This window comes from Eubalaena glacialis, chromosome Y, assembly GCF_028564815.1.
Source record: "Eubalaena glacialis isolate mEubGla1 chromosome Y, mEubGla1.1.hap2.+ XY, whole genome shotgun sequence".
Taxonomy (NCBI): domain Eukaryota; kingdom Metazoa; phylum Chordata; class Mammalia; order Artiodactyla; family Balaenidae; genus Eubalaena; species Eubalaena glacialis.
This window is the reverse complement of record NC_083737.1, coordinates 558,912-847,269: the sequence shown is the minus strand read 5'-3', so window position 1 is coordinate 847,269 and position 288,358 is coordinate 558,912. Positions and strand designations below refer to the sequence as shown.

The following is a 288,358-nucleotide window of genomic DNA, read 5'->3' as shown; positions in this document are numbered from 1 at the left end:
GCCAGCCCCTATATGCCAGCTATTGTACTGGACTTGTACTTTTCAAGGTACTGTACTGTGAGATTAAAAATGTTTTCTTTATTTTGTGTGTTTTTTTATGTATTATTATGTGTGAAAAGTATTATAAACCTATTACAGTACAGTAGTATATAGCCTATTGTGTTAGTTGGATACCTAGGCTAACTTTGTTGGACTTATGAACAAATTGGACTTATGAACGCACTCTTGTAAGTGAACTCGTTCATATGTAGGAGACTTACTGTATTCAGAATATTCATTCCTGCATACACTCATGTCTACTGTGCACCTACCAATTACGTGATGTTTTCTATCCACAAGCAACTGAAAATATAAGCTGCATTCCAGTTTTTCACACAAGCAGTGGTCCTGTTTGGTTCTCCATCAAAGCAAACCACATCTTGTTCTGCGGCTGTCCCCTCGCTCATCACGTCTGAGACAACTGTACCAATTTGCCCCTTGCATCAAGCCACGAATGCATCCTCAGACTTTTTTTGGAGGAGTACGAGATAGAGAAATTTAGTTTAAAAAATATTAATAACCGGTTAGTTCTTTTTTTTTTTTTTAACTAGATTTCAGTTTCCTTACCTCGCTTTGTGTATGGGGTTTATGTTCTGCACATTGAAAAAACCTCAAAACTGTCCCATCTTCAAAGTTGAAGCACTATATTATACCGCTTAATGTTTCTATTAATATGTAGCTAATGCATATTAATAATAAAAATGCATGTGCACTCATCAACATGCACGCTAGTTCCAAAGAGTCACCCAGAAAATGTATATTGAACCCTTCTTCAGGGGACAGATCATTTAATTTCATTTATTAATGGATTGTATAGATTTTTCTTTAGTTCCTCTCTGTGTTTAAAAAAAATTAGCTTCTGAAGTATAAAGACATGGCCTGAAAGACAGCACTGTGGAAATTGAGGTATTGTTCAATGCTTATTTGATTGGACCTCCATGATGCAATTTGCCATGGATGATGTGAGTATAGACTTCCATTTGATTGTGGACTCGTTAATGTGGCTTTGATTTTAAAGCACAGAAGGCCTGGCTCATGCTTTAGTTTTGAAAATACAGATAGCAGCACTGTGGCTTATTTATTGACAAGTCAGGCTACCAAGGGGAATTTCTGACCCAGGTCATACCAGCAACTGGAGGTCCTTAGGGCGGTTAGGTCAAACCCTGTTTTAATTAACCCGAAATCATTTCGGCATCACTCCTGATTTTCACTAATTGCTGTCTTCCTCAACTGACTTGTGAACTCTGCTGCTTCTTCAAGATTTAACATGATCACGTCATTGTTATTCCTCAATTGTATTTCAAAAATGCAAATTTCCTACTTTAAATGTCATTCTTTTAAGAACTACAGGTTTGCATGTGTACACACACACACAAATTAATGGTTAATCTGGAAATTTTACTGTATCCAACTTGGTGAGAAATAAAGTCCTGTAAACACAGAACATAAGGCATATTATTCATGATGGTTTGGAAAGATGATTTAAGTGGCAGTGCTTTGTAAACAAACAGAGCCATGCAAATACGTGTTATTATAATAAGAGCCTTGGTTTCTGCAAAGGATATATTCTGAGATCTTTGCAAATTTCCAAATTCACGAACACCACTAGAGAAGGCATACTTTAACCCACAAATTTGGCGAAGATACTGTCAGTGTCTGTGTCAGAATCCTGACAGTAAAGACAGCTTAAATTAAGATGCTCCAGAAGAAAAACAGCTTTTACAATGATGAGTAGAGAACCAAAAGAAAAAACAAACAAACAAAGGCCATGCCAACCTGAGGAAGGAAACCTGGAGTTTTGCCGGCATCACCAGGAAGCTGCAGGCCAGATTTACCCAAATTTTGAATCGATGCCTCAGCAAGATTCATACTCATTGCTGGCTGTGGAATGTTAAGGTCACTCACTAGTCCGCTGTGAGCATTCGTGTCCGGCAGCGCTGTTTGTGCAGCCTGCAGGGGAGTCCAGCTCCCCACACAGCAGCAATCCAGTTATCAGCCCTACCCTTTCTAGGTCCAATATAAGCATGTAAACCTAGAGACTTAATAAAGAGTGGAATTCATGGACACAGCAAGTCATTAGGGAATTGAAACAGCATCTCTCGCTGTCCTGAACACGGCTGCATCTCAGGTCTCCTCGTGTGGGAGAGCGTACATAAACACAGCCTCTTCCCTTTGAAAAATGGTGATTTGCCACCAGTCCTTTTCAGTGTGGCGGAGAAATATCGCTGTTGAAAAATTCCAAGAACGTGTCCAATATGGGAGGATTAACAGGCTGATGTCTTCATGTCTTTCTTAGCTTTCAAATCATTTGATGTTGGCGTAGATAGGAAAAACGTTCGCTCTTCTGTTAAGTAGATACCTGTTGGGGAGCTGAAACATGTTGTCAAGGAGCATCTAGGAAGCACCACCCCGCCAGCCAGCGCTCAATAAGTCTGCTTCTCTGCCTCGGTTCTTTACTGAAAGCACGTGAAATGTGCATATGAATGTGGTGGGCAAAATGTTTTCAGAGGGCAAAAGGAAAAATGGGCTACTCATTGCTGAAGAGATTTAGGCTCTGTGTGTTTCTCAAATATTGGATTCTACTTTTAAAGTAAAAACCATTTGAAAGATCCTTCAGTGGTTTAGAGAATTAGTCATGTACTACTAATAATATATGTATCTCTGAAATGAATCCATTTCTGAAAATTCAGTATTTGATTTTGATCACTTCAGTGACCTCAGGAACATTTTGTGTATGTAAATTTTCATTCATTCATTAATACGTTTCTGTCCTATGATTCGTATTCAGGTTATATACAGTGTTTCTTCTGTCTTTTATCCTGTCTTTGTTTCATTGTATTTAAGATATTTAAATTAAATATTAACATCTTAACCACAAAGAAATTAATTGTATTTTAACCCTGGAAGTTACCCCTTATCTCTGCCCATTTAAAAGATGAAGACCTGTTTTTTAGTCTTCAGGTCCTTCCCTTACATACTCAAATAACTGATAAAGATTAGGGTTTTTTAAATGACCTGAATTTTTGTCTCACTTCTTCACGTTACTGTTCGTAGATAGCTGAACGTGAGAAACGCACAGTTTCAAGAGTAATTAAAATCAGAGCCCTCTGCCTTGTGCTGTTCCTGCTGATGGATGGGTTGTGCCGAGGCCTTCATACGTGTGCCGTCACACTGGGTCCTCTCAGAGTCACGAGAGTGCAGTGATGAGTGCAGGGCTCCTGCATCTGACAGGAGGCTGAGGGACAGCCCCCGAGACATGGCCTCATTGCCTGGTCTGAGCAGGACAGAATCGGTCTCCCAAAGCTAACAGTGTTGCTTAGGCAAGGGCTGCGGTCTTATCTGAGACATGTCTGTATTTCCCAGACCTATTTAGTCGACACATACGTGTTAACAAGGCGTAGTAGATGAAGCCCGGAAGAGCGTGAGGTAAGAAGTGGAACAGTCACTGCAAATAGACTCGGCATTTAACAGGTGTGTTCTTTTAAATCAGGAAGTCAGTTATTTAATCGTTAAGCATGAATGATCTTGTTGGGAGTAAAAATACACTAGGCTGATACCTCCAGAGAGCCCAGTATCTAGTTCAGGCTGTGAAGAAAACATAATTTGTTTTACTATATATAATTTGTTTTACATATAGTAGTGTGTCTCTCTCGATCCCAATCTTCTAATGTATCCCTACCCCTCCCTGTTGCCCCCTGGTAACCATAAGTCTGTTTTCTACATCTGTGACTCTATTTCTGTTTTGTAGATAAGTTCATTTGTACCCTTTTTTTTTTTTTTCAGATTCCACGTGTAAGCAATATCATATGATATTTCTTTCTCTGTCTGACTTACTTCACTCAGTATGACAGTCTCTAGGTCCATCCTTGTTGCTTCAAATGGCATTATTTCCTTCTCTTTTATGGCTGAGCAGATTGGGATTGACAGATACACACTACTATATGTAAAACAGATAACTAATGAGGACCTACTGTACAGCACAGGGAACTCCACTCAGTACTCTGTAATGGCCTATATGGGAAAAGACTCTAAAAAAGAATAGATACATATATACAGCTAACTGAGTCACTTTGCTGTACACCTGCAACTAACACAACATTGTAAATCAACTATACTCCAATACAAATTCTTAAAAAAAGAATGTGACAAACATCTCAAAAAAAAACCCCATAATTTGAACGTGATCAAAATAGTGTTGGTATATTTTCTGTGTTTGCTTATGAGAAGCAGAATTGGAAATATTTTTGGTAGCTTTAAAGATGAACAGAGCTATTGGAATAAATGCACCGATGGAAAACTGGGGAAGGGGAGTCTCCTGGCGTGCAGGTTTCTACTGAACAAGTCCCAAGGCGGCAGGAGGCTGGAGACCCCTGCTGTATGGGTTTTACTTTGAAAAAGTAGCTCACTTTGTTTAAACAAAAGGCCCATGTGAGTTTCTCAGGTCTCTTTTCATAGAAGAGGAGCAGCTGCTGGTCTTTCCTCCTAAAAATTCAAGATCAGCGTCTCATGCTGAGGGAAGCAAAGTGAAGACGTGACTGTCAGAACTCACAGAATCTATTGACATAGAGTCATCTTCTGTGGGTATCATTCGTGCCCAGGGAAAGGAAGCACATGGAGAGGGGGGTTTACTACAAGGAGAGCCATTTATAGAAACAACAGGCAAAAATAATCATTCTGCGTACATGCAATGCAAAGTAACAGCATAAGTGAATAAAGAAGAGGTGAAAGGGAGCGTGAGGAAAGATTTTTTCAGATTTCAAAGGAAGGAGAGATTGGTTTCCAACTAGGGTACCAAGGAAAGCCTTTCTGGAAGGTTCATAGCTGAGCCTGGTTCTGCAGGACGCATCTCTGAGTTCATGCCATTCTGCCCCTGGGGTTCACTAAACCCCTATTGGTGTCTACGAATTGCTCTCTTCTGCTCCGCTTACCTAGGCTTTCATTTTCCTGGAATTAATTTTTTAAAAAGCAAAATATATATTTTAAAAAATATATTGTGCATCTGCCTCATGTTTAAAACTGGGCTGCATTGGGGAGCCCTTGCATGCTTCCATGCTTTGCAATAAAAAATATTTCAACATTGTCTTAATTAAACCCGCATTAGTGTTGCTTTGGTGCAAGAAATATGATCTTGTGAGCGAGGATATAAACACACGCTGTCACTGAATGGCTCATTCTTTTCCCTTGGCAAGTATCTTTTGAATGTTTCTGATGGACACAGTTTTGCATGAGACAGGACTTGTGTTGCAGGAAAGCAAGAAATCCTGGAGCAGAGGCAGGGGATAATCAGAGAAATACAAAACTCTGAAGTGAAATGGAAGGCAGCAAAACACAGCAGAGATGTGTGTGGGATGCAGGAAAGGAAGCATCCTCAAAATGTGCTGAGTGCAGGTCTGATTTACTTTCTATGTTGTATTAGTCAGGATTCTCCAGAGCAAAAGAACCAATAGAAACCATATATATATGTGTGTGTTTTGAGACTTATTATGAGGGATTAGCTCATGTGATTATGGAGGCTGAGAAGTCCCACCATCTTCCCTCTGTGAACTGGAGACCCAGGAAAGCAAGTAGTATAATTCAGTCTGAGTCCAAGGGCCTAAGGACCAGGGCCGCTGATGGTGTAAATCCCAGGCAGGAGAAGATGAGATAAGACGTCCCAATTCATGCAGTGGGACCAAAAAAAAAAAAAAAGGGGGGTGAATTCCTCCTTTCTCTGCCTTTTGTTCTTTTCAGGCCCTCAGCCTATCAGGTGATGCCACCCACACTGGGGAGAGCCATCTGCTTTACTGAATCCACCCGTTCAAATGCTAATCTCATCCAGAAACACCCTCACAGACACACCCAGATAATGTGTAGTTGAGGCACCCCTTGGCCCGTCAAGGAAGGTGACACATAAAATGAACCGTCATGTGGGAGCTTGATAAGAGAATTCCATCACAGGGGAAATCAAAGAATGCCCCAGGTACAAAGTAGCTTTCAGGCCTTCATGGAGAATTTGAGTTGGAGAAACGGTAAGTGTGTTCTGGGTGGGATAAAAAAAATTAGAAATAAGTTTGCAAGCATAGAGTGGATAGCTCTCATCACTAAGCCTTTGAGTGTGGCTGGACTTACTGAATTGCTTCCAAAAGAGTACGTGGAAAGGGGAAGATGGTAACTGTAGTGGAAAGATGGGCAAACACTCTCTTACCGAGAGATGCCATGTGCACAGCATGCACCCCTGATTTGGTGTCATGACAAGGGCGCCGCACCTCTCTGGTCTTCTTTTCCGAAACCCATAACCGCAGTCTCATCGTAACAACAACATCCAGTAAAACCCAAATTGAATGGGTTCTGCTAAATATCTGACCCGTGCTTCTCACATCTGTCAAGGTCATCCAAAACAAGGGAAGTCTGAGGAAAGTTCCCATCCACAGTGGACTAAGGCGACATCACCAAAGGCAATGGTGTGTCCAGGACTGGATCCTGGAACAGAAAAGGAACTTTAGTGGGAAAACTCCTAAAACTCAAAGAAAATCTAGTTTAGTTAATAGCAGTGCACCGATGTGGGTTCCTTAGCGTTCCTTAGTGTGTACGCTCTCAGGATGGAAAACTTTAACTGGAGGGGAAACTGGATGACTGGTGAACGGTAACTGTTTGTACTCTCTTTGCAGCTTTTCTGTGAATCTAAAAATGCTCCCAAGTGAAAAGTTCTTGTTTTCTTTTTCAAATGGGTGGGACCAGTGGGTGACACAGAAGGGAGCAAGATGAGGGAGGGGCAGGTGGAGGCTGGGACGTGAACCAGTGACAGCAAGGAAAATTATCCACCACTGGAGACGAGGTGATTAGGAATGACAGCCTAGTTAGGAGGTTGATGAACTAAAGACAGAGACATTGTGAGCGAGAAACGTGATATTCTCCGATGAGGTGGCAAGAAAGAGATGCCTGGGGAAGGCATTTCCGAGAGGGAGGTCGTGAGTTTTGTATCTGGGCGAGGATGCCCGATGTGATAGGGAGTGACTGAGCACGGGACCAGTAGAGGAGTGAAGGTCTGAGCCTGGATGCCCGGGAAATCAGTGTCGTTTACAGAAGTGAAGTCGTGTGACAGGAGAGTGGGGGAGAGGAGGGGGCACTTGGGTTGGGACATACTGACTTACGGGAAGGACACGGTGCCCAAGCCGAAGCGAGTCTAGTGACTTAAAGAGTAATTTCAGGGGGGCGTCTCATGCGAGAACGCAAAGTACTGTTGCTTTGTCGCTGAGGTTGGGACTCTCAGCTGGGACCCTGCTAGCCCTGTGCTCGGGCACGGAGGACCGGAGCTGGACCAGCAGAGAGCGTGAAGGCAGCCGGGGGCTCAGGGAGACCGAGGAGCAGGGTCCACGGAATTGTGAGGTCTCTGCGGGGTCACAAGCCCCAGTGTGGCCGAGGCAGGTCGCGCCCGAGGGAGCCAGGTCGCGCCCGAGGGAGCCAGGGGTCAAACGCGACGTTAAGGAGAGGGAGGAAGAGAGGGAGGTGGTGCGCTCCAGCAGCGTTGTGATGGAGACACGAGAAGGTGCAGAGGCAGCACACCCAGCCCGGGCGTCCTCAGCCTTGACACTACTGACCTCTGGGGCCGGATGGTTCTTCCTCGTGGGCTGCCCTGTGCCCTGCGGGATGGCCAGTGGCACCCCTGGGCTCCACCCACCAGACGCCAGTACCGCTCCTCGCCCCTCGCCTGTGATGATCGAAACTGTCTCCAGAAACATCTATCTGCCGGACATCCCGCTGGCCGGGGCCCTGGGGAGTTGGGGGGCAGTCAGGAGGGTTGAGAACCACTGATGTGCAGTTAAAGTTTAGTTTGTGAGGCAGAGAAGACTCGAGTGGATAAAAAGAAAGGAAGGAGATATTTGTATCTATTTCTACTTTGTAAAAATCTCAAACTCCATCCACCAGCATTAATACACTTCAGAACGCCACCCCCATGGTATCTGTTGGATAAATTTTGTAGACAGGAAATGTGTGCCTTGTGTGTGTCCTTTCAACCAAGCTAAAGTTTCACAAGGACTAATTCCCTCTCAAAGTGGAAGAATTATTCTATTTTTGCAGGCCCAGATCCCAGGCTGAGTTGGGCCACACACAGAGCCACAAGTGCCCAGGAAAACGTATTTATGCACGGGAGGTGGCACTGTTTGCCGAAGGGTGCAGCTGTTCATAACAGATGCTAGTGGAACAGAATCAGGGTGGCAGCACTGGTCTTACAGCCAACGGAGCAAGGAGGCATTTTCCAAAGTAATCATCGCCCACCTGCTGGTCTGTTTGTTCATTTGTTTGCCTGGTAGCTCAGTTCTCACTGGTCTTGTTGGAAACGTGTGACATCCCGTGATCCGGATGCAGCCAAGAATGCTGTGCTCGACAAGACATTGTGAGCAAAGACATTATGAAAACGAGAGTTTCCAGAAGCTTCACAGACTCTTTGAGAACCAGGCGTTCCCTGTTAGTACATGATGGCTTCAAGGGTCTTCGCACCTCCCCAACTTTTCTGTATATCCAGGAATGCTCCCACCAATGCAGGATTGGTACAAAAGCATAGGACACAGGAGAGGAAACTGAGGAGGGTCAAGAGAGCTTCCAGCGTGCTCCCAGGGTAGAGGCAGCGGGATCAAGTGGGCAGGTGTGAAACAGGGCGTGCAAGGAGCAGCTGGCAGGGTGAAAGCACGGACTGCGGGGTGTAAGGAGCAGCTGGGGGGAGTAGAGACACGATCCCTGGAGAAGCAGCACCAGGGCTGAAGCACGAACTGGAGGAGCACAGGCTGTGTGAGCTTAGGGCTCACGACACACAAGCTGTGCTCAAGGCTTAGGACATTTGCGTCCCTAACCTCATGTTCCTCTTGGGTAAGACGAGTGTAAGCATGCCGTGTCGTACCATTTGGGAATTTAATAAAATAATTAGTCTCATGCGTGTAGCGTATAGGATACATTTAGATGTAAGTTTCTTTCCCCTCCGAGGACTCCCTGCTGCCCCAGGAATATTTGAACCCCTGAGTCACACTCTGTAGGAATTGTGATGTGCGTGGAGAGAATGTGTGGACCTGGAGGCTGCACCCCTGTCACTGCAGAAAGAAACTGATGGCGCATCATGCCCTGGGCAGTTCACTTCAACTCGGTCATTCCACTGTGGTGACTGTGGACGAACTTGGACTCCAGAGGGACATGGGTGATGCAGATGTGCATGATGTCCCCAGTATAAAGTGACTGCTATCATTTCAGCTTTGAAAAGTAGCAACCGTTTTGAAACATTTTCAGTGCCAGACCTCTTCTTTCTCCACCTCCCTGGATTTCTTGGTTCTGATGTAAGAAGGAGTCTGACAGCTACAAAGTGACATTTCCAACAGAGAAAAGAAAGCAAGGCAAGGTTTTTGTAAATTATTTAAACAGTGTGTTGAGTCCAAGAGAAAAGTTGCTCTTTATGGCAGAGACTGATCCTTTCTAAACCTATTAGTAAGCTGAGAATCTGCTCTGAGAGACTTTTCCTAGGAAATAGCCAGGATCGTGGCACTTATTATACTAAAAGGTATCCTCAGTTCACACTTCATCATGCTTGGGTGTTAGGGTCTGGAAGCAATCATGAATTGAGCAGATTGCAGCCCTGAGCTTGAAGTGTTCCGTTCTGCAGTGAAATTAGATCCTGTTATATGCATTCTTCTCTACGGATGAATAAACCATATTGTAAACACAGTAGAGTTTAAAAGTGTGTGTGTTTTCACCTTTGTTAAGCTTATTGCGTTAAGAACAAGTAGGAAAAGTGGAAAAGGGAAGAAATTTTAGGAAGGAAGAGCTATACAACTTTGGTGTTATACCTGGGTGTGTATGTTTGTAGGTTCTGCTGCTTTCTTGTAGGTTCTGCTGCTTTCTTGTTGGTTATGTCATTTTTATTAGTGTTTATTGTAAATGCTTTCCGATAATAAAATATTTTTTAACACACAGAAAAGTATAAAGAATGTTATAATGAACAGTTTTGCAGCTTGCACTTAGTTTTAGTATTTTGCCTCGTTTGCTGTAGACATTTTTAAAGTATTATACAGGCAGAATCATTGACCACATACATTGCTTCCTATCCCCTTTGTCTCCTTCCCTTCCCTTCCCACACATAACTACTAACCCTTACTTGGTTTTTATTATCCTCGTGTGAGCTATTATACTTTTATTGTACTGTGCATCTGTAAACAATACATAGTACGGTTCAATATGCTTAAGTTATGGAAATGGCATCCTAGTGTCTATATTCTTTTGTACTTGCTTTTTTCACAAAATTGTGTGTTTGAGTTTCAGTCATGCTGTTAGATGAGGGTATAAATTCATTAATTTTCAGTGCAGGATAGATTTTATTATATGTATACTATAATATACTTAGGCATTATCCTATCAGCGAACATCTAAGTTGCTCGCAGTTTTTTCCCCTATCGCACACGATGCCGTAGTTTGCTTGTACAGTATATGGAGCCCAAATCCGAGATTTTTGGATTGCAATCTGGGTGTCAAGGTTTTCAAGCGTTCCCCAGGAGAACATACTGGGTAGCCCAGGTTCCTTGACCCGACCTCTCCTGACCAACATAATCAGATTCAGTGGGTGAAGGATGACCAGGTTTTGCTCTTTGTGAAGAACTCTTTGGGAGAGTCTAACAGGCACCTGGGACTGAGATAAACTCTTCCTCCAGAGAAACGCTTGTATTTGATGGGCAAGGAATGAGCCCAAGAATGTTTGGTATAGCACATTGTAGAGCAGCGATTCTGGCTTGCAGACAGGGTTGGGAGCTTGTGCTCCAGCGTATACACATGGAGGTGGGTTTCCCAGGCGGTCCAGGTGGTAGGATCCAGCGCGTTACTGACTTGGCTCAGTGTTGCCGATTGCCCACCAAAGGAATTACATCAACACTGATGGTCCCCTGAACACACAGTAATTCCACTCGTTTGGGATGGACGTGCGTGCCTTCGTGAGATTTTGTAATTCTTTGACTCACAGTGAGGTCAAGCCCTTTTCTGGATATTGTCCATTTGGGTTTGCTCTTCAATAACTGCGTTCCATATAATTTGCCCACTTTTAAATGTCTTGAGGATTTTAAAAATTACGAATTTGTTGCTTTAAAAAAATACATGTCCAGATACAATCCATGTCAGTAAGTTGAAGTTGCATAAGCTGTGTTCTTGTCTGTGTCTTGATTTTTACCTCATTTGTGGTGTCTTTCCCTGTGCAAAATAAAAGGAAATAATGTCAAATTTTCAATGTCTTTATGAGGTTTTAAAAAATGATTTACATAATGCTAGTCTGAGGAATAGTGTAAAGCACATACACCTGTGCAAAACACATGCCTATCGAGACACACAACATTCCAGCACCCCAGAAAGTTCCCTCGTGCACCTGCCCAGTTGGTCTCTTCCCACCCCACCCAACCCTCCCCCCGAGCCTACCGTTCTCAATTCTTTCACTGTGGATTAGCTTCGCCTGTTCTAAAACCTCCTATAAATGTAATTTTACAGAGTGTTCTCTTTGGCGTTTGGCTTCTTTCACTCGAGGGTAGCGTTCTCGAGACGCGTGCATGGTGGGGTGTGTATAAATAGCTCATTCCTTGTACTGCTGAGGGCGTTCCTTGCATAAATAGACAGCTTGTTGGTCTCTCCTCCTGTGGATGGACCTTAGATGCTCTCCAGCGTTGGGCTCTGATGAATAAAGCTTGCGTGAGCAAGTCTTTGTGTGGACATACATTTTTATTTCTCTCGGGTGAGCACTCAGGAATGGAATTGCCGGATCATGGTGTATGTCTAACTGTGAGAAACTGCCAAACCGTTTTTGCGAGTAGCACACCCTACACACCCCGTCAACAGTGTGAGGGTTCTGGTCGCTCCACAGTCTCAGCCGCATTGGGGCATTTCAGTCATCCCGGGGAGTGTTGAGTGGTCTCTCTCTGGGGTTTAAACTTGCCCTTCTCTAGTGAATAAGGATGGTAAGGCCTTTCTCTTGGCCATGTCGGTGTCTTTCTCTGTGGAGTGTCTGACCAAGCCCTTCATTCCTTTCCTTTTTCTTAAGATAAATGGATATTTTTATATAGTATTGTAAGGCAAGGATTGACCACATGTATGTATTGTGATGATTTCCTATTTGGTGTCTTCATTTTTCCTTTTCTTAAAGGTATCTTTTGATGAATAGAAGTTTGTTTTTTGTTTTTTTAATTTTGAAAAGCCTAATTTATTACCTTTTCCTTTATGATTAATGCATTCTGTGTCCTGTCTGAGAAGTCTTTGGCCACCTAGTATCACACAACATACTTTTGTTTTATTCCAGAAGTTTTCTATAACATCAGATTTTAGGTTTTGGTGTCTGATGCCTTCAGATTTACTGTTTTTCCATGTAGATATCCAGTCGTTTCATAACCAGTTTGGGGAATTTATTATTTTTTTTAATTGGCATACAGTTGGTTCAGTTCAAACCCTGCCTTGTCTCCTGCTTTCTGTGGGTGGCAGTCCCAACTCAGATCAAGTTTCAGAGTCTGTGCTGGGCACTTTGAGTCTGCCTGACGCATGCGTCCCTTAGAGGGTAGTCTGTTATTCCAGAAGGGGTTGATATCCTGGTTAAGGTCCCAGAGCCTTTGCTCTGGTTGGGTCTGCTCCGTGCATGCACAGTTCAGGAGTAAGATAAGACCGAGACTTCAGTTGGCTCATACACAGAGCAGGGCATGCCTTTCCCAGCTCTCCTGTCTGTGGAATTAGCCCCATATGGGGTCACCAGGGAGAATACAGGATGCCCAGTTCAGATACACAGTGAATAACGTTTTAGTATAGAACATGCAACATACCTGTATCAAAGACGTATTGCTTGTCTCAAATTTTAACTTTACTAGGAGTCCTGTATTTTCATTTCGTTAAGTCTGCCAAGCATACGGCACGCTCTGTGGCTCCCAGACACCCCAGTGCCTGATTCCTCTGGCCAGAAACAAAGACAGGTTTTTATCAGAGTTTTAGCCTCCCTGCCCCCCAGCCCGTTAGGGGTGGTTCTGTGTGACTTGGGGCCGCCTTTGGGGTGAAGCACAGAGAGATAAAAGAGAGGAAGTGGTAACCGGGGTTCGCCAACACTCCACAGGCCACAGGAGTTTCTTTTCCTTCTTTCTCTGGAGAAAAGAGATGGGCTGGGTCTCCCTTTGGGAGGGATCTGAGCCGTCTGCCCCGGGAGCTGCCGCCACAGCAGTGCAGCTGTCTGATGTGGGTCAGGCAGGAGAGAGAGGGGAAAAACCAGAGCGCAGAGGAGCGTGTGTCCCCTCCTTCCTCACTCTCGGCACACGGGAGCCCCTTCCTCTGGGTCTTCGGCTGGGCACACGGGCTCCGTCCTGCAGGTACCTTGTGTGTGCTCACTGCTCAGTTCCGGACCCGTCGGCCTTCTGGTCTCAGCCAGGAAACCAAGAAGAAAAAATGGGAAACTCAGTCCTGTTATGGGAACTTATTCAAGCTTTTATTTTAGTCCCTCATGTGCCTGTTTTTTACGTCTTAGCTCAAGTCGTAGTTTGAGGGATTTTGTCCAGAGACTTTAGCTGTATTCAGTGGAAGAAGGAGGTTGAGATTGGCTGACTCCATCTTGGCCCCCATTATTGTATTTTGAAAAATCTCTCCCTTCCTCCATAAAATTATTGATATTTTGGCCTAGTTTCGTTTCACAATATGTACAGTGTGTGTGTGTCTCTTTCCGAACACCCACTTTTATTCCCTTGATCCATTTGTGTGTCCTTTCCCTACCGCCATGCAGACCTGGTCTCAGTCTTGACTACTCTGGCTTCAGAATAACTATTGAAAGCAAGTAACGTGGGTCCTCCACATTTGTTTCTCAAAGTTATTTTGGCTATTCTAGGTCCTTTGCAACTTTTTATAAATTTTGAGAATTGCTTGTCAACAAAGCTTGCTGGAAATATAATTAGAACTGCATTCCATCTATAGGTAATCTGAAGAGAATTGAGATCTTAGCAATGTTGAGTCTTCTAATCTGTGAGCATGATTTATCTTTTCATTTATCTAAATCCACTTTAATTCCCTCTCAGCAATGTTTTGTTATTTTCCGGTAGAGGTTTGGCTCCCCTTTTGAATTTATCCCTGTTATTCTCTGTTTTACGATGTTATCATGGATGGCATTTTGGTACTTAAAATTCCATTTGTTACTGTTGTATAAAAATAGAACTAACCTTTGTATATCAAGCTTTGATTCTGCACCCACACTAAATTCACTGATTAGGATGAATAATTGTTTTATATACTTTAGCATTTTCTACATACAAAATCGTGTTTCTGCAGTGATAGAAGCTTACCTCTACCTTCTTAATATTCTTACCTTTAATAATACAATTTATTGTATTACTACACTAACTATGATCTCTAGTATAATATCAAATAAAAATGAGAGTGAATATTCTTTCTTTCTTGATCCTTGTCTTAGTGCAAAGTTTTAGTGGAAAGTATTTGGTCTTTCACCATCAGACTCCCATAATCACATCTAGATCTCGAACTTATCAAAAGCCAGCTACTAAAATTACCTTATTTTCTCTTTTAAATTATTAATACAACAGGTTATGTTGGTTGGTTTTTTAAAATATTTATCTTATTTTTTTTTTTGGCTGCATCAGGTCTTAGTTGCGGCATGCGGGATCTTCGTTGAGGCATGTGGGATCTTTCATTGCGGCATGGGCTTCTCTCCAGTTGTGGCGTGCAGGTTTTTTCTCTCTAGCTGTGGTGCGCAGGCTCCAGGGCGCGTGGGCTCTGTAGTTTGCGGCATGCAGGCTCTCTCATTGAGGCGTGCGGGCTCAGTAGTTGCGGTGTGTGTGCTTAGTTGCCCCGAGGCATGTGGGATCTTAGTTCCCCGACCACGGATTGAACCTGTGTCCCCTGCATTGGAAGGTGGATTCTTTACCATTGGACCACCAGGGAAGTCCCAACGTTGGTTGGTTTTTGTAAGGCTAATCCAGCCTTGCATTTGTGGAAGGTCTCACTTGGCCATAATATATTATCTTCTATTCCTGATTATTGCTGGATTTGATTTTGCTAAGGGCTGTTGTGTATTTTTATTTTTTCATACACTATTCTTATCTGGTCTTGGTATTGGGCTTATTCTGGCTTTATTAAATCATATGTTTAGTGTCTTCTGTTCCTCCATTTTCTGAAGGAGTTTGTAAGTTTCATATTGTTCCTTCCTTTCATGTTTCTTAGAATTCATCAATAGATCTGTTTGGTATCAAATTTTGTTTGGAGGAAGGTTTTCTTTACAAATTCAATTTCAGGGCTGTTCTGATTTTGTTTCTGTTATGTCTCTTTCTGGCAAATTTTTTTAATGTCGATTTTATCTAGATGTTTAAATTTATTGCCCAGAATTTTTTCACAGCATCTCCTTAATGTCATGTAATAAGTTCAGTGATGTCCCTTATTAATACTGGCGGTCGCTCCCTCTGTCCACCCCATTCTCCCTCCTTCATGTCTCCCCTGCTCCCCGTGCCACCCCCCACGTTGCATCAGGTTTGTGCATTCTATTGATCTTTTTCAATGTGTCATATTTTAGTTTGGTAAGTATTTGCTCTTATTTATTTTCTGTTTCAATGGTTCCAATGTTATCTTTGATTTTTTCTTCATTTTAACTTAATTTGGGTTTAATTTGCTATCCTTTTTCTAGCTTAAGTAGAAGGTCAGTTTGTTGATTTTAAACCTTTCTTCTTGTATGAGTGTTTAGATCTATAAATTTTCCTATAAGCATACTTTAGCTGCATCCCACAAATTTTGATGTGTTGAGTTCTCTTTATCATTCAGTTTTAAATGTTTTCTAATTGCTGTTGTCATTTTTTTTTTTGTCCCATGGGTTCTTAGGAGCATGTTGCTGAATTTCCAAACATGTTGGAATTTCTTAGACACTCTTGCTATTGATTTTTTTTTTTAACATCTTTCTTGGAGTATAATTGCTTTACAATGGTGTGTTAGCTTCTGTTGTATAACAAAGTGAATCAGCTATATGTATACATATATCCCCATATCTCCTCCCTCTTGCATCTCCCTCCCTCCCACCCTCCCTATCCCACTCCTCTAGGTGGACACAAAGCACCGAGCTGATCTCCCTGTGCTATGCGGCTGCTTCCCGCTAGCTATCTATTTTATGTTTGGTAGTGTATACATGTCCATGCCACTCTCTCACTTCGTCCCACCTTCCCTTCCCCCTCCCTGTGTCCTCACGTCCATTCTCTACATCTGCGTCTTTATTCCTGCCCTGCCCCTAGGTTCTTCAGAACCTTTTTTTCTTTTTTTAGATTCATATATATGTGTTAGCATACAGTATTTGTTTTTCTCTTTCTGACTTACTTCACTCTGTATGAAAGACTCTAGGGCCATCCACCTCACTACAAATAACTCGATTTCATTTCTTTTTATGGCTGAGGAATATTCCATTGTATATATGTGCCACATCTTCTTTATCCATTCGTCTGTTGATGGACACTTAGGTTGCTTCCATGTCCTGGCTATTGTAAAGAGAGCTGCAATGAACATTGTGGTACATGACTCTTTTTGAATTATGGTTTTCACAGGGTATATGCCCAGTAGTGGGATTGCTGGGTCGTATGGTAGTTCTATTTTAGTTTTTTAAGGAACCTCCATACTGTTCTCCATAGTGGCTGTATCAATTTACATTCCCACCAACAGTGCAAGAGTGTTCCCTTTTCTCCACACCCTCTCCAGCATTTATTGTTTCTAGATTTTTTGATGATGACCATTCTGACCAGTGTGAGGTGATACCTCGTTGTGGTTTTGATTTGCATTTCTCTAATGATGAGTGATGTTGAGCATCCTTTCATGTGTTTGTTGGCAATCTGTATGTCTTCTTTGGAGCAATGTCTATTTAGGTCTTCTGCCCATTTTTGGATTGGGTTGTTTGTTTTTTTGATATTGAGCTGCATGAGCTGCCTGTATATTTTGGAGATAAATCCTTTGTCAGTGGCTTCATTTGCAAATATTTTCTCCCATTCTGAGGGTTGTCTTTTCATCTTGTTTATGGTTTCCTCTGGAGGAGTCGGGCTCCCTGACTTCAGACTATATTACAAAGCTACAGTCATCAAGACAGTATGGTGCTGGCACAAAAACAGACATAGAGATCAGTGGAACAGGGTAGAAAGCCCAGAGATAAACCCACGCACCTATGGTCACTTTATCTTTGATAAAGGAGGCAAGAATGTACAATGGAGAAAAGACAGCCTCTTCCATAAGTGGTGCTGGGAAAATGGACAGATACATGTAAAAGAATGAAGTTAGAACACTCCCTAACACCATCCACCAAAATACACTCAAAATGGATTAGAGACCTAAGTGGAAGGCCAGACACTATCAAACTCTTAGAGGAAAACATAGGCAGAACACTCTATGACATACATCACAGCAAGATCCTTTTTGACCCCCCCTCCTAGAGAAATGGAAATAAAACCAAAAATGGACACATGGGACCTAATGACACTGAAAAGCTTTTGCTATTGGTCTTTAATTTTTTTATCGATGAACATACTGTGTACATTTTCAGTCCCTTTAACTTTATGGAAACATTTTTATCATGCCCTACCCCACACGTCGCTGGTCTGCTGGTCTGGATAAATGTTCCGCTTGTCCCTTGAGAAGAATGTGTATTCTGCTGCTGTCGGGTGGAGGGTTCCATAAATGTCAGTTAGGTTACGATGCCAAGAGTGCTGTTCAACTCTTCTGTGTCCGTAATGATTTCTTGTTTTTTTTTTTTTTTTTCTGCTGACTTTTTCTAACAATTCCTGAGAGGAGATTTTTGACAGTTGTATATTTTCCCTTATATTACCTTCTGGCACATTTTTTATAAACTAGAAATTATAAATTTGTAAATGAGAAATCTGCTGGCACTGTCACTGCAACTCATTTCAGGTAAGCTGTGCTTTCTATTTGGTTCATTCTATCAGTTTATATGAATCCTTGAAATTGTGCAGTTTCACTGTGATTGCCAAGGATTTGGTTGGTTTTTATTGATCCTGCTTGATATTTGATTGCACTCGTGATTGGAATACTGTTTCCTAATTTCTGTGAAGTTACCAGCTATTACTTTTTAAAATGTTTATATTCTTCTGGAACTTTAATTCAATATATGTAGCAGCTTTTCAGTTTATTCCCCATATTGCTTAACTCCTTTTTCATATTTTTCTTCTGTCTCTGTGCTGACTCTGAGTAAATTTGTACATACCGCTTTCCTCATTTCAAATTCTCTGTTTGGATTTGTCTGGTCTAGTATTTATCCTATTCCTTTAGTGTTTTTTTTTCTTTTTAAATTTTCAAGAATGTCCTTTTCATCTTCAATATTTCCAATTATCTCTTTCTTTTCTTAAGTCCACCTTTATTCCATATCTTGCTTTTTTTTCCAATTTATTTTTTTTATAAGATTCAACTTCCATTTATCCTTTTGGGCATCCAAAATAGTTATTTTTAAATCATCACATTTCTATTTTTTTTACTGTCAAGTGGATTAAACTTATCTTACAACCTTTGGTTTCATTGGCTGTTTTCCGTAGTCTCAGAACTCTCTGAATGTTTGTGAACTTGTATTTGCAAGTTTATTTAGAGAAGGAGTCCTTAGTCCAGGGGTCCATCGTGGTTGTTAATCTCTGTGCACAGTGAGCCTGGGAACATGGCTGATCCTTGTATCGCTAAGTGAGGCAGTCACTTTATCTCCTGGTTGGAAGTGTGTCCACTTCATCTGAGTACTGAAGCCATAGCCATCAGGCAGTATAAGACAGCCACCACTTCTATCAGCTTCCTTTCCTGAGTCCTCAGTTTCATGCAGGTAAACCTAGCTCCAGTGCCCCTCCTAGGTAAGGAAAATGCAAGTCTTGCTGTTTCAGTGGAGACCAACTCATGGGAAATCGTGAGCCCCGTTGGCAGACCTCTGGCTTTATCCTACCGATATTTAAATCTTCTCTTTTAATTTTTATTCGCATTGCTGCGTGTAATGCAGAGTAGTTTCAGGGCCCTGAGCTATCTTGATTGGAAATCAACTTTCTGTTTTGTTTTTGTTTTTAATCCAGTTAAAGGGCTTTCATGTCTCACTAGAAGGTGTCACAGAGAAGCTCCAGCCCTTAGAAATTGTTTGCTTGCTCTTGAGATGAAGATGTCCTTAGCACCATCACATTACTGCCCCCTCCCTGTAGGAAAGTGTGTGATGCTTCCACCCCTTTCATCCCTGGTCCTGCTGAGTCACTCTCCCCCAAGGACAAAGTGGCCTCGTGCACGGCAAGTACAAGCTGAAGTTTCCATTCCTGCTACCTTTGGAGAAAAGGGTGTGGCTAGACTAGCTGAACTTATAAGCCCCCTCCAGCTGTAGGGGTCTATGACTCTGTTGACGATCAATCTCCCCTCCACGGCGGTCGGACCCAGAAGGTGCAGGTGCTTCTTTGCATCATTACCTTGAGCCTAACCTTTGCAGCCCTTCCGCTGAAAAGCATTCTTTGGTCTGGCCTTCTGGCCACAGAAGTGGACTGAAAGGCATTTCTCAAAAAGCCGTAACACGAGCACAGTTGCTCTTCAAATGAGAATAGGAACAGAAAGACGAGGTGTTGTGGAGAAAGCAACTTTGAGTTCTTACTGTGTGCCCGGTGGACAGATGTAAACAAAAAAAGGATTCCCTGCCCTTAATTATTATGTTATGGTTAGTTGCTTACAGCCATAGCCAGGAAGCTTGTTAGTTACATGAAATTGGACAGAGTAGTATATTTCTCTAAGGCCTCGATGTCCCTTTCTGGGCAAATAATAAGAATTAGCATCCACTGAGCTTCTCCTAAGGGCTAGCAGCTAAATGCTTTATGTGGGGCATCACATTTAATCCTCACAGGTTCCCGATAAGGCAGGCACGGGTGGTGATCCCTTTTACTAACTGCCCAGCATCACACAACAGATAATGCGCAGTCCTGAGGTTTACAAAGTGTCTGCTCATTACATGATGCTGTGCTGCCTTCTGTGCATAAATCAGGGATAGTTGTTTCTCCCTTAGCTCAGTGGGTGAGACTTGTTAAGGGTCTGGCCCAGAGCACACACTCAAAAATATTAGCCCGTCAGCACTGTGGAGACGACACCTAATAGGGTAACACCGGTTAAGAGATGTCCATCACTAGAGATTGTCGTACTGAGTGAAGTAAGTCAGACAGAGAAAGACGAATACCATATGATATCGCTTATATGAGGAATCTAAAAAAAGGCTACAAATGAACCTATTTACAAAACAGAGACTGAGTCACAGATGTAGAAAACAAACTTATGGTTACCAGGGGCGAAAGGGGAGGGATAAATTGGGAGATTGGGATTGTCATATACACACTGCTATATATAAAATAGACAACTAAAAGGACCTACTGTATGTATAGCACAGGGAACTCTACTCAATACTCTGTAATGACCTGTATGGGAATAGGATCTGAAAAAGAGTGGACATATGTATATGTAGAACTGATTCAGTTTGCTGTACACCTGAAACTAACACAATACTGTAAATCAACTATACTCCAATAAAAATTAATTTCAAATGAAAAAAAAAGAGATGTCCACTAAATTTTCCTGGGGTTTCTTTCTTCTTGTCATATCCTGCTGTCCCTACACCATCTCTGTCCTCGATACAGCTCCATGTGTCCTGTTTTCTTCCTCTGTTTGTGGACATTTTGTCACACTAGCTAGTTGCTGACTCAAGGGCTGAGCTTAAAACCTTGAACTCTTCAGAGGAAATGTTTTCTGTGCACATCGAATGTTATGGTTTGCATCAAGGGCCATGATATGGCCCAGGCAGGATTGAGACAATCTTCTGGCTCATGTCAGTGCAGGTCAGGACACCGCCTTACGAATGGGGAGGAAATGTATGACTTGTGTCTCACTGAGAACATGACGCTTGGGACACAGACTGGGGACACAGGGGAAGGGACCGTCATCGTGCTCCGTGCGCACAGTGAGTAGCAGAGGTTGCTATCATCACAGTGAGGTTGCTATCAAGCCATGCGTACTCGTGGGAGAGAAGCTATACTGCTGGCCAGAGCAAAGTCTCCAGCACCATTTCCCCAAACTCAGTCACTGAGTTCCAGTGTCAGGAAGTCTGCCACATCCTCATAGCCCAGTACTGCTGTTTAATAATGTTTTCCTTTAACATAACTCTTCCTGAAATGTAAGTAACTGTATCTGAAAGATAGACTTTATATCACGACTCTAACATTAAGCCCATTATTATTTGTCATAAACAGAAGGTTCCATTTTAACAACTTGTCTGCAGCCCACACTCACGTCAGGGACCAGACTTTGGGAAACAGAAAGGAAAGAACCTTCCATGCCTGCTGACATCACTGCTTCCTTTCCCCGACCAGAGGAAATCTGTCTCATCCCAGTGATCCACTTAGAGCCATGTAAAAGAGGAAAGATGTGGAAAGAAAATCTGTAACCTGCACTTCTATGTAAGTCTGGAGATCTTTAGAATAGTTACAGATGAGACCCAAAGATATTTTCAAAAAGGAGGGACAGCTTGAACCGCAAAGCGAGAAAAACCTGATAAACCTCAGGGTCTTTTTAACACGAAAGTATTTTTCTACTTTAATAGGAAATGTTCAGGATAGAGTCTTCCCTGTGTATTTGAGCACAGTCTTTTCTCCCAATGTCATTGGTAGAAAATAACTGAAGCCATGAAGCAGGTCCATGGAAACATCTCAAGGGGGTGTGAATGGATGAAAACAACCCAGTTTCCTTCCCTTGGACCCTAAAACCTTTCCCCTATTTTATTCTCTTCCTTTTTTCCCCTTTCCCCTCTTTTTGCTAACTTGCCCTCCTCTGAACCTTGAGAAACTGTAAGACTCACATGAACAGTTCTCAAAAGAACTGTTCTCACAGTTGCCTGGATGGGATTCCATCACAGACCCATAGCATGGGGCATGAAAAACAGGCACATCTCCACACCTTCCAGCTGCATGGGTGGGGCCCCATGCTGGGATTAGTGCCCGTACAAGAAGGGACACCGGAGACCTTGCTCTTTTTCCCCCAAGGGCATACACAAATAGGCCATGTGAGCACACAGCAAGATGGCGGCCACTACAAGCCAAGAGAAGAGGTATCGCAGTGAGACTTACCTTGCTGGCACCTTGGTCTCCAACTTCCCAACCTCTACGACTGTGAGAAAATACAATTCTGTTGTTTAAGCCACCCAGTCTCTGGTGTTTTTTTATAGTAGCCCTAGCTGACTAATACATACTTTATTACAGTTTATAATCCCCACAGCAGGAATTGATAACCACGTCTCTGAATTTACTGTCTTACTGCTGTTGTCATAACCTGCTTCCAAATATAATCAGACATGTGCATGGGTTTTTTACCCTTATAGATAAACTATTTAAGGGCAGGGACCATATCTTATGTCTAAGCATCTATCATTATGTCTTATTTAGGATAGGTTGTCTATAAAGTATTTTTCGTTTACAACTAGCAATGATTTATTTTGGGGTAAAGTTTTCCCCACTTACTAAAATATTTTCATTCCTGACTGTATTCATTTGTGATCCAAGGGAGAACCAAAGTGAGGTAAAAGGCATCTCAATGCAGATGTGAGAGAGAAGGAATGAAGAAGGGATGCATTTTTCAAAAATCTGTGACTGAAGTAATAGAGTCATTCAGATATGCTTCTCTGTTCCAAAAGGCCGGCCTTCTCCCTCTCTTCAAAATACGCCCTATGCGTACTTACCTCTACACTCTTGCCCACATTATTAACAGAGTTACGTTCTCTCTTCTGCTCATTTTCCATTGAATTTCATCATTTTAAGCCCAACCGAAGACCCAATTCCTGGGAGAAAATTTCTGAACTCATTCTTCAGGCGATGGAGATCGTATTTTTTTCTCTTTGAAACTGGAGTAGGCCATAGTAAATGAGGCTTAAATATGTCCTGAGATCCTTATAGTGTTTTTCATGCTTAATAAGTTTTGTCTCTTCCACGAGTGCGTTGTTCAACTAAGAGCAACGATTATGTCTTTCTCTGTCCTTGGACTCCCCATCAAACTAGGCAGCAAGCCTTGTATACAGTTTAGGGTCAATGTTTCACTGTTGGTATTTCATTCATTAATTTAAACTTGGGATAATTTGGCTCCTGGTTTTTAATCATATGTACCTTCCAAAGTTTTTATTAAATTATTTGGAAGTATTCATGTTGTGGATTGGACACCAGAAGTAACAGAAGATCTATTTTCCATTCTCTTAAATATTAACTCGTGGCTCATGTCACATAAAAGTCTTCGTTTGGCTCATGGATGGATTAATTGGGGCCTTGGATCTGGTTTTTTGCAATATTCCTGGTTTTTCCTACTTTCCTCTCCTCATTCTGGCCTATTTCATGCCCCTTCCAGTTAACACCACTGAAAATCAGTCCAGGAATTGCCAGCATAAGGCCAGACTTTGGTGTTGATGGATCATCTCTGAAGCAGTTGATAGCCAGGGAAGAAGATGGCTTTGGTCTCCAAGGTCTGGGGTACCTCAGGCAGTCACTGAGGGAGAGAGAGCAGGATTCGCCTGATTGGTGGTTGCTCTGGAAATCAAGACCCGCCCACCCATGGTGGGTGTGATGCCATAGTGGGTAGGGCTGGGGGACTGGGGAGACTCACATAGTGCTGACCCAGCCCTGCAGTTACTTAGGGCATGAAGCATGATGTTAAATCTGCCACATTTAAGAAGCCAGTCAGCAAACGTAAAAAGCAACAATTCATCCATTTTAAACTCTTCAATGAAGTCAGCGTACGCCTTTAATCTGCATAGAAATCTTAGGAAGACCTTGACATTGATCTGGTTTGGGCCTCTTATTATTTGTATTAAAATTATAAGTAGTATTTAAGAGAAATAAAGGTAAAAGTTTTTGTACAAAATAAAAATTCATTTTGTAGGATCTCATTTGTCTCTGCCATTGGATTATTAGATATACTTCTTTTTAATTTTTTAATAAAATTATTGTAGTGCTTACTCTAGCGTTTATAATGCATCTTTAACACCTTCAAATAATAATTTACCCCTTTCCTTACTATGTAAGAAGCTCACAACAGTATACTACCCACCCTGTCTTTTGTGCAATTTTTGTCACACATTTTCCTTCAACATATATATTCAACCCATAATTTATTATTAAATTTTACTCTGAACTGTTAATTACCTTTAAAGAAACTTTCAAACAAGGAAGTGAAAGTCTATTATATTTGCCCACAGGTTTAACATTCTGTCACTCTTTGCATAAATTCCATTTTCCATCTGGTATCATTTCTGTTGTGCCTGAGGAATTTTGTTTACTGTTTCTTAAAATGCAGGTCTGCTGCAAAAGCTGAGAAATTTTTACTGGGTGTAGAATTATAGACTGACAGGTGGTTGGCTGTTTTTATTTTTGTTTTTTTCCTTTTCAGCACTTTCCGGCTGCCATTTCATTGTCTTCTGGTTAGCACAGCTTCCATGGGGTAAGAGTGTCTGTCTTAATTCACAGGGAGAGAAAAGACGACAGAGCAGTTAACAGATTGATCCAAATTAATTTATAAACCATCAAAATTGGAATCTCGGGCCCGCTAACTCCTACCCAAGTTCACATCAGTGAGAGAGCTCGCCATTATGCTCCTGGGAGTTTGTACTCTGGATGTATTTTGGGGGGCTGATGGCCTCTATATACCTAAAGTGAACTTGACCAGCTTTGAAGAAGGAAAATAGTTAGGTACTTAACTGGCCAATTCATCACAGTAACAAAAGGGTTTCCCAAGTGTAGGTGACCCTAAAGGCGTCACTGCCTCCTTAAATTAGCTCTGTGTGCCCTTGGCGTTGGTCTGCCAGTAAGCACTGTCTTGGTCACACTGTTTCGATGGCCCTGGAAACCACAGCTATTTCGGACATTTCTCCAGAACCCACTAGTCAAGAGTTTGACTCACTCATTTATCTAGTTCTGTAGGAATACCTATCAGTTAGTGGAGGGATTGCCTAAGAATTCTTTTCCTTCATTTAACTGGACAAACAACTAATTGGACTAGAATCAGCTGATTTTTTTTTTCCCACATCCTATGTACACACTCTTAAAAATAACATTACATAGAATAGGTGTTATTTGTATTGCCAAAGTTGCAGCGAAGACTTTCACATTTTAATGGCAGTTTTAACTTCTGGGCATCAGGTTTAACAGGGGTGATCAGAGGCATCCATCAGAGGCTTTGTTTTGTGTCCATTAAGCATCAGGGAATTGGAGGAGGGGTGCTGACCTGTGTTGTTGTGCCCATGAGGAGATATGCACGTGTTCTGGTGGTTTGGTTTAGCTTTTAAAAAGTAAAATGGTGCTGCCATTTAGGTTTATGTTTAAATTTTTATGCAATTTTTAAAGATTACTTTCCATTTACAGTGATTACAAAGTATTGGCTCTACTGCCCGTGTTCTACAGTACATCCTTGTAGCCTGTCTTACGCCCAATAGTTTGTACCACCCACTCCGTCACCCCAAACTACCCCTCCCGCACTCTTCTCACTGGTCACCACTTGTTTGTTCTCTGTATCTGTGAGTCTGTTTCTTTTTTGTTATATTCACTAGTTTGTTGTATTTTTTTAGATTCCACATTTAAGTGATATTATACAGTATTTGTCTTTCTCTGTCTGACTTATTTCACTTAGCATAATGCCTTCCAAGTCCATCTGTGTTGCTACAAATGGCAAAATTTCATTCTTCTTTTGTGGCTGAGTAGTATTCCATTGTGTACATGTACCACATCTTCTTTATCCGTTCACCTGTCGATGGACATTTAGGTTGCTTCCATATCTTGGCAGTTGTAAATAATGCTGCTATTTTACAGTGAACACTGACATTTTAGGTAAAATTTGTTTGAACTCTCACAAATGAATTCCAGATTAAACAGAAAATTATTGTCTTGGTTTTACTGCTGTTGTCCTTGCCATGTTAAAAGCTTCCGAATTATCAAGGGTGAAAAACTATTAAAAAAAAAAAATTAAACCACAAAAGACATGGGATGGAAGAAAAACGTAAAAAGTAGAAGCTGGTCGATGATGAAGCAATGACAGAATCCTTAGAAAACAGAAATTATGTATTTCTTCCAGGAAGAAAAAGTGAGTTTGAAAACACCATTACTGCTTACAATACCACTTACAATGCCAAACTGCCCAGAAATGTATTACTTTGAATGCAGAATGGAACACGGTTTGTTCCAAATAGACGTTGCAGTGAACTAAAAGCGCAGGTTACAAGGAAACTGCTGGTTAGTAACTGGTTGTAAACGGCCTGGGCTGCAGCCAGTACTGCAGCCCCGGGGGTGGGCAGGGATGTCCAAATCTTCAGCTCTGGGCAGCCTCCCTGACAGTACAAAGTGGGCGACAGCACAGTACCTCTCTCCTCTCCCATCTCTCAGCCAGTAGATATCACAGGCCTTAGAATTCCTGAAAGATAGTGCAGTATTCATTACTGTACTGAACTGATTTCAAGAAACAATGCGTAAAAATAATAAAAATGAAAGCAAAGGCTGTCAAGCTGAATTTACATGGAAAACTTTGTCTTAAAGCACCTGATAGGAAGTGACCGATTGCAGGCCGTTACTAAAAATATCACAAAGACAGAAAAGCACATACAGTTTGCTGCAATCATTCATTATTAATTTAATAACATTGGTGAGCATCCTCTATGTGCCCGGCAATGATTAATGCATGGATAAATAAAGATAAAGAAGACACATTCCCTGCCTGGTGAGAGAACAAGACCATGCATGCAATGGTGCTCGTACAATATGGTCATTGATGTGGGTTCTCTAAGCATTATTTTCCAAGCATCTTAGCAGGTGATGTGTTAGAATAATCACCAGTAGGGAGATCAGGTTGATGATAACAGAGTCAGTGACTCTCATTAGATAAGTTTTAAAAAATTTATATCTTGGATGCTGGAATTATTGATTTGCGAACTATTTTAATTATCCTACGCTGGAAGTTGTGCCTGTAGTTTTGCAGGAAAGATTATAACTCATTAGTGTCCAGGCTTGGAGACAAAGGGACATCTACAGTACATAAATATGTGAAAAAGTGACGCCACAGAAAAGAGCACAGATACTTTATTTTCAGAACAGTGGCCGTAATTTTACCAATTTCTGAAAGCAGTGTCATAATTTCAAGCAAAAAAGAACACTTATGGAGTACACATTTCACTTTTACACGATATTAACACAACGTTTCACAAGAGTTTATTTACTCATTTCTCTATCTCAAAATATGTTCATCTATGCCGCTGTATATTACTATATAATTGATCTATTCATGTTATATTACATAAAAATAAGCTTCATTAAGACACTACTCAGAATTATTTCTCCTGCTTTTTTTTAAACTTTTTATTTTATATTGGAGTACAGTTGATTAACAATGTTGTGATAGTTTCAGTTGTACAGCAAAGTGATTCAGTTGTACATATACACGTATCTATTCTTTTTCAAATTCTTTTCCCACTTAGGTTGTTACATAATATCGAGCAGAGTTCCCTGTGCTGTGTAATGCAAGTGCTAGAATTTTAACCCGGAGAAGGGTCTCGGCCAGCAGTTCTCAAACTTCATTGTGTGTAAAGCTTCAGGGGTTGTGTTAAAATACAGATGCTGATTCAGCAGGACTGGGTTGGGGCCTGAGATTCTGCATTTCTCAGCATCTCCCAGGAGATGTTGATATGCCAGTCCATGGGCCACACTTGGAACAAGTGATCCAGAACACTAGGTCTGATGCATTTTGTTTAAACCATCTCTGCCGTTGGTCCTGGTGACTTGGAATATTCAATCATATTTGCAACACACTTAGATAAGATCAGTGTCATGAGATCCACAGAATTACACGGGCTCTCATCCCAAGTCCCATTTCCTTACACCAGTTTGTCTTAATGGGATTTCTTTTTTTTTTTTAATTTTTTTTTGTTAAAAGAGTACTTTATTATTTATTATTTATTTATTTATTTTTTGGCCGCGTCGGGTCTTAGTTGCGGTGCACGGGATCTTCATTGTGGTGCGCGGGCTTCTGTTTAGTTGTGGCGTGAGGGTTTTCTCTCTCTAGTTGTGGTGTGCAGGCTCCAGGGCGCGTGGGCTCTGTAGTTTGCAACACGCGGGCTCTCTCATTGAGGCGCGTGAGCTCAGTAGTTGTGGCCCACGGGCTTAGTTGCCCCACGGTATGTGGGATCTTAGTTCCCTGACCAGGGACCGAACCTGTGTCCCCTGCATTGGAAGGTGGATTCTTTACCACTGGACCACCAGGGAAGTCCCTTGAAGGGATTTCTTAATTTGAGGGATCATTGGCAACTTGGAGTGGTTTCGCACGGTCTGTTATGATGTTTACGGCTGCCCTTACAAAGTGATCTATCTAAATTAACCTTATTCCTGGAGACGGATTGGAACGTTTTGTTATTTGTTTTCTTTTAGTATAATAACGGTTGTAGGCTAATAGGGAAAGATGATGAGCACAGATTACCCTCATGTAGTCAAATTCAGACACAGTAATCATAGTGAATAACCTACCTCAGAGGCTTATTTTTTCTAACAACGATAATGATAGCAATTATAATATTAACTGCAAGTTATTGAATGCTTTCTGTGTGTTATTTGATGTGTAATTACATCAAATTCTAGCTTTGCTGTGATGATACTAAGTTTTGAGAGGTTAATTGGTTTGTTCTTTGTATCATTTATAGCAAGTTAAAGCGAAATCGGAGATTCAAGTGCCTACAAATTGTTCCTTTTTTCTCTGTATCGGGCTGCAGCTCAGCTCTCAAACCTCCGCTTTGCCAGTCTGAAGGCTATCGCTTCCTGGAAGTGATTATGCCCGTGTATTTTCTGTCTTCTCCTCTCCTTTCTCTTGGGGAAGTCTCAGTTTCCAGGAGCTTACCTGATGTTCGTTTCCACTGAATTGTGAGTTCATCTGGGCCCTGGTACCCGCAGCCCCCCCCAGTACCTCTCCTGTTCTAAATCTCCCCCTGTGTCACTGGGGTCCCCAGAGAATCACAAAACTCGTCTCCATCCCTCTTTCTTGCCACCATCTCCTACGTATAAGGTGTTTCCTTTTGCAGGAAGAGACTGCTTCCTGTCAGAGTTTCAGGTGAGGCGAGGATGCCTAAATGCATGCTGATGTCTCCTCTGCTTCCTGGGAAAGGCACACACTCCCCTACCCACAGGACAGTTACTGCAGATCTGCTTCTGCCATCCTTTCCTTTCTGTTGGATTCTCATCTCCCTTGGCTTGGGGAGGTGCTTAGCTCTGTGTGCATTTCTCTCCCTCCAGGGTTAAAGTGTTTTGAGTTCTCTGGTATTCACCTCTTGATATTCAAATGCAAAGTTTGGAATTAAAAAAATACTTTCTCAAGCACCCATTCCTTGGAAGAAGTGCTTTGCTTTCAAGACCCATTTTTCTGCGACAAAGTAAAAGAGAATTCTACCTAGCGCTTCAAAGCCGGGCATTTAACTCTGGTCTGCCTTTGTGCTCGTCCTCTCCTGTGGCAGTAAGCTTCAAGCCGAAGGCTGATTTTAATGGTGAGGATCTGCAGAAAATAAAAAAGCACCAAGAAGAAAACATGTCCCTGATATCATTTCCAAAAAATTCAAGTAGGGTACACCCCTAGGTTTGGAAATAACAGTACAAATCTGAGCAAGATGCTTTTCGGCAGTGATCATCCAGAAGATAATTAAGAAGCTGACACATTTCCTTTTCGTGTACCCTTACACGGAAGAGGTTGAATCAAGAAGCTGCACTTAATGGAAACACTTAGATTTTTATAACTTCATCTGAAGCCAAAAAGAGACGGGATTTATCTGAGACGAAGTGTCAGCAAAGTTTTACAGAAGTCCTGAATGAGTCCCCTGAAACACTTTGAAGGTGTTGGTGCGACAAATCAAAATTTTGTTGTCTGTTTGTTTTGTTTTTCTTTTCCATTCTCTTTGACTAAGGTTTTCTTAATCTGGATATAATCTCCCAAATCTAGGATGAATCTCTCTTTTTTTTTTTCCTGTCTTTTTGAATCACTGCTGAAGGAAAGTTTCAATTTTTAAAAACTAAAGTGTTTTCTAGACGTTCTTAAAATCCCCAAGCTAGGTAAACTGATGTAATTTATATTAATAGCATAAACATGGGCAATTAATGATTTTTTTTCCACAAAGACTTTTTTTAACCAAAGTTGTGAGTGATAGAAAACAGAGGGATTTTGCTAAAATGGAAAGGAAAATTATATGCCTGCTTGAATTCACGCTGACAAGTTTGCAGAATGTTTCACATGAGGCCGGAGGGGCCGGGAGGAACACTGGTGCCTCACCGAGTTATTGTGGAGGAAACGGGTGTCGTGTGACTTGTAACACCCCTTAGAATATCTTGGTGAGCTATTGCCTACAGATGTCTGATGGAGCAGAGAGACCACGGGCACGCCAGCCTCTCATGAAATCTCCACACATGCATTTTTAACTCGCTCAAGATTTATGACTCCTGAATCCAAAGACAGGAACACAAATCTTATTACTCCTGTTACTTACGTAAGACGACACCAAACACTCCGCGTTTTAGGCAGGCAGCAAAGGCTGGGGGCTTTGAGCGTTTAAAGTGCTTACCATTGCGTTTGGGGGAGGTATGGAAAATCGCTTAGCAGTTCCCATTCTCCACTCCTCTCTCCTAGGGATGCTTCCTACGGAATCATGGGCAAAACGGAACCACAAATAAAACTTGCAGGCTTAGGAATACAATATCTCCACTTGGAATTCTCCAGTTCTTTACACGTCAAGGGATGTATACTTCTCATTAGAGGACTCACATTTCTGGTGTTACACAATGATGTATGTCTCCTCGTGGTTTATTATCTTAAGAATAAAACACTCTCAACTCTTCTTCCAAAATATATATGACTCAGTGAAGACTTCAGTATGCGGTTCTCCATTTCTCCATCTTTGCATTATTCGTATTTGAGATGAGAAAGTTCACAGTAATTTGGAAGCAGCCAGGATGCAAAGAACATCGTAGATAGTGTCTCAAGTTTTCAGAGAACATAATACACATTAGGTTAGCGGTGTCACTATGGGACTTCATGGGAAACATAGTTCCTGTTAAGTCCATCTCCAGTAGGAATTCAGTATCTATGTGAAAGCTTCTTCTGATGTTCATTTCAATGGCGTAGCTTTCTGGGATAACAGATTTATTTGGAGAGCACACCGCATGAATGAGGTACAGCCTCTGCGGGCAAATCAGGTTCACAACTAAAAAAAATGATTCCAAGACCTGTTACTTTTCAACATTTGGCCCTAGTTCACAGAAAGGAGCAAGAATTTGGGGCAGGGATCTGGGAAGTAGGGCCGGTGGGGAGATGACTTGTTTAGAAAGTAGGGTAGATACATGGGCGGCTGGAGGGCTCAGAATGGATGGGGCAGGGGACGGTGGGGTTGAGTCTCGCGTTGGAGCGACCATTCACGCCATCTTCATGTGAATAGCACACACTTCAGTGAGTGACATGTTTTATTTTCCAGGAACAAGCTTTTAGTTTTAGCCTGTTGTTATTTGGGTACCAGAGACCACCAGTAACTTGCTAGTTGCAGGAAGAACCATTTCCAACAGCGTAGGAATTTTGACCATGTGGTGAATAGTTACCCCCCCCAGCGTCTCCCTGGAGGTTGCTCTTCTGTGAGAGCCACCGTCACGGAGGGCCCTTCCACGATGCTATTTTCAGTCTCAGGGAGGCTCAACAGTGCTGGGATTTCAAAAGCCTGAGATGCCTAAGGCCATAGTGCTTTAGCTGGAGCCCCTTGGCCCAATGCCTTTTGCTCATTTACCATCTAAGGCTCAGGCGTCAGTGTAGAAGAGACCCTATGCTGCTTCCAGGACACAGGGAGAAGAAACCATTCGAGACCAAGTCTCAGGGATCAGGGCCGTTGGTCAGTATCTAGTATTTTCATTGAGTGGATAGAACTACTTACGATATTCTTAAAACCCATTGAGAATAGAAATAAGACACTCAACGATCATTTATTTTATTCAAACCTATTTTCTGCCTCTAGTCTTTGTGCTGCCCCTGTGCCTTCCCCTCGCGGACAAGGGGACTAAGAGATGCATGCTTCCATATGGAGAAAGACAATTGGCACCACGGGTTTCGGGCCTAAATTCCTCACATACACGTCATGTGGATACATTTCTGAAAATCAGTCATGACATGGAACTCCATAAATGGCATGAGCAAATTGTATACATTTAATTTAACTTGGATTCTGCCTCTGGAAGCTAAGTTTGAATTAAAATATAAATAATTGTACATCTCTGGGAAACCAATAAGCTGTCTCTGAGGTCATGCTGACTAAATTTTGTGAGGAATCGACTCTGGAGAGAGATCTTGCTTTCTGGTCAATTCGCACTGTCGTATTAGGCTGATATGCAAAAGTCAGGTTCTAGGGAAGCGGAAAGGAAGCGTACGGACTCATAGGAAACATTTAAGAGGAATACAGCAGAACACCTTGTAACACGAAGTGCAGTGGGACTTACCTTAACCAGAAACATGCCTAATAATGTTTAGGTTTCCAAGCTGTGTGGGATTATCCCATTGTGCCTGCGTAACGTCTGGGATGCCTGAACGTCTCAGGAGCAAGTGCAGAATTTCTGCAAAGGCCGATGCCAAATGTAAAAGCTGGAAACTATCATGCTCTTCTCAGTTCAGACTTTAATCATACACATTTTTTAATGTGCTTATTTATATATGGTGAGTTGTAATATAATGTGGTATATGCTTCCTTCTCTGGTTACTCCAAATTTTGCAGAAAATGTTCACGGAAGTAGCATTATCAGATTTATTATTCATTTATCTCCATTTTCATCCCTATTTCTCTTTTATTTTAGTCACTTTTAATTTTGACATTTTCAAGCATACAGAAAATGTCTAATTATAGAAAAATTGATAGTAAGCATTTACCCAGATTCAGGACATGTTAATACTTTGCCACATTTACTTTGCTCTGTTCCCTCCCATAAAGTTACTGATTTTCCCTTGGCAACTCATAAGAAGTTTATGGTATTGGTAAGAAATCAGTGAGATATTTTGAGACTATGTGTGTATCTTGTTGATCAAACTCACTTTGACGTCTAGCTGGCATTAATGCCAGTGTGATGACTGCAAAATGGTGATTTGCTAACTGCATTTCTTCAGCATTTATTAGTGGCTAAAGAAGGGCTCTCCTTTGTCCTCTGTGGTTTTATTCACCATCAGTATGGACTTGTGGATAACACAAATGCAGCTGTTTTTAAGTGAGTCCTTTCAAACCGGCATCTGTGCACTTTTGAGATGTTCCCAACGTTTTGTGAGCACCTCCTTACATAACATTATCACAGTTTCTTAAATGTCAAAATGGAGGTAAAAATAAATGTAGAATGACCGTCTCCACCTACTAATGTATTAAGAGAATTCATTGGCTTCCATGATGATAAATACTTTTACGTCCAGTTAATGCTTCCAAGTGTTGGTGGCACCCAAAAGTGGTGCAGATAAATTCATAGAATATGTAGGATCTATTTCAAGTTTTTACCCAAAGAGCTTTCAACAGGAGAGGTGTCCACAGTCTACTATGAATACAGAAATCATGCCTGCAACCAAACTCAGTAATTATGCTGTGCGAAAATATTTGAATTTAATGAGAGCTAATCTGGTATAGATGGTGACAAAATAATTATTTTCATGAAAACCTAAGAGTGTTTTAATGTCATAATCTAGCCTTGGGTTGTGAATTGGAGTGACAGTCTTGTTTACTGTTACCAGATTCCTCTTCAGCACTGACCCCTCCGCTGCTTTTGAGTAGTTACGGTGATTGAGGGTACCTACTACATTTTAAGAGTGCTTGTTTGGCTAATTTTACTAAGTAGCATTTCCTTCTAGTTATGAGCTAGGATCCTCCCTGGAATTCTCTCCCTGTTCTTCATTTCCATTTGAAGAGGCGTAGCACACACAGTCCGTCTCCTTCCTCTTCAGGCGGTACCTCTTTAAATGTTTGAAAAGCACCCAGGCTCCTTTGGATCTTGTCACTCTTGGCTAAACATTCCCAGGTCCCATCTTCATTTTCAAAGGCCTGACTTCCCTCTTGATTTGCTCTACTCCGCGTAGCCTGTCCAGTCTGTATCCCAAAAGGCACTAGTGCTGATGAGTTACTGTGACTACCTGCACTGCTGTGGTTCAGGCTCTTTCAGAAAGAGCGTTGCTGTTGATTACTACTGTCTGCCAGGATCTCAGGGAGAGTGTGGTGTTCACGTCCCACCCTATATTGTGAATAGAGGCAGCGGTTTGGAAACAGTAGATGTGCTCTAACCAGGCTAGCATACTTGACACTGAAATTAAATTATTCTTCTACTGTGCTGATGTTTAAAACCATTTAGATTTTATCACATTGCTAGCTTAGAACAAATTTGTAGTCAACTAACATGTCAGGGCTTTTGTTTCCCTGTTGCATGCTTTCTGGATCATGGTCTATTATATAATCTCATTATTGCCAGAAGGCTTAGAAAGTGTCCTGATTGGACAAACTGAAAATAGATATAATGAGGTGAAATTAAAGGAATAAATATCAGCTTTTTATTTAGCTTTAAAAAATTAGCATGCCAAACTGCAGAAGAGGTGAGAATTTACTTCACTTTTGTTTATGTAAAAATTATCTTGAGTGTGTCAGAACACAAGAAAAGTATGTCAACATTTTCAAGGGAAAAGCTCTATTTACATGTTTAATCTCTACCTGATGCTTACCTAGCTGAAAACATGAAACAATTATACTATGCTAACATTTTTCATAAAGTCTCACTATCCTAGAACACATACATATTTATTTTTTGTTTCATGGGCTTCTCCATCCTATACTGTGAATGCAAATTTTTAGGGGAGAAATAATAAGCCATGACAGTAAACATTCAACCTAATAGAAAAGATCGCTCAGGGGCTTATTCTTTGATTAAATAAATGCTTGCTTCAGATGTGATAGGTGTTAGAAAGCCTTTTAAAATTTTTCAGAAGGTACAGTAAGCTATATCCATAGCCCTGTAGTCTAAAATGATAACTTTAGAAAAGTGCAAAGCTGCTGCAAACTACATAATAAAGGTAGATGTTGCTGAAGGAAGAAAGCAAAAAAGCTTTGGTTTCTACCTGTGAAAACAGTTTCTCATTTCAACACATTGAGTCACTCGTGTTCTGTAAAGCACTCACTCGAGAGAACCCCATGGGAATAGTCCCCAGAATACCGTCTTCCTAAAGATAACTGTTTGTGTTAGGAAGTGCATACTTTTGACAGTTGGTCACTTTGACTTTTAATGTAAAATGTTCATCATGATTTTAAAAACTGTAAAAATTCCGGTGTTCTTCATAGGAAAGGCTCCGGGGGATAGTGTGCCCAGGTAGTGTCCATTCTCTTTGATGAAGCAGCAGAAATGGGAATTCTACCCAAAAAGAAGGAACAGACGCCGTGTCTCAGTGTCCCCTCGTCAACATGGAGGAGAACCTGATGATGAGGAACTCTCCCTCACAACTCCATACAATTCTGACAGAGGTAAACAGACCGTGCTACACAACAAGAACAAGGACGATAATAACGATAGCTTACGTTTGCATGGAATTTTCCATTCGTGTAACAGACGGGAACACTGGCATGCAGCCGTCTTACTCATGCTGCATTCAGACTAGACTGAGGGATGAGAAAACAGACTCCGTGGCCGGGAGACCTTAGAATTCTGCGTGACACCCGAGGAGGTGGTTGCCACCTCCCTTTTCCATCTGAAGAGTCAAGAAAGAGCCTGAGGGACCTCCCTGGTGGCACAGTGGTTAAGAACCCGCCTGCCAATGCAGGGGACACAGGTTCGAACCCTGGTCCGGGAAGATCCCACATGCCGCGGAGCCACTAAGCCCGTGCGCCACAACTACTGAGCCTGCGCTCTAGAGCCCGCGAGCCACAACTACTGAAGCCCGCGCACCTAGAGCCCGTGCTCCACAACAAGAGAAGCCACCGCAATGAGAAGCCCGCGCACCGCAACGAAGAGTAGCCCCCGCTCGCCGCAACTACAGAAAGCCCGTGTGCAGCAACGAAGACCCAACGCAGCCCAAAATAAATAAATTAATTAATTAATTAATTAATTATTTTTAAAAAGCGCCTGAGGCTTAGCTATTCTCTTGCAAAAAAGCTCCTGACGTTTGATTCCCCTCAGTGCTTTGAAGCAACGTGGGATTTATTTAAGACAGTGCAGTGCAGCAGCCAGACAAAAAAAGAAAAACAAACATAAGCTTTCTCACTAAATACTTGTAATGTGTTCAGCTGACAATGTAAATATCTAGATATGTACAAATTTGGAAGGAGCTAAACGGTGAGGAACTGGAGCGGCCTGGTGAAGGTGGAGAAATGCAGCTCAGTGAATGCTAATTGAACATTAAAACAAAGCAGTTTGCAATAAGACATTTTTATGAGGTATTTGTGCCTGTTCTAAATTCCCATTTGCTGAAAGTTGCAGTGAAGAAACACTTAATGAAGCTTTTAAAATTATATAGGTCTAGCATTTACTATCAAAGACTGTACATTGTACAATGAATTAAGGGCAGCCGTTTATTTGGTAAGGGGTGTGTGTGTGTGTGTGTATTTCAAAAAAGTCTTGGCATTGCTTGTAGTTTAATTACAGATCAAACCTGCATGTTCTCTTCCTTCTAACTTGACTTCGGAAAACTCGTTAAGTATCTGAGGAGTCTGGTCTCATCTTCAAAGCTAGCTAATGAAGTCTTAGTAAGAGGGGGACCATCATAGCCCTATACATTTTTCATTTTACTCTCTTCAGAGTCAACCAACTAAAGATGTTCTCAATATTTAGAGGGAGGAATGATTGCTTCTAAGCCTGTATTCCTGTTGTACAATGAATCTACCTCTATTAAAACACATACTATATTTTCCCATAATCATTTCTGCCTTCCTTATTAAATTAAGAGCTCTTTGGTGACTGGGAACATAAAAATAATATTTGTGGTGGGTTAAGATCCCTCTAAATGTCATATCCTCCACGCATATTATTTTAGTCTTACAAACAATGCTCCATGATAAGTTTTATCATTTCAATTTGGTTAATGAGACAGCAGGCTCAAAAAGACCAGGTTATCTGATCAAGATCTTACCACAAATCCGTGGTCAGTTTTGGACTTGAAACCAGTCCTGCCAAAAATCACCACTGGAGACATTGCAAGAACCACCATGGATTATGTGTATTAATCTTAGTATTCCTAGGAACTGGCCTGTGCTTGATCTATAATTAAGGTAATTCCAACCAATATCTAGTAAATATCCAGTTAGGTTTTTCCACATACCAAGAGATAGGACACAGGGCTTTCTATGTATTTACTTATAAATGATCTAGTCTGTGGGAAAGTACCACTTTCAGAGATGGTGTTAGTGAATGCATTAGTTATCTATAGCTTGTAACAAGTTATCCCAAAATGTAATGGATAAAAAGAGCAAAATTTATTACCTCACCCTTTCTGTGGTTCAGGAATTGTGTGGCTTGCCTGGGTCCCCTGGCTTAGGGTTCCTGATGAGGTTGCAGTCACCTGGGACCTGAGACATCTCAAACCTAGACGCATCTTCTTTCAAGCTCACTCCCGTGTTTATGGGAAGGATGGCTGGATTCAGCCCCTCATGTGCTCCTGGATAGAAATTCTCAGTTCCTTGGCGTATGGGGTTCTCCAAAAGGCAGCTCACAAATCACTTCATGAAAACAAACAGGAGAGGTCCTTCCTTCAAAATAGAAGTCACAGTCGTTTGTGACTTAATCTCAGAAGTGTTATCCTAATACATGGCAGTATTCTGTTCCTTAGAAGGAAGGCACCACATTCAACGGGAGGGGGTTACCCAGGGCACGAAGGTAAGGAGGGCAGGGATCATTGGGGGTCATCTCAGAAGGCTGCCTACACCAATGAACACAAAAAGGAAGGCTTGGAACATTCTTTCTAGAGCAGAACACTTACAATTCCCCATATAGGAAAGAGTGAGGTGAATTTTTTGAGATTGTAATTCCACCTGACACCCAATTGACAACATTAAAAGTTGTCTTTTAACCAGAATCATATCGATACCTTTAAATAATATTCAAGCATAATCATTGCAAGACCTTTCTTTTTAGACATTTACTATAAATGTAAAAATATATATAATATATATATATATTTACTCTTCAGAGCCATGGACATTTTGCAAATTAAGTAAGCACTATGATGTTTTATTGCCTGTCACTACTGAGTTGTCAAACAGTGAAAGAGCTGGAGTTACCTCTTGACCTTCAGCTCTGAAAGCTTTTTAAAAACGTGAGAAAAAGTGTGTGTGTGTGTGTGTGTATAGAATATAATATGAAAAAATGAACTACCTAATTTTACTTTTTTAACAATGTAACACATTACAGACCTTATCTGCAACTATGTGAAGTCACTTTTTATTTTGTTTTAAATTTATGTTATTGAAGTGTAGTTGATTTGCAATGTTCTGTTAATTTCTGCTATACAGCAAAGTGATTCAGTTATACATATGCAATATATACATTCTTTTTCATATTCTTTTCCATTATGGTTTATCACAGGATATTGAATGTAGCTCGCGGTGCTGTACAGAAGGCCCTTGTTGTTTATCCATTTTGTATATAGTAGTTTGCATCTGCTAATCCCAAACTCCCAATCCAACCCTCCCCCTCACTCCTCCTCTTTGGCAGCCACAATTCTGTGAAGAAGTCACTTTTCATGAGTGACAAAGCATATTAGACTAGAAAGTTTTAAAATATGTTCCCCTGAGGTTTTCAATAAGATCAGCCTGGAAACTGCACACTAATGAATGACAGAATCAAGGCTTATAAAATCCATTTTAGAAGATTCTGATTTTTAGTCATGTTACAAAGACAAGAGCCTCATTATCTTTTATCGTTTATACTTTTGAACCACTAGTGTATACATTACTTTACTATACATTATTAAATTTCACTTTAAGTGGAAAATGTTAATATTTTAACTCAATAATTCAAATGCTCTTAATACTAAGGTCTTTCTAAGGGAAAGCTTTTCAAGTTCAATTAGAATCTTCTTAACTTTTGTTTCTGCAGTGTTTGGAAAGAATACTCTAGTGAGATAGATTATCCTAAAACTAAGATAATGAAAAACGAATTTATGTCTAACTTGAATACATTTTGGGATTTATTTGAATATGCATCTTTAATATGTGAGGAACTCATGACAATTGAAACACAAATGTGAAATACAGCCATGTAGACTGGACTCAAGCTGACCAGATTTTTTCAGCCTTCTGGTCTACCCTTCTCAGCAAACCTCTCTGTACTTCTCCCTTCTTTTTTTTGGATGTTTCTTTTTTTAAAACTGAAATATCATTGCTGTACAATATTATATGTTACAGGTGTACAATATAGTGATTCACAATTTTTAAAGATTATACTCCATTTATATTCATTATCGAATATTAGTTATACTCCCTGTGTTGTACAATATATCCCTGTAGCTTATTTTATACCTAATAGTTTGTACCTTGTAATCCCCTATCCACGTATTGCCCTTCCAACCTTCCCTCTCCCCACTGGTAACCACTAGTTCTCTCGGTATCTGTGAGTCTGCTTCTTTTTTGTTATATTCACTAGTTTGTTGTATTTTTTACATTCCACATAACAATGAGATCATACAGTATTTGTCTATCTCTGTCAGACTTGTTTCATCTAGAATAATGCCCTCCAAGTCATCCATGTTGCTGCAAATGGGATTATTTCATTCTTTTATATGGCTGAGTAATATTCCATTGTATACATGTACCACATCTTCTTTATCCATTCCTCCATTGATGGACATTTAGGTTGCTTCTATGTCCTGGTTATTGTAAATAGTGCTTCAGTGAATATTGGGGTACATGTATCTTTTCGAATTATGGTTTTCTCCGGATATATGCCCAGGAGTGGGATTGCTGGGTCATATGGTAGCTCTATTTTTAGTTTTTTAAGGAACCTCCGTACTGTTTTCCATAGTGGCTGCACCACTTTACATTCCCACCAACAGTGTAGGAGGGTTCCGTTTTCTCCACACCCTCTCTAGCATTTGTTATTTGTGGTCTTTTTGATGATAGCCATTCTGATAGGTGTGAGGTGATATCTCATTTTGGTTTTGATTTGCATTTCCCTGATGATTAGTGACGTTGAGCATCTTTTCATGTGCCTGTTTGCCGTTTGCATTTCCTCTTTGGAAAAATGTGTGTTCAGTTCTTATGCACATTGTTTAATCAGGTTGTTTAATCAGGTTGGTTGTTTGTTGTGGTTTTTTTTTTTTTTTGGATGTTGAGTTGTATGAGCTGTTTATATATGTTGGATATTAATCCCTTATCAATCATATCATTTGCAAATATTTTCTCCCATTCATTAGGGTATCTTTTCATTTTGTTGCTGGTTTCCTTTGCTGTGCAAAAGCTTTTAAGTTTAATTAAGTCCCTTTTGTTATTTTTGCTTTTATTTCCTTTACTTCAAGAGAAGGATCCAAAAAAATATTGCTGTGATTTATGTCAAAGAGTGTTCTGCCTGTTTTCCTCTAAGAGTTTTATAATATCTGGTATTACATTTGGGTCTTTAATCCATTTTGATGGTTTTTTGTTTGTTTTGTTTTATTTTTCATATATGGTATTGGAGAATGTTCTAATTTCATTCTTTTACATGTAGCTACCCAGTTTTCCCAGCACCACTTATTGAAGAGACTGTCTTTTCTCCATTGTATATTCTTGCCTCCTTTGTTGTAGATTTATTGACCATAAGTGCTTGGGTTTATTTCTGGGCTCTCTATCCTGTTTTATTGATCTACGTATCTGTTTTTGTGCCAATACCATACTGTTTTGATTACTTTTGATTACTGTAGCTTTGTAGTGTAGTCTAAAGTCAGGGAGCATGATTCCTCCAGCTCTGCTCTTCTTTCTCAAGATTGTTTTGGCTTTTCGGGGTCTTATGTGTTTCCATACAAACTTTAAAACAACTTGAGTACTCTTTTTTTCTTTAATTCATAAAGAGGAGTTGCCAACCAGTTATTTAAAATTCCATGAAGCTGTTGCTCTGTCCCTCCCCTACAGTTCCTTAACATGCAGTATAAACTAGCATTTAATACACATCATTGAAACTATCTTTGTATATGTCTACATGTCCAACTAGATTCCTGGGAGAAGTGATTCAGCAACTTTGTGCCCCAGCACGTAATACAACGCCTGGCACTGACCAGATGCTCAAATGTCAGAAAACCATCACTAAACATAACAGCAACAGTTTTGAACTTGCAGTATAGATATTTTCTGGTATTAGCATTAGTTTAGGGAGAGCCATCAGCAACTTAATACAGCAGCCTCGTCTTGACAAGCATGTTAATTAGGTTTTGCCAGCTTTAAAGCCAGAAAATACCGCCATTTACCTCAAACAGCGAGGATACATATGAAAATAAGGAACCTGCAGAATCTCCATGAGGGGGCCACCATGCTGAATAGGTGTTCCACTGAGATCACCCATAGCGGTCTCACTAAAGAACAGAGGCCCAAATAGAGCCAGAATTGTGGAGAAAATTAAGAGTTAAAGGCAGTTTCGACCAACCATTTCTTTGTTGCTTTCCTGGCCTCAGAAGTTAATAGTTTTCACTACTTTTGCTTTCTCTTCTATTACATATTCCGTATCTCCAACACAGTGGCTCTCTCCTTTTGCCCAAGACTTCCAAAATATAGGTCAGGAACTTAGGTGTGAGAAATGACCTAGGTGTGTGCGCTCAGTCGGGAGCTGTGGGTGGTGGAGGATTCCTCACAGTGGTATGTGTCGTGTGCAAGCACCAAGGGCTTGGGCCAGATGATTATTTTGTTTGAACTGTTAACGATTTTAGCCAAATTGCTTTCAGGCAAGTTGTGACAACATGGCCAAACCATGGTTATGTCATCTGTTGTGGAGCCATTCCCATAATCATGCTGAGAGAAAAAAATATCCAAAAACCCAGCCAAGAGCAGCAAACATTTGAAAGCTCATGGTTGTGTAGGTGAGCTGGGCTGCTCTGCTTCAAGCTGGGGCTGGTGTCCACTTAGGTGCCATGTGCCACCCCATTCCTTTCATCAGTGACTACTTGGGACATGATCTCCCAAAGGCAGATCACAGGCGCGCAGGCAACATGTAATGCTTCTTGAGGCTTCAACCCCAAGCTGGACCACTGTCATATCACTCACTTCCCATTGGCCCACGTAAGTCCTCTCTCCAAGCCCAGCATCAACGGGGCAGATGCTGGAGCTCACACTTCCGTGGAAAGGTGTATAATTTTAGGACCAGGAGAGCTGGAAGAATGGAAACAGTGATTCAGTCTTCCACTCGTGATTACTTAGCATCGTTCTCCATAAGCCTCTGGAGGTCCTGAGATGTATTTATCCATTGCTTTAGTCTCCCCAGCTGTAGTAAGAGCATATATTAAAAACAAAAACAACACTGACAGCAACTTTGAGTTAAACTACATTACACTAGAGAAAAATCAAACATTGTTCTCTGGCTTTATTGAGAGTTTTTGTTACAAATAACTTAATAGTAGTTATAATAATTGCTTGTATCCACGTAGACCCAGTGTGTGTGCACTGAGAAACTTTAGGTAACAAAGAATGTAACATCATCTGGACTGTTTAAAGACCAAGCGTTTATTTCATCAACATAACCACAAACTGAGTAGGGAACTGTTCAGTGGAATAGCAAAATACTTTAAATATTTAAACATCATATCCACATGACCCCAAAGAGGAAGGCTAATTAATAATTCTGACTAGTTTTTCATGGAATGAGGTGAATCAGATGACTAACTTGGTCACAGTGTACACTTTGACATGCAGGTGAACTCATGGCCTCTGCAATCATCGTGATTAAGAACTCCTGAAAAACCTCATATACACCGGATGACTGGATAAGCCTAAAAGAGGCTTCAATGATTTAAAGTAGAAATGCTCTTGTTATTCTTTTAAATACCCCTTGAAAAAGACCAGATAGTAGAATGGGGCTTTCATCTCAATTTGTATCCATTTCCTTTCTAAGCATTTAATCTCTGGTAGCAATTCATGCATTACAGGACTTATGATCTGCACGAGGAGATTATGCGGAGGAGATAGAGGGAAGTTGGCCCGTCCTCTGTGAAACCGCCTCTGGCGTGTTACTGCATGAGCCCCAAACCATTCATTAAAAACTTTAAAAGGCTTACATTCCAGGAATCCCTCAATTTGTCAATTTGTATCAGTTTGGATGCTACAGAGATAGGAAACATTGATGGACTTTTTCCAACTTCAGCTGCATCTAGTTTGAAATGATTACTGAAGTGTAATTCAGCAGAATGTATTATGTTTACTTGATTTTTTTTCTTTTTTGGTTGGTTGGGTTGTTGGGTTTTTTTTTTCTCAATCAAGCTATGTGCATTGACCTAAGCTAAGTTGTACTACGCATCATGGTGTGTGGCAAACTCTTAATGCTATTTTTTTTCCCTCAAAGCCTCAAGTACTGATTTGGATTGTCCCAACTTGGATTTCTTTTAGAAGAAGGTACTGAACTGAGATAACATCAGCTTCTAGCCAGGTGGAAATAATGCCCCAGTGGAAGGTGGGGATAACTAACCCGGCCAGCTATTGCTTTGCGAAGCGTTATCAGACCAAGAGGGACGCTACACGCAGCTGCGTACGTAACTGCCCTTCTGTTCATAGCGTGCCGAGCTTGATGTCATGTGACTTTATTCAAGAGAATAGGTTGTGATGTGACTTAGAATACAAACGTTAACTTCTGTAGTGTATGTATTACTCACCAAAGAGTGTGAGTAGATCATTCCAGATCTTTCTATTCTGGTCAAATTAAGTAATGGAATTACCTGTCCTTATTAGTATAGTGGCAGACAAAATGATGCTTTATTTTCCAGTGTGTGTGTGGGGTGTGTGTGTGTGTGTGTGTGTGTGTGTGTGTGAGGAACAGATGTTGAGACAGTGATTTTGAATGTCAAATTTATTTAGGGTGTGGTCTTAAGAAATATCAATGAGAGAAAAGGGAAGTAAGGATAGGAAAGAAGCTAAGAAAAGGTGGATTTTCCAGCAAGTTTCTAGTGTGGGCAACTGGAGCTTAATTCCCTTGAGGGCCTCTGGGGGGCGGTACAGAACACAAACCTCAGAGTTCTCACTCCCAAGGGAAGAGGGAGCTGAACTCTTAGGCATCAACTCCCATCAGCCATTGGCTGGGGCCAGTGTAGGAGGCCTTAAGCCCTGGGCACTTCCGGCACGCTGTGTGCTTTGCAGAGCAGGCTCCAGTGGCCCTGCCAAGGCGACACAGGTGCTGGAAGGCTGGTAGACGGACCAGAACAGTGTTCATGAAAATCATAAGAGCTAAGGAACTAGGGGCAGGATATCTGCGTCTCTATCTGAATCTACATCTATAATTGCATCTATAGCTATACATTTATATCTGTGCATACAGGTATGTCTGCATATGTTTATCCACATTCTGATTATGACTTGGTAAAAAAAAAATCCTAATAAAATATAAAATGTCCAGGTTTTACAAAACACTTTCATACACAAAGCTAGATATCAGCAGTACAAATTGCACACACACACACACACACCCCCGCAAACCTAGTCATTTGTAAATTGATTCATGTGTAAATTGGGGAAAAAAAATGGGGGGAGGTGTTGTGTGAAACAACACCCAGATCAAAGGGAAAATCCTAGCAGAACTGTCAATTATCTAGCAAGTAATGAAAAGGTTAATCCATCTGGCAAAGCCTGTGACAGCCCCATTTATATCCACCTAAGCTTTCATTATTAAAATGAAAAAGATGCAATATAAATGAACTACATCTTCAATATAAGAAACTAGAAAACATAATTGGAAAAGCAAAATAAGACGTCTGGTTTCTGGTTCCACAAGAAAGGAGGAAAATCAACAGCTCTTCTTAAATGCGTGACAGAGAGGAGGACACAACCAGACCACTGCCCCCAAGATTGATGGATTGCTGGAGGCTCACGTGGACCAGTCTGAGAGTTAAAAAGTCCGGGAGTGGGGGCTTTCTGTGAGTTTACTGCAAGGAGCTCGACTAGGTTCTTATAGTAAATATCGGAGAAAAATGGCCTCATGATTCCAGTAAGAGGAAGGGGAAGGGGACTGAGATACCAGGAATCAAGTGTGTATAATTGACATCTGTAGGCTGCTTCATGCAGCAGCAGAGTACACGTTCTTCTCAAGTTCACGTGCAACATTCGCCAACGTAGACCCTATTCTGTTCCATAAGCACAACTTTACAAATTTAAAAGAGTAGAAATCATAGAATGTCTGCTCTCAGGCCACAATAGAATTAAACTAGAAATCAGTAACAGAAAGATAACAGGAAAACAATCAAATACAAGGAGATGAAACAACACACTGCTAAGTAATACATAGGTCAAAGAAGAAGTCTCAAGAAAAGTTTTAAAATAATTTGGACTAAATGAAAATGAAAACGCAACTTAGCAAAATTTGTGGGATGCAATGAAAGCAGTGCTTAGAGGGGAAAGTACAGCACTGAATGTATAACATTAGGAAAGAAGAAAGATCTAAACTCAATAATCTAACTTTTTGGGGCTTCCCTGGTGGCACAGTGGTTGAGAATCTGCCTGCTAATGCAGGGGACACGGGTTCGAGCCTTGGTCTGGGAAGATCCCACATGCCACGGAGCAACTAGGCCCGTGAGTCACAACTACTGAACCTGTGCGTCTGGAGTCTGTGCTCCGCAACGAGAGAGGCCGCGATAGTGAGAGGCCCGCGCACCGCGATGAAGAGTGGCCCCCGCTTGCCACAACTAGAGGAAGCCCTCACACAGAAACGAAGACCCAACACAGCCATAAATAAATAAATAAATAAATAAATAAAAATTAAAAAAAAATAATAATCTAACTTTTTTACCTTAGGAAACTAGAAAAAGAGGAACACATTAAGTCCAAAGTAAGCTGAAGAAAAGAAATAATAAGAATCAGAGCAGAAATCAATGAAACTGAAAATAAAAAATCAATAGAGAAAATCAGTGAACTCAAACTGGGGTGTTTTTTTTTTTTTTTGTAATATATCAGTAAAAGCAATCTAGCCAGGCTAACACAAAGAGAGAGAGGATACAAATTAATAACACCAGAAATGAAAGAGACACATCATATAGAGCCCATGGAAATTAAAAGGATAATAAAGGAATTATGTGAATGACTCTATGCCCACACATTTGATAACCTAGATGAAATGGACCAATTCCTTGCGAGACACAATCTTCCAAAATTCACACAAGAAGAAAGAGACGATCTGAACAGGCCTATCTCTTTTATATAAATTGAATCAGTAATTAATAATCTTCCAAAACAGAAAGCACCAGGCCCACACAGGTTCACTGGTGAATTCTACCAAACATTGAAGGGAGGAATTATACTAATTCTCTACAGTCTCCTTCAGAGGATAGCAGGAGAGGGAATACTTCCTCATTCATTCTATGAGAACCAAAGACATTACAAGAAAACTGTAGACAGATATCTCTCCCACGAACATAGATGCAAAAGCATTAAGACAATGTTAGCAAATCAAATCTAAAAAAGTATACGAAGAATTTATCCTGCATTGAATCCAATGTTGGTGCAACATTCAAAAATCAATTCATGGAATCCATGATATCAACAGGCTAAAAAAGAAAAACCACATAGTTATATCAATGGATGCACAAAAACCGTTTAACAAAATCCAACACATATTCATGATAAAAACTCTCAGTAAACTAGCAATAGAGGTGAACTTCCTCAACTTGATAAAAAATATCCATAATAAAAGCAAAGTAAAAGAATAAAGATAAAACTGTAAATTACTAAAGTATTATAAATAGTAGCAATCATAAATATGTCATAAATACATTGGAATGCCATTTCTTTGAACTTAAATATATTTTTTCAGAAAGATTAGGGAAAATTAGATGAAGCAAAAAATGAATGAGATTATGAATAAAAACAGCAATGTAATCACATATTAAAGAGATGGGAAGAATTCTAAGGGCATATTTTTTACACCTCTATTGCTATATATATGAGAATTCTGAAGAGAATGGTTGATTTCCTGAAGAAATATCCAAACTTTCTTCCCAAAGAGGCAGAAAACTGAATCCACAAATAATCAAGGAAGGTGCTGAAAACGTAATTTAAAGAGATGCAAGTTTCAAAAAATAATATACATCAGGCCCAGCTGGTATCACAGCTGAAGTCTATTTGAGCTTTAAGGTACAGATCATTTCTATGTAATGTAAACTTTTCTAGGCTATAGAAGAAAACTGGGAAACTGTCCAGTTCCATGATATTAGCATAATTTTAATGCTAAAACTTGCTAGGGTGCAAAATAATTGGAAAAATTACAGAAGGTATAGGATTATCATTTATGATCAGATGCAAAAATTATAGATTATTACTCAATAGAGTCTAAGGTATTCAAGAAGATGACTGATATTTTAAGTCCAGGATGCAGTGATGGTTGAAGATCTTTTGTCCTAACAAACTAAAGGAGAAGACCATCTGTTCCTATTCATGGTGGCTCATGATGCAAGGCATGTGATAAATTCAGCAGCTACTCCTAAGAACAGTCTGAGATAGGACTAGAGGAAAGCAACCTAATCATGAAGAAGGCTGCTTACCACCAATTATCCTAAGAAAGAAAGAAGCAATGAGCTATTTCTTATTAAAATCAAGAAAAAACCCAAGGATGCATACCATCATTGCTCTTAGTCAACATTTTCGTCTACATGATTATTTCTAAGGAAAGGTATAATGCATCTGCTAATCATTTGGCATTGGACATGAGATAGTGTTTTGGTAAAACTTGATAATAAATATTTCCCTTTGGAGTTTCATGCTCTGTCCTCTCCATCCTGAACTGCAGAGTTTCTCTCAAATGTTAGCATTATGGTACGTTTCAAGGAGGTGAATTTTTTTTTTAACATCTTTATTGAAGTATAATTGCTTTACAATGGTGTGTCAGTTTCTGCTTTATAACAAAGTGAATCAGTTATACATATGTCCCCATATCTCTTCCCTCTTGCATCTCCATCCCTCCCACCCTCCCTATCCCACCCCTCTAGGTGGTCACAAAGCACCGAGCTGATCTCCCTGTGCTATGCGGCTGCTTCCCACCAGCTATCTATTTGACATTGGGTAGTGTATATATGTCCATGCCACTCTCTCACTTTGTCCCAGCTTACCCTTCCCGCTCCCCATATCCTTAAGTCCATTCTCTAGTAGGTCTGCATCTTTATTCCGGTCTTGCCCCTAGGTTCTTCTGGCCATTTTGGTTTTTTTTTTTTTTTAGATTCAATATGTATGTATTAGCATATGGTATTTGTTTTTCTCTTTCTGACTTACTTCACTCTGTATGACAGACTCTAGGTCCATCCACCTCACTACAAATAACTCAATTTCGTTTCTTTTTATGGCTGAGTAATATTCCATTGTATATATGTGCCACATCTTCTTTATGCATTCATCTGTCGATGGACACTTAGGTTGCTTCCATGTCCTGGCTATTGTAAATAGAGCTGCAGTGAACATTGTGGTACATGACTCTTTTTGAATTATGGTTTTCTCAGGGTATATGCCCAGTAGTGGGATTGCTGGGTCGTATGGTAGTTCTATTTGTAGTTTTTTAAGGAACGTCCATACTGTTCTCCATAGTGGCTGTATCAATTTACATTCCCACCAACAGTGCAAGAGGGTTCCCTTTTCTCCACACCCTCTCCAGCATTTCTTGTTTGTAGATTTTTTGATGATGGCCATTCTGACCGGTGTGAGATGATAGCTCATGTAGTTTTGATTTTCATTTCTCTAATGATTAATGATGTCAAGCATTCTTTCATGTGTTTGTTGGCAATCAAGGAGGTGAATACTATTCTCTTTTTCCGGGAAACTACTTCCGTGTGAATCCTTGATTTATTCCATTTTTTTCCGTGCACAAAAGGGTTTTCTTAAAATATCATTCTGGATTTTGTGTACTAGAAAAGCCAGATGTTTCCAGCCTATTATCGTACATATATAAAGAATACACACACAAACATTTGAAGTTGTGATCAGTTATTTTAATAACTTTAACTTGAACTAATATGCTATGAATAGATTAAAAAAATTTTTCAAACCACTGTTTTTAAAAATAGCCAAACAATCATTCCTTCTGCCTGAAGTATTCCCTAGACATGATGTAACCCTAGGAAGCCCAGCTAGGTATACTGTCCTTTCTGTGGCTGCAGAGAATGTCACAGTACTTGATGGTTTCACATGAAGAAGATTAGATTTGTAATGATGAAACGATCATGGTTCTATGCCAGACATTTAAGTACCACATGCAATGCTTGCTGAAAAAAAAAATTTTTTTTTGACTGCATCGGGTCTTCGTTGCGGCATGCGGCATCTTTCCTTGCAGTGCACGGGCTTCTCTCTAGTTGTGGTGCAGTCTCCTGGGCACGGGGGCTCTGTAATTTGCGGCACGCGGGCTCTCTAGCTGAGGCACGCAGGCTTAGTTTCTCCCCAGCATGTGGGATCTTAGTTCCCCGACCAGGGATCGAACCGGCGTCCCCTGCATCGCAAGGCGGATTCTTTACCGCTGGACCACCAGGGAAGTCCGTGGAAGTATAATTTTTAATGCAGTGTTTTAAAGGTGCATAGATGAAGCCAAAAAGACTGCAAATACGACCAAGGCTGCAGAGCAGATAGCAGTTCTCTGATAGATTTCAAGTGACACCTACTGAAATATGAATCAAAGCTTTATTAACGTTCAGCTGTCTTGGTAATAGAGATTGTTGCTTAGGAAGGGAAGCTGACGGATTCTACCTTCAATCTTCCCCATCGTTGTTTCTCAAAGAGCTACTAAAATAGGGTAGAAATTTTAGACATCTTTTGGTAACTCAGTATATTTGTTTTCTCTAAAATTTACCGCATAAGATTCCATATGCATATTGTGATTTTATTTCTATGCTTCAAAGTAGATAATTAGCACAGTTTGAAAAGAAAAAGAATACAAATGTAAATTCAAACTCCTCAATGACGCACAATGCTAAAATGCCTTTGTATGAAAAATAAGATGTGCAAATGGTTTCAGATATATAATCTATATACTTTGCACATAGAATGACATTTATAATTCAGTTTCTTAAAAAAAATTTTTTTAATGACCACCATTACAATATACGTTTAAACTTTACACACAAATGTGGCAAATCTTCATTTGATTAATTATTGTGTCATGTTGTTACTTAGGATAGAAACCACACAATCTGTGTAACAGACATGTTCTTAGAGTCCAAGAATGCTTGGGGCATACCAGCCAGTTTCTGCTGACATCTAGCATAGACTCATGTCAACTTGCTAAACAACATCAGGATACTTTATAAGGCTGTGTTGCCTCACAGCTCATATGCATTAACTAGTTTTATGTTCTAAATGTGAAAAATAAATGTGTTCAAGACATAGCAGACCTGCAAGTTATGCCTGCCAAAATTAGGATTTGAAAGACCCTCAAGGAAGATGTCTCACTCTGCCAGCGAGTGGCTAGAGTCTGCCTTTGACCTTTCCAGTTTCATTCACTTGGTGGATGTGAATTACTGGTCCACCAAGGATTTTAAGACAAGATGAAGTTTACTAAAGTGATCAAGGATGTCAGTGAGCCTCTACCCACAGAGCGCTGGGATGGTGATCTGGTGATCTGGATCTTTGGGTGTTGCATACCCCCACTGATGGAGGTTAAGTAAGATCAGTTGAATTGAGGAGGATTGCTTAAAATGGAACCACTGAAATAGCAGACTTCTTTCCAAGGCAGGGCTCTTCCAGTCCGTCTCAGATGACAGCCTCTCGGGTACGTCTCCCGGCAGGAGTTGTTTCCACGCCCCGGCCATCACTGTGCTATCTGATGCTGCCAGCTAACTGCAGAGCTCTATAGATGTTGTCCTAATGCAGAAGCGCCTGAGACTTGAGGGGTGAAATGAATGTGGGTTCTGTCTCCTGGCATCGGCAGGGATGCTGTTGTGAGATATTTAACTGAATTTTGCGGGAGCCTAGAGTCAGTGGTCAGCATTCTTCTTTCACAAAAGCCAGGGGAAGAGCAATGTCGTTGGAGGGGCCTTTTTAGGGCTATAAATTCACTTGGCACATAATTCCAGTCTTTGTGCTTCGTTGGACAGTTTGCATCCGTCTCTATCATTGCCTAAAGAATAAAACAAATATAGTTAAATGGTAAAGCACTTTCAGGGAAAAGGTAACTAGAATTTATTCCCACTTAAGACAAATTGTTCTACATATAACAACCATGTCCAAAGAAGTTATAAAACTGTCCTTGGGTTTACAATGTTTAAATGAAAAACATTGAGTCCTTCAATCAAACCAGATATCAACATTGTTTCTTGTTGTTGCTTTTCATGCTAAACAATGGATGCAAAATAACTTGCTGGGATATACAGATAACACGTGAATAAACATGCTGCTGATGGAGAAAGGGCACATTTTCCCAAGAACCAGTATTTCCCCTCCCTCCTTTTTTATCCATTGTTGATCAAAACAATCCACATCTAATTTTTTTAAAAACACACACTCTACGTCTGCTGCTCAGGGAAGTCAGTCTTGGTTGTTCAAAGTCAGCTCCCATTAGTTTTCCTTGTAGCGTGTGTCTCTTGATCTTTAGCTCAGAAACATCCTGTGTCCCCCTCCGAATTAGCATGACTTTTGTTCTTGGCCTTCATCGCTTCCTCTGGTGTTCCTGGGCCACAGTGAGAATCAGAGTTCCCCCAACTGTTGCTTGACACACGTGGTACCACTTCCACACTGAAGAGGGAGTGGGAACACCAGGAGGAGAGGGCAGTGTTGGCTCCCATTCTTAATTCTTTATTGGGTCTCCATAAATCATCACTAAGAAGTATTTATCTTTAGCAAGGACTCCATAGTAGTTCAGAATAGAAGTTTTAAAAAAAGATGGAGGAGGAAACAGAGCTTTCTGAACATAACAGTGCTTTTTACTACCATTAAGTGTATTTGACTGTCGGATCGAGGAGACACATAAATGCCCACTAGCACCAACATAAGCACAAACCAGCTTCCATTCCCTGGGGCAGGTGCTGGTGGCCTCCGTCTTGAAGGTTGGAATGCCCCGTAAGGATTATGTAAGAATTCAGGCGAAACTTTTTATCTCCTTGTGAGTCATTGATGTGTTTGACATTTATTCATTTATTCATTCATTACGCAGACATTTCTTAAATGCTAATTTCCTTGGAGAAATGTCTGGAGGATTGTGTAACCAGAACATGGGCAGCCCTAGATAACTCTCACGTCCTTATAGCAGCGTTGGTATAATCTGTGGAAATGGAAATGCCACTTTAAGGCATTTCCTTTTTTGGTACCCCAAGAAGTGTCTTTCCCCCCACAGGCCTGACCCATCTACAAAATAAACTGAAAAATACTAAAAAACTTTTTTTTTGTTAATTCCCCCAGAGGTAATTCCACAGACAGTCCCACTATGGCTGTACTTCAGTGGTTGTTGTCTAATCTGGTGGTCCCAACATAGGGTGAAGTTTATGAGACAACTAGTTTGGATGTAGAAAGAAAGTACTACAACTTCCATTTACATTTATTTCTAGTTAAATAATTAAGAGGGTGATTAAGATGTATTGATTTCTTTTTTTTTTTTTTTTTGGTTCCACATATAAACGATATCATATGATATCTGTCTCTCTCTGTCTGGCTTACTTCACTGAGTATGATCATCTCTAGGTCCATCCATGTTGCTGCGAATGGCATTATTTCATTCTTTTTTATGGCAGAGTAGTATTCCATTGTGTGTGTGTCAGTGTGTGTGTGTGACATCTTCTTTATCCATCTGTCAGCCTGACAAAGGCTGCTTGCATGTCTTGGCTATTGTAAATAGTGCTGCTATGAACATTGGGGTGCATGTATCTTTTCAAATTATAGTTTTCTCTGGAAAACTATAGTTTGCCCAGGAGTAGGATTGCAAGATCAGGATACAAGTGAACTTATTTACAAAATGTAAAGACTCACAGATATAGACAACAAACTTATAGTTACCAAAGGGAAAAATTGGGGGGGGGGAAGGGGAGAGGGATAAATTAGGAGGTTAAAGTTAACATATACACACTGCCATATATAAAATAGATAAGCAACAAGGACCTACTGTATAGCACAGGGAACTCTATTCGATATTTTGTAATAACCTATAAGGGAAAAGAATCTGAAAAAGAACATAAATATATCTGAATTACTGTGCTGTATACCTGAAACTAATGCAGTATTGTAAATCAACTATACTTCAATTTAAAATATATATATATATATATAATATATATCATATATATAAATGTATAGTGTATATATTATATATATAAAGATGTATTGATTCATAACGGTCAGCTTGATATTGAGTCCTCACTTGGTTCCATGACAGATGGGATATGTCCTGTCCTGGGAATGCGAGATGTCCTGAGGACAAATTGGGAGTTTGTGCAGCTTGGAGGAGCCCAGAGCTGGGCTTTTACTTAATCCCCAACTTATAGTGTCATGTGCCTTATGTACGGTTAAGTAGATTTGTAGATTATTTCATCCAGGTCTAACTAATCTAGCCCCTACAAAATGGACTTGTAGCTTAAAATTTTCCTATAAAAGAACTGTGGATTGAAAATACTTACCCACATCTCAAGTCCAAGAGAACAAGGTAAGAGCACGGTTGACTCTTCTCCCGTTTAATCCTAGTAGAAGCTTTTCACTAGCCCCATAATGAGGTAAACACAACGAACATTGAATGAGATCAGACAAGCAATAACTTGCCACATCTGAAGTAATCAAGAGCATCATTTAAGATGTGAATTTACAGGGGGCTTCCCTGGTGGCGCAGTGGTTAAGAATCCGCCTGCCAGTGCAGGGGAAACGGGTTCGAGCCCTGGTCCAGGAAGATCCCACATGCTGCGGAGCAACTAAGCCCGTGCACCACAACTACTGAGCCTGTGCTCTAGAGCCCGTGAGCCACAACTACTGAGCCCACGTGCCACAACTACTGAGGCTGCACTCTAGAGCTCATGAGCCACAACTATTGAGCCCTCGCACCACAACTACTGAGCCTGCGCTCTAGAGCCTGCGAGCCACAACTACTGAGCCTGCGTGCCACAACTACTGAAGCCCGCACGCCTAGAGCCCGTGCTCCGCAACAAAGAGAAGCCACCACAATGAGAAGCCTGCGCACCGCAATGAAGAGTAGCCCCCGCTCACCACAACTAGAGAAAGCCCGTGCACAGCAACGAAGACCCAACACAGCCAAAAATAAATAAATAAATAAATTTATTTTTTTTTTAAAGATGTGAATTTACATACACTGTTCATAGCCGTGAACTTCCCCGGAGTATGTATTATATCTGGAGATCATCGCTAATTATATTATTAAGCCATTATAATTAGCAAAATAATTAAAAGTCAACCATCCTGGACATTATTAAAGCTAATGTATCTTTTCAAATTATAGTTTTTTAGGATAATAAAAGCGAATATGCATTATTTATACATAAAAATACATGGAAAATATTTTTGCTTATAATTTTATGTTAATACCATCCTTTTTACAATGTAAATATTATATGAACACAATAATGCACGCATATTATTTGCAAAGTAATAAGTACGAACAAATTGAAGATGAATGCTTAAAAACATTTACTAGTAGGTGTCAGTGAACAAAAAAATGTTTGGAGCCCATGGCTGTGCTTGGGGAGAGGGAGTCTGGGAGAGTGAAGCCCCTCCTTCCCTCCCCTTCCCCCCCACCCTGTGTTTTAGGCACCTTGTACTCTGTCGGTCCCTATTTGTGATGCTACTACAGTATGGTTCAGAAGAGGCCTCCTTGTGTTCTCTGAAAAATGCACTTGGTAAAATAGAAGAAAAAAGTTCCTGTGGGTGACTCAAAACAATTCTTAACATCCTGCTCCAATATTTTCCAAAATGCCCTATTTCAAAAGATGCAGACATAGAGAATGGACTTGAGGACACAGGGAGGGGGAAGGGTAAGCTGGGATGAAGTGAGAGAGTGGCATGGACATATATACACTACCAAACGTAAAATAGATAGCTAGTGGGAAGCAGCCGCATAGCACGGAGAGATCAGCTCGGTGCTTTGTGACCACCTAGAGGGGTGGGATAGGGAGGGTGGGAGGGAGGGAGACGCAAGAGGGAGGAGATGTGGGGATATATGTATACGTATAGCTGATTCACTTTGTTATGCAGCAGAAACTAACACACCATTGTAAAGCAATTATACTCCAATAAAGATGTTAAAATATCAAGAACTAAAATAAATAAATAAAAATTTAAAAATAAAGGGAAAAAATGCCCTATTTCAGACTCTAGGCTGCTCCATATCCGACAGGGAAACTAATCTAAAGAGAGTTGCATTCACTTGTTATATAAGTAGGGCTTAGCTGTTTCAGAATTTCACTCACATTCATCATGCCCCACTTGGGCAGAGACTGGATTTTTCTGGAGGCTTGTTCACTCATGTGTCTGGTGGTTGGGGCAGGCTGGTCATCAAGACCACAGCAGATGGGCCTGTTCATGAAGCTGGGGCTTCCTCATGGCATGGCCGCTGGGTCCCAGGAGCAAGACAAGAGACACAGAGAGAGAGAGAGAGTGTTATCTTCTATGACCTAGATTTAAAAGTCATGCAGGGTCACTTTCACCCCTATTGTGTTCATAAAAAATGCGTCACTAAAGCTAGCCAGTCTTCAAGGGAAGAATTTTGATTCTTCAAACTCCATCCCTTGAAAAATGATTATGTAATTTGTGATATTCAAATCTATGACATTCTGATTAGAAAAAGATAGATTTATATGCCTTGACATGGACGGTTCAACAAGATGTATTAATGGATGAGAAAGGCAAGTTGAAGAACAATGCATATAGTTTGAATTTATGTAAAAAGATTTTGCTCTGTAAAATCATAGAGGAAGGGATGCAAGGATACACATGAAAATGTTAGCAACGTGTACCTCTGGGTCGCTGAGAAGGTAGGGCGTAAGAAACAGGAACTTTTCGTATTTAGTAGATGTGTGTGTCTCCCACCTGAATGTTTTAGTCTGAGAACATATCCAGGTCCTGTGGAAGGCAGATTAATGCTGCCCCACAAGGGTCCACACTCTAATCCCTGGAATCTGTGATATATTACCTTATGGGGCCAGGGGGAGTTAAAGTTCCACATGGAATTAAGGTTGCTAACCAGCTGAAAACAGGGAAAGCATCCTGGCTCATTTGGATGGATCCACAAGGATCCATGAAAGTGGAAGAGGAAGGCAGAAGAATACAGCGTGAGAAGGACTCCACCCACCGTGGCCGGCTTTGGGGGTGGGGCAAGGGGCTTCAGACCGAGGAGCAAGGTGGCCCCTGGAAGATGGAAGAGGCAAGAAAACAGGTTCCCCAGGGCTGGCCTCACATCCTCAGGTTTTCTGGATCCAGTCAAGGACTTTGGCTGAACTTGAATAGAGTTTATGGCATGTCAAGCACCAAATGTTCTGCTGCAGTTAAAAAACAGAGGGAAAGAGAGAAGCAAATCAAAGTTTTCTTCTGCAGTGCCGTTGTACAGAAAAATCTGGACGATCACGCAGTGGTTGAGAGCACCAATTTTTAAGCAAATTAATAAGGAGTGGCATAACAATTTCAAATGCAGCGATAAAGTGTAGACACTCATGGGGATGCATAGACTCTGGCTTTCTCGAGAAAGTGTGGCTTGGAGAGTTACGGGATTGGACTCCAAGCTGCATTTTCAGAGCTTCCCTGGTGGCCAGGAGCATCGCGGCCCGTTGTGTGCGACGGCTCCCCAGTGGGCTGGAGCTTCCGATTGATTTCCTGATCAGATGTCCCGCTTCCATTTCCCACCTCCCACCCACCATCAGCAGTTCGTCACTAAGCAGGGCGGTCAGCCGTACAGGCCTCCCTGGGTTGCCAGAGCTGCGCTGTGCACGCGGATAAGCTCTCCCCCTTTAAGCCAGCGTTGACTGGAAGGCCCCCTCCCACCCCCAAATCCCAGCCTTCGTTTCTGGGACTAAAGCTTCCTTGCCTCTTGATTCTGGACAGACATCAAGAAAACAGGCTCCAGCCAAGCCCTACATGCTCTGTGGGGGGGGTGATGAGGATGGACCAAAAACTCCACAGCAAAAAGCAACCCTCAAAAATGACTTCCGAAGGCGGTAAAAAAAAAAAAAAAAAATCATGCCCAAGGTTCGTCTTTTGAAGACTTTTGGAGACTCCACAGAGCTCGCCATCCGTCTCCATAAGAGACAGGTTTCAGGCCCTCAGCCATGCTGTCTGCTGTAAAATGCGTGTTGATTTAAGCTGATCTCATGTAATACAGCGGGGCTGCAGTTGGCCAGCTTGCGATGCCAAGCCCGTGGGCGTGATGGAGATGCTGTGCCCTGTGTGACTCCCACCCCCATCCCCCGGTGTCTTCTTTGCTTTTTACAGGTGCTGGCTTGTCAGCAACTGGGTAACTGCTGATGTTTTGGCTTCAGAGGTTCCTTGGGGAAGCTGGCACGTGGCCAAACGACAGTCCGGCACCTGTAAGCGCCCAGGGGTGAAGGTGCCCGGGGGTTTTGTTCACGCCGTGTGGAACGTTCACGCCAGCGCTTGGACCACAGCTGCAGGGGCCAGCCTGTGCCTTTCCTGCCACGTGAACAGAACTGGGCCTGGGCTTCGGTCTGGAACACCTCTGGGAGCCTCTGGGAGATCCCAAGGGACAGTCTTATAGATGGGGTTGGGGGAGGCGGGTGACAACACGTCAGCCTGGAACCAGAGTCACACCCTGATGTTTAGGAAGAAGGAAGTGTGAGTGAATCTGATGATAAGGAAAGCACGGAAATGCTTTGCATCACTATTCCTGCAAATATTGGGGCGTCTTTCAGCAACTCTTCCCTCTTGCATGACTACCTCTGGGAACGGAGGACTAGTAAATCCTTTCACTGTTAAATCTTAAACCATTGCATGCAATTATTTTGGAAGAAATTATAATTATCCTCACGTAGACAAACAGGGATACTGGGCCTTCATCTACTGCTTAGTCAATAAACGTGTTTTAAGGAAGTTAATTACCCCATGATATATGTGTTTAACCTTTGATAGAGTTCATCCAATAATCACTTATTTATATACAAATATAGTAAAAAAAAAAAAAAAAAAAGTATTTGGAAACACCTGCCCCTGTAAATGCATCTTCAACTTGCAGTCTAAGGACTGGGCAGATATCGAGTGCTCAGAAACATGGCATGAGCCAAGAGTACAGACCTCACCACCTGTTCTATATTCCAGACCACCCAGAACATTCAGTCACATCAAACCTGCAAAAAGGAGCTTCTTTTTAATTCTTTTCTTAAAACCTCTAGGCAGACTTCCAAATTTACCATCTGACTGGCAAATATTTGCCAACCCCAGGGTGAGTCATTGCAAACAAAACTGATGACTGTATAAATGCAGCACTTTTATTCAGATGGTCAACCAAGTCCTTAAAAGTATGTCTCCTGGTTTCCCAAATTTACTCAGAAACAAACATGTAAGGACGATTTTCTGTGTAAAATAATAAAACAGTTATGATTTCTCCCCTGCTATCTGGGTAAGGGAAGGAGGAGAGAAAAAAGGAAAAGATTTTGTAAAAGAGCTTCACGGTTACCCATATCTATTAGTCTGCGTTCCAGTCGCCAAACCCAAGCCATATTGCAAGAAAATTATACTGTGGGCACATCGCAAAAGACTTCAGCTCTGTCTGAGAGTTTGGACGACCCCGTAAGGCAGTGGTTCTCTGTCTGGCTGCATGTTACAATCAATCCAGAAGCCCTAGGGACATTCCACCATCCAGATTCTCAGGGAATCCGTGAGGGTAACTCCAAAAACAAAAACAAAACCGGATAAACAAACAAGCAAAAACCCTCCTACCTAGCAAGTCACATATATACATAAAAAGATATATTTAGTATCATTTACATTTCATATATATATATCTACATGTGTTACACATATATACATAGTATTTTATAAACATATATACGTAGTATTTCATAAGCATCTATTTACACACACATATATAAGATCCCGTGCTTACTTATACAGGCTACGCGGTATCTTTTGTAACTGGAGCTGATGGAGGACAGGCTAGCAGGCAGAGTTCAGTGGTTAACGGCTAGGATGCTGGCCTGACATTTGTGGCCTGGGTTCATCTTCATACTCTGGAACTCACCAGCTACCTGATCTGAGCAATTGACTTAAACCGTTTATGTCTCATACCTCTGAGCCTTCAGATGCTGTCTGCCTCCTGGATGGTAGAAATGAATGAGTTAATGCAAATAGCACCTTTAGCCAAGTGCTTTACAGTTTGTCCTCTCAGTGTTAGCTCTGGGGTTGATTCTATTAGCCGTTTCTCTAGTAAGATACAAAGGGTGTCTTACAATCAAACGATCAACCCAGTGCAATACCAGGCGTGTCCAATCCACAACGGAATGAGGGATGGTTTCCATTATTGGTAGTGAACCCAACTGCATGTGATGGGCTATTGTTTGAGATGAGGAGAGAGATACCTGGGGTGAAAAGGTCAGTCGGAGTCAGGTTTGGACCGCACACGACCTGGGGCTGTAAGTACACCGACTGCTCCATTCTAATTGGCACCCCAAGACTGCATTTAAACCACTTAAGCTGCCTCTGTGAAAGGTCTTCCACAACAGCCAGGAAAGAAATGTAATTTCTACTAACATACACACTAGAATATCCAAAACTAGATTTGACTACCCTGTGTTTTATCAATGTGTCCCACAATAAATTCTCAATTACACCCAAAAGACTGAACGGGAGACGCCTGTGTATAGGAATACCTACATCTGTCTACACCTGTATATATCTGCGTGCATCCTCAGATCTGCAGCTACATCTTTAGGTATCATTTACTCAAGCATAAACTAGGGGAGAAAAACTTCGGTTCACTCCAGTGTAATCAGAATGTGATGCTTTAGTATGACTTTTACTTCTTCAGCTCCACAAGCAGGATGTTTATAACATGTACTATTCAGCACCTCCTCAGGGTCAGGAGGACTGGTTCTCACCATGGGCACATCTTAGAATTACCAAGGGACCCTTTAAAACAGCCCTGATGTCCACGCTTCACCCCAGACCTGAAAGTGCCAGAGGACACTGGTTAAAACTCCCCTGGGATCTAATAGGCAACTAGTTTTGAAAGCATCTGAGCCGGGGTGGGACTCATGTTCACAACTGGAGGTGTTTGTTCAAAACTTATCTTTTAAGTGTTATGTTCATCTGAAACCCAAATCGATTTCCTACTTTAGGCAAGGTCTGACTTTCTAAACAGGAATGAAGTTCACTGTTCCTTTTTTTTTCCTCCCTAAAACCCACTTCTAGATCATAAATATGCACCTACATTCCTCTCAATCCATGAAATGAGTTTTCAAATCTGTGGATTTTACTTATACATAAATTGAGTTTCATTGGACAAGACAGATCTTTATAGACAGAACTGGTATGCATGCAGCTTTAGGAAAACAATTCATTGCCTGAAATTCAAGACAGTATCAAACACATATTGAGTTGATCATTTCGATGGCGTTAAAGTTAAAATCATCCATGAAGCAAATAGCATTCAGCCTGAGGGAAATTGCAAAAATATACAATGCTTCCTTAAAATGAATTTCTTTAAGTTATGGTATTTTAGATGTTCTTTTGCTTAAAAAACAATGGCATGTACACATATAATAAAATCACATAGAACTAAATACAAACACAGATGTGTGCATGTAAATCCAGTGACAGCTGAGTAAGTTCTATGGATGGTGTTGATGGCAGTTTCCCGGTTATGATACTGTACTACAGTACAGTTTTGGAAGATGTTAACCATTGGGGGAAACCAGATGAAAGTCTAGAGTAATAATTTCCCTTTACTTCTTTTTTGTTGTTGTTGAAGTATAGTTGATTTGCAATATTGTGTTAGTTTCAGGTGTACATCAAAATGCTTCAGTTATATGTTTATATATATTTTTTCAGATTAATTTTCATTGCAGTTATTACAGGAAATTAAATACAGTTTCCTATGCTATACAGTAAATCTGTGCTGCTTATCTATTTTATGTATAGTAGTGTGTAACTGTTAATCCCATACTCCTAATTTATCCCCCTGTTCCCTTTCCCCTGTGGTAACCATAAGTCTCTTTTCTATGTCTGTGAGTCTGTTTCTGTTTTGTATATAGATTCATTTGTATTACTTTTTGGATTTCACATGTAAATGATATGATATAACATATGTCTTTGTCTGACTGACTTCACTTAGTATGATAATCTCTAGGTCCATCCATGTTGCTGTAAATGGCAATATTTCATTCTTGTTTACAGCTGAGAAATATTCCTCTGTGTGCGTGTGTGCCCGCGTGCACATGTGTGTGTATGACACATTTTCTTAAATCTGTTGTCTGCTGATGGGCACTTGGGTTTTTCCATGTATTGGCTATTATAAATAGTTCCATGTATTGGCTATTGTAAATAGTGCTATTGTAAATAGTGTAAATATTGTAAATAGTGCTATGAACATTGGGGTACATGTATCTTTTTGAAGTAGAGATTTTATTTTTTCCAGATAAGTGCCCAGGAGTGGGATTGCTGGATCATATGGTAGCTCTATTTTTAGTTTTTTAAGGAACCTCCATACTTTTCTCCATAGTGGCAGCACCAATTTACATTCCCACCAACAGTGTAGAAGGGTTCCCTTTTCTCAACAACCTGTCCAGCGTTTATTAACTGTAGACCTTTTGATGATGGCCATTCTGACCTGTATGAGGTGATACCTCATTGTAGCTTTTATTTGCATTTCTCTAATAATTAACGATGCTGAGTGTCTTTTCATGTGCCTGTTGATTATCTCTATGTCTTCTTTGGAGAAATGTCTATTTAGGTCCTCTGCCCATTTTTTTTTTTAATTATAAATAATTTTATGCCATCTTTCTTTTTTAACTGAAATTTAAGAGGCAAATGTTAACAACAAGCTTGATGTTTTGGATTTCTAGGTTTTTTGTTTTTGTTTTTTTTAATTAATTAATTTATTTATTTTTGGCTGTGTTGGGACTTCGTTTCTGTGCGAGGGCTTTCTCTAGTTGCGGCAAGCGGGGGCCACTCACTATCACGGCCTCTCTTGTTGCGGAGCACAGGCTCCAGACGCGCAGGCTCAGTAGTTGTGGCTCACGGGCCTAGTTGCTCCGCGGCATGTGGGATCTTCCCAGACCAGGGCTCGAACCCGTGTCCCCTGCATTGGCAGGCAGATTCTCAACCACAGTGCCACCAGGGAAGCCCCCTCTGCCCATTTTTTGATTGGGTGTTTTTTTTTTTTTTTGGTCATTGAGTTGTATAAGCTGTTTGTATACTTTGGCTATTAATCCCTTGTCAGTCGCGTTGTTTGCAAATATTTTCTCCCATTCCTTAGGTTGTCTTTTCATTTTGTTGATAGTTTCCTTTGCTGTGTAAAAGCTTTTAAGTTTGATTAGGTCCCATTTGTTTACTTTACTTTTATTTCTTTCGCCTTGGGAGACTGATCTAAGAAAATATTGCTATGATTTATGTCTGAGAATGTTTTGCCTATGTTCTCTTCTAGGAGTTTTATTGTGTCATGTCTTACATTTAGGTTTTTAAGCCATTTTGAGTTTATTGTTGTGTATGGTGTGAGGGAGTATTCTAACTTCATTGATTTACATGCTGCTGTCCAGCTTTCCCAACACCACTTGCTCAAGAGATTGTCTTTTCTCCATTATATATTCTTGCCTCCTTTGTCGTAGGTTAATTTACTATAGGTGTGTGGGTTAATTTCTGGGCTCTCTATTCTGTTCCATTGATCTATATGTCTGGGGTTTTGTTTTTTTGTTTTTGTTTTTGTTTTTTGCTAGTACCACACTGTTTTGATTATTGTAGCTCTGTAGGATAGCCTGAAGTCTGCAAGGGTTGTGCCTCCAGCTTTGTTCTTTTTCCTCAGGATTGCTTTGGCAATTCTGGGTCTTTGGTGGGTCCATACAAATTTTAGGATTATTTGTTCTAGTTCTGTGAAAAAATATGGGTATTTTAATAGGGATCACATTAAATCTATAGATTCCTTCGAGTAGTATGGCCATTTTGACAATATTAATTCTTCCAATCCAAGAGCATGGGATATCTTTCCATTTCTTTGGATCATCTTCATTTTCCTTTATCAGTGTTTTATAGTTTTCAGCATATAGGTCTTTCACCTCTTTGATTAACTTTACTCCTAGGTATTTTTTTTTAATGAAATTTTAGACAAGATTGGCTTGTTGCTCTTTTTTTTTTGATATTTCATTGTTAGTGTAAAGATATACAACAGATTTCTGTATGTTGATTTTCTATCTTACTACCTTGCTGACTTCATTTATTAGTTCTAATAGTTTTTGTATGGAGTCTTTGGGGTTCTCTCTATAGATTATCATGTCATCTGCAAATAGTGACCATTTTACCTCTTTCTTTCCAATTTGGATACCTTTTATTTCTTTTTCTTGTCTGACTGCTGTGACTAGGATTTCCAATACTATGTTCAATAGAAGTGGCAAGAGTGGGCATCCTTGTCTTGTTCCTGAATTTAGTGGGACGCCTTTCAGCTTTTCATTGTTGAGAATTATGTTGGCTGTGGGTTTATCATAAACAGCTTTTATTATGTTAAGATATGTTCCCTCTATACCCACTTTGGTGAGAGTTTTTTTTTTTTATCATGAATGGACACTGAATTTTATCAAATGTTTTTTCTGTTGAAATGATCATGTGGTTTTTTTCTTTTCTTTTGTTAATGTGGTGTATCACGTTGATTGATATGTGTATATTGAACCACCCTTGTGAACCTGGAATGAATCCAACTTGATCATGGTGTATGGTCCTTTTGATGTATTGTTGGATTTGGTTTGCTAATATTTTGTTAAGGATTTTTGCATCTATATTTATCAAAGATATTGGCCTGTACTTTTACTTTCTTGTAGTGTCTTTGTCTGGTTTTAGTATCAGGGTGATGGGTGGCTTCATAGAAAGAATTTGGGTGTGTTCCCTCCTCTTCAATCTTTTGGAATAGTTTGAGAACAATAGGTATAAGTTTTTCTTTGTATGTTTGGTATAACTACCCAGTGAAGATGTCCAGTCCTGCACTTTTGTTTGCTGGGAGGTTTTTTTGTTTGTTTGTTTTGTTTTTGTTTTTGTTTTATAGATTCTATTTCACTTCTAGCGATCAGTCTATTACAGTTATTTATTTCTTCTTGACTCAGTTTTGGCAGGCTGTGTGTTTCCAGAAACTTGCCCATTTCTTCTAGGCTGTCCAGTTTGTTGGCATGTAACTATTGGCATGTAACTAACTATAGTTTTCTCTTATGATTTTTTGTATTTCTGCAGTACCAGTTGTTATTTCTCCTCTTTCATTTCTTATTTTGTTTATTTGGGTCCTCTCTCCTTTATTCTTCATGAGCCTGGCTAGAGTTTTGTCAGTTTTGTTTATCTTTTCGAAAAACCAGCTCTTGGTTTTATTGATCTTTTTGTTTTTGTGATCTCTGTTTTGTTTATTTCCTGTCTGATCTTTATTATTTCCTTCCTTCTTCTGACTTTGGGTTTTGTTTGTTCTTTTTCTAATTCTTTGAAGTGGTAGGTTAGGTTGTTTGAGATTTTTCTTGTTTCTTGAGGAAGACAGGTATCGCTAAGAACTTCCCTCTTAAAACTGCTTTTGCTGCATCCCATAGATTTTTGTAAAGTTGTATTTTCATTGTCATTTGTCTCAAGGTATTTTCTGATTTCCTCTTAAATTTGATCATTGACCCATTTTTTTCAGGTTGCAGGAAAATATCTTTATTTTTTAACTTATGATTTTTATTTTTAAATATTTTATTTTTTAATTAAAAATCTTATATAATTTTTAAAGATTACACTCCATTTTCTGTTATTACAAAATATTGGCTATATTCTCCGTGTTGTACAATACATCCTTGTCTTACACCCAATAATTTGTATCTCCCAGTCTCCAACCCCTATATTGTCCCTCCACACCCCCACTGGTAACCAATACTTTGTTCTCTATATCTGTGAGTCTGCTGCTTTTTTGTTATATTCACTGGTTTGTCTTATTTTTTAGATTCCACACATAAGTGTTACCATATAGTATTTGTCTTTCTCTGTCGGACTTATTTCACTTAGCATAATGCCCTCCAAGTCATCCATGTTGCTGCAAATGGCATAATTTCATTTTTTATGGCTGAATAGTATTCCTGTGTGTGTGTGTGTGTGTGTGTGTGTGTGTGTGTGTGTATACACATCTTCTTTATCCATTCCTCTGTTGATGGACACTTAGGTTGCTTCCATATATTGGCAGTTGTAAATAATGCTGCTATGAACATTGGGGTGCATGTATCTTTTTGAATTCGTGTTTTTGTTTTTTTCAGATATATACACAGGAGTGGAATTGCTGGGTCATATGGTAGTTCTATTTTTAGTTTTTTGAGAAACCTCCATACTGTTTTCCACAGTGGCTGCACCAATTTACATTCCCACCAACAGTGTACAAGGGTTCCCTTTTCTCCACATCCTCACCAACATTTGTTATTTGTGTTCTTTTTGATGATAGCCATTCTGATAGGTCTTCCATCCCCTCACTTTCAGTCTGTATATGTCTTTTGCCCTAAAGTGTGTCTCTTGTAGGAGGCATATTGTAGGTTCTTGTTTTATTATCCAGTCTTCCACTCTGTCCTTTGATTGGAGCACCTTGTCCATTGATATTTAGAGTAATTATTGATAGGTGTGTCCTTATTGCCGTTTTCAACTTTGTTTCGCAGTTTGTTTTGTAGTTCTTCTCTGTTCATTTCTTCTTTTTTGTTTTTCCTCTTGTGATGTGATGGTTTTCTTTTATAATATGCTTGAGTTTCTTTCTTTTTGGCTTTTGTGAATCTCTTGTATGTTTTTGATTTGTGGTTACTCTCGGTATGTTAACCCATAACTATACCTACTTGCTTTTGACTGATAGTAATATAAGTTCAAACACATGCTACAAGATCTACATTTTTTTACTTCCCTCTCCTACATTTTGTGATTTTAATGTCCTATTTTACACCTTAATGTTGTTTATCCTTTTGCTGTTAATTGTAGTTATAATCACTTTTACAGAATTGTTTTGATTCTTTTTTAATCTGTGTACTGGCTTACTTAGGTGATCTTCAATCCTTTTACGTATGTGCTTTTCCTATTGTGATTTTCCCTTTCCTATAGATTCTTGCTTCTTTTCTAGGTAAAGAAGGCCTTTCCATTTTTCTTTTAGGATAGGTTTAGTATTGCTGTATTCTTTCAGTTTTTGCTTCACCGAGAAATTCTTTCTCTCCTTCTATTCTAAATGATAATCTTGCTGGGTGGAGTATCCTAGGTTGCAGGTTTTTCCCTTTCAGGACTTCGAATATATCTTGCCACTGCATTCTGGCCTGCAACGTTTCTGCAGAGAAATCAGCTGGTAGCCTTGTCGGGGTTCAGTTATAATTGACTATTTTTCTCTTGCTGCTTTTAGAATCCTCTCATTAAGTTTTGCCATTTTAATTATGGTATGTCTTGGTGTGGGTCTGTTTGGTTCATCTTGTTTGGAACCCTCTGTGCTTTCTGTACCTGGATATCTGTTTCCTTCTTTAGGTTTGGGATGTTTTCAGCCATAATTTCTTGACATACATTTTCGATCCCCTTTTCTCTTCCTTCTCCTTCTGAGATCCCTATTATGTGTAGGTTGGCATGCTTTATATTATCCAATAGATCTCATTATGTTGCTTTCATTTTTTTCATTTGTCTTCTGTCCGCTCTTCTGATTGGGTGATTTCCCTTATTCTGTCTTCCAGATCACTTATTCATTCTTCTGCATTACTTAGTCTTCTATTCATTGCTTCTAGATCAGTTGTTATGTCAGCAATTGAGTTGTCTAATTTTGACTGGTTCCTCTTTATACTTTCTACTCCCTTGTTACAGTACTCTGCATTTCTATCAATAATCTTTCTTAATTCCTTTAGCATTTTTATTACCTCCTTTTTGAACTCAGGGTCTAGTAGACTGGTGAGGTCCGTTTCATTATTTGTTCTTTCAGGGGGCTTCTCTTGTTGTTTTAATTGGGTGTAGTTTGTCTGCTTTTTCATTTTACTTTCTTTGTCTCTGTGAATTTAGGAGAAACAGTTATCTCCTGTGGTCTGAAGGGGTATTTGTATGCGGGAGTGTTTCCATGTAAACTGTGAGTCCAGTATTTATGGTGTGAGGACTTTTTTCGTATGGATGCCAGCCACATCTTTCTTAGGTGTGCTGGCCGTTATCCCCTTGATAGGGGGTGCGATGGCCATTGTGACCAGAGCCTGCACTGGATGTCGGGCGGGGCCTCCCCTTTGCTCCACGGCTGTCACAGCCCTGTCGGGGGGCAGGGTCTGCTCCCTAGGCGTTGGAGTAGAAGCCTTGAAGGTCAGGTTTGATAAGGCTCCGTTGCCCTTAAGCGTGTGCTCTGTCCCCAAGGAGGTGAGGGATGGAGCACTGAGGCCCGTGTGGTCACAGCACCCTACCCACTGCCTGTGCAGGCATCTGCGGTCCTGCCCAGAGGCAGGCCAAGGTCGCGTCCCCTTGTCCGTTGTGTTCGTTGCAGACCTAGTGCTTGGCTGCAGTGTGGAGTTGGCTGGCGCTGGGGCAGGGGCACAGTGGCTGCAGGAGTTGAATTGTTGGTGCTGTCGCCTGGGGTCTGGGTCTCCTGGGACCTGTCGGCCCCCGATCTGGCTGCAAACTGCAGTGGGGGGGGGGTGTGGAACGGGACCATCACACTCCATGTGTCACAGCACAAGAGGGGGCCCAGTTCCTACTCTTTCAAAAATTCTCCCTGTCACCCACCGCCAGCTCGCCAAGCATGACATTTTCCGTAAGCGGCTGTTGTACGTAAACATGTTCTCCAATTTATAACAAAGTCATGTTCCCAAGACACACCTGCGTGAAAGCCTCTCCGCAAAGGAAACTGTACTGAAAACGTTCATTGGTTTCAAGTCTCTGCCACGGCCCTCCACCCCTGTGAGCCCCATAGTCTAGCTCAGGGGGTCAAGAATGTGTGGAAGTCGAGTTTCTCTTGTAAGTCGCAAGCCCGGGCTCTGGGCCGGGAGCCCACAGTCCCTCCCCCCTTGGCAGGGGTGGCTGGAAGCAGGGAGGGTGGACACCAGTCGGAGGGGCAAGGGGCCCGCAGCTGTGGGGCGGTGACGCCTCAGACCCCGGCTCGTTCAAGGGCCGCATCACAGGTGGGAGGACGCTGGGGGGCCGGTGGGACCTCGGTGCTGAAGCCCCGGTGGTGACGGTGGCTCAGCCAGCTGGCCCTGGGGCTCAGCGGCAGGAGGGGCACCACCTCCGTCAGGATGCCCGGGAAGAGTGGGACTCTCTCCCTGGTCAAGATCAAGACCAGGAACGTTGCGTCTGCGGCGTCACTTCTGCTTACTTTTCATTTGAAAATCAGAGGGATAAGTTATCCTGCAAATAAGTTTCACTTACTCCTGAAACTGAATACGATATATGCGTGCGTTCGTGTTTGGCAATGAGGTGGTATTGCCAGTATTTGTTTCTGTTGAAGTTAAGACTCGCATGACACCAACTGGGCCAGTGTAAGTGTGTAATTCAGTGGCCTTTAGTTCTTGTTCCGAGTGCGCAGCCCCCCCCCCCCATCCAGTTCCGAAACAGTCTCACCGACTCCAAAAGCAAACCCCGTCCCCCATGAAGTAGTCACTTCCCATCCCCTCCCCCCAGCCCCAGGCAACCACCCGTCTGTCTTCTGCCTCCATGGACTTTCCTGGTCTAGAAAGTTCACAAAAATGCAGTCACGCAACAGGGCACCGTTTGCGTCCAGATTCTTAGGTGTCGCTAATACTGTTTACAAAGAATCTATCACCATTGTTTGTTCGTTCTGGTCAGCGGCCAGTAATTTTCAGACTCTGTCCCTGTAATGGCTTCTGATTACAAAGAAACAAAACAAACAAACGATTACGTGATTTTTGTCAGGCAAATCCCATCATTTTGAAGTAGCGACTAGGAAAGACCAAAGGAAGGACAAGTGGCTCTGACGACCCTCAGCAGTAACCCCAGACGCACAGCTGAGAGGCTCGCGTCCCAGGGCTGTGCCCCCGTCTCAGTGTGGGTCCCCCACCCCCCGGGCCACGGGCTTCTTCCCATCTGTCGGGGCTTAGCTGAACGGGGAGCCCGCAGTGCGTCCTGCCTGAACCTCCATCCTCAGCACCCCCCGGCCGCTCCCTAACCCAGCGCTGCGCGGCCTTTTCACCCCCTGGCTTTTCACACGTACGATGTCCTTACTTATTGCCAGTCTCTTTCTCCTAGAGGAAGACCCCTGAAAACCTGGCACCTGCCAGGCTTGGTCAGTGTCCCAGCTGTAGAGCGGGACCAAGCAACGGCAGAGACGAAGGACGTTTCTGCTGAGTGAGTGTCTAATAAATAAATAGGTGATTTGATGGAGAGAAAAATAATCCCGGCTTCCCTACGTTAACACCTTCCTCCTCGTGTTTTATGGAACAGCACTCTTCTAAGTCCCCCGCGGAGATGCTGTGGGCACAGCGCCTGCCAGCGTGGCGGCCGCAGGAACCTCTCCAGACGCTGCACGGGGAGCGGAGACCGCAGCCGTCAGTGGCCTTTGGTGTTGAAAACACCGGGGTGTTGGTGAAAGCTTATTAGCGCTGCACATACCTAGCCTTTTATGAATACATCCTGGGGTCGGGGAGCGATTTAAACTTGTAGACTATTGATAGAAAATGCCCCCAAAACCATCAGGAGTCAGGGCTGTAAACGCGATGAAAGAACTCTGAAGCGCCGACTGTCCAAGTCCAGGATGCCTTCTTCAGGCTGACGTGCTGCCTTGTTGCACTTACCAGACCTCAGATTCCCTTCATACTGACAGGGGAGTGAGGCTTTTTGCATCTCTCTGGGGCCGTAGGAAACTGTTAATTTTTCTTTTTAAATGGAAAGAAAATGTGTGTGTGTGTGTGTGTGCGTGCGTGTGTCCGTGCGTGCGTGTGTGTGCGTGTGTGTGTTTTTTCAGGAAACGAGTCTAGTCCACTGCGCGGGTTTAAAGATCCTTTATTACGGAATCAGTATGTACAGCCTCTAACATGAAAATAATGAGTCACGGAGTATCAGCCTATTTACAGTGCTTTTTTGTTTTTTACAAATTTTTTTTTACAAGATTACTTCTCCCTAAATAACATAATAGACACACACAGAAATCAAACATTTTTTATTACATACATAAATAAATATTGACTTTCAATGACCTCTCTAAGGGACATGATTTCTACAGGCCATTTGGATGAGAAGGTAGCCGTTGTGTTATCTGCACACTATAATTAAGTCAAGAAAAAGTCATAACAGCTGCACATACAGACCTCTGTTAATCACCCTGTGAACGGTGTATAACTTGCTAAAATGTTCAGTAGAGGTAAGAAGCTCAGTCTGGCCATGCAAAACCGTAGATAAGAGTCGCCATCTTTATGCATTTATATTTTAAATGAATCTTAAAGTACATGCAACAGATATTTAGCCTCTGTGTTCTGGTCACGACGTCAAAGTTTGCGTAACAACACTGAGATATTTGCAATCGTAGGAATGAGTAAACTTGAGGAACTCCACAGCACATGGTGTAAGAAAGGGCATTAAGTAAATAAGCCGTTATCACAAATGACACTGACCGATTCGTAGGACAAAATTAATATTCGTACTCACGTGATACAGACACAAGTCCAAATTCAGCCTTTTAATCGGACTTTTCAGTGGCGATAAAAGATACAGTCAAGGGCTTTGAAGTCCAGTGTAATCACTTCCCAGCCGTTCCTACCCCTGCGAATTACTTGGTTCCTCATACAGGGCAAATTCTCATCTGTTCAGTAAACATTACGAAGCAGTGATTCTCAACTGGGGGTGACCTTACCCCCCAGAGGGCGTGGGCCATGACTGGAGAGCTTGTGGTTGTCCCCCCCCGGGGGAGGTGCTCGTGGCAGCTGCTGGGTGGAGACCTGGGATGCTGCTCAATGTCCTGCGGCGCCCAGGGCGGGCCCCTCGAACAGGGAAACATGCAGCCCCAAATCTCAACAGTGCTGCGGTGCAGAAACCCTGCTCTATAGATTGGGTATAGGTTCTTTCAGCTTTCTAGGACATAGATCTATTTTTCAACTTTGAATTTTGTTTAATAAACATTTCAGAAAATTACCTGTCATAAATAGGTCATATTAAAACACTAGATGACGTGAAGGGCACACATTTGTTAACAAAAATTGCTCCATAGAGGCCACTTAGAACAAGGGGTAGCACAGATAAATCCATCACTGAGGAGTGAATGTTCTAAGTAAAAAGAGCGCGTGTAGCCTCGACGTACATGGAATTAGCCACCTGTCTTTGATGACATCATATGTTTGACGAGCTCAGTTTTTTAAAGAGTAAATACTATCAGTTAATATACTTTTTCTCATGTGAGAGAAATGCATCTAATTTCGATAAAACGTATCAGAGAGTCAGCCACTAAAACTATGTTTTAAAATAAGAAACAGATCTTTCTAGCCCTTTATTAGGGCACTCAAATTTTAAAAATTCAAGAAGTAGTAATTATATTTTTGTTCATTTGCCTATTATTGAAGATTACTGAAATTCGTAAAAGAAACTCAGATTTCTCTCATTGCCTAATTAATAGCATTTTCTTCCAGTAATACTAATAAAATTTAAATTATTGAATATTGTAGCAGAATGAAATGCTCATAAGAGCTGCTTCAGATTTTTTTAAGGAAGGTGTAAGCTACAGAACCTTTATCTGAACTGAAAATGTATTTGCTCAATGTCTCTTACCCAGACAAAAGAAACATAATTAAATTTTATAAAATTAAGCTTATTTAATAATTTAATAATATTTTGTATCTGTGTATACACTCCTGCATTTTAAACTATACAACAGTACAAAAATTTGCTGGCACAAATACTTGGATTTCTTCATGACAAATTAAGGTAAAAGATAAACTTGTAGCCAATAATGTGAAGTTTTCATTTTTGAAGTTTTAAGAATTTGAAATTCAGATGCTGGGAATGGCACTAGAATAGATCATAGTTTCAGAGAAGATCTCTGTGTTTGCTCAAGCTCGAGGGCGTTTGAAATGAAGGCTGTTCCTGTTCTCTCCATTCAAAATTTGTAACTCTTGGAACCAGGTGATTTCAGGACACCTTGTGCTAAAGTCCATCCCAGGCCACGTTAGGAGCTGCAGAAAACCAGCCAGAAGCACCGTGAACTTCCGTTCTGAGATTTCCCACGGAGCCGCGTGTCCAAAGCTGCAGAACACTGTCTGCCTTATCGACTTTTAAACAATTTTAACGCACAGGAAGCAGTTTTCAATATCCTCTTTCAGGGATCCATGCCTACAGACTGTGTTCCCTGAGGCTGGGCATCGATTTGGTAACCCACAGGGTCTGTCTGCGTTCTGCATGGCATCTGCTCTTAGACAGAGTGGGAAGCCTCACAAGGCCAACACGTTCTCTCTCCTCTTCACCCCACCAGGAGCAGTCAGGGCGCACGCAGTGTTTCGGGAAACATAGCAAAACGACCAGTTCCAAGTCCCACCGTGAAAACCCAAGAAAAGTGTACTGAAAATTTCCTCGTTCTACTTGTGTAGGTAGGTAATGAAACGAGGAAGCCTATCCTTTAAAATGTTTAATTTTGATAAGTTGCTCTTTTCTCATAGCGTCAATACTGATGGGGAACATAGATGACCTTAATGATCTTTAGGAGAACTGTGTCTTTATCCACCATTGCTGAGCTGGGAAAACAACTTCTTCAGAGATCCGTCCTCAAGGTATATGTGTGTGTATGTATGTGTGTGTGCGCATATGTGTATACGTATACACACGGAAGCACGCAGACACACACACATACGTGCCCGTTTCAAAACATACATATGGGTATTCCCTCGAGGAAAAAACTATATTAAACTAAACATTTCTGGTTTAAGGCTGCCGCGACATACCCTGCAATACTGTATACTGACAACGTGTTTGACTTGCGTTCATGCTCTGAGGGCTTAGCGTGGAACCTGGGAAATTTTTCAAATAAGGTATAATACATTTGGAGGAGTAAAGGAAGGTTAGTCAAAGGCAAGTAGCTGTCCTTCTCCACCAACCAAAGCCCTTCCGCCTTTTCTACATTACGGACAGTATTCTACCATGTAAAGAGCTTGCTTTCGTTAAGAAAAGGCGAATCTCAGTAAAGATTTGGAAATATTCAATCGTTGGGATTCTTTCATTTCAAGCAAGAGGTTTTGTAAAATTTTAGGTACGTGAAAGCTGCGAAACAAAGCACATCAGCAGCCGTTTCCCACATTAAGGAAAAGCATAAATAGCGTATCAGGAAAATCTCTTACAGTATAGGATGAAATATTAAAAAGTATCCCCAGAAAAGACTTCTAGTTTCTCCAAGGCAGACTCTGGATAGCAGCGTAAGGCACTGACTCCTTTCTGCTGTGGATGTCTTCCCTAAATCCTCATTTACAGGCTGAATTCTTCTTTGCCTTTGTAGAAAATGAAGCTTAGGTGCTTGAAGTGGGAACATTTTAAGTCTAAATTAATGGGCATATTGCAGGTCACAAGTTTTCAGCTAAAAAATCACGTGATAAAAATCATCTTAAGAAGTATTTGAATAAATAGGGCCAAAAAACTGTATAGTCTTCAGTCGATTTTGCAAACCAAACCAATAATTTGATTTTAAAATGTTTATTGAGTAACTTGATGCTTACTATGTGTATGCTTAGTATGCTTATTACGTGTATAAATTGTGTGTTTGTTACGCCGGTTTCTCTTGAGAATTTGCTGCTCTAAATTCAGGGAAGTCTCAGATCTGCAGTAATTCACTTGAGATTATAGCTAAACCATATATGGAAACAGATTTTGCAGTGAAACAGGCCTGGCCTTCGTATTCTCCATTCTCACAGGAAACTGTGTCCACCTCCACCGTCTCACCACTTGTCCCTGGTGTCCAGGCACGTCCGAGACAGACAGAAGCGTTTAGTGCAGTAAAGTTAGATGGGGCGGGAGGTCCTATGGGAAAGGCCTGGTGCCCCCGTAAGCGGGCGCGGCCGGTTCTCGAAGGTCTGCGAGCTGACACGCTCGCTCGGGGTTCAGACGTCTCCGGGAACAGGTCAGTATCTTTCTGGAGGAGGCTTGTAATGGTGTGAATGACGGTGTTTCAGGTGGGGTCCTAGGGAGACAGAGCAGACATATCAGTCGGTCGTGATGCTTTACCCGGCTGGCTGAACGGACAGTGGGAGCGCGTTTACTGTGGTGAAAGCCTTGGCCCCGGGCACGCACTCCCTCCCATCCAGGTCCCTCCTCTCCCGACTCTGAACGTGCAGAGAGACAGACATTCACTCTCCCTCTCTTCTCTCTGCCTTCCCCCTGCTCTTTGGTTCCCTCCCTAACGCCAAAAATCACAAGAGAAAGAAGACAAGCCCCTTCCTTTACGCTTACAATTATATAAGCAAGCCAAAATCCTTTGTATTTCCTCAAGAAAGTTTAAAACTTAACACATGCTCTTATATTACACAGAATTTCAGTGGAGGAACATCGGGACTGCATTCACCCAACCCTTATAAACGTAAGGGGCCATCAAGCTCTTCCACGGTGATGGTTTTTTTCTTTAAATTCGAAGTGCAGAAAGCTATTGGGGGGCAAATTTGATCCATCATTTTTTAAAAAACAGAAGTAAAACTAGAATGACTTCTCAGTTTTCTTATCAACAACACATAAACTTAAAAAGCCATGTCAAAGGTTTAAGCTGGAAAAGCAAAGTGCGTAATTTAAAAACCAACAAGAGGCTCATTGTTTTGAAACAAGAGGTGACAATTATTTTTAACGTAGCAGTAAGTCAAGTAGATTGATTTGGGTCATATTATGAAGAAAATTCATGTAATATAGATTATAGTAACAATATATATAATAAGAAAATAAGCCCCGTAGCCAAATACTATTTGCTATTTTGTCATATTTGAACATCTTAATTAAAAAAAAAAATTCAGATTGATATGAGATGATAGATTCCCCCCCCCCCCCACGTGTATCTGTGGTTAAAAGACAAGGAGAAAGCATGCATCATGTAGGGGAAAAAAATGGAAGTATGGAAAAGGAAGTAACAGAAAGGAAGGGAGGGAAGAGGGAGCAGGGCCAGGAAGCGTGTAAGGTGGGCTGCGGGCAGCAGGCGTGGCCGCCAGGAAAAGCACATACAAAGGGCTGGAAGAAGTTCAGGTTCAGAGAATTCCCTATCCGTAGGAACCTGCAGTGATCTGTTGATTTTCGTTTTTTCACCAAGACTTTCTCTGTGTCCCCAAGGCTGGCGGGGGCCCGCGGCACTCACTGTGCGCAGCCGAGGGCGGGAGGTCGGGGGTCCGGAAGGTCCTGATGGTGGCGGGTCCCTCCCCGCCCGCAGTCAGCACCTGCACCTCCAGACGGTAGAGGGTGGCCGGCCGCAGACCTGGCACCGTGAGCACGGAGCGATCCTGAGGGGGGACAGGAGAGGACGCGCCCGTCAGGCACCTCTTGACCACAAAGCCACACGATGGACTCTCTCAGTCTCTGCCCGTTTCCTCTCGCCCGCATGCCCGCGATCACCGTGTAAACGTGGGTGCGGTTGCTTTGACACCCCAGTGTGGTCGGTCGAACGTCTGTCCTTGTTTGCTAGAGTCCTGCCCTGCCGGGCAGCCTCGGCACAGAGAGCCCAGCTCTTGGCAGCTGGGGACACTTGCAGAGTTAAGATGGGCCGGGGCCAGTCTCAGGGCTCACCCCTGGGACCGCATTTTGTATTCCTCAACCTAAGACTTTCCCATGGTTTAAAGTTTTCATCTGCACATCTTGTGATGTGAATTCTTGATAATCCACATTTCCGTGAGTGAGCCCACTGTGTTCCTTAAGATGCAGTGTCTATCTGTCAATGCCCATAGCCAACAGTGTTTATGCCAACACATTTTTCTCAAAACTCAATAAAACCTAATATATACACACATAGAAAAATTACTTTCCAATTCCATGGAATTTTTCCTTCTGGGATTTAAGGGGTTTTTGTTTGTTTTTTCTTTTTCTTTTTGGAGCAGGAGTTGGATACTCTAAGAGCATTTTTAGAGCGGGTAAAAGCCCATACATGGGTTTTTTCCCAAGCCAAGGAATTAGTGGCCTGGAAGACAGGCCAACTCATTATGGGCTCTGGCCAGATTTGAAGCGGGGAAACAAAGAGAAAGAACAAGGTTCTCTTAGCTATTTTTCCCCAAATTTAACCCTTCAAACAGGGCCTGTCCACTCGGGCCAGAGGGACATGGGCTTCACAAAGGAGAAGAAAATGGTTAAACCACGTGCATCTCATGTCGACAGGAGACGTGTGTTGAAGAGGGGGCTCCAGTAATCACAGTTCCTCTAGACGACCGTTTGTTCACAGCAACACTTGTGGTGTCTTTCAGTACTTGCGAAATAATACACTCGGGAGAAGAAAACGTACACACACGACGCAACAACTAGCCCCAGCGTGATGGGACGTGGGCGCCGACAGTGAGTGACCACCCCGCGGCGCAGGTACCGGCCCGAGGGCCCGGGAGGGAGGGGCACCCACCGCCGGGAGGATCTGGGACTGCAAGATGATGCTGTTGGGAAGGCCGTTCTGCCTGCTCTCGGTCGTGGCCTCGGCCCACGTCACGTGGAAGCCGGTCACGGGCCGCTGGACGGTGGCCTTGCTCGTCTTCCAGGAGAAGCGCCCCGTGACGTTCGTGTCCTGCACCACAAAGGAGGCCGAGAGGTTCTCGGGTTTGGCGTGCACTTTGGAATGAACGTGACCTGGAGCAGCGGGAAGAGGAAGGCCGGCTCAGGGGATGGAGAGCGCGCGAGGGGCCCTCGACGGCAGGTACATCCCGTGGGGCTCCCGCTCTCCGGGGCAGGGGCGGGAGCGCGGGGTCAGGCGGTCGCCCCGGCGACCTGTGCGGAGGCAGCCTCAGCCCTGCACCTTCGTGCCAAGTGCTTCGGCTCCCTTGCGGGCTACGTTGGGAGTCCTGCTTTGGGGGTGGGAGACGGAGGAAGAATTTTGTGATCTGGCGGGACTTGGCCACTTAGAGAACAGGAGAGACGGCAGTGAGACGGGTGAATATTCCAGGTACTACAAGAGTTGTCAGAAGTCCCTAGAAGGCGCTCCGGGGTATGCGTCTGAGAATAGCTGTCCCCGTCGTAGGGGAGGCTTGGGAACGTAAAGACGGGGCGTTCGGAAAGCGCGCCGAGGTAACGCCCACGGCAGAGGGCCGGGATAAAAGTGAAGTCATTTACATAAAGTGCGCCAAAGCCCAAGCAGTACACAGACCCTTGGCTTCATTTCTAACGGGCTGATTCGCCAGCAAAGGCTGTCTCGCCAAAGCCGCTGCAATGAGGAAGTAACGCGTGCCTTCACACGTGTGTTACCTCCCAATGGGGCCGTCACGCTGCAGTTTAGAAAGGGGATACTTTGGGTTTGTAGGGTCTTGTGAAATGCGGTCTGGAAATGTGTACAGAGTTGCCAACATCACAGCCGCAACCTTGGAAGTTCGCATGAAACGTACCTGCGTCACTGGGGCAGCTGACGTGCTTGTGGCTTTTCCCCTTCAGAGCGGAGCATGGCGGGGTCGTAAAGAAAACGGTGTCTGCTTTCAAGCGGCCCTTTGGCCGTGTGGGTTGGACGGTCACCTTATATTTGCAGGAAAATGATAGATCTTGAAGAATCATGTAATTTTCCTGGAGAGAGAGAGAATACACTAACAGTAAATCTCACGAGGGTACGAAATTGGCAGGAGAGGAAATCATACCTCCACTAAGGCTGTCTTCCTATATATGGGACATGTGCAACACGGCTTTCGTAAAAACCACAAAGGAGACAGGGGCCCTGCTTTCATTTATTACAACTGTGAGAGGCTCCCACGGGGTGGGACACAGGGTCCAGAGCCCGACAGGACGGCAGCGCTTCCACGTCAAAGCAGCCGACCTGCAGCCCTCATGACCAGCCTGGGTGACCTGGCAGCAGCGGGGGGAGGTGGGAGGCAGCACGATGGGTAACGCTGTAAACAGACACCTAAGTTTTTAATGCAAAAAAGCTAACTCGGGCTTCTCTGAGACACAGGCGTGCTTTAGCAAAAAAGCTAACTCGGGCTTCTCTGAGACACAGGCGTGCTTTAGCTGTGAGTTTTTCCTTACGGAAAGGAAGACATTCTTGAGCAGCGTATTTCCTCCCCTTCTGGGAGGGCTGTGATTGCTGCCGGCCAGAACTCTGCGATTAAACTGGATTACGAAAACCAGACTCAACTGTGGCGGAGTGAGAGGATGAGGGTATAACCTTACGCTAACAGGAGAGCTGACACTGACGGGCCTAACGAGCTTGTGCGAGGTTTCCTCGCCTTTGGCTGTTGGGTGTGCACGCCCATTCTAGGGTGTAGTTGTCAGGGCTTCGTGTACATGTACGAGAGCTGCAGCAGGAGCATCTCTGGGACCCTTAAGGGCAGAACATCACAGGACGGGCCGTATCTTTTGTTACCTGGATGAGTTGGTGGAAGTTAGGGATGCAGCAAAGGAGATGCTGAATGATAGTGTCGTATAGAAATTCCCCGGGGAAATGAGACCTTTTAGGTCATGGTGCCAAGTCAAAATCCAGAAAACAATTCAGAGCTTTCGTGCAATTAAGATGAAACACCCAGAGGCTGGCAGCGTTTCCCCTGTGTCGTGGGAGCTCCCCGCAAGCTGTGTCCCGAATGTCTGCATCTCAGGGCCCGCCCTGTGCTGACTGATGACGTGTGAGGTTGTGAAGGGCCGAGGGATGAGTGAACAGGTGACCCTGTGTCTCCCGCTCCCACCTGGTCGTGGGTCCCGTAGGGAGCCCGGTGAGGACGAGTTACCCACTGGCACACGGCCTGCACCTCTCTCTGTCCAGCTTTGTCCCCCGATCAGGTGAGTCTAGAAGCCATTCAGAATCCGGCATGTCGGCCACCTCCTCACCTGGGTCACGCCCGAGGATGCCTCTGCCCCGGCGGACTCGTTGTGGGCACAGACTTCTGGAAACCACTGCACGTGATACCGACTGCCACCGGGCTCTGTAAGGTCAACACCAGTCAATCAGCAGAAAGAACGTCTGCAAGCCACAGTGCACGCAAGTTCTTAAAGCACGACAGACCAGGAGGGAAGGACGGCGTGGCTCCCGTGTTGGACAGAGTAGCAAGTTCCAAAGTCGGGCACAGAGCAGGACTGACATTCCCTGGTCTGGAGCAGCCAGGGCTGGATTCCAGTTTGCTGCACTCCAGTTCTATGATGTGTAATTGATACCCGTGGCTCCAGGTCTCCTAAGAACCCCACACCTATCTGACAGCGTAATTGTGTTTTCCTAAGAGGATGCACCGAGCAACACATCGGACCCCTCAGCTCTCAACGCCGCCCTGCCCGAGTCCACGCCCGCTCTCTCTGGATCTGCCACCTCCGTGAAGAATTTCACCCAAGCCCAAGGCTTTCCAAGACAGCTCTGCGTTTCTACCTTCACCTGAGCTGTTCCCTGGGGGAGCTGGTGTTCCCAACTTCCTGTCCCATGTGGATGCTTTTCAAACTCAGCGCTTCTAAAACCACACCCTTGATCCCTGCCCTCAATTGCCCTTGCATTCAGCTTGCCTCTTATTTAATCACGCCTTTTTGTTTTCTGTATCTGTGATGCTCTGACATCTTGCAGCCTTGCCGACCCCGCTGGGACTGCCCTCCCAGGGTGGCCGCTGCCCAGATAGCAAACAATGCACCCGCAGGCCTATGTGTCCTGTGCAGACCAGCCGACCCAGAGTCCCCTCCCCAGCACCTCCTCTGTGGGGCCCTCACACTCTGGGCCACCACCCTCGTCACCCCAGGGCCAGGTGCCAGGCAGCTGGGGACAGCCCCTGCGCCAGAGCCCACCGAAAGTATCCAAACTAGCCAATCCTGAGACCATCTTGCCTTTCCTATTCCCCAGAGTAAAGGCTCCTGAGCACAGTTTCCTGCTTCCTGACCGACCCTGGTGCTTCCCCGTGTGGCCTGAGTGGTGTGGAGGGTCCCCGCTCCTGGAGGCTGTGAGTAACAGACTACCTTCTCAGTGGCTGTTGTCTCTGGATCTGTTGCCTTCACCAAAGCCGAATAAAACCCACTCTTTAAAACATGATTACAATGAACAGGCTGTCTTTTAAGCAGTCCTTCACGGCACTTTTTCAGACACACACACACAGCAGTCCACACTCTTCCAAGCTTAATCAAGAACTGGTATGCGTTTCTCATGCAGGTCTACACAGTTGCTTCTCGTTATTCACACAAGTTGGGTTTAGAAAATCACTGTGAATGCCGAATTAGCAAATCCTGGATGGCTGTTTCTTGAAGAAATACAGTGTTAGTTTCCCGTGAGCTTCCGGTCACCACATTTTTGCCAGCCAATCAATACATAATCTTATTTTATGTGTGTTTTTCTTTTTTAAAAACTTATTTTATATATATTTCTTATAAAGTCATAATTAATTGTAATATTTCCTTACTTAAAAAACTCTAGTTGAAAATATTTTCATGATCCTGGGTAGCAGGACAGTAAATTTCTTTTGCTTTCAGCTTCACAATAACGCCTCCACTGTACTTTTTTTTAATCCATCACCATCTCAAAAACAACAAATTTAGCCACTTTTTTACCTTTTCAGAACTTCATCACACACTACCAATGTGACTGGCACCTCACAGGCAGCCTCATGTATAAATCAGCAATTTTTCTCTTCCTTCTTCTGGATGCACCGTATTACTGATTCCTTCACAATGAACTCACACCTGGAGGGAGACAAGCCAGCCACATATCTTCATCGGAAGGCACCGTGTCGCCTTCTTACTGAGGAGGCTGAGAAACACCAGGCAGCGCTCCGCCACTATGCTTGGGGCCACTTTAACCAGAACAAATCTCCAACAAAAAGCAAGAAAATGCAACAAAACAGACCAGAAACCCATGGCACTAAACAGACCGTGCAAAGGATGTGTTGCCAGTATGAGAGCGGAAACGAGAGGGCAGCGTCCCCTCAGCTTCAGGTGGGAACGTGTACGTGGGGCGACTCAAGCCCATCGCCACTCCCTGCACGAGCATCCCCACAGAGGACCACACAAGCGCCCCCCAGTACTGGTTAGGGGTTACAAATGAATCTTAGTGACTACACGAATCTTCAAAGACACACTCTGTCAGTAGTGAGCATCCACTGTGTCTCCTTTCATTTTAAAATCAGTAGCATAAGGTAGCTTTTTAAAAAACAAATTCCACAACCCTTTCGTATGTTACCTTGAAGCCAGTCCTCGCCCTATGGTGCAGAGGTATTGACTGAAGTGGTCCCACTGCCATCATTTGATTTAAATAGTGATCACGGCAGGCCCACGTTCCCGGCACTTTACATGCAGTCTCAGCAGCGTCTGACATCCCTCCCTCTTCTTAAACCCCTTGCCCGTCTCGGCTTCTGTCTCAAATCTCCCTGCTTTCTCCAGTTCCTCGGAGCACTCACTTGCACTGTCCTCTGCTGCGTCACCCCCCTTTGTCCTGAAACTGGAGTTCCTTCCCGCCCGGCCCTGGTCCCTCTTCTCTCTAGGGGAGCCCACCCTTATTTAAGAACTTGTTCTTAAACTCTACGTTATTCTGGTCCAAGTACTACTTTACAACTGTACAATCTTTTACCTATAATAGTTGCGTACAGACACTTGTTCGCAGTGACTTTTCTTAGTTGTAAATAATACTGTTAACTTTTCTTAGTTGTAAATAATACTGTTAGCTTGTTTCCATATAAATATTCTGGTGAATTACTAGTAAATAAGCAACCAAGTAACCAAGAAGAAAGCAAGGAAAAAAAGTGCTTCTGACTAATCCTTATTTTGAATAAACAGAGACTAAAAAATAATAGAAAAGATCAAAGAAACTAAAAAGCTGGTTCTTTGAAAAGATAAACAAAGTTGATAAACCTTTAGCCAGACTCATCAAGAAGAAAAAGGGAGAAGGCTCAAATCAATAAAATTAGAAATGAAAAAGAAGTTACAACCAACACCAGAGAAATAGAAAGAATCATAAGAGACTACTACAAGCAACTATATGCCAATAAAATAGACAACCTAGAAGAAATGGACAAACTCTTAGAGAGGTACAATCTCCCAAGACTGAACCAGGAAGAGAGGTACAATCTCCCAAGACTGAACCAGGAAGAAATAGGAAATATGAACAGACCAATTACCAGTACTGAAAAACTCCCAACAACCAGAGTCCAGGACCAGGTGGCTTCACAGGCAAATTCTATCAAACATTTAGAGAAGAGTTAATACCTGTGCTTCTGAAACCATTCCAAAAAACTGCAGAGGAAGGAACACATCCGAATTCATTCTATGAGGCCATCATCACCCTGATACCAAAACCAGCCAAAGATACCACAAACAAAGAAAATTATAGGCCAGTATCTTTGATGAACATAGATGCAAAAATCCTCAACAAAATACTAGCGAACCAAATCGAACAGTATATTAAAAGGATCATACACCATGATCAAGTGGGATTTATCCCAGGGATGCAAGGATTCTTCAATATCCTTAAATCAATCAGTGTGAATATACCACATTAACAGACTGAAGAATAAAAACCATATGATCATCAGCTCAATAGATGCAGAAAAAGCTTTTGATAAAATTCAACATCAATTTATGACAAAAACTCTCCAGAAAGTGGGCATAGAGGGAACCTACCTCAACATAATGAAGGCCATATATGACAAAACCACAGCTAACCTCATACTCAACGGTGAAAAGCTGAAAGCATTTCCTCCAAGATCAGGAACAAGACAAGGATGCCCACTCTTGCCACTTTTATTCAACATAGTTTTGGAAGTCCTAGCCACGGCAGTCAGAGAAGAAAGGGAATCCAGATTGGAAAGGAAGATGTAAAACTGTCACTGCTTGCATATGACATGATACCATACATAAAAAAACCCTTAAGATACTATCAGAATACTACTGGAGCTCATCAATGAATTCAGTAAAGTTGCAGAATACAAACTTAATATACAGAAATCTGTTGCATTTCTATACACTACAACAAACTATCAGAAAGGGAAATTAAGGAAACAATCCCATTTACCATTGCATCAAAAAGAATAAAATACCATTCATACTCTGATTTCTCTTCAGATCATATAAATCTTTTGCTTTTACTAAAGATTTCCGTGGAGAGGGGAAAAAAAAAAAAGAATAAGATACCTAGGAATAAACCTACCTAAAGAGGCAAAAGACCTGTACTCCAAAAACTATAGGACGCTGATGAAAGAAACTGAAGTTGACAGAGATGGACAGTTATACCATATTGTTGGACTGGAAGAATCAATATTGTTATAATAACCATACTACCCAAGGCAATCTACAGATTCAATGCAATCCCTATCGAATTACCAATGGCATTTTTCACAGAACTAGACCAAAAAATTTTAAAATGTCTGTGAAACACAAAAGACCTCAAAATAGCCACAACAATCTTGAGAAAAGAAGAACAGAGCTGGAGGAATCACAGCTCCCTGACTTCAGACTATACGACAAAGCTACAGTAAATACTATGGTACTGGCAGAAAAACAATTATAGATCAATGGAACAGGATAGAAAGTCCAGAAATAAACCCACACACTTATGGTCAATTAATCTATGACAAAGGAGGCAAGAATATACATTGGAGAAAAGACAGTCTCTTCAGTAAGTGGTGCTGGGAGAACCGGACGGCTACATGTAAAAGGATGAAATTAGAACATTCTTTAATACCATATACAAAAGTAAATTCAAAATGGATTAAAGACTAAAATATAAGTCATGACACCATAAAACTCCTAGGATAGAGTATTGGCAAAATATTCTCTTACACAAATCGTACAAACGTTTTCATACGTCAGTCTCCCAAAGCAATAGAAATAAAAGCAAAAATAAGCAAATGGGACCTATTCAAAATTACAAGCTTTTGCACAGAAAGGAAACCATAAACAAAATAAAAAGATATCCTATGCACTGGGAGAAAATATTTGCAAATGATGCAATCAACAAGGGTTTAATTTCCAAAATATACAAACAGCTCGTAGAGTTTAATAACAAGTAAACAACCCAATCCAAAAATGGGCAGAAGACCTAAATAGACGTTTCTCCAAAGAAGACATACAGATGGTCAATAGGCACATGAAAAGATGCTCATTATTGCTAATTATTAGAGAAATGCAAATCAAAACTACAATGATGTACCACCTCACACCAGTCAGAATGGCGATCATTAAAAAGTCTACAAATAATAAATGCTGGAGAGGATGTGGAGAAAAGTGAACCCTCCTACACTGTTGGTGGGAATGTAAACTGGTGCAGCCACTACAGAGAACAGTATGGAGTTTCCTCAGAAAACTAAAAATAGCACTACCATATGATCCAGCAATCCCACTCCTGGGCATGTATCCAGACAAAACTATAAAAAGATACATGCACCCCTGTGTTCGTAGCAGCACTATTTACACTAGCCAAGACATGGAAGCAACCTAAGTGTCCATCGACAGATGAATGGATAAAGAAGATGTGGTACAAATATACAGTGGAATATTACTCAGCCATAGAAAAGAATGAAGTAATGCCATTTGCAGCAACATGAGTGGACCTAGAGATGATCATGCTAAGTGAAGTCAGACAGAGAAAGACAAATATCATGATGTCACTTATATGTGAATGTAAAAAAAATTATAAAAATAAAATTACTTACAAAAAGAAATAGACTCATAGACTTAGCAAAGAAACTTATGATTACCAGAGGGCAAAGGGGGTGGGGGCGGGATAAATTAGGAGTTTGGGATTAGCAGATACAAATTACTGTATTTAAAGTAGATAAACAACAAGGTCCTACTTTATAGCACAGGGAACTATATTCAATATATTGTAATAACCTATAACGGAAAAGAATGTGAAAAAGAATAGACATATATATATGTAATACTGAATCAGTTTGCTGTATACCTGAAACTAACACAACATTGTAAATCAACTAATACTTCAATAAAAAGTTCTTTGTTTGGGGGGAAAAAAAGAGGGAAAGAAAAATTAAAGGACATTGATGCCCTACACTAGCTCCTTACAACAATAATCAAATCTGGGTAAAAGCTAGACAAAGATGAAACAGTATAACTCCTAGGAGATAAGGAGAGTATCTTTGTGACGCTGGCATAAGCAAAGATTTCTTAAACAGGACACAAACAGCAGTAAGCCTAAAGGAAACAAAATGATGAACTGATAATCTCTAAAAGTAAGAACTATTAAGAATGTGAAAAAAATAAAAGGAGAAAATACTGAGATGAAACCAGCAGATGACTCATATACTCCACATATAAAGGACTCTTGCAGGTCAGGCTGGCTAAACAGTTGAAAAGTGCCTTGAAAAACAGGAGCTCCATTGCCAGTAAACTTATGAAAAGGTGTTCAACGCCTGGATGACCAGAAAAATGCAAATTCAAACAGCACTGAGCCATCACGTCACACATACCAGAAAGGCTCAACTGAGAAAGACGGAACATGCCTCATGGGGGAAAGCATGTGGGGCAGTGGGGACCATCTTACCCTCCTGGTGGGAATGTGCATTGGTCCAGCCACTTTGGAAATTCTCGGTATCTTCTAAAGGTCAACATCCTCTATGACCTAAGAATCCCACCTCTGTGGGGGAATAGGTACACATGTGCATCAAGAGACATGGATTCATAGGCTCTTCACAGCAGGGCCATTCTGAACAGCCCATCCCTGGAACAAACCAAATCTCCATCAACTGCTGTACCAGGGATGACTATGCAGTGATATAAATGGATGAATCACTGCTTCCTGCAACAGGATGGACGGGTTTCCCACACGCAGTGTTCACTGTGAGAAGACAAATGCAAACTGTATGATTCCATCTGTATACATTCAAATGCACGTAAAACAAATCTTCAATTTTAGAAGTCAGGAAGTGGTGGTTACTATTCTGTGCCTAAGATGTTTGCACCTCCTGTGTGTGTATATTTTCATTTCCTTACATGAGATGTGTACATTTTCAGTATTATATTAATATGTTGTTTCATTAATATTAATATGTCATATTGACATACAATTCTAATTTGAAATTGATAAATACAGTCATCCTTTGGTACCCACTGGAGAGTGGGGATTGGATCCACACCCTGGATACCAAATTCCGAGGCTGCTCGAGTCCCACAGTTAGCCCTTCATATCTGTGGGTTCTGCATGCTTGGATTCAACCAACTGCCAATCTTAAACATAGTACACAATCCACAGTTGGTTGAATTCGCAGATACAGAACCCATTGATGTGGAGGGCTTGACTGTACAATAGATCAAATAAATTTTACAATTTAATATTAACTTAAAACTATCATTAAATGTCATAATGTGGATATATTAACATAATTTTAATTTACTAATTAATATTCAATAAATAAAATTTAATTTAAATTGACATATGATAGTAATAAAACATTAACATGATTGGTAATGTTATTTTAGTTAGAGAATGAATTTCAGCAGCTTGGAAGAAAATTCTGGAACAAAAAGAGCTCCAACACCAATATCCCCAATGGCTCATGAGCCGATACCCTGAGTAAAATAGCACTTTAGAAAAATAAGAAGAATTTTTAAAACTGAATTCTTAAAACAATCTATTGTTTTTTGCTTAAAATAGAGTTTATGTCTTAAAATGCACAGAAGTGATAAATATAAAAATGTATGTCAAGTAACTCTAAAAATACCATTTCAATAATGCAAAATAAATATTCTAAGAGTACAGAAAACAAAGAAACAAAAGGAATTTATCCCAAAGATAAAGAGAGAAAAGAATCTATTCTAAGGATGGCTGTTCATTGCAGTATTGATTATAAGATGGAAATTCTGAAGGCAGCTAAATGTTTGACTATAGTGGAATCATTATGACATAATATCCATCAAGGCAGCCATTTTAAAATGTTATTAAAAATACTAACAATATAGAATGCAAATTGGTATTTTATGAAAATGTGTTGTGCTTTACAAACACACACATATACATATAAAACAACTGAGTGAGAAACAGAGGTATAGGAGACTTCTGAAAGAAAATCCAGTAAAATGCTATTTCCATGAAATGATATTGAGAAGAGAATCGGCTTTTTTATTGTATTTTCCAAATTATTTGCATTATAGGTCTTTTAATTTAGAACAAGAATTTACAGTGCAAAATAATGACTGTCTTAAGTGTTTGGGACACAAGATCAACCTTCTAGGAAAGACATGAAGACAGGTCAATATCCCTGAAATGATAAAATGTAAGCAGCAGATTTCAGTATGTGATACAGATTCCTGGGAATCAAAGGCAACCCATTCAGACTTCAGAAGAGCAAGGCATTTAATAATAATTTTTTTAAAAGCATGCATGTGTTTTGTTCAGCTACTGTTTCCTTAATATCAATAGTGTGGCTTGACGGTGACGTTTGCACAAGCACCCTTAGATCACAGTGCTCTTCAATGCAGACAACAAATATAAAACTCTGAGAGGAAAACACAGGCAGAACACCCTGTGACATAAATCCCAGCAAAATCATTTTGATCCACCTCCTAGGTTAATGAAAATGAAAACAAAAATAAACAAATGGGACCTAATTAAACTTAAAAGCTTTTGCACAGTAAAGGAAACCATAAACAAAATGAAAAGACAACCTACGGAATGGAAGAAAATATTTGCAAATGATGTGACTGACAAGGCATTAATCTCCAAAATATACAGACAGCTCACACAGCTCAATATCAAGAAAACAAACAACCCAGTGGAAAAAATGGGCAGAAAACCTAAATAGACAGTTCTCCAAAGACATACAGATGGCCAAGAGGCACATGAAAAGATGCTCAACATTGCTAATTATCAGAGAAATGCAAATCAAAACTACAATGAGATACCACCTCACACCAGTCAGAATGGCCATCATCAAAAAGTCTACAAACAATAAATGCTGGAGAGGGTGTGGAGAAAAGGGAACCCTCCTGCACTGTTGGTGGGAATGTAAATTGGTACAACCATTATGGAGAACAGTATGGAGGTTCCTTAAAAAACTAAAAATAGAGCTACCATATGATCCAGCAATCCCACCCCTGGGCATATACCCCGAGAAAACCATAATTCAAAAAGAGTCATGTACCACAATGTTCACTGCAGCTCTATTTACAATAGCCAGGACATGGAAGCAACCTAAATGTCCATCAACAGATGAATGGATATAGAAGATGTGGTACATATATACAGTGGAATATTACTCAGCGATAAAAAAGAATGAAATAATGCCATTTGCAGCAACATAGATGGACCTGGAGATGATCATACTAAGTGAAGTCAGACATAGAAAGACAAATATCATATGATGTCACTTATGTGTGGAATCTTAAAAAAATGATACAAATGAACTTATTTACAAGGCAAAAACAGACTCACAGAAAACAAACTTATGGTTACCAAAGGGGAAGGGTGGCCGGGAGGGATAAATTGGGAGATTGGGATTGACATATACACACTACTGTATATAAAATCGATAACTAATAAGGACCTATTGTGTAGCACAGGGAACTCTGCTCAGTATTCTGTAATAACCTAAATGGGAAAAGAATTTGAAAAAGAATACATGCGTGTATGTGTAAAACTGAATCACTTTGCTGTACACCTGAAACTAACAGAACACGGTTAATCAACTCGACTCCAATATAAACTAAAACTTAGCAAGAACAACAACAAATAAACAGAAGCATCTGCCCACCTTCGGTCTTTTTCCAGTACACCTTCACTTGCAGCTGGTTGTCTTGATAGAATGGAGCTCCGATTTCCAGGAGGCGAGTGGGCCGTCGTCTTTGAAACGGAGGCTGTATTTGCATCACACTTTTTCTAGTTTTCCCAAGTTGTTCTTCTACAACAAAGCACAACATTCTGATTTACTTGTTAAAAATAAATCTGTAACCTGATAGTAATCCCAGTGTATTTAATTTCACCCTGCTATTCATTCATATTTAGTGCCTGATTTTTGAAGTAAAATGTAATGTGACTACACGTTCCTTCCCGCTCAAGTTGATGACACCTCCCCCTTCATCACACGCTGGAATGCATACCTAAAAGTAGACTGTGTATATTACATGGAATCCCCCGAACTTAAATTGGGAATCAACATACATTCACCAGCCCGGAAAACTCTGATTTCAGTAATAGGTGGAAGTAGTATTTCTCACAATAGATAGATTTTTTTGCAGTTATGAAGTAAATGAAGTAATATTAAAATACCATTTCATGAAAACAGTATAGGTAGCTTTTCACAGAAGTACCAGCATGTTATGTTCCTCCATCTTTTGAGAGCCAGATGAGAATTTATACGGCTTAGTAGGAAGTATACCAAAAATTTCTGCCCTCAAATCTCTCCTTTACCAGTTCATTGATTTTAGAAGTTGCACATTTAGAAATTCCGTCCTTGGAGACAAGACTTTTCTGCTTTCAGAATTCCAAGTAGCCCTTTGAGAGATAACAGCTTAAGCTGTACTGATTATAAAGCAGTCAGAAATGTGTTATCAAAACTTTTCCAATAGAGCTGTGAGGTCTGCATTCTTGGGAAGGTGGGAGGAAGAGGGAAAGATGAGGATGAATGCAGAGAAATGCTGACCTGCGGTGAATCAGGAGAAGGAAAGGAGAACTGAGGACCCAGAAGAAAAAGTACATTGAGTGTGTACTTCTCCTTACAGGGGTGTGCCTGTCAAACCATCCATGCAATGGATCTGATTAAAAGGAATGGGATACTTACATTAGTTGGTACTTATATTTTAGTTTAAATAATTCAAATGAATGTTTGCATAACTCAGACATTTATTAGGTTTAGGATTCTGCACCCAAATCCAGTGTGTGTAGGAGGGGTTCCCCACACAACCAATTCTCAGACCCCAGCGGGGTGTCCTACAGTTCAACTCAATTCTGACAGTTTCTACCTGCAGACAGCATCAGACCCCACAGGGTGAGGACTCAGTGCTACAAGACTGCCCCCCCCTTCAGATGCCAGCCACGAGTCCAGGTTGTCACCAGTTCTTCTGACGACCTGCTATAGACGGGGGTTCCAAAGACCCCTTCCTCAGATTCAAATAATTTGCAAGAGCAATTCACAGAACTCAGAGAAAAATTTTACTTGCTAGATTACCCGTTTATAATAAAAGGATATGACTCAGCAACCTAAGTGTCCATCGACAGAGGAATGGATAAAGAAGATGCAGTACATATATACAATGGAATACTACTCAGCCATAAAAAAGAATGAAATAGTGCCATTTGCAGCAACATGGATGGACCTAGAGATGATCATACTAAGTGAAGTCAGTCAGACAGAGAAAGACAAGTATCATATGGTATCACTTACATGTGGAATCTAAAATATGACACAGATGAACCTATCTACGACACAGAAACAGACTCACAGACGTAGAAAATAACCTTATGGTTACCACAGGGGAAAGGGGGGAGCGGAGGGATAAACTAGGAGTTTGAGATTAAAATATACACACTACTCTATATAAAAGAGATAACCAACAAGGACCTGCTGTATAGCAGAGGGAACTATACTCAATATTTTGTAATAACCTATAATGGAAAATAATCTGAACAAAAATATGTGCATGTGTATAACTGAATCACTGTGCTGTATACCTGAAACTAACACAACATTGTAAATCAACTATACTTCAATTTAAAAAAAGAAACAAACACAAAACCACAGACAACAGTAACAAAAAAGACTGTTCTAGGGATGAGGATCTATAACGTAGAAAAACTTGTACAGAAATGTTCACATCAATATTGCTTGTCATGTAAGCTCATACTTAGCTCACGAAAACGAGAACATCTATCTTCAAAGTTAATAATGCCTAAGTATAAAATTTGATTTAGATATATGAAAAATGAGGGGGGAAAGAAGGATATAAGTCAGGAAGAGGCAGATGAAAGAGATGCACACGGCAGGGTGTGGGGAGAGGGGGCGGAGCTTCCACGTCTGAGGGTCTAAGGGAGTCACTCCCCCAGCCTGCGTTCACCACCCCGGAAGCTCTCTGAACCCCGTCTTTTTGGATTTTTACAGAGGCGTCATCACACAGGCGTGCTGATTAAATTACCAGCCACTGATGACTAACCTCCGTCCTCAGCTCGCAGGTGGAGGTGGGAAGGGGAGACTGAAACTTCCAGGCTTCCAGTCACTCCTTGGTTCCTCTGGTGACCACCCCCATCCTCAGCTGCTCTCCCCAATCACCTCTCTCACATCCCAGAAGACACCTTTATCGCTCCTCCTCACTTAGGAAATTCCAAGAGCTCTGGGGGCCAGGAATGTGCCGAGACCAGATAGCAGGAGGCGCTGCTTCCCAGCCTGCAGACACCAGCGCAGCGAGCCCCTGGGACGCGGAGCCCTCACAAGGCTCCGCCCCCAAACGCATCCCTTTCTTGACACCACCACGCAGTTACAGAATCCTGCTGCTTACACCTAAAGCATTTTTATTTTTAAAAGAATTGAAGGCTTAAGATTTTCACAAGCCCTTTTATGCTTCTAATTCCTTTAAGAACCTGTGATGGGAAGAAGTCGCCAGCAGTCTACCAAGACAGTTTAGATAACCGTGTTTAATCTCTCTGTGAATTCTGTCTTCCTGCTGTCTTTTATATGCCATGGAAACATTCATGTCTCATTACAGACGTAAGAACGTGTGAAAAAATATATATATATATTATATATATATATATTTATATCTATCTATCTATCTATCTATCTCAAGATTGAATCTTTGCTGCTTTATTGAATATTTCCAGCGCAGACACGCATGGACATGCCCCATCCCCCATGTAGGGACAGACGTGATAGTTCAGTCCTGGGAGGACATTCTTGGAGTGTGTCCTCCACTTTCAGCACGAAACAAAAATGGAATAAAATTCATTCCTTCACATTCTGAAGAGGTACGAGGTCTGATTTATTTATACTCTTTAATAGTCCTAAAAGTTAAAAGAATTGAGTGACTATGCTATTTCTCCAGATGTCAAAACTTTGATTACCTTTTCAGATTGAGAGACTCAGAGTATTTTCTCTCCACCCCATTTTTATTTTGGAGAGCTGGAAGTATATTCCAGTTGCATGGGGCAACTATAAAAAACATTTGTAATCTGTCAACCCTGGAAATACTCCTCCTGCCTCCAAAAAAGCAAGTTACATTTCCATTAAAGATAGTACTATGTCTTTCCTCCTTCAAGGGACCCTTTTATAAAACTGTATGAACATTCAGGCTTTGCTTGCGTCGAAATATTTATCATTAAAACATCTAGCAGCCCGCAGACCTGGAAAAATATAATGCAAAAAGTAATTTATATGCTGACATTTACTACACTCATTCCTATAAAATATAATTTCCCTTGCTTATACTATAAAGTTGTAATTATTCTTTACTTCTAGTTGCTTCATGATGAAATATATAGCATTCTTGTAAAAGTCATATACTAGTGTTTATGAGATTATATATCAACATTGGGTTATAAAGAACATCCTGACACGTATTCAGCTATATCCTGCCTCATCCTTTGTAAAACCAGTCTCTTCCGTTGGCTACGCTGACACCCAAATAATATGTATTATGAGAGGTACTTTGCACTATCACTTCTTTTTTTATTTTTCTGAATCCGCATGACAGGCATCAGTTAATCCTAGCATAAAGTGGCCTTTGGTAGGTTAACTATCATATCTCTTTATTGGTCAGGTAAAATGTTACCTCATTTTAAAAGATGATTAGAAAGTGACCTTAACGCTCAGCACCAGCGTCTTGCGGGAAGAGGAGTTGGCTGAGTGTGTAGGTAAGAGCGGGAATACCTGACTGATTTGGTTTCACAGGTGTTCCTGAAGCAGTGCAGTGCTACAGGCCACGCTTAGGCTTCTGGAACACATGGGCTCTGACGGCTGCTGTGGGCACACAGGCGGACAGTCCCTGTTCTCTGACCTAGATGAGATCTTAGTTCAGCGGATGTACTTTCCAAGGGATGGGTCTAGACCCCACAGACTGGAATCTGTCGTGTGCAAAAGGAAGGACACTTCCACCGGAGATTCCAGAGGACAGGGGAAGACACTCAGGGGTGAAGGACAGATGTGTTTGTATCTGGGGGGATCTGAGTGGCTCACTGAGAGGGAAGAATTCAGACTATGTGATGCCATATGGTTTAAAGTGAGAGAGAAGGGTTTGTAATCATACTTGAGAGGAAGGGAGAAGGAGCTAATTAAAGAGGATGTCACCAGGTGTGTGTGGGGAGATGTCCCAGGAAGAAGGAGAAAGCCCTAGATGTGCTCTGGAGACCCAGAGTCTGTAACAGCTGTGTCTGTGGGCTGGACCATGAAGAGGTTCTCAATGACATGACTTCAGCAATGGCAAGCCGAAGCTGGGTTTTTCTCTCCTTGTTCTTGGTTGTGGGCAGAAGCACATATTAAATTATGGGAGTTTCCAATCCCATACCAGTCTCTAATGGGGAAGGAATGTTGTTTACTGGAAAAGCCAGGAGACTAAAAGGCAAACTTATTTTACACAATAGAGGAAATCCCCACCACCAATAGAAAAAAAAAAAAAAGGGTCTTAGGAGAAGCAGAAGTTTAAAGGATTTTGGTTTGAGAAGACATTTGGGGAGGAAAACATGGGAAAGCAATAAAGGATGAGATCTGTGGAGACTTGCAAAGAGAAGATGTAGGTGACAATCTTGAGAGTGGAACTCAGGAGAGTAATCTGTGATATGGTTAATATTTTCTAAAGAATATTTTGGCAGCTGTCTATAAAATGGATATTTAAGAAATAGTGGAAACAAATATTAATTAGGAGATTATTTTATAAGAAAGGTGACAATGGGCTGAACAAGGGCAAGAATTGGACAGATCCCACACAGAATCTGAAATTAGAGTCAAAAGGACTTTCTAATGAACTGGATTTCTGAAGAGAAAGAAGAGCAAAGCATGACGAATGACCTCTATGGATGGCTTGAGCAAAAGGGGGAACGGTGGGAACTTTGTGGGCAGGAGAGCCTGGGAGAGGAACAGGTGTGAGAGGGAAGCGGAGAGCTTGGTTTTGGGGACGTCACATGCGAAGTGCCTGTGAGCCATCCCAGTGGAGGTGCTCAGCAGGCAGCCGAACACACACCTCTGCCTTCAGGGAGCATCAGGTGGGAGACACAGGGTGGCCTTCGCACGTGGATGGTCCTGACACCCACGGGAGTCACTGAGGTCTCCCAGGGAGGGAACTGCCCCCCCTCCGTTCCCCACCCCCAAGCTGACGCTCTGCACAAACGATGCTCTCTTCCAACTCTGCGCTTGTGTGGGGTGACACCCTGTGCCCTGTGTCCCACGGAGCACCCATTCTTCAGGACCCAGGAGGAGCGCTGCGCTCTGGGTCCCCACCGCCACGTCTGTCCGTCTGCGCCATGCTTTCCTGCAGCTCTGTGTGCAACGGACTGGTCTTTGTGTAATCATGTTGACATGTTTATCTCCCAAATTCAACAGTAGGCGCTTTGAAGGCGGAGATCGAAATGTGTCTAGGGCTGCAGTAATGTGTGTGTATGAGTGTGTTTGCACATGTATATGTACGCATGTGTGTATATACATGAACACACATACACATAAAAATACATGGTACACATATACTATATAACGTACAGTCTATACAGTATATATATCCTACAGTGTACATATCTTTATACTATAATACAGTGTACAATGGTATAAGGTAGTAATTATTCCCATCATTAGACACAGTTTGATGAATGAATGGAAGACTGCATTAAAGAAATCAATGAATGGTGTGAATGTAAGTCGCAGCCACTATGGAAAACAGTATGGAGGTTCCTCGGAAAACTAAAAATAGAGTTGCCATGTTATCCAGCAATCCCACTCCTGGGCATATATCCAGACAGAACTGTAATTCAAAAAGATACCTGCACCCCTATATTCATAGCAGCCCTATTTACAATAGCCAAGGCATGGAAGCAACCTAAATGTCCATCAACAGATGAATGGATAAAGAAGATGTGGTGCATATATACAGTGGAATACTACTCAGCCATAAAAAGGAATGAAATAATGCTACTTGCAGCAACATGGATGGACCTAGAGATTATCATACTAAGTGAAGTAAGTCAGAAAGAGAAAGGTAAATACCAAGTGATACCACCTATATGTAGAATCTAAAATATGACTCACATGAACCTATCTACGAAACAAAAACAGACTCACAGACATAGAGAACAGACTTGTGGTTGCCAAGGGGGAGCAGAGGTGGGGGAGGGGTGGATTGGGAGTTTGGGGTTAGCAGATGCAAACTATCATATACAGGATGGATAAACAACAAGGTCCTACCGTATAGCACAGGGAACTATATTCAATATCCTGTGATAAACCATAATGGAAAAGAACATGAAAAAGAATATATATGTATAACTGAGTCACTTTGCTGTACACCAGAAGTTAAACACAATATTGTAAACCAACTATACTTCAGTAGAATTCAAAAAAGAAATTGAGAGGCATCTTCCCCCAACCCTCCCACCTCCTGCCACCATTGAATTATAATCTCTGGGCACGGTGCCCTACCACTAGCATTTTTACAAACAACTCTCTAGTTGACCATAATGTGCAGCCAGGCTAAAGAAAAAATGACTTCAAGCAACTAAGCTACTGAGACCCTACACGTGTGGTATATTGTCCAGTGCATATAAAGTGTGGTATATTGTCCAGTGCATATAAAGTGTGGTATATTGTCCAGTGCATATAAAGTGTGGTATATTGTCCAGTGCATATAAAGATTTTCTGGCCGTGTTTCATGACACCTACAACACTAGTATTGACTTATGCCTCATTCTTCCTCTCAGCTGAAAGCTGTCTCTAATGTATAATATCTTGCCTTTAACATGCCACGTACTCCTTAAGTGTTATCATAGATATTACTAAATCTGACTCTAAAATAACTCTTGAAATTGATTCATAATCATATAACAGGCATATTGGTCCTGTTTACAAATTGTAAGATTGGACCTCCCTAAGAACAGTCAAGCTGAAATCAGGCACACAAATTAATGCTGTTAAAACTGAATTGTGTAATGGTGGTTTTAACCAACAAGGACCTACTGTGTAGTGCAGGGAACTCTGCTCAGTAGTCTGTAATAACCTAAATGGGAAAAGAATTTGAAAAAGAATAGAGACAGGCATATATATAACTAAATCACTTTGCTGTACACCTGAAACTAACACAATATTGTTAATCAACTATACTCCAATATAAAATAAAAACTTTAAAGATCCAAAAAAGATACATGCACCCCTGTGTTCATAGCAGCACAGTCACAGTAGCCAAGACATGGAAACAACCTAAATGCCCATCGACAGATGAATGAATCAAGAAGATGTGGTACATATATACAATGGAATGCTACTCAGCCATCAAAAAGAATGAAATAATGTCATTTGCAGCAACATGGATGCAACTAGAGATTATCATACTAAGTGAAGTCAGTCAGAAAGAGAAAAACAAATACCATATGATATCACATGTGGAATCTAAAATATGACACAGATGAACCTATCTATGAAACAGAAACAGAATCACAGACATAGAGAACACAGTTGTGGTTGCCAAGGGGGAGGGCGTTGGGGGAGGGATGGAGTGGGAGTTTGGGGTTAGCAGATGCAAACTATCATATATAGAATGGATAAACAAAAAGGTCCTACTGTAGAGCACAGGGCACTATATTCAATCTGCTGGGATAAACCATAATGGAAAAGAATATATATATATGTGTGTGTATGTGTGTGTGTATAACTGAGTCACTTTGCTGTACAGCAGAAATTAACACTGTAAATCAACTCTGCTTCAATAAAAAATATTGATAAAAAAATCAGTGAAGTTACTAAACACATAGAAATGTTTCCATGAGAATTTTTATGTAAAAGTTGTACTGTATGCAAACTTACACATAGAAATAGTAGACTTTTCAAATCCATTTAATCTCCAAAAGGACTATTTCTCAAATAGGCAGGAAGCTCTGTTTCTAGAACTATTTTGAAAGCATCATTTCAAATGGACCTGCTCGTTTGGATCCTATCGTTTCCCAGGTGGTAGAAGATAATTATGGGCAATCCCTGCGTCTAACAATGCGTGGCCAGCCTTGCCTTTCCTAAATTCAACAAGCTTGTCACACCTTCCGTGTCTGACCAGGCCCAGTGCCGGGATGAAAGGCAGATCCCACGGGACCCTGCGAGCCTGGGGAAGCAGCACCCGCGGAGACCCCTGGCGGCCTCTCTCGGGCTCGCCTTCTATCTGCCCGTCCCCAGATCCCTGGCCAGGAGCTTCCCCTCAGCTCCCCTCAGCAGTCCCCACCTCTGAGCAAAGCCAGAAACACCACGTCACGCATCTTCTAGCTCAGAGATGAGTGTCTCATAAGACTCTCCTCTTGCTTTGCTCAGTTCACAGCAAACAGACTAGTTTAGAACCACTGGCAACAAGGAAACGGGAATGGGAATGATTTAGTCACTGCCCCCAGTGGAGAATTAGGTAGCCTTTTGCAGTAATTGTGACCACTGTGTAAAACCAGTAAAAAAAAAAAAAAAGGCATGTCTCATTTTTAGGAGGGAAGCAACAGTTTCTAACAGTTTAACTGTACGGATCCTCCTTAAAAACAAGTACGCAGGCTTCCCTGGTGGTGCAGTGGATGAGAATCTGCCTGCTAATGCAGGGGACACGGGTTCGAGCCCTGGTCTGGGAAGATCCCACATGCCGTGGAGCGACTAGGCCCGTGAGCCACAACTACTGAGCCTGCGCGTCTGGAGCCTGTCTTCCGCAACAAGAGAGGCCGCGACGGTGAGAGGCCTGCACACCGCGATGAAGAGTGGCCCCCGCTTGCCGCAACTAGAGAAAGCCCTCACACGGAAACAAAGACCCAACACAGCCAAAAATAAATAAATAAATAAATAAATAAAATAAATAATAATTAAAAAAAAAAATAAGTACGCATATGCATAAGGACCCCAAATCATGTAAGTATAAACATTTGTTCGAATGAAACACCCTTTCTTCTTAAATTTCCATTACGACGCCAAAATATTGCACATAAAATGGATAAAAATCCTAAGAAAAACTCAGAGGTGAAATTTGTATACATCCTAGTTCAAAGGACATATCTCCATGCATACTGGTGTGAAGGTTCTCCAGGTAAGGCTGCAAGTGAGAAGGAAGTCGGAGCACTTACTGTTGTGGACGGCATGTGTGGACGTGAAGTGGAGGGAGGCCTTGGCGCTCTTGAGGCGCGTCTGGCCCCAGTAGGTGACAGCCTGCAGCTCCACCGTGTAGACGCAGTTGGGCTGCAGTGGCTCCAGGGTCACAGAATTCTGAGACTGCAGGTGGAGGGACACACACAGACGCTGTTACAAGCCTCGCCACCTCTCCGCTTCCCTGCACAGCAGCTGTGCCCTCCTGAAGCACACCAGCTCCCCTCTGATGTCTGCCCGGACTGTCTAAGATCACAAATCGTTCTACATCTTTAGCATCTGAAAATCCACTTTTACCGTGGATCAAAATAAATGTCATGCAGAAGCACAAACACTTTGTTTTTGAAACTGTATTCCTAATCCCATTATTGGATGCTTTCCAGTAGCAAGAAAATGAATAATAGAACTGTTTTGAAAGCATCATTTCAAATGGACCTGCTCGTTTGGATCCTATTGTTTCCCAGGTGGTAGAAGACAATTATGGGCAATCCCTGCGTCTAACAATGCGTGGCCAGCCTTGCCTTTCCTAAATTCAACAAGCTTGTCACACCTTCCTTGTCTGACCAGGCCCAGTGCCGGGATGAAAGGCAGATCCCACGGTACCCCGCGAGCCTGGGGAAGCAGCACCTGCGGAGACCCGTGGCGGCCTCTCTCGGGCTCGCCTTCTATCTGCCCGTCCCCTCACTCCTTACTAGATACCACCTTACAGAGAGAAGAGAGCCGTAAAGGCTCGTGTTAGCACACACCTGGCAAGATTATGAATTGGCATTCCCTGTATTTCTCTGATTTTATCCTAAATCTTCTATGAGTAAATTTCCACCAAAAGTTGTAAGAAAAATCAACCTGACAAAATGCTTAAAGCACTTTTTTATGGCTTGCAGATATAATAATAAAGTCCCTTACAAGTACTCGGAATTAAGAGAAATAAGGTTGTTGTCTTAGAATTCAAACATCCATCAAAATATAGTACATGTGATATCACATGGCCCTAAATGGTCTAATTGGTGGTATTAACATCTATGAAGGGAAAAATGTGTCCATCACTAATGCAACACCAGACATCAGGCAGTCAATAAGTAGCACGTGCTTTCCCGCAGAGAGTAGGCCAGTTGTATGCGCGCATCGTGCTACGTGAAGGTATCGTCATCTGAAATTGTCAAGTACTGAATCACATAAGCCGGTCCCTTTTTTAAATACCACAATGACCTGTCGGACTTCTCCACATCATTTTGGGTCACGTGAGATCTCTTTTCAGGGAGAGAACATGATTTCCATGGGCGTTTCAGAGCCGTGAGTACAACGCCCCCTGTAAATTAACAGATGGCACCCTTACATGATTCAGGCTTCTGAGGGATCAGTCATCGGAACTCAGCCACCTTCCAGCAGGTCGGCACTGGACGGCTGGAAGGACTGCACTTCCAGAAGTGGAGGCTGAGAGGCAGGCTCTGGACCGTGGTCCCTGTTCCCAGGTGAGGCTGGGCCACCTCTCAGCCACACCCACTCTGGTATTAACCGTGCATTTTCGTGCCCTTTCTTCCTTTACCTACCGTATGTCTATGAACTACCAATTCCCAATTTTTTTTTAGTTAGGGTTTCTTGTTATGTTCTATATCACTCTTCCTAAACTATTATCTTCAAACAAGTAAAATAAAATTCACTTTTGAAAGAGCATTTCCTTGAAAATCCCCACTCCTCTCAGTTATCATGGATATTAGGATGGACTCTTAGGAAATGAAAAGACATTGATCCCCAAGAAGAAAATTTCACAATTTCTCATGTTCTTCTATATGTTTCCAATTTCTGATCCTAATTCTCAATTGGTCAAATTTTAATATTGAGAACTTTAATGAGTCACATGACCTACAGCCTGCCTCTTGTGGATCCAAAAAACACGTCACTCATAAGATAGCGACCTATGATTAAGGCTACTCTGGGCCTGTTAACAATTATAATTAAATTCGCAGTTCATTTTTTATTTATCTAATTGACATATACTGGAAATAAATTGCAAACTTCCCTACTAATCCTTGATGCTGTTTGGTTATTAAGGGCATGTCAGGGGCAGGGGGCTGTCAGCATTTCATCACATCACTTTTTGCTTTCCATCCCTGAGATTTCACAGCTTTATCTCTTTCAGCACTTTCTGTGAGATAAGCACACATTACCAATGGTCACTTGTTGCAAAGTCCTACAAAATAAAAGCTGGAACTGTCAGAAAGTTTCTTGAAAATAAAGCCAAAACAGTATCACAGCTAAATATCAGTGATACGGACCTGTGGAGACATGTTTTATAATTCTCAATGGCACAGATATTGGAATCTTCAGTGCAAAAAAAAAAAAAAAAAAAAAAAAAAGTCTTGCTGTCCTTCTAAAGCACTTTCAAACATTTATTTATTTACGGAATTCAACCTTATGAATTAGGGGGAAAGGTGTTAAGTTTTATAACAACAAGATAAAGGAATGTGTACTAAAAGGACACTGAACACTCATTTTTATGCCTTGAGCATTTCATATGATGCAAAATGTTCAGTGTTATAGAGATCTCATTGCATAAAACGGTTCAGTGAAGATTTTATTTCTCGGCATGTGGAAAATAAGCCATTCCAAGTTCTTTTAATCAATAAGAAAAGTATATTGTCAAACATGCATTTTCTAAACTGTTTGCTGTCGCACTGGTTAGACTATAGATGGGAGCACCTCACAATACACAACAGAAAAGCCATGAACATTTACTCTTCAGTTTACAAGGATCGCTTCAGAAAAAAGGAGACCTAAATGTCAAGGACATTTTGAATTGTCTCGTTTTCAATGGCTAGACAGGTAAGATGGAGACATTTTTGTTCCTCTGATTTCCGGAGTGGTGCCAGCCATGTGGATGTGAGTAAGTCAACAGACTAAATTCAGCTGTTGTCACCTAAAACGTGCACAGCTAAACGGCTGGCACGGCCCTCTGTTTTCTGAGCTTCCTCGGTCACAGGGGAGGGATGGGAACCTGCCCCTCACCCGTCCCTCTCTGTGGCTCAGCTGAGGCCACTCTCAGACCAGGTGCCCGAGTCTAAACACCGCTGCGAGGAGATGGGCCTCCTCCCCCAGTTCTCACTCACCCCACCCGTGGTCTTCCTCCTCTTCTTCTTCGTTGGCACCAGTGACTTGCCGCTGACCGTCCAGCTCCAGAACACTTTGTAGTGATGCACTGGGACGTCTGGTTCCTCGGGGAGATCCCAAACGATCGTCACAGCCACGCTTCCGTCACCGTGGATGGTGGAGTTTGCAAGCCGGAGGTTGGCTGGGGCCGGTGGTGCCGATGGATCTGAAATCCCAGGAGAAAGACACAAGGGCCCAGGATGTGACCACAAAAGCATCGTCTCTGTACGTGTAATGACTACAGGATCGATGCAGGAAGACTGCCCTTGATATGGAGAATAGCTGAAGACAAGCACTAAGGAAGATCCCCTTCTTAAGCCTCAAATTGAAATACAGCCTATAGAACCGTAAGATCAATGTGTTTGGGCCATATCTGTAATCTAGGCATTTCCATACCACTACAACCCAGCCAAATTTTCATTGTACCGAAATTGATAAAGTTCTGTAAAACACGGTCAAATTCCATTTAGGTTGGTTGGCATTAAATAGGTCAGCAAAGTTGAAATGCCTTTGAAAATTCTGAAAAGAAAAGACAGAAATCTAGGACCAGCTCATTCGAGTAACTGTTTTCATCCGAGTGGTCCTGGAGCTTTAGATCCTTGAATCAAAAGTTAAGAGTGACATGAAAACATCAGCAAAAACAAACCTTTTTTTTTTTTTTTTTATCCACATTACAAAGTGGATGACAGACGGGTAACATTTTTATAATTTCACCATTTCTAGTTTGTCACATAAACCAAAACCGTCTCAGCTGTCAAGAGAGAGATTAGGTTCTGGAATGATTTCTCTACAAACCTCCATTTGAAATATATATATGAAGATGACTAAGTACATGTAAAGCTGAGGGTCTTTCCTTCATTTTTTGCCACAAATTGAGCAAGTATAGATGCCGCTCACCACAAATGATTTACAGATGGTTTTGTTTTAAGATGCCCGCCCAGGAAAATGCTGTCAATAATTCTAATTATAATACCATCTGCATCAGAGGGGCAAAGAAGCTATATCTAACTCCATATAAATGAAGAAGTCTGGGGAAAAATACCCATGTTTTTACTCTTGGGATGGTTTGTGTTTCGAGGATGATGGAAACATGAATTATTTTTTTAAAATCTGTTGCTTTTCTGTAAGATAGATAAGTTCTGGAGGTGTGGTGGGCTGTGTAATTTTTAAAAGCTTTGTAGTTGCTTTCCTAGGCTAATGGCTCATCCAAAGCACATTACATGACATGCTTGACCAAGGTGGTTCTCAAACAGTCACCCTGAGGAACCCTCTGGGAGCGCCCAAGACTTACACTGAGGTACGCTGATTCAGTGAGTGCAGGTGTGGCCCATCGATGTATTCACGTGAAATATATATTTATGTTTTATGTAAAATACACACTTTCATGTAAAGCACACACGTTACTCTGAAGTAGATGATCCACAGGTCAGAAGCTGAACGGTCCTGCACCTGGTGGCGGCCAAGCAAAGGTGTAAACAGCCCTTGGCTCCCGCGAGGAGGGAAGTGCTGGGTCCTGTTATCACGGGCTCAGGAAGCACGGCCTTCCTTGCTCTGCTGCTTCCGCAGAGCCCCTGGGAGCCCCACTCTGGTCATCCCCACGGAGGCGCCACACACCTCACTGCTTTCACCTTCCATCATGGTCTCCGCTTGCCTCCACTCCCCACTGGCTGTCCCTCTGGTCCCTGGTCCCTCCTCAGCCTCCCCCTCCTGACCTCCCCATCCCACCGTTGCTAAGCGGGGGAGCATCCAGCCTCTGAACTCGGGGGCCTCTTGGCATCTATACCCAATCTCTAGAGATCTCACCAGTCACAGCTTTAAAAAGTCTTTGTGCGGATAACTCTCAAAGGTATGGCTTCAACACAGACTTTGCCCCTGAACTTGGATTCAAGTACTAAGGGGTCTTTGCATCAACTACACTTGGAGGTCTCAGAGGCCGCTTGAAAGTAATGTGCCCAAGACCAAAGTCCCCGTCCCCCCAGCCCCTGCTCCCCACCACACACACCCCGTCTCAGGAAACACAAATGCCTCTTTCCTGCTGCTCCCGCCCCAAACCTCCAGGTCGTATACTTCTTCTGCTTTCATTCTTTGAGCTAGCAATACCTTCAGAAATCTATCTGGAATCTTACTGTTTCCACCCGAATAACACTGTGTGCCAAGCCTTTGTCTTTTCTCCCTGATTACTGCAAAGGCCTCCGAGCCTTTCTCAGTACGGCAGCTGGTGATTCTTTACGACACAAGCTGAGGCTCCTCAGCTTGGAAGCTCTCGATGGCCTCCAGTCTCACTTAGAGTCAACGTGCTAGCAGCCTCCCCAAAGTCCTGTGCATTCTTACCACACACAACCTCCCAAACCTCCTTTCCTGTCCCCACCTGATCCTGCTGCCCTGGCCACACTGGTTCCCATCTGATTACGTGGAGATGAAAACCAGGAGCTACTGAAGCTTTTCCACCGGTTTAGCCTCAACACCTCCCTCCCTACCCGCCCCCCGCCCCGAGAGTCTTTACCTACTGCAGGTCGACCAGATGTCACCCTATTCAAAACAGTGACATGTGCTTTCCTCCACACACCAGCAGAATTTCACCATGATTTTCTCCTGCTTTGCTATTCTCCAAGACCCTTAAGATCAACCTCTGCGGGACGATTCAATCCTTAACCTACAGCAGGTTGCTGCAGACCTTTCTTACAGAAAGCTGGTTGGCAAGCTCATCATCACTTCAAAGCAAGAGGAAAATTACAATGTGTAAAGATAATTACAGCCATTCATGTTTTCAGTGATGCACCTGGATGTCTATATGCTGAAAATACAGTTATGTGAATTTTCCAGAGCATCTAGGTTCACAGGAAAAGCTCAGAATCATCTCCTTTTCTAAAGAAATTCCAGGTTTAAGGAAGTCAACTAGTATTTGGTATTTCATCATTTCCTTAATCTACTTCATTCATGATATCATTTCTTACTGCCCTGGAAAAATTTCTCATATCTTAGATGTGATCATAATTCAGAATAACATCATCTAGTTTATGAAACATGATAAAATATGAAACAACATAATTTATGACAATGGCATTAGGAAGTAGTGCTTTCAAATAAATGAATTAGTAAGATTTGCTTCACATTTTCTTAAAAGTAAGGCCCATTTGAGTACTCACAATACCAAGGTGGCGTACTCCCATTACCAACATGAGACACCCCCAATCGCTTTCTCCCCCAAAATAACCACTTTTAAAAATTTTGAAGCCAAAGGGGAATAGCAGAGGTTATCTGTTTATCGCCCCAATTATCCTCTGTAAACGAGCTACTCATTTATCTGTCTAGTCACTGAAGACTTCAGATGAGTCTGTCCTGTTTGTCTAATCTGAAGGATTTCATTCAGTCCCAACAAATTCCCAGATTGCTGTCATTCACTGCCTTGTGAAATGGTTCCCTACGGTGTGAAATCAAGTATATTCACTTTGTTGAAATATACAAAATCTTTTCTTTCAGTTTACATAATGTTTTAATTCTATTAAAACATTGAAATGCAGTTGGAAGCTTGCGGGAAAAATTATATGTATATAGCAACTCCACATTATGATAAAGCCCTAAGGGATTTTATAATTTAACTATATGACCTTTTTTTTAAAAAAAAACTGGTAAGGATCTTAAGGGTTGTATAGGTAAAGTGACCTGCCCGAGGTCATTCACATAACTGGTGGCAGAGCCAGGCGTGAGAATGACAGTAAGGGGACAAAGAGGGGTTTGAGGCCACATCTCTACATCTGTTATGTGTCGTCGTCATCATCATCATCATCATCATCATAACGATGGGCCACTGTCAACATGTGAAGCCCTTTGCTGGGGAAAGCGCCCATTATAGTCTAGCACAGGGATTGAAAGCCTTTTTCTGTAAAGGGGCAGACGGTGAATATCAAGGCTTTGCAGACCAGACAGTCTCTGTTGCAACTAATCCACTCTGCTGCTGTAGCTTGAAAGGAGCTGCAGAGAATATGGAAACAAATGAGCACGGCTCTGTGCTAGTGAAACGCTATCTGCAGAAACAGGCGGCAGGCCAAATATGCACCACAGGCCATGGACTGTCAACCCCTGAGCTAGAGTCTTTCCAAAGCAATGACACCATTTAGTCTCTAGGAACTGGACATAAGCACAGCTTATTTCCAATTTTATATGCATATGGTTGTACTTTGTTTTTTTAATGTTGGCATTTTGTTCCCATTTTGCAGATGAGGAAACTGAGGATCAGAGCATTTAATTCACTAGTTCAAGAGTGTAGGGGGAGAAGGTCAGAGGCACATCACAAGACCAGAGTTCCCCTGACCCCTCCCTCTGAAGCTTAAATGAGAGCATTTCTCCCCCATCTCACTTCTCTTTCTGCTTCATCCACTCCCTCTTTGCAACCTTCCGAATTACCTGCAGAAACACAACTCACAAAGCAGAAAGCAAGTACACTTTCAAAGATAAATGTAATAGGAAGCCGGTATTAGCTCCTTTTACAGTTTGCGTGATTTCCAGGGCAAGATATAGTCAATGTTTAGCAGGAATAACCAACTTCAGCCTTGGAGAAAAATAGTTCCTTTTATTAACGATCATATGTAGTGCTTTTGGCAAAGGAAGATGGAACCTTTGGGTTTCAGCAGATAGATTTACGGTTTCATCTCTGAACCTTTTGTGACAAAGTAACAGGCACGGTGGAACAGCTTTACGCCCTACGATGGGTAAAGTGCCCAATGAAATCACTTGTCACCCCTGGAGAAAGGCAGGCCTATTATCACACTGATGTGAACTCTCATGGGAAAGGAGCCCTTCCTGCCATCCCAGAAGAAAGCCCATCACTTATTGTGAGGCAGGCGCCTCCACGTGTCCAGACGATCCTGTTGATTAAACACGGAGACCCAGCCACGCGTGTTAGCACAACAGCAGAGTGGGGTGCAAATGGCAGTAAAGAGAGAGACCTTTAGACGGTCACACTCAGTGAAGTAAGTCAGACAGGGGAAGGCAAGCATCATATGATACCACTTACACGTGGAATCGGAAATGTGGCACAAATGAGTCCATCGACAAAACAGAGACAGACTCACAGACAGAAAACAAACTCACGGGTACCAAAGGGGAAAGGCGGGGAGGGATAAATCAGGAGTTTGGGACCAGCAGATACACACCACTATACATAAAACAGATTAGCAGCAGGACCTACTGTGCAGCACAGGCAGCTAAACTCAACATCTTGTAATGACCTACGGTAGAAAGTAGTCTGAAAATACACATACTTGTAACTGAATCACTTTGCTGCACCCCTGAAACTAACACAATCTTGTAAATCAACTCCACTTCAGTAAAAAAAGAGACCTTTATAAATACACAGTCATGAACGAATATGTATACGTATACGTACATAGACACAGAGAGAGGAACAAGATATGCTTTAAGAGCATGAATGTTAATTTTATTACTTATTTGATTTCCTCAAAGGATGTCCAGGGAACAGACTTCCCATTTGAAATGCATCAGAGGACTGCCTCTTAGGTGTGGGGCAGTGATCAAGGGCAGTTAGATTTTTAAAGCAATGATATAACCAGTCACACATTCTCCAGCTAATTAGTAGGTTAGTTCTGATGTGTAAGCAGCTTTTTCTTTCCAGACACAGCAGTTGGAATAATTTTACTTCCCTCATTAACAAAAAAAAGAAAAAAAGAAATAAAAAAAGAAAAGAAAGACAAGAAAAAAAGAAGAAAGGAAAGAAAGAAAAGAAAGAAAGAAAGAAAAGAAAGAAGGGAGGGTGGGAGGGAGGGAGGAAAGAAGGAAGGAAGGAAGGAAGGAAGGAAGAAAGAAACCCCCCTGCAGTATCTAGACACACAACAACTTAGGGAAGCTGCAGAAGCTGCACGGCAGGCGAATTCCCAGCTATTAAGTCGTTTCAGGACGTACGCTCAGCACAGTGTTGGCCAGTGGAAACGGCGCACAGAGCAGCTGCGTAGAAAGTCACGGGTCCCCGTGGAGCGACAGGGAGCTCTGTGACCGCAGTGGAGTCCGCTGTCGTTTCCCTAGCGCTCTGTAATGTGTGCGTGGAATAACATCCAGTGTGATGCTTGTGCGCTGTGAAAACAGTGTTGTCTGCTTTGCTTCTCCTTTTGAATGTATCCCGTACACATGGGGAAGTAAGGGGGAAAAGATGGATGGAAAACTCTGAATTTGGAAGGAAGTGAATATAATAACTGTATTATGTACATTAGAAGACGTGTTAGGTTAATGACAGTGGAAGGTGGATTTTTAAATTTTTCTTTATAAGACCTCTTAAAAGCACATTAATTCAGTGTTGAATGGATACTGACTAATCTCAAACATCCAAACAAATGTTTGCCTGCTTTTGGCAACACGCGAAAAAAAGCGTCTGGATTTTGCTTAACATAATGCACAAAACTGTCCGTCTTCCTGCTTTCACTGCTGATGTCGACACGTGGAAGTCTCTGTAGCACTTGATTCCCCAAATTCAGTCAACTTGTAAGCAGTCACTTGTAACAGGAAGTAGTACTAGTAACGTATGTTTCCAATACCAAGCACGCAGTATATGCACATTTTTTGCCCTGTCCGTAAATATCAACATGATCGAGAAAATGTTAAAGACCGGTGTATACCAAAGTCTGTTTTCTGCTGGCAAGAGCGCCACTCTAAATTGATGCCTGCCACTTTGGGGCGCTCTGTGGGTTAGCAGTCAGGGGCTTCTTCGTCAAAGAAGCGGACGACAGTGTGAAACGGATCTGATGTTGGGAAGGGTGATGGCGGATTGCGGAGGGAAGAAAGCGAGCCTGGAAAGGCCTGTCTCCACTTACTATTACGTCTGTCCCACATTCGGGAACACGGGGGCTCCTTTCATGATCTCGCCGAATTCCGTCCATCAGCCTCTTCATATCTTTATTTTAAACCATAATTCAAAATACATTAGACACGTCTGTAACGGGAATCTTGTAGATATTGAGTAAACCAACAGGTAGACAGCAGACGCTCTGGGGGTCCCACCCGTTCCCCTGTCCTGTGCTATTTCGGGGCACGTCCGCTCAGCTTGTAAACGCCCACGCCTCTGTCTGCACCCAGAGCAGGCTCTGTGCGCGTGCAGGACACAGACGCCCGGGAGCAGCCCGCCTGCAACGCCCCAGTTCCCCGGAGGGCGAAGGGCTGCCCACAGTGGTAACTAGCGTGAGAACACGCCATTGTGTTCCACCTTCCCTTCCCGGTCACCTTCCCCTCTCACCCCCGCCCCTGCCCACCCAGTGTCCTGGATCCTTTCCTCTGTAAACCGCTTCCACGCGGAGCCTTAACTTGCATGGGCGTCTGGGGATCATGTCCCTGGCAGGTCATTTCCCGCATCAGGAGTCCCACGTGCAAACGCCCTTGTGATTCCACACGTATCTACACCTGTCTCCCGACGCTTCCTAGGGTTCACTCCACACGCCACGGGATGGAAAAGTTTCCAAGGCCCTAGGGTCTGGCAGGCTTGGTGCCCAGAAAAGTGAGCGCTTCATCCCAGGAGTAGCCTAGGAAGGCAATTCACCATGTGGAAGGGTTTCCATTTCCATTTTCTCCATTAAGAGACAAAAAGTAGAAAGGGACACTATACATTAGTCTATTAAATTATCTGTTATTTTACTTTTTAAGGTTGTAGCCAATTTTCCTTCTCAAGTACCAGGGAGAAAGACAGTATAGAGCATTTAAATAAGTAAATACAGAAATCACCTCAAACTTGGGGAGGGGGAGTTGGGAGGGGTTAGCAATAAAAATATCCAGAAACGGTATTCACCTGGAAAAGAAAAAGCCTGAAACTGACTTACCAATCTATGAGCAACTCAGAATTTTCTTATAGAAAATAGGTATTCTAAGGGGTTAGGATTAAGTTGTAGGGAGATATAAGAGTCAAAGGGAAATTAACTGAGTAACCAATCTATTCGGGCAAACCACAGACTAGTAATTTTGTATTTAAAAGTAACCCTAAAGAAGAGAAAGACAAGAATTTTGGCTTTTCTGTGAGAATCAGGATGAATACCAGGCAGCAGGCCTAAACGAAATGACGCCCATTTTACCAAGTTTTTTTCTCGTCCTATTTAATTTTGCTTTTATTTTCAGAGGTGTTCGGGGAAGATGGAAAAGATCCTTGCCCCTTCCCTTGACCCAGCCTTAAAGGATCAAGTCTGGTCCCATATCCAAATTCAAATGCACTAGAAAATTGCCTACCCTTTGCACAGACAATTATTTTGGAAGCACTATTTCTTTCTTAAAGTAATTTTAAACCACTAGAAGACGTACAACTGGTACAGTGTCAGTTGGTTCTGGAGCACGGCGGGCATAAGTGGGCTTTTAATTAAATGAAAATGCACCGTTTTTGGAAGCGCTGCAGTGACAGTTAAAATGGGGTGCTATTTCCTTTTACAAACCACACCACACATCCATCCTTCCATACGTCCCAAGACGAGGAGCATTCCAGACTTCAGTCCTTGTGGTCTGCAAACCAAAAACGTGTGTGCGGTGGTCATCATAGATCCTGTGGTGGTCTCAGGGAAGATGCATCACAGAATGGGGCTGGGGGCGAGGGGATAACAGACCTGCTTGACGGCTGAAGACATTGCCAGGATGGTCCACCTCGTCTCTCCCCATCTTACTCCACTGCATTTACAAATATACAAAAGTGCTTGCTGGGGGAAAAAATGTAACAATCTTATTGGACTATAATTTATATACCATACAGCTCACTCAAGTGTGCAAGCAGTGACTTCTAGCGTTTACTAAGTTGTGTGACCATCACCACCATCCATTTTAGAAGGATTCCGCTACCCCATTAAGATCCTCCCTGCCCTGCTGGGGAAATTTTAAGGTAGAAACAAAGTTATTTTTGTGTCTTCAGCTTCTCCTTCGATTACTCGTGTTTCCAGCATGTCCAGGGTCCTTCACCTGGGTACGTCCACCCCTCAGAAAAGCCCGTGTGCAGGAAAGGCCCTAAAACACAGCAGTCATACTAGCTGGGCAAGGATTACTCCTCTTCTGGAAATATGTGCATCCCCAAAGGAAGAAAAGAGTCTTCCCCTGAAACACCCTCTCGTCTCGGTCATCTCTGTTTTAGTCACTGGCAACACCAATCTCTCAGCAGTTCCAGACCAAAGAGCCTGGAGTCCTTTCCTACAGGCCACGGGTAAATCCCCAAAGCCTATCAGAGTCACCTTTCCACATGTGCTCCCCGGCCAGCTCACTTCTGCCTTTGACCAAGTTACTGTCACCTTTCGTTACGGCTGTTGCGTCACTGGTTTGCTGTACTTTTTGGATCCACATATAGACGACAACATACAGCGCTCGTCTTCCTCTGTCTGGCTCTCTTCTCTCAGCGCAGCGCCCTCCAGGCTACCATCATCTCTGGGCAGGAATACTGCACCGGCGCTCCGTACCATGACCCCGGAGACCCAGCACGCCCGGCCCCTCCTTCCTCTCAGTCTGCACCTTCTCTGCTCCACCCCCTGGAACCGGAAGGCTCTTCCTTCGGAGGGTGCAAGGCCAGCCCTTCACTCCTTTATACGGCATCTCTTCTGTGGCCGCCCTCCCCGAAATAGTAAAAAACAAAAACACCCCCTTCCCCACAGCTCCTGGGTCTATTCTTTATTTTTCGCACTGTCAGTTATCACTCTCTACCCTAATATATGAGAGTATTTTATGTATTGATCTTGTTTACTGTTTCCTCTCGCCCCCAATTAGAGTGAATCCGTGTGTGTGTGTGTGTGTGTGTGTGTGTGTCTTCCACAGGAGCAGACATTTTTGTCTTTTCTTTCACTTGTTACCTCAGTGCCTAGCACAGTGCCTGACACAGAGCAGGTGCTCAACAAACATGTTTAATAAAAAAGGGAATGAAACGTGAGTGATAAAACGAGACCCCCAAACACTTTATTTCTACCTTAAAATTCTCCCAGCAAGGCAGGGAGGCTCCTGGAGGATTCTAAAACTGTATAAAGGATACTTGCACGACTTTATGGTAAGTACTAAAAATCACTGGCTAACACACTCAAGAGGAGTGAATTTTATGGTATGTAAATTATATTTCAATAAGGTTGTTTAAAATTATTTTCCCAGTAAGACACATTTCTACGCTTGATGAGAGCTGACTAAGGTGAGGGAAGACGGGGTACCACCTTGTAAATGGTGACGTATCCTTAGCCAAATCCTGGAGGAAATGCTTTCAACTGTTGAGTGGGTCTGTTATATTCCCATCATTCTGTGGTGCATCTTCAGTGAAAACAGTAGAATCTACCATAAATTCTGGGCATATATTTTTGTTTTCAGAAGTGCAAGAACTGAAGTCTGGAATGCTGAATGTTGGGCATATTTGTAAACCCAAGAAACAGAACAATTTAATGGTGACTGCAAGGATTCCCAAAATGGGGCACTTTCCTTCAACAAAAGCCCGTTTAAATTTGAGGGATACCACTCTAATTCTAGACGTATGCGGTCCTCAGACATGTAGGAAGGGCTGGGACAGCACGGCCTTGCTCCTTCCCCAGAATGGATGCCTCTTTGGTGGTTGGCAGCCACCGGCCCGGCCGTGGGGACTGTCACAGGACCTCTGCCCAGACCCCGTCCGACTCTGAAAGGGATTCCACCTCTGTCTGCAGAGGCTGGGAGCTGCTCTGCCTCATGTCTGGACATGCAGCCACGATCTGAGAGCGCCAGACCCCAATCCTGCCGGCAAGGGAGCAGATGGGAACGCATGGTGACCACAGCACGCCTGGACCTCATCTGAACTGCCAGAGTCAAGGTGAAGACTTCTCGAGCCCTGTACTGATCCTTGCCTCTGAACCCACTGCTAATGATTTATCCCCACGGCCTCTCTCAGTCCTCAGACCACGTGGAGACAGTCCTCAGACAAGGACGGTCTGATGTCTGTATTTCTTCTTTCATTTTTGGACCTGCTCAGTGTGTTTGCCTCGGGCTTGGCGGGGGTGGGTGGGGTGCACCTTTCTTTTCTTAAAAGGACTTTTTAAAAGAAAGACTTAAAAATCTACAACATACACTGTAATAGAATACTAAATACTAAATTGATCTGGTTGCAAGGTTTCCACTTGAGACCTATGATTATGCAGAGAAAGGTGTGGCAATATTATCTAGTGAGAAACGGACAGACTAACGGAAACATACATTTTACCCAAAATGGAACGGAAATTGCAAGTTATAGCAGCCAGTTCAAACCTTCCCGTTTTGAAAGACATGACTGAAGTTACCAGTGTCACATTATTCATTAATATCATAATGTATGCTTAAAATAAACTTAAACGAGCTCTCTAAGAGGATAACTGCTGACTAGTAAGGGAATAACCTGACGAATCTCTATCCATGAAACTGGCCCTCACTGATCATTAGCCAAGCAGATGTATCATTAATTCAGAACACACACAGCCATCTCAACACAACTGGAGAAATAAACACGGAGCTATTATTAATATCCAGTCAAATGAGGTCCTCCCACTATCACAGACTAAACTAACCACAAATGTAAATATAGTTAGTATTCATCGGATCCCACAGAGGTTTTAAAATAGCATTGAAGTAGGAACTGAACAAAATGATAGCCATGATAAAGTGACTTGGGAGGGATTTAAATTCTGCCTCTTATGAAACAAAAGAGATTAATTCACACTCAGTATAGCAATTGTTGCAAGAAACCTGCATAGTCTGATGTGGCAGAAACTAAACCTTTCTCTCCAAAAATTAATTGAATGGTGCTTGACTCAGAATATATTGAGAGAGCCAACGGAAGTGGATCATGGCAAACCATGACTTCAGAGTTGAGAAAACCCCATCACACTATCTTCTGCAGTCCCTCAGAGGTAAAAGCCCAGGGACGGTCCTAATCATAAATTCGCCGGCACCTTCAGACCCACGTGGTCCCATTCGCTAAGCACAGCACAGCCCCCTGTTGGCCAACCACGCACAGAACCTGGAGGTGAGAGGCATGTGCCCCCGTGGCGAGTTGGGCACAGCGGGGCAGGCAAGCGACACTGACCTCTGGAGGAGCGGAAGTGTTTGCTGGGGGCGGTGAAGCCTCGGGTCCCGTGCACATTCACGGCCGCCACTCGGAACTGGTACCACCTGCTGGGCCGTACGTCGGTCAGTTGGACCCGCTCATCCGTGGTCTGAGGGGAAAGTCACAGAGCACAGAGAACCCCTTTATCCTGACGTGCCCATCAGGTCTGGTTTAGAAACACATGCACTCATCAGCCCATGCAACACAGCCTTGCCTTGCCCTCCCCTCCCCTCCTGGAGGAGGGCAGCCCATCCTGCTCAGGTACGGGAAGGGCTGTCGGGGACCAAGGAATGCCTAGGGAAGGTTCCAACTGCTTGATTCCATTCACAGGTATTTCACCTCAAAGAGTTAAAGCTCCCTGAAAGTCAAAATCTCGTGACAAATGCTTGGGCTGTTTTAAAATCTGGTGACTAAATACAGCATTGGAGAGATTTCATCAATAAATTATACATATGAATGAATAAATACATGAAGTAATCATTACAGTATAGAGAAAATGAAATCAGCTTTAGTTTATAGAAGGGAAATGCCTCCTACTTGCGTGCCAAATATAATTTTGGAAGTATGTATGTGAACCCACACACTTAAATTCTGGAAGTACATTGCAACCCAAGACTTTTTTGTTTAATTTGAGTAAATCATGTAAGATCTGCAAAGAGTCGTGTTCCTGAAGGGTGAGGTATATTTCGTCCAATAAAAGGTCCAGAGAAGAAAACTGGACAATGGGACAGGTTCACAGGTCTTGCTGTCCCTACAGCTACGTCCCAAGATATCAAACAACTTGAGCATCTTCCCACTGCCCTCCTCTTCATCAAACTCAGGGCAATATGCCTGCTTCCAGCAATGTCCTAGGGTAGACGTGAAACCTTGGCCTTGACTCCGAGGGATAAACGCCCGAGTTCTATGCCTCATCTGTGCCAAGTGCTGAGCTCAGCTTGGCGCTCAGTGGATAAAACTGGGAAACAGAACTGAATTGAAACCCTCCTACACCTGAGTTTATAATAACTTATGGAAAAGGATCGTCATGTGTACTTTAACGTTCGAAAGAAGCTAAGCATTTCCGAGATCAAAGGAAGAAGCTGACCTCAAGCGTGGCTTTCTACCTCGTTTGGCAGAATTTAAGACAACATTTTCATTGACTTGTTTGTCTAGTTTTAACCTTCAATTTAATGAACTAAAGCCAGCATGCTAGCCACAGCATTTAGCAGACAGAGAAAGGAAGCATTACGTGTGGTGTTAACTAGTGAAAATAGTAATAATAACAGAAATGATAGTGCAAGGTCTTTCCTCTCTCCGAATAAGAGGATATGAAAGAGAAGGGCTTATCATCAGTTACTTTCATAAATCTTCAAATGTATAATTTGGAAATATTTGGAAATTGCATAATTTGGAAAAGTTACAAATGATACTGTAGCACTGTTTAAGGGAGAATGCCATGTAAACCAAATATAATTTTAGGCTGTATTCTGAACATCTTTATGTTCTGTTAAAGCACAATTTTTTAACAAAATAGGTATGGAAGAGAATTGCTAAATTTATCTGACCAGTTTTTTTTTTTCCCTCTAATTTAAGATGTTTCTCTTAACATCACATTTCTCGTTGATTTGGGTGGTATTTAAATGATTTTAGTGTTTATCCTCTCTGAGATACTACTGTTGCGAAAGGGACCAAATTCTTCTTCTAAACACCTGAATACTGAAATGTATTTTATATTTACTGAAAAAAAATCATGGGAATCTTGTCCTTGGAGAAAAATATGACCTGATCAACTTCAGGAGAGAATTTTCCCCTATAGATCTACATGTGGAGAAGGCATTTTAGTTGCTGAAAAGCATGAAGCAGGTTGCATATTGAGAATTTATTCTTTTCTCCATCCATGGCGTCTGCTTGCAGCTGGTAGTCCATTCAACAGCTCTTAAAAAGAAAGAAAATATTTTGCTTTTCACGTCCACAAGACAGAGGAGGAAAAGCACTGGGCAGATAAACTCCAGGAGGGCTGCCATCCAGGTGGCCTACCAGTTGGTAAGCTGACCGAGAAGAAGAAAGCACTTAGGGGAGATTGATGAGCTGCTGGCCGCTTCCCACTAAGTAGTTTTGTGACATGAACCTTCCTCCCGCCACGAAAGTCCCATGCGGAAGAGAGGCTTAAATGTAGGAGAAATAGAGGAGAAGTCGTTGAGATGATCAAATAGCACGCTGACCAGTCCTACGGGTGTTGCACTTCCCGCACTCTAGTCGGTTTTACGTTTATCTCAAGGAAGTGTAGCTCTCGGAATAAATGTGAACGCTCATTAGAAAACCGTCTCCCTTCCACGTGCGCTGCGAACACATTAAGCCAAGTTTCTCGTGGTACCCGGTTATACCTACAGAGCCCGTCCCGTCTTCCGCCAACATGCAGGGCACGTCCACCTTGGATTACGTGATGTCGGCGCTCAGGTTGTTTTGACCGAGGCACAGCAAGCTAAGTTCCTCTCTGTAGGCGAAGGAGACGCTACCTCAAGGGGAAGACAAAGCCTATGAAGCACTAACCTGGGCTACCGTCTGCCAATGCGTGGCGTCGTCTTCACTAGGATGGATTCCGTAATTCCATCTTCTTTGTACCACGTAGATCACAGGCTCAATTGAAATATTGAATTTTGAGGACCACTTAATCTCCAGCTGCCCGGACTGCAGTTCTGTGAATCGTAACTCCTTCCTGGGCTTCAGGGGGACACCTGAAACAGAACCGCGCCCGTTAAAACAGCCTGTGTGTGACCCGGAGTGCGGTGAAAGTTGAGGAAGAAAATCTACGGAAGAGACAAATCTCATCTCATGACAACGGATCCTCTATTTCCTTTCTTAAAAGCAGCTTCTCCCTATCAGGGGTTCACATTTGAAATCTCCTGACACTAAGTTCAGTTTCGCTTTCCCAGTTTTTTAGAGGGTCTGAACTGATTCCTGATTCTGAACAAGGTAACCTCTGGAGCAACTCTTTTATGTGTGATCTTCCAAGTAAATCCTGTCACCAAGCTGTAGCACAGGAGGCTAACCCGGAACCCACACGAGGCGACAGTCGTGAGGAGTCTTGAGTCCTTTTTCCCACGTAACGCGCTCCGTCTCTGCCGATAGATCCTAGGGTCCTTAAAACACGGTTCTCAAGTTTCCTCTCCTCTCTATCTGAGCGAGTTTTCCTTTTAAGGAAAACATTATAAAGCCCAATCCTCTCATGTGGTCAAATCTTACAAGAATGGTTTCCAAAGCATGGGTCTCGTGGATTCCCCAGCTGATTGCTGGGCCTCTGCCCTATTGACTTACCGTCTAAAATTGGAAAAAGATGAATTTATAATGTTTGGTTTTGGCATGAGTGAGTGCCTGGCTTCAGAAGTCCCTCACAGGTGCCTCATTGGAAAGTAGTTCATCATTTTGATTTCTTTTTCCCCCTACAGCGCATGCAAGTTGCCTGGTAACTGAAAGATTTAAGATCCACGGTTCAAAATAGCAGCCGTTATGGAAAGGGAGTTTTAAAACAAATTTATAATACTAAGAGGATATATGAAACTAACTGAATTAGGTAGAGTCTATGGCATCATGATGTTCAATGCCATCCAAACCAAGAACACCAGTTGCATTAAAATCATTCTCTGCTGAGAAAGCATTTGCCTAAAGCACTGACAACTGACCATTTGAAATGGTTAGTTCAGAATGCTGCATTTACTTTTCTGTTTCTTAAGTTTAAACTGAGAAAACTAGAAAATGTGCAAATACAAAATATAAGCTCTGATGCATGTGAGTGATGTGGCTGAATTCAACTCATTTCATTTTGATCTTAATCCAAGCCAAATCTTGTGTTGGGAAATTTTAAAGTCATTAAACACTGAGGTGGACAGAGTTGGATAATTTTTAAATGGCATATGTATATCTGCTCAAAAGCTCACTGACTCTTAAAAACCACTTTCTAGGGCTTCCCTGGTGGCGCAGTGGTTAAGAATCCACCTGCCAATGCGGGGGACACGGGTTCGAACCCTGGTCCGGGAAGATCCCACATGCCGCGGAGCAACTAAGCCCGTGCGCCACAACTACTGAGCCTGCACTCTAGAGCCCGCGAGCCACAACTACGGAGCCCACGCGCCACTACTACTGAAGCCCGTGCGCCTAGAGCCCGTGCTCTGCAACAAGAGAAGCCACCGCAATGAGAAGCCCGCGCACCGCAACGAAGAGTAAGCCCCCGCTCGCCACAACTAGAGAAAGCCCGCGTGCAGCGACGAAGACCCAATGCAGCCAAAAATAAATAAAATAAAAATAAAATAAATTTTAAAAAATACCAAAAAACTATTTTCTAAACAACCACAGTCACCGCCCCTATTGCATTCTCCATGTTGATTTGCTGGCGGGTTGTATCTGTACGTTGCCCTTCACTTGACCATAAAGTTGTCTCATGTGATCCTTGCTGTGACCTCATCAAGTGGGTGAAGGGTGAAGTAGCTACATTTCGAGCACCAGGGAATTGAGTCTGAGGAAGATTAAATATGCCTGGAGCTATGACCCATCTCCGGTTCCTCTCTGAATTTTCTGCCACATTTTGAGTTAGGAAAAGCCACTTAGAAAGGTAGAGAAAAGAAGTGGTTTCCGTAACTCTGCAAGTCCGTTGGACATTGTGATTCTAACGTCCTTGAAGTTCCTGGTTGGCGTGGGACTTCCCTCCTAGTCTTTGCTCCTGCTGTGGCCCTGCACGAGTCTTCTGCAAGCTCATGTCAGAAACTTCTCGGTGCATAACCTTACACTTACGCTTTCATGCCTAGAATATTTCTGCAGAGTGAGTGATTCTCACATCTACCCCCAGTCCCTCTCTGGGCTGCAGGACCTCATCCACCTGCACAAGTCCCCTCTCAAATGCCTCTCCCCGGATACGCCCCTCCTCCTGAGATGTAGGTCTTCGTGACATCTCTAGGCTCTTGGACATCGAAGGGTACCCAGAACCTTTTGTCTTGTGCTTGCACCTGCCAACATCCTGTTGTTTTACTGCAGAGCATAATTTCAGGAACCCCTCAGTCATCCTCTCTCCATGGTGACCACCTGTTTTAGGCACTTTCCTCTCCTGTCTGGACCCTCACCATAGCCTCTAACCCATCACCCTGCAAGCCAATCTCTTTTCTCTAATTCCCTCTTCACCGTATTTCTGGTTATTTTCCTCAAGTGGAGGAGAGAGGCTCTCCTTCTCCTTCTCAGAATGTTCAAGTTTTCTACAGGAGGGAGGGAAACGTCTCTGCATCTCACTCGAGGCATCCATCTTCACCACCGTCTACCAGTCATCTTTCAGCTGATCTCGTGGTACATTTTACGTGTCTGTCACACACGCTGCCTTCACACCCAGCTTTCCCACAAACACCCTGCCAGGCACTCCCTGCTACCATGGCCTGTTCATGGTGTTTTCTTCACTCTGAAATCTCTTTCCTTCTATTTTCTGACCACAGACCCTGGAATACTTCCAGGCTCAGTCCAAATGCCACCCTTCGGAGCCACTCTCCCTAAAGCTCCCAATTGGAAATAAAGGCTCCATTCTTCTGCCAGCTCTTCAGCATTTAACCTGTAACTGTCGAAGTGCACTTAACTGCCTCTCTCCACAGCCAGCGCGTTTAATGATGTCTGTCTTCCCCACAGAGCTAAAGCCCCAGAGGTCAAGAACCATGTCTCCTCAATTCCCACGTCACAATGTCCTTGTAGAGAGCGCTCTGCAAGAGCAAATGGCCCGGAACTGTTCGCTGAAGAAACAGCCCAACCCGCTTTCTTATTCTTCTCTCAAGAATACACCTGGGGACGTAAGAGGACTCGGAACATTTACACACATCTTTGTGACAATGGTAAACCCCTCTCCGCTTGAGAGTCACGGAGGGGAAGGAGAAGACTTATCGCAGGCGTCCGGTGCCACCTTCTCTGGCATGTGTATCCTTTCAAGGAGCTCACATCTCCTTTTCTGTCAAGGTCCTATGGCTCAAGCATTCCTTTACTTACTATTTAAAGAGAAGATGGCTGGTTAGTTCCTGAACCTCACAGAGCACTTTCTCTGAGAGCACTTTCTTGGCTCTCCATGTGTACTCCTCTAGCGTAAACGCAGCTACAGTAAATCCTCAAGTCACTGAAGCACCCTGAACTCGTCAGCAGCAGAGTCGCAGCTGCTGAGTTGCATCCGCACCCCCATGCTCTGAGGCTTCAGTCGTGAAGATCATTCGACTACCAAGAGCCTTCATGCAACATGATGCGCGTCAGGGCACTGTCAGTTCAAATTCCTTCATTTAAGAATCTCTTTAATTATGATGTGCAATGGTCTTGCAATTTGCATTTTAAGAAATGGTCCATCTGGTTTGCATTAGGGTCAGCTGGCTCCCCTGACTGGGAGTAACTGCAGCCCTTGGCTGTAATTGTGTGCAGATGGGGCTCAGCCCTGGACCCTCAGCCCTCACGTCAGTCCTTTCATAGTCCTTGCGAGCTCACCCAGCATCCCGGCTGCATAACCAGATGCAGAGGATGGATCTGTCCTCAGTGTGGTTTTTATTACGTAAATGACTAGGATCTTTCTTTTTTTAGTATTTTTGAACGTATTAGTCATCTGAAATCTAAACTATTCTGTTAAAAACTTCAAAAATGCTATCATATAACAAACATCCCACAATATATGACAATATCAGTGCATTTTTTTTTTCTTTAAAACATAACAAGTATTTTGGTGACATCAAAGGAACAGAAACCCAGTGCTTCAAAAAATGTTGAAACTATACTGATAGAAAACTCAATAAAGACAGACCATCAGCAGTTGCAAATCACCACAAGATCTGACTATTCATATAAATATACTTGTCACAAGTCTAGGTATGAAAATGCAGCAAGATATTGTGTTCCGGGCTTTCCTGGTGGCACGGTGATTAAGAATCCGACTGCCAATGCAGGGGACATGGGTTCGAGCCCTGGTCCGGGAAGATCCCACATGCCGTGGAGCAACTAAGCCCGTGCGCCACAACTACTGGAGCCCAAGCACCACAACCACTGAAGCCTGCATGCCTAGAGCCTGTGCTCCGCAACGAGAAGCCACCGCAATGAGAAGCCCATGCACTGCAACGAAGAGTAGCCCCCGCTCGCCGCAACTAGAGAAAGCCCACGCACAGCAACAAAGACCCAACGCAGCCAAAAATAAATAAAATAAAATAAAATAAAATAAAAATAAAAATAAAAATAAAAAAAGATATTGTGGGGCTGCTTCCCTGGGGGCGCAGTGGTTAAGAATCCACCTGCCAACACAGGGGACACGGGTTCGAGCCCTGGTCTGGGAAGATCCCACATGCCGTGGAGCAACTAAGCCCGTGCGCCACAACTACTGAGTCTGTGCTCTAGAGCCCATGAGCCACAACTGCTGAGCCCACGTGCCACAACTACTGAAGCCCACACGCCCTGGAGCCCGTGCTCCGCAACAAGAGAAGCCACCACAATGAGAAGCCAGTGCACCGCAAGGAAGAGTAGCCCCCGCTCACCGCAACTAGAGAAAGCCTGCGCGCAGCAATGAAGACCCAGCGCAGCCAAAAATAAATAAATAAAATAAATTAAAAAAAAAAAAAGATATTGTGTTCCAGGGATAATATCTCTCATAAAGACAACTGTACTCAAGGAATTTGTGTTTACATCACATTAAGGTACTCAGTCACTATATTCAAAATGTGAAAAGTTAATTTGTGAAAAGTGGCCCATCTCTAAAATCCTGAGGTTTATATATTTCAAATACTAAGAGATTCATGGAAATAGTAAATCAACTCCATCATCACATCAGATCTTTAAGGGAAGAAACAAACTGATATAGGATTAATTCCTGGTTAGCACCTGGTAAAGAAAAATGAGTACTGTGTCACGGCCACCTACCTAACTGAAGGCCACAAACTACTCTGAATCTTTACATTTGGAAAACAAGTTCAGCTTTTCTCTTTCCCTCCCCAAACCAAGTGTCCCAAGTGGGAGTGAGGAGAGGCAGTAAGATACTAAAGCATCACCTCTAGACAGAGGGCAGTCCAACTAAGCCGTAAACCAGACCTAAAATAGGGGAGGATCAAAGGAAAACCAGTGCCCCAACGAACCGGAGCTTGTGTTTCACCCATAGAAGACCAGCTTGTGAATTTCCCACAATCTCACAAAGGTGTGCGTGTCAGAGACTAGCACCTTCGGGCCTGGTTTACCCATGGTAACATGGTCAAAGTCTTCCAGAGGGCTGCTTCTAATAGTCTTTACTTGAAGGGTGAAGGAAAAGCTCTCTTTTGTTTTCCTTTGTTTCAAACCCTAACACCAGTCTGTAAAGTTAACTCAGGCGTCAGCCAAGGACAGTTCTCACAGCATAACCCAAATTAGATGCGCAAATGTAACGCGGGACATTCTGTTGATCATTTCTTCAAAACACACAGTGTTCTGAAAAACTCAAGTTTCCAGCATATAAAGCCTTCGAAGGTATGAAATCAGCCCACACCCCATCCTCCTTTCTACAAAAGTGGACCAGACAGAAAGGATATATGTGTTTCCATGTATTTTAAATTTTTTTCATTAACTCAATAAGCGATAAAAGGAAAAACAGGACAGCGGATGGCACATAGCAATTTATGACAAAAATTAAGAAAGTGATTGGTCCACTTCAGCGAGTGTGTGCGTATGACCACCTGGACGAGGAACTGCTGGGCCGGGTGGAGGCTGGTGTCCTTTGATTTTGCACCCCGGTGCTCACCCAGTACAGGTCATAAGCAATGGCAGGCGCTCCTCATAACTCCTAACACACAGTCAGCAATCACTAACTAAGCTGAAATGTGTCAGTACTCGTAGATCCAGGTGACATCAGTCCCTTTTAAACTCAAAATGGGGGAGACATTGAGAAAATGCCCTTTGGGATTTCCTATGAGATGACACTTCAGTCAGTAGATAATGAATGAATGAAATGGACATGAGGAACTTACAGGTTTGCCCAATAGAATTTGGTTCTTCACGAGGTATATACTCTGTATCTAATTTAAATATTACAACTCCACAAATTAGTTGGAAATTAAGTTCAAAGGAAAAAAGCTCCATGTTATTTATGAGCCTAAAAAATACTGATAAATCAGGGATTGTATTCGATTTAATGTATTCGATCTTGATCTATCTTTTACTTGAGCTATAATATAATAATACAGGGGTGCCCAAAGAGGGCTTGAAGTTTAGGGTCCTATTACAGTAGCTGGAGAGAGTCAAAATAAAAATGACAGGAGAGCTGGCCCAGGTGGGAACAGGCATTAGATGCATTGCTGCTGCCAACCACTGGATCCCCTCAGAGGCGGCCTGCGACCTCAGCCTCAGCACCTGTGAACTGACAGCGGGGCTGGTCCAGCTCAACCAGCGGTGGAGCTCCCTCTTCCTAAGGAAAGCGCCTGCAGAGACCTAGCGTGAGCAGAGACAGGCAGGCAAGCTCATTTCCCAGCGGTCGTTTTGGGGCAATAAGAGGGCACTTATGAAGGTGAGAAGGACAGTGACAGCTGGGCCCCCAAAGACTGTCAGGTTGATTTGCACGCATGTCGTCTGGCTGGATACATGTTTTTCTCCTCACAAAGCCAAGCGCTGGGTCAGGAAGGACCCTTTCCCACAGAGGCTGGGGCCATCAGCACCAGAACCCTCTTTTGATTACTGTCAGATGCTCCCAGGACATGGAAGCCAGCCTTCATTCAGAGAGCAAGGAAAGAATCTCTAGGTAGTGTGTGTGTATATATATATATTTTTTTTTCAAAATAATACTATTTTATTCTTGTGCTCATTATGCAAAAGTCATTGTCAGGTCAAGAGAGTCTTTTTATTCTATTTGTGGTTAGCCCTCCATGAATTGCCTCTGTCCGCAAACACCCAGGTCAAGCCTTACTTGTAGTAGAAAGGTGACTTCAGCCCTTGAAAAAAGCCCATCGTATTAAGTTTAAATTGCAGGTATCTTTCAATCATTAATCATTTATGCTGGCCCTTTATAGAATATTTCCCTTATTCTCGGTGAACCAGGCATACTTGAAATGCATACTGACTCTTCACTGCTTTCACATGAAAAGCATATTTTAATTTATATTGAGTCCTTTAACTGCCTTACTTTTAAAACAAAAAAGGTTTTACAAATGGGTTTTCAACAATCATTCTAAAAGCATCCTATTTTTATGGTAAATGCTGATACTTAAATAGCAAATGATCTATAATAACAGAACAGGTTTCATAATAGTAGACTTTTAAAAAATTAAATGGTGTTAGATTGGGCAGAAGTGATTTTACATAGTTTATAATAAAAGGCATGGAAACAATAAAACTTTAAATCCATTAAGGAAACGTCAGTCTGTTAAGAAAGGGAAAGCAGCAATTATTTTGAATTTGAGACAGTATTTGTGCCAGGTTTCCAAGGATCTTAGGGGAAAAAAATGGAAAACTGGATGGATTCCATAGATTTCAGATAAGAGTATTTCCAAGTGGCAGCTGGAGAAGGATGGCGCAGGTATGTGACTTCTGGGAGACCTGAATTGTTATAAGCCTAAGAATGGACTTCTGAAAATAGTCAACGAGCCCATAATTCAGAACCGGCATTGCAACAACATACACTTGATGCGTGAGAGGGAAAGTGAGAGAGAGCAAGAGAGATTTCTCTTTCTACTTATAATGAATAATGCCTAGTGACTGATTCTATTTTTCTCTTCAAATTAGACCCAAAAAAGTAACGAAATGTTATGTCTCCCATAGTATACTTTTTGGCATGCCAAACGGTACATAATACAACAGCATCGGTTTAACACACAAGAACTTTGTCACACTTACAGAAAGAGGCACGTAACAGCATAAAGGAGTTAAGCGCTCTAGAAACTGCCTATGGATGTAAACTGTTACATCGGCTAAATTGTTTGATAACTTGCATCCCTATCTTTTGGAAGAGGGCAATTCCTCCATCTGGGAACTTCAGATACTAATCAAAATATTTAAAGTTCCCTGCAAGCACACTTCTGTTCTTGGATTATGCCAACAGAAAACCCACAATACTCATGCATCTATTATGCCTTTTTCAGCTGGGCCCCATCGCCAGCCTATTTTCCAAGGATTTGAATACAGTTACTCCAAGGTAGCCAGTGGAGCTTCATTCATTTACTCATGTTGGAGAAAAACACAAAAAAAGTTCCTGAATTGATGGTGGCCTTCCTACATGTTAACTTCTAAAAGAATTCATATGATATAGCCATTATTTTATAATAACTTTAAATGGAGCATAATCTATAAAAATACTGAGCCACGATATTGTACACCTGAAACTAATACTGCAAATAAACCATACTTCAATAAAAAAATAAGAAGAATTCCCATGAAGGATTTACTCCACCCCAATATGAGTTCACTGGGGCTGATTTCTATGGTCCAGTAAGTATTTTCAGATGTTTGTATGTGGCACAAGGTAAATTTTCTTACAGTTCTATCTTTCCTTCCAAGTCACATCTTTGACACCCTCCCTCACACGCACACAAACCCCCCTGTGGCCCTGGAGGTCCCCTCACCTACTCCGCTCTGCTCCTTACCTTTGTACAGAGTCTTGGGCACCTGGCAGGTATGTCCACATCCATTGGAACAACACTTCTTAACCCCAGAGCACTCATTGTCCGCTTCACAGCTTTCGACACAGGCGGCGGCAAAGCCGCTGGCTTTCTCGGGAGCTGGGCAATCCCCCTGCTTTACCGACAGGATGTACTTGAGGAACTCACAGCTGGTCAGGCATTCATAGTTCTTCTTGGGGAACAGAGGCTGGGAGAGAATAGAAAAAAAATTCTCCCGTTAAAGACACATGGAGTCTGATTTCCAAGACATCGGAAAGGCAGGTCAAAATTCTTACTCCATCAAATTCTCCCTTGAATTGTTTACAAAGTAAATGTACTTGCTTTCTTTCCCCCTAAAGAAGTGATCTTTTATGCTAATTTTTTAAAGGACTATGACCCATGACTTAGAGCTTTATTTTACATGCAACAGATACACATCAATTACACATACACGCATTCACAGATTATTGTTACATTCTGAGTTCTGATATTGTAAATTTAATTACATCGAGACATCAATACTCTGACAATTAAATACCAGGGAAAAATTTCACACTCTTAATTTAATTACCAAAGGTGGAAAACTAGAAACAGTAGCTAGAAAAAGCATAATTTCAAGGTTTGAATTAGAATTGTAGGTGAGAATAAAATTGATTGTTAATAATCATATATAGGGCTTCCCTGGTGGTGCAGTGGTTAGGAATCTGCCTGCCAATGCAGGGGACACGGGTTCGAGCCCTGCTCCGGGAAGATCCCACATGCCACGGAGCACCTAAGCCCGTGCGCCACTACTGAGCCTGCGCTCTAGAGCCCACAAGCCACAACTACTGAAGCCCACGTGCCACAACTACTGAAGCCCATGCGCCTAGAGCCCGTGCTCCTGCACCAAGAGAAGCCACGGCAACGAGAAGCCTGCGCACCGCAACGAAGACCCAACACAGCCAAAAAAAATTAATTAATTCATTTTTTTTTAAAAAAAAAAAGTTTAAAAAAAAATTTTTTTAATTAATGATATATAAAATTTGAAAATAACATGAATTGACTGGATTAAAACAGTGTCTCAATTCAAGAACTTTCCAGGTAAAACAGAAGAAAGGTCATGCTTTCAATACTGAAGTACCACAAATCTGTAGCTAGTTAATTTAAAAAAAAAAAAAAAACAACTTTATAAACATTTAAAGCATCATCAGTTCTTAAGGCTTTTCTCTCTTATTCAATTTCACAGCTCATTTTTCTGTTAGCCGCTAGATGTGTTTTACTTCATTGGTTTTTGAAGTTCTAAATTCAGGTTCAAATCTAAGTTAGGAATCAAAGAAGCATGTGAAAGGATCTGGAACAATTATAGAGTTTTGGCCAGCTTTCCTCTTTCAACAAAATGTATACATTACACGCACTGAAAGAAAATACTTAAGTTAGTAAAATCATTGGCCCCTGCCACACCGGCTGAGATTTGCAAGTAGACATAATTTTATTAAATCTGGCAAGTGTTTACTGCTTGCTAAGTTAGCAATCACAGGGACTTAGTTTGCACTATGTTTAATCAAATCAACTCATGGCAAACTTCTTCACACATGAAAACGGAGTATAACTTGGGAATCAGATAACAAAGTAAGGGCTGTCTGTTCATATGACTCTAATCATCTTCATGCCAACCGCCACGCCCTTGAGCTGGGAGGGACAGGAAAGCAGGAGCTGCTATCTCCTCCCCTCACTGATTTACTCACTGAGCTAACGGGCCAGAATTAACAAAAACACTGGCGGAGACAGATCTGCAACATTTGCTCCCACTAAGTGTAAAAGAAGAATGATCATAATTAGCACAATAATTTGGATCTTCCAGTTGATGTAGGGTTGTTCTGTACAATTCTTTTCCTTTTGGCTATGGATTCAAAAATGTGATTTTTTTTGGGGGGGGGGTGGGTATTTTGAGGTCCATGGAAACAAATCGGGAATCAAAGAAAGTTCCTCTCTGCACTGGAGCTTTCTAGACTGGTCCCTGAGCTTGCAGTGTTCCAGATGACATTATGAATATTATATTAGATTGTGTACACGGAGAACTAGGCAGTGCTGTACCAAGTTAGCTCCCAACAGCTACTCAGCAGGACTGGACTCATGGATGTATCTTTTCTTTTCCCACTGCTACAAGTTTCCTGTTTAACATTTCCAAATTCTTCTGTTATTCTGATCATAACGTTACAAGAGCTAAAGACAGAGAGCTGGCTCTGCTTCTCCTATGGCGTGACCATCCACACGTCTCCAACATGCCCCCACCAGGCCCAGCACTGAAATCTGCAAGGAGGGAACTGGGCCCCCTTGGAATTTATAAGAAAGAAATAGTCTTCAGTCCTTGAACTTAAATGAAGATCATCTTACAAATACGTGGATTTGGTACAGTAATCTTATAGAGGCGTTCTACTTAACTGTTCTATTGTTCAGCTCTACTGAAGGCAAATTTTGATGTTCTCTATCAATTATCTTGGATAATCCTCTTGGATTAGGTTGAAAAATATTAATGGTCTGAATATAAATTAGAGAACATATGGTATCTGTACACAAGGTCTCTCCCCATGTCTTTAATCATTGCTTAATGAGAATTTACCACTGAATGGAATAAGGACAAAAATGCTCATAGGTGATAGAAAACGATGTGTGAACATTAGTACTCTAGATATAAAGAAAATGTGTAAATTGGTCCCCTGATCACCAGTTGGAAATCCTGTGAGCAAAAGATCATTTGGGTGCAGGAAAAGAAGCTTCTGACCTTTAAGCGTGTCATATTTCTTGTGCCATTACAAGTTAATCACTCATAGACTTGTCAGGAGGGATGTGAACATTTTAGCAAAGGTGCGGGTTACCCAAATCACAAGGAGTGTCATGCCCCTCAACTTCACAGAAATGAAAACACGCATGACAACAACAGATGCATCTACTAAAAGCTGCATTTCTTGTTTATACAACTGCATCCAGTCTGTTAAGGCAAATTATGAATTGTAAAACTATGTAACTACAATTCCTTTATAAAACTATTCATATGAATAATTTCACACAAATAACCATTTCGCCAGGTCACTGGCTCGAGTTTAAAATTTGGAGAAAACGTAGTTACTATGCAATTAATTTTTTTTTGTTTTTTTGTTTTTTTCTGCCCTGTCCATATACAAAAATAAGAGCGGAATAGTCTTCAAAGATCATGTATTTTTCTAGAGTAGTTAGTGCCTAAAGGATGTCATTATGCATCCAAAGACGGGCTCAAAAAAGCAAAGAGGTGAAGGAAAATGCCCTTGGGTGCACTGCATTAAGGGGAAACTCCTCCATATTTTAATTAACATTCTACACAATATTAATAAATTCTTATAAATCTCTCCTACATCCCATCTCTTAGCCCAAAACTAAGATGTGTTTTCAGTTCCTCACCTGGGCAACACACTAAGCTCATCTTTCTTGTGGCAAATGGTAAAAACAAAATGAAATACTAACAATAGTAACTAACTGTTCTTGGATGCTTTTAAAAAAGATACTATTATCTTCATTTTGTTTGGTGTAAAATGCAAGGTATTGCACAATAAAATAATTTGTGGAGCAATCATGGAATGATGAACACAAACACATCAAACTCAGTAACATATACTAATACATTAGAAATCATATAAATATGAGGCCTCAGATATGGAGAAAACTCTGCATTTGGTGTCTGGTTCAATTCACCAGAACTGCACATGTGCCCAATCTCAATACACAGCCTTGGCAAAGAGCCAGGGCCTGGGGGCTCTCTCCTGGCTCCAGCCAACACACAGGCGTGCAACCTTCAGTGTGGACCCCTCAAATGAGTTCTCCACCATCATCACCACCATCCCCGCCACCCTCACCAGTGGTAGGTCATCGCTAACAGCTGCCGAGGGTCTCCCACCCTGTCACCTCTACCAGCTGCTTCCCTAGCTCACCCCACGTACTCCTTCCCAGGCCCTACAGCCAGGATTATTTCCATTTCACAAATGAGCAGACAGAAGCTCGGGGAGGTTGTAATTTATCCAAAATCACAAACAAGTAAGAGTGTGGGCCAATGTTTATCTAAGGGCTGTCCCGTATCTCAGGGTAAAATTAGAAGATGGCTAAGCCAGTGGCTTTCAACTTGCTTCCCTACTAGGATCACCTGGGGGATTCTAGCACTCCAGAAATATCCAGGACTAGAGCAGAGGGGAAAAATGCACACCGGTGCACAAACACACACACTTATATACCTGTATATATGTAAATCATATATATATATATATATATAAATCAAAAGGTCAGCTATAGTCCAGGAATACTGATAAGAATGAACAACACTGAGATACAGCTTGCACTACTGAACTTCGAGGATAAAAATGTAATTTTTCAGGCATCCAGGTAGAAAAGGTAAGTTGATTATGATGGAGAAAATAAGGTTTCTCCCAGATTAATTTGTCTCTATAAAATTTAATGTGTGACGGCAATACAGCAATGGCTATATAATACTAAAGAATATATATATATATAAAATCAGCTAAGTTGTTATTCAAATAAACATGTGACGGCAATATTCTCAAAGACATAAAGACTCAGAGAATATAACACTCATGAGCCTTTCTTGCAAAACTATGCAATGGTAAAATTCAGCTGTTCCACAAGTTCACAGAAATAAAGAGTAGATGGGCTAGCACAGCACCCCCTGAAAAAAAATATAAAGCGTATACTTATATATTATGTGAGAAAAAAAGTTTGTGCAAACCCATTTGGACATCAGGTATAACAGTAGGCAGAGCCTGTCATGAATAATCTCAAAGAAAATGGTATCTTTTAAAAGACACTGAGACATGATCAAATTTAGAAAGCCAAAAATAAATTAGCATAAAAGAATTACTAATCATTTTGTCATCCACATAAATATAAAACTAAAATTGAAAAAAGTAGGAATTACAGTTTAAAAAGATAATTTGATATAATAAAATTAAAAGAATATGTCTTAAAAAACAGGTAGGTTAGAAGGAATGGAGCAAGAAATCTTGAACTTAATTTTAGGACATCCGTATTCAGGGCTATGATGTACTGCAGCAAAAGGATGCAGAGCAAAATTAGCTAAAGAGAAAAGGCCTATGGGGAGAAGTCCAGAGGAAACCAGGTGCAAACTTTCCCAGTGGAGTCACACAGGATGCATTAAATTCCTCCAGCCACGAGTTGTAACAACACGTGTGAAATGCTGTCAACCAGAGAAGTCCAGGGGAGACTTGAAGCCCAGAGCTTTTCTGGGGGTCTGGTCACATAGGCACCTCCTGCGTAGCATGTACCAAAACCCAGACTCCCAGAAGGAAACAGGTGTCAATACTTTAGGAACAGTGATATTGGTCTGTAGTTTTCTTTTTGTGTGACATCTTTGTCTGGTTTTGGTATCAGGGTGATGGTGGCCTCGTAGAATGAGTTGGGGAGTGTTCCTCCCTCTGCTATATTTTGGAAGAGTTTGAGAAGGATAGGTGTTAGCTCTTCTCTAAATGTTTGACAGAATTCGCCTGTGAAGCCATCTGGTCCTGGACTTTTGTTTCTTGGAAGATTTTTAATCACAGTTTCAATTTCAGTGCTTGTGATTCGCCTGTTTATATTTTCTATTTCTTCCTGGTTCAGTCTCAGGAGGTTGTGCTTTTCTAAGAATTTGTCCATTTCTTCCAGGTTGTCCATTTTATTGGCATATAGTTGCTTGTAGTAATCTCTCATGATCCTTTGTATTTCTGCAGTGTCAGTTGTTCCTTCTTCTTTTTCATTTCTAATTCTACTGATCTGAGTCTTCTCCCTTTTTTCCTTGATACAGACCAATATCACTGATGAACACAGATGCAAAAATCCTCAACAAAATACTAGTAAACAGAATCCAACAACACATTAAAAGGATCATACACATAATCAAGTGGGCTTTATCCCAGGAATGCAAGGATTCTTCAATATACGCAAATCAACCAACGTGATACACCATATTAACAAATTGAAGGAGAAAAACCATACGATCATCTCAATAGGTGCAGAAAAAGCTTTCAACAAAATTCAACACCCATTTATGACAAAAACTCTCCAGAAAGCAGGCATAGAGGGAAGCTACCTCAACATAATAAAGACCATATATGACAAACCCACAGCCAACATCATTCTCAACGGTGAAAAACTGAAACCATTTCCACTAAGATCAGGAACAAGACAAGTTTGCTCACTCTCACCACTGTTATTCAACATAGTTTTGGAAGTTTTGGCCACAGCAATCAGAGAAGGAAAAGAAATAAAAGGAATCCAAATCGGAAAAGAAGAAGTAAAACTGTCACCGTTTGCAGATGACATGATACTACACACAGAGAATCCTAAAGATGCTACCAGAAAACTACTAGAGCAATCAATGAATTTGGTAAAGTAGCAGGATATAAAATTAATGCACAGAAATTTCTTGCATTCATATATACTAATGATGAAAAATCTGAAAGAGAAATTAAGGAAACACTCCCATTTACCATTACCAAAAAAAGAATAAAATACCTAGGAATAAACCTACCTGAGGAGACAAAAGACCTGTATGCAGACAACTATAAGACACTGATGAAAGAAATTAAACATGATACAAACAGATGGAGAGATATATCATGTTCTTGGATTAGGAGAATCAACATTGTGAAAATGACTATACTACCCAAAGCAATCTACAGATTCAATGCAATCCCTATCAAACTACCAATGGCATTTTTCACAGAACTAGAACAAAAAATTTCACAGTTTGTATGGAAACACAAAAGACCCCGAATAGCCAAAGCAATCTTGAGAAAGAAAAACAGAGCTGGAGGAATCAGGCTCCCTGACTTCAGACTATACTACAAAGCTACAGTAATCAAGACAGTATAGTACTGGCACAAAAACAGAAGTATAGATCAATGCAACAGGATAGAAAGCCAAGAGATAAACCTACACACTTATGGTCACCTTATCTTTGATAAAGGAGGCAAGAATATACAATGGAGAAAAGACAGCCTCTTCAATAAGTGGTGCTGGGACAACTGGACAGCTACATGTAAAAGAACGAAATTAGAACACTCCCTGACACCATACACAAAAATAAACTCAAAATGGATTAAAGACCTAAATGTAAGGCAAGACACTATACAACTTTTAGAGGAAAAGATAGGCAGAACACTCTCTGACATAAATCACAGCAAGATCCTTTTTGACCCACCTCCTAGAGTAATGGAAATAAAAACAAAAATAAACAGATGGGACCTAATGAAACTTAAAAGCTTTTGCACAACAAAGGAAACCATAAACAAGATGAAAAGACAACCCTCAGAATGGGAGAAAATATTTGCAAATGAAGCAACTGACAAAGATTAATCTCCAAAATATACAGGCAGCTCATGCAGCTCAATATCAAAAAAAAACAAAACAACCCAATCCAAAAATGGGCAGAAGATCTAAATAGACATTTCTCCAAAGCAGATATACAGATTGCCAACAAACACATGAAAGGATGCTCAACATCATTAAACATTAGAGAAATGCAAATCAAAACTACAATGAGATATCATCTCACACCGGTCAGAATGGCCATCATCAAAAAATCTACAAACAAGAAATGCTGGAGAGGGTGTGGAGAAAAGGGAACCCTCTTGCACTGTTTGTGGGAATGTAAATTGATAACAGCCACTATGGAGAACAGTATGGAGGTTCCTTAAAAAACTAAAAATAGAACTACCATATGACCCATCAATCCCACTACTGGGCATATACCCTGAGAAAACCATAATTCAAAAAGAATCATGTACCACAATGTTCATTGCAGCTCTATCTACAATAGCCAGGACATGGAAGCAACCTAAGTGTCCATCGACAGATGAATGGATAAAGAAGATGTGGCACATATATACAATGGAATATTACTCAGCCATAAAAAGAAACGAAATTGAGTTATTTGTAGTGAGGTGGATGGACCTAGAGTCTGTCATACAGAGTGAAGTAAGTCAAAAAGGGAAAAACAAACACCATATGCTAACACATATATATGGAATCTAAAATTAAAAAAAAAAATGGTTCTGAAGAACCTAGGGGCAGGACAGGAATAAAGATGCAGACGTAGAGAACGGACTTGAGGACACGGGGAGGGGGAAGGGTAAGCTGGGACAAAGTGAGAGAGTGGCATGGACTTATATACACTACCAAATGTAAAATAGCTAGCTAGTGGGAAGCAGCCGCATAGCACAGGGAGATCAGCTCGGTGCTTTGTGTCCACCTAGAGGGGTGGGATAGGGAGGGTGGGAGGGAGATGCAAGAGGGAGGAGATATGGGGATATATGTATACATGTAGCTGATTCACTTTGTTATACAGCAGAAACTAACACCATTGTAAAGCAATTATATTCCAATAAATATGTTAAAAAATAAATAAATAAAATACAAGGAAGAAAAAAAAATAGTTTAGATCAGTGAGCCCCTCTTCTCAGTTAGGGATTGGTGGGAAAACCTCCCCCCGCCCAAGTCTAAGTTTCCAGAAGCCAGCCAAGGGCCAACCTTTTAAGCAGGAATTTCTAAGGATAGGTTTGCTATGATAACTCCTCTGCACAGGTAACCATGGCTATTTCCAGATGGTAGACTTTGGAGTAAAGGTTAAGTTTTAGTCTCCTGTGCAGTTTGTTATATAAATGTTTCAATGGGCATATATAATTTCTATAAAAAATAAAGACATTATACTGTTTAAAAAACAACCCAAACTGCCAGTTGTATCTTTCAAAGAAGGCATCTAAATGCTAAGTATGCATGAAATAGGAAAAAGCATTCTCAATTCAAATGTTTCTAATTTATGCTTGGAAATGAAATTATAATTTGCTTGGAAACTCAGTTACACATCCTAATTTATTAAATGTGATTACAGTTAATTTGGTTCCCAGGCAAACTGTAGACCTTGGCCGTGAATACTGTAAAATTAGGAGAAAATCAGAAACATGTATCTGAAGATAGTCACTTTCCTACGAGTACACGCCCCTGTTGCTAAATTAGAGTCATCTTTACGTATGTTTATCTCAGCTTCCTCTTCCTTGGCTTTTCTATTTATTTTGAAGGCAAATGTGACACACCGTACGAGGGTATCAACCGTCAGATTCTCCACTGGGAACATCTCTCCAGAATCGTGCTGGAAGATCTTTGGAAGATCGCCAGGCACAAAAATAATTCCAAAAATGCAAAATTTTCTAGAGAATCAGGGACAGTTAGGACACTTGATAAACCACCATTTCCTTCTCTCCCCTTCGTCCTGCATTTTGTTACTAGGAGCTACCAAGCATGTCTATGAATAATTAGCCCACTGAAGCCTTTATATACTGACTCAGAAGCCAAACTGGCATTCTAGGTACTAGGGATCCACTGATGAACAGAAGAAAAGCATGACAGTTATGCCCCACTATGCTTACAGTTTATGCCTCTACTAACAAACATGTGACATCATTACGCAGTTTCATTTGTATTAAAATAGAGGTGGACGCAGGAGGTAACGCAGGTACACACACGTGAGGTCAAAGGAGGATTAGACAAGGAGAAAGCTTTTAAGATAAGCTGTCAACACTTAGCATGAGTTAAATGGGTAAGCGTGATGTGGAAGGGCAGAGGACTATCCTAGAAGGAAAGAATGACAAACACGAGGGCAGAAGCAAATACAGGGTACTCCATTCACGGCACGGCAAATACATCAGTAAGGCAGGAGCTGCATGCTGTGGTGACAACATTAGTGCTGCAAGTCTTGGTTTCTTCAAATGTAAAAGGGGAATAACGATAATACTTATTGTGTACTATTACCCTAAGCATTGAAGTATATTAAACACTTGGCACAGGTTCTGCCACATAATCATGTTGAAATTACTGCTAGCCCCGAAAAGAAGTATTAGAGTTTTAAAACATCATTCTAGAAATTCTACAAAAAAAAAACAAAAAAACAATGAGAAACACAAGAGGTTAATTATAGATTGCCAAAAATCCTCATATGAAAAATTTCTTTTGAGGAAGAATAAACTGTCAAGTTGTTCAATGTACATATTTACTCTGATTTGTAGTTTTAAGTTTCTAACATGTTTCCATCTCAGAGAATTTTGCAAATACTGTCCCATCCAAGTTACAAGCAAAATCATACTTCAGAAAAGAGATACACTTTCACAGTCTTAGAAATTATAAAAGGTCTATACCCCCAATTCCAATGTCATCGCGGGGAGGGGGGCATTCCCCGCACAAACACCAAGCAATTCTCAGACCCCCGCTGGGTGTTTACACAACTCAACTCAATTCTGACACTATCTCCCTGGAGACGGCATCAGACCCCACAGGTCACGGACTCAGTCCTACAGGACGACATCCCCTACTGCCTCTGCACAGGCCAGTTCCAAGTTCAGGTTGTCGCCTGTGCTTCTCACCAAAGGATTACAGATTGGAGGTTCCAACAAGCCCCACTCAGGTTCAATTAGTTTGCTAGAGTGCCTCAGAGAAGTCAGAGAAACATTTTACCTACTGTATTACCAGTTTCTTACAAAAGGATGTAACGCGGGAACAGCCAAATGGAAGCCGTGTATAGGGCACTGTATGGGGAAAGGACACAAGATACTTTTCCCAAATCTCCACGTGTTCACCAGCCAGGAAGTTCTCTGAAGCCAGTCCCCTGGGGGTTTGATGGAGGCCTCATTACTTGGGCATGACTGATTAGCTCATGAGCCGCTGAGGACTGAAGTCAATCTCCAGCTCTTCCCTCCTTCCCTTAAGCCAGAGGGTGGGAGGAAAGTTCCAACCCCTAATTACAGGGTTGTTTCACTGGCAACCAGTCCCCCGTGAGCAGGTGCTTTGCAAAGGTCACCTCATTAAAGTAACAAAAGACACCATGTGAGAGCTCTCACCACTTAGGACATTCCCAAGGACCTCTGTGCCAAGAAGGGGGTCGAAGACCAAATGCATATATTTCTTCTTATAAATCGCAGGATCCCAGAAATCTTCCTTGAAATTTCTCTTCCTTTGTTTATACACTACTACATGGATAGCATACTTTCAGACTGATTGTACCATCGCAAAGTGAACTAGAAATTAATGTGAATAGAATGTTATTTCCTCATTATAATGTGCAAGGGAAATTACAAATACCATAGGTTAGCAAAAGGGTTCTCAACAGAAGTGACTTTTGCCCCACAGAGAGTATTATAAGGCAAGGCCTGGAGACATTTTTTGGTCCTTACAACCGGGAGGCGAGTGCTCCTGGCATCTAGTGAGTGGGTAGAGCCCAGGGATGCTGCTAAAGATGCACAGGACAACCTCACGGCAGAGAAGTATTTATCCAAAAATGTCAATAGTGTCGGAGTTCAAAGACTCTGGATTAGAGCAGTATATTGATTAATTAGCCAGAAAAGCACAAATGTGAAAGGGAGATAAGTTTCCATCACTCTCTGGAGAAGTCCAGAATCCTCTGTAGGAGACAGACATTGAAACAACAAAACCACGATGTCATAAGCACTGTGACAGACATGTACAAATCCAGTGAGAACGGCTGGTAGCACATAGTCAAAAACCATCTCGACAGTGTCCAGCAGTGCGTCATACGACAGGGACAAAGAGAATGAAGTCACAGCTTCTGCTCCCACTCGGCCTGCCTTTCAGGAGCAAGAAAATGTAAATAACCATATCAGTTAATAAACACAGGAGAGATACTAGCTCACACGAAGGTCAAAGAAGGCGCTCAGAAGATGTGACAGCTGTCTTAAATTAAGAAAGGCAGGAGTGAAGAGGACCGTTTGAATGTCAGTGTTTCTTCAGCCATAAAGAATCAATTGTGCAAAACCAGAGTAGTCAGAGCACAGTCTGGAGAGCTTCAATTCGTTTGGTTTATTTGGCAAAAACCCTCTACATATGCCTGTTGAGGAATGTGGGAACTGACCTTCTGGAAACAACCATAAAACTGGACAGAATATAGGTAACAGCAGACAATGGCCAACAGCTAGCACAGGGCTGTACGCCCTGAGAGAGCACACAAATGAGGTGAGCCCGGAGATGGCCAATAATGCATGGCTGGGGTAGGTTCAAGTCCACAGTGCAAGGAGGGGTGACCCAAAGGTAGTCCTGCAGCTTTTCTGAGTCGAGGAGAAAGAGATCAAAGTTTGAGGCACCTGAAAGGAGTAGGTCTTGTGGGCAAAAAATCAGGAAGGATGGAACTAGGCAAAGAGAAACCCAGAGAGCTGTGAGGGACTCCTCAAGTTTTGGGCTGAATACTGCTTTCTTTTAACATTCTTTTTTTTTTTTTTATCTTCTTTTCCTTTATGGTTTATCCCAGGACACTGAATATAGTTCCCTGTGCTCTACAGTAGGACCTTGTTGTTTATCCATCCTACATGGAAAAGCTTACATCTGCTAACCCCAAACTCCCACTCCACCCCTCTCCCAACCCCCTCCCCCTTGGCAACCACAAGTCTGTTCTCTATGTCCATTAAGCCTGTTTCTTGAACATGCATGAGGTGAAAGCACATGAGACCGGGGAAGGAACAAACAGAAAGCACCACAGCAGGCAATTCCTGGAGTTCTAAGGAGGCTAATACCTCACATTCCAACCGTCAGAGCAGAAAGGATACGTAATACCCAGGGCATCGGAGAGAGTCCTCAGAAAAATATCACTATAGTAATGGGGACAAATTAGCCCTAGACTAAAGGCTGCTCTGAATCTGCCCTAAGAAAGTTTAAAAGCAAGTCTCTACAAAAGCAAACTGATCGCAAGTAACTACATGCCAGAACAATCGAATGCTTTTTACAAAATACAGCAAAATTCAGAACACGAAAATCTGACATCCAATCAAAAAGCATCAGGGATGCTGGACTTCCCAGGTGGCGCAGTGGTTAAGAATCCGCCTGCCAATGCAGGGGACACGGGTTCGAGCCCTGGTCCGGGAAGATCCCACATGCCACGGAGCAGCTAAGCCCGTGCGCCACAACTACTGAAACCACGTGCCACAATTACTAAAGCCCACGTGCCTAGAGCCCGTGGTCCACAACAAGAGAAGCCACTGCAATGAGAAGCCCATGCACAGCAACGAAGAGTAGCCCCCGCTCGCCACAACTAGAGAAAGCCGGTGCACAGCAATGAAGACCCAATGCAGCCAAAAATTAATTATTTTTAAAAAAGTACTTTCTTTTAAAAAAAAAAAATCATCAGGCATGCAAAGAAGCAGGAAACTATGACACACAACCAAAAGGGAAATAAGAGAATCTAAAGAAACAGAGCCAGAAACGACACAGGTGATGTAATTAGCAGAAAAGGACATTTATCGATAAAAGGATATTATAAATATGCTCTATATGCCCAGAAATGTAGAAGAAAACATGGACACAGAGAGGAGAGGAACAGAAGATGCAGGAAAGACCTGCATGGAACTTCCAGAAGTAAAAAGGAAGAAACAAAAACACGCCAGAGAGGATTTAAAACGTGTCAGGCGCTGTAGAAGAAAAGATCACTTGATGGGAACTTGAAGACACAATGATAAAAACTATCAAAATGAAGCAGACAGTGGGGGGAAAAATGAGTAAAAAACATGATCAGAGACTGACTGACCCAGGAGACCATATAAAGTCTGTCATGTATAATTAGGGCCCCAGAAGACAGGACACAGAGGATGGGGCAGAAAAAAAATTGGCCCATATGTTTAAAATTTGATTAAAATTATAAGCCCACAGGGCTTCCCTGGTGGCGCAGTGGTTGAGAATCTGCCTGCAAATGCAGGAGACATGGGTTTGAGCCCTGGTCTGGGAAGATCCCACATGCCGCGGAGCAACTAGGCCCGTGAGCCACAACTACTGAGCCTGCGCGTCTGGAGCCTGTGCTCCGCAACAAGAGAGGCCGCGATAGCGAGAGGCCTGCGCACCACGATGAAGAGTGGCCCCCGCTCGCCACAACTAGAGAAAGCCCTCGCACAGCAACGAAGACCCAACACAGCCAAAAATAAATAAATAAATAAATAAATAAATTTAAAAAAAATTATAAGCCCACAATTAGAAGAAACTTAGTGACCCCAAACAGAAGACACATAAAGGCCACCCCATCAAGGTATACCATAATCATATTAAAACTAGACATAGAAAGAAAAACTTAAAAGCAGACAGAGAAATAAAAAGATTCTTTATAAACAGTTGAAAAAAAAAGAATGTTGGAGATTTTTCAGAAAATATACAAGACAAAAGAAAATGAAAAGATTTTTAAACAACTAATTTTTAAAAAATTGCTAACTGGAAATTCTGTACCCAGTGAAATACCTTTCGTTTGGGGACAGAGACAAACCGACAATTATAATTCTGCGTTTTGAATGATGAAAGTGTGAGGGATTGATTTATGTATGTATGTATGTATGTATGTATGTATGGCTGCGTTGGGTCTTCGTTGCTGTGCGCGGGCTTTCTCTAGTTGTGGCGAGCAGGGGCTACTCTACGTTGCGGTGCGTGGGCTTCTCATTGCGGTGGCTTCTCTTGTTGCGGAGCATGGGCTCTAGGCACGTGGACTCAGTAGTTGTGGCACGTGGACTCAGTAGTTGTGGCACGTGGGCTCAGTAGTTGTGGCACGTGGGCTCAGTAGTTGTGGCTCACGGGCTTAGTTGCTCCACGGCATGTGGGATCTTCCTAAGCACTGCACCACCAGGGAAGCCCTTCCACTTCTAAAAACCATTTTCATCTGTTTATTTTCAATCATTATCAGCCATTGCACACTTTCTCTCTATAGAATACCACAGAAGAAATCACAAGACTTCATCAGCAGGCACCTCAAAGTGAGAGCTTATAGGGAACCCCACTATCAAAGAAGGGGCATCCACACACTTGCCAGTCCTTCACCCAGCAGCATCAGCACTGCTGGGGAAACGGAGGCTCTCGTGCCGAGAGCCCATACCTGCTGAGACAGAATCTGCACTTTAGCAAGACTCCAGGTGATGTGTGTGAAGGACCAAGTCTGGAAAGCGCTGCTCTGGACCCGGGAAGCTGCAGCTGGCATCTGCAGAAGCTGAGTCTCTCCATCTCTGCACTGAAACTTGATTCAAGCCTAGTTTCTGACTCCAGAAATCTGGGCTTTTCCCCCAACAAATCTCCCACTTCACACTTCCGATGAGAGTCATTTGCCCTCGGCTTATAAGTGTATTCAAGTCTTCCCAAGGTAAAAACACAAAACCCATTTCCCCAAAATCAAAGCCCCTGACCCAGCCACTTGTCTCTCCTCTTTCCCACCCAGGTGGTCTTAGGAAGGAACTTAAACTTGTGGACAGAGTTGTGTGCATCTGTTGTACATTTCCTCCTGTACATTTACTATTCAAGTGGGACCTTTTAAGTCTTCTACTGACCCGTCATAGAATTCCAAAGTGGCGACCTGGCCCTCCGCCTTCATAATAAAAAGAGCTACTATTTATCCAATGTCTGTTATGTTCAGACACTGTTTAAGTGCTTTACATGCATCTTTGATTTTTTACTTAAATTAGATGCTTTTGTAATTTCTACGATATTCCCCTAACTCCTTGTGTAGCTACCTGGCTAGTCCCTCTTTTCAGACAGGATAGGTCTTTAAATCATTCCAAATAGCCTCCAGTCTCAGCCTCTTATAAATTTTCAAAACTCATCAGTTCTCCTCAATAGAGTCTCATGGTATACTCCCCAGCAACACATAAAAATTCAATGAAAATTGAGCCTCACTGTTTAAAAAAATGAAAAGAAAAAAAAGGCTGCATTCCATGGAGAACACGTTCCACCCAGTGAATAATTTACTGAACGACCATAAAACGTCATTTAATATTCTTGATATCCTCATTTTCCAGGACTGTGAAACTTGATCTACTAAGGACAGCTTCCTTTATAAGATGATGGTAAAGGAAATCTCATAACGATTATAAAAATCTTCAGCATTCCTTGAAACGTTTCGATTCCATTACTCCCACCCTCACTAAGTGGAAAAGAAAACTTGGACCAAATCTGCCCCTTGACCAAGGATCACAATCCAGACTAGATCACTAACACTTTTCCTTACTATAAAAATATAAAAGGTAAATGTTTATCATTTGTAAAAAAAAAAATTTATTCATTACAGTGATAAAAGCTAACGCTTTTGGGAAATGTGCTATGTGCTGGTCACCCCAGGCTCCATCACTCTCAGCTAATCACCCCACTTCACGGAGAAAAGTGAAGCGTTGAGAAGGACACTTCCACGAATCCCCTTTCACACCCGCCTATACACCAGAAGGTGGCCCGTGTGCTCTCATTCGCTACCTCGTCCTGTGACAAGGAGGCACGGTCCTTTGCTCCCACGTCAAAGCTTCCTCACGTGGTACAGTGGACGCCACTGCCGCTTCAGGTCACGTGCTTCTGCAGTTCTCCCCTCTCCTCCAGCGTCAAACACCCTCTCTCTTCAGGATAGTTCCCATCCGCTTAGACTATGGGATGATTTCTTCACCCCAAACGTAATGCAATGTGGGGTTACCCTGCTCACCCCTTAACCCACAACCTTCCACAGCAGTCCGTGCTCTCTGAAACGTTCTTATACCCCCTCCTCTCTCCGTCTCTCCCTACCACTCCTCTGGGACACATCAATCAGGCCTTCTCTGCAGCCACCCGCTAACTCTGCTCTTGTTAAGGTCGACCGTGACCGGTGCATCACGGTATCCAGTGACCAATTTTCAGACCTCCACAGTCTTGCAGATGCAACTGATCACCTCTTCCTTCTTGAAAAGCTGTTGCCATGTGTCCTTTAGAACTCCACCCTCACGTGGACCTTCTCCCATCTTAACAGCCCCCCTTAGTCCACTTGCTGGCTCTTCCTTGGTTCCCATCCTTCTTATACTGGTGTGATTCAGGGCATAACCCATGAAGCACTTGTACTTCTACCACTTCATCCAGCTTCATGACTTTAAATACCATCTATCAACCATGACATTTGTATGTCCAGCCTGATCTCTCAACTCCAGACTCATGTATCTATGTGCCCATGACAAATCTCGAATGGAGGTCTAATTTACATCTCAGACACAGCATGCTCAACACCAAGCCTCTGGCCATCCTTTCTCCCCCCCATCCCCCCAAAACCTGTGCCTCTCACATACCCCACATGTCGGTATCTGCTCAAGGTCATGCCAGCTTCCTCCCCCGGCTGTTCATGACAAAGACCCCACCGTTATCATCAACGTTTCATTCCCCCGATTCGTCCCATGCAACCTGTCATCAGATTGTGTCAGCTCTACCTTCAGAATAGAGCTGACACAATAGTACTGCCCACCTCCACCACTGCCACCCTGGACTAACCCACCAACATCTCTCTTCTGCTCAAGCACTCATACTGTACAAGTAAGAAGAACCTGTGCTTCTTACCCACCAGTCATACACCTCAAGAGCCATCCTGGTGCCCCCCCAAATATGAACAATTCCCCTAAAGGGAGGACTCAGGAGCCATACTATAATATAACTTTCTTAGGGAAAATATTCCAACATAGCAAATCTTTTTAATAAAAATTGAGTCCCTCTTGTATATTGGACCTGAATTTAATGGACTCAGAACGATTCACTAATTGACTCTTCAAAAGACTAGAGGTGACTGTATCATGACTCCCACGGTGTGGCACCCAAAGCCAGCTTTATTTTATTACGCTCTGGTATATCCCCAACCCCCAAGAAAGAAAAGACATGACTACGTTCAAAAAACAGCACCAAGGTCCATCTCCACTTGTCCCTTCACAAGGATATTCTAATCAGGTCAGCTGTTGTTCTGGTACGCTAAAGCAAAAGATTGCTAACTTGTGTTAAACTCTACGTGCTGGTCCTTCCCCCGGCATGCAAACATCTGGGGCAGATTACATCCTTTTCCTGTTTAGCTCTCATCAGCTTCTTTCAGTACCTTTAGCTCTTGTAGAGACATTCCCAGACAGGTGATGGCTCTGCCTGAGTTCCTGAAGCGATGCACTTACTTAATACCCTAGATTGGAAGACATAACACTGGGTTGTGGAGCAGCCGACGGAGGACAGGTTTTGACAGCAAGAAGAGGAGTGTGATCCATCTGAACACCTTACTTTCGAGGTGTCTTTCCAGTCACGTTGGAACATCCCACGGCCAAAGACACCCTGAAGTAGTAAGGAGCCTTGTTCTTCCTTCAATTCCTTGACGTACCTTTAATTAACTATGATTTTGCATAATCAAAACTTCCTTCTCATTTGAGAGTAAGCCTGTTCACACACAAATGGCTGGACCAACAATTTTACATAAGAGATAGGCTCATTCATGGAGCAAGGGTAGACAGAGGTGTCTGGGATGGAGGACAGTGGGAAAGAAACATTACTAGAAGGCACAACCCCTCGATTTTAGATCTTATTCCTCTGCCTCTGAACCATGTTATCTCGGGCCAATACAACCATTTTCTCCTTGTGTGCTAGTTTCACTGTCCATAAAGTTCGCCTAGTAAAATTCAGACCTCACTTCTAAGAATTGCTATGAAATCAAATGGAATAATATGGGAAAATATTTTGAAAATCAAAAAGCACAAAGAGGGCTTCCCTGGTGGCGCAGTGGTTGAGAATCTGCCTGCCAATGCAGGGGACACGGGTTCTAGCCCTGGTCTGGGAAGATCCCACATGCCGCGGAGCAACTGGGCCCGTGAGCCACAACTACTGAGCCTGCGCATCTGGAGCCTGTGCTCCGCAACAAGAGAGGCCGCGACAGTGAGAGGCCCGTGCACCGCGATGAAGAGTGGCTCCCACTCGCCACAACTAGAGAAAGCCCTCGCACAGAAACGAAGACCCAACACAGCCAAAAATAAATAAATAAATAAATAAATAAGTAAATAAAAAAGGTATGGTTAAAGATCTAATTACAATGCAATTGACAAAGAAACTTGGTTTCATCAAATCAAGTTCTTTAAAAAAAAAAAAACATACACAAAGAAATGAATCAATAATGCTATCTGTGGCAGAGTGAAAACCTCTTTTTTATTCCTAATTTCATCCTGACCAGGACTGGATCGATGAGAATCCAGGCTGATCAAATGACAAGTTCAATATCAACAATGGATGCTTCCCTCACTGACTGACCCCTGACGCAGGTGAGGTCTCAGCTTTCCATGACCCCTAGTGCACATTTCATACGGCCAAGGTTGACATCTCAGCTGACATCCTACTAGGGTGGGGATATTATGAAGTCAAAAACATCAGAATTAAAGATGGGAGGTGTTTCATCAGCAAGAAGGCCATTCATAAATGACGATGTATCACGTGTCATCAAAACTAAGACAACAGGGGCCTTCCCTGGTGGCACAGTGGTTAAGACTCCGCCTGCCAATGCAGGGGGCACAGGTTCGAGCCCTGGTCCAGGAAGATTCCACATGCCGCGGAGCAACCAAGCCCGTGCGCCACAACTACTGAGCCTGCGCTCTAGAGCCTGTGAGCCACAATTACTGAAGCCCGCGTGCCTAGAGCCTGTGTTCCACAACAAGAGAAGCCACCGCAATGAGAAGTCCGCGCACTGCAACAAAGAGTAGCCCCCGCTCGCCGCAACTAGAGAAAGCCCGTGCACAGCAACGAAGACCCAACACAGGCCAAAAATAAATAAATAAATAAATAAATTTTTTAAAAAAAGAAAGAAACTAAGACAACAACAGCTATAACACACGTGACTATTTTATATACCGTTAACAAGGAAAAAGGACATGTTCATTTATAATGCAAGATTCCATCAGTTGTAAGAAAAGTACATTTAAACATAGGAAAACATGCATTTTATGACTAGTACAAAAAATTATAATAATTTATCATGTTTCTTAAGATTTTATAAAAGTAAGAGGAAGGGGCTAATGGTTAGTTAATAAACTAAAGCAATGAAGCACAATCTATCTATGTCTCTATCGTGGAAAATAACACGTTTCATAAAAGGACACATGAGAAATCATCCCTTATGATTCAGAGGAGGAGTCTTGAAAGATTCCTGTTCTAATATACTTAACTATGTCATTAAAAAAAATAACATTGTTAACTCTGCCATCAGCCTGAAAAAGTAGCAAAAGTAGAACTGTATAGATAATCATATGAGAAGTTAAAGAGATCAATACATGAGGAGGCCATGAATGAATTCTAGGTATGTTATTATTAACATGCCCCCAAAAATCTTTTCCACATAGCACAACTTTATGACTAAAATTACCAAGAAAATACTTTATGTTTAGAAATTGGTGCTGGTAATACAGACTAAGAAATCATGACAGTCTGAATGGTTAGGTAGGTTGTGTGATATCATTATGACTGTGGTCCTCCTTCTTAGAGCAGGAGTTGGAACACGCTTTCTGTAAAGGGCCAGACTTGCTGTAAAGTTTCCACTTCATGGACCATATGATATATCACAACTACCCAACTCTGCTGTTGTAACACAAAAGCAGCCATACATGATATATATAAAAAAAAAACTGGTTTGGCCAATTTCCAATAAAACTTTACTTACAAAAACAAGAGGCAGACCAGTTTTGCTCTGTGGGGTGTGGTTTGCAAGCTCATGCCTTAGAAGATAAAGCTCAGACCATCTTGCAAATATACACATTGGGACAAATATATCTAATAGTCTAGTTGTTTCTGTTGGAGAAGAATAAAACCTGGAGTCCTTCTGGGTCCGAACTCTTACAAAGGGAAAGCTTAGGTTCCTGACAATATGGAACTTGTATGCATTCTTAATACATAATGTGATAACCAGGGGGATGGACGGGTCTGTCTCAATGAATGACTAGCCTTAAAAATACTGAAACAGGGACGAGTCCTTTCAGGATTCAGTCTGTTTAAGCATAATAGTCAGACATTTACTGCAAAATGAAACAGAAGCAAAAAAACGCAGAGAGAGAGATAAGAACAATCAAAGCAACTAAAAGGAACTAACATTGAACATTAAGTTATTGGACCAGTGGGCTGAGGTCTCTCCACAAAGTTCCTCACATTAACTGGCCTCTGTTTTCCCCACCTTTCAAGTTTCAATTAACCTTTCTGCCACAGCAGATCACAATTTGTACACACGAGTCCCATTTTAATAAACCGATGTGGTTCAGAAATCCTCACAGTTATTTCAGAGAGAACGGCAATTACAGAAGCCCACTATCACATCCGGAATTTCAGGGAGAAAGGTTTCAATTATATCTCCCTTCTCAGGGATCAGATGTAAAACTATCAACACAGAGTCAGTGATATTAAGGGATAATGTGTTTACCAAGCGAACAGCAGGGCACATCTTGTTCCTCTAGATTCTACAGCAGTATATTTTTGTTCCTATATATGTACAGTTTGTGTACAGAATAGAATACAAAATAAAGTAGGAGTGCACTTTATAGAATGTAGGAGACACAGGGATGGCCTTACTCCCCTTGTCTTTGCATAGGTTCATCAGTTTTGTTTATTGCTTGTTTGTTTCCATTTCTGATCAATCTTCTCTGTTCTATGTCTCAAGGGACCTGAATCCCTCCACAGCCTAGAATGAGCCCAACCGAGTCATGACCTGCGCTGGTGTAATCACCTCCGTGTGTGTGTGTGTGTGTGTGTGTGTGTGTGTGTCTGCTTCTAACCAATAGAATATGGCCAAGGTGAAGCACTGTCACTCCTGAGATTATGTTGTGTTATATAAAATTCCGTCTCAGCAGACTGGAAATCAGGATTCTGGCCTTAAAGAAGTACATAGCTGTTTTGTGACCTGCCAATGAAGGGGGCCACATGGGGAGGGACCACAGGCAACTTCTAGGAGCTAAGAGTGCACTCCAGCCAAGAGTCATCAAGGAAACAGGACCACAGTCCTACAACTGCAAGGAAATGAATTCTGCCGGCAATTGCAATGAGCTTAGAAGCAGATTCTCCTACAGTCGAGCCCCCAGATGAGAATGCAGCCCAGCCAACACCTTGATTACAGACTTGACAGACCCTGGGCAGAGAATGCAGTTAAGCTGTGCCCAAACTCCTGACCCAAAGAAACTGTGTGTGTGTTCAGCCACTAAGTTTGGGGGTAATTTTTTATGCAGGAAGAGGTAAGTAATATAAAGAAACATTAATGTGAATGCCAGGTAAGCATGTTTCCTGGAAAAGTTTGGATTGGATCCCTAAAGAAGCCTGAAGATATTTCGGAAAACCTGAAGTATAATATGTCAGCTCCCTTGAGGGAGGGCAGAAGCCATGATTTATGCTCCTCTGCATCATCTCCAACATCCAGAAAAAGATACAAAAAGACATAGGAGAGTTCTTCTATTTGATTTAACACTAAATCATTAGCTTAGCTGTGTGTCCGTAGCAGAGCAATTGGCTACGTAACTTCAAATATCTGCCAGTCCTATGTATTATTTGAAGCATTTTAAAGTTCACTACTACAAAATGCTTCCAAAGACTTCACTGATGGTAAAATCCTCAGCCCCCAGGTACTTCTGGCAACAGATGTCATTATGTAAGAGTTTGCAAATCACCCATATTCCAGCCAGTCACAAAATGCTGAGTAGAAACTTCTGGAGCAAAATAAAACTGAGATTAGGAAGATCACGTATTGATTACATTAGCAGTTGAGAAACACTTCCATTCTAGTTTTCCAAAACAACACTAAACACTTTTCTAAAATAATCCTATAACACAGTGAGCCCCTGTAACTGCCCAAGGGGAATCCAGCCACAGCAGCACATGGACATGGGGAGAGGGGTCAGAGATGGAGTTGGGAGCCAGTCTTGCCACCTGCAGTGGGTGAGCCCTATGACTTGATAATTTCCAGCTTCCCAGGCCTCCACGCTTCCACACACAGCTCTGTGGACTTACAGTGTGCCCTGCTTATCTCCATGCTTATCGGGAAGGTCAGACGGTATCAGGACTGAGGATGTATTTCACGCACCTTAAAACTGATGGAGCTGGGGTTTCCTTGGTGGCTCAGTGGTTAAGAATCCGCCTGCCAATGCAGGGGACACAGGTTCGAGCCCTGGTCCGGGAGGATCCCACATGCTGCGGAGCAACTAAGCCCGTGTGCCACAACTACTGAGCCCACGAGCCACAACTACTGAAGCCCACGTGCCTAGAGCTCATGCTCTGCAACAAGAGAAGCCACCGCAATGAGAAGCCCGCGCACCGCAATGAAGAGTAGCCCCCACTTGCTGCAACTAGAGAAAGCCCTCGCACAGCAGTGAAGACCCAGCACGGCCAAAAATAAATTAATTAATTAAAAACAAACAAACAAACAAAAAACTGATGGAGCTGTTATGACCCCAGGTCCACAGGCATGTTTGCAGAACGGAATCTGTGTGCCCTCCAAGGTGAAACGCAGGCAACAGGACCACCTTGGCAGCTCCCGCACGGGGGCAGGGCCAGACCACCGTGTCTGTTTGGAGAAGCTCGGAAGTGCCCTATCGGCCCCCCAGTTCCACTCAAAGAAGCCCTGCGGCGCCGTTTCCCTCTGATGCCGCACGGGCATGTCTTCTGGCGTCCCCTCGCCACCACCCTCCACGGTGTTTCTTTGGTTCCCACAGTGGAGTCTTCCAACTCTTGTGCTCACGGCCCCTGTGGGCTTTCCGCCTGCTCTTACTCTGAGCGGCCCCCGTGCCGTCAGCCGTCAACCTTCACAGCAGGTCCCTGGGTCCCTGGTTTGCCCTGGAAGAGACCGTGCAGCAAAGCAGCCCTCCCCCTCTTCAGCACAGCTGATGACTCTAGACCGTGGTTGTCTGGGACAGCAACGCCCTATCATCTACCTGAGAGCACGGGGAAAGTAAGGTGCCCTCCACACGGGAAAACGTGGGCAAGCCTCAGCCCAGAGTATGGGCAGCCCAGAGGGTGAAGAGTCAGGTGAAAATCTCTGAGAAACCCCACCACTAATAAAATGGTGGCTTCCTCCAAAAGGCATGAGAATCAGCATGCCAAGAATCACCCACAGAAGAGCCATGATGTGAGATGGGAGGATGGCAACAGCTTGTACCTTTCTTCAATGGTGATAAAAATTTTTTACTGTCTGATTAACTAATAATGGAAGCAGTGGGTGGCTAGGTTTTAAGAAGTGTCGAGAATTTTTTTAATGTGAATTTACACACACATGCACACACACACACACACATGTGAAGGAGAGTGAACTTCCCCAGCCACAGAAGAACATGATGCCCTCCCATGCCAAGGACCCACTGGCACGTGGTCAGACTGCAACTGTGTCCCGAGTGTCCGTGGCTGTGTACGGGGCCTCTTACCTCACAGAAGCTCTGGCACTGCTGCTTCCGCAGGTCCCAGGACACCTTGCAGGGCTCCAGGCACTGGGAGAGATGAACAGTGAAAACCAATCAGTAAACACGGGAAAGAAACAAAGCCCAAAAGGAAAGAGCCCACCTGTGTGCACTCCTGGCTTTTCAGGGCCTACTTTCCCTAGTGACTTTGGGAAATCCAATGAATCAGCAGCTCATCTGAACTGTGTGTATCACAGGAATCTGAGGAAGAGCGTCACGACCAAGCAGGGACAGAAAGACATACGTTTCCACACAATCGAGAAAGGAGAGCCGCACGGTCTGGAGGCGACACGGAGGAGCAGCAGTTATATCCCCTGTCAGGCACAGCAGTGTGGTTATTTACTTTTATTCAGCAAAAAATATTTTCTAAACGTTGTGGTTACACATGAATTCTTTTCTCATCAGCTTTAACAATAACTTGCTTTTAAATGGACAACATAGGGCCATTTTTTGAATATTCTTCTGTAAGTGACTGAAGTATTGCATTAAATATATGTATATGTGTGTATATATATATGTTTATATATATCACACCCATTACTGTTAACTTATGTGTTTATCTCAGTGAATCCAGCAGCATTCACATTTATCCAGTTTAATTACTCTATTAAAATGGATTGAATAAACCTGAATATGAGACTCTGCCATAAGAGCTTCAGAATAAAGTTTGAATACATATATATAATTTACACATATGATTTAATAAATCAAAGATAAGAGCCAGGATCCACTGTTCAGTAACAATTGTGATAATAAATATATTATTGAATGAACAAAGTATATATACATGTAAATGTAGGTTTTATATACATACTACTATATATAATGTATAATTATAACACTTGAAATATGGTACTATATATACTATCTATATAATATATTGTAATAAATAAGAGATAACAGCCAGGCCTCGTGATTGAAATTAAAATCTTACATTCATATGAATGGATATTTGATTCTCAAAATTATATTTTAAGGCAAATTTTAATTAGTACAAATTAATCATCTCGTATAGTTAAATGACAGTTATCTAAATATTGGCATACCCTGGCTCCCATAAGCTCATGATTATTCTATCTATCTGACTTTCATTATTGATAAATTTTCCAGTTGATATCAAAATTCTCAGTTAAATTTCAGACATGCATAATGTAGAATTCAGAACATACACCTGTACTATACTTTCACTTTACTTTCTAGTAACTTCCCTGTTTTAAAATAAAGATACAGTTTAAAGAAGAACTGGAAGACTCTATGTGAAATTTACTTTGCAAAAATCCATTGCTTTTTATTTCAATCAAAAATGCATATATGAAAACAAACTACTGACTGTATCAACTGTCAGTCTGTCACAGCACTGCTCTCAAAGTGTGATAAAGGACCAATAATATGAGCATCACCTTGGAGTTCATGGGAAATGCACGAGATGTACAGAGTCAGATCTCTGGGATTGGGAGCCAAGAATCTCTTTTAGCAAGTTCTCCTGAAAATCTTGGTGCTTACACTAAACTTTAAAAAGAACTGCCTTATTGTGGTAAACATTTCCCAATATATATGTGTATCAAATCATCACACTGTACACTTTAAACTTACACAATGTTATATATGTCACTTATATCTCAATAAAGCTGGGGGAAGAAAAGAACTGCTGTAGAATTTGATGAAAACAGAGTCTGTAATGGCTCTTTCTTGGTTCATGTAAGTATCATTTAAGAATCAGTCTACTTCTTGTGAGAATATTCTAGATTTTATATCCTTTAATGTTGCATATGAACAATTCATTTTCAGTTATTTTAATTAAAAAAACTTGAGCTTGTCAATGATGCTTTTCCAAGACCTATATAAGCGTGTCCCAAGTCTATTAGTGTTCACCTCTTCCAAGCATGTTCTAAAACAAATGTACAATTTTTCACCAATATAACAATTCTAAAAGAATACCATTTTTCTAATAGCAATGAAATAGTTTAAAACTTGTCTACCTTACATATTTCATGAGCTCCCTAAAGAGTGAGTTTTGTTTCCTAAAGGTACATCCAATGCCTTACCCACAGAGCTATCCTAATTTGTTGCAAGACATTGGCTCCTAGCCAAAAAACTTTACTGGTCATTTCATAAATATGCTTAGACCTAACTCCTTCTCAAGACTACTTGAAATGAATAACTGGCACTCTTTCAAATACCTTGCAATTTTTTTCATTTGAAGAAGTGGCCTACAATGGAGCAGGACCGCACCACAAGACCTGGGGATTTTTCATGGACAGAGGCTCAGCTACTGACAAGTTAAGTCTCTGTCATTTCACTCGGGAAACATCCAACAAGCATTTATTCCATATAAAAACTGTTCAGTGCAATGTGGCTAAAAATGTCTCAGAATAATTATGTAATTCTTGCTTTCTGTCATTGCTGAAAATGTAAATTATGAAAACAAGATATTACATGTGTACAGTTGCATTTTCACAACTAGAGACATGCATGAGTGCATTAAAAAAGTCAGTCCTTTGTGATGTCCATAATTCCAAATAACCATATTCCTGACAACTTGTGGAATAAATGCCTTATAAAAACTAGTTATCATTTACAAAAGTGGGCATATTTCTGAAATGCTAACAACAGCAATACAAAATGCACTTGTCTTCTTGTTAACCCAGAATCTCCATCTGTCAAGTCTAGCATTGGTATATGCAATTCATTTAAAGTTCTATTTTAATTGCATGCTTGCCTCATTTCCAGTCACCACTAATCAGTAGCACCTAAAGATACATCTCAAAATGCTACTAATGACAGCCAACATTTTCTTTTAGTAATCCTCTGTGAAAACTACCTGACAAGAACAGCCTAGATGTAAACATTTGAGTAAATCTTTGCAGGATAAATTTTCCAAAGCTCTATTTCTTTATGGTGCTACTGGCCAGGTAAAATGATTTCAACAAAAGCCGAAGAGGAAAAAAATGACAGCCTTTTCTCTCACACTTTGAACAAGAAGAAAACACTTTCTATTTCTCCAAGTAATAATAATAAAAAAGTACTGCCAAAAAAAAGGTAGTCGCAAAACTCTCTTCCATGTGTGAAGGGAGTAGAAGAGAAATAATACTACAAGCAAACAACTGCAACTCTAAGGGCCATGATCACATACTGCGTCAAACTACAAAAACAAACAAACAAACAAACAAAAACAGTAATCAAAGTTAGTATTTTAGCAAGTGGTTTAGGCTTTCAAGTTTTAGGCTGATCAACTGTTTGAAATCATTTCCTCCTAGGCTACTGCTTCAAGCCCAATGAAGAGAAACTTCACATTTCAGAGAAACTTAAAAAAAAAAAAAGGTTGAGCAAGCTAATCACATTGATCATCATTTGGAATGTAGCTATCAATTTTTTTTTTACTTAATCTAGAAAGATACATTCACAATATCACTTGCTCAGATGATAATTGTATATTAAATTTATATTTTTTAAATGTACAATAATAGAGATTGGTTCAAGATGGTGGAGTAAGAGGACGAGTGCTCCCTCCCTCTTGTGAGAGCACCAGAATCACAACTAACTGCTGAATAATCATCGACAGGAAGACACTGGAACTCACCAGAAAAGATACCCCACATCCAAAGACAAAGGAGAAGCCGCAGTGAAACAGTAGGAGGGGCACAATCACGATAAAATCCAATCCCATAACCGCTGGGTGGGTGACCCCCAAAATGGAAAATAATTATACCACAGAAGTCCACCAGCGGACTGAAGTTCTAAGCTACATGTCAGGCTTCCCAACGTGGGGGTCAGGAAATGGGAGGAGGAATTCCCAGAGAATCAGACTTTGAAGGCTACTGGGATTTGATTGCAAGACTTTGAAAGGTCTGGGGGAAACAAAGACACTCTTGGAGGGCACACACAAAGTAGTGTGCACATCGGGACCCAGGGGAAAGAGCAGTGACCCCATAGGAGACTGAACCAGATCTACCTGCTAGTGTTGGAGGGTCTGCTGCAGAGGCGGGGGGCGGCTGTGTCTCACCGTGAGGACAAGGACACTGGCAGCAGAAGTTCTGGGAAGTACTCCTTGGCATGAGCCCTCCCAGAGTCCTCCATTAGCCCCACCAAAGAGCCCAGGTAGGCTCCAGTGTTCGGTTGCCTCAGGCCAAATAACCAACAGGGAGGGAACCCAGCCCCACCCATCAGCAGACAAGCGGATTAAAGTTTTACTGAGCTCTGCCCACCAGAGCAACAGCCAGCTCTACCCACCACCAGTCCCTCCCATCAGGAAACTTGCACAAGCCTCTTAGATAGCCTCATCCAACAGAGGGCAGACAGCAGAAGCAAGAAGAACTACAATCCTGCAGGCTGTGGAACAAAAACTATGTTCACAGAAAGATAGACAAGATGAAAAGGCAGAGGGCTATGTACCAGATGAAGGAACAAGATAAAACCCCAGAAAAACAACTAAATGAAGTGGACATAGGAAACCTTCCAGAAAAAGAATTCAGAATAATGATAGTGAAGATGATCCAGGACCTCGGAAAAAGAATGGACGCAAAGATCGAGAAGATGCAAGAAATGTTTCACAAAAACCTAGAAGAATTAAAGAACAAACACCTAGAAGAATTAAAGAACAAAAAAACAGAGATGAACAATACAATAACTGAAATGAAAAACACACTAGAAGGAACGAATAGCAGAATAACTGAGGCAGAAGAACGGATAAGTGACCTGGAAGACAGAATGGTGGAATTCACTGCCACAGAACAGAATAAAGAAAAAAGAATGGAAGGAAATGAAGAGAGCCTAAGAGACCTTTGGGACAACATTAAACAAACCAACATTCACATTGTAGAGGTCCCAGAAGGAGAAGAGAGAGAGAAAGGACCCGAGAAAATACTTGAAGAGATAATAGTCAAAAACTTCCCTAACATGGGAAATGAAATAGCCACCCAAGTCCAGGAAGTGCAGAGAGTCCCAGGCAGGAGAAACCCAAGGAGAAACACGCCGAGACACATAGTAATCAAAGTGGCAAAAATTAAAGACAAAGAAAAATGATTAAAAGCAACAAGGGAAAAACAACAAATAACATACAAGGGAACTCCCATAAGGTTAACAGCTGATTTCTCAGCAGAAACTCTACAAGTCAGAAGAGAGTGACACGATATATTTAAAGTGATGAAAGGGAAGAACCTACAACCAAGATTACTCTACCTGGCAAGGATCTCATTCAGATTCCATGGAGAAATCAAGAACTCTACAGACAAGCAAAAGCTAAGAGAATTCAGCACCACCAAACAAGCTCTATAACAAATGCTAAAGAAACTCCTCTAAGTAGGAAAAACAACAGAAGAAAGGGACCTACAAAAACAAACCCAAAACAATTAACAAAATGGTAATAGGAAGATACACGTCGATAATTACCTTAAATGTGAATGGCTTAAATGCTCCAACCAAAAGACACAGGCTCACTGAATGGATACAAAAACAAGACCTATACATATGCTGTCTACAAGAGACCCACTTCAGACCTAGGGACACATACAGACTGAAAGTGAGGGGACGGAAAAAGCTATTCCATGCAAATGGAAATCAAAAGAAAGCTGGAGTAGCAATACTCATATCAGATAAAATAGACTTTAAAATAAAGAATGTTACAAGAGACAAGGAAGGACACTACATAATGATCAAGGGATCAATCCAAGAAGAAGATATAACAATTATAAATATATATGCACCCAACATAGCAGCACCTCAATACATAAGGCAAATGCTAACAGCTATAAAAGAGGAAACTGACAGTAACACAATAATAGTGGGGGACTTTAACACCTCACTTGTTAAATGGACAGATCATCCAGACAGAAAACTAATAAGGAAACACACGCTCTAAATGACACAATAGACAAGATAGATTTAATTGATACTTATAGGACATTCCATCCAAAAACAACAGAACACGTGTTCAAGTGAACACGGAACACTCTCCAGGATAGATCACATCTTGAGTCATGAATCAAGCCTTGGTAAATTTAAGAAAACTGAAATTGTATCAAGCATCTTTTCCGACCACAATGCTGTGAGATTAGAAATAAATTACACGGGAAAAAATGTAAAAAACACAAACACATGGAGGCTAAACAATACATTACTAAATAACCAAGAGATCAATGAAGAAATCAAAGAGGAAATCAAAAAATACCTAGATACAAATGACAATGAAAACACAATGATCCAAAACCTATGGGATGCAGCAAAAGCAATTCTAAGAGGGAAGTTTATAGCAATACAATCCTACCTCAAGAAACAACAAAAAATCTCAAATAAACAATCTAACTTTACCCCTAAGGGAGCTAGAGGATGAAGAACAAACAAAACCCAAAGTTAATAGAAGGAAAGGAATCATAAACATCAGAGCAGAAGTAAATGAAATAGAAACAAAGAAAACAACAGCAAAGATCAATAAAACTAAAAGCTGGTTCTTTGAGAAGATAAACAAAATTGATAAACCTTTAGCCAGACTCATCAAAAAAAGAGGGAGAGGACTCAAATAAAATTAGAAATGAAAAAGGAGAAGTTACAACGGACACTGCAGAAATACAAAGCATCACAAGAGACTAACAAAAGCAACTCTGCCAATAAAATGGACAACCTGGAAGAAATGGACAAATTCTTAGAAAGGTATAAACCTCCAAGACTGTACCAGGAAGAAATAGAAAACATGAACAGACAAATCACAAGTATTGAAATTGAAACTGTGCTTAAAAATCTTCCAACAAACAAAAGTCCAGGACCAGATGGCTTCACAGGTGAATTCTATCAAACATTTAGAGAAGAGCTAACACCCATCCTTCTCAAACTCTTCCAAAAATTTGCAGAGGAAGGAACACTCCCAAACTCATTCTATGAGGCCACCATCACCCTGATACCAAAACCAGACAAAGAAACTACAAAAAAAGAAAATAACAGACCAATATCACTGATGAATAAAGATGCAAAAATCCTCAACAAAATACTAGCAAACAGAATCCAACAACGCATTAAAAGGATCATACACCATGATCAAGCGGGATTTATCCCAGGGATGCAAGGATTCTTCAATATATGCAAATCAACCAATGTGATACAGCATATTAACAAATTGAAGAATAAAAACCATATGATCATCTCAATAGATTCAGAAAAAGCTTTTGACAAAATTCAACACCCATTTATGATAAAACCTCTCCAGAAAGTGGGCATAGAGGGAACCTACCTCAACATAATAAAGGCCATATATGACAAACCCACAGCAAACATCATTCTCAACGGTGAAAAACTGAAAGCATTTCCTCTAAGATCAAGAACAAGACAAGGATGTCCACTCTCACCACTCTTATTCAACATAGTTTTGGAAGGCCTAGCCACGGCAATCAGAGAAGAAAAAGAAATAAAAGGAATACAGATTAGAAAATAAGAAGTAAAACTGCCACTGTTTGCAGATGACATGATACTATACATAGAGAATCCTAAAAATGCCACCAGAAAACTACTAGAGCTAATCAATGAATTTGGTAAAGTTGCAGGATACAAAATTAATGCACAGTAATCTCTTGCGTTCCTGTACACTAACAACAGAAGATCAGAAAGAGAAATTAAGGAAACAATCCCATTCACCATTGCAACAAAAAGAATAAAATACCTAGGAATAAACCTACCTAAGGAGGTAAAAGACCTGTACTCAGAAAACTTTAAGACACTGATGAAAGAAATCAAAGATGACACAAACAGATGGAGAGATATACCATGTTTTTGGATTGGAAGAATCAATATTGTGAAAATGACTATACTACCCAAAGCAATCTAGAGAGTCAGGTCAATCCCTATAAAATAACCAATGGCATTTTTTACAGAACTAGAACAAAAAATCTTAAAATTTGTATGGAGACCTAAAAGACCCTGAATAGCCAAAGCAATCTTGAGGGAAAATAATGGAGCTGGAGGAATCAGACTCCCTGACTTCAGAATATACTACAAAGCTACAGTAATCAAGACAGTATGGTACTGGCACAAAAACAGAAATATAGATCAATGGAACAAGATAGAAAGCCCAGAGATAAACCCATGCACCTATGGTCAACTAATCTATGATAAAGGAGGCAAGGATATGCAATGGAGAAAAGACAGCCTCTTCAATAAGAGGTGCTGGGAAAACTGGACAGCTACATGTAAAAGAATGAAATTAGAACACTTCCTAACACCATACACAAAAATAAGCTCACAATGGATTAAAGACCTAAATGTAAGACCAGACACTATAAAACTCTTAGAGGAAAACATAGGAAGAACACTCTTTGACATAAATCACAGCAAGATCTTTTTTGACCCACCCCCTAAAGTAATGGAAATAAAAACAAAATAAACAGTGGGACCTAATGAAACTTCAAAGCTTTTGCACAGCAAAGGAAACTATAAACAAGACGAAAAGACAACCCTCAGGATGGGAGAAAATATTTGCAAACAAATCAATGGAAAAAGGATTAATCTCCAAAATATATATAAACAGCTCATGCAGCTCAATATTAAAAAAACAAAGAACCCAATCAAAAAATGGGCAGAAGACCTAAATAGACATTTCTTCAAAGAAGACATACAGATGGCCAAGAGGCACATGAAAAGCTGCTCAACATCACTAATTATTAGAGAAATGCAAATCAAAACTACAATGAGGTATCACCTCACACCGGTCAGAATGGGCATCATCAGAAAATCTACAAACAACAAATGCTGGAGGGGGTGTGGAGAAAAGGGAACCCTCTTGCACTGTTGGTGGGAATGTAAATTGATAACAGCCACTATGGAGAACAGTATGGAGGTTCCTTAAAAATCTAAAAATAGAATTACCATATGATCCAGCAATCCCACTACTGGGCATATACCCAGAGAAAACCATAATTCAAAAAGACACATGCGCCCCAATGTTCATTGCAGCACTATTTACAATAGCCAGGTCATGGAAGCAACCTAAATGCCCATCAGCAGACGAATGGATAAAGAAGACATGGTACATATACACAATGGAATATTACCCAGCCATAAAAAGGAACGAAATTGGGTCATTTGTAGAGACATGGATGGACCTAGAGACTGTCATACAGAGCGAAGTAAGTCAGAAAGAGAAAAACAAATATCGTATATTAATGTATATATGTGGAATCTAGAAAAATGGTACAGATGAACCGGTTTGCAAGGCAGAAATAGAGACACAGATGTAGAGAACAAACGTATGGACACCAAGAGGGAAAAGCGGCGGGGGGTGTGGGTGGTGGTGGTGGGATGAATTGGGAGATTGGGATTGACATGTATACACTAATACATATAAAATAGATAACTAATAAGAACCTGCTGTATACAAAAAATAAATAAAATAAATTCAAAGAAAAATAATCAGGGATAAATCTGATTTAAAAATGTAAAGACCTATATGCTGAAAACCCAAAATACTTCTAAGTGAACTTAAAAGGAAATAAATAAAGTGAGAGATATGTTGTGTTTAAAATAAATAAATAAAAAATAAAATGCACTGTAATATAAAACATGTTCATACAATAGTCCACTCATGGAATAGTGAGCAATGAGACTTTGTGACATTTACTACATTTACTACAATATTCTTATCATTTAGTTGCAGCTCAATAAATACCTGCTGAATAAATTTATTGATAAATTGAAATGTTTTTATAACCAGTACTTAGGACTGGGATACCCAAGTACTTCCAGAGACCAAGCAAATAATGAGGAAGAGTGAAGGGGGTAAATTTTGGATAACTGGGGTGACAGAAAGAATGGTAAACTGGAGAGGTCAGCCAATATCCAGGAAACAACTGCTCTTTACTGCCTTCTGGTTGTTTTCCAGAATTGCCTGACACTCAAACTTTACAGAGAAGCCAATGATGCAGAATTTATATAAACCCTTCCAACTTTTAAATGTATTGTACAACACTGTACAGGTCTTTTTATTGTAATTAATTTATATCATAATATACTAGAGGGAATCCCCTGGTGGTCCAGTGGTTAGGACTCCACGCCTCCACTGCAGGGAGCCCAGGCTTGATCCTGTAAGCCGCGTGGCGTGGCTAAAAAAAAAAAAAAGATAGTGGGTAAATTTTAAAAATTGCTCTAAGTAAGTGGTTCTGAAATGGGAGTGATTTTGTATTCCCAGGGGACATTTGGCAATGTCTGGAATCATTTTGTTATGATTAAGGGGAGAGGTACTGGCTTCTTGGGGGTGACGCTAGGGATTCTGCTTAAACATCCACCAGGGCCCAGATAGCACTCACATGATAAAAAATTATCTGACTCCAGATGTTAACAGGGCCAAGGTTGAGAATTTTTGAACACCATGCAAAGGAACCGCAGTAACAGAGCTGGTCCTGAGAAACAACTTCCCCAGGATGGAGGAGTAAATGCTACTCAGGACCATGACCTGCAATCATAGGACAATTCTATACATTTTGGCCACATTCATCCTTCTAAAACACGGTTTTGAAGATGTGAGGTCACTGACACAATTAGTCAACAATTATTGAATTTAACCTAAAGTACATGGTTTTACATTCAAAACATCTGGTCAACCAGCAAATCCTGTCCAACCAACTCCTTCAACCTCCTATGAATTGCTTCCAGTGAAGCTGGTTGCTTTTCTGTTCCCCCCAAACAAGATCCTTTCTAATTCCACTCTGTCATGATATGTCTTCCTTACAGACAAGCTATTCTGTCCTTCTCCACTCAGATCAGTAGCTGCTTCAAAGCATCTATTTTTGGCCATTGCTATCCACACAGCACACACTGATTTGCCCTCTCTGCAACCATGTAGCATTTAGAGTTCCCCCCAAGAATTCTCACATTTTTGACTGATTTGTGGAGCCTATGACTTGTATTAAAGTTACACTACCTCCAGATCCTCTTGAGGAGGGAATATGTCTGCAAACCCTTTGATAATCCTTCACAAGGCATACGGGACTGAGCATGCAAACAAGAGAACAGATTATAAAAAACAAGCCATGTGCACCATGGAATGGAAAGCCTTGGTTTGAGCCCTAACTTGGCCATGTGTCTAATCTACAACTGAGAAAATCACATTAACTATTTAGCCTCAGCTTGATAATTCAAATATGAGAACACAATCATCCATATTAACTTGCTAAACTATTACTGAATGTGAGAGAATCTTTACAGATTTATGGAGCACGTTTAAAATGATTTGTTCAGTGGAGCCTCATAACAACAAAACTAAGGAAGTGTGTAAAATTAGGTACTATTATTCTCACATTTTAGAGAGAGGAAATTGCAGTTTAGAGAGGTTGAGGAAACAAAGCAAGTGACTGTGGGTGAGGCTATGGGAACTGGAATTTGGAGCCACACTTTGGCACACTGCAAGGAATGTTATTTCCATTATAAAGCACTGCCCCATTTATGCCACATGCTACAAGAGCTTAAAGAGATGAGATATGTGACAGGGATTTGGAAACTGAAGAGCAGTCTGCAAATCTATGAGATTACTAAATTATTATGATCCCAAGGAGGATTCAGTTCCAGAATGCCCTAGGTGCTACAAATTCCAAGGTATTTATGTATACCACAGACAAAGAGATCCCACTCTTCTGAGCCAAAGTACTGACAAAGAGGAAAATTATTGATATTGCTTTGGTGAACTACCATCTGGACAGTTTAGCACAAAGTTCCATGCCTTACATTTAACCCAAAACTTTCACGCAAAAGTACAGAAAAGGAAATTATATTACCTAAATGGCAATCACAAAAAATTCCGAGGCAAAAAAGTTTCCTATAAAATTCAAATTTTCACACATGCCCAATCCTCAAGGAAACAGAACCCATAATTACATTATGCTAAATAGCCAGAACCCACGTTAAAACAAAGCAGCCAGCATTCCATACTTTTCAACCTGTTCAAATTAACTTCTGCTAAATCAATGAATGTGGATTCATATTTCCTATGTGCTAACTGCTCATCGACTCACCAAGGTGGGGGAAATCTGGTCGAAATTTGTTCTGCCCTGAGGTAGTCTATCATCTCCTTGGGAGAAAAGCATGCAAATAAATCAGTCTACAGCAACAAAGTATACAATAAGTGATAGAAGAATAAAGTCCCATAAGAAACCAAAGTGGTATGTTGTTCCATATGGGATAATTGGAGAGGATTTCACAGAACTGAGGGCTCATGAATTAGCTTAGAAGGATGAGGAGGACCTGATCAATTGTAAATAGATCTGGGGCCTGGACAATGCCGTAAATATGTGGAGTGTGAGAGCTAAAAAAGAAGATGCAATAAAACACAAGGCTAGGGAGATGGCCCTTGGAATTCAATGAGAGCCACTGACAGTCTTAGAAAGGAGTTGCTTGCCCCTATCTGTGCTTAAAATGACTTGAGTGTTAGAATAGGAGATGGATTACAGAGGCAAAATATGCAGCAAATGAAACCAGAGCAAAAGGTTTTACAGTTTCTTCCAAACCTTCTCTCCAGCACTTCTAGTGCCAATACGCCATTTGGATGGAAGAGGACATTGGGTGAAAGGAAAAGAAAAAATCAACAATGAAAGGCAATGTGGGAGAAGTGAGAGCGGGAAAGGCACCCAACTTTCTAACCTCAAGCGGAAAGGAGCTGACTGTGTCAATATGACGGAGGGTGCAGGCAAAACAAACATGGGGCAAGAGGTGGAATTAAGCATTTAACGTGATGAGTTTGAGCTGTCAAGTGGATATACAGGGAAGGATGCCCACCAAGCTACTGGAATTATGGATACACAGTTCTGGAGAAAGGGTAAAGCTAATGATGAGTATTTACAGGTTTCTTTTCTCTTTCTTTCTACATCATTCATTCATTTCTTTCATAAACATGTGCTGAATTCCATCACCACGGCGTCACGCTAAGTGATGGGTCTGTTAAATTTATGAATTACACACACACACACACACCTGCCTTCAAGTTCCTCACAGTCTAAAAAGGTAAACAAGGCATGTTCACTTTAAAGCAAAAGTCCAAGATACATGTCAAAAGGAAGTAGAGAAAATATGAAGTTGGCATGTCAAGAATTTGGGGAGCTGGGATATATGAGAGCTAGAATGGCAACACTGAGGCGATCTCACAGTTCAGCAAAATGTTTTTGTGTGATCTATCTTGCCCCCTCTTCTGTATTTGTGCCCGGGGAGACTGAAAAAGAAGGGACTGGAACATATTGGTAGGCAGAAAAAAAGGATCCGGTGGAGGGGGTCTGACTGAAGATGTAGGGAAATAATCAACAGATCCAGGTCCCAGAGGATGTTGCAGGGGTTACAACATGGAAACACAGAATTTTAGAAAGGCAAGCATCTTTGATGGCATCTAACCCAACCCTACATCTTCCAGATTTGGGAACTAAAACATCTTTACAGGAGCAATGGCTGGGTAGCAGGATTCAGGTCCAGGGCTCCGTTTGTGATTGGACACAGACCATTCAATTCACTGTTGAGCTTAGAGGATGTAAGAATCTGGAGGCAGAGACACACAACAATGGTCATGAGAAGCACATTCCGTCCATAGTTTTCCAGGGTGGTGAGAAAGTGCTGATGATTAGATGTGTGTGCCCTTCTAGGGGCAATTCTGGTGACTGAGCTTGAGAGGTCCTGAGGTGACAGACAACACAGGTGAGGGACACAGAGACTGACGATTCCAGCCAGGTCTGAGGTTTCTGATACATGAAAGAGTAACATTTGCACAAGAGGATTCTTTCAGAATAAAAACTTTAATGACCACATTTTTAAATGCCCGAATGTAGTAGGTACTCAGTGAATGAGATTCCCTTCCATTTCTAGAAGACCAATAAGGAGAATTAATTTTAGTTCTTTCATATTTCCCTGATATCTACCTTTGTTTCTTTTAATTAAAGAAGAAAATAAATCTTCTTTTAATTCTAGTCTCTCAAGCATGTTCCAATAATTGCTTTAAAAGTGCCAATTTTTTTGCCCAAATTCCAACGGCTGTGGATGGGTGAGGTGGCATGTTCTTGCGTATGTGGCCGGAAGGTGGAATCAGAAGGAAAAATCTGAGACTAGAGCACCGCACGTTTTATAGGACATATGGTATGCTCTCACACAAAAAAATTTTCTGTTGAATAAAAAAAAGTTAAATAGTGATTTATATTTAATTTTTGTCTGGATGGTTGCCTGGATGTAAAGAATAAATTTGGGGTTCCACAAAAAAAAAATCCACTTTTCATTTCATACAGGTATATACTCATAGCATATAATAATGCCAGCAAGAGAAGTTTCCAAAGACCTTTTCTGTTTTCTGAATTAATGGCAGCAAGTTTCTCTAGGAAACTGTAGATCTGTTTTTTAGATGGAAGCGTTTTTTTCCCCAGTATATTTCCTGAAATATGTGCACCATACTGGCTTTAGAAGTATTCACGGACTCTCTCCAGCTCTAAATTGGTATAGAAATTGTTACAATCCTGTTGTGTCAGAAAGTGTACCGTGTCTTGCCAAAATAATGAAATCTTTTGGCAGTCAGCCCACGGAAGTACAGTTGAACAATCAGCAGAGCCGAAACCCGAGAGCATCAGCATGCCAGCCCAGCACAGCAATGTCACACCTCAGACATCTCCCATCACAAGACAACTTTCTCTGAAACACTCAAAGGATAGTTACTCTCCTGCCGCGATGCTTGTCAAGAAATCTGGGCCTCATTTGATCACAACTACTGTTCACAATAAAGGGAATTCTAACATCAAGAGCTCTTTTAGTTTCAGCGAAAGTATTTAGAAACAAACAAAACACAATTAAAATGGAAAAAAGAAACGAATCGAGGTAGTTATTATCAGAAAACCATCCTGTCACTGTCATTCTTTCTCATACTGTTATGCCTATCATGAAGCCTCTTGAAATAGAGCCGCCAGGGGATTCTGCTTCATTAAAGACCACACAGACTTTCTTAGCATCCAGATTTTCCACTTGATCATCTGCTATGGCATTTTGGTAGAGTACTGAAGTTCCAAATAATAGCCCATGGTTACTTCTCAAATTAAAAAGATACTATGTATACCTGTATACATACCTGTAACTTATATGATATTGTACATCAAATATAGTTCAATTAAAAATTTTTGTAATAAAAAGTTTTCAAAAATAAAGGTAAAAAATATTAATAATGAAGAGAAAGTGACAACTTTACAGTGGAGAAACCTGGAGATAATACCTTAACTAAGTGATAAAGGATACCTCTCCAGGAATGGGGAAACCCACCTGGTGCGCCCCTGATGTGATGCACTGGTAAAAACAAAGCATCACCATCACTGAGGCAGTGTCCTGCCCAAAGGGCAGAACCTGAATTGAACCATGAGGAAGTATCAGACAAATCCAGAATGAGGGGCCTTGTACAAAGCAATAAGCCTCTAGTCTTAAAAAATACCAACATCGGGAACTTGCTGGCAAGACGACGGAATAGAAGGACGTGAGCTCACCCCTTCTTAGGAAAACACCAAAATCAGAAAAACAAAAACAAAAACAAACAAACAAAAACACTGGAACCTACCAAAAAAGACCCTACATCCAAAGACAAAGAAGAGGCCACAACGAGACGATTCCTTTATAAGAACTGGTCTCTCATCTTTGTATCTGTGTGGTCAGTATTTGCAGGACTTTGAATTTACCCACATTAAAATTCATATTATTAGTTTCAAAAAAAGAAACCAATATCATGAGAGGGAAAGAAGGGCTGAGGATTGCTTCCAGATGAAAGGAGAGTAAAGACATATGACAATTAAACGCAAAGCCATGCTGATGGGTCAGATCCTGAATCAGAGAAAACAATGCCAGACAGGACGTTATTCACACAATTAGTGAAATTTAAAATTCAGACCAAATGTGAGATCTTAAGATTACATCAATGTGGAATTCTCTGAATTCGATTATTCCACGGCAGTTATGCAAGAGATGCATGCTGAAACATTTAGGCGTAAAGAGTCATGATGTCTGCAACTTACTTTTAAATGGTTGGGGAAAAAATAACAATTTTAAGTGCACACATACACCTATATCTATCTATCTAGAGAGAGAGAATGTGATAAAGCAAATAAAACTTAACTGGTAAATCTAGATTGGGGTCAGAAACTAGAAACCAGGGACCAAATCTGACCCACCATCTGTTTCTGTAAATAAAATTTATTGGAACACAGACACACCCATTCATTTATGTATTGTCACTGGTTGCTTTTGTGCTACAATAGCCGAGTTGAATAGTTGAAACAGTTTGTATGGCCAAGAAAGGCAAAAATATTTACTTGTCTTTGTCAGAATGTTTGCTGTACCCTGATCTAGATGAAAGATACATGGAAGTTCTCTGTCCTATTCTCGTAACTCTTCTGAAGTGTTCTAAATGAAGTTAAAAATGAATAGATCAAAACAACAAGGTCCTACTGTATAGCACAGGGAACTATATTCAATATCCTGGGATAAACCATAATGGAAGAGAATATAAAAAAGAATGTATATATGTGTATAACTGAGTCACTTTGCTGTATAGCAGAAATTAACACAACATTGTAAATCAACTATACTTCAAATCTTAAAAAATGAACACATCAAGTAATCTTAAAATTACTCAAAATCACAAATTTTCTTCAGCAGGCATCACTGAAATCTATTATGGACATAGACCTATGGGCAAAAGGTGATTTTAAAATTAGTAAAGCAGTTATAAACAAGTTGTGGGAAGAAATGGAGACTTAGGGACAAAGGCTTGAGACCTGAAACCTCATAGTGACTGAGGGGCACATCTTCCCACAGAATGGTTAACAAAAACCGTCTAGGCTCTGCAAAGTTGTATCTAACAGGTTCTATAAACAGGTGGTTTAAGGACAGCCTCAGGAACCCTGATGGTGCTGAGGCTGGAGCAGCCCCATCATCCTGGAGTCCCAGGGTAATTCCATGGGGGTGTGTGTGACGACCCCAATCATCCCGACCCCTTGTCTCGGTTTCTGATTATAAACACAGGAAATGAGTTCACTCAGCCCTGTGGTCCAATTTGCCTCTGAAAATGTCCCTCCCTCCTTTGTACTAAAGGAACCATTCTTACAACATCAAAGCAAAACGTTTCTCACAATGAAAGTAGGAAATGAGTATAACCTACTTATTTTGCCGTTGCAAACCATTCAATGAGACGTCCTGCACAATTATCAGCTTCCAGTAGTATTTGCACATGCTGCCTAAATTCACACCTAAATTCTAAAATCAGCAGAATCAGCCCATCCCTATTACAAGTCCAACGAGGAAAAACTGATCCTGGTGTTTGGCCAAGGCAGGGATGTAATAGAAGGGTGTGTTCCATTTCCTCATCCTAACTTGAACATTTCCCTAAAGACACTTGAGAATGGGCCTTCAGTGGGATATGGACTGCAGAAGCAGACAGCCCAACCAAATGATGTACACGACACGACAGCCTTTCCTCTGGGAAAATTAAAAATGTATATTTCATCAGGGCGCTCAGCAAATCAACAATGGCTGGAGAATATTATCTCTATGTCATTTCAAAGCCAGATATCTCCCTCTCTCTCTCTCTCACGCACGCGCGCGCACGCACACACACACACACACACCATTTTTTATTATAGTTTGATTACAGGCATCTGTGTCCTTTGCAGGCTATCAAATCAACGACTCATCTTTCTCCAATATTGACCCCCAGGTAATCAAAATAACTTGGGAAGCCTGTCTCCACCATGAGTCAGATTTTAGAGACTGAATTAAGAACTGTCTGTGCTTTCATTTGATCAGATGCTGCACAGCTCAAGAGGAATCCCCGGTCAGAGCGTCCTGCGGGTTTAACCAGCCAGGCCCCGCTCCCTCGTGAAAGCCAGGATGTAATCTGCACAGCACGCTTCTGACAGCACTGAGGCCCAAGTTAAGGAACTGCTCCCGACATGCCACACACTGAATGGAGATTAGGACTTCCCTGCCTTCATGCTACATTGAAAAGCTTAGGCAAGTCTAGCGTTGATCCTTATCTCTGTATATATTTTCTTCTACACATTTTCTTAACAATACACAATTCCTAAGAAATCATGTAATTGGTGGTGTCAGAGAACCGTGTCAATCGTATCCCCAAGCTGGGTGGCCTGCTGTCCTTTTGCCCTGAGCTACCGGCCTTATAAAATCTTGCCTACATCACAGGAGTAATTGAGTTTTCAATTTGGCCCTATATTAAACCTGACGGAGGTACTTTTGAACTTATTTATAATACGTGCTCTGGGTTAATAAGATTATTTATATCAGCAATATATAAGAATGGCTTAGGCAGATGTACACAGTGGCTAATTATTTCCAAGAAGTCGAATCTATTTGTCTGAGAGGTGAGTGATTGTAGCAGCTACTCAGCGAGGACCCAGGAATGAAGCAAGTCCTTACAGTTAGACAAATCATCAGGAGTGTCAACGCTAATCCTTTTCAGATAGAAGCAGCTTGTTACACTGACAGCTTAATATGTATCTGTGTGGTTCGGCTGTCTCACACGTCAAGCTCCAGGAAGGCATGGCGTGCTCCTGAAAGGACGGGGAGTGGGGGGGGCTGAAGCTCGTAAGGACTTTCATGTTTCCTGTCTCCCGAGCCAGATCAAATCAGCCCGGCTTTGTTGACAGTAAAGGGCCTCTAGCACATTAGGGCATCCCTGAACAAACCCATTCAAGTGGGCCTTATGCGGTAGGTCTGCTCAAAATTAACAAGTGAGTCGTAATATTCGTAACTTTCCGGAAGCTGAAAACACTGAGGAGGAGGATATACGTTAGTTATGGGTGGGAGACCCTATTTCTATAGACCCTGTTTGCCCTTTAAACCAAACTTGGAACTTGCACAATCTCACTTGGATATTTAATTTTGTTCTCCCTTTAAAGAGTGATCTTGAGGTTCTTGTGTCCAGTGGAATTCCATTATAATAAAATAGCAATTAAACCTACTTGTGAGCCCAATCAAAACTAGCAGCAAGAGCAAACTTAGTAAGTTTGGATCAGAATGAAGATTTGTTTAATGATTCAGATTTTGCACTTCTTTACACTGTGGGCAACGCAGATGTGGGTTTCTTTGCTAATTTCCCCTTGTACCTCTTTTGACCTGAAACACACAATGAAGGACCCAACCAAAGAAGTCTCCTCTTGCTGTTTTGCATGTCCCAACTCAGCTAGTTCAACCCCGTTTGATGAACTCTATGCTGACTCTCTCGACCACCTTACCCGTTCATTCATCAGTGGCTCTGCTGGACCAAAAAGGGCAGAAAAAGAAGGCATTTGCATCATCCTGACCAGGGCTACCCAACATAAGACCACAGTGGGAATGCTCTATGTATGCATGGTCCAATATGGGAGCCATCAGCCATAGGAGGCAACTGAGGGCCTGAAATGTGGCCAGTGTAAATGAAAAAGTAAACACTTAATTTTACTTAATTTTAATTCATTTAAATTTGCAGAGCCATATGTGGCTAGTGGCAACCACCTTGGAGAGTGTTAAAAGAAAGTACAAGGGTGCACATTCAATATCCACTATACATACTCCTTCTAGTGGGAAAGCAAATAAAAACTACATTTCCCAGATGACCGTATCACTAAGATTCGGAATGCAATTTGGCCATGGTAATGAATGCTCCAGGGCAACCTTTGAAGGCGAAAGTGAAGCAGGAGGTATTTTCTTGCTCGTCCCCTCTTCACTCTTTCAGAACCACTGTGGATGCGTGCAGGTTCTCTTCTGTCTTCACTCCTCAGCTTCCTGGATGTCTGAAGAGACTTCCCTGGGGGAGATTCCTAGCTCTGAGGTCATTGTTCTAGAGACACCTCAGAACAAGCAAGGGGGTCGGCTCTGTATCGCTCTGGAGTCACCTCTGGAGGTTTAGTGCAGAGCTCGTTCCTTCAACACTTCCAATCATTTTAGAAGCATTTAATTCCCTGTGTTAAATTCCTTCTAGTTTATGTACCTAGAGTGGTTTGTTTTCTTCATTGACACTGGCTGACACAAGCAACTAGGATGACAGATGTGCATTCAGATTTAACCCCTACGCCATCAAAAATGCAAAGAATGTACCCACGGCTTCTCCCATTGTCTACTGTGTCACCCATGTTAGTTTATAAACTCTGCCTTCACTTTGTTACCTCCCTACCCCTGCATAAGTATTTGTTGAGCCACATCTGTGTGTCCGACACCCTGAGAGACACGGGAAGTTCGTGGGCACATAAGACAGACAGTCTGCCTGCTTCAATCTTAAGTGTGATGGAGGGCAAAATTAATCAAGCCAGTGCAACACGTGGGATCAATACCATGGAAGAAGGATGGAGAGAAGCACAGATGGGGACAACGTAACCCTAGCATAGAGCTGGACAAAGCTCTCTGCATGAAGGGACGTCTAGGCCGTAAAAAGAATAATGAGTAGGAGAAGAATGCGTAGCAAAAGCAAGTGGGATGTTCTCGTCAAATTTGACCTTCAGAAGCATGAAAATAAAGCTGTAAATTTCAGCAATGTAGATCCATCCCAATAGTTTCTGCTGGGTTGTGAGATGGGAAACATACATGATTGATAACACACAGGCTACTCAGAGTAAACTTTAGCTGTTGGGCAAATGGAAGCTGGGATCTTAGCAGTCCTTAGAGTAATTGCTGAACGTGTTTCCAAAAGCATAGCAGACATGATGTCAAAGTGTAGAACAGAGGAAAGAAAACGACTCTGTTATTAAAGAAATTTATGTTCCCTTTATCAGAGACAAATGATCCAGCTTCCGTTTCTCCAAATATCCAGCGCCATTTATAGAACCAATTCTTCAATTACCTAATAAATACAGCATGGAGAGAGCTGCTTTATGAAATGGTAAAATTCCTAAGTAAGATTCCATGCACTTGAAAACAGCATATATTAGGACACTCCTATATTATAACAGACACATGTGGTATTTATGACATAGCTGGTATATTAAGACGGCTTTCTTCCAGCTTAGGGGAGCTTAAAAATAGTCTCACCCACACATGAAATTATTTTGGAAATTTTAGATAAGGTGTACAAACCCCACAAATCTGAGTTGGCAGCTCAATATAACTGAGGACCACTAAATGTGGCAGGATAACTGGCCAAGGACACGCAAGAGGAAAAGTAAAGGGTATTTCTTCCACAGGTTCTATTATTTTCTGCCCAGTTCATTCAGTGTGTTGTCCACTTGTTATTTCCTGAGAGGGACCTAAAACACCTTGAATCTGCAGAATAAAGTAGACGTGAAATCAGCCAAGACACTGCTAACTGATGGTAATGTAGCCACATGACGGATGGCAAGCCACTCTGCTCTATTCCTGACGGCACCTCATGAACGCACTTTTACACTCTGAGGAATGCTTTTCTCCTGTTTCTTTAACACGCTCGCGACGTCTCTCCGTGTTGATACAAGACATTAGAAACGTGTACCCCATTATTAACTTTAAGTAGGAAATGTGACTGACTCATACACAGACTTCATTGCACAGAGCATTCCAGCGCCTGCAGGAAACAGAGTCTGCTAAACACTTCTAGAGACTCCAGGCTTGTCCGATAAGGTAAGTCCTTCCCATGAAGTGAGGAGTTTCTCCCTCTTCTAGCTTTCATTTTTTGGACACGAAGCGGCCCTTGCTGTTTGTTAATGAGGAGAAGCCAGGGGCCTTCCTGTGCAGAGAGGACTCCAGTCTTCCTCTCCAGCCCTCCCCCGCCCCCCCGAGAGTGACCCAGTGGCAACAAAACGCTCTTGGGCCGGGTGGACGGCTCCTCGGGAGTCTTACAGACCACCTAGCAATCACAGAAGGGGGGGCAGGCCGCCTTTGTGCGGGGGTATTTTGTCCATCCTCCCCCCTCCCTCCCTCCCGGACACCCTCACCACTGCCCCGCATGGCTAGGCAGCCAGAGGCAAGGGCTTTTCACTCCGAATTTCACGGCCTGATAAAATGCAGGGGCTGTTTCCCGGGGGACCTGAAAGCCCTCCTTTGTGAGCCGTGGAGGGTCAGGTTAAGTCCTGCGTTTTGGCAGCAGGCATCTGTTTGTCTTCAGCGAGGTCTCCTAATGGGAGGAGGGGGGAGGGAGGGGAGGAAGGGAAGCCGTTGCAGAAAGGGGGTTTCGTCTTCGCAGGGGCAAATCCCCGCCTGCCACTCGACAGAAATCAGGCACATGTAAATCGGCTGCCCACCGCACTGAGAGCCCTACCAAATCAATGCGATTAAGCCGTGAGACACGGAGCCTTCTCTGTCTTGCAGACTCGGCTCTCACGTGTTGCTCTAAAGAGAAAAAAAAGCAAAGCCTAGCCTTTTGCTCACACTTTTTTAATTAGCAAAAAGAACCTGCAAAAAATAGTACTGGAAATATTGAAGATCTGTTTCTTGGGCTATTTTTTCTTCTGCTTGCAATAAAATCGTACATAGCGCTTTGAAATTAATTCTTCTCAATTCAGGAACCCTGTTGGACTGTTAAGAGATATTTGCTATTCGAGGCTAATAAAGAGCTCATTCTATCTAAAGACAGTCTCTGTGAGAAAAGCTTTACAGGACATGATTCATATCGATTATTTCTATAAGTTATAGCTACAATTTCTACTCCGGAAAGAAACCAATGGGTAGAGATGGCCCCATCACTGACTATGACCCAAGTCAGTAGTTAAAAAACAGAGTTTTCTAATGTCGTTATAATCAACAGAGCAGTGCTTTCTCATTGTAACAGGACTGTACTTCCTTCTCCGATGTTCTTTAAGACTATACTTCAATAGCTCAGCTTATATGAAGAAAAATAAACATTTTTAAAGTATGAGAAAACTATTGGAAATAAGTGGGTTAGTCAGACATATGGACTGCCCAAAGAGTAAGGAATTTTACAGGGGAGGAAGCAATAAAAAATAATATATTTTATGACTCTTCAGAGTCATAAACATAACCAGGTACACACACACACACAGAGCAAAGAAATAAAAGCAACACACTGCCAACTATCTAATTCATCATTGCTAAACGAGAGAATAACCAATAATCAGATGTGTGGAAAGAGAAAAAAAGAGGCTTCAGGACAGTGGTCAATGAAATAAAATAGTGATCCTTATATTCACCTTCTCATTAAACTATTATGTCTTGTGATCCTTTTTCCCCACTGTCACTAAGGTAGATGCAATTATCCCATCAATCTTCTTAAAGGAAAGACAATATCACTGGAAAATCAATCTCGTTAACCACTGTCATCCTTCTTTGACCCATTAGAATATTATAAAGAGAAAGTACAAGACCTGAAAATCAGAAGACTGAAAAGCAAATAACACACACAGGCATACACATACAAATACACACGCTGTTTTATTGGAAATCATCGTGGATATCTTAAAGCCCACAAGATAGCACATCAAATACCAAATGTAGACCCCAGTTATGCCCGTGTGCTCAAGGGAATGTCACCCTGAGGGAATGTGGGGGTGTGCATGCAACCTCCTCATCTTTTCTCAACAGTACTAAGCAAATTTCCCCACAGGCTGATCTAAGGTTAGTGTTTAGTGTTCCAGAAAGGCATCCACTCTGGTTTGGTTTTGTTTTGTTATTGTTTTAATGTCAGGCGTGAGTTTTATTATGTCAGGAACTTACAATGGGGACAAACAATGAAAAAGAGTTTATCTTAATATTATAATAGACAACTGTAGAATAAAGTTAATGCAAAAATTTCAGGATAAAATATGTCCAATAGGTTTAATAATTCCATCCGTGCCACCCAAAATTTGTACACAAATGTTCATAACAGCACTCTTCATGATAGTCAAAAAGTGGAAACAACCCTAATGTACATTAACTGATGAATGAATAAACAAAATGAAAATGTACAATGGAATATTATTTGGCAATGAAAAGTAATGAAACACTGTTGTGATACGTGCTACAGCATAAACGAACCTTAAAAACGTTATACTTGGTGAGAGAAGCCAGATAGAGAAAAATATGTAGCATATGATTCCATTTATATGAAATGTCCAGAAGGACCCAATCTACACAGGGACAGAAAATAGATGAGTGGTTCTCTAGGACTGGGGAAATGAGGGGGAAATGAGGGGGAAATGAGGGGGAAATGAAGGGGAAATGAGGGGGAAATGAGGGGGAAATGAGAGGGAAATGGGAGTGACTGCTAATGCCTACAGTGTTTTCTGAGGGTGGTGTTGAAAATATCCTGTAATGGTGCTGATGGTTACACAACTCTGCGAGTACACGAAAAACCAATGAATTATTTAAATAGGTAAATTGTATGGCATGTGAATTATATCTCAATAATGTTACTATTTTTTTAAATTATGTTTATAAATCCACCCATATATAATTTTATTGAACAATAATTGAAAATGAAAGTCACGTAGGTTAAAAATTTAGTGATCTTTGTCCCATTTTGAATAGATCGATGCTGTCAGACGCATCCATCCCTTTCAGTGGGCTGAGCACATAGATCAGTCTTTCTCAGAGTGTGAGCTTGGTGCCCTCCCCAGCACCTCACCAAGACTGGGATTCGGTCTGAAGGAGCACCCAGGAAGATGTGTCCACAGGGACTCCAGGTGATGCGTATGCAGGCTGAACTTGAGCACCACGATCCAAACGACAACAATTACTTCAAATCACTCTGAGACCGGAAGAAGACCTGGCCACATAAAAACAGGACCCTTTCTGAAGAACTTTAAATGTTTCTACTTCCATGTTAATTCTGGAATAACTATTTTCCACACAACATACTTAACCACCCACAAGCAATAAATCTAGAAGATGCTAGAAAACAATGACATTATCTTAAGTTTTATAGGGCAGTCAAAACACTTTTTTCTATTTGTCTGTCACCTGGGGGAAAAAAAGACCTCTTGAAAATGAAATGACCTCTTGAAAAATAAATTCTAGACATACCAGTGCAAGAACTGGCAGTCCTTTATGGATTCCTGACATCGCATATGTTATCCAGGAAAGGTCCTTATAATAAAAAAAATAGGAGGGGTGTTTGCAACTTGCAAGCATTGGACTCTTTTCTAATCAATGTAGCAAAATGACGTATCATCCCGAGATACCGGTGACTACAATTTTAAGCTAAAATCCCTCCATTGCACTCATGAATCGGGCCCTCCCATTCTAAGTTATATTATTGTTCTGTTCTGCTTCTTTTGAAGATTTAGGTTGAAAGGAATGGCTTATGTGGTGTACCTTTTGGCCTCAACACTGTATTGGATGGGCTTCCCATATGTAATTTTGAAGTGAAGTGCTTTTACCATAAAAGCACCCAATTTCAAATGCATGTTCCTCAACATGCAATTCAAGTCTCCTTGGGGGAGAAGTGCAATGAGGCAGAGGTACCCTGGTGCTGTGTGCAACCTCCCATCGACGGAGGGAGGTCAACGTGTCCAGCTGTCCAGCAGGAGAAGAAACGTCCACGCCCAAAGGGCTCTCTGCAGAGGCTGGCAAAGCACGAACTGACTGAGATTTCCAACTGCTGGCCTCCCTGAAGGAAGACTTCTTGTGTGGACCCTCAGATTCTACATTCAATAACCCTGCCGACCTAACGCAGCGGCAGATGGAGATCAGTGTACTTTGTGTTTCTACTATTGCTTCCTCTTATTACATTTCTCCACTCACCTTTAATGTGTTATCATTACGCTCTTTTGTTTTTTCAATTTATTTTGGAATTCATCCTATCTTTCTCTTCTCAGCGAAGAAACATGAACTCAAACATTGCCTGAAAGTTGGGTCTACCTGATGTAGTTTCGTATGTCTTTTCTTCTTACACAAAAAGATCTGGGGAGGGAGGGTGGCTATATGCAGATATACAGATTCCCTCTGATTCTGGAAAAAGACTGTTTTAAAATTCCCCATAATTTACTTGTTCAAAAGAGGCAAGAATATCCTTAGCTGTATCTAGGCATTTAGCCTTATGGGAGTCTTTACCTGGGGAAGAAGAGCAGTAGCATGAAATATGTGTATCATAGACTCTACTTTTCAAAATAGTAACAAAGAGCAAAGGAAAAGCTGCAGAGTTCAAGAACAAGAGTAATAAATGCGGTACCATCAAGGAAGACGTGTTCAGGCATGTGAAATTTGAATTCTGTGGGCCTGATGATTTTGGAAAGCGCTGCCAGGATACTGAAGTGCTTTAAGAATGGCTACAATGAAATGACATCATATGTCTCAGCATGAACATAAATGTAAAACATAACACCCATCTTGCATCCCTACTTGCCTATCATAAAAGCTTTCTATCTTTTGTAGATTGCAATTATTAGTAAAGGCTACCCCTCCTCACCCCCCCCACAAAAAGGGGAAGTCTTGAAGATAGAATCATATTTTAAGAGAATACGTCAGGCGGCATTTGGAGGCTACTAATGAAACCGAGGTTGAGGGCTTGACCCCCAAATGGCACAATCTGTCATATGCAAAGCAAACTCTCTTCTACCTTCTGAGCAGGCCTCTGCTAAGTAATGTACTGTTCACCTTGTGGAAACAGGCAGGGCTTCTCAGCCTTAGCACTCTGGACATTTGGGACCTTATATCCTTGCTGGGGGAGGCTGAGCCGTGTGCACTGCAGGATGTTAGCAACATCGTTGACCTCTACCCACTAAAGGCCGGCAGCACCTCCAGCCCCACGTACGAAAACCCAAAATACCTCAAAATATTGCCGAGTCCCCAGTAGAGAACCAATGGGATGCGGTAAGAGCATATGAATAAATAAGTTTAAAACCATCAGCACCAAGGGGAAAAGCATTCAGAGCACGCCCTACTGACTCTGAATAGGAATGCTCATCTCCACAACGCGGCTTTCTCAACAATATAATCCAGATTGTTAAAACCAGTAGGTTAGAAGAGAAGTAATTCACTGTAACAATTCAAAGGGTGAAAGAAAAGAACAAGGAAAATAAATAACAATTATAACTAACACTTGAAAATAACTTTAGAGCTTAAAAGTATTTCTGCAGATCAACATTGTTTTGAATAATATTTCTGTGGTACTTTGGAATATTTATGTAAAGAAGTCAAATCTGTTAGCTTTTCAGTGAACAGAATGTTTCTAGCTAGAGGCTCTTTTAGAGATACTTTCCCTCTTAGCTGTAAGCAGTAAGCAAATAGAGTTACTATGTTCAACCTTGAGAAAAGACCTAAGATTTCCAGGAAGATGAGGGACAGAGAGAAAAAATGAATCGTTACATTATTGAAATTCCCTCATTATACTCTCTTTAGCCAAAGGAACACCTTAAACGCACACATTTTGATTGTACCTCATTTAGTCGCTCTGCTCTGTTCCACTCAGCCGTCTACTTGAGGGCAACAAACATCATCAAAACTTCCCACTTCCACTAAGCATTCAAAACCTGGTGAAGTTCATTAAATTGTAGTGATGTTATAAATTGTTAGATGAGCCAATTAAAATAATGCTTCTCGGGTTAATCTTCATAGTGTAAAATAATTTATATGTTTCTTATAAAGTGGACCAATACGATATATTAAAACCGAATCATTATATAAAGATAATTTTATTGCAAAGGAAACAAATTTAATCAGGTCAAGTAAATGCTAAAAGAAAGCATCCAATCAGCATTCAAACTAAGTTACTATTGGCCATAATTCTGGAGTCTAAAAGAAGCAAAGTAATTCAAAGGTAGGCCAATTTTTTCTCATTTTGTTACACCTAATCCAAGTTGAAGAACAACAATTCTTTAACACATGTTAACTTTATATCCTTTATATTTTCAGTATATATTGTCACTTCATAAAATTAAAGAACCATAGAAATTTGTTACTCATATTAAGCACCAATACTGTATTTAAAATACTCTTAGGAATCTCTAAGAGAACCAGTTACTAAACTGTCAGTTTTAACATATATGCTTATTTACTTATTAATTTTATTTCCAGATATGTTACTAAATAGCCAATGTTAACACATATGCTCATTTAATTAAATTTTAAAAAGTTAATAGCCCGTTTTAATATATACTTATAGACATATGGACATATGGTATTCTAAAGAACTCTACACAGAACCAGGTGCACTCTAGAGGTTTAATAAATAAAAATTGAACCCATGACTGAACATTGCCTTAGAGCTCCTTTCTTTAATATAAAGAACCAAGCAAGGAATGGCAGTGTCCCAAGCCAGCAACTCCTTTCTCACCAGACCGTCCATTAAAGTGGTTCCAATAGAGAAAGGTTTAGAGATGTGAAAATCCACTAGAAAAACGCTACACTGCTCTAGCCTACGTCTCTCCCAGGAATGACACCTGAATTCCCTTAGTACCCCAGGTATTTACAAAGCGGCTCGTCCTTAACTCCAAGACACCTCATAAAATGCAAAATCAAAACGATCCCAACATCTCTGATGGTAAGAGGTATGTAGGGATGGAATTGTTGAGACCAGACATGAGATCGAGAAAACAAAATATAAGACTTCATAAATCCTAAGAAGGATCCAGAAGAGTCTAAAGGATGCCATTTTTCTGCTGAGAATGTTATGGCCCAGGGAGTTGACATATGTGACTAACATCGTCTCATGACAAAACCAGGACTTGAAGACCCATCTCCTCACCTCCCCGCCAGCCCCCCATCATGCCCCTGGCACTCACTCACCCAGTAGTCACAGCATCTTCCTGAGCCACGGAGAATTGGCTACCACCACATCCTTGACTATATTTTCTGCCATAGCCCCATCACCGTCTTTTCTTATGCTCACGAGGACAAGATTTTTGTCTGTCCTCAGGGATACTTTGCATGAGCAGGAGGTACTCCATGAATGAAGACAGCAATCAAATTCCAGCGCCCCCCATCTTCACAGGACCAAGTCCTATAATTTAAAATTTCTCACAAACAGGAACTGTCATCTCACGTTTCACCAGCACCAAGTGGAGCTCCCACAGGTACCAGCTACTCCTGAGGTACACCTTCCGGGGGCAGCAGGTGGCTGAGCCCTCCCTGCCCAGGTGCCGAAGTGAGTTTCACAGGATGCTCCCCAAGTTGAGAGCTCATGGTTCCTCACTCCATAGGAGCCCCCTCCAAGGCCCTGGAAGAAGTCTTTGCTATGTGTCCACATATAAAATCTGAAAAATTAACATATCTTCATTCGTTTTTCTTAACTATGTAAGCTTCCATTCCATACACCTCCATTGTGTGATGGTGACAGGCTTCATTTTTGGCAAAGGGTTGGCTGGTATTAGTTTGATCTGCTGCCCATGACAGCTGCCTGGGGGACCTGCCACCATCCCCTTGTGGGGACTGCAATGTTTTCTAGAGTTCTCCAGGGTCTCTCCTGGGTGTGAAACTGTTGCCTCAGAATATGCCTATGACCCTGTCTGATGATGCACTTTCCATCTGCCCTTTACGAGAACAACCCCAAGGGTTCCTGGACCATCAGGAAAAGGCACGTGAGAATCAGAGTGTCAAATCAGCTCTATTTGTAAAAAGAGAACAGCACTGTTACAATTCAGAGAGAACCAGAAGATGGGGTAAATAGAACAACTGTAGGAATTACCAAAAAAGAGACAGCCAACAGGAGAGGATGGAAGATACCCTCCTATAAAATACAGTCTGAAAAAGAGGTGCAGGCTGATGATGAAGGCTGTCACCCTCAGGAGGCTGTCCTTTTCACCACACTGCCGAATCCAAGTAACAGGAGAGGTGTAGACAGGGGGGAAATCCAATTTGTAATCACAGAGGGAGGACTGAGTGAAAACTATGTGAAAAGGAGTCAAGGCTTAACAGAACTAGTTTATCAATGAAAGACATTTCAAAGCCTTAAAAGGAAAATTACTAATGACCATTGCTAATTAATCATTCCACAGATTCTCATGCAAATGTCCTTTGGGTGGCTTTGATCCACACTGACACCTGAAAGAAAGCACACAGTGTCTCCAGACTGGACAGATGATTGGGAAGAAATGGCCTGGCCGGGACACAGAGCCCTGTGCCGCGTACCCTGGGAACGCCGGGGCTGCTGGCATGGGACGGCCAAGCACGCAGGTCCCTCCCAGCCTACCCGAGGGACTCAGAGATGCTCCAAGGTGGCCCGCCACCTCTCAAACCGCAAAACACGTAGCCTGCTCAAAAGCAGGCGGCCTTCTCATGCCCTCTGTCTTCAAGCCAATGCAAATCGCCTCCCAGACCCCTCCAATACCACCCTTTGCATGAAAAGGAGCACAGAATATGTTAAGGCCTTGAAGAACTGGGGAGAAAATGTTAAATAAAATTAGCCAGAGATTAGCAAAGTCACGGAACTGGAGGGGGAAAAGAAGATTACTTGGGAGGGATTAAGGAGAAAACCTTTTTCGGAACGATACTCTCATCTAATAGGCGACCAAGTGTCATCATTTTTATCTGATTTAGAACAGGAGTGTGTCTGAGGGACGGGCCTCTGATTTGCGGGATACTAAAAGCGGGTGCACTAAAAACCATTTAAAATGATATTAAATAAAGAAAATTTCCCCAATTGAGATTTCTGCACTGGCTTCCACAAGGTCACACAGTAAAACACTTCAGAGTGGAAAATGGCACATACAAAACTCGGCAGACGGCTGCCGTTTTTACCTATGTGAAATAAACTCCTGTCAAACCAGTAGTTTAGCTGAAACTGCATTTACTGTCCTAAAGCTCCCATCATAATTAGTGAGCAAAGAGACCAGAGGTCCTGGGTCAGGTTGAAACTTCCCCAGGGGACAGGCACTTCAGACAACAGCCACAGAGAACGCGGAGGTCACCAGCAACGGCCGGGGGTACATTGAGGCCTTGGGTTTTGTTCTTAGGAATAATTTTAAGTGATACACATATTCACAAAAATAGAAAAATGACCTAAATTGGAAGTTAATGAGAAGAAATGAGAGGAAATGAGGTCATGACGTGGAATCAATAATCTGATACCAAATAACAGCCTCCAAAGGCCTTAACACTCACTGAGCAGAGGTCACAAATACTGGTCTCAGCTTTCGATGACCCAGCAGGGAAAGGAGACCGTGACCATCCACATGGTTCACACATGTAGAAGTCAAAAGTAAGGAAGCAGGTTGCGGGAACAATGACTGCCGTTACAAATACTAAAAAGAAGGTCCTGCTGAAGTTCAGCAACAGCGCATTCTGGTAACAGAACATATGCCAGAGTATCCTCCTAGGAGCGACGCTGGGTGTGTCCCAGAGCCCCTTCTCACAGCCTGTGTCACCGCAGGGTAGCATCTCCCCAGAGCAAAGTCAGGACCCTCCGTTCCACAGGGTCCGGCCGACTGTGTGAGGAGAGCCAGCCCTCTGTCCGAGTGAATGAAGCCCGTCTTCGTTCCATTTAATTCACATCCCTCACCCTCAGATTTGTTGCTTTCCTTCGCACTTTTGTCATGTGCTCACCTCGTCACTGGACGTGTTTTGGGTTTGGTGATTTTGAGGCACAGAGGAGAAACAAAGCTCATCGTAGAGCTGTGCGTGAACAAGTCTATGTGAACCCACCATCCCTTTGCTGGGTTGCTCTCCCGGGTGGAAAGGAAGCGCCCAGATGGTGAATGCGTGGTGTCTGCCCCAGCAGGTGAAGTCGCCCCTCCATCCCTGGAGTCGTCCTGGACATCTTGCTCTCTCATCTCCCAGCTGCAATCCATCCACCATCTCAGGTCTTGGTGGCTCCACCTTCAAATTCCTTCCCAAACACCTACGTCCTCTCTCACTTCCTCCAGATGTGCAGATATGAAAGGTCTTTAGCAGGAACCTTTTGCAAAATAAACATACCTTCCCCAAACTCCACCTTCCCCTAATCTGCCTTCAGTTTTCTCCCTTGCTCTCCTTGCCAACCACAGTATTTAGATTTGCCTCTTGTGTTTCTTGTTTCTCTTCTGCCCCAGAAGGTGCCCCATGAGGACGTGGAACGTGTCCACCCTTTCATTCTAGAATCACTAGAGTCCCTCACAGTCTTTGGCACTCAATAAACGTTCAATGTACGAGTGAAGAATAAACCAGATTAACACGCGGCTCCAGATACGAAGCAACGTCTTTGGTTTCCAGCTGAACTGTAGTGAGTATCAAGCATGGTGCCAGGTGCTGAGGATTCAGTGGTGACGAAAATAGACACGGCTGTAGCTTCCAGGGAACTTCTCAGCTAAATCCCTTGGCACTGGCCCTGAGTGGGATGAAATTAATGGCTCTGCATTTCAGCTTCAGCCTCAGACACGGTCCCTGCTCTAACTTTCAAGGCCAAGCCGTCCAGCCCCAGAGCTGACACCTCTTTTGCCAGCCATGCCCCCTTGAAACTGGACCTGGTGTTTTCTCCCCATCGGTCTGCATCAGGAGGGCAGAGTCTACCGGTACAGGACGTCAGTATTAGCATTTGGATATTTACAAAGAGCATTCAATAAAATTGAATACAAAACCCCTCCCCCCCCAAAAGAAACCTGTGCACTGCTAGTAGGAAATATAACACCATAAAGGAAACAATAAACTGTGGTCTTGGGGAAGGTCTGTCTCTACTTCAATTGCCCAAGAGTAACAAAATATATTTCTGATCTTTTGCTAAAAATTCACCGTGCTGTGGCCTAAAAAAAAAAAGTCTGGGGCTTCTCTGGTGGCACAGTGGTTAAGAGTCCGCCTGCCAATGCAGGGGACACGGGTTCGAGCCCTGGTCCGGGAAGATCCCACATGCCGCGGAGCAACTAGGCCCGTGCGCCACAACTACTGAGCCTGTGCTCTAGAGCCAGCGAGCCACAACTACTGAGCTCACGTGCCACAACCACTGAGCCTGCGCTCTAGAGCCCACGAGCCACAACTACTGAGCTCGCATGCCATGAATACTGAACCCGGCACGCCTAGAGCCCGTGCTCCGCAACAGGAGAAGCCACCGCAATGAGAAGCCCGCGCACCACAACAAAAAGTGGCCCCCGTTCACCGCAGCCAGAGAAAGCCCATGTTCAGCAGTGAAGACCCAACGCAGTGAAAAATTAATTCATTAATTTTTTTTAAAAAGTCCATGTTCGGCAAACAAGATTTTACATTCCTTGATTCTTGATTTTTATATCCATTTAATTCACACAATATAGGAACTGTAGCAGATTTTTAAGAACTGAACATAAAAAGCCTTTAACTTATGTCCAACAGCAAAACTTAGCCCAGGGCCTGCTCTGTGATCTCTGTCCCATGACTACAGTGCTCACTACATGGTACTGACATGATTTACCTCTCTGTTTACCTCCCTAGAATCGTCCATCAGCTCCTTAAATCAGGGGCTGTGTGTGTCATCCAGGGTTTGGCCAGCTAAGGCCAAACCAGCCTGACTCCTGTTTCTGTACAGCCCACAATCTAACCATGATTTTTAAATTTTTAAATGGTTGACAAAAAACAAAAGAAGAATAAGAGTTTCATAGTATGTGACAATTACATGAAAATCAAACATCAATGTCCAAAACCCAGGTTTGATTGGCACACACTCCCATTCACTGATATACTGTCCACAGCTGCTTCCAGGCAGGCAGGGTTGAGTAGCTGGAAGAGGGCACTCGGCCCCACAAAGCCCCAAATCCTTGTTATCTGGCCCTTTAAAGAAAACTTGCCAAGCCCTGTTCTATCAATAGTTTATCACTCCTCCCCACAATACCGCAGGGCCCTGGAACACAGAGGGTCCTCCTCACACCTATATCAAATTCAAATCAGCAGAATTCTGCCTTTGGAAAGAATCTGAGACCTCAAAATTGTTTTCTTTTAGCTCGTAAAGTACCTTAAATAGCATCAGCAAAGCGGGGCTCTGGCGGGTACAAAGCAAGTTTATCGCTTGTAGGAAGCCCCCCAGCCAGGATGAAGGAGAGAAGGCGGTTTTATCCGAGGCGGTGTCCCTCAGCTCAGTCCAGCAACAGCAGCGGAGGCAGCAGAAGTGGGAAGCAGGCCCCTCGCTCCCCGGAACCTGAGACCTAAGGCTCCTGCCTCAGGTCCCCCCAGATTCATGCTGAGGGAGCTGCGTGCTACGGAAGGTGGCCTCCCTCAGAGAGGTCCGGCCTTGGTGCTCTCGCTCCTGGGAGGTGACCTCCCTCTAAACCCCTGGCATTTCCTGAGTGGTGGGGGTCCCCTCCTTATTCAGGGAGAGTGTAACTGATGAGATGACTGACTGATGGCGGGCCGCATGGTACACGCCCAACCTCCGGGGAGGTCGGCGGGGGCACCTGGAGATGGAGGTGCGTGGGCAGTGACTCAATCAACCATGCCCACGTGATGAAGCCCCGAGAAAACACTCTGGGCACCAAAGCACAGGTGAGCTTCAGGCTTGGCGATGTTCAGTGGGTGGTGTCACACGGGGATGCCGGGAGGGAAAAGCTCTGTTTGGAACCCTCCCAGACTCTGCCCTGTGCGTCTCTTCCTTTGACTGGTTCACATTTGCATCCTCTCCCTGTAATAAACATGAACCATCGAACTCTGCATCTTTTCAGTGAACTTTCCAGCCTAAGGGAAACTTTCCAACACCATAAGTGAACCTTCCAACACCATTCTGCAGTGGCCGAGAAGTAAAAACGGAACCTTTGAACTTATAGCCGGTGTCAGACGAGGAGAACACACGTGACAGTCAGGAGGACTGCGCCTGTCACCTCCCGGCCTGGAGAGGTCCTGGTCAGCGCGCTCCTAGGACAGCGCAGGGGGGCAGGGGAGTGAGGCAGGCGAGGGCAGGAGCCAGAATGCAGTCACGCAGAGCTTCTCCTCTGAGCACCTCGGGCTCCGCGGCCCTGGGGACCACTGCGGACCGCTCTCCCACCCCAGTGACAGGGAAGCCCAGGTACTGATCGTCCACCACCTCCCGGCGTCAGGGCTTGGGGGCTGCTCTCAGGGCGGCAACTCCCAGCCCTCCCGGCCGTCCCTCAGGTGGCTGAGGGCAGGGTCCCCCCCGTGTCCAGGCTCCCAGGCAGAGTGACATACACGTGCAGAAGCAGCCGTGGGTGTGAGGGCATCAGCCAGCGCCACAGGGGGGACACAGGAGGCCCCACCTGCATCTGGCCTGGTCAGCTCTACTTCCTCCAGTGAGCCTGGTCCATCTGGCTTTCTTGTAGTGGCCGTTCGCCTCCCGGGAACACAGACACGCCCTCGACCCCCCACCCTCCCAGTTGGCCGACTCATCCTCCGGAGTCAGCTCAGCTCCAGTGTCGTCCTGGGGTCTGGGGGCCTTGTCTTATTTGCCCTAGCCGTCCACTCACAGCACTTCTCAAGTTCTGTTACCATTTCCTCTTTATCGTCTGTTTTCCCCCCATAAGATCTGACTTGTCCGATTTATCCCCAGAGACTAAGATATTTAGTAATTGTTCAATGAATATCTGTTGATATTATGAATGAAGGAATTTATTCTGGGAATAATGGTATGAACTGATTTAAAACTTGGTCTCAGGAGCACTGTCATTTTAGAAGGGATCCCAAGAAACTCTAGGGGAAGAACTGCAGACAGGACACAATCTCCTTGAAGGAGGGCAGTTTGGAAAATATCTTCACAGGCCCTCAGCTTACACGCCCTGGATGTCCACCTCTTCTGCTCTTGATTTGCAGGCAAAAGGCACACACCAGAACACCATGGAAAACAAGGAGATATGTCTACCTTAACCCACAGCATGTCACAATCTTGTTGCATATACACACTGTGCTTCACACTTTGGATGCGTGTACACCCTAGAGGAGATGGGGAGTGCCTTGTAAACAGTAGGGCCTCACTGTACATTTATCAAAACAGAAAGAACTTCAATGGCCCAGACAGTGATGCATGCCAGGGCAGACCAGGAAGCTGAACAGCAGGCAGAGGAGACAACAGAAATACAGCAGTACCTACTAAAGGCAGTTCTAAATAATATGCTAAAGGTTACAGCAATAGACCGATCAACCAGGTAAGAAAGTGTAAGGATCTAGGCAGATGTATAGTTTGCTAGGGCTATCAGGATACAGTACCACAGACCGCGGGCTTAACCACAGAAATTCACTGTCTCACAGTTCTAGAGGCTGGAAGTTTGACATCAAGGTGTCACCAGGGTGGGATTCTCCCGAGGCCCCTCTCCTCGGCATGTAGACAGCTGTCTTCTCCCTGTGTCCTCACATGGTCATCCCCCTCCGTGTCTGTGCCCTAATCACCTCTTCCTATAAGGACACCACTCCTACTGCACTAGGACTCACCCTAATGACCTCACTTTACCTCAGTTCCCTCTTTAAAGACTCCATCTCCAAATACATTCTGAGGTTCTGGGGCTTAGGGCTTCAACATATAAAGCGGGAGAGGGGAGACACGATTCAGCCCAGAATGGTAGACTTTTTGGAATTCTATTGCTTGTTTGATTTTTATAAAGGATTGGCTCTGACCACTATTCAAAAAGCTGATGCTAACCAAGAGTGCCTGCTGCCATGGTAGAAATAATAAAGACCACACCGTTCCTGGGCTCCCGGTGCGGCAAGCGGTCCTGATGGTGTGGGACTGTCCCATCGCACACACAACTGGCATTCATCACCGTTAGCAGCGCTCCTCCCAGGGCATGAGAAGGAACACGTCCACGCTTCAGCCGGCCCTCCTGCAGGGCTCAGGCTCTGGCTTTCTTTCACAAGGTAAATAAAAATTCATGAGTCCACACTGATAACACAAACACAAATATGAAAGTAAACTCTTCCCTTAAGACAGGATGCAAATTAATAAATGCAGAAGGAAAGAGGAACCCGGTGGTTCCCAGAGCTGTCCCAGAGCTGTGCTTGAGACGTGAGCTAGTCCCAGCCCCATGCGCCAGAGCCACCAGCGAAAAGGTTCCACCGGTACCAAAGGGCTTCCTAGTCCTAGAAAAAAATACAGGAAGCAAATGCCAGCAAATGCTCCTATTTGAGTAGTGGAACTATGGGCGACATTTTTTCCTCCCCATTCGCATTCTCCACGTGTTTTTGAAGGGGTATATATTGCCTTCAACATGGAAGCAGCATTTTTATACTATGCACTCATTAAGACAATTGTTGAAGTCTAAAATATCAAATTTTTTCCTTCTTAAAACTACTCGATAAGGATGTAGATGTTTCAGGTGCTGAAATGTTGGGGATCCAGATGATGTAAACATTTTAAAAAATTCTCCTCTTGGATAAGTGACTATTGGGAAATAAAGCGGTCACTTAATTTGACCTTCAAAATATTATAGCAGGTAACTGTGGCAGTATTTACCATGCTCACTCTGGCAAAGTGAACAACTTTTGATGATATTCTTTGAAATTAATAATACTGACATTTCTTCAGTCTAACTCATAAACACTTCACAAAGGAAAGAAAAGAAAAGAAAAGAAAAGAGAAAAGAAAAAGAAGAGGGAAGGGAAGGGAAGGGAAGGGAAGGGGTCTCACATTTCCAGCTTATTGTGTAATCTCTGTCACATATGTACCAGTATGAAGAATCTCCTTGTTCACACTTCACAAATTCTAAAGATTAACATGTTGATACAGGGAATCGAAGGAAACGGGAAATAGTGTTCAGTGTTCACTATTAACAATTCAGGATTCCCAAACCAGTATTAGGTTATCTTTTCCTATATCATAGGTGTTGTAACAAGAAATTAAACAATGCTGCTACTATGAGCTGAAGGAAAATTTACACAAACACACACACACAAAATGGAGTCAGAAAATTTGCAAAATTGTGATGTTTTCAAGTTTTAACTGTTAACGTGTTGACGCATCATTATAGTTGGTTACAGAGGAATTTAAGAATTTAGGAATTCAGGAGTGCATGGGCTGGTGTCTATGACATGGTGAGAACCTTGAGAGGAAATGCTCTACATTCTGGCAGTGGCCGAGAAGCAAAAACAGACAAACTGGTTTTGTACTAAATGAAACAGTGGCATCTCTCCAAAACGTGGAGATTGACATCGCTTGCGATAAGTGCCCTTTAATTCCATATTTCCTCCCAGCCTCCAGACTTCTTGATAACTGGAAAATTCGACTCTCCTTATGAGCCCTGGGATGAGGGCCAGGGGTGCCCAAGAGCTGACAGCGTCACCCACGCCAGCAATCCACCCTCCTGCTACCCACCCCAAACAAGCACAAGTGCCCACAGGGGGAACCACCTGGGAGAAAATACATCCGGCTCCAGGCCAATCAGACTCGTGAAAAGAACAGAAGCCCCAGCCATCACCCACAGCCTTGGGCTGAATAGTGTAGAACTGTATGGGAATTAAAAACTCTGTCCATATTCTTTCACCCAGCCCTACCCCGTCAGACGCTCAGAGTTGCTGGCATTTTTCCTCAAAATTCTAGGACATATCAAAGAAAATTCAAGTCTAAAATGAAGAGAAAAAAGGGTTTACATTTGCTTTATAAGAGATTCAGGCCTTCCTGATATTGCACAAATGAAATTCTTCCCTAATTTCATGCAAGTTTTAGAACTTAATCTTAGAGGTCAAACCCAGGAGAGCATCTCATGAAAACCCTTCAGTTCTCAAGTAGAAGATCAGAGTTCCAGAGAATGAACATGACCGTGGGACCTGGCTTACACAGCAGGCAGGGGACCCAGGGGATCACGGGTCACTGTCCTTGCCCACTTAACTCCACTGTGAAGTTTATTTGATATCACACATCATCAGGGATGTGGAGGGTTTCTTTTGGGGGAGGGGGGAGCAATTTAAGGAATTTAGTTGCCAAAGACCAGAAAGGACCACTCTCTTTCAAGTAGGCTCTCCCCCAAATCCCGCTTGGGTCAGGAGGGCAAGACTGCAGCTCTGCAGGAGCAGGAGGGGGTGGAGGCTCAGAGCATGGACTGTGGAGCCAGGTGTCCCGGGTTCAAATCCTGTCTCCTCCAGATGCTCCACGTGTAGAATCAGGGAAGGAAGAGAAGCTACTTCACAGGCTTGCAATGGGTTCCGCGGGAGTTAATACCTGCAAGGTGCTTCCAGCTGCCTGGAGCACATAAGGTCCATTCAATTACAACAGCAGCTACGAAAACCTCTATGTCCACAGCAAGCAGGATCAGTATCACAGTACAAAGCAAAGTGCGTGGAGCCAGTTTCCAAAACAGCGCTGACCCAGGAAAGCTACGTCAACTTTGTGGGAGCCATAACCTTCCCCTGTCCTACCCGTAACCCAACGGCTGGAATCAACAACTATGGTCCGAAAGCTTTGGGTTGAGGTAGGAGGGCCTCAGCATCAAAGGTGTAACAGCAAATCCTTTCCTTGTGGCCACAATGAAAACTAACAAAAAAGCGAAGTGAGAGTGAAACTCCAAAGCCTCTTAAGAAGACAGTTAAAGATCGGTGGTCCCAGGAGAGGAGGGAGGGAGGGAGGGATGAACAGGTGAGGCACAGGGGACTTTTAGGGCAGTGAAACTATTCTGTATGATACTGTACGTGTGCATACATGGCATTATATGTTTGTCAAAACCCACAGAACGCACACCATTAATGAAACAGAGCAGGACCCTATGGTCCCTTCCCCACCATGTCCTCAGCCTGCCTTTTGTCTGTGAAAAAGCTTTAGCCAAAGAATAAGTTTAATGAGAGAAGTAAGAAAATGCAGAAGCAAAGGAAAACAGTCAAACGAGACCAAATAACAATAGTTCAGTCATTAAGCAAAGTCAAGGACCTTGAGTTCCTCCTCAAGGGCTATAGATCATATTCTGAGCCATATCTTGTGAGCTGTCTTGTAAATACTGAAACCCCCAGCAGGTGGAAGAAGTGAACTCCATGATGACCAGACTGTAGCCATGACATATAAGCTGCCACAATTCCGAGAACTGGCCTAAGGAAATGGGAACAAACCGACCCTGGAACTGAAGGCTAACTGTACCTAAAACAGTCAAGAGGACGCTGGTCAGACCACCGATGACCAATTTCAAGATGACGGTCAGAGCTGACCGTGCTGTTTCTACATGCAGTTCCCTCCCTCCACCTATAAAAACTCTTGCCCACTGATTGTCGGGGGTGGGGGGGGAGTCAGCCTTTGGACAGGCGTCCACCCTCCCACCCCGGTTGCCAGCCTCCAAAATAAAGCAAGCTTTCCTTTCCACCAACCTGGCCTCTTTATTGGCTTTTGAGGGGTGAGCAGCCAGACCCCACTCTTGGTTACATTAAGTGTGAACCCTGGAACTTCCATGGTGGTTCAGTGGGTGAGACTCTGGGCTCCCGATGCAGGGGGCCTGGGTTCGGTCCCTGCGTAGGGAATTAGATCCCACACGCCACAACTAAGAGTCCACATGCTGCAACTAAGAGCCTGTGAGCCACAACTAAAGATCCCACGCGCCACAACTAAGACCTGGCGCAGCCAAAATAAATAAAGAAAGAAAGAAATATTTTTTTAAAAAGTGAACCCTAATATAACCTATGGACTTTAGTTAATAATAATATATCAATATTGGCTCATCGACTGTAACAAAGGTACCAGACTAAAGCAAGATGCTAATGGTAGGGAAAACCATGCAGAGGGAAAGGAATATATGGGAACTCAATGTATTTTCCACTCAATTTTTGGGTGGAAGTGCTAAAAAAAAAAACCCAACAGAAGTTTATTCATTAAAAAATCCACGATCTCTTAATGTTCTCAGACATATGGCAAACATGCAAACATTCCATCAAAGACGATATCTCTAGTAAGAAATCTATCACACAAGTACCAAAACTATGTTGAAATTAATGCCACTCCAAGTAGGTGGATGGACTGAGTTGACATGGTAGATGACAAAGAAAACACAATTTAGAACTCTACACAGAAATTTAAGAAAAAACACAAGAGACTATTGTTTGAATTATTTTACCAGCATCTATAAATGGTAAAAACGCTAGCTTGCATATATTATTAAGTATCTTTCATCAACATGCATGTGACCTGAAGGTAGCATGTCAAATAGGAAATCAATGAAAGAAAAGAAGAGAGTAAATACCTGCCTTTTTTTGTGGATTCAGAAATGCCCTCTAAAATAGGTATTGCAACTATGTCATTACTTCCATTAAAAGTAGGATATTCATCCTGTCTGTACATTGTGGAATGACACTGCCTGTGAAATGAAACCGCTTCAGCAGTGGTCCACCGGCCACCCGCATTCGGGCTTATCACTTCCTTCTCCCCGTGCGTTTATAAAGCATCTATCAGCACAGCACCCGTGATGTGCCAGAAAACTTACATAAACCCAGATTTCCCTGTGTGGTTGAAACTACATGAACCTGCAAGGTAAAACTTAACTTTCATTATTCTCATTTTGGGGAAGAAAAAGGCAAGGAGATGAAGGTAACGGGTGTGGCCACACAGGTGTGAAGAGCGGGAAGTGGACTTCACGCTGACCCGGCCTCTGGTCCCGCCCATCCGATGAACCACCCTAACTGTCCTCCAAGGTTGAGTCCCCGCCCATCCTCACCAACATACTGTGCTTATTAAATTACCACGGAGGGAGGCAGTGACAGACCCTCTCCACGGGCACAGAGAGTGGCATTACCCAAGGGGTTCTCCTAGGGAGCTGTAAACGTCACACAACCACTGACAACTCAACTTTACGTCTCTCCTCCCGACTGCTCCTGAGCCAGAGACCTCAGAGACCTCTGTCTAAGAGCTGCCTTTCCTTATCTCACAGGCTTCAATGTATCATGTTCGAAAGGAAGTTTCAACACGGCCCTCTCCTCCCCAAGAGGAAGAGCCCAGCCCCTCCTCCAGTCTCTTCCATCTCAGTAACTGGCCCATGCTTCTCCCCAGTTTCCCAAGAAACCCAGGCATCCCTCTCCCTCAGACCTCATACCCAAGCCTGGCCAATTCTGAGTGGATGTTCCCCACACCCATCCTCTTCACCCTGCCTTCACCACAGTCTCTCTTTTCTGCCTGAATCAGTTCATGTGCTTCAGAACAGGTCCCCAGTTCCCAGTCTCTGCCTTATGAAACTCCCCCAAATATAACTTGTATCACATCACACACACCCCCAAGTTATGACTCCTCATTGGCTTCTATCTTTGAACTTTCAGACAGGATATAAAATACTTGATCCTCCAAAGCCCTGTAGAGCGCAGGCCCCGGCCTTCTTCTCCAGGACTCTTGTGGCCATGTAACAGTTTCTTAAACTCCCGCATAGATAGTGAGTTCTTTCCTGCCCCAGTGCCTTAGTACATGCCATTGACTCTGCCTGCTCTTCAAAATTTCCAAGAAATTTCATCGTCAGAGAACTTTTTCAATATGTCACATCTCCTACCTTTCTCATCTTAGTACCCTATTTTTTCCAAAACACTTGATAAAATGTCTATCCATTTTTGAAATGGCTGCCTTCCTCACTTCCTTCTTTGCTAATAATACCGATTTCACTCCATAAAGGCAGAGTCTGTACCTATATGCAGAACATCCTGCAGAGAAAAGGCTTAGCACACTATTATGTGCTAAAATGAGTGTTTTTAAAATGAGTAAATGAATGAATTAGCACAGTATGATGTGCCAAAATGAGTGTTTTTTAAGTGAATGGATGAATGAATACAGGAATGAATTATTTTAAAGTAAACATGAGAAATATGTTAGATATCAGAATTCATTCATCATTTAGTAAATATTTACCATCCTCCCCCTCATTTTGTCGTAGGAAGGGGAAAAGCCCTTTTCATAATACTTAATATTTGTCATTCATTACAGGATATCAAGGTACCTGTTGTGTAGGAGAGAACCTCACTTCCAGAAGAGAGAGGTTAAATACTAGCTTCTTACTAATATTTCCATTTTTCATCTGAGGCATTTATAAAAGGTCAAATAATTTACTTTAGGGAAAGATGTTTTCATGTCTATGAAGGAAAATGCCTTAATTTAAATATTTAACATTCAAATATTTTTTTTTCCAGAAAAGTGGGTCAAGGCATGTACAAATCAGATAAGAGGATATTTGTAGAAAGGTGCAAATTACATTTCCTTTCTGGTTGTTACCGGAGGATACAGTGCTAAATTACTCTTCTGAATAGTAATTTCCTGCTGGTTTCAAAAGAGAAAAAAAGAACATGGTTGTGAAGCCTCTGTGCTGAGCCAGGATGTAACCTGACCAAATGCCCAGACCCATCAGTAGTCACAGGTGTTCCTCTGACTTAGGAAGTGCCTCGGCATGCTTATAAAAACCAACCTTCTCTCAAATAAAGCAACATCTATACATGCTTTATATTATGATGGCACATATTATATGTATATATACTATGTGTATATAGAAGACCATTCAAAAACTCCAATGATAGAAATCAATTTTCTTGACTGGATCAAAAAAATCACTTTCCCAGAGAAATCACAGACCACACACACACACACACACCCAGAGTCCTGTTTGTACCACATGGCTCCCCTGACATTAAAGAGAATTAAAACTTGGACCCACCCCGCCATGCCGAGGAGAGTTTAGAAAGCTACTTTTACAGCAGGAAAGCGTCCGGTTCTCGGTGGTGGCTGCACGCGCACTGCCTGAGGGGATCAGTGTACATGGAACCCACCTGCTGCTCTGGCCCTAACCTGTGCATATAAACTCCAAATCTATCAGCCCAGTTCCCATGAACGGTCTGTTTAGGCTTGGCCTGAAGCAGTGGGAACGACCGACGCCAGAGCGTTCCCCGTCAAGTGATGGGGGGTCAGTTTATAATCTCCGCCAGGGCCAGGGGTGCCCTTGCTCCCAGCATGTGAGTCATTCATGGCTAACAAGCTTTGCTGCAGCTAAGCAGCCAGGAGCGCTGGGCACGGGGGCGGATCTCTTGTCCCCTCGATGAGAATTCAGAGCCAGACACCCTCGCCCTTAACCGGCCCATGACAGGGCCAACCAATCTGTTAGTTCATCATCTTGGGGTCTTCAACTTGAGCACCAGTCATATCCTGATTGTAACAGGAAAACTCATCGCCCAGAGGGTGGCTGATCTCACAGAGCAGGAGAGCACGACGGACCTCAGGATGAGCCTTCTTCCAGGAAGCAAAAAACAAGAGTGAAAGGACATTTTCTTAATTGTTCCCGGGGACATAAAAATAAATAAAATCTACTAAAATCATAGAACCAACAAAGAAGTTAGAACTTTATCTCGGCAGCACATAACTAAATAAATATTACTTAAAATGGAGTATCGATGCAGTATTCAACTTTATTATGCACATTACGGAATAAGACAGCTATTTTTTTTACACTGAAATCATTTGTTACTTTAGATGTCCTTTAACATAAAAATATGAAGATGACGTAACATGATTTTAAGGTAAAACCCATATTTAAAAATTGTTACTGTGCCACCAACATCTGTTCACCTTTTGGCATTAATTTGGTAAATGCTACTTAATGCTTCATGCACGACTACCTACCACTGATCTAATGTATTTTTTAAACTGGCGTGTAACACTGAATTTGGCTCTTTTCTCTGTTCATTGATGCCCCCAGGAATGACTTTTTTTTGTTCTTTTTCGGAAACTGACAAGAGATTTCATAGGACATGACGGTGCTTCAAAAATGTGCGGAACCATGGAACTTGGCAGTCGTACGCGTTTCTGTTCACCATTACTACAATCTTCATGGAAAAGGAAACTCTATGTCTGACAGAGCTGGGGAGTTTTTCCAAATGCTGTCAAAAACAGAACCCTGGTTTGTACAGAGAGTCAGAGCAGCCTGCAGACACATCAGCCCTCTGGACCCAGGAAGGCATGGGCAGTGATGTCACCTTAAAGGCGGGTCTGAGGGCCTCCCCTACGGCACACACACCAACTCCTACTTCCAGACGGTCCTCCTCCATGTCTGTATTCTGCGAGTGTCAAGAAATGGACAAGGAACTCTGTTCTGCCTTGAAATGTCAGGTAAACTTAACTCATGTTTTTGAAATGATTGTGTTGGGTCCTCTCCCCAAATCACCACAGAGACGATGCTTAATTCATTGTCCAGGTTGAGTGCAGTCAACATTTAAGTGAGATTGAGGGGCCAAAGGTGCAGATGCTTGGAGAACGCAACCAGCGGGGGCAAAGGGAAAGTAGAGTAGACCGTGATGACCTTGACGCTGCAGGCAGGCCGGCCGGCCTCAGCAAGGGGCCACCTCCACCACCCAAAGCTCCGCACTGCAAGGGTGCCTATTGTCTCTCTCCGCCCAAGGTGTCAACCAGCCTGTCACCGCGTCCCAAATGCCAACAGTAAAGGACACTTCACAAGCTCCCGAGAAGGGCATAAACCAAATGTAAGGACCTTTTGGCTTATTTCTTGACTTTCCACCAAGACACTCATGGTCTGGATTTATTTATTTTTTTTAACACGGGAAGACTCTACAAAGCCCCTTCACTTTTATGTGATAGAAAAGGGAGGCGCAGAATCCACATGCGTATCTGTTGCAAAAGCACAGAAAGCATTTCCTCAAGGTCTCGGCTAATTTAGGTTTCAAAAATACTACTCTTGTTTATTCTTTTCAGAAATGAAAAAAATGCCTACTTTGTCTGTTTTGTTGTTTGTGTTAACATTTCTGTGATCCTGTTAAGTCAGACTTATAAAATCAACAAGTCTCACAAATAAAGTAACACATGTTACTAATTGAGTGATGGGATTGCTTTATCTACTTTCTAAGGTCTTAAAGACACAGATGACTCAAATGACAAGCATAAAACTCTAGGCCTGAGGAGTTCCTAATAAAATGCATGTGCCTCATCCATGTGAAATTCATAATTCACACACAGAAATCCCTGAACTGCCTCTAAAATGTGGGCGATCCCAGGAGCAATAGAGGAATCCCAAACAGATTTTCTCAGGCAAACTGTGTTATCTGTGCATTTGACCTCCAGACTTGGCCGTCTCTGCCCTGTCTCCATGCAATCAGCTCCAGGTATCATAATAGCAAGTTCCCACTTCCTCAGCCCCTTTTTGATTGTAGAGTTATTCTTACCAAATACAATCTGAAAGGCGTATGTGGGCCATGGAAGGAAGTCTAGAAATTGAGTCTTGTACGCATGGACTACCATACATCCTATACAAGAAAGGAACTTCTCAAGATCCAAAAGCTATGAATTCAGCACCCTCAACTAGCACAAATTTCCTTTCAAAAGTTGGCACCCCTGAACTGGCACAAAAGTTAACAGAGAGAATCTCCCAAGTATTTTGTAACATAATGTATTCCATATTTTCCTAGGCATCGTTTTTGGGCCAAAGCATGCGGTAACACATAGATACATAAACTGATCATATGCTGGCTTCAACCTTCAAAGCAGAGAAGCAGGATCTCAAAGGATCTCCTCAAAGAAAGGCATGGTAACCATGCCACCAGAAGTCCTGTCCTCTCTGGTGGTGTTCAGGGAGAGTCCACCCAGATGTCAGGTAAAGTCCCGAGAAATTAATGACCACGGCAGTCTCTATCTGAACGTGGAGCTGAAAACAGCCATGGGTCTTAACCTTTGGGAGAATGCAATCATCAGGATATCTAAATATAAGAAGCCCATGTCTTTGGTCTCTAAAATTAAGCATATCTACATCAACAATTTTGTTTAGAAATGGTTAAGAGGAGTTTCTCCTTGGGTGTCCCAGTTTATATTTCTTGCTGTTTTGACTGATTTGCTTTTCATTTAACTCAAATGGCAAACCAGCCAAAGTTGAGAATTGGGTTCCCTTATATATGGTTTAATATCATATACTTTGATTTCCTCTCCAAAATCGCTCATTTTGTTGAAATAGCATAACTATAACTGTTTTTCCTTTGGAAAGAAACTAAGAAAAATAAGGCACATGCATATGTTATCTTTATTTGCATCAGCTAATCTGGGGAAAATTATCTTTCCAAATATGAAAAATGACTGGATACTTTTTGTAAAATGTGGCATCATTCGTCCATAAGTTCCACTGAACTTAGGAGGTGGGGGGTTATGTCTTCTCTTCTTAAATTGAGATGTTCCAGTAAAAATGTATTTATGAAAACAGGGTCTATAAATTTAGGAAGATCCATAACTGTCTCATAAATGTTCAGTGAGGGGAAAAGAACGACATTTTCTTTCTACCTTTCTTTCCCTTCCAAGACTGACCATGGAAAATTGAGATGCAAAAATGATTGGGGGTTTTGAGAGCTGGCCTATTTCCAAACATTATACATTGACTAGTGCAGTCTTTAAAAATTTTCTCAAAGGACACATCGGTGACAAAGTGGAAAGGGCACCGCCTCCCAAACCAGAAGACCTGGGCTCCACCCCTGTGACATGGGCATGACCAAACCAGTTCTCTGTTTAAAATGTATTAGTTCACTCACGTATGAAGACAGTCAAATCGCTCTCTCATTTTTATAAATCTGTAAAATGGAAAGCTTATCTGTTTTAGAGTTCTGCAAAAATTAAATGAGACAGTTGATGGTAAAGTAATGGTCAGTCACGGATTTCTACACGACGAGGATGAGCATGAACATTACTAACAGTGGGACTTCAGTGAGGGTCGTGATCTCCACAACCTAAGACAGAGATTGGAAACGGAACACAGAAGCTGCACTGCCTTGTCCAGAGAAATCTATTGTATAAGTACATTACTTCCCTGCTCTCTCTTCCTCACCTCAGTTCTAGTCACACCTTCCCTCTCACCTTAGATGCTGCTGTCCAGGAGGACTGTCCGCAGCGAGGGCTGGAAATGTTCTCTACCTGGGCTGCCCCACGCTGCAGCCTGTAGCCATAAGTGGACACGGGGCCCTTGCAGTGTGGCTCATGTGGAGTTTCTCTACCTGAGCACTACTGACATTTTGGGTCAAATACTTCTTTGTGGTGGGATCTGTCCTGGGCACTGTAGGATGTTTAGAGCAGCATCCCTGGGCTCTACCCACTAGACGCCAGCAGCACCTCCTCCTGCTAGCTGTGACAACCAAAGATGTCCCCAGACATTGCCAAATGTCCCCTGGGGGCAGCAAATTTATCTCTGGTTGAGAACCATGGGGCTACTGGAACTGAATTTTTAATTGCATTCAATTTAAATTAATTTAAATAGCAAATGTATGAAGCAGCTACTATTTTGGACAGCACTGTCTTAAAACTCCTGAGATTAGTATAAAAAGCTAGACTGGGCTTCCCTGGTGGCGCAGTGGTTAAGAGTCCACCTGCCAATGCAGGGGACACGGGTTCGAGCCCTGGTCCGGGAAGATCCCACGTGTCGCTGCGGAGCAACTAAACCCGTGTGCCGCAATTACTGAGCCTGCAAGCCACAATTACTGAGCCCATGTGCCACAACTACTGAAGCCCGCACACCTAGAGCCCATGCTCCACAACAAGAGAAGCCGCTGCAATAAGAAGACCGCGCACCACAACGAAGAGTAGCCCCCGCTCGCCGCAACTAGAGAAAGCCCGCGTGCAGCAACAAAGACCCAACGCAGCCAAAAATAAATAAATTTTATTTTTTAAAAAAAGCTAGACTGACAGTCAACAAATATGATGGGACTTTCAGAATTATTTTTCCTGAAAGGGCTAAGGATTAAAACAATGTAAGCTTTCACTTTATTTGCATAATAATTATTTATTTGCTGTCTTCAACTCAGAGCAGTGACAGCAATCCTAACCCAGCAATGTGTAAGAAGGTACAAAATTAATAGGAAAAGGAGATTTTAAAAAAACCACCCCAGGTTTTTTGTTTTTTGTTTTTTTATCCATACCTGCCACCCAGGGAGGGAATAATGAGATGAACAGAGATCCATCAGTAGCAGGAGCCGGAAGCAAAGAGGGGGTTAACAGCCGTGACCACCCCAAGCTGTGCCTGCTGGCTCTCTGTGCCCTCTCTGCGAACACCTCCACCACGTGGGACCAGGGGCGACTGCTCTGGGGCAGCAGGAGTGACCTGACCCGGCAAGCTGTCCCTCAGCCCGCTGCGGTCACCTCATTTCCGTCACTGGACCCTGAGCCGACGCCGGGGCCTTTCAAGTGGGGTTACACAGGTTCATAGGATGCGTGGAAAGTTTAGTGACGAAGGAGGAGGGAAGACAATCCCCCATGGACATGAGATAACTGTGTCAGGTCAGAGAATCCACAAACAACCAAGGGCCCCAGAATGAGTCCAAGTTCAAAGGGAGTGGCGCATAAAGCACTCCGCCTCTCTGGAATGTCAAAGGCAATTGAACAGCAAGAGCCGGAGGCTGAAATGTCTCACTTCCCAGTTCTACATCCCAAGAAATATACGGGTACTTCTGGAAAGAAACAATATTCAATGTGGTGAAATACATTAACATGTTATATTTCCTCGCAAATACTTGGAGGGGGAATCTACTCAACGTTTCTGATGTCAGGAACAGTCAGTTAAAGTACAAAGAAAGAACATGGGCTGTAGAGACAAACAGTCCTGCCATTTAGCCCACAACTGGCCAATTTCGGGAACCTTGGACAACTCGTTATTCCAAGCAGAGCCCAGCTTTCTGAACTGTAAAATGAGAAAAATAATAGCCACTTCCTGGGGTTCTTGCAAAAACTGAAAAGAGCATCTTTCAGAATGTGCCAGCCCGTACATTTCGCCCATTTCACGTGCTCTAACCTTCAATTTCCCTTTACCGAGGGTATTTTGGTGCTCATGGTGCTAGAAGATACAGAAAAGAATAAAGACTGCCCTGCCCAGCAAGGAGCTCATGGAGCCCCAGAGGCTGTCAGCACTGTCCCTCCGCTCCAGGGACGCCCATCTAAGGAGACAGGCACATAAACACCGCAGTAGATGAAAGAGGTCCACAGTGGGAACACACCACTTATTGTGGGAGCAACGCGGACGCCACGGCTCATATAATCTGGAGAGGAAATGCCCCCTAAGTGAACAGCTACCAAAAGAGAGCAAAATAAACAACTCTCTTTAATTGTAAAACAAAAAGGGTCAAGCATCTGTTAGTTTCAAGAGCTCTTCCAAAGGACAAATAGTTCACAACCATTGATTCATGAGCACTTATTCAACTCAAGAGTCCTAGAGATAAAATGATGACCCACCAACCTTTGTTTTGACAATTTAGCATAAAAAATAACAATAATGGTTAAGTAAGTAACAACTTGGCTTTAAAAGAAGTGCATAATGGTAAGTGAAAGGAGCCAGACACGAAATGACAAACACTGCACGATTCCACTTACATGAGACTCTCAGAGGAGCCAAGTTCACAGACGCAGAAAGTAGAAGGGTGGGTGCCAGGAGCTGGGGAGGGAGAAATGGGGAGTCAAGTGTTTAGTGAGTACAAATTTCGGGTTTGGGATGATGGAAAAGTTCTAGAGATGGACAGCACTGATGGCTGCACGACAATGTCAATGTGCTTAATGCCACTTAAAAGTGATTACAGGGGCTTCCCTGGTGGCGCAGTGGTTGGGAGTCTGCCTGCCAATGCAGGGGACACGGGTTCGAGCCCTGGTCTGGGAAGATCCCACGTGCCGCGGAGCAACTAAGCCCGTGTGCCACAACTACTGAGCCTCCGCGTCTGGAGCCTGTGCTCCGCAACAAGAGAGGCCGCGATAGTGAGAGGCCTGCGCACCGCGATGAAGAGTGGCCCCCGCTTGCCACAACTAGAGAAAGCCCTCGCACAGAAACGAAGACCCAACACAAAAATAAATAAATAAATAAATAAATAAAAAATTTAAAAAAAAAGTGGTTACAATGGTAACTTTTTAATCTTATGTGTATCTTATCACAGTAAAAAAAAGATGAACAGCCTGGTTATGCAGCACTCCTAGCTATGAGGCAGGCACACACATACACACACACACACACACACACACACAGGCTTACACACACACCCACACCCACAGGCTTACACACACACACACACAGAGGCACACACAGGCTCACACACACACACAGGCTCACACACACACACAGGCGCACACACTCACAGGCTCACACACACACACAGGCACACACACACACAGGCTTACACACACGCACACACACCCAGGCTCACACACACACACACACAGAGGCACACACAGGCTCACACACACACACGCATACACACACACACAGGCTCACACACACAGGCTCACACACACACACACACTTTGCACCTACGGGCCCCTTGGCATTGAGATGGGAGAGAACGGCAGAGAAACCTCTTGGCTGCCCCTCACAGCACACTCCACTCACAGGAAACAAACAGTCCTGAAAGTGTGCCCTGTGGCACGCACCTCTACTGTGGCTGAACTGCGGAATCCGTGCTAAGGAGAGAATGTTAGCGAACACTCCTTGCTGCGGACACGATGCTTAAAGTGTCCCTGTCTCCTGCCGGGTGCCCACGTCCTGTGGTGTAACATGACCCCTTTGTCTTGCAGCCACATCAAAGAAGCTTTTCTGGTTGGTGACCAAGCAGACTGCTAACAAGAAGAAAAACACTTTAAAAATTCGTATTTTAGGCAAGTATCTCCTTTTTTAAATAATGACAATAAAAGTTCGTGGAACTCAGCCTTTCTGGATTAATTTTAGTTTGTGGTGAAATAAAATAAATTAATGCCTTGGGAAACAGAATCATTTCCATTAGCAGAAGAAAGGAAGGAAGGGAGGGAGGGAGAAATAGAGAGGGAGGGAGGGAGGGAAGAAGGAAGGAAGGAAAAGGGAAGGGAAGGGAAGGGAAGGGAAGGGAAGGGAAGGGAAGGGAAGGGAAGGGAAGGGAAAGGAAACCCAGTTACACATAGTAAAATGGAAAGTTCACTCAACTACATGTCATAACCTTTGCCACAAATGAGCAATGTTATTGTAGACATGGCGCCACCCCCGAAGGGCTGCAGTATTTCCAGTTCATTGGTTAGACCCTTGCTCTTCAAAATGTGGTCCATCGACCAGCATCACCAGCATCACCTGAGAGCTTGCTGGAAATGCAAAAACCCTTGTGCCCCACCCGGACCTGCTGAATCTGAATCTACATGTGAACAAGATCTCCAAGTGATGCACACTGAAGTTTGAGGAATCTGGTCTACGTAAGTAGGTCCCCAGACGGGGTCTTGACACACTGGTGCACTGCACTATGTTGTGTGACACGGCACTAGTAATTTGTGGTCGGTAATAGCAAAAACAGTTAAAAATGTCAAATAAGTACATGTGGGCAAATCCATGATTTTTCATCTAAAATGAGAATCTTAGCTGTTTGCATCTCTATAAGGTTCCTTGACTGGGAAACAAAGTGGGGAGAAGAGAAAAGATACAGCCAAAGCCAGACCCAAAGGTCTGCACCCCTGGGATAATAAAGCACTATTAAGACATCAAGATGTTACGCAGAATAACATGTAAAATAATTCAAAATTTTAGCTGATAGAAAAATTATTTGTAGCAGAGTATTATGCATATAGTGCATATTAAATAAACACTGCCTGAAATTTCACACATTAAAGAAATCATACCATTTCATCCAGGTGAGTTGCATGAACCAGTCCTGTCTCAGAGGAGTTTCATGCCCATGTCAGGGCAAGAGAACACCACTTCCAACACAGCTAAATAAACAATGGCTTAGGTGTGATATTTTAGTATGAGTGAGGTAAATTATCTCCAGTTACTGCCATTATTTGCAGACCTGCAAAAATGTTTAATGATTAAAACCAATAATTCATCATTCTAAGTCATTTTCCTAGTAAGGCAGATTGTACGCTGATCCCAAATGTTTTCTGCCCCACCTAGAAGTGGATGGTCCATGACTACATACACTTCTCTGTCCATGGGTGCTGTGTCTCGCTTGGCCAATGGGCTGTGAGAAATGCCAAGTACCACATCGGAGCAGAAGTTTTAGGAGCCATCCCAAGATTGTGCCAGTTTTCTTTACCCCCTGCCTCAAAACTAGCATACCTGTCAAGTTTAGCCAACAGACCAAGCTGGGGAACCTAAGAGGGTAGGGGAAAGTGTTTTCCCGCTACACTAGTCTAGGAAACCAGCAATTATAAAGCAGGCAATGAAAATCAGTATCCATACAAACTAGTAAAATGTGAGGAGGAATATTAACTTATGCATATTCAAGAAAATATAGCTAAATCTATTGTTTGAGAGACTGTCCTGCCTCTCAAAACCCTGATTTCCGTTTTTATTCTCTTTTCCTTATGGCCACACTACCAAAAGGAGGAGGCACTATAACATGAAATAAATCTCTCCATTTCCACATTTTCCTCAAGTCACATGCAGTCAGGCTCCTGCCATCCAGACTCTCCTACCCCCTCCTTCAAAGTCACCAAGGCCACTGGGGTACATTCCACTGTCCTCACACCCTATTAGCCAAGAGACACTGAGAGGGCTATTCACTACACCGTATCTTGCACAACAAAGAAAGTTAATATTTTCCCTTCTCTTTTCAGAAAGATGCTTTGAAAAGCAAATGGTATTAATTTATGGGAAGACTTTTGCAGACTGTAAATCTTAACCAAGCGAAAAGATATTAACATCAGGACTGAAGACCAAGCCAAAGTTGCTGTCAACACATTTCGGAAGGAATCTAGAAGTAATAAAAATGTCAAATTACCACTAATGTACATGTAGGACGTGAAAGAATTATACTGATCAGAAAGTAATTCTGAGAACAGAAAACTGAAGAATTCTGATCAGATGACGAAATTTATATCCAACCCACACCCCATCCCCTCGTCCTACTTATCCCTCCGCAAGCTGGACCAGGCACACAGACATAAGGTAATTAAAGCTGGACCAATATAAAGGGAGTGAAGAAGGATAAACTAACCATAATAAAGAGGGGTGAGGGTCACGAGGCTCCAAGCCTCGAGAATCTTGGGTTCCACATGCAAACACACAACAGCAAAAAACTCCAAGACAATGAGCACGAACACAGCATCGAGTCGGCCACAGGAGGGACTGAGTCATCGGTCCTGGGCTGAGGAAATATAAAGGTCAGCAAAGCCTGCACAAAAGAAAGGAATTAAATCTGGCCATTGGAGGAAAAGGAGAATTTCACAGCAAAAACATATGGAATGGGCACATCTGGTTTTCAGGTCCACATGTAAGGAACATGGAAGTTGCCACTCCATCTTAACAACAAATAAAAAGCTGAACAGACTGAAAAATCAGCAACTGCTCTTGGACCCATAAGGCAAGGGAGGACACAGAACAAACCAGTGCGCCCAAGACTGGAGAGCCAGACAGGCGAATACAGGCAGTCACGGCTTCCCAGAGCAGAGATCCACAGCTGGAAACCACCGTGGGAACCAGGGCTGGGGTAGGGAACCTCAAATCTAACTGACCAACTGCTGGAGGCTCCAGGTGACAAGTCTGAGGGTTAAAACTCCAGAGGGACTCCAAAAGGAACCCTTCTGAAATATGCTGGGGCACTCTGTTCTTCCCAAGAGGGCCAGCTTCAGGGAAACTAGTTCACCAGACCTTAACTGGCCAGGGTATTATCAGAGCCTGCCTGACCTGGGGACAAGGAATACCCAATGCCAGCTGGCTTTAGCCATTCTGTCCCACCTAAGGGAGGAGAAAAAATTTCAGAAATACGTGTGAAGTTCACAGTCCAGAGGTACAGGCTCACTAAAAGACTGACATCTAATGATAAGACTAAGGATGCTTCCACTCCCCACACACCTCACCACCACGCAACTAAAGGCCTATTTAACAGCCGTTCCTTTTACCTGGTAGATCACATCCAGCTTTCAAGAGATAATTACAAGCCATATCAAAAGGCAAAAAACACAATTTGAAGAGAAAAAGCAAGCATCAGAAGCAGACATGGCAGAGATGTTAGAAATATCAGACCAGAAATTTAAAACAACTATGACTAATATGCTAAGGATGCTAATGGATAAAGGAGACAGTATGACAGGACAGATGGGCAATGTAAGCAGAGAGGTGGAAATCCTAAGAAAGAACCAAAAAGAACTGCTAGCTATCAAAAACTGTAACAAAAATGTAGAATGCCTTTGATGGAATTATGAGTAGATAAGTGCACGGCTCAGGAAAAAAACCATCAGACACAAAATTTCAGATCCATAAGCTCAATAAACAAGTGGAATAAATGCCAAAAACCTACACCTCAGCATATCACTTTCAAATTACAGAAAATCAAAGATAAAAAAAGAAAGCCTGAAAAAAGCCAAAGAGGAGAAAAATATACTTTACCTATAGAGGAACAAAGGATTACATCCAACTTTTCCTCAGAAACCATGCAAGCAAGGAGAGTGGACAGAAATATTTAAAATGTTGAGATGAAAAAAAACCCACCAACTAGAATTCTTTAACCTGTAAAATTATCCTTTAAAAGTGAAAGAGATATAAAGACTCTCAGACAAACCAAAACTGAGAAAATTTTTTGCCAGTACACCTGCCTTGCATGAAATGTTAAGTTCTTTAGAGAAAAAAATAACATCAGACACTCAGATCTACATAAAGCAAGCAAGACAGCATATTAAAGAAGGAATAAGTGAAGATAAAATTTTAAATTTTATCTTATTCTTAATTCACAACTGTTTATTCAAAATAATAATAGCATCAAGTTATTCAGTTGTGTGTACTTACATATACATTATGCATTATAAATATATATTTATATGTGCATATTTTATTTTATAATATATACATTTATCTATTATATAACATATACAAAATATATATGTATATATAATGTATATATTTATACATAAATATATATTTATATATTTATATAATTGTAGATATATATATTTCTGTATACTTATATATAAGTAAAATGAATGACAGCAATGATAGAGGGGCCAAGAGAAAGGAATTAGTATTCGTTTGTTCTTGTAAAGTACTCACACAACCAGTGAAGTGGTATAGGACTATTTGAAAGTGGACTTGGATTAGTTGTAAATGTATACTGTAAACTCTAACACAACTACTAAATAAAGTAGGAAAAAAAGTATAACTAACATGCTAAAAAAGGAGAGAAACTAGAATCATAAAATGCTTTAGCCAGACTCATCAAGAAAACAAGGGAGAGGGCCCAAATCAATAAAATCAGAAATGAAAAAGAAGTTACAACTGACACCATAAAAATACAAGGGATCATAAGACTAGTATGAGCAACTATATGCCAATAAAATGGACAACCCAGAAGAAATGGACAAATTCTTAGAAAGCTACAATCTCCCAAGACTAAACCAGGAAGAAATAGAAAATATGAACAGACCAATTACCAGTACTGAAATTGAATCAGCAATTTAAAAACTCCCAACAAAAAAAAAGTCCAGGACCACATGGCTTCACAGGCGAATTCTACCAAACATTTAGAAAAGAGGTAACAACAATACTTCTCAAAGTATTCCAAAAATTGCAGAGGAAGGAACACTTCTGAAATCATTTTACGAGGCCACTATCACTCTGATACCACAACCAGAAAAAGATACCACAAAAAGAAAACTACAGGCCAATATCACTGATGAATATAGATGCAAAAATCCTTATCAAAATACTTGCAAATTGAATCCAACAATACATTAAAAGGATCTTACACCTTGATCAAGTGGGATTTATCCCAGGGATGCAAGGATTTTTCAATATCCACAAATTAAGCAATTTGATACACTACATTAACCAACTGAAGAATAAAAACCATATGATCATCTCAATAGATGCAGAAAAAGCATTTGATAAAATTCCACATTCATTTATGATAAAAACTCTCCAGAAAGTGGGCATAGAGGGAACACACCTCAACATAATAAAGGCCATATATGACAAACCCACAGCTAACATCATACTCAATAGTGAAAAACTGAAAGAATTCCTCTAAGATTAGGAACAAGACAAGGATGCCCACTCTCACCGCTTTTATTCAACATAGATTTGGAAGTCTTAGTCACAGCAATCAGACAAGAAAAAGAAATAAAAGGAATCCAAATTGGAAAGAAAGAAAGAAAGCTGTCACCGTTTGCAGATGACATGATACTTTACATGGAAAATCCTAAAGACGTCACCAGAAAACTACTAGAGCTAATCAATGAATTTGGTAAAGCTGCAGGATACAAAATTAATATACAGAAATCTGTTGCATTTCTGAACATTAACAATGAACTATCAGAAAGAGAAATTAAGGAAATAATCCCACTTACCATTGCATCAAAAAGAATAAAATACCTAGGAATAACCCTACTTAAGGAGGCAAAAGACCTATACTCCAAAAACTATAAGACACTGATGAAAGAAAGTGAAGTTGACACAAACAGATGGAAAGATACACCATGTTCTTGGATTGGAAGAACCAATATTATTTAAATGACCACACTACCCAAGGCAATCTACAGATTCAGTGCAATTCCTATCAAATTACCAATGGCATTTTTCACAGAACGAGAACAAAATATTTGAAAATTTTGTGTGGAAACACAAAAGACCCTGAAGAGCCAAAATAATCTTGAGAAAGAAGAATCAAGCTGGAGGAATCACACTCCCTGACTTCAGAATATACTACAAAGCTACAGTCATCAAAACAGTATGGTACTGGCACAAAAACAGACACATAGATCAATGGAACAGGATAGAGAGCCCAGAAATAAACCCACGCATCTATGGTCAATTAATCTATGGCAAAGGAGGCAAGAACATACAACAGAGAAAAGACAGTCTCTTCGATAAGTGGTGCTGGGAAAACTGGACAGCTACATGTAAAATAATGAAATTAGAATGTTCTCTAACACCATATACAAAAAGAAACTCAAAATGGATTAAAGGTCTAAATCTAAGATTGGATATTATAAAACTCCTAGAGGAAAACATAGGCAGAACACTCTTTGACATAAATCGCAGCAATATTTTTTTGGATCCTTCTCCTAGAGTAACGGAAACAAAAGCAAAAATAAACAAATGAGACCTAATGAAACTTAAAAGCTTTTGCCCAGCAAAGGAAACTATAAACAAAATGAAAAGACAACCCACAGAATGGAAGAAAATATTTGCAAACAATGTGACAGACAAGGGCTTAATTTCCAAAATATACAAACAGCTTATACAGCTCAATAAAAAAAAAAAAAACCCAATCAAAAAATGGGCAGAAGACCTAAATTGACATTTCTCCAAAGAAGATGTACACATGGCCAACAGGCACATGAAAAGATGCTCAACATCTCTAATTATTAGAGAAATGCAAATCAAAATTACAATTAGGTACCACCTCACACTGGTCAGAATGGCTATCATCAAAAAATCTAGAAAGAACAAATGCTGGAGAGGGTGTGGGGAAAAAGGAACCCTCCTACACTGTTGGTGGGAATGTAAATTGATACAGCCACTATGGAGAACAGTATGGAAGTTCCTCAAAAAACTAAAAACAGAATTACCATATGACCCAGAAATCCCACTCCTGGGCATATACCTGGAGAAAACCATAATTCGAAAAGATACGTGCACCTCAATGTTCATTTCAGCACTATTCACAATAGCCAGGACATGGAAGCAACCTAAGTGTCCACTGACAGATAAATGGATAAAGAATATGTGGTATATATACACAGTGGAATATTAGTCATAAAAGAATAATGAAATAATGCTTTGCAGCAACGTGGATGGACCTAGAGATTATCATACTAAGTGAAGTCAGAGTATACAAATATCAAGATACCACTTATCTGTAGAATCTAAAAAAATAACACAAATTTACAAAACAGAAATAAACTCACAGACATAGAAAACAAACTTATGGTTACCAAAGGGGAAGGGATGGGAGGAATAAATTAGGAGTTTGGGATTAACAGATACACGCTAGTATATGTAAAACAGGTAAACAACAAGGACCTACTGTATAGCACAGGGAGCTATATTCAATATCTTGTAATAACCTACAACAGAAAAGAATCTGAAAAAGAATATCTCTATCTCTATCTATCTATAAAACTGAATGACTTTGCTATACACCTGAATCACTGTAAATCATCTAGACTTCAATTTTAAAAAAACACAAAAAGTAGAAACAAAGAACAACAGCAACAAACAAAATAGTATCAAATATGATAGATATTAACCCAACTAAATCAATAATCACTTTGAATGTCAATAGTCTAAATGTACCAATTAAAAGACATTGATTGTCAGAATGAATCAAAAAACCAGACCCAACTATATGTTGTCTATAAGAAGTGTGCCTTAAATATACAGACACATATAGACTAAAAGTATGCTAATACTAATCATAAGAAAGCATGAGTAGCTATATTAATTTCAGACAGAGCAGACTTCAAAGTAAAGAAAATTATCAGGGATAAAAAAAAGAACATTACGTAATGATAAAGGGGTCAATTCTCCAAGAAGACATACGGTTCTTAACAAACTCCATGAGACAAAACCAAATAGAACCACAAGGAGAAATAGATGCAATCACTATCATAGCTGGAGACTTCAACACCCCTCTCTCAGCAATGTACAGATCCAGCAGGCAGAAACTCAGTGAAGATATGGTTGAACTCAACAGTACCAACAGTCAACTGTATATAATTGACATCTATAGACTACTTCGTCCAACAACAGCAGAATACACATTTTTCTCAAGCTCACATGGAATACTCATGAAGACAGGCCACATTCTGGGCCATAAAATACACTATAACAAATTTAAAAGAAGGGATATCATACAATGTCTGCTCCCAGATCACAATGGAATGAAAACTAGAAGTTAATAACAGAAAGATCACTGGAAAACCCCCAAACATACGGAGATTAAACAACACACTTCTAAATAACACATGGGTCAAAGAAGAAATCTCAAAAGTAATTCAAAATTATTTTGAACTAAATGAAAATAAACACACAACTTTTCAAAACCTGTAGCCTGTAGGGGAATCAGTACTTAAAGAAAAACATATAGCATTGACTGTTATATTAGAAAAGAAAGATCTAAAATCAATAATCTAAGTTTCTGATTTACAAAACTAGAAAAAAAAGAACAAATTAAATCCAAAGTGAGGAGAAGAAAAAAGAATTAGAACAGAAATAAATGAAATTAAAAACAGGAAATCAATAAAGAAAATCAACAAAAAACAAAAGCTGTTTCTTTAAAAAGATCAATAAAATCATTAAGCCTCCAGTCAGGTTAACAAAGAAAAAGAGAGAGGACACAAACTACTAATATCAGAAATGAAAGAGGGGACATCACTACAGATCACATGGAAATTTGGAGTATAATAAAGGAATACTATGAACAACTCTATGCTCCGAAATTCAATAACCTAGATGAAATCGACTAATTCCTTAAAAGATACAACCTGCCAAAACTCACACAAGAAGCAATGATCTGAATATGCTTATATCTATGTTAAGACATTGAATCAATAATTAATAACCTTCAAAAATAGAAAGCACCAGGCCCACACGGGATCACTGGTGAATTCTACCAAACATTTAAGGAAGGAATTATACTAATTCTCTACAGTCTCTTTCACAGGATAGCAGCAGAGGGAGTAATTCCTCACTCATTCTATGAGGCCAACATTACCCTAATACCCAAACCAGACAAAGACATTACAAGAAAGCTGTAGAAAATTCTCTCTCATGAACATAGATGCAGAAATCCTCAAGAAAATATTAGCAAACCAAATCCAAAAATGTATAAAAAGAATTCACAACATTTGACCAACAGGAATTTATCCCAGCATTGAATGCAATGCTGGTTCAACATTCAAAACTCAATTAATGTAATCCATAATGATAAGAGGCTAAAAAAGAAAAATCACATGATTATATTAATAGATGCAGGAAAATCATTTAACAAAATCTGACACTCATTCATGATAAAGACTTTCAGTAAATTAGGAATAGAGGGAAACTTTCTCAACTTGATAAAGACTATCTACAAAAATACCTACAGCTATCATCAGACTTAATGGTGAGAAACCTGAAGCTACCCTGGACCAGCAACACCAGAATCCACTGGGAAGTCTCTTAGAAACACGGAATCTCAAACCCCAGCCCAGACCTACTGAAGCAGAATCTTTGGAGCTGGGACCCAGGAATCTGTACTTGAGCAAGCTCACCAGGAGACGCTTATGCATGCTAATGTTTGAGAAGCATTGCTCTAAGAAGTTGGGAGCCATAAAATAGTAGAAAGAGGGAGAAAATAGAGGCCATGAGACTAGTATATTTCAAGGACGATACACGTGTGAGTTATAGCAGAAAGGATGGCAAATTAGCTTGAGGCATGAAACTGAAGAACTTTGCAGAAAGATGGGTATATAAAGGTAAAGGAGAGGATGCCACTAAGGAGCATTGTGAGTTTTTAGGTTGAGTGATTGAGTGAATATCCATGTTTTTAATTACTATAGAGAATCCAGGGTGAGGGACAGGTTTGGAGAAGGCAAATAGGCAACTTGGTCCAGGTCACAGAGCTTGTAAGTCACACCCTCAGCCCTGGAACCCAAAGACCAGACTCTCCACATGACGCTCACCACCTCTCATGCAAAGGGCAGAAGAAATGTGTCTCAGTGAGGACACAGCAACTTAAAGGGTTTTTAAAGGACCATAAATCAGAAATGATCAGTATGGAGCTGAATCCGCATCTCAGGATAGAAATAATGGCAGTGGTTTGTGCACGTATAGATGGAGGAATATCAGGAAGAATGAGGCAAGTAAAGAAGTGACATTTCATTGGCCAAAAATGAAGTTCTCATTCTGCCTTCCAAATATCAGAGAGCAAATGCCACTGTCCCATTTCCATTAGATTTTGGTGATTCAGAAAGACAGCCTTCACCTCTATACATTAAGTGTCTTAAGGCTTGATTTATGCTACTATAAATGCATTGTTGATACCATCTTAGAGGTCCAAGGAGAACGCAGGCAACCTAGCTTTGCCTTCGTCCTGAGCAAGACACAACCTCTCAGCAGAACGACAGCTACTGTGATAACATGGGGGATTCCAGCACGGTGGCTCACAGAGGCCTGGAGATGTGACTCTCCCAACCTAGGTTATTTTTTCCTCCCCAATATTGTCCCCTCACTGAGCAGAAAATGATTTAGAAGTCATATAGAAAAGCCTCCGAGTGTTTGTGATTCAACGTTCCATCAGAGTTCACTTCTCCTTATAATATTCTCCATTACCAGTTGGAAAACAAAAGTTCTAAGGAGTCTCATTGTCTTTTTGTCTCCAAATGACAAAGAAACGAAATAAACATACACAGGATGCAAACAACAAAAGCAGAGGATGGCTGCAGAAAGGAGCAACATTCCAGAGTTTTAAAACACAGCAAATCAACATGTTTGCTGCAAATTTGCCCCAGGTCTTGAAATTAGGCTTCTTGGTGATCGGAACACTTTTCGATGCAACTTCACGCAATACTTTGGGGATGGCCAAGATTTACAGTTGATTAGCCCGCATAGTTCAGTTCCTTTCTCAAAAGCTTCTAGGAAGGGATTATTTCTGTGCCCAAAGAGCCCCAGAGAATAGGGAGGGCGGCTCGCGGCCATAATGTGAATTCCCCGGACTCGGTACACTGTGCTCACTGAAGCAGATAAAGCAAAGTTAAAGAAGCATTTAGTTCTTCAGAATGCCAGCCTTAATAAGTATCTTTTTGTGGAAGGATTTAGGAGGAGGGGAGGGTTTACCCTTAGTGCAGGCATTATTTCCTCATACAAAAAGGGAAAATGTGCATACAGTTGGATGTAAAAAGCCAAAAACGCACATGCCCCCCTCGCTCCCCAAGGAAAAGATGCTGAACACACACTCGCAAACGCGAGAGCATGAATCTTCACAGCTTAATAGTCCCGAAGCCATTATGCAGCTTCTCTTGGGAAAGGCGTTTCATTCATCTGCAACCGCCCAAGTTCAACCCTGCAGCTGTGAGAACCGGGAGGCGCGCAGCCCTCCAGAGCCCCACCTTCATCAGCAGGCAGACTCCAGAAGAGCCGCATCCCGCATCCCGTCTGGAGGAAGAGCGGGCAGCTCCCCGGCCCCTCTCCACAAAGCTGCCATCAAGGCACGCGAGAAACGTCTACGAAAGGCTGAACCGGCCACATCTGCAGGCGGCCGAACACCTAGTGACCTCTGCTTGCAGAGCGCAAGGCCCGTCCTGGCCCAGGCAGCTTCCACGGTTCTCATTCCCTATGTGGAATTTGACGCAGAATCAGTCCCTTGTAATTACTTAAAACGCCCGGTGTTTAATAAGGCAATGCCAATGTGATCCCAGTTTTCTAACCACCAGCACACGTCTCCCCTTCAGCTCCGCCTTACCGTGACCTGTCTTCCAACACGAAAATACATCAACATCTATGTGAACTGAGCTACTGACGTAAGGAAAAGCACATGGAGATGCACACGCTGTAGCTTGAGTGGGATTTCTGCTGTAGCTAAAGAGGGTGAAATGCCCAGTTCATCCGCATCTATTATTCTGTGCCTAAAATTTTCAAGAGGAATTCCCATAACCTAAGGCAGATTGGGAAGGTTCTTCATAGACATCAACATTTGCTACTCTAATAGATACTATAATAGAGAGAAAGAAGAAAAGAAGGAAAGAAAAAAGGAAGGGAGGGAGGGAGGAAGGGAGGGAGAGAGGAAGGGAGAGAGAGAGAAAAAGTAAGTAAAGAGAAAGAAAAGGGAAAGGGAGGGAGGGAGGGAGGGAGGAGAGCCATCTTTACAAAGTGCACATTTTAAGTCATTGCCTCCCCCATGCGAATGGAAAATGAACTCACCCACATTGGTAGCTCTGCTCTGAAAAGACCCAGTTGAGAGAAGTTCTTTCTTTATTGTGTGGTTTTAAAGACTATTCTTTGACCTCTGCTATTTATGACTTAAGATCTGTGAAGACAGGGCCAAACCCCTTTGGCTCGAAAAGGCGCTCACAAACAAAAGCTTTTCACCTTTGTTCCACTTACCTCATTCCCCCTCAGAACACGTCCATACGCACCCCCCGGTTTCACAACTTAAACTGCATTTTCTTCTTTCTTTTGCCCAGTCACAGCCATTACCTAACTGACAAGTGGCCACCTTCGCTCCTTTCCAAGGAATGAAGCCCTAGTCGTCAGCACCAGCTGAAAGAGCTCTGCTAGGAATATAGATGTCTTGTCATCTCACCTCAGTGAACCATGAAACTGTGGATAAAATGGTTCAGGAAACTAAACAACGCACCAGGCAAGTGTCAGCCACAATGGGGCATTTCTCTAGTTATTTGTAATTTTAGGGATTTATGGATTTATCTATTGCCTTTCTCACTCCTAAAAGGATTCAAGACAATTTACAAAGATCCATAGGATACAGCTAGAAAACAAATCTTACGTGTGTGTGATAAAAACAAGATAAAGGAAAATAAAAACTGGAGTCAGGGATAAAGCTAGTTCCCATATACATGGGATAAATTTCAGTAACCTTGTTAAAGTAGGTGATTTTATTTGTCATTCAGCTTTCTAACAGTCAGTTCTAAGGGGAAAACACAGTGTCCACAGGCTAAAATATCTACCAGTTTCTAAGGGACGCATAATTAGTACTGATAAAGTGAACACAATGAATGCTTTCCCAAGTTTTCTCCTAAAGATGGCATGGAATAACAGACCGATGTCCTTGGCAAGTTCCTCAGAGTGGCCTCGGTGACTGGGTTTGTGAGATAGTTTCTGAGAATATTACACGTGCTGCATTGCAGCAACATGGGATTCAGTAAATGTCATTTGTTAAAGGACAATTTTGAGATTGTGAAAGAACATAAGTTAGTCCTGTAATGGAGGCATGGATTGTACAGCATCTGGAAACTATATATCTATCAGGCATGTATAAATATTGTTTCTCTCTGGTGCCTTTTGGTACTGCAAGGATACAAAAGGTTTGATATTCTAGCTCTTGGCAAGTACCAGGAGAGCAGCGGCTTGTTGATACGTCACTGTCATTTCACAGCCAGCAGAACTGCTGTTAGCTCTGACATCCACAGCAAAAATTACAGATCCTAACGAGGATGACTGTTTGAATAAAAACATCATCCTAACTCTGCCTAGACACGCATCAAAGAAGATGAAGGGAGTACTTGATAAAGATCCTCCTTAGGAAAAATTTTCTCTTCCAAGCCAGAAGAAAACAGAAAGTACAAACTCACTGGTAGATCCCATGCACAGCTACGGTAATTTTAGGCTGAAAAAGAGTTTAGAACAAATGCCCAGCTTAGCCATTAAACATACACACACACACACACACACACACACACACACACACTTCATATTATAACCAAGCAGCACCTTATGGGACCTTCCCAGGACAGACCATCCCCCCATGTCCTCTGCATTCCTCTTGTTTGTAGAAAAACTTTAGCCTCCTAGGCTTTCCCTGAGTTCCAAAGAACAAATTTAATCTGAGAAGTGAAAAATGCAGAAACAAAGGAAAACAGTCAAGCAAGACAAAATAATAATAGTTTAGCCATTAAACAAAATCAAGGACGTTTGTTTCCTTCTCAAGGGCTATAGATAATATTCTGAGCCATGTCCTTGGGCTGTTTTGGAGATACTGAAACCCCCACCAGGTGGAAGAAATTAACTTCATGTTGACCACAAGCATGTTGACCACAAGCACATTGACCCCAGACCAGCTGGAACCAGAAGGTTGATGACGTTGACTCCCAAAATACCACCAGGTTACCTCACCACCAACCAATCAAAATTATGTCCACAAGCTGATCATGCACCTGCAACCCTTCTCCTCACCGAGTCATTAAAAACGTTTCCCTGAAAGCCATTAGGGAGTTTGGGTCTTTTGAGCACGCGCTGCCCATACTCCTTTCTTGGCCTTGCAGTCAACACTACACTTTCCTTCACCACAGCCCAGTGTCAGTAGATTGGGTTTACTGCACGGGCGATCAGACCCAAGTTTGGTTCAGTAGCAACATCACCCAAAGAACATCATGCTTTGAGCAATGAATCTTACAGAAAGTCCTATGACCCCAAATATTAGAAAACAAATATACTAAGGTAATTGAATGTGATTATTTATAGGATGAAGGAAGTTCTTCCACATCACATAGATAAAAAGTGAGAAATCTTGAGAAAGGAAAATTAATTTTTCAAATAATTAGCCTATATTCCTTCTTTAGGCAAATTAGACACAAGAGCATCTCCTAGTAAAGAGAGTGTCAGCTAGTAAAAACAAAGTTGAAGTTAATACCTAGATTTATTTCCCTATAACAACTGCTCTTTTACAAACATAGAGCAATAATGTTTCCAAGACAGACCATGTACCAACACATATTAGGCTTCTAAGAGGAATTCCTGTGTATGATTAGGTAGAACAACTTGACCCTCATGTCAAGGATTACCTACAGGATGGGGTCACAATCATGAACATAGAAAATCAAATGCTGACCCCCCCCCTAAATTCAAGTGAGAGTTTTCACCTCAGTGGAGACTACTTCTCCTTGGAGAAGGCAGGGCAACTCAGCACAATGACGTATTCAGTGCCCACAAATTCTGCCCTCCCCAGCTTACTGAAGTCCAAGTTTGTCTTCTTTCTAAAACATAACCATTCCCATCCTTCAATCGACACTGGTGCTCTTTGCCAGTTGCCAGCTCAAACCCAACATCTTCAAGCAATCAGAGCTCATCCAGGCTCCTCTGTATGCCTTCTGATGAATACATTACAATTCAAAACATCTGTCAGACCATAATCACCATGTGACGCATCCTGACGTAGATGTGTTTCGTATGTTCAAAATGTATTCCCTTTCTAAAGCCAGCTTTCAGGAACCCTTCCTCAGTCATGAACCAAATAAGAGATTTCGTTTGCATCTTCTTTCATCAGATGGAAGGAGAAATTAATAGGAAGAGCTGAGGAAGGGGTGAGGATAAAGACTTACACAGAGGTGCTTTTTCCCCTCCACGCATCTTTGCTTTGAAGTTTACAGCAGGTGGAAGTCTTTCACATCCGTAAAAACCGATATGGAAAATCAGAAACACGTTGGGCTATTAACATGTCACATGTTGGATTTAAATCCAAATAAGAACCTGTTCTTTTCCTTAAATATTGATTGTGCTATGAGCCTGCCCAAGTTTTGCAAGTTATTGCAGCACACAGGCTAGTTTCCAGGCTAAAAAAACCCTGGAATGTTCCAGCTACTGATGGCTAATGATCACCCCAAAGCACACTAATATGTTTGATAAAAGTTCCCAGCGTGAGGGCAGAAAACAGTTACCATAAGAATGACAGTGTGAGGGAAAGCAAATCAGTGACACCAGTTCAGGCTGCCTTCCGTGCTGAAGGCTCCAATTAGAGCTGTGAGCTTGCATTCCAGGAGGCGGTGACAGATGGCAAATCTCTCATTGTTAAAATCATCAACTCACCGATCCACCTGCCTGAGCCCTAGCAGGGACCCTGCTGGGAGCCTTCACTGGTTCTCACAAACCTCAGCACTTACCACTTCAGAAATGAAGTTTTGAAACTAGGTATTCATTTAGCTCCCCCATTTGTAAGTTCTTTTTGTTTTTATCTGTTGTTCCACATTCTCTCACTTTGTTCTTTCTTTTTTCTCCATTTCTGCCTTCACCTCAGAGATGATACCGACTTGAACGTTCCCCTACAGTGACACTGGATGGAGTACTTGAGAATGTAGTTACACATGGACCCCTAACTCAAGGTTGCTGATGATGTGATTTTTCAGCTGCATGGAGACCAGGAAATCCAAGAGCTCAGGTCTCCTGGAGGAGAGACCTCATCTCTTGGTAAGCACAAAAGCACATAATGGTCTTTGGGGTACTTAAAATTATGCCATTTACTGGCATGATGTTATAGGATAGTCTAACAAATGTGCATTTGACAATTTTTATTCATCACGCTAGTACAACACTGCATGTACTGACTGGTATTTCAAAAGAACACTAGCCAAACTTTCACACACCTCACAATTTCTTTTCATATGCATTCCATACACATTTTAATTCCACTGGTTTAAGGAAATAGAATATTTCTCTTCTCTTCCTAGATTATCACATCCCATTTACTTAGAAATAATATCATGATCATTACTTATGGAAATAATAACATTGGTATCCAAAATAAAGGGAATTAATCATAACATCGGAGAAGTTTTCTACTCCTCCAGTGGCACAAACCTACAACTTCTCTTGACAATCAATGTCAATGGTGGCTTTGCCTATGAAATAATTGGTACCTCCCAAAAGGTATCAATATGTTGGACAAGAGATGCTCAATATACATCAACTTTGTCCTTGAAGTTGATTATACAAAGTCAGGGAAAACTGTATGGATATCAGTAAGTAGTACAATAGGCTTTAAATGTTTTAAAGGATATAAAACAACTGAAATTTCAAACTGTTGTATACTAGAATATTACAAAAAATAAACTGTTCAACTTTGGTTCTTTGGGTGTTTGGACATAGTGCGTTTCCATGGGTGCCTGAGTTTTCGTTTTCCTCCTTAAGATGTATTTTCCTGGGGCTCTATGGATTTACAGTCATTACCACATAAATCATAGAAAGCACCTAACACAACACAAAAACCTTCAACAGTCACATTCAGTTATGTTTCTGGGGTTTGACCTTTATCCAATACATTTCACAGATGTCAAATGAAACTGTCCAGATGTTCATACAAGCAAAACCAATCTTCCTCACCTCTAAATTTGGCTCTGAATAAACCTGGAAAATCACTAAGAATCTGGAGTTATAGCCTTTATAAGAACCGAACTCCCACCGAGATCAAAGCAACATGCCACCTCACCAAGACTGAACCCTAAATTACTGCTTTTCAACTCAAATCCTCACAACCAAATGGGAAACAAAAGGCAAGTGAGTGAGTTATAACACCCAAAAGGAGAAGGATGAGCATGCCTGCTCCCCAGACAGGGGTGGGTGTCAACAAGAATGCCATTCTTAGATGCGATGTTTAGAAAGGTAACTGAGCAGCGTAAGGTCAAAGGATGCTTATTTTATAAAGTAAATGCATGACTCTCATGCAAATATAAAATGAACAAGTGTCAAAGATTTAACTCGTGAAATGCTGCAAGAACCAGTAATATGTTACATGTGGTTCAAAGGAGAAATCCAAGAAATACAAATATAAATATATTCACACACAAAAACAAATGCTAGAATGGATTTACAACTAGATGCAAAATGGTCTATTGATGGGGGAAGCATCAATTGCAATACACTGCACACAACCATTTGCATTTCCATGGACAAGATTCATCTGCATTATTATCAGCTTTCTACATTTACAGGGTAAGAAAATAGCTCAAAGACGATGAACAATGCAGATAACCTACAAGGGTGCAAGAGAGGGGACATCCAGCCATCTTTTTGCCCATCTTGAAGTGCTCCACAATTTTTACTGGCTCTAATAATCGCATTTTAACACTGAATTTTGAAAAATTAATTGTGATTTGATGTCTTCTTACTGTTGTTTCCCATTCCTTCCTTCATTCAACAAATCCTCGCAAGCTGACCAACAACGTTCCACACAGGAGGCTAGAAACTGCCCATTTTTTAGTTTGAATACATCAAGATATGTCTTTGTATTGAGAGACAAATGCAACTTTACTGTTTTGTTTTTGACTGCTTTTGCATATGTGAATGCAATAGCAAACTCTGGCAAATGGGCAAACCCAGCCTGGCAGTTGTTTGTGTACAGCCAGCAGGCAAAGAATGGTTCTTACATTTTTTAATGGTTGGGAAAGATAATAAAATTTCATGACATGAACATTACATGAAATTCAAATTCCAGTGTCCAAACATAAAGCTTTATTGGAACACAGCCACTGTCCTTTGTTTAGGTACTATCTATCACTGATTTCATGCTACTGGGGCCACATGAGTAGTTGCCACAGAGACTTTATGGGCTACAAAGATGGAAATATTTACTCTCTGGCCTTTTACAGAAATTGTATATGATGTGGACTTCCCTGGTGGTGCAGTGGTTAAGAATCCGCCTGCCAAGGCAGGGGACATGGGTTTGAGCCCTGGTCCCGGAAGATCCCACATGCCATGGAGCAACTAAGCCCGTGCGCCACAACTACTGAGCCTGTGCTCTAGAGCCCGCGAGCCACAACTACTGAGCCCGTGAGCCTAGAGCCCGTGCTCCGCAACAAGAGAAGCCACCGCAATGAGAAGCCCGTGCACTGCAACGAAGAGTGGCCCCCGCTCGCCGCAACTAGAGAAAGCCCGTGCACAGCAACGAAGACCCAACGCAGCCAAAAATAAATAAATAAATAAATAAATTTATTAAAAAAAAGAAATTGTATATGATGAGCATTAGAATTCCTAACATATAATGAGCCCCTGAAAAGGTGCTTGGCGCATACCACATGCTCGGTAAATTATACGTTTATTTTCCTTCATATAATAAAGTAAAACTGCTGAGAATAGGAGTGGTTCTTCAATTCCTTTATAACTCGCAAAATACACAGACCAGGGTTTTTCAACCTCCCTCGGCGCTACTGAGCTTGGAGCTTCTTCACTGTGAGGGCGTCCTGTGCATTGGAGTTTGTCAGCATTCCTGACCTCCACCCACTAGATGCCAGTAGTGACAACCAAAAATGTCTCCCGCCATTGCCAAATGTCCCCTTGGGAGCAGAATCGCTCCAGCTTGAGAACCACTGGCCTCAAACCATGCAGGACAGTAAGTCACTGCTCTACATCATCTAGGAGCTAAACGATGCTAAAGACCCCTGACTTCATAGTACTGGCTTCATTATAGGAGGAAGATTTTCCTAATTAACAATAAATAATCATGCTAAGTTACATGGATACAAAATGGATTATAACCTTTTTCCTGAAGGTAATACAGTAATGATGTACTTTGGGGGAGGAAGGAAATGTTCCCTATGGACTTCATTCATGGATTCATTCACAAATATTTGGTGAGCAACTACGCTGTGCCAAACACCATTCTAGGCTTGAAAATACCACAATGAACAAAGAGAACTCAGTCGATGCCCCCCGGAGCTTACTTTCTGGTGAAGGAGACAGACTCTCAGAGATAAAGAAACAACTATATAATGTCGTGCGGGTACAATACGGCCGAGGAAGTGTGTAAATGGGTGCGAGGTGACCTGGGAGGGCAAGGCTGAGAAGGTGACATTTGTGCTGAGACATGAATGGGGTGCGGTGAGCTGGGTGACTGCGGAAGGAGCCTTATGGTGGAGGGAAAAGCAGGCTTGATGGGGGTAAAGCAGAGGAGAAAGTTGGAGAGAGAACACAGGCAGACAAGACAGGGCCGATGTTTTAGACTGAGTGAGGTAGGAAGATATTAAAAGGTGTGAGGCAGACAGCAGCAAGATTCAGCTTGTATGTTTAAAGGGTCTTTCCAGCAGCCACGTGGGTAGAGTAGAAGCTGGGAGACCCAAGAGGATGCTCCTGGATTGGTCCAGGCAAGAGATGATGGCAGATTGGACAAGGCAGGCAGTTAGATGGGAAGAAGAACTCACCTTCTGGAGGGATCCTGAAGGTGATGGGCTTTGCAAACACAACCAGAACTAATTAGAAAGTGTGTACTTTCTATAAAATATTATGTAAACTTTATCTTTTAACATATATTCAGAAAAATTATATCGTCAGCATTACTTCTTGATTTGGTGAGGTGTTTTTACTCTTCTGTCCCAATATTTGCTCAAAACGGTTTTTCAAGTTGTTGGTCTCTACACAACACAGCCTAGGAGATGGCATTCCAAACTTTAGTTCACCTCTACTGATTTGCTGAGTGATTCCAGGACATTATCCAATATGTATGTGCCTGGATTTCCCCATGTGTAAAATGGAGTTACCACCACTCACCCTTCACCTCATTAACCTAAAAAGCAAAGGAAAAGCCTACACAATGCTTCGTGAATCTCAGAAGAAGTGCAAACTGTAATTATCTGCAAATGTATCCCATGGTGATAATATCCAAAAGAGATGAACTTTGATTAACATGTAAGATTCATCCCCAAGGATTCAAACTAAAGACAACCCTTAAATTTATGTTGGCTTTGTAATATATTCCAAAGTTTCTGTTGAAGTTATCTATGACTTATTCATTTTTGCTTTCAGGCAAAAGGAATTGATTCCTTTTCTTGTCAAGTTCAGTCTCTTGTGTCAGCCTTGATCATTCAATTACAAAATATGGTTTAACAATCTGTATTCCCTAGGGCTGCAATGTTCTTTAATTAGGATATTTTAAAAGCGGTTTAAATGAACGTGTCCCATTCAAATTTCAAGTGTGTAAAAAAAAATTAATTTCTTGATGGCATAAGGAGAAAAGAGGTGCTTATGAGAAATAATACTGATACAACAAATTATCATTCAAGTAATACCCAACTAACAAAACTGGACAAAAACACTACTTATGAAATTTAGTCAGCCTCATAGCCATACATTCATATACACACACACACACACACACACACACACACACACATATATATATCCTCTCCTGCAGTGATGACATAAACAAATTACCCAAAACACCAATTGAAGAACAATTAATAGATAACCAGAAAATACCTTATCAGAGCAAATATGTATGATATTATATAAAAAGAGTAAAAGGATAATAAACCAGACATTTCATTTCTGCCCAGGATCTAGAGAGTCAGAACTAAGCAAAGTTTATTTTCACCAAATTATTTCACATTCACAGAATAATTCTGTTCTGTTTTTAATAACGTTCATGCGGATTAAATGACACAACGCATGCATGAATGTCAGAATGTATCATTATAGTGAAGTTTTAGGTTTAGGAACATTATTCTACAATCATTTACTTTGAGATAATTTGTTTGAAAGACCTTTCAAACTAATAATGTTCTTCATATATATGCTGTTTCATATTATTGTGTATTGCTCAGATGAAATTTTGGTTGTAAAATAAAGGAATGCTTCAATTTTCGGTCTAATAGTCGTAACCATGAAAGAAATCTCATCAAACACTATTACAATCCCAAAGTGCTGCAGCATTTATAGCAAGTTAGAACTTTATTCACTTACATAATCTGAATATAAAACCGACTTTGAGACTGGAGCTAAAGCATATACATACATATATACTCTATATACACATATAAATATATTAAAGATGGTGATGTTTGGGGACTGAGGTAAGAAATCTATGCTATGAAACATATGAATGAGTATAATGATAGCTTTGGAGCATGTGTGTGCAACAAGAAATACTCAAAGATAGAAAAGAGACTGCTTAGTTAAAGAATCAGATTAGCGAACGAGCAATTCCCACACACGAACACAATAAACGCATACAAAACAACTTAGGTGTAAGTAGAATGCATTAAATCTTCTCGTGTAATCACAAGATGTTTTCTCCTTAAAAATACTTTTGATTGAAATAATTAGAGAATAAAGAGAGAAATAAGGTAGTATACAGAAATGTTGATACATGTATCTTGATTGCAGTGGTGGCTACACTAACTAAATCCATACATGTGATAAAATCTCATAGAACTGTATATGTACCTTGTACCAAGGCAATTTTCTACTTGTGATTTTGTTCTACATATACGTAAAGGGTAACCACTGGTGGGAAATGAGTGAAGAGTACATGTGATTTCTCTGTACTAGCTTGGCAATGTCCTGTGACTCTACAGTTGTTACAAAATGAAACGTTTTTTAAAATACTGATATAGTTGTAGGGAACGTACCTTAGAACATTGCTTGTGATTCTGGCACCAAACCAGGGAACCATTGTTCTGCAAAAAGAAAAAGAAATATTGACTCATTAAATAATTTTCTATTTGAAATCTACATATACCTGTGTGTATTAATATAATTTTAAAATACTTGCATTAATGAAAGACCAATTTTGCCACCCTGATATATGTCTCTCTTCCTAAAATAGGAAACATTTTTTGCCCTTGACTTTATGAAACAAATACATATAAAATAATGAAGATTTCAAGGTGTTTCAAAAGGAAAAGTGTCTGAGCCATCTCTCGGGTGTGCTGAGCAACGGAATACAGACCAACAGGAAAATGACCGCTAGACGGTTCCTCCATAGTAAGTAGCTGGGGTAAATTTACAAGTTGGCATCCTGGAGGCTTTCAATTTTAACCAATTCAGTAATAAGTGTTTGAGCCTGGAAGTCAAATCCCATGGGAAAAACCTTCTCTTTCCCTTTCACTGGGATGTGTGACTCTCGACAAGGGACTTACTATGTCTCTCCCTCAGTAAATCTGTCTGTAAAGCATAAGGACAATATCTCCTGCATGAGGTCAGTGGGATAACGAAGTGAGACACAATCCACTTCATACAGCTTGACAGTTACTCAACATGTACCAAATACTAGGACTAGGATTTATTTGTTTATTAAAATTTATTTTATTGAAGTATAGTTGATCTACAATGTTGTGTTAATTTCTGCTGTCCAGCAAAGTGATTCAGTTATATAAATATATACATTCTTTTTCGTATTCTTTTCCATGACGGTTTATCACAGGGTATTGAATAGAGTTCCCTGTGCTCTACAGTAGGACCTTGGTGTTTATCCATTCTCTATATACAATAGTTTGCATCTCCTAACCCCAAACTCCCAATCCTTCCCGTCCCCAACCCCCCTCCCCCTTGGCAACGACAAATGTGTTCTCTATGCCTGTGAGTCTATTTCTGTGTTGTAGATAAGTTCATTTGTGTCACATTTTAGATTCTACATATAAGTGATATCCTGTGGTATTTGCCTTTGACTAACTTCACTTAGTATCATAATCTCTAGGTCCATCCATGTTGCTGCAAATGGCATTGTTTCCTTCTTTTTTATGGCCGAGTAGTATTCCATTGTATATATGTACCACATCTTCCTTATCCATTCATCTGTCAATGGACACTTAGGTTGCTTCCATGTCTTGGCTATTGTAAATAGTGCTGCAGTGAACATTGGGGTGCGTGTATCTTTTTGAATATAGTTTTGTAGGACTAACATTTATTATCCCTAGTATTTGAATTTCTGCTTGAAACTTGTCATTCCACATGACTAAAATTTTGTTGATGGTTGGACTGTGACATTTACATCAGATTGTTCTAGGCTGGGGTGGTTGTAACAGATAACAGAAACAGTCACCCAAAAATTAAGATGCTGTGGCCTCTTGTTCTTTGAAGTTCAAGGTTGGGTATGAGATGAAGTAGTCCATTTCCTATGTATGAATGCCTACACTTTTAATTTTAAGAACATCGGTATGAATAGAATAGTATCACCTTTGTCTACAGTTAAAAGAACATTGAACCAATAATATATCTTTTGAAAAATACTCTTATTACACGTTTATTGATATATAATTCACAAACACAAAAGTTAATCATATAACTCAGTGGTTTTCAGAAGAAAGGCTGTGCGACCATCACCACTAATTTCTGAACTTTCTCATCACCCCTGACAGAAAGCAGTACCCAACAGCAGTCCTTCCACCCAGGTCCTGGCCACCACGAACGTAATTTCTTTCTCTATAAATTTACCTACTCTGGACACTTCTTATAAATGGAATCATACAATACGTAGTCTTCTGTGTCTGGCTTCTTTCATTTCATAATGTTTTATATTATGTTAAATGATATAGTATTTTTGCTTCATCCATATTGTCATATATGTCAATACTTCATTCTTTTTCGTTGTCACCTTCCATTGTATGGATATTTGCTCTTCCATTCACAATAATATATCTTAATAACACAGGATTCCCAAAACCACTGGGTAGATCTCAACTGTTTAGGATTAGAAATTTTCCTCTCCTATCTAAACATCACTCGACTATAGATCTCAGTCCCACAGTAACGCTTTAGCTATTAAATCTCTGCACCATACGGCCCTAACTTTCTCCTTTACAGTCTTAGCTCCCCCAAATTGCTGAACATACCTGCAATTTTAGATAATATGGTATCAACCTACTCATCCCCTTATTAAGGTCCACACATCCTCAGGGGGCCCTCATCTCTCTCTACGTATCAATGTTCATCAGTCCGACAAACAAGGGCTGAAGCTGGAGCAGTACGTGAACAGCCTGGGCTGAGGTTAAGTATGATCTTTGGCAGGGTTGACATCAGAGAAATAATTAGATTGGGCAGAGGCCAAAGCTGGACAAACAGTGGACATGGTTTAATTACTGGAAATGACGTGTTAGTAAAAAGGGTGCAAGAAAGAGGGCATTATGGGCAAACTGGTGTTTCAGAAAAGGAGCCCTTGGCCTGGTGACAAACTCAAAGTTCACAGCGGGGTTAGGCACACTGAGCTGTCGGTCATAAACAGGGTGACAACTGCAACAAAAAGCAGGGGCCAAACGTTGAGGAGTATGTTATCACAGGAAAGCTGACAGCAGGGTCCAGGGCAGCTTTGGAGAACGTCCGCCCTCATTGTCTTTTCCCGGAAGGGTCTTTGGTCCATGCGGGGTTGGGTCCTGCTGGGACTTCTGAGGACCACGTCTGTCAGAGAACATCCCGGCCCCAACTTGAGTGCTCTGTGCTCACAGCCCAGAGATGGGAACCAGTGAGGTTCCTTCTAAAGAGACTCAGGGCTGAAGTGAATGGATGCCAATCTAAGAGACTAGGTCAGGGCCAGATCCTGACAACCTCCTTCACCAGGTCTGAGGACCTTCTGCCTCCTCGTGTCAGGTCAGAGGGTCCTGCTCCTTGCTCTGGGAACCTTGACCTCGGACCAGCTTCCACCTCCTTCCCCTCCAGGTCTTCCTTTTCCTGGACAGATGGGCAGGACCTCTGGAGGTCTGCCTCTGCTGTATTTGCTGCACTGCTCTTGAGAGATGTATCACACCCTCTCCTGCTGTAGGATCTGTTTTCTTTGATCTAAGCCTTAGCTCCTCAACTAGAGCGTGGTCCAGCAGACCGGCCTTCCTGTTTGCTCTGTGCTTCAAAGTTTCACACCAGCAACTGGACCAGCTCCTGGTTCTCACAGAGGTGGCCTCCATCAAAGGCCATGCAAAGGTGACTGGGCCTGCAAAAGCAGGCGTGGCAACTGCTGCCTGCCCCCAATTAGTGGCTGAGAAAAATATTACCAGTGGGGTAGTATGCCACTGACCTGATTATTATCGATAAATATTATCATGATTACATGACTGGCCACATCTATATAGCAGGCACTTGCTCTGGTGTTGGACATATTCAGCCCCACATAATCATCCCGTATACGACGCAAGTTTCATTTACCCATTTTCTACTTAAGAAACTGGGAGTCAAAGACGGCAACTAAAATATGGACATCCTGAAGACAGTGGTTAAACTCAACTGTGAGTGCCCCAGTGAGGAAAGCTGAGTGAGACACAGGGTGAGATTTACAGTGGGCTGTGAAGGAATCTCCGGGTTTATAATCTTGGAAGGAGAGTAGAATTGGTCCAGACAGTCCTGAATGCTGTAAGCTCAGGGAATAGCAGATCGGATGAATGGGCTGGAGCAGACAATAGGAGAGGAGGCTGGCTGAATAGGTAGAAAGCAGATTACAGTGGATTTTGACTTATTCGAAATAAAATATTTTATTTAGTAAATATCATTGGGTTTAAAAAAAAATAGAGGATTAGATCTGTGAGACGCTCTGTTCATGGCACACCTTGGTTAGAATTCTTTTGTTCCTTTTGTAGATAAAATGGTCCAACCTCAATAATAAAAGAATCCAGCAAAGACTGTCTTCAGCCGCCCAGCAAATGCAAACTCTGCTGCCCGCCCCCATGCTGAAACACAGCATTCCCTGTCCTATTGGCTCATATACCCCAATAGCCACAAAGCCCATCTGTTGTCTACATTTTATTGGGAATTAATATCAATGCATTTCCTCAACCAAAGCATTTTCATTTTAAGCAAAATTTCCCATTAATCATAAAATGAAAAGCTGTCATTAGAAAGAAATATTCAGGGCAACAGCAAGCAGGCATGAAAGATTATTGTGATTATAATCATTTCTTTTTTCATTACTGAAGATAGTATGTCATAGTTTGCTTGGGAAGATTAAAAAGGTAATCCATGCAAAGTATTTAGCAAAATATTTGGCACAGAGTTAGATGTAAAAAAAAAAAAAAAAAAAAAAAAGGTCATTGTGATTATTGATGTTACTTTCTTTGTTTGCCATTATTTTTGTTCTGAGGAGTGGAGGAGTAATCCTGGACTTACATTCTCCCAGCTCCTGTGTATAACACTCATCCTATGCTAACTGGTTCCATCTCTTTAGTGAGGCTTGGGGGGTAGGAGGGGAGCGGGGGAAATTATCATGGATTTTTCCCTGGGTGGTAGCAATTTTCCAATGTTTACCAATGTGATGAGACGGCAATTGCTTTAATTGCCTTTGATTGGCCATTTGTATTTCCTTTACGGTGAACTGTCTATGCATTTTACCATTTCTATTTTGGATGGTTTACCCTTTTCTTAGCAATTGTAGCAGCTATTAGTACCAATTAGACTTAATAATAATTTGTAATAGGTGTTGTAAAATGTTTCCAGTGCATCATTTGTCTTTTGAATTTATTCATGGAGTTTTCTCTCTGCAGAAATTTTCTAAACAGACACACACACACACACACACACACACACACACACACATACATTTCCACCCTATTTCCTTTCTGGGTTTTGGGTTTCGTATTTTTCTTAAAACAATCCCCCCCGCCCACGTCAAGGTTTTGCAGCTGCCCTATGCTTTTGCCTTTATCAATCAGCATCGGCCATACAATACAATTTATCTCTACAAAGAACTTCTAAGAACCCTGCCTAATGGCATCAAGGATGTGTATAAACCCCTGAGTAACTCCAGCCACTGTGTTTGGGCCAGGTGTGCACGTACATTGCACCATCCACCTACGTTGCTTACCTGGAATGCTCTTTGAGCAGGAAAGCAATGCAAAAAGACAAGAATCCAGTACATTTCAACATCCCGCCTGGGGGAAGATTTTAGTTGGATTACAATAGCCTTCACCAGTAAAGCCAATTGACAACAAAAATAAAAATGTCTCACTCTGGCTAAAAGCCAGCAAAATAAAGAGACAAAGTACATTAGGCATGAAAGACATTTGCCTTTAGAATCATCATTGTAACCTCCAGGTAGGATCAGACAGCGGGACTTTTGTAATTATATAAAGATTATATCCTGTATTTTATTGGTTTAACTAGATCAAACATGAATGCCAGTCAATCCAACTTTCAAAGAGTCTATATAAGTTCAATCAACTGCACCCAGACACTATTTCAATGATATTTTCAAAGGCCCTCCATTTCTAGCCTTTTGATTTTTTCCTTAAAGAAAAATAATTCTTCAAAAGCTTCAAGTAAACACTTTACTCAAAGACAGCCCTCAAGGGAAGGATAGAGAGAGATGAAAACTAGTTATCTAGATACAACCATTAGCAAAGAAAAAAGAGAATTAGAACAGATCCCACTTGTTTTTTAGCATAAGCAGGTGATGGTGTGGAATAGCCACAAGGACTAACCAGTGTGCAGTTTTGGAAACTCAACACTGACTGACTGCCCAACAGCAGGACAGAACATTTGAGTTGAAACCATTCCAGAAAACCCACAATAGACCTAAACTTTACAAATCAACCCTATGAAACCACAAGCAATTAGCTGTGACTCAATCGATGATTTTCTTTTCATGTTAAATGTAAGATTTTTAAAATGAAGGCATAGATTAAAATTTAGCAGTTCATTTTAATCCAGAATATTTTCCTATTACTTTGGAATTAAGAAATAAAATAGTTGATTTCATTTATTGTTATAAGGATATTCCTTTGTATTGTCGATATACTCACAAAGTTTCTCATATATTCAACAGCAGCTAAAAGAGGAGTTCAGGAGACAAATTGAGAGTAAGCATTTCCATGGCTCAAAATATTTTTTAAAATGAATCTTTGCCAGTGATCATCACAACTATACATTCATTCAAAATATTTCTCAGGAAACTTAAATGCATATTGCTAAGTGAAAGAAGTCAATCTGAAAAGGCTACAATATTGTATGATTCCAACTCTATGACATTCTAGAAAAGGCAAAACTATGGAGACAGTAAACGGATCAGTGGTTGTCAGAGGTTGAGGGGAGGGAGGGATGAATAAGCAGAGCACAAGAGGATTTTTAGGGCACTGAACCCACTCTGTATGATACTGTAATGGTGGATACATTATACATTTGTCCAAACCCATAAAATGTACAAGAGCGAACCCTGATGTAAACTATGGACTTGGGGTGATGATGACATGTCGATGAAGGTTCATCAATGTAGCAAATGTACCACTAGGGAGGGAGGGTGATAACAGGAGAGGCTGTGCAGGTATAGGGTCAGAGGGTATATAGGAACTCTTTGTATTTTCTGCTCAATTTTGCTGTGAACCTAAAACAGCTCTAAAACAAAGTCTACTTAAAAGGGAAAAAAAGCTATGTGTTTACATTTGTTGTTTAGAGTAGGAGTTCTTTCAAATGTTATGGATCATCCTCAGTAAATAAACAGCCTTTTCATTAACCACTCCCCGTAAAAAATTTCCCTCTGGATTCTACAAATCTCTCACAGTGAACTGAATTCTATAGGAAAACAGTATTTGACCATACAAATATACCTCTCCAGACACCCAGCCCTGCCCTCTGGCCCCCACCACTGGAATGCAGGGCCTGGCCACATTCTTTGCTTCACTTCTTCACACCTGGCAGGCTTGTCCAGGAATGAGAACCTTTGTAAGTGCTGTCCTCCCACCCAGAACTTGTCCCCTCCCCAAGTCGACTTCCATGCATCCTTCAGGTCAGTGCAAGTGCCACTTCTTTCAGGAAGCCTTCCCTGACCCCCACTCCCTGTTGCATATGCTCTGTGCCTCCCTGTACTTCTCTTCCGAGGCATTCTACACAGTTGCCAAGTATAAACATATTCGTGTTGTTTGTCCTTAGTGATCATCACCACCACTCCCCACCCCACCCCTGCCTATGACCTCCTTAAAGACAGAATGTGTCTATATCTCCCCCTCACCACTGGCTCCCTCATGATCTTAATGAATATTGACTGAGTAAATAAATGAATGGAATAGGGAGTCATACAAATAAATTTAAACTTAATCATTAGATCATGAGGAACTGAAAAGAAGGACATAAATAGATGGAGCTGAACAAATTTTTCATCTTCTCTGGGTGGAGCTTTTAGGAAATGGCTTCATTATTTTGTTTCCTGTAGAGTAGATGTCCAAGAGATTCGGCCTGAGAATATGAAAATCTGAACAAAAACTTGTATTCAAGAATCAAGTACAAATTATTTAAGAAATAGTCATGCTATTTATCTTTTTATAGATGTAAATAAAGTCATCTAAAGAAAAATTTATAGAACAGCAAGGGCTCGACGATGCCATATGGGAAAACATTACTTTCATTAACACTTTCCTATGAATTTTAATAAGGAATATGCTTACAAATTCTGTTTGTGGGAGAGCACTAAATGACGACGCAACTTTTACTACTTACTGTCTCTGACAGAATGCTGGGACCCACCATAGAATCCGAGATACTAGCTTCTGTTAGCACACCTCAGGCAGTAGTCTTCCAACTGTAATCTCCTCCAAGAGGATGTGCTAACTCTGAATTCATTCTTGCCACAGCTATGATTTTGGATATGTATTCACTGAACCATGTTTGGTAATAAAATTTATATTTTCAGGAGAAAATTCTGGTAAATTGTGCATTCTCCACAAAATCACATAAAGCCCTGGAAGATTTCAAGACTGAATAAATGACTTGTGCCGACAGAAATCCAATCTTAGGTAGGCTTAGAGGGAGCACTAAATGTAATAACTAAAATTTAGTAAATGACTCGTATTACAAAGTAAGGGAAGCATGAGCAATAGAGTAGCTATATAAATTAAACAACTACAGCATTGTTCCTGGGAAACCTAAAAAATAAAGAAACGTCGGTATAAACTTCATTCTCTTCCCAGCCTCTGCTTCATAGCAGGGACAAGAAACAGGGTCGATGAATGCAGCTTATAAAGGCAGGCATGCTCAGACATCACTCTCAAGTTTTTACTTCGCTTGTAAATTGTGTGGATTCTCCCAATCCCAGGAACCTCTCCCCAGTCGCCATAGCTGCTTGTCTAGAAAGTAAACGCCTATGGAATAAAGTGCCCAGGCTGGCAGGGCAGAGGTACAAGGGTTCATCATGTAGGAATGACCATCTGCTTTGAAGTGCTGGAAGGGTTATCTCCAAGGTGGGTGGCTTGAGTCGGCCACACCCACTTCTGTTTCCAACCCTTACTTTGAAGGGTCCCTGACTTTAGTTTTGATCATTTGTGTGGGTCTCAGTGATGGTGAGAAAGACAAGACTGGGAAGAAGAGAAGGAGCCGTAGGGGAGGAAGTGGATGAAACAGGCAAGAAAGACAGAAAAGGTCCCAAAAGTCTGAGGTAAGTGGCATATTAAGTCCTTGGGCATAAACATGAGATGTTAAAACCTCTCTAAAATTTAATATAAAAGCACATTTTGCTTTTGTCATCAAGAGGCGAAGGCAAATCTTCTGCACTCTTTAAGATTATTATAACCCAGCCACACTAAAGCCATTGGCATGAGGACTGCCATCAGCTGCCAATGGGATGCCTCTCAGCGGTCCCTTTGGTGGGTGTCTGAATGAAGAGGTGGCACTTTCTGACACTAGGAGGCTATGCTCAGTTATGTAGCTTCAGCTCGGTCTCCATGGCAACCACCGGGCCAGCCCGTCCAACTTTGGATACGGGGTCCCCACTAAATTCTAAGTATCCCAGCTACACGGGCAGTCCACAGTAATTAGAGACAAAGCATAGAAAGAAAGTTTGGTGGACACGAGGAGGCAATGAGTTCTGGAAACATGATTAATAACCAGGATCCACTTGATGGACCTAGAACGTACCCTTTCAACAACCTTAGGAAAAGTCCTGAGATAACACACCATGAAGACATAAAATCTGATTGTTTCTGAAGTCGGGGTGCTTCTTACCCCAACTGTGATGAATGTGCACCATCATTGTTGGCCAGGTGGCAGTCATGACATAGAGGTCAACACTCCACACATGTGAACTTGGTGGTCACAGTTGTGCACGCTATCACCATTTACACTGAGTTGTGTACCTTGTTGGTTCTACACATGTTGGGTTTAATTACTACTTAAAGTGTGATTCAAAAGATCAGAAAGAGAAATTAAGGAAACAATCCCATTTACCATCGCATCAAAAAGAATAAAATACCTAGGAATAAACCTACCTAAGGAGGCAAAAGACCTGTACTCAGAAAACTATAAGATACTGATGAAACAAATCAAAGCTGACACAAACAGATGAAGAGATATACCATGTTCTTGGATTGGAAGAATCAATACTGTCAAAAGGACTATATACTACCCAAAGCAATCTACAGATTCAATGCAATACCTATCGAATTACCAAAGGCATTTTTCACAGAATTAGAACAAAAAATTTTACAATTTGTATGGAAACACAAAAGGCCCTGAATAGCCACAGCAATCTTGAGAAAGAAAAACGGAGCTGGAGGAATCAGGCTCTCTCACTTCAGACTATACTACAAAGCTACCATGATCAAGACAGTATGGTACTGGCACAAGAACAGAAATATAGATCAATGGAACAGGATAGAAAGCCCAGAGATAAACCCATGCACATATGGTCACTTTATTTTTGATAAAGGAGGCAAGAATATACAATGGAGAAAAGACAGCCTCTTCTATAAGCTGTGCTGGGAAAACTGGACAGCTACATGAACAAGAATGAAATTAGAACATTCTCTAACACCATACACAAAAATAAACTCAAAATGGATTAAAGACCTAAATGTAAGACCAGATACTATAAAACTCTTAGAGGAAAACATAGGTACAACACTCTCTGACATAAATTGCGTCAAGATCTTTTTTGACCCACCTCCTAGAGTAATGAAAATAAAAACAAAAATAAACAAATGGGACCTCATTAAACTTAAAAGCTTTTGCACAGCAAAGGAAACCATAAACGAAACGAAAAGACAACCTACAGAATGGGAGAAAATATTTGCAAATGAAGCAACTGACAAGGAACTAATCTCCAAAATACACAAACAGCTCATGCAGCTCAATATCAAAAAAACAAACAACCCAATCCAAAAATGGACAGAAGACCTAAATAGACATTTCTCCAAAGAAGATATACAGATGGCTAAAAAGCACACGAAAATATGCTCATCGTCACAAATTATTAGAGAAATGCAAATCAAAACTACAGTGAGGTATCACCTCACACCAGTCATCAAAAAATCTACAAATAGTAAATGCTGGAGAGGGTGTGGAGGAAAGGGAACCCTTCTACACTGTTGGTGGCAATGTAAATTGGTGCAGCCACTATGGAGAAGAGTATGAAGGTTCCTTAAAAAACTAAAAATAGAGCTACCATATGATCCAGCAATCCCACTCGTGGGCATATATCTGGAGAAAACCATAATTTGAAAAGATGCATGCGCCCCAACGTTCACTGCAGCACTATTAACAATAGCCAAGACATGGAAGCAACCTAAATGTCCATCGACAGATGAATGGATAAAGAAGATGTGGTACATGTATACAATGGAATATTACTCAGCCATAACAAAGAACTAAATAATGTCATTTGCAGTGACATGGATGGACCTAGAGATTGTCATACTGAGTGAAGTCAGACAGAGAAGGACAAATTACCATATGATATCGCTTATACATGGAATCTAAAATAATGGTACAAGTGAACTTATTTACAAAACAGAAATAGAGTCAAAGATGTAGAAAACAAACTTACGGTTACCAAGGTGGAAAGAAGGGGAGAGGGATAAATTGGGAGATTAGGATTGACATATACACACAGCTATGTGTAAAACAGATAACTACTAAGAACCTACCGTATAGCACAGGGAACTCTACTCAATACTCTGTAATGATCTATATGGGAAAAGAATCTAAAAAAGAGTAGATATATGCATATGTATAACTGATTCACTTTGCTGTACAGCAGAAACTAACACAACATTGTAAATCAACTATGCTCCAATAAAAATTAATTTTTAAAAATGTGATTGAAATAATTAGACTAAGATTTGACATTGAAAGGAAAAATCATTCTGTGCTCAGAAATGCAAAGACTAAAGAGGTGCGGCAAATATTCATTGGTGGAAAGACTGAACTTGCACATTTTCATATTTTCTTGTAACTAATAACTAATACTTTATAGAATTTAAGGAAGGAGTATGTCACAGGTAGATGAATCTGTGCTACACATTCTTACTAATACATGAACAAAAGGATTCACAATCTCATGCAAAAATGCAAATGAAGGCAGAAGAAATCACCAAATCTCCTGGACAAGATGAAAGCTGTTAACAAAGCAACAAGATATTAGTGAGACCAAATGATGCTTCATAGATGACCATCATTAAACCATCTGTCATTATTTACGATCACTTTTTAAAAATCTTGGGGTTATGTAAAAATGGATGTTCTGCCCATGGCTTCTTAGATCCCGTGAAATCTTGTATACAGATGTATGTCAGCTCTCCACAAATCCCTTTCTCCTCCATACTGACATATCTTCATAGTTACTCTTTTGGGGACTATTCCCGCTTTCCCTAATCTGCAGCCGGGAAATAATTAGTGAAGGATTTACTAAACTGGTAAATATTTTCTAGAAAGTGGGCCTGTGATTATAAGGAGCAGGGTATGATCTGCGGATGTAGGCAGGTCTGCCCATACCACAAACACCGAAGGTAAACCCAGTGTCAGTTCCGATGATGTCTACATGAAATATGAGTACAGAATTTGTCCTGACGGGAAGTTGGGAGGCAGGAGCTTCCCGTGCCCTTCATTTTTCCCAATGAGACCAGAACTGAGGAAATTTTCCACAAGAAGTGAGTGTAATGGGGGAGGGAATTTAAGGAGAGAAGTGAAAAGTGCACTCGTTGCTGAAGAAAGATGAGAGTTGGAGTTGACCCAAGGTACACTCGGAGGATGGACAGACAGTTCAGATGTTTATCTGTGGCTGAAACTATGGATTTACAGTCACACCACTCCATACAGGTGTGTGATCTTCTCTGGCAGTACCCAGCACTGAACTGACATCCAAGTAGGCAGCTATTAGAGCCTGACAGATTTAGAGTTAGAATTTTATAGCTAGAGAGTAGCCAAAGGGCAAGAAAATGAAACTACTGGGGAAAAAAAAAAAAAAAAAAAGATTAAAATGATGCATCACGGGTCCTAGACAGGACTCAGCAGGAAATTACAAGAAGGGTCAATGTAACAGTACTTTCAAACTTCCCTGGTTCAAGAATCCCCTGGGAAATGTGTTAAACATAAAGGTTCTCAGGGACTGACTCAGTAGACCTAGACGTGACCCTGGAACCTGTAGATTAACAGATGTCCCGAACGTTCCTTACAATGTGGCACATGTGGTAAACACTAGGCCAATAGACTATCTGAACTTTGAGGGATTACGGAATGAAGGTCTTGTGGTGAATGAGACAGAGCACTTGTGCAAAGGAAATAAAAGCACTAAAATGGCAGGTGTTTGTGCTCAGCGTGGAAAAGTGGAGTTTAAAAAGCGTAAGACAGAAGAGTTCTGGTGGGTAAGAGGGCCAAGGAGTGCCAATGGTTGGAACTGTAGGAGAATTCTGTTTTACAAAATAAAAGTAATTGTCTGTGGGTAATACTGCCACGGACCACCCAGATGTCCCCACATCCCAACCATGTGACTGAAATGAACACATTCCTGGCTCTTGAGAGTGTTGAGAGCTGACAGCTCACAGCTAAACTCCCTCTCTCCCCGCCCAGAAGTTGTACTTGGTTGAAGAGAGCCGACCCAAGGCCATGTTTCTTCAGGGAGAAGCCCATATCCAGTGCCTGGTTGATGCTGGGGAACAAAGGACCAACCTTCTCCCATTCAGGGTAACTTTCAAGGCACCCTAAGCTCCAGAGCGTGCGATGGGACCCGCGGTGGCTGCAGTTGCTCCTGCCCTCAGCCCAACTCCTCCTCCCGCTCCAGGCTCCGTCCACTTCCCCTCCAGGGCTGATCCTAAGAACACCACCCAGGAACGTTCTGAGCTCAGATCTCCAAATCTCAGAATATGCTGCATGAATAACACAACCCGAGAAAAGTATGCATCTTGCCATAGACATCAAGTCTATGGGGAATGCGGGAGGGAATGCGCTTTCTCCAATGGAAGGGCTTCTGGAAGAAGCTAAGTCTCAACAAAGGCAAGCAGATATGAGGCGTATTTCTCGAAAAAGATGAGGGTGTTGAAGAAATGAACCCCATGGTGGGAAGGTGTAAGAGCAGCACGGAAGTGTAGCCCCTCCAGTGCAGAAGAGGAAAGTGGGTTCCTACGAAAAGGCTGGTGAGGGGGTCAGCGTTTTAGCCCAAGGACACATCTCTTCATTTCAAGTCCCAACAAGATCCTCCTCAATCAACCAAGCTAGTTTAGGAGCCATCACAATTTCACTGCAGGTTAATACATTTTTCCTGAAACTAAGAGAATTGTGGTCTCTGGAGCACATTCACCAAAGAACATATTGTTTCTCCAATACGTTTCCACTTGTTATTGGCAGCTATGTTAATCTGCACTTTTGAAAGCAACTTTCGTGTGAGGCTGTGTACCAAACAATTGAAAGGAACAGTGGAAATATTGTTTAAAAGACACATCAAAGTTCCTGTGAAGAGTTCAAACCATTGTCAAAGGAGAAAAAAATGCAAGAGCAATGTGGAACAGTAATTTAAAAACATAAGTTTACACAACTCTTAATTACATCTTTTACTATCATTCTCTGGATAGACAGTGATGAGGTACATATTTACAACTCACTAAAGTATACTTAGGCAATGTTAAATGACTAGTAATGTTTAGGAGTCTTCTTAGGTCTTTTCTTTCCTTAAATGTTGTCGCTCTTGTTGCTGTTGTGTTTTTATTGTGGGATGTTTTATACATGAACAAAACAGAAAATTAGGAGAAATTTTAGCAGAATCTAAAGGGATGTAGTCAGCCACTAAAACAATGACCTCACAAGATCTCTGAGCTACAGAGGGATTCAATCTTGTCCTACCTGGGAAGGGTAGTATACAAAAGCTGCTCTTATTCATAAGCAATTGAAAACCAATTTATTATATCAAAACTTATTGAGGGCTCTCCACCGTTCATCACATGAGCCATGTGGGATCCCAGAGCTCCCTGAGACCTCCTTCAACATTACTAACAGTCACCTTCTGTGCAAAGCATTTGCATCAGTGGGGATTTCTGTCAATCCCCCTCTGTGAAAGTATAAGATCTATTCAACTAGGACCAAGACTGTTGTCTAAGTACAACCAGGACAAGGAAAGGGACCCAAAACTTGATTGCAAATACCCACTCAAAATGTTTGTAAACTGTAGAATTCTGACTCAGATGCTACCATATAATTACAAATCAGAGAAGACCTTTGAGGGTCATTTAATCCATCTTCTTGCTGAAAACAAGACACATGTAAGTCATTAATGACATGCCATTGTCTTACAATACAAGGAACTTTCCAGAGGAAAGAGGTTACAGTGTCCCAGTAACATGATACCCTGTCTCATCGACTTTTCCATCCCTGAATTCCTCCCTAAACCTCTCAAAACCATTAAAGAGCAAAGGGGTAAGAAGTTATTAACTTTCAGACCTTCTGCCTGCTAATATTTTATCCTCTAATTAACTAACGCCTCTAATAACTCTCCAAAACATTTACAACACCTACAAAGAAAGGCCAAAACCACATGAGAAAGACACAACACAGGGTCCATCCAGTCTGAGTCCTAAGAGGCAAGACCACAGAGATGTTCCTCAACCCCACGAAACTCAAGGGCGGGACCAAGATAATGATGCAGACAACCTGCATCTTGCAAGTGAACATGAAATGGGGAACTTTTTGAGAAATGCCCACCAGTGTCTGAGGAGAAGGGAAAGTGCAGAATGGGTGGGGAGGGAGGATATAAGTGTCCAGTGACGGCACTAAACCTCAGAATGACCATGCCTAGGACTGTCTCGCCACTTGGGTCACTCATTATCATGGATTTGAATAACACATGAAAGCCATCAGCAATACTGGCAACACCAGGTTCTGAGGAAAATTCTAGATCATGAGAATTGGGACAGTTAAGGGAGATTCAAGACCAATGCCCTCTCTTTAGAGATGCAGACAGTGGAGCCCAGGAAGTCTAAAAATATGTAACACATTGTTGATTCAAATCAAAATATTTTAATAGAAAGCACACCTCATGTGGAGTCAGAAGACCCTACTTAGCATCCCAGGCCACTTCTCCGTCATAAACTGCGAGCTCTCGGAAAAATTCATTTCTTCTTTTCTAAAATGCGAAGAAGAGTGTTTTCATAAAGATAGTCACAGAGATGTTTGTGAAGACCCCTGGGATCATCTAAAGTCAAGGCTGCTGTCTATGGCAAGATGCAAATCCATCGATAGGAGTGCTTTTCACACAAGGAGCGACTCTTAATAACTTAGAAGAAGCTCACAGAGAGTTCTAGAGTCCTGCCTGGCTCATGTGATTGATTAACTGTGGAGAAGTCAGAATTCTAAGAGTGCTCAATAAGTTTTGATTTAATGATAAAGAAAATGACTTTCAACTGCTTAGGAATAAGGTCAGTCATGAACTTCTATATCATTTGGTTGCTTGGAGTCTTCGGAAAGGCACAAGGTCCACGCAAAGCATAGATCAGACCAGTACGTTAATGCAGAGCTGCACTAAATTAAATTCATAACTCATAACCCCATTTGCGGGAACATTAAAAATCTAATAACAACAAATACTATTTCTTTGGGGTTCCTGGACCCAATTCCAACATGTGTGTTGCGAGGGGGAGGGTGGTTTTCCCCCTTAAGCAATTCTTTTTTTTTTTTTTTTGGCTGTGTTTGGGTCTTCGTTTCTGTGCGAGGGCTTTCTCTAGTTGCGGCAAGCGGGGGCCACTCTTCATCGCGGTGCGCGGGCCTCTTACTATCGCGGCCTCTCTTGTTGCGGAGCACAGGCTCCAGACGCGCAGGCTCAGTAGTTGTGGCTCACGGGCCTAGTTGCTCCGCGGCATGTGGGATCTTCCCAGACCAGGGCTCGAACCCGTGTCCCCTGCATTGGCAGGCAGATTCTCAACCACTGCGCCACCAGGGAAGCCCCCCCAAGCAATTCTTGCACATCAACAGGGTGATTCAATTAGGACACTATCTACCCTGAGATAGCGCCAGATCCCACAGGACAAGGGCTCAGTCCCACTAGACTGCCCCCCCCCCACCCCCGTCTTCAGATGCCAACAGCAAGCCCAGGCTACCACCTGAGCTTCTGGTCAAAACAAACTACAGATTGGAGGTTCCAACAATCCCTCCTTGGCTTTAAACACCAGTTGCAAGTCCAACTTGTTACCTATACTTGTGACCAACTGGCTATAAATAGAGGTTCCCATGACCCCTCCTTGGGTTTGATTAATTTGCTAGAGCAGCCCACAGAATCCAGAGGAACATTTTACTTCCTAGATTACTGGTTTATTATAAAAGGATATAACTCAGGAACAGCCAAATGGAAATGATGCACAGGGCAAGGCATGGGGAAGGGGCACGGAGCTTCCGTGCTCTCTCCAAGCTCAACACTCTCCCAGCACCTCCACGTGGTCACCAACCCAAAACCTCCCTGAATCCCATCCTTTTGGGTTCTTACAGAGGGCTTATTACATAGTATGATTAAATCATGGGCCATTGGTGATTGATCCAACCTCCAGCCCACCTCCCCTCCCAGGATGTCTGAAGGGGGCGGCAACCAACCCCCTTCTTTATATTACCCAGGAGCTCTCCAAAAGTCACCCCATTCTCATTAACATAACAAAAGATACCTTCATCACTCTTATTACAGGAAATTGCAAGGATTTTAAGAGTTGGGAGTCAGGAACCAGTGGGTGAAGACCAAATACATAATATGAGAAATATTCTGGTCACCTGAACAACCAAACATATATTCTTATAAATCATAGTATCACACTATTCCTAATAGTATTTAAAACTCAAAATGAAACACAGTGACAGTAAGCTTCCTAGTGCTGCTGTAATAAAGTACCACAAACTAGATGGTTTCAACAACAGAAACATATTATCTCACAGCTCTGGAGGCTAGAGGTCTGAGATCAAAGTGTCAGCAGGGCCAAACCCTCTCTGAAGGCCCTAGGGGAGGATCTGGTCCATGCCCTTCTCTTAACTTTTAGACGTTCCTTGCTTTATGGTCAAACGGAGTCCCCCTAAGACTGAGTTCCCCTGCCAAGTATAAAATTAACCTCTCTATCCAAAACTTTATTCCCTTGCTTGTCCTGTCCCTGTTCCTATCAGGGCCGAGGAGTAGCAAAGAAAAGGGGGGACTGAAACTGAGCAGGACCCTGCAGGGTCCTCCCTGGTACAAAAGCCCCTCCATGTACCCTGTTTCTTGTTTACAGAAAAAGGCTTTAGTCTTCCAGGCCTTCCCTAAGTTCTAAAGAGCAGACTGAAGTAGTTACTAATTAGGGAAGTGAGAGAATGCAGAAACATAGGAAAAGCAGTTAAGCAAAAAAAGTAATGATAGCTTAAACAGTAGTTCAGCAAAAAACAGAGTCCTAGTTGCTCCTCAAGGAACATACGTAACCATCTGACACATATCTTTGAGTTGTTCTTCAGAAATTAAGGCTCCCACCCGGGTGGAGAATGGTGACTACATATGGAGCACAAGACCCAGTCTGGTTGGAACCAGAGGTTGATGATTAAGATTCCTGTTACCTCACCACCAACCAATCAGAAGAAAGGCATGTACCCTGCAACCCTCACCCCAAATGATGCCTTTAAACACCCCCCCCCGAAAGCCATCAAGGAGTGCGGGTCTTTTAAGCGTTAGCTGCCCGTTCTCCTTGCAAATCCAATCGTCACATAGTTTTCTACCTGTGTCCTCACATCTATGCGTGTCTGTGTCCAAATTTGCCCTTTTAATAAGGACACCAGTCATATCGAATTAGGGGCTCATCCTACACAAGTATGACCTCATCTTAACCAATTCTATCTCCAACAACTCTATTTCCACGTAAGCTCATTTTCTGAGGTCCTGGGGGTTAGGACATCAGCATATGGATTTGGGGGGTGGGGGACACAGTTCATCCCATAACAGTGACTAAAACCAAATCAAAGCCATGGAAGAAATGCTATGTTGTTTCAACCAAACCCCAACCTCCACCCCAACTGAGAATCTGCCTTAATATTTTCATGCAGTTTTTCCACTTGCTTCAAAAAATCACTGTTGGGGTTTATTCCCTCACTTTGACCTCCCTGCCACCTCCCGGCATCTGTCAGAGCACAGCGTCTCTGTACATCCCACCTTCTCTCCATCTCGCCAACGATGACCGGTCCCTTGTGTTTTACATAAAGTACTTAAGGCATATGCTTGCATCATAAGGAGACAATTGTTAACCATAAAGTAGACTCTTTAGGATCGAGCAGTCCAGTTTGTGGTGAAAACAGCCCTCTTAAATAAGCAACCACACAGTCACAAGGAGATGATGTGGGCATGCCCAGCATCTGCCCTCCCCCAAGGGGAACCAGTCCATTCTTATGGTGCTCTTTCTACCCTGTGTCCAGACCCCCAACGTCATGTTCTTGAACTCATTTCCTAACAAACCTTGACCGCTAATGACTTTTGCTCTCTGAGGTCTCTGCTAAGGCGTCTTCTCCCTGCACCTAGATTTCCTGAACACATATGGTCAGAGGAAGCAGTGACGGGCTTCTTCCCCCATCAACAGATTGGAGCCGTGACCCATGTTTCAAAAGAGATGACGGCCAGCGGAGACTCCAACCCTCTCCCTAGAGGGTGACTGTTTTGAAACTGTGCCCTCAGTGACATTCCTGCTGAGGAAGCCACCACCGACTCCTACTTAATAAGCTAAATCTTAATAAATGTTATGTAACTTTAAACGAAAGCAGGTTGGTCAGAAGAGGAATGTTAAGGTCAGGGGGCAGAGAATGTAAAGTTTCCATGCCAGAACGTGGCACAACTTACCAAGCAGAGGAGGACCCTAGAGAGAAGCCCTGGAGCATAAACAACTCTACATCAGTGGTTCTCAAAGTGGGGTCCCGGGACCAGTAACGTCAGCCTCAGCTGGAAGCTTGTCAGACACGCACATCTCGAGTCTGACCCGAGACCCACAGAATCAAAAGCTCTGAGGGTGGGGTGCAGCGAGCTGTGTTTTAACAAGGCTACCCAATGATTCTGAGCCTTGCTGAAGCTGGAGAACCAGCTGCAGAGGGAGAAGGACTGTTGGTCATACTCTGCTACACAGGACTTCATGGAATCCCACTCCAAGTGTTGCTTCCTTCTCTCTCTCCATGTTGCCCCGTAGAGTCCTGAGTACTTCATCCAGCTCTTCAGCTATCTCATAGCATCCTGGGTACTGAGACATTCAATCCTCTTTATCAAGTAATAAGTTGATCTTTGGATGTCTGTGTGTGTGTGTGTGTGTCTGTGTGTGTGTGTGTGTGTGTGTGTGTGTGTGTGTGTGTGTGCGTGCGCGCAATTTCCCACCAACTCAAGTCCGTTTCTGCTTCTGAGCCTGAAGGCCGACACTACCTCAGGAAGCATGAATCACCCAGGGCAATGATCCCCAGCAGGTCCAGGCCACGCTGGCCTCCACTGTGTCTCAGCCTCACCTCAGTCTCTGGGTATCTTCATAAAATAAACAACTGGAGGAAGCTGCTATGTATTGATTGGGACGACGGTGAGGAGAAAAATCGCAGCAGTCTTTAAAGGCACTCTCAAGTCCCCTATTATTTTTCAAAATAGATGCTTGGCAGCTGTGAAACTTGACAGGGGTGATCCGTGGTTCATAATAAGCAGTTCCCGCGAGACTCATTACGGCCTGGTTTCTGGCACGTTGACCAGCAGAGGCTAAGGATTAATTTTAAATTATCGAGCTAATTACTCAGAAGCATTAATAGTAACCAGAGACAATGTGTTGCCAGATAACATGAACTGGATACATGAACTGGATTCTATTGCTATTATCACTACAACCATTTAAAAAATGTTACTTGAAAAAACATACAATGCCCTATAAATGAAAACTATTTGCATTCCTACACAAGAGTTTAGTAACCCGTTTTGGAATACACTCAATAAATCCTAGAAGCACTTATTTTAATACTAAAGCAAAGTCTACCACCTTGATACACACATATAGGCTGGAAGGCTCAGAATGTAGTTTAGTTGACTTTCATTTGTAGTGGAGAAAACCTAAGCAGGAAAAAAGAATTACTAGAGATACATGGTTTTCCCATTCTAACTGACTTTACTAAGTCAGATTTTTGTCACATGGTTTTCTTGTGATATATGCTTCTTCATTGTGCTAATTTATGCTATTCATTAGAGAGTACAGAATAATTAATCAAACTAATACAGAGCGCCTCAAAGTCCATTATACCCAGACTTATATGATATTCTAGTCCATTCATCATGATTCTGGGTTATTTTAATATGGACTTCAAAAAAATAGCATGTTTTAATGAGAGATCACTTGAGAAAACATGATGAATTAAATGGGATACAAGAGAAAGCTCAATAACCCCAAGAAAAGACCTTGCTTTGCAAAAAAAAAAAAAAAAAAGTCAATTTCAAGAAAAATGTGTTATCTGCAGAATTATAGGCACCCAGCATCTGGGAAGTCAGCTATGTTTTCCTAATAGAATAGATGACCTAGAACTCAATGGCCTTTTCTACTTACACAATACCTACCCTGGATTTCAAATTTCAATTTAAAAATCTACTTAAGCGAGTCCCATGCATCATACGGGAATAGAAAATCTTTAGGTGACAAGAGCATATAAGAGATCTGAACTTCATTCACTACCTAGAACTAAGCACTTTCCGAGAAACTTCAAAGGGTTTTTTAAATTAAAAAATTAAATTTTAAAACATTTATTTAAAAAAAGTTTTTATTTTTTAGAGCAGTTTAGGTTCATAGCAAAATTAAAAGAAAGGCACAGAGATTCCCATACACCCCCTGTTCCCCCATACAGATAGCCTCCCCCATTATCAACATCCCAATCAGTGGCACATCTGTTACAATTGATGAACATACACTGAAACATCATTATCACCCAGAATCTATAGTTTACATTAGAGTTCACCCTTGGCTGTATATTCTATGGGTTTGGACAAATGTATAATGACATGTCCATAACTATAGTATCATACCTTGTGCCATCCCTCATTCTGGCCTCTGTACGAAGCAGCCTCAGGCAGAGGCCTCAGGGCCAGTCTAGCTGGACATTAGAGTGGAGAGCAGCCGCCCAGGGATGCAGGGTTCCCAGTGATGTGCTGTGAAGATGTCTTTCTTTCTGACCCTCTGCTGCCCTGTGGGCAGTGTGTTCCCCTGTACCTGTCTCAGGCCCCTCAGCAGGTGATGGGCTCTCTGAAGCTGCTGGGCCCACCCCCAGTCATGTCCCTCTGGGTCCTCCCCACTCCATCCTCTGGCTGCTCCACCGCCTGGCTCAGTGGGCCTGAGCTGATCGCCCTCACTGGCTTCCTGCAGATGAGCCAGGGGAAGGCAAGACCCAGGTCCCCGGGGGGCTCCCATGCCCCCTGCTGGCCCCCCACACCCTGCCTCTGACCACCCAGGTGCCGGTGGTGGCCAAAGCTGTTCTCACTGGGTGGACGCATCTCTCCCACGGGCCCTGGACAACCAAGGTCCATAGCCCCTCTGGGGGCAGAGTGGGCCCCCTACTTCCCCAGGCAGGTTCTGTTGACAAGAAAACAATGTTGGTTCCCCCCCCCCCAAAAAAAAATCCTGAAAAAATCCTCTGGGCTCCACCTATTCATTCCTACCCAGCCCCCATCCCCAACCCCTGGCAACCACTGATCTTTTTACTGTCTCCATAGTTTTGCTTTTTCCAGAATGACATACAGTTGGAATCATACAGTGTGCAGCCTTTTCAGTTGGGTCTCTTTCACACAGTGATATGCATTTTAGGTTCCTCCATGTCTTTTCACGGCTTGATAGCTCATTTCTGTTCAGTGCTGAGTAATATTCCATAATCCGGATGTACCTCAGTTTATTTATCCATTCACTTACTGAACGACATCTTGGTTGCTTCCAAGTTTTGGCAATTATGGATAAAGCTGCTCTATACATCTAAGTGCAAGTTTCATTGTGCACATAAGTTTTCGTCTCATTTGAAGAAACACCAAGGAGTAAGGGTAGTTTTGTTTTTTAAGAAACTGCTTACCTTCCAAAGTGAGGGTCCCATTTTGCACCCCCAGCAGCAAGGAAGGAGAGTTCCTGTTGCTGCACACCCTGGGCACCGTTTGGTGCTGTCGGTGTTCCGGATTATGGCCATTCTAATGGGTGTGTGGTGCTATCTTGTTGTTTTAATTTGCATTTCCCCGATGACATGTGATGTGCAGCATCTTTTCATATGCTTATTTGCCATCTATACATTTTCTTTGGTGTGGTGTCAGTTGAGGTCTTTGGCCCACTTTAAAATCAGGTTGTTGAAATTCCCTTTTATTGCTCTTAGACCAGCCTGTGAAGGATCGAGGGGTGCACACTACTCATTTTTCTGTCCCAAGATCTTCAGCACCAGCACTCACTCTGTGCCTCGCTCATCTAAACAACAACAGCCAATACTTCTGTAGAGCTAAGTACACGTGAGGTTCTGCTCCGAGTGAATTGCGTGGCATCATAGCACAATCCAGTGAAGCTGTGTTACCATCGCCACCACTTGATAGGCAAGGCACTTGAGGTAAAGAGCACACAAGCGGTCTGCAAGAACGCTCAGAGACAAAAGTTTTTTAAAGGAAAAGACATTTTACTTGCAAAGAAGTTCCAAGGGAATCAGACTTTCAGACCAGCTCACCAAATTTTAAAAACATAACAGGTATTTAAAGGAAAAGATGCAATATGACCAACTTTACACATTAGACTGGTCATGGCTGAAAAACCCCGATTTTCTTATAGGTTATCACATCCACAAATGCCATGACATATCTTCAGAATCATCACTGCTAAAGACAGAGATACTGTTGTTTCCATTCAGGAGAATGTTTGCTATAGAATGGAAGACAAGGATTTTTTTCGAAATAAGTGCCTTATTCTTTCCTAGATTCTCAAATGGAGACATAAATGAGCACCTTTCCAAACTCCCATGTTATAAGTGAAGAAGAACATTGTTACTGCAATCAATTTATTGACTCATGTATCTGAGTTTATTCTTTCAAAGAGGGTAACTGAATATGTAATAAAAGAGTCATACACACACATATACATTTAGATATGGATATACATATCTGAATACAGATATTGAACTAGAGACACATCGACCGAGACAGATGTAAAGTAAAAAGAGAGAGAACTAGACCAGTGGCTTTCAACAAGGGTGAATTTGTCCTATGGCACATATTGTAATGTCTGGAGATATTTTTTTGTCATGACTGGGGGTGGGAGGGATGCTACTGGTATCTAGTGGGTAAAGACCAGGGATGCTGCTAAACATCCAACAATGCACAGCACAGACCCCATAACAAAGGATAATCTGGCCCCAAAGGTCAGTAGTGCCAAGGTTGAGAAACCATGAACTAGACACTCTTGGATCATACACATACAGACACATATATGGAAAAAAACATTTTGGCCCTAATTTCATACGGCTGTTCAAAAAAGAAGAAACTTCCTCCTTTTTTTTCAAAATTGTGGAGTAATAAATAGGACTAGAGTATGCCAATCTTGCCCAATAAAAAATAGGTTTAAAATATTATACAAGTCCATGGCCCCTGTATAATAGAAACATCAAAATACAAATGGATGTCTGTTCTCATGGAGTCTCACCTCTAAATATGTTTTTCTCTGGTGATACTTAACAAGTGAATATATCCTGTCCAGAAGTATTTTTTTATTTCTTTGCAGCTGTGAGGACATTATCTCATAATTCCGGATACAAAAATGTGGAAACAACAACAACAAAAGATGTTCCCTACTTTCTTTTAGATTCTGGCCCAATGGGAAAATAACTTCCCAGATGTAGGCCATTTCTGTAATGATCAGCAAATGGGTTTGGCTGTGCTGCTTTCAAAATGGTACACAGCCAAGTGTCAAAATAAAGGAAAGAGAGAGAGAGAGAGAGAGAGAGAGAGAGAGAGAGAGAGAGAGAGAGAGAGGAGTGGGTGACAGAAAGGGAGAGAAAGTGCATTTCTAGTCAAAGATGCACCAGGGATATTTGCCAAACCTCTACCGAGGGCCTACCTATGTCTACAAGAGGAAGAAAGGAACTGGGGTACATATTTTAGGTTTTAAAGGCAAAGTTCTAGTTCTAAACGGCTATAATAGCCCAAAACGTGGATGAGAAAATGAGAAGCCAAGAAAGTGCTCACCTTCAACCAATGACTATCTTTAACCGTGGACAGCATCTTGGGTGATTTCTCTGCACTTCCTTGCCACAGAAGAAATGTAAAAGAACTGCAGTTACCAAAACATTTTAACAGCGGCCGGTCTCCTATTTTCTGCTCATCGTTCCTGAAAGTAATCAGTAACTTCTGCATAAACTTGGCATTCTTATCATTAACACACTTCCACTCCAGAAAGCAAGCTCCAAGTTATGCTATGTTGCAGCTCGTAACTTTACCTCTATTTGAATCATCCATATGGCAGGACTGCTGGGCAAGAACGGGCCACCCCAGATGCCTCGGTGGTCTTCTGAGCCTTGTTTCACACGAGGTTTCTCCTCTATGGTGAGCAAAACCCTCTTCTTGGGGGAATGGCCATCAAGGGAAGGACAGACATCAGTAAGCAGGGGCAAAAATAAGTAGCCTGTCATGATGGATAGGCATGGAAATCTGAGTATCTCAACAGAATTGTTTGTACAGAGATTTCTCAGGGAACAGTGTCATATTTCCAAATGTGGTGATGATGATGGTGGTGATGGTGATAATGATGATAATGGTGATGATGATGGTGATGGTGGTGGTGATGATGGTGATGATAATGATGATGACGGTGATGATAGTGGTGATGATGATGGTGGTGATGGTGATAATGATGATAATGGTGATGATGATGGTGATGGTGGTGGTGATGATGGTGATGATAATGATGATGATGGTGATGATAGTGGTGATGATGATGGTGGTGATGGTGATGATAATGGTGATGGTGATGGTGATGGTGATGGTGATGGTGATGATGATGATGATGGTGATGGTGGTGGTGATGATGGTGATGGTGATGACGGTGATGGTGATGGTGATGGTGATGATGATGATGATGATGGTGATGGTGATGGTGATGGTGATGATGATGATGGTGATGGTGGTGATGATGGTGATGGTGGTGATGATGGTGATGGTGATGATGATGATAACGGTGATGGTGATGGCGATGGTGATGGTGATGGTGGTGGTGATGATGGTGATGGTGGTGGTGATGATGGTGATGGTGATGATGATGATGATGATGATGATGATGATGATGATGGTGATGGTGGTGATGGTGATAATGATGATAATGGTGATGATGATGGTGGTGGTGGTGATGATTCCCTCATGATTGGAATGGTCTTGGTATTTGCATTCTGAAGGGGTCTGCTCATCCGTTGGAAAGCAAGCTAATGATCCTGAGATGCCAGGATTCTTGCCATATTTGGGTTGTTATAACAGCACTTGGAAACCTGTCCAGCGGCTGGGGTGACATATCACTACAAGACATGCGTCCTCTTCAAAATCTCTCTCGCTATTGCAAGCCTTTGTCAATTTTGTTTCCAGTCCACAAAGTATAACAAACAGTATAAATTTCAAAAGAGTGCTATTCATTCCAGTAGTGTAGGCATTTAAAGACAGGAATAGAGGCATTTATTTAAGTCTAGAAAGTGCTGTCTCTCTCAATTATGCGTTATCAGAGAATTAAACAAGAGTTGATAAACGTACATCAGATGAACCGTTTATATGAACTCAATAGAGACACAATAAGTAATAGGTAAAATCACCTTTAACCTGAAAGCTTTATATGTGTTTGCATTTAGAATTTCTCAACTGTTTCAGTCTTTCTTTTAGAGAAGCTGTCAGTAATCTCCCAAGAATGTGATCCACCTGGTTTGTCCTCCAACAAGACCATCATTTGCATTGGAGGGAGAGAGGAAGAACAAAAACACTGTGATGCGTTTCACACATAAGAATTATTAATGCATTAGAATATTAAAGTGGGTTGAAAAAGGTGTAAACTGCAAACAGAATATGGAGAAAAGAGCTCTAAGTTGCTTAAGTGAATGAATTCCCATCATTTTTCTTGTCCCCAGCACCAGTATGATTAACAACATTTTCGCAAGGTGATGGATTACTGTGCAAAATTAATGTTTCTTGTTTCATTAAAAGGACCCTCTGTTTTGTGTTTTCACTTACAGACTTATAAAACTGTCACTTCTTTGGATATAACCAGAAATTAGCTATAAAATTTAAAAAGTCATCCGTGATAATTAGATACTGAATTGAGGGGAAACATGCATTTTTGTTCGCTGAAGGTTATTTGAGATCCTATGCACACCAGTAAGAACACACACTTCCCTAAAATGAAGATGGCGGTCACCAGACATTACTCGACTGTTTTCAGTGATGACGGCATATCTGCCTTATCTTTCAAAGTAAGAAGGTAATATGAAATACAAAATTATATATTTTGAGGTCACTCTAACAGAATGTTATTTTCTCAAGTTGGCAGGATATTAATCACTTGGAGACCGAAAAGCTTATTAAATGACGAAAGTTATAATTTAAAACAAAAGGATAAATAGCATGTGAATTAAGAGCTTTTCTTCCCTCTTGATGAGCCATTGTTTCTCAGATTCCCCTGAGGATAGATTTTTGCACTCTGGGGGATTAAAGAACCCCAATTCATCACCATTTTCTTTTCATGCGCAGCCTTGAGAATTTTCTAAATTCTTTTCTCAGAATTCCTTATTGTCCAACTTTTATATCTTACAGAGATGATGGAAAGAATGATAAAATGTAAACACACACACACACACAGACACACACACACACACACACTCCCAAAACCAAAACAAAAGGAAAGCGAGCAAACTTATAAGACACACTGAGTTCTTGGAAGTAGCTGTCACATACCTACAAGCCATGAACACCACTTGCAAATATTCCAAATGTGTCCCACCACTGTACAAAACAGCAATGGCAGCCAAGAATGAAGGTCAAGGGTGAAGCCCTGAGACCTCTGTTATTCCCAGACAACAAACTCTTCCTCCACGGCATCAAGGAGCTCAGCTGTTCGTGAAATATGCCTGCAAGGATCACAATACTACTCTGCTATTCTGCTAGACAAGTGGGATTTTGGGTGGACCTAAACAAAATCAACTTATAAGGGAAAAAAAATCTTCATCTAAGAAATTATGCTAATGTGTTAATCAATTCTCTCTAAAGATTTAAAAGATGATTCATGATTATAACACTTTCTTCACTTCAACAACTCTTTGCAACTATTTGCGTAAATGTCTGCCTCTCTCTCTCTCTCTCTCTCTCTCGTAGAAAATAATTCTTTTGTGGGCAGGAAGCATGTGTCACTTATGCTGGGTCCCCAGAATCTAAGCTACCTGAAAAACAACTGTGTGTGACAGATCCGTATTGGTTGGAAGAAGGATTGGGGTAGACAGATGCACAGCGGATGTCGTTGATGGACTGATATTTTTAATGGTTTTTTTCTATCACACCAGCAACCTTTCAATCGTCCACAATTGTGCCACTTCGTGATGCAGTGGTACCTCCAAGAGACAAGGAGAGAGTGAGACATGGAGGTCCGTTTCCCCCCAAAACTCCGTGACTGTCGATGATATTACAGCTGATATTTTCACTCTGTCTTCTCTCACTGTCAACATGCTGAGGAGCAGATCATTTAGTATAAATATTTGGGAACATGACAATTAGGGCTTGAGTTTCTGCTACGAAGACTTGGTTATCTCACTTCCCGACAGCTCACAACCTTCAGTTGTCTTATCTGTAAAAATAAAATAACACTCCTGACCTCAAAGAGTTGCTGTGAAGGTCAAATAGATATTTTATGTGAAACTACTTTCTCAGCACCAAGACAGCAAAAAATGCGATGAACGCTAAGTACCTTCTAACCTGTGGCTCAGTGATTCAGGAGAGTTTCTTACTTAGGATCCAGCCCCACCAATCGGAACTGGGGTCCTTCCGTAAGCCAAAGCATGATGGCAGGGAGACGGGAGAGGCAGCCCCCTCCTCTCCTTTTTATGCTCATCTGGAGCTCTTTGTTAGGGGTGCTGGCAAGGATCTCCACAGAGATCAACTCAGTAGCATGAGGGCAGCTGGTAGTGTAGCCTGATGTCCACCCAGATCAGCAAGAAGCAGGAAGACACCTCTAACCGTGATGACCTGCTCTCAGCCCGTCCTGCGGAACAAAGCATTTGAGCTTTGTTAGAGCTCTTACCAACAAGTTCCCAATGCCTGGCTGCTGGCTGGGCGGGCTGACGCTGCATCCCGTCCATGAGGAGCCACCGAGAGCCCCCAACAGACAGACCAAACTCCTGCAAGACTCTGCATTTACTCACGTTGGCTGTTCTACGTTGGAAGAGCCCAGCTTTTGAGGCTCAGCTCGTGTCATCTCCCCTAGGACACGTCCCCTATAGCAACAAGCCTGAGATCTCACACAAATAACTCTCCCTGAGCCCTCCCTTGTGGACTGCAGTGGTCTGTTTACAAGTCTTAGCCCCTACCAGACTATAAATCCCTCAGGAGTAGGGATTTTACCACCTCATCTTTGAAATTGCAGCAATCCATCGATATTAGCTGAAATAAGTGGAAGTGATTAAAGCGGCGTTTTTTGTGGGGTTTTTTTGTTTTTTAAGGGAGAAACAGACCCAGCATCTACAGTCTGAGATTTACATTAAAATGAGCCATAAACACTGCTTCCATAAATCTTTCCTTACTCATCGGCTATCACGGGTAACCACTTTTATCCAACCTTCTCCATCACCATCAGGGAAAATGCCTCCGCTCACTATTTTGAAACCATGTGCATAATCTTTTAAAGATATGGAGGGGACTCTAGGTCCTGGGGGATGTGGCAGCCTGGTCACTTGCTGAGTAAATGCAAAGTTGGTTAATATCTGAACTCACTGGCCCTCTTTGCCATCCTCTTAGACCTGCCAGGGGTACTGAGGTTAATGATGTCCCCTCACCCCACCTACTGTCCACCTACCAGACAACTATTTCAAGCTGGCTTTAACAGTACAGTCGTCCCTTGAGATCTGTGGGGGATTGGTTCCAGGACCCCTGTGGATACCAAATCCGCAGATGCTTCAAGTCCGTTATGTAATACGGACAGCCGGTACTATAATAGGAGTATAGCCGGTCCTCTGTATCCGCGGGTTCCTCACTGGAGGATTCAACCAACCGCGGATAGGCAGAACCAGAACACACGGAGCGCCGACTATACGTATTTTTTCACATAGGCAATGAAGGAGCATGATGTGCTTATGTCTTAGGATCAAGATTTGAAACTTTTTACTGAAATCATCAGGAGAGATAAACTAAATTCAAATAACAGAAGACATACCGACTCTTACGTGCTTCCTCATCTAGAAGGATTCTTTTTTTAATTTGTATAAACTCTCACTTTTTTTAAAAAAGGGAATGGTGGATTACAAAACAGAAACAGACTCACAGACGTAGAAAACAAAATTATGGTTACCAAAGGGGAAAGGAGGGGGAGGGAAAAATTAGGAGTTTGGGATTAACATGTACACACTACTATACAGTATATAAAATAGATCATCACCAAGGACCTGCCGTAGAGCACAGGGAACTCTACTCAATGTTCTATAATAACCTATATGGGAAAAGAATCTGAAAAAGAATGGATATATGTATAACTGATTCACTTGGCTGTACACCTGAAACTACACAACACTGTGTATCAACTATACTCCAATGTAAAACAAAAATTAAGTTAAAAAAATAAACAATAAAAAAACAAACAAAGGGGATAGTGGGGAAAGTCTGAGCTGAGAGTTGTGAACGCTGGGTTGTATCTTTACTTCTACTATCTATTATCTGTATGTGCTTGAATGAATCATTCCTATAAGCATCAAGCTGTCTAATCTGCAAAACAAAAGGGTTGAATTAGATGAATGTATCTGAAGGTAGGTGTCTGAGGTTGGGCTTCCTGGAAGCTGAGGCTGAAAGGGGTCTTTCTGTGAATGTGATGTAACGGGGGGGGGGGAGGGGGGGGGGGAAGCTCTCAGTGGAAGGGGAGGGAAGGATGCAGGAGGAGCCGAGTAGTGATGTGATCTCGGCTAGAGACCTGATAAGCCTGGCCCCGTGCAATGCTTTGGAGCATAAATTGCACCGCAGTTGATCCCAGCAGAGGGCTGGCCTCCTGTATCCCCCAGCGGTGAGCCAATGGCCACGATCTGTCCTCATCAGGGAAGGAGGGTACACTGCCCTGCTGGCAAGATAGTGCCCAGGGGCTAAAGGTTAGTCTCTCAGGGGTAGCAGCTGTAAGCTATTAGCTGCCGATCCAGGAGCCAGGGGGCTGGCGGGGTGAGGGACAGAAAGTCACCAACAGCGTCTCCTGGGAAGGAATAGGTGTCTATGACCCATTTCCAATATTCAGAGAATCCAAAACAAATTACACGTTCTCCTAAGACAGATGGTACAAAAATAACTAAAATGTCAAGAACGTCAGTTTTATCAGTCTACTGTGGTAATGTGGGCGACCTCACGCTGATCTGAAGTTTGAAGGAGTTATGGATATCTTTGATTAATGTGAAGAGGAAAAACTAGGTCATACTTAATAAAGGCCATATGTTGATAGACAACATACTTTCAAAATATGGAGTGCAGGGTGAGTGGAAATGTTGAAAGGTGGCTGGCTTCAGCACTCGAAAGGACTTGGAGCTCAGACACTGCACCCACAGTATGAGTTATGGGGTAATTTGACAAAGCATTCCAACAGGGCGTTTGCTATTTTCCCCAGTACTATTGTTCATATAAAAAATGTCTCTCAATAATACAGATACGCTTCACTGATCATTGTCTCAAGCCCAACCCTCAAAATCGTGTAAGAATCAGATTTCCGGAAGGCAATAGCAAGTCACACGTAGGAACTTCTCCATTTCTGAGTGAATACAAGCAGTGCCCACTGACACTTTGATAAGTTTCTTTACCTAGCCTGAAAGTTTTATGCCCATTTGCCGAAACATACCCAGGTAGGTTATACAGTGAAATCTGATCAATCTATTTCAAAAAAACATAAAAAAATGATAAGTTAGGAGGTTATTAAAGTGGGAATGCTTAAACCAACAACTTTAACTTTTAAATGTAGGTCTCCAAACATACATACATGTATGTATTTTATTAATATATTGAAATATATATAAATATATACTATACTCAATATATAAACATATATAGATATATAAATATAAATATATTTCTCCTCTAATAGTACAGTGCACAAAGAAATAAATAAGTCGGTATTTTCTAATGTGTTTTCTTAATGTTCTGTAATAGTCACAATAAGATACACTTGTAAATCACGGTTCAAGGAGAAATGCTGTATTAAAAACATGAAAATTTGCCATGAATAACCTAATGTTTAGTTTGGGTCAAATTCAGAAATTCTTAGAAACACAGCCAGAGATCCAGTGACCCAGACCAGGAAATATAAAGGTCAAACTTGAGGATGGCCTCTCTTCCCAGAGACTTTCTAGCATATCACTTCAATCTCACGGCAGGCCAAACGGACACACCACAGCTGAGTGTATTCACCACAAAATCCAAAATCGCTCCTCCAAAAATCTGCGAGCCTGGGGCAGATTTGTGGCTGCTAAAGGTTTCTGATGCGCTAATTGTTTGTTTACTTTTTCTGAGAGGAGAGGCTAGTCCTCTAAGCAGAATGAACTAATCACCAGCTTAGTTCTCTTTTGCCAAAACAAACAGCTTCCAATTACTGCTAGAAAAAAGCCTCTGATCTCTAATCAGCTACCTAAACGAGTCTATCAGCAGTAGTTTGGAGAGTGAATAATGTCCCATTAAGCTGGAATCTCTTAACACTAATAAAATTCTAGAGCCCTAGGACCAAGGCTGCCAGCAACCTGCTACTTATCTTCCAACAAGATTCCACCCACTTTTCCCCTCAGGTCCCAAAATCTGGCAAAGAAATAGACGCACTCTTCCTATTTTATTACACGTGGGCTACTCTTTTTCCTCAAGCCCCATTCTACTGAGCCTCCTTTGAGAAAACTCGGGCAGAGAAAGAGCAGGTTGCAGGTCTGCTAATATTTAGTGCAAGGACTCTATCGGTAAGGCTGAGACTCAGCTCCATCACTGCCATGACGAGCAGAACCTAGCGAGACAGGCAGGGTCTCCGCCCTGCAGGTCCCAACGAGCGCAGAAGAGGAGGCCACTCTCAAGTTAAATGAGAGTCACCCAAAAAGAGACAGAGCTTATTTCAGGCACATTGTCTCTGTTTTCCCTCTTCTTTAATCTTCTAGTGAGGTTGAGAAAACAAGTGCAGAGCAGGTTATTCCCAAGTGAGCACGTCAGCATTGTACCCTTGAACATGATGGACAGACTCTGAAGAACCACCAGGACAAGTGGGCTTAACCTACCTCTTCCAAGGGTTAAAAAACCCAAACCAGGGCCAGCTTCAGGGACAAATGACCAGTGCACGTGGCCCACGCTCAGCAGGGGCCCTGCACCTGAGGGGAAATGTGCCGAGATCGCCATACTGAAATCCTCCATGATCTTATCTTGGAGTTTGCGTTTCGTGTGTGCAGTCTGATGGGACACAGGAGCATGTTCTGGAGGCTCCGGCATGCATGCTGTTGCCTCTCACGACCCCTCTCCTCCCCAGGCAAGATTCTCGGCTGCCCACTCCCTGGCCCACCGGCACCCCAACCCTCCCAGCCTCCCCCTCCTCACCCCCAAATCACGGTCACACCCTACCCTCTGCAGGGACCTGAGCGTGACCACGAGGAGGGTCAGGGTGGCGCATGCGTGCGTTGACGTGTCCCAGAATTTAGTGGTAGCTGTCCCCGTCCCATGCTGGGACCATCATACTGTGTTCGGTGGATGGCCAGCCAAAGTCCAAGACTCCACGGGAACAAGCCTATTGGCCGTCCCTAATGCAGGCAGCTAATTGCATCTGGCAAGCAGATCTAGGTACACCTGGGGGCTGACCATCTGCTACGGGTTGAGCAGCAGGAGGGGGAGACCCCGGCTCAGGTTCCTGAGGACCCCGCTAGAACAAAGTGCGATGCGTTGGTCCAGCAGCTGGCAGAACCGGGCACTGGGCAAGTGCCGTGCCCGAGCAGGCGTGTGCGCTCGCCAGACCCTGGGTGCCCATGACGGTCTACACACGTCCTGCAAGATCCCCTTGTGGGGCACCCATTGGGCATACCCTACACAGGGCACTTTGGGGGTCCTCGCTTCCTCCTTCCCACCTTCCTGAGTCTGGTCCCCACTTTTCCCTCCAGGGACGGACCAGGAAATCAAAACTGTGCACTGCTGGTGATTCCACATACAAGTGAAATGCTCTGATGTTTGCGTGTAACGCTGGCACTGCACAAGAGAAAGATGAACAGTGAAATCCATGCGAATGACTTCATGTTTAAATTATGCTTTACCGAGAACAGCATTGGACAGCAAATTCCAAGAGAGAAGGGTCACAGAAGAAAGAACAAGTTTTATATTTTAGTTCCTTCGACAACACTTCTTGCTCTCTGAATAATGGACGGCATGTTTCCATTTGGCGCTGGGGCCTGAGAAAAAGGCAGCCAGTTCTGAAGTAAGTTAAACCACTAACCAATAAAATCCTAGAAATAAGAACAAATCCCAAACCTGTAGTTGTCCTTGCTGGGAACCCAGGTCCCCCGTCTATTAGCGTCTCAGCATCTCGGGTCCTTATCAGTTCTAGGAGGACACCAACGGTACCTTCTTTGTATGATGGTTGTGGGGATGAAATGAGACAGACTTGTAAGACCCCCAGAACAGTGACCCCTTTATTACCATCGCTTTCATTATCCCCAACAGGTTTTATGATCTCCACCTTGCTGGGCAGGTGTCCTACCGGGCACACGAGAGGCTGGAAGTTCAGGAAGATGATCTTCCCCAAGCTACATATCTGCCAAGTGGCAAAGCCTGACGCAGAGCCCATCTGCCCGGCTCCAGAGCCCACCTCCCTGCTCCTTACCCCACAGCTGCATTCACTGAGGAAAGGACGCCCTTCCCAACTGCCTCCGTTGCCAGGCTTTTAGCCACGTGCACGCATGATACGTGTGAACCTGAAATGGCAACGTGCCAAATGCCCTGCGCACGGCATCGTGGAGCCGGGTACTGATAACCTGTGAGATGCTAGCCGCTACTGCTTTCCACAAATGAGAGGCAGCCCTCAGTGGTGAAATCAATGATTCAGTTCAGAATCCGTCTCCCTTGCAGTATGAAATCCTAAGCTCCTTCAGGTCGGGGACCGTGGGCAGATCATTCAGGATACAGATGCTCCGGTATCCCCATCACCACCCCCACTTTCAGGCATCAGTATTGAGTCCCCTGTGCCGTCAGGCAAGGCTGACAGCCACATGACTGACAGGTGAAGCCAATCCAGCCCCACACATGTGGAGGCACGCGTGCGCCCCATCCACCTCCAGCCTTGAGCTGCAAGGCTGGGAGGCACTGGAGAGCGTGCAGAATTGGGGCGGAGATGTTTGGATCCCAGCCTCCTCTGCAGGCCTGCTAGCCCAGGTCACTGGCCCTGGCAGCCCCTTCAAAGGAGGCCGGGAACTGAGCAGGAGAAGCTGGGAACCGGCACCTGCTCCAGAAACAGCCCTCTGCTCCAGTTTATTTGCCCAAGTGGGTGGGGTGACCCTGAGAGAAGGGGCTCTTCCGAACCCTTCCACCAGCCCAGCCTCTCCCGCCCCTTAATACATCCCACGTGCAGCGTAATGAGCTGCCCGCAGGCTGATCCCTCCACATCCTTCCAATTATTTAAGAAGGGGGAGGGGCAGGGAAGCTTGACGCTTTATAAGGAGTGTGTGCTTCTGTCTTCTCAAATCTTAAGAACGCTTAATCCCTGCAATTTAGATAAATCAGATAGGCATTACCAGGTTAGGGTTAAACCTCCAAGAATGGCTTTGCAATTGATTGCAAAAACAGCAGTTATTAAGTCCTAACTGAGTAATTTGCAGCTTATTTCACCCAGCTAATTAAAATGTAATCAGGATTGTCTGGCAATGTGTATTCTGTCAGCAGTTTTTCTTCCGAAGAGAAATCATGCCAAGAGACCACAAGAAAAGCCTTTCACAGGAATTGGCTTGATCTAAACTGCTTCTTTAGCCGCTGAAACTGTAAAACAAATAAATTACAGCAACTGACAATTCAATTAAAATAAAGAAAGAAGAAAGAAAGGAAGGGAAAAAGAAAAAGAAGAGATACTCTTTCTCCCTGGGAACAGGCTGCCGTTTTGTTTTGTTTTCTGTTGTCGTTTACACAGTAGTGTGGCATCTCCTCAGCAGAGTGACTGTGAGCGCAGGGCCGGCGCTTTGGAAACCAGGTGGCTGGGGAGGGGCCCTCTCCAGGATGGCCGCGTAATTTCAGCGCACGACACCACACTCCCTTTTCCCTTTCCCTGAAGACCCACGAGGACAGCAGAGCGCGCCGAGCTCTCTGACACCCACCGGATGTCGCTTCTTTGAGAACATAGAGAAGCACGCACTCAGGCGCACGCAAACTTCGCCAGCTGGTTCACTCTCTGAAGATCCCAACTTTTACTTCTCCTTGTGCCATTCGGCGCGAGGTTTCCTGAGTTCTCACGCCAGAATGAACATCGCTTCAGACTTCGGAGATTCGTCCCCAACTCCACGGTCATTACGATGGCCTCCCGTCGCAGCTTAGTCCCCAGGGCCTCTGGGAAGGCCCATTTATCCCGCCCGAGTGGAAGAGGCGCCCAGTTTATTTCTCAAGGGCAGAGGGCTCGGCTTAGAACCCCACCCAGGAGCCCCGGTCTCCTTCTGGCCTCCGCAGTTTTCCCTGCGGCGAGAAGTCGGAACTTTGGAACAGGTGAGCAACTAAGGAGAGAGACGAAAAGGCGAGGGCAAGAACCACGGCAGACGAGAGGAATTCGGTTATCTGCGTGAATGGTTTCAGAGTGCGCGCACTCGGGTCAGCTGGGGAAGGCAGCTGTGAGACGCGCCTCGGTCGGGGCCGGGAGCGGTTCCCATGCGCCAGTTCCCTCAGCCAGTGTCCCTGAGCAAGTCCCGCAGGGGTCCTCCCCTCTGTGGCGCCCTCCCTCCCCCCCGCCCCAGGATCCCGGCCATCCACAGCACCAAGCGTGCCGTTCTCTGAACCTTCTACACACCCAACACCCACACTCCCACAAGCTCTCCTATCCTCAAGCCGACAGAACCTACGAGGGCTGGGGGAGATACTGGCCCCCGGGAGTCCGCTCAGAGCATCCAAACACGGCGCCTCCAAGTCCCGGATCCCCTGCATCCCTTCCCTTACTCTCCACGCCATTCGTTGGCGAGACCTAGAAGCTCTGGGGCTCCGAATCGGGGTGCGCACAGCTACCATCACCACCGCCGCCCCGGGCCCCAACACAAACGCGCTGGAACGCACGACTTGGCCCAAGTGCCCCGCCCGGGGCTCGAAGGGTGGGCCGCGAGCTCTCGGCCCGCCGAGTGCGAAAGCAAAGCTCGAAAGAGACAAAAGTGTCCGCCCGCGGGCACCTGCGGGGCCGGGGCTCGTCGCGCGGGTCCCCGGGCGCAGCGGTGCGCGCCTCCCGGCCTCGCTCGCTGTGCCCGCCGCGCCCGCCGCGCCGAGGGCCCGGAGCGCCCCGGAGTTTGCGGGGCTCGCCACCAGCCCGCAGTCCCGCGCCGAAGTCCCGGGCAACTGACAAACCCACACTCCCACCCTTGGAAGCCACAAAACTGCTCTCCCTTCCCAAAGAAACCGCCTTTCGTTTCCCCCTCGGAAGAAGGGAGTCAGGTAAAGATGCCGCAGGCTTCTTTTCCCTTTCGGGAGCAGGGAGGGGGCTGGAAAAGAGGGTTCGCGCACCCAGATTGTAAAATCCGCGCGGAGGGAAAGCCGGATCTGCCGGTTGAGCGGGGCGAGAAGTTTGGGCGGCGAGGCTGGGAGGCGCGCGCCCCGTGCGCACCCGCCGCGGCCCGCAGCGCCGGGGAGGACCCGGGCGGGCGGCGGTTCGTACCTGGAAGTGCTGGAAGAAGGCGGAGATGCGCGTGATCTGCAGGCTGAGGCACCTGGAGGCGCAACGGGCGCGCTGGACGCTCCCGGCCGACAGCGACTCGTCCAGCCGCCGGGCGGCCGTCGCGCCGGAGCCGGCCGCCAGGCATCCCCCGGAGGCCGCCAGCCAGAGGCAGAGGGTCAGGGGCGCCCCGGGCACCATGGCTGCGGGTCGGGGGCGCGGGCGCCGGGCGCTGGCCGAGGCTCCCAGCTCCGCGCCGGGGCCGCACTGCCGGGAACCTCACGGCCGCCGCAACTCCGCTGGAAAGTTCAATCATTCAACTCCGGCCCCGCGCCCTCCCTGCCAAGGCCCTCCCCGCTCTGCCTCCAGGGGTGGGGTGAGGGTGACAGGCGGCCGCGCCATTGGCTGGAAGGGAAGTGAGTGACGGGGGGCGGGCGGAGGGCCGTGGGCAGGTCTGAGGGGCAGCGAGCCGGGAGCTCCACTGCAGGGGGATGCCGGCCGAGCGCCGCCGTGCGCCCCTCTCCAGGTGGTCCGCTCCCGCGCAGGTTCCCCCACGGTCCGCTTGCGCTCCTTCCTGCCCCACCTCCCCCTCGCCATCCAGGTGAACGTCAGGTGCGAGCAAGCGCGGGCCTGGATGTGAGGCGCTGCCTCGGGCAGCAGGGCCTCGGGACCCACAAGGCATGGGAACAGGCTAAGGAAGGACGGAGCGCCCCTACGTTGTGGGCTTTCTCCCCGGTTCCTACCCCGGGCTCAGCTCCGCTCACGCTTTCGCTTATCTGAATTTCCCTTTCCCCGAGGAGTGGAAAAGAGCTAAGTGACAGAACTGTGATGGGTGTAACAAGGCGAGACAGCGGCCAGGCAGGGACGTTTGACTGACACGTCCCTCCTCCTCCCTCCCTCGTTCCTTCTTTCTTTCCTTCATTCCCTTCCTCTCTTCCTTCCTTCTTCCCTCTCTTCTTCCTCCCTCCATTCAGACCTTCCTCCAATCCTTTCCTTCCCTCCTTCCTATTATCCCGCGGAAACCGATGTGAGCGGGCAGCCAGGAACATTTGTGACATAGACCCACACCCCTAATTTCCTCAGGTGTGTGTTGTTCTGGTAAGCACTACCCGCCCAGTGACTTATTCAGGACAAACCTTTCCTACACTCTTCTCCCTGCTTGGCCCCAAGTCTTTTGATTTGGCCTTTTTAGCAGCAAAATTACTGCCCCGTCCCCTCTCTTCCAATGCTCTTTCACCACACGCGTTCTCCATCCCCAGCCAGGGCCCCACCAGAGGAAGAGACCGCAGCAGCATCTATGCTACAGCACCCCTAACAAAGCTCTGTCCTGCCCTGAGCTCCACTGGGAAGTGACTGTGCTCCAGCCCCCTGCCGGTAGGAGAGCCTACAGAGGGCTGGGACGTGAGGAAGGCTGTGCTCCAAACTTGGGGGTATTTATGTAGCGCAACAGAGTCCGAAAGACTCACGCACACTCATTCGGATGCGGGACAACTGACTGATACTCCCGTGAACTGACACTGCCACATTCTCATATAGAACTGCACTCGCACCTTCCAAAACGCAGTATCTCCCTAAATACACCACTAAGCGTAGCTGGAGTGTCTAGATGCACGCAACCTGCTCAAAGATACCACGCAAGGCTGGAGTCTTCTTCCCATGGAGCCCATGGCTTTTTCCAACCTCCAATCCTATCCCCCTAAAATTCTGCAGATTTTCCACTCTGAGATTTTGAGATCGTCCTGTTCAATGGTAACGACAACCATCTGCAGTCATCCTATTATACCCATGTTTCTTTTACATCATCTTACATGCATATTTCTTCATGTAGTTTAAATCAGCAAAAGGCCAATACAATTAATTGCTTAGCGTGCTTCCCAATGAGTTTTAAAAACCAGAGTTGTTTTGTTCAAAAGGTTCTGTAGGCAGAGCTGGCCTGATGGGTGTGTGACCTCAGAAGGATCCACACCTTGTTTAATGTTCTTCTGTCACAGCCTTGATGTTAATTTTCAACACCGTCCTCCGAATTTTCATTTCGCCCTGGGTCCCACGAATTACATAGCCGGCGGCACCGGTAGCTTTTAGCATGACAATGCTACACGTGAGCCGGAAACATAAAAAATTTAGACATGAGCTCACATGAACTCATAAGTTTGTTTAAAAGATGCTCAGAACTGTGGATGGAAATCTTTTTAAAGAATGTTAAACATACTCAGTATTGACTAAGAGCAAAGAAGCTAACCGTGGTGACCCCAAGCAGGAAGGTGCATTGAGCCTTAGGTCAACTAACGGAGGAGAGACATCTAAATACAGGGATTGTCTTCTGAATGTTATCACTTTCATTCAGGAATTACTAAAAACATTTCCAAAAGCTGCAGTGGATCCTTCCCACAGTGTTTGAGTTTTAAAGTTAAGCAAATACCTGGTCTTGATGAAGGCAAGGGTATTATGCATGCCTATATTTTCTTACGGTATCTTTGATTTATAACTCTACATGTTATATCATGAAATTTATGTTCTAGAAAGTGAAATCACAAGGACAAACATGCTGAGCTTTTAAAACAGCTTTTAAGTGTTCAAAGGGCTCACTGTATTTTTTAAAAAAGCGACGTGTGTTCTGCTTATATGGGTTACATAACATATTCATTTCCATGAATAAATGCATTTTATGATAAACCGCAAAAGAACATCTAGTGAGTTGCACAGAAAGCTTAGGATTAAACATATAGGGCTGCTTTATTATGCATATGTTAAAATAATACTTGCGGTTATATTGCTTTCTTCTTTTAGAATTATCACAGACATCTTCTGTGATTATGCTGGCTTTTTTCATGTTATTTATTTTCACTGCAGTTTAAAGCAACTTTGAAAAGGAAAGCATTTTGGTAAAGTCGGAATAACAGTCAAAATCTACTATTTTATTCTGCTCACATATGCGCAATCTATTACACAGCTCACCCTTTGAATTGGCACAGAAACTCCCTAACTTTTGACATGACTGGGTAAGCCATACCCTACGTTCCTGAAGACCAACCACATGAGAGGGGAACCAGAAGTAGGTATGGAAGGAATGACAGGTAAATGGATGGGTGGGACTCGTCCAGGTGCCTTAGTAAGAAAGTGCTTAGTATGTCTTTCCTCAAAGCCAAGTTGGACCTCATGGTCTGAATTTGGAGAGGAAATGAACCTCATATTGACTTCAGTGGGACTTAAATAGACAAAACACCCATCTATTAAAGAGAGTAGAAAAGGGCTTTAATTGACTCTTATCTCTATGTATATGTTCACAGATGGACCAGAATGTGTGGTCCATCTCAGTCAGGTTACAGAAGAAACACAAAACAAGGCCCCCATTCCCAGTTTCCAAAAAGTTAGCTATGCTCTTCCTTGCAATTGATTTAGGTTATCAGTTTCTTCTCCTTTTTATACTTTTTTTTTTTTCCTTAAGCAGAGAATAAGAGGCCCCTGAGAGGTTTGTTAAAGGTGTACTCCAAGACTCCACGTTGAGAGATTCTAAGTAAGCATATCTGAGGTAAGGCAGCCCTGGAATCTCAGCTTCGAAACAACGCCTCCTGATCCTATAGCAAGTGAGCCACGGACAGGTTTGAGAGAGAACTGATTTAGAAAACATGTGCCCCATTTAAAATGGAGTGGAAGCTTTGATTTCAGTAGCATCTATGACTTCATTTTGTTTAAAGTACCTTTTTTAGGTATGTGTGTTGATATAGATTGGACATACCTATCTACTTCTTAATAATCATATTGATATATGTTTTCCAAAACATTTAGCCAAGACACTCTTAGAGTCATTTTTGGGGGCCAGCGGCTTGTCTTTTTAAAGGCTTTTCAGCTGCATTCGATAAGGATAAACTGTGAAGGAAGCAAGCACAATCTTTCTCTGACATTCCCCTCTTGGAAAAGCAAATTGAGAGCTTACTCTAAAACTGGAGAAGACCAATACTTTAATTCGATGGCATTTATGAGTTTTAAACCTAGTGTGGTCCGTGGTCACTGGTTTATAGGGGACAGTGAAGTGAGGGCAGGGAACTCACACATGGTGCCCAGCTTCCTTTCAATTGCTTTCCTTGGATGATGCAATAACATGCATCTTCTCTCAGAAACTGCAGTTAACATCAGAGAAATTAAAATTAAATTTAAAAAATTAAAAATTAACATCTTGAGAAAAACCAAGAACTGAGCCATGCTAGAGCCTTTGCCCATACTCACCTCTACATCTGCATGCGGAGTTGGCAGAATTTGGTAGCCAGACTCTTCCAGATCTCTTCTTCAACTGGGCTTTCCCCCTCCTCCAGACTTAACTCTCGTCTGCTCAGCTTTGAGCTGCATGATCCAGGGAACATAGAGAGAGCTGTTAAAAAAAAGAAGAAAAAAAAAAAAGAGTGAAATGGGGAGCTCGGATGCGGTTAAGAACTGCATGTCTAAATATCAGATTTGCATCCTTTGTAATATGATTTCAGGTAAGAATGGGGTGAACCTCTATGGCGCTGTACCAATCTGTTCCCTGATGGCAAATTTAATCATTTACAAATGAAAATTATAGCTTTTTGCACTGGGTCACTGAATGTACACTCAGCTTTTTGGAAAAGGACACGCATATCCATTTGCAATTATCTGCTTGCTTTTTTCGTCTTGCAATGTGAATATCCTATTTGGAGATAATTTTAGTTTACAAGACATGTTCCTCTTCAGCAAGATTATAAAAATTCGGTTACAGTATACACAGGTTTAAAGGTATTATTTTTAATTACCTCGATGTTTACTAAGATATTACTAAGAAGTATCAGAAATGTGTTTGCTATTACTTTTGTGTGCTGAAGAATATTGTAATGAAAATTTTAAACTTTTTTCTGCAAAATATACAAAGAATTGTCAAATATCACAATTTCAAGCTACTACTACACTTCAAGAATTTGTCTCCTTGCCCTTTTTCCCTTCCCTCCCCCAAAGTCACCATCAATCCATCAAGTAGTGTTAAATTTGTTTGGTACCTGTTCTGCAGTCATGCTAAGAGCCTGTTCTAGATTAAGTCATCACTAAAGTTTTATTCTGTCTCTGCAATAATTACTAAAATTTAAATACTTATTAAAAAAATGTATAGGAGTATGTGCATTTTTATGTTTCAGGGATCAATTGTATGGTGATGGTGATGTCCAGCTGTAAATGCTTTTACCCTCGCAGCCCCAGGAAATTTTAACTGTAGCTTATTTGAGGGCTTTTGTTGATTTTAGTGTCTTATTGAGCATGACAGCTGCTGCCCATGCAAGGCACTGGGCTTTTAAAACCCGATGGTTTCAAAGAATGCTCAATGTCAGTAGAATTGAACACTTGTCCCAAAGACCAGGCAATTAACTGATTTTACACAAATTTTAATGTTAGTAACACTACCATAAGCAACCAGAAAGAGTCAGGGTTCTCACATTTGATTTTATATATAAGCTGTAGATACTGAAAAACATATAAATAGCCGTAAAAGAAATACTATGTAACAGCCAAATGCGGGACACTAAAATATAAAAAGTAACTTGTGTATTTCAGCTTCTTGACATGACCAAAATATTACCAGTTTGCCCCCAAACATACATTTTGAGAAGCATAAGCAAGTTGAAAGAAATGTAAATTATATAATTTTATCCCAAATCTTAAATGAGATATCTTTAACTGAAAACCTCATTTCTCACTGCTGAAGGGCCTGCTTTTCACGGGAAATGAATAATAAGTTGTGCAGTAAAATTCATATTTAAAATTTTGTAAAATGAGACTTTTTTGGCTTTTTAAAAGGAAGCTCAAATAATCATGCTTTTATTCTGATTTTCATTCCTAAACATGGAAAGAAACCTACATAGGTGCTCCTCAGAAAACTCAAGCTCTATTCTGTTGAAAGACTGAAGCGGGGTTGTTCTTCTTTGATGTTGTTCAGCCCATGGAAATTTCCACTGAGCCATGTAAATACCATAGGTTCGGAGGAGTTTCTGAAAATGAAAAAGGCAACTTTTAGCAGGAAACAGCGCCACGCGCTGGCCATCTAAATAAAACGTGACGGCAGTCGACAGAATCCTCTGATAACCTAATTTGAGGACGTCAACTTTAAGGCATAAATCTGACTGGGATAATCATGCAACGTTCTCAATTAATAGCAACTGGACTAATTCCACTGTGGACTTCAACACAGGAAAGCTTTCCTCCTTAACTACAGTCACACTGAACTAAACTAGGGAAATGAGCACAGCTGTCTTCAAATGAATTTTTTCCCAGCTTTCAAGCACTTCTCAAACTATTCACTACAAAACTAAACGACAAAGGCAGCCTGCGCGTGAATTATATTTGAAGTAGCTCCTGTTCCAAACACCTTTGCAGCTCACGCATTGCTTGCTTGTTAAGATTTCCTAGAATATGAGACTTAGGTGAATAAAATTCAACACCAGGGGAAACTAAAGCAAATAAAGTTGACAGCCTTTATCTTCAGTGTTAGCAAACAGAAAGAAGACCCAGAAACTGCCTTTCATCGCTCACTGGCCACTTTACACAAGATGAACCAACAGTCAAGAGATTAAGATAAACACATTTAAGAATTTGAGGGAAGCATTGTGATACCCTGGAACCAAGGGAATAATAGACTGATGAATGTAACTAAGGTCGGACTTAATATTTTTCTCTTCTGAATCTGCAGGGGCTAAAAACAAAGTGTCCCCTAGCACCAAAACAAAACAAAAAACAAAAACATTTGGGTTTACTCCCAGGGTTTTCTATAGTGGCAAACAGGAACCAGCTGGGGGACATTCTGCCCTCTGATTGCCTTTGGGTGCTTCCAGGAATCAGAAATCAAAGGTCGTTCCCTTCCCTCCTCTCTCCATACAGTTGCTTCTGGACGTCCTTCTGCCCACCCCTCTTCACAGGCTCACACGCCCTCTCACACAACAGGTTGACTTTGAGTTCCAGACAAGGAATGCCAAGCCTACTTTGCTCTGTGTGCTCTGTTTTCTTAGCAATCTGTGCTTCTCTGGGACACAGATGGACAAGAATTGGATATCAAAGACGGTAAATGGGGTTCCCCTAGTGTTTAAGTGGGATTCCTAGTGGGAACATCTTTCTTACAGTCCTTCTGGATGTTGCATCATGTAGAGAAAGTCCTTGGTGACAATGCAACAACTTCTCAGCTCAAGAAGAACTTTCAATCCGTTTCTTTTTCTTCTGCTGCAAATAATTAGTAGCTACCCTTTTGGATGATTACAGACCACAGTCATCCTGGAGAAATTTATGTTCGACATGTTGATATTCATACTGTTCTTCACATGTGAGGACTGTGCTAGGAAAAGTGTTCAGTTGAGAGCAACCCTACCGGCAGACGTGTACCTGGGTCACTGATACATAGTAAGAGGAGTTAAGAGGAGTCTGGGATCACTGAGATCTGGCTGACTCTGTCACATTAGCAGGATCTCACTAAGTGAATTACTGCTTCCTGGCATTACGAACAATGAAAGAAATGAAAGTGATCTAAGCCCCTTCCTGTTTTCAGAGAATTAGGTGCACATGTTCAATGTTAATCAATGTTAATTTAATACCAAAGACTTTTTACCCTAGATAGAGATTTTTCCCTCCCTGCCAAATAATTAACTGAAATTATAGCTGTAACTGTAAAAATTATAAAGTTATGACTTCATACTTGCCTCTTCAGATGCTAAGGGATTGTGAGAAATGATGTAGCTTGAAGACTAGAAGGGGTGAAAAATATCAGTTCGGAATCAACCTGGTGTTAAAATCTCAACCGGAGCAACGAGGGATGTGCCACCTAGGCAAATTCCTTCCCTTCCCTGTGTTCCCGAATCTTCCCATTGCAAAACAGAGATCGTAACAGAAACTACCTCCCAGGATTATTCTGAGGTAATACTTCGAAAAGATTAGGTACAGACCTTCAGTTAATAATAAGTGCCTAAACTAGGCAAGGTACATATAGCACTCACAGTATTAACCAATGGATTTATAACGTACGTTTTGTTTTTGTTTTTAACTACTCCTTTAGTACAAATTTTATACCAGGGCTTCCAACCTCAGCGCTATTGACATCTGGGGATAATTTGCCGTGGGGAGCGTCCTCTACCACGGGGAGCCGATCTGGCTTCCACCCACTAGATGTCAGTAGCATCCACACGCCACCCCCACACGATCATCTAACAAAACTATCTCCTGATAGCACCGTGTCCCCTCAGTGACTCCCAGCTGAGAACCACCGTGTTAGAGCAATACATCTTTAGTTTGGAAGAGTCAGTTCCCACTGATGGAAAGGTAAAGATGATTTTCAAATGACTTCTGAAATGAACATTAGCTTCTGAACATGAAAATGAAGTCCACTTTCTAAAAGGATTTCTCAAAACAGCTTATTTGACAACATGTAAATGATGACAGACTAAAGAGAAAAGCAAATACCCAGGTACAACGACCATCTGCCTCTCCAGAGTGTCCAAGACAAGTGGTCAAACCTCGGATGTTATCCAAAAAGAACTCGCACAGCAGAGCCGTTTTTCTACACCTGGTCAAACACTCTACCTGATATTAAACACACCTCTTTAGGTGCCTGCTGCATAAAATTTTATCGTTGGGGAGTTAAATTATACATTCTTTCCTCATTTAACTCTTTACTTTTTCGTCAGCTTTATGGAGGTAAATCTACTAAAAACAGAATTAACTTACATAAAATACAATTTGTAAATTTTAAACGAGCAATTTGACTGTTAAGACGTAATTTGCCTTAACAAAGTATGCAGTTGTGTGACCACCAACACGACTGTGATATAGCATATTCCCAGCACCACGAATAGTTCTCTTATGCCCTATTGTATCCATTTCCTGCCCTCGCTCCCAGTCTCTGGCAACCAGTGATCTGATTTCTGTCCTTCCATTTTTCTCTTTTCCAGAACGTCATATAAACGGCAGTATGAAGTGTTGTCTCTGGCTGTTTTTCACGAAGCATGATGTTTCTGAATTCAACATGTTTGATGCAGGAATAGTTTATTCCTGTAACTATGTGAGGTTCTGAAAGTATGAGGTGGGAATTCAGGAACCGCATAAGAATTATCTGAAATTATTGGGACCTGAAACAAATGGAAATTCACACCCTTCTCTCTGCTTCCCAGCATGCAGTTTGGCTGATTTAATGCAGCAACCCTGGTTACAGCTGCCTGCAGGGGGCGGCAAAGGGCTGGGATGCAGCACCAACATTTGCCCCCAGGGTCAGAGATGTGGAACTGGGGCCGGAAGCTCAGTCCCAGGTGAGAGAGCTTCCAGCTCAAAGCTTCAGCTTTACCCTCCAGCAAAACCTGAATTAGGCCCGGGGAAGTGAGGAAGTCCTCAAACCATCATCTGACATGAGAGAACAAATCAGAGGTTAGATCAAAGATAAATCCAGAACTAGAGACTAGAGAAGCATTTCTTAAATAAAACACACAATGCATTCACTTTTTTAAAAAAAAAGATATATTCAGTTATATTAAAAATTAAGACATAGTGTTCATCAAAAACATCTTAAAGAAAGAAAAGAGACTCATTACAAAGTGGAAGAAAAATATTTTCACCACTGACAAAATATTAGAATGAAGACCAGGGAGTGAATTCCTACAAATCAATAAAAATAGCATAAACAGACCAAAAGAGAAATAAGCAACAGTTATGAACAAGCACGGGCAAATGAGGAAACATATTTCTAAAAGACAGATGAAGGGATGTTTGGCATCATTGATGATCAGGAAAAAAAAAATCTAAAATAAGACCAGAGAAGATGTGATTTTACCCCCTTTCTCTCGGCTACAACTGAAAGTCCGACCATGCTACCTCTCAGAGAGTAGGTGGCTCCACAGAAGCTTTTATTCATTGCTGGTGGGGCTGTAAATTGATGCAATGACTCGGGAAAAGGGCCAGACATCACCTGTAAACAACCAACCACTCACACAGCTGATGATCCCTCAATTACACTCCTGGGCAGCCCAAGAGAAGCTATTGCATGTGTATTGCAAAAACCACAGACAAGCAAGTTTTTATAATAGCACAGCTCAAATTAGCAGGACCTTGAAACCAACAAAATGTCTATCAGTGGAAGAGCAGATGCATACACATAATGAAGTCGTATACAGCTATCAAAACAAATTAATTACTGAGATGTACATGTTAAAGATCAACCTTAAAAACTAAAAACAACTTGGCAGTGAAAAAAACTGCCAAGAGATTAGTATGGCAGGATATCCTTTTCATAAAGTTAAAGATAAGTAGAATCGGAGCAAGCGGAACTAGACAAAGCACAAAGGAAAAGAAAAAGGAGGACACCAGGCCACAAAGACTCTACTTTTGACCTTTCCAGAGAATAAATCTCCAATAATGTTCTGTGGATCTTGGTTCCCTGACCAGGGATGGAACCCATGGCCCCTGCATTGGAAGTGCGGAGTCTCAACCGCTGGACTGCCAGTTGTAAGAGTTCTTTGTATATTCTGGTACAAGTAGTTACCAGGAACACAACTTCTGGAAACTTTATTTCTGTCAGAACCTAAAGTAAAATTATTGTAAAATGAGTGATTTAAACCATACATTTTATCACCGTTAAAAAGCATCTAAAAAGAAAAAAAAGCATCTGCTCTGTGAAAGCTGTCACTGTTTGCAGATGACATGATACTATACATAGAGAATCCAAAAGATGCTACCAGAAAACTACTAGAGCTAATCAATGAATTTGGTAAAGTAGCAGGATACAAAATTAATGCACAGAAATCTCTTGCATTCCTGTATACTAATGATGAAAAATCTGAAAGTGAAATTAAGAAAACACTCCCGTTTACCATTGCAACAAAAAGAATAAAATACCTAGGAATAAACCTACCTAAGGAGACAAAAGACCTGTATGCAGAAAATTATAGGACACTGATGAAAGAAATTAAAGATGATACAAATAGATGGAGAGATATACCATGTTCTTGGATTGGAAGAATAAACATTGTGAAAATGACTCTGCTACCCAAAGCAATCTACAGATTCAATGCAATCCCTATCAAACTACCACTGGCATTTTTCACAGAACTAGAACAAAAAATTTCACAATTTGTATGGAAACACAAAAGACCCCGAATAGCCAAAGCAATCTTGAGAACGAAAAATGGAGCTGGAGGAATCAGGCTCCCTGACTTCAGACTATATTACAAAGCTACAGTAATCAAGACAGTTTGGTACTGGCACAAAAACAGAAATATAGATCAATGGAACAGGATAGAAAGCCCAGAGATAAGCCCACGCACATATGGTCACCTTATCTTTGATAAAGGAGGCAAGCATATACAGTGGAGAAAAGAGAGCCTCTTCAATAAGTGGTGCTGGGAAAATTGGACAGGTACATGTAAAAGTATGAAATTAGAACACTCCCTAACACCATACACAAAAATAAACTCAAAATGGATTAAAGACGTAAGTGTAAGGCCAGACACTATCAAACTCCTAGAGGAAAACATAGGCAGAACACTGTATGACATAAGTCACAGCAAGATCCTTTTTGACCCAGCTCCTAGAGAAATGGAAATAAAAACACAAATAAACAAATGGGACCTAATGAAACTTAAAAGCTTTTGCACAGCAAAGGAAACCATAAACAAGACCAAAAGACAACCCTCAGAATGGGAGAAAATATTTGCAAATGAAGCAACGGACAAAGGATTAATCTCCAAGATTTACAAGCAGCTCATGCAGCTCAATAACAAAAAAACAAACAACCCAATCCAAAAATGGGCAGAAGACCTAAATAGACATTTCTCCAAAGAAGAGATACAGATTGCCAACAGACACATGAAAGAATGCTCAACATCATTAATCATTAGAGAAATGCAAATCAAAACTACAATGAGGTATCATCTCACACCGGTCAGAATGGCCATCATCAAAAAATCTAGAAACAATAAATGCTGGAGAGGGTGTGGAGAAAAGGGAACACTCTTGCACTGTTGGTGGGAATGTAAATTGATACAGCCACTATGGAGAACAGTATGGAGGTTCCTTAAAAAACTAAAAATAGAACTACCATATGACCCAGCAATCCCACTACTGGGCATATACCCTGAGAAAACCATAATTCAGAAAGAGTCATGTACCAAAATATTCATTGCAGCTCTGTTTACAATAGCCAGGACATGGAAGCAACCTAGGTGTCCATCATCGGATGAATGGATAAAGAAGATGTGGCACATATATACAATGGAATATTACTCAGCCATAAAAAGAAATGAAATGGAGGTGTTTGTAATGAGGTGGATGGAGTTAGAGTCTGTCATACAGAGTGAAGTAAGTCAGAAAGAGAAAAACAAATACAGTATGCTAACACATATATATGGAATCTAAGGGAAAAAAAAAAAAAAAAAAGAGGTCATGAAGAACCTAGTGGCAAGATGGGAATAAAGACACAGACCTACTAGAGAATGGACTTGAGGATATGGGGAGGGGGAGGGGTGAGATGTGACAGGGTGAGAGAGTGTCATGGACATATATACACTACCAAATGTAAAATAGATAACTAGTGGGAAGCAGCCGCATAGCACAGGGAGATCAGCTCGGTGCTTTGTGACCACCTAGAGGGGTGGGATAGGGAGGGTGGGAGGGAGGGAGATGCAAGAGGGAAGAGATATGGCAACATATGTATATGTGTAACTGATTCACTTTGTTGTAAAGCAGAAGCTAGCACACCATTGTAAAGCAATTATACTTCAATAAAGATGTTAAAAAAAAAAAAAAAAGATAAGTAGAATCAAGTTAATTAGTAAGCATACATATGCAATAAATCTACATTAAAAAGAAAGAAACAGGGATAGTTGACCTAGATTGCAGGGTTATGGTGAAGAAAGCAAGAGGGTTGGTTGATTGTAAAAGACCTGGCTTTTGTTGTTGGTAATGGGATTTTCTGGTGTCCATTACACTCTTAACAATAACTAATTAAATAGCTAGTTGAATATGTAAAAGGGGCCATAGCTGGAAAATGGTGAAAATGTCTGGACCAGGAATTATAATTCATCCAACTCCACGTTCCTGAAATTTAATTTAAAAATATAATGGGGGGGTGGTTCCCTGGTGGCACAGTGGTTGAGAATCTGCCTGCCAATGCAGGGGACATGGGTTCAAGCCCTGGTCTGGGAAGATCCCACATGCCGCAGAGCAACTGGGCCCATGAGCCACAATTACTGAGCCTGTGCTCTAGAGCCCGCGAGCCACAACTACTGAAGCCCACACGCCACAACTACTGAAGCCTGCGCGCCTAGAGCCTGTGCTCCACAACAAGAGAAGCCACCGCAGTGAGAAGCCCGCTCACCGCAACAAAGAGTAGCCCCTGCTTGCGCACACAGCAACAAAAATCCAATGCAGCCATAAATAAATAGATAAATAAATAAATAAGTTTATTTAAATATATATATATATATATATATATATATATATATATATATAATGAAGTAAAATTAACAGTACCAGATACTACATGTTTATTTAAGCAGCAATTCAGGGCCCAGGTCTTCTAGAGCAATATTAAATGTATTCTTGTTGAAAGAATGAGTCAAAAAGCAATTCTTTTTTTTTCTGAGTACAAAGCCAGAGAAGAATAAGTCTTAGTAGTCAAAAATTATTCTTGGGAATAATAAGGAACAAAAAGGTAGCGTTCAAATGACTGAAGAATGTTGACCTTGAGAATGCAATAGCTCCAGACTTTGTAGAACTGTTTCGTGTCCCTAGGAAGACAATATGTGACTGTGAGAAAAATGAGAAGGTAAAAAGTACAAGACAGGGAACTGACTCACTGGGAGACTATGAGAACTGCGGGGTTTAAACAACCACCGCCCATGGCATGGTCTCCTGTGCACCTCCTGCCTGCCCACTGATAGGGGACGCCTTGTTTCTCAGCTCTTCACTCTCCTAACAGAAAATTTTAAGGCTCATCATCACACAGATGATATTCAAAACCACGGGCTGAATGAGGTCACATAGGGAGCAAGTATGGATATATGTAAAAGGGCAGGGCTACAAGGATTAAAGACCATCCCAAGCCAGGAAAATAGTTCCTACTATAATAAAGCCTCCCCTAGACTCATGGATTGGTGATGTCTGGAAAACCCAGACCTGTAATCTGGGGAAGGTCTCAAGTAATGTAATATTAGGAAAAGATATGTTCCTAATTGTATCTATATCAGATATAACCTAACCTAACCTAAATCCTTCTATCAGCCATTTGAGGGTTTTCTGTTACTATGATATTACAGAATTGTTTTCTCCATGTTTGTTAGACTTATCTATCTTTTTGATTACTTGAGTGAGTTTTAGGAAAGACTCTCTTCAAACATGATCTTTTTCATGCTCGTGGGAAACCATTTATTAATATGATAAAGGAACTGTGATGGTTAATTTCACGTGTCGATTTGACTAGGCTAAGCGATGCCCAGATGGCTGGCAAAATGTTATTTCTGGGTGTGTCTGAGAGGGTGTCTTTGGAAGACATGAGTGCATGAATCAGTAGACTGAATAAAGATGGCCCTCACCAATGCAGGTGGCCACCATGCAATCCTCGAGGGCCTGATCAGAACAGAAGTGCAGGGGAAGGGCATTCTCTCTCTCTCTGCTTCTTCCTCTGCTTCTGCTTACACACATCCACATTCCTGGTTCTTGGGCTTTCAGATTCAGACCAGGACCTACGCCATCTGCCCCAGAATGCTCAGGTCTTGGTACTGAGACCTAATTGCACCACTGACCTTCCTGGTTTTCCAGATAGCAGATGACAGATGGTGGGACTTCTTGGACTCCATAACCACATGAGCCAATTCCTATAATAAATCTCTATCTCTTCTATCTATCTATCTATCTATCTATCTATCTATCTATCTATCTATCTATCTATCTATCTATCTATCTGCCTAGCTAGCTCTCTCTCTCTCTATCTAGCATATCTATCTACAGTATCATCTAGTTATCTGTTATCCATGTATCTAATCTATTTATCTATCTGTTTGTCTATCTATTTGTCTACCTACCTACCTATCTATCTGTTTGTCTATCTATTTGTCTACCTACCTACCTATCTTCTATTGGTTCTGTTTCTCTGGAGAATCCTAATACAGGAAAAGTCTGCTTCTATTTCTAACCTCATAAGTAACTCTGGAAAAGTCTTGGGCATTGAAGAGAAAGAAAAACAAAAACACAACACTTGCACACTAGCATAAACTTAGTTAAAAGGAAAGTAAATAAACTAATAATCCAACCCCAAACTAAAATGTTTAAATCCAAACCACAATTATTCTAAAAGTTATTTTAAAGTTATCAATCCATAGGTATTGTATGTTCCAGTTTTTATTTATAGAGAAATTATAATGGTCTTATATTTGTACTTGCAGCCTAGCACACTAATAGCATAAAATACTCTATAACTTTTATTATTATTACTATTATTTTCCATCTCCAATAAGTCACTGAAATGTTCACTAAAAAAAAAAAATGGACTTAGAAGTTAAGCGTTGCTACCAACATGTCAAGACAAAGAAGTGAATATTTTTATCCTATTCCAGATCTATCTTTACAAGACAGGAAACATTTTTAATGCACATTTTTCCATATCTAAGTGAAAGAAAATCCTTTTACAAAATATAAGCAAGCATATAGGAAGCCATGGAGTAATGGTAGCTATTACATTCTCATTTAAGCTGGAGAGTTGTATCATTTTATCTGTAGATATTTTAAACACAGATAAGGTAAATCAACTCTGGTGGTTTTAATTTCCTGTGTTGCATCATTTAAATCAGTGCTGCTCAATGCTTGTGACCATGAGTAATTTAAAAATGCAGATGCCCAACTCAAGGCCCCAACTCAAGACATCTCCATTTAATGGTCTGGGGTGGCTTAGGTATCAGTAATTTTTAAAGCATTTAGGTGATTTTGATGCCACCAGAGTTGAGAATCAACAAGAATTTTTGTCCCTGAATTCAAATGATAGATTTGAGAAAAATTATGAGAATTTGATGAAAATGGTAGGAAACTCATGATTTCTCAACATCAGCACTATTAACACTTTGAACAGGATCCTTCTTTGCTGCGAGGTCTGCCCTGGGCACTGTAGGATGGTGAGTGGCATCTCCGGCCTCCACCCACTGGATGGAGGCACCCTCTCCCCAGTGTGACAACCGAAGGGGTCTCCAGACGCTGCCACGTGCCTCTGGGGGACAATCTTGCTCCCTTTCCTAGGTTGAGAACCACCAATGTGACTAATTCCTACATCAAGGATATCCAAGCAGTACTTCTAGGAAAAACGAAACAAATAAACAAATGTGTCCTTCAATTAAAACAACAATATATAACCATGCAAAAAGAAAAAAAAGGAGACACAATATTTCAAAATGAAGTTCTGGATGTTTTGAATTAGAAGTGAACCATATAAAAGCTTTCCATTTCTTGTATGGTTTCGCTTCTGGATCCCCACCCCTACCCCGCCTTCACTCCACTCCCTCTTCAAATTGCCTCAGTGGAACTTCTTGGGAAGATAAAAGCCTCTCCCTCTCTCTCTCCCTCTCCTTAACTACTGGAAGGTTGTAACTAGCTCCCTCTTCCACAGCCTCACTTCCAGCCACGGGCTCCACAGCTCCATCCCCACAGGCTGCACTTGGCTGGCCTCTTGCCCTGAATCAGCGACCAGAAGCAGCCCCAGGACGGAAAAGCATGCATTCACCGGCTCTCCTTCTCCTTTCCTCCGCCTGGCAGGAGAGGGGTACAGTTAAATCAGTTTCTGTTTCTCATTTGCTCTCCTCCCTCCGCCTCATGATTAGTTTTATATTTTACTTGTCCAGCAACAAGTTAAATAACATCCATTCATTCAGTGACTCTCTGAGCCTCTCACCATGTTTCAAGCACTGTTCCAGACACTGTGTCGCAATAATAGACAACATAAAGTCTCCACCCTCTGGAGGTTACTTATTCATAGGTGGAGATGTTTACATCACTCTAGACAATGGTATTCAGTCCTACCGTTTGCATTTCCTTATCGCGTGAGCTTCTCTTTTCAACAAATATTCAACCAATGAACTTTTCTAGTTCCAAAGAATGCTAAGAATGAGGCTTTTTTAAAATGTTGAACTTGCCTGCCCAACTACTTGAAGGCAAGTGAAGGCTGTTACTGGTCTGCTGCGATCATTTTGTAACCAGCCAGCAAATTGCACTTGGTCTTGAGGTGTCTGACAAGCATTACTGACACTGTGTTGAGTAAGTTCAAAAGCAATGAACGCTTTGACAGCAAGCAGGGGAGGGCACCTTGAAGAGCCCGGATGGGGAGCTGCAGGGCCAAGGTCACCCACCACCAGGTAGCACTGGGGACCATCTGGCTGGTGCAGCTTTACTGCCATCAGTCTCAGCAGAGAAGGGGCCCTGGTTGGGGTCACCTGCGCTGGTGACCACGGGGTTTAATCACAGCTGTCAGGTCTGGAGTGGTCTAAACGGCAACCCCCAGAGGATCAGTAAAATAAAACAGGGTTCATCAAGTCGAGAGCTGCTCAGAGCTGTGAGAATGGCCTCGCGTGCCGTCCACCTCTGGACCTGCCTCGCTGGTGCTGAGGGCGGACAGCCACTGCAGCCTGGTGGACACTGCTGGGTTTCATCTCAGCCAAACCACTGGTGAACCAGAGCCCGGCACTTAGGGGAAACTCTGGGAACCAAGGGCTTTGCCTCAGGTGATGAGAGTGGGAGCGAGAGGTTCCCGCCAAGGGGTAGCAGCCACGGTGGGAAGCCGAGGTGCCTCCCTGAATGCCTCGTTCACACGGGGCAAGCGAGGCGGCTTGCTGGGCCCTTCCCACGTCCTCAGTCACGAGTCAAAGGTGACCCGCCCTGAAACGGGGCTATCAGGTGGGAGACTCACAAAACCTCTGCGGATCCCGTGTTCAGCGCTGACAGGAGCCTAGCAGCACGCTGAGAGCCGCTCCTCAAAGGGGAGAGCTGGAGATTTCTCCCACTGTTAGTGTCATCTGCTGGGCATGGAGAACCAGCGTGTGTAGCACCAATAGTTCACAAAACCCAGCAGAAGTGAACGATGGCCATGACAATGTTCAGGTGAAGATGACTGTCTCCCACCTGCCGTCTGGCCACCGGTGACCGTGAGACGCTGTGACTGTGCTGGGAGCCCCACCTCAATTTCAGAGAGGTTAATATGTGTAAAAATAGATGTTCTTGAATCTGTGAACTAGGGGGCAGTGTCCTGCTCATAGCTTGGTTGTGAGGCTTAAATGCACTAATCTTTATTCCATGCACACAAGCATGGGACGTCATAGGACACACTCAGTGTCATTCTCATTTAAGCCATGCACTGCTTGCCTGCTTTCTTCTCTGGGCCAGCTGAATTTGTCTGCACCCTGGTACCTTCCATGAAGACAGAAGAGAATATAAGAAAGGAAACCACATTTGTCATATGATGTTAAAATCCTTTATAGGATGAAAAATGGAATGAATATCTCTGTAAAATAAAGCTATAAAAATGAGTTAAGAGGGTAATTCTCTTCAAAAACCTTAACCCGATGCCGTGATTTCTAATATGGTGCTCAAACACACCTCAACTCTACTTGTAGTCAGTATGACTACAACTGCCACCCTGGTTACAACTCGGCTGCATTTTCTCTCTATATTCTAAATGTGTGTGGCCATTATTTATTTCCAATCTCACAAGATTTCTAGAACATAGTTTAAAAGCAATTATGGAACCATCATCCCAGACTTTGCAATTACACTGACTGACTGTATTGATTTTTATTTTTCAGGCTAAATGACTAGTCTAGTAACTGTGAAATTTAAGTGAAAAAGAAATTGTTGGTTCAAAATAATGTAATGAAACTTGGGACATAAAGGTGCTGGTAGATGATTATTAGCTGGGTTTCCAAGCCTAGCATGAACATTAAGTTGATCTACTAGGAATGAATAAAAGAAAATGTGTGGCACTTTTTATGATGCTATTATAATGCCGATGCTTATAGCTGCAAAATGTGAGATCTGTATTTATATCTATTTATGAAGCACTGGTAAATGGCTTAAAACATATTGAGTTTTGTGACTGTTACCTATCTCACTATATTAAAAATCTCTGCCCTTATAGAGCTATTCACTATTTCTGTCACTGTATATTGGTAGGACATTTTAACAAAAATTTAGAAAATGTGGTTTTCCTGCTCTACATCTTGTATTCCCTAAGAATAACCAATTAGTTGAATATCTCTTCTAAATATACACTTATAGTTTATGCGCTTTATTTGCATAATGTTCATAAACAGTCAAATTAAGAGGTCACTGGAACTTTATGAAAATACTAGAAAACAGTAAACTATTAATTGGAGGTTTCACAAATCTTAGCATTTTCTAGTGGGTTCAGCACCTTCTATTTGACTTGATATGTGTTAAGAAAGAAATCCTACCCAAAGTAATCTACAGATTCAATGCAATCCCTATCAAATTACCAACAGCATTTTTCACAGAATTAGAACAAAAAATTTTATAATTTGTATGGAAACACAAAAATCCCAAATAGCCAAAGCAATCTTGAGAAAGAAAATCAGAGCTGGAGGAATCACGCTCAGACTATACTACAAAGCTACAGTCATCAAAACAGTATGGTACTGGCACAAAAACAGAAATATAGATCAATGGTACAGGATAGAAAGTCCAGAGATAAACCTACGCACCTATGGTCACCTAATCTATGATGAAGGAGGCAAGAATATACAATGGAGAAAAGACAGTCTCTTTAATAAGTGATGCTTGGAAAACTGGACAGCTACATGTAAAAGAATGAAATTAGAACATTCTCTAACATCATACACAAAAATAAACTCAAAATGGATTAAAGACCTAAATGTAAGACTGGATACTATTAAACTCCTAGAGGAAAACATAGGCAGGACACTCTCTGACATAAATTGCATCAAGATCTTTTTTCATCCACCTCCTAGAGTAATGAAAATAAAAACAAAAATAAACAAATGGGACCTAATTAAACTTAAAAGCTTTTGTACAGCAAAGGAAACCATAAACAAAATGAAAAGACAACCAACAGAATGGGAGAAAATATTTGCAAACAAAGCAACCAACAAGGGGTTCATCTCCAAAATATACAAACAGTTCAGGCAGCTCAATATCCAAAACACGACCCAATCAAAAAATAGGCAAAAGATCTAAATAGACATTTCTCCAAAGCATACAGATGGCCAAAAAGCATGTGAAAAGATGCTCAATATCCCTAATTATTAGAGAAATGCAAATCAAAACTACAATTAGGTACCACCTCACACTGGTCAGAATGGCTATCATCAAAAAATCTACAAACAATAAATGCTGGAGAGGGTGTGGAGAAAAGGGAACCCTCCTGCACTGTTGGTGGGAATGTAAATTAGTACAGCCACTATGGAGAACGGTATGGAGATTCCTTAAAAAACTAAAAATAGGGGGCTTCTCTGGTGGCGCAGTGGTTGAGAATCTGCCTGCTAATGCAAGCGACACGGGTTCAAGCCCTGGTCTGGGAAGATCCCACATGCCACGGAGGAACTGGGCCCGTGAGCCACAATTACTGAGCCTGCACGTCTGGAGCCTGTCCTCCGCAACAAGAGAGGCCGCGATAGTGAGAGGCCCGTGCACCACGATGAAGAGTGGCCCCCGCTTGCCACAACTAGAGAAAGCCCTCGCACAGAAATGAAGACCCAACACAGCCAAAAATAAATAAGTAAATAAATAAAAGTTAGCTTAAACTTATTAAAAAACAAAAACAAAAACTAAAAATAGAGCTACCATATGCCCCAGCAATCCCACTCCTGGGCATATATCTGGAGAAAACCATAATTCAAAAAGATACATGTACTACAGTGTTCATTGCAGCACTATTTACAATAACCAGGACATGGAAGCAACCTAAATGTCCATCGACGGAGGAATGGATAAAGAAGATGTTGTACATATATACAATGGAATGTTACTCAGCCATAAAAAAGAATGAAATAATGTCATTTGCAGTGACATGGATGGACCTAGAGATTGTCATACTGAGTGAAGTAAGTCAGACAAAGACAAACATCATATGATATCGCTTATATGTGGCATCTAAAAATATGGTACGAATGAACCTATTTACAAAACAGAAATAGAGTCACAGATGTAGAAAACAAACTTATGGTTACCAAGTGAGAAGGGGGGGAGGGATAAACTGGGAGATTGGGATTGACATATACACACTACCATATATAAAATAGATAACTGATAAGGACCTACTGTATAGCACAGGGAACTCTACTCAGTACTCTGTAATGACCTATATGGGAAAAGAATCTAAAAAAGGGTGGATATATGTATATATATAACTGATTCACTTTGCTGTACAACTGATTCACTTTGCTGTGCAGAAACTAACACAACATTGTAAATCAACTATACTCCAATAAAAATTAATTAAAAAAATAAGAAAGAAATCCTAAGTTGTTTCAATGTCTGGTACTTTGGTACTTTAGGGTTATCGTTTAATATTAACTAGGCTGCAAAGGAAATATTATTTGAGTATTCAGATGAGGAAATGAAGGGTCCCAGAAGTTAAGCAATTGCCCAATCCCAGTGTGTAAGTGTGGAACTGTTATCCAAACCCAGGTCCAGGTACTCCAAATTCCACACGTTTTGCATTAGACCATCCTTCCAGACACCAAAAATGCAGAAAAGGATTTAACAGAAGGAAGAAAGTAATTGGGAGGCAGAATAAATGCACCCATGGCTTCATCTGTAATAACCTGAAGTTAAAGGCTCGCATTAAAATCTTACACAGAAGTGAAAGATTTGTAAGTAAACACCAAGAAGAATATTATTTCAGTGAACTGCTCTAAAGACTCATTGTAGTCCAGAGATTAAGTGAACCTACAGGTCAGAAGTTGGGGGTGGTGGTGGCGGGTACTGAACGGCTCAAAATGTCCAGAAGCAAGGGTCCCTGGACACATGGACGACTAGAGTACATGGCCACAATCTCTTACACGGAGCAGAGGTCAGGAAATATTACGGGTGGCCCAAGACTCTAAAACAAGGCCAGCTAATTAGAGCCCAGGAGCCAAATCCTGCTTGCCTTCTGTTTCTATAAATAAAGTTTTATTGGAACCAAAAATGAGCCACTTCCACTCATTTGCATACTATCTATGGCTGCTTTCACACTACACGGACCGAGGTGAGTAGTTGTAACAGAAACCTTATGATGTACCAAGCTTAGAAGACAGACTACCTGACCTTTATGGAAGAAGTCTGCCCACCCCTAGTATAAAGCAGAGGCCAAGTGTTGGGCAAATGGCATTCTCAATGTGATGGAACCACGTGGCTTGCCTCCTGCCTGTGCACTCTTGCCCGAGTCTTGCCAACGATATCGTGTTACACAGCCCTGACACACCTATTTCACATCTGACCTCTGTTAGCACCTCCTCTGACACTGCTCTTTTCTGTTCACTACTTCGATAGCTGTCAAGGGTAATATTGAGTTCACTACTTCGATAGCTGTCAAGGGGGTCTTCGCCTTCACACCTGCCCTTCCCACTACTGACCAATGTCAGCAGACTGAGCCCTCAAAGCACAAAGGAGATGATGTAGCTCTCCTCCTCCCCACCCCCCATGGTTCCCCATCACTTGTAGATTAAACCCAATCTCTTTTCCTGTCCTCCAGCCCTTCCTGGTTTGCCCGGGCTCCCTCTTGTGTCCTCTCCTTGTTCTGTCCACTCCAGCCCCAGTGCATATCTTGCTGTACTTCAAGCTTGTTCCTTCCTCAGAAGATGAGCAAATGTTTCCCAGAGCCAAAGACATTTTTACACCCAATCAGCCCTTCATCCTCCAGCACCCGTGCAAGTGTCACCACGGCATTCTTTGCCACAAGGAAAATAATTCCACAAATTCCAGCAGAAATACCCCTAGTCTTTATGAGAACTGCATTTTGAATGTCATTAAACAAGAAATGACAAATTTCCTCAAAATTCTCAATACATAAAAGATGGTACATAAGTTGATTTTTATTTCCTTATCATCACTTTAACCAAAAAAATTTGTAAAATGGCTTGTAATAAGCCAAGAAAAATATGTTTTTGTTAAGTTCTGATTTCTCCATCTCTAGTCACGTATATACTCTCAACCCCCAATCACTCACTGGACCCGGCTTCATTTTTCTTCCTGACACTTATCTCTGCCTGAAATTGTATTCTGTATTTGTACATTTATTTATTTTATTGTTTGCTCTTTATCTCTAATTAGAATAGAATCTCCATGAAAGCACTTTTTTTTTTCTATCAAATTTGCCACTCCTGACACACAACAAGAACTCAACATTTATCGAATATTGGGTGAGTTGTCCAGGTTTACAGATAAAATATTACCTGATAATACACAGATCCTGTTGTTATGCTGACATAATTTACATCCTTTGGACCAAATTGAAGGGATGATTCTACTTTACAGCTGCCCATACCTCTCCCCATGGTGTGTGATCTGGTGCCCCCTTCCCTTTCTGACCTCTTCTGAAACTGCCCTTTCCTTCCTCCCTCCCTCTCTCCCCCCTTCCTCCCTTCCTTCCTTCCTTCCTCCCTCCCTCCCTCTCTCTCTCTCTTTCTCTCTCTCTCTCTTTCTTTCGTTCTTTCTTTCTTTGTGATTCTGGAACATTTCTGGCCTGCTTTCTTTTGAGGTCTTTGTCCTTGCAGTGTCCTCTGCCTGAAATACACCAGGGGAAAGAATTTCACATAAGCGACACTTGCCTCTGTCCAGTCTTTGCTCAGAGGCAAGCCTGTCAGTTCAGCACACCCTGCCCTTCACGTCTAAGGCTGGGAACTGCCTCCACCCCAGTCCTCTTGACCCCCTTCCTCTGCTGCACTTGTTTTCCCCTGTGACACTCACCACCCTTTTAAGGTCTAAAACATGCAGCATAAAATTATCATTATGTAAACTATAATAATAATGAGCAATGTAATTGTGAATGATGTAAAATGCTTATTGTTTATCATGTCTCCCTAAAAGGTAAGCTTCAAGAAGGCTCAAGTCTTTGTCAATTTGCTCCATTTCTTGTACCTGTCTGTGTGGGCTGCTATATAAACATACCCTAGCCTGGGAGGCGTAAACAACAAGCATTTGTTTCTCACAGTCTGGAGACTAGAAGTCCAAGATCAAGTGCAGGCAGATTCAGTGTCTGGTGAGGGCCCACGTCTCGGTTCATGGATAGCTGCGTTCTCAATATAACTTCACACGGTGGAGGGGTGCGGGAGCTCTCTGGGGTCTCTTTTACGAGGGAGCTAATCCATTCACGAGGGCTCCACCCTATGACCTCATCACTCCCAAAGGCTCCACCTCCTAATACCATCACATTGGGCAACAGCATTTCAGCAGAGGAATCTGGCAGCGGGAGGGGGCACAAACATTCTGTGTATTGCACTGTCGTTCCTTCCTGGTACTGGGGCTAGTCACGCCAGGCTGGTCCCCAGGCTCTCCAAGGAGCAGGCTTCCAGCTGGGATTGCCCAGTGGGCGGTGCGTCTGGGCCGCTGTGTCTTTCAACAGATCCCAGCGCCTCCATTTTCCAGCACGCGGTGCTGGCCCTGCGTTTGGAAATCATTGCTTCCGTCCTGCATTCCATCCCGAGGGGGCTTACTGTTTTTGGAGGCTGTGCTCTGCTTTGCCTTCCCATCCCAGGTTGGCTGTTTAGTTCTTCCATCCCCTGCCATCACCTTCCTGAATTAAGTGCCCTCTGTTTCAAATACTCAGAGTAGTGTCCGATTTCCTGGTAGACCTTGAAATACCCATTTATCTTTCTCGTGTTTAACGCCTTCTTGGAGGTCAGGCAGGAGGAAGTGAAGCAAGGCAGTGGGCAGTGATACACTCATGACTCACCACGGAGTAAAACCAAGTGACTTAGCCTCTCAGTAGGTTTAGCAGATAAGCTCCGGTGTAATGTTTCCTCCACTATCACAGGAGAGATGCGCCATAAATCACCACTGTAGACGAGAGCTATAATCCGATGTACAGTAGAATCACAGTCATATACGGCAAAGTCATTCATCACGAGGCCTTAATTACATGAAGAGACGCATTAAATTTATCTCCGTGTCCCCATCATCCGCTGCGCTTTCCACATTACAGTATAAGATAGCACAAGAATTCTGACAACCCATGAGTGTCTGAATGAAGAAAAATCCCTCGAGTCTGCAGCATGAAATTGCTGAGGGCAAACGTTTGTACTGATGCATGGGAATCACGAGAGGAAGGCCTTTCTGGTGGATCTCGGGGCACCTGGCAGGCCAAACCCCCAGTAAACACAGCTGTGGTCATTGCCTTCTCCTCAGTCTCTGGACATCTTGGAACAGGCCACAGTGATTGACTGATATTCAGGACGGAGAGAGAAATACTCAGAACTCAGACCTGTATGGGGGAGGTCATCCCCATGGGCTTCCACACATGTTTCAGGGCACTGACATGTCATGGACAAACCCTGAAATAGATGCAGGACGCAGAACGGGAGATGGGGGCGGGGGGAGGACAGAGACAGAGGAATTACTTTATTCTGTCGTCCAGGGTGTTATCGCCAGGCCTGAATGAGTAGCCAAGAAAGATAAGGAAGAGTCACTGAGTTCTGGTCCCAGTTTCGCCAGCACATAGCCCCACGCAATCTTAAACACCCCCGTAGCCAAGCGTGGCTCCAGACATTCCTTGGAGAGTAAACTTCTGATAGATTTGAGGGGACCGGGCTGTGGACCGTGGAGGCACAGATGCCCCCCTGCCGACACTGAGCAATTCTCTGTAGGAAACGCCTCCGCGGTGGTGTCCTGGCACCTCGTGTGTGCTCCACAGGCCGCCCATGCAAAGGCTGACCACACTCCGACCCACGTCTTGGTGGAACATCCTGCAATTCCTTTGGGAGCTGATGGAGAGAAGCCTGGGGAGCAGCTGCTATGAGGCACGTTCCCAGCCCGTCCCCCCACCGAGGCTCACTGCTCCATGTCCCTAGTTTCAGCCACCCACAGCTCAAGGCCTCTGCCATCTGCGTGCTTGAGTTCTGTGCTGTCGTGCGAGACCAGAGTCCTGGGGAGCCAATGCCATGCTGACCTTGCTCCCTGCCTGCATCCGTCTGGGCTCCTTGTGTCTCCACTGGCCACGTCCACGGAGGAGTGGCCAGCCCGACCAGCAGACAGCAGACACTGCAGGCCATGCTTAGCGATGGCACGGCCACGTGGTGGTTTCATCTTGGCTTGCACCCTCTGTTAGTGGACTCCGGTGCCCCATGCTGGGGTCCCGATGCTCCGTAGCACAGGCTGTTGTGGCTTGCCACAATTATGTAGGATGTCCTCTCAGTGACATAGCCACATGTACCTTGTGCTGTTTTTCGAAGGTTTGCAAACTTTTCCCACAGGTCTGCAGGTCACAGGATTCTCCTTGTGCAGCCCCAGAACTTGTATGCACCATTCACTAGGCATTTACGCGGTACAACAGTTGATGCCATGAGATCCTCATATCGCTCCAAGTGTATGAGGTGACTCTACTAACTGTCCTCAATTATATCAAATTCAAAGATAGTTCCTTAAGAAAAAAAAGTGAGTTCATGAAATTTAGAGGCCAAGAATACGCTGTATTTCGTCATAGAGTGCATAACTTACACATGTACTGAATAGAAACTTCTCCTCGACTCCAAATACGTATAAAGCCCTCTGAACAGACCCAGGAGCAGGAACAGCATTAGGGAAAGTATTTGGATCTAGCTGCAGAGTATCTTACTTTTGCCACATAAGCCCTTTTCTTACGAAAGCTTTACAGTAAATAAATACAAGTGTTAGCTTTTTCAGCGGTCACTGTCATGTGTTTTCAATCATGGCTCTTGTTAGTTTTGAATTCTATAAGAACTCAAATTCATTTTTAATTATAACATGACTGTCCTCTGGCTAAGTACAACCCAGATGTGATATATTTGGAATAAAAAGCAGATTTCTCCACCACAGCCTAAATATGCTCCTATCGTAAAACATATCTGATCCCGAATGTCTCGGGCGCTTCAGTGATTGACTGTAGCCGGGCTTTGCACGCTCTGCCAAAGCAAAGACAAGAGGCACAAGTATGGGTGCCGCCCGGTGTCCTCACAGAACAAGGGGGACCCGCCCCCGTCTTCATCATGACTGTGACCAGGGACATCTTCTCCAGTCACGCTACGTCAAGCGCGGTCTGAATTTCCTGGTTCCTCTTTTCAGAATCACAAGTTCCGAAAGGAAGATAGAAAGAGAGAGAAGGAAAGAAAGAAAGGAAGGAAGGGAGAGAGGAAGGGAACGCATACTTTTATCCAATCCGTAACCGCGTAATAGTCAGAAAAGAATAGAAACTAAGATTTCCTGTAGAACCAAATGAGGCTATGAGTAAAATGTAGTTTTCACTTTTTGACTTTAGGATTTTCCTTTAAGTCACAGACTCACCAGTGCATGTTTATGCGCAGTAAACATTTAGGGGTTATTCAGACAGAGAGTGCCATGAGATCAATGTGAGATTTAAAGACAGTGCCTCATAGGGAGGGTGGGAGGGAGACGCAAGAGGGAGGGGATATGGGGATATATGTATATGTATAACTGATTCACTTTGTTATACAGCAGAAACTAACACATCATTGCAAAGCAATTATACTCCAATAAAGATGTTAAAAAATAAATAAATAAGGACGGTGCCTCGTCAGTTCTTTGTATTCAGAACGTGAGTGTGACAGTACCTCCAGTTGCTGAGCCTTCCTTGCCCTCAGGAAAGGCCTGCTTGTGTCTGTGAGCTGGGACACAGAAACGGAATCCCCAAGTTCAAGGGAGCCTTAAATAGCAACCAGTCCCCAATCCACAGAGACAGAAGAAGACTAGTGGCTGCCAA

The 288,358-nt window shown here is 42.2% G+C and overlaps 1 protein-coding gene and 2 pseudogenes across 1 annotated transcript; 2 read left to right on the top strand and 1 right to left on the bottom strand.

Moving 5' to 3' along the window:
- Positions 1 to 73,899: 73,899 nt before the first annotated feature.
- LOC133082900 (anosmin-1) lies at positions 73,900 to 260,779 on the bottom strand. The gene is made up of 14 exons (XM_061179570.1): positions 260,455 to 260,779; positions 222,886 to 222,933; positions 149,517 to 149,579; positions 125,290 to 125,512; positions 116,261 to 116,445; positions 113,711 to 113,840; positions 101,649 to 101,854; positions 98,526 to 98,670; positions 89,020 to 89,166; positions 79,187 to 79,281; positions 77,764 to 77,935; positions 76,794 to 77,014; positions 75,552 to 75,693; positions 73,900 to 74,399 (listed from the first exon to the last, which is right to left on the bottom strand). Exons 1-14 carry the CDS (start codon positions 260,650 to 260,652, stop codon positions 74,341 to 74,343), a joined length of 2,034 nt encoding a protein of 677 aa, XP_061035553.1. The 5' UTR covers positions 260,653 to 260,779; the 3' UTR covers positions 73,900 to 74,340.
- Positions 83,358 to 83,449, top strand: LOC133082939 (U5 spliceosomal RNA; annotated as a pseudogene).
- LOC133082926 (histone deacetylase complex subunit SAP25-like) lies at positions 235,726 to 244,930 on the top strand (annotated as a pseudogene).
- Positions 260,780 to 288,358: the final 27,579 nt, after the last annotated feature.

Bases quoted from the DNA above. Each gene is read 5' to 3' on its own strand.
- LOC133082900 (XM_061179570.1), bottom strand. From the start codon at position 260,652: ATGGTGCCCGGGGCGCCCCTGACCCTCTGCCTCTGGCTGGCGGCCTCC. The intron at 222,934-260,454 runs GTACGAACCGCC...TTCTTTTTGCAG, and splicing joins CCTTCTTCCAGCACTTCCAG to AACAATGGTTCCCTGGTTTG. The intron at 89,167-98,525 runs GTAAGTGCTCCG...GCTTTGTTGTAG, and splicing joins CACACATGCCGTCCACAACA to AAGAACAACTTGGGAAAACT.